At 36.8% G+C, this 256,045-nt stretch overlaps 2 protein-coding genes and 2 pseudogenes across 4 annotated transcripts; 2 read left to right on the top strand and 2 right to left on the bottom strand.

Annotated features, from left to right (window-relative positions):
* Positions 1 to 27,540: 27,540 nt before the first annotated feature.
* On the top strand, positions 27,541 to 110,274 carry LRRC63 (leucine rich repeat containing 63). The gene is given in 11 exon segments (XM_016123642.2): positions 27,541 to 27,813; positions 28,386 to 28,630; positions 37,862 to 38,548; positions 39,009 to 39,077; positions 46,336 to 46,496; positions 57,300 to 57,398; positions 73,120 to 73,256; positions 85,763 to 85,846; positions 93,983 to 94,222; positions 110,018 to 110,156; positions 110,158 to 110,274. Coding segments are annotated over 10 exon segments (1,803 nt in total). The 5' UTR covers positions 27,541 to 27,813; positions 28,386 to 28,545; the 3' UTR covers positions 110,260 to 110,274.
* Positions 83,046 to 83,677, bottom strand: LOC107499459 (annotated as a pseudogene).
* A 1,782-nt stretch (positions 110,275 to 112,056) lies between the features above and the next one.
* RUBCNL (rubicon like autophagy enhancer) lies at positions 112,057 to 199,826 on the bottom strand. 3 transcript variants are annotated; one of them, XM_016123596.2, is made up of 15 exons: positions 199,699 to 199,826; positions 199,371 to 199,551; positions 188,012 to 188,625; positions 185,207 to 185,289; positions 184,525 to 184,729; positions 179,996 to 180,056; positions 179,311 to 179,443; positions 176,650 to 176,795; positions 175,594 to 175,658; positions 169,773 to 170,011; positions 168,794 to 168,855; positions 165,496 to 165,649; positions 164,777 to 164,867; positions 129,397 to 129,534; positions 112,057 to 112,118 (listed from the first exon to the last, which is right to left on the bottom strand). In XM_016123596.2, the coding sequence occupies exons 3-15, from the start codon at positions 188,529 to 188,531 to the stop codon at positions 112,072 to 112,074; spliced, it is 1,944 nt and encodes a 647-aa protein (XP_015979082.2). In that variant the 5' UTR covers positions 188,532 to 188,625; positions 199,371 to 199,551; positions 199,699 to 199,826; the 3' UTR covers positions 112,057 to 112,071. The 3 variants fall into 3 exon arrangements, with proteins under 3 accessions (XP_015979082.2, XP_015979077.2, XP_015979089.2); XM_016123591.2 differs by lacking the exon at positions 112,057 to 112,118 and having other exon boundaries at positions 128,628 to 129,534; XM_016123603.2 differs by lacking the exons at positions 112,057 to 112,118; positions 129,397 to 129,534 and adding an exon at positions 155,539 to 163,024.
* LOC107499454 lies at positions 127,734 to 128,489 on the top strand (annotated as a pseudogene).
* Positions 199,827 to 256,045: the final 56,219 nt, after the last annotated feature.

Below are 256,045 nucleotides of genomic sequence, written 5' to 3'. Positions count from 1 at the left end.
ATATAAGTAAATAAATGCTATCTAATATGAAAGGGGTGAATAAAATGTGGAAGAAAGTGCAGATTTGAGTGGAACTGACTTTTGAAGATAGTGAAATCCACATAGTTCTGACTAGCAGCTGGTTCAAGTCAAAAAAAATTTAGGATTCTAGGAGATGAAAGCCATTGAATCGTATTGGATCGTATTACTTATAACCACCCAAATGAAAGAGTCTTTTCTACTCTAGCACCAACTCAGCTTTGGCTCCACATCAGCCACTTACCACCTAACCCACATCCTGGCTACTCCCTCCATCTTAATCTCTTTATCTCAGTGGCATCCAGCTACCCAGAAGCAGGCAACTATTTAGGTTTTAGATTAAGGCTTTTTCAGAGAGGAGTAGTTTATCACTGTCAGCATTTAGAATTGCTTGTGAATTATGATAATAAACAGAAGACTGACATTTGGTTTTATTATTACTTTCTTTCTTTATTATTATTTTCTTTCTATGCACCCTAGATGACTTGCATGCAGAGTAGATCTCTCCTATTTTCCACTCCTCACTCTCCACATGCCTCCACTGCCACCTCTGCCACTTCTTCATTGACATGTACTTTGCCTTCCTACTGTCCCTACTTTCCTTTCCTACTGCACCTCCACCACAACCTCAGTTCCTTATACCACATCAGGTACTACCCTCACAGAAACAGACTTGCAACGCTGTAAATTCAAGCCCCTTGTCTTTAAAATTACTTCTCAGAAATACTTTTATTTAATTTCATTAATTACTGAGAGCAGGCATTCTAAATCTTGGGTTCATGAATACATAATTTTGTGTGTATGTGCTTTTTTTCTGGGTCCATAATATGATTCATTTTAATATAAAGAAACTCCAAAAGTTACACATTTATTCAAAACTATTGCCTCAATCTCCTACTTCACTCTCCTTCATCCTTTCCTGGCCAAAGATTCCTGTCCCTTATTTATTGAGATGGTCAAGTCATCTACTATGCAATTCCTTATCTAGCCTCCTCTACTCTTACAACAAACATCATTTCTTCCTCTCTTTCTGTCTTAAAGATGGCATTCTTCCATCTTCTCAGGGTCAATAATTTCCCATTATAACCTTAATCTTACATCTTCTGCTTTCTTAGATACGTTGCTCTATCAATTATCTCATGTTTTTCTAGAATATTTAATCTCTTATATTCCTCTCACTTCCTCTTCATTTACTCATGGGATCTTTACAAAGGAAACACACCTCTGCTTCACACTACTACTTAGTCCCTAACATTTAATGGGCAGGGAATGACAGTAATTAAGATGGGCATGGTCCCTACTTTTATAGAATGTCCAATGTAGTCAAGGACACAGACAAGTGAAAAGACAAGTGATACTCAGAACCATGACAGATGGAAAGTAGAGTGCCTATCAGAGCACAAAGCACTAACCCAGACTTGGGGTCTGGGAGGCATGCAGAGGGAGCACCATGGAGTGGTTAAGAGTAAAGATGCTGGGCCAATTGTCTATGGCCGCATCCCAGTTTTACTGGTATACTAGTTGTGTAACCTTGGGTAAAGCATTTAATTTCACTGATCTCAGTTTCCTCATCTAGAAAATGGAGCTAAGAATAGTGTCCATTTTATACAGTTGCTGTGAAGGTTAAGTGAATTGATATATGTAGAAAACTCAGAAGAGTGCCTGCCACTAGTAAATGCTGTATAAGTGTTAATTTGTCTTTTAATATCTATACCAGGCTCTGGGCTAGACTGTTCATGTACATTATTTCATTTATTCCTCACAACAACCCTATGAATTAGGGATATTTTTCTGGTGTGATTCTCATAATATAAAAGTCACTATTTAAAAGTGAAATTCAGTGGGTTTGAGTATGTCGACAGAGTTGGGCAACTATCACATTGTATAATTACAGAATATTTTCATCATCCCCAAAGAAATCTTGTACCCATTATTCCTCAATTATCCACACATTCCAAATCCCCAGCCACTAAGCTATTTTGTCTCTGTAGAATTGCCCGTTCTGAACATTTCATATCAATTGAGTTTTTTTTTGACTATCTTCTACTGAGCAGAATGCTTTTAAGGCTCATCCATGTTGTAGCATGTATCAGTACTTCATCCTTTCCGATAGAAGAATAATATTTTGTTGTTGTGCATATACCACATTTTATTTAACCACTCATTAGTTGACAGACATTTGATTGTTTCCACTTTTGGAATATTATGAATAATGATGCTATAAACATTTGTGTACATGTTTTTGTGTGGACTTACATTTTTAAAAAATATTAGTCAAAGTAATACATTATAGTTTTAGAAGTCAAATATTACTTCAAGGCTTGCGAAACACCAGTCTCCTAACACACTCCCTCTCTACCTCCAATTTTCATTTCCAAGAAACAATTATTTTCAACAGTTTTAGCTATTTCTTTTGCTGTTTTATGTTTTTAGATACTATGGTTATACTGTCTTGATTATTAAGGAGCAGATTTTTTTTTTTACTTCTTACTTGGGATATGAAGATTTGGCTCTCTCACTCCAACATCATGTATGTACTAACTCTCCTACAATCTTCTAAATCAAGCTTTTTAAGTACAAGTAACATTGTTTTTACAATATATAAATATCCATATCTGAGTTACACAGATCGCTGTGTTTATATTTCATTTTTGTATCTTTTTTTCATTTGCTACATTTCTATGTACCTATTACATATTCTGAACCAAACCCTCCAAGAGATAAAATAATTCTTAAAAATCAAGAAATTAATTCATTTTTTCTCTTTTAAAAAGGGTTTTTCCAGAGTCTTTCATCCTCCTCTCTGGTCCTGCTGCCCAACTGCCTTCTAGAAGCTTCCCTTCACCATCATCCTGGGAATCCCCTTTTTCCTTTGGGTTGGATCTCCTGTTTCTGGACCACATATCTTCTGCTTTCTTGGTTTACTTCCTTGATTTAATAATCACATCCTCTAGTAGATTCTTGAGAAAGATTACATGGGACATAAAATTTCTGAGGAATTTTATAACTGAAAACATATATAGTATACCCTCATTCTTGAAGTCTGTACTGAAAATTATCTCTCAAAATTCTGAAGAAATTGTTCTGGTGTGTTCCAGGTTTCAGTGTTGCTGTTCAGAGGTCTGGTACTATTTTGTCTTGTGGTCCTTTGTATGACAGTATTTTTTTTATTTCTGGAAATATTTAGGATTTTCCCTTTATGCCTGGAATTTTGAAATTTTATGATACATCTTAGAGTGGGTCTGTTTTTATCTACTGTGCTAGGGCACTCAGTGATCTATTAATCTGGAAATTGTAATATTTCAGTTCTAGGAAGTTTCTCTCCTTCCTCTCTTTGTCTGTCTGTCTGTCTCTCCCCTTTCCTGTTTTCAAAGTTCTCTTTCTTTCGGATTAGATTTATTTAAATGTTGAGGCTTTTGGATGGATCCTCTAATTTTCTTTTCTTTTTTTCCCCGCGTCTTTAATCTCCCCCCGCCCCCCTCCCCCCACACACACTTCCACCCCTGATCTATGGATGTTGCAGTTTCCCTTTTAAGAACTGAATCTCTAAAGGCAGGGCAACACCCCCCCCCCCCCCCCCCGCCATGCTCGTGGCATGCACCCAGGGCTTGGTGCACTGGGGTCCTAGCCCACCCAGACTATAGTCTGTGGCTCAACCTAGGGTGCGAACCCCGGACCGTCTGCGTGTAAAGCAGACGTGTTAACCACTACACTATGGTGCCACCCCTTTTTTTTTTATCCTATTTTTTTTTTGCCTTTGGCCTTCTTATGCTGCTGTTAGAGAGTTTTTCAACTTTTTCTTCAAAACTTCTATTGAACATTTTATTTCTATTACCATTTTTGACAACAAAAACTTTATTTTCTCTAAATCTTCCTTTTTTATAGCTAAGTGGGGTCAGGATGAGGTGAGAAATGTCTTAATTCTTCTTATGTAAACTTTTTACCAGTATTTCTGTTTTTCAGCTCCTTTTTGCACACCTACATTTAAAGGTATGTCATCCCACAGGGTTCTTCACTTTGCTGAGTGTCTGTGTTGTGATTTAAATTGCTTCTTGTTGGCTTCTCTCATTATTGGCTTGGGGTTCAGCTTGTTTATCCTTCAGCACTTTCCACAATCCATTTTATGGTCTCTAACATTACTGATATTTTTTGTCTTATGCTTCATTGGATATTGATTTTTCTTGCTAGATGGGGAATCCAATGAGATGAAGGGTCATGTTTGTTTTTTTATTTCTAAACACTGTACCTGGTATTTCAAAAATATTTATTGAATATTGCCAACATCATTTATCGAAGAGACTGTCTTTACCCCATTGTATACTTTTGTCTTTGTCAAAAATTAATTGACTATACAGGCATGAATTTATTTCTTGACTCTCTATTCTGTCCCATTGATTGATTTGTCTGTTTTTATGACCAAGCTGTGTTGATTACTATAGCCTCATAGTATAGTTTGATAAAAGGCAGCCTGACAGTATTGAGTTTCCTCAAAATAGTAAAACTAACTGCCATATGACCCAATGATCCCACTTTTGGGTATTTATCCAAAGAAATCCAAAGGACTAATTTGAAAAGGCATAGGTATCCATATATTCACTGCAGCATTATTTATAATAGCCAAGATATGGAAGCAACCTAAGTGTCCACTGAATAAAGAAGAGGTGGTACATATACACAATGGAATATTACTCAACCAGAACAAAGAATGAAATCTTACCATTTATGCTAAGTGAAATTATTCAGAAGGAGGAAGACAAATATCATATGATTTCAGTTATATGTAGAATCTGAAGAACAACGACAACAAAAAGAAAAACAAAACAGAAACAAACTCATAGATACAGATGCAAGGGTGGTTGAGGGGCTGGGAGAAAAAGGAGATGGGAATAAGAAGTACAAATAGATTATTACAAAATAGTCATGAGGATGTAGGGAACCGAATAGGGAAACATAGCCAGTAATATTGTAAGAACCATGTATGGTGCCAGGTAGGTACTAGATTTATTGGGGATTCATTTCATAAGTTATATAAATGTCTAACTACTTTGTTGTACACCTGAAACATATAATATTGTATGTTAAGTGTAATTGAAATTTTTTTTAAAAAATTTTTAAAAAGAACAAGAATAGGGACTGGTTAAGATGGTGTAGAAAGTACATGCTGTGCATTCCTGCACTTGCAATCACACCAAAATTATAATGAAACTATAGAGCAACCATCACTGGTAGTCACCTGAAGTCTGGCTGAAGAGAAGCTCTACAACTAAGGACAAACATAAGCAGTCACCTTGAACTAGTAGGAGGAGGTAGAGATGCAAAATGGCTTGGTCCCACAGTCGCGTGTGGAAATTGAGAATTAGGAGGGTTATCTTGACTGCAGAGCCTCCTCCCCAACCTGAGGGGCAAGGCATTCTGGCCCCACACTGGAATCCCTAGCCCAGAATTCTAGTGTCAATAAGAGAAGTCCCCATGACCTCTGGGTGTGAAAACCAGTGGAGGTTGTGGCTTAGTGAGACAGGGTTGCTGGAGTTACAGGCATTCCTCTTAAAGGGCTTGTACCTGGACTCCTCGCTATCATACTCACTCACTCTGAGCTCCCGTGCAGGGACAGCTGCTCAAGGGACACAAAAGATATATAGGGAGATACTTAGTTGTTGGGCTTCAGGGCAAGGGCCGGAGGGGCAGCCTTCTCCCAAACAGAAGTAGTGACAGTATCCGTTGTTCCTTTTTTGAGTCCTCCACCCTCCCAGTGTGAGAATGCAGGTGCCACCATATCTGAGTAGTCATCAACCTGGATAACACAGGTCACTTTGCCCAGGTCATTCCCTGAGACTCTGCCTCTCCCAACTTGTGGGCCCACCCAAGCCATTTCCATTTGTTTTATTCCATACATATAGCATTGGCTTCTACATGCCCCATACCTCTTGCTGAGCAGTCCCGAGCTTCGCACTAGTGACAGCTGGCCTTGTTTCTTGACTTGGCCTCTCAAGGCACCTATAAGCCCAGCATGGGTGGCAGCCATCTGCAGATTGCTTGATGAATCTTACCAAGTGTTACAGAAGTATACGGGCTGTGGCCGAACCAAACCTGCAGCTGGGCCCCTCCTAGGAGGCCCTTGGGCCAGCAACCCAGTGGCTTGCTTCAACCAGAGCCAGAGTCAGAATACCACCCAAGGCTGCATTTGAGGAGGACACACATGAAGAGCAGATTGGGCAGGCAGCAGAGCCCTGCTAAAGTGAATCCTACTCCATAGGGTGAGCCCTTCTCTGCCAATCCTCTCAACCAATCAGCCCAAGGGTCAATCCCTCCCATTAGCGTGCAAAGAGCAACCGAGGTTCAACTATAATAGGAGAGCATACAGAACCCACACAAGGAACACATCTTGAGCATCTTAGTTAGGTGGCTAGAAAAGACTGTGTCATTGGGTCCCACAGGATACCTACAACGTAAAGCCAATCTACTAAGGCCAGGAGACTTAGGACTCCTACTTAATACATAGAAACAGACATAGGGAGGCAGCCAAAATTGGAAGGCAAAGAAATGTTTTCTACAAGAAAAAAATAGAACAAAGCTTCAGAGAAAAGAATGCCACGAAATGGAGACAAGCAATCTACCAGATGCAGAGTTCAACACACTGGTTATAAGGATGCTCAATGAACTTAGGGAAAGAGTATATGAACTCAGTGAGAACTTTAACAAAGAGATAGAAAACAAAAATATAGAGATGAAAAACATAAAAAGAAACCAGTCAGAAATGAAGAATAGAATATCTGAAATTAAGAGTACGTGAGAGGGAATCAACATTGTGGATGAAGAGGAAGATCGAATTACCAGTATAGAGGATGGGATAGTGGAGGACACCCAATTAAAACAGCAACAGGAAAAACATTCAAAAAAAATGAAGATAGTTTAAGGAGACTTTGGGACAAAATCAAGTGTAAAAACATTTGCAGCCTAGGGGTACTAGAAGAAGAAGAGAGAGAGCAAGAAATTGAAAGCCTATTTGAAGAATTAATGACAGATAACTTCTCTAACCTGGTGAAGGAAATAGACATACACACCCAGGAAGTACAGAGAATGAAGTCTCAAACAAGAAGAACCCAAAGAGGCCCATACCAAGACACATCACAATGAAAATTCCAAAGGTTAAAGACAAAGAGAGAATCTTAAAAGCAGCAAGAGAAAAGCAGTTAAGTTACATACAAGGGAGTTCCCACAAGACCATCAGCCAATTTCTCAACAAAAACTTTGCAGGCTAGAAGGGAATGGCACAAAATATTCAAAGTGATGAAAATTAAGGAAATACATCCAAGATTAGTCTACCCAGCAAAGCTATTATTTAGAATCGAAGTACACATAAAGAGCATCCCAGACAATAAAAAGCTAAAGGAGTTCATCACCACTGAGCCAGCATTACAGGAAATGTTGGAGGGACTTATTTAAGAAAAAGAAAAAAATATGTTTTAAAAATATGAATAAAGAATGGCAATAACTACCTATTTATCAAGTACTTCAAATGAAAAAGAGTTAAAGGCTCCAATAAAAAGATACGGTGGTTAAATGGATAAGAAAACAAGGCCCTTATATAGACTGCTGTAACAAAGTATCACAAATTGGGTTGTTTAAAATATATTAAACAGAAAATTAGTGTCTCATGGTTATGGAGGCTAGACATTAAAATCAAGGTGTCAGCAGGGTTGGTTCCTTCTGAGGACTGAGAGGAAGAATCCCTTTCATGCCTTTCTCCCAGCTTCTGGTGATTTGCTGGGAATCTTTGGTATCCTTGGCTTGTAGAGGTATCACCCAGATCTCTGCTGTGTCCAAATTTTCCCTTTTTATAAGTCATAGTGAATTAGGGTCATGCTAATGACCTCATCTTAATGTGATCATCTGTAAATAGCCTATTTCTAAATAACATCACATTCATAGGCACTGGGGATTAAGACTTCAATATTGTTTGAGGAAGACACAATTTATAACAGTGTCTTAAGCAGAAAGTTACATAACGTATTTTAGAAAAATCACCCTACCTCCAATGAAAGAAATGAGATGGCAAGGGTTGGAGTGTGGTGGGGAGGATAAAGATCAGACTATTCGAGAGGCCTTTTCTTTCAGTTGTCGTATAAGGTGATAAGTGGTAGTGGGACAAAGAGAGGTGGATAGATTCAAGGGACACTTGGCAGGCAGAAAGAATGAGAAAGAACTGATAAAGGAAGAAGACAATTTCTATAAATCTGAATCATTCTCCTAGAAACAGGAATAAAACCAACTACGGAACTTGTGGATCCCAGTGCAAAACTAAAATGAAGGGTCCCTTGTTCATAAAATCTTAAGAATTGTTAGATGGTAACAGCATAGCATTAAGCCAAGTGTAGAGACCTCTGAGAATAAGACCTGCGAGACTGCATGGGTCATACACCCATGAAGCTGGCCCTGATCCTTCTTTTAATTCTGAGAAGAAAGAACAATGCCAGAGGTACCACATTCCTCAACTTGAAACTATGCTACAAAGTTATAGTAATAAAAACAGTATGGTATTGGCAGAAAAACAGACATATGAGTCAATGAAACAGAATTAAGAGCCCAGAAATAAACTCACATGTATATAAGTAACTAATTTATGAGAAAGAGCCAAGAATATACACTGGAGAAAGGAAAGTCTCTTTAATAAATGGTGTTGGGAAAACTAGACAGCCATATGCAAAAGAATAAAACTAGACCACTATCTTATACCATAAACAAAAAGGAACTCAAAATGGATTAAAGGCTTGAATGTAAGATCTGAAACAATAAAATACGAAGAAGAAAACATAGGCACTAAGTTTCTGGACATTGTTTTCATAGATGTTTTTATAAATTTCACTCTTAGGGAAAGGGAAACAAAAGCAAATACATCAAACTAAAAAGCTTCCACATAGCAAAGAAAATTAGCACAACAAAAAGGCAAACAACTGAATGGGAGAAGATTTTTGCAAATGATACTTATGATAAGGAGTTAATGTCTAAAGTAGATAGAGAACCTATATAACTCAACAACAAATAATGGGCCAAGGATCTGAATAGATATTTTCCAAGGAAGACATACAGATGAACAACAGACATATAAAAAGATGTTTCATATCACTAGTTATTAGGGAAATGCAAATCAAAACCACAATGAAATAGCAACACGCACTTGTTAGAATGGCTATTATCAAAAAGAAGAAAAATAAGTGATAGAATGTAGAGAAAAGGGAACCCTTGTACAGTGTTTTAAATTGATGTAGCCATTACAGAAAACAGTATGGAGGGTCCTTAAAAAATTAAAACTAGAACTGCCTTGTGATCCAGCAATTTCTCTTCTGGGTATTTACTCCCCAAATATGAAAATATTAATTCATAAAGATATACGTACTCTTATGCTCATTGCAGCATTATTTATAATAGTCAAGACATGAAAACAATCTAAGTGTCCATCAATAAGTGAATGGATAAAGAAGATATAATATATATATATATACTTTTCAGCCACAAAAAAGATGAAATATTGTCATCTGCAGCAACACAGATGGATCTTGAAAATACTGTGATAAGTGAAATAAGTCAGACAGAAATGGATAGATACTGTATGATTTCACTCATATGTGGAACATAAAACAAAAAAGTAAAAAATGAACTAATGAAACAAGGTAAAACAAACATAGATGTAACAGAATGGTGGTAACCAGAGAAGTAGGGGATGGGAGGATGGTGAATTAGGTAAAGGGAGTCAAATATATGGTAATAGAAGAAAACTAGATTTTGGGTGGTGAGCATGCAATAGAGTATGTAAATATCAAATTATAATGTTGTACAACTGAAATTTATGTTATTAACCAATGTTACCTCAATAAATTTAAAAACAAAATCTTTCCTTGACCATCAATTTAATCTTTCTTCTCCTAAAACCTATAGTACTTGTTTATAAGCCAGTCTAGACATTTATTGCATGCTACCTTTCTTTGTAAATCTCTATGATTATATAACTGTATGTGCTTGTGGCATCTGTATTCATTTGTCAAATTCTTATTAGGAATATTACATATTACATATACAAAATGCCTAAGTATTTCATGTGCCAGGCTCTCAGACTTATAACAGACTTATACAAAATTAACAGACTTAGACACTCAAGGAGTTCACAATCTGGGAAGTTACCAAATATATTAACAATTATAATACTGTGACAAACACTATTCACAGGGTTCCAATGACTAGGGATTGGGGTTCCAGGCAGGAAGGCATCTTTGAAGATATGTGACCCAGCAAAAACTGTGGGGCCCAGTAAAGGTAAGGAAAGAGAATGATTAAGGGCAATTCAGAGGGGCCAGCATATATAAACGGAGTAGGAATGTTATGTACCTCTCCCAACTATAATGTCAATTTTTGGAGTAAAGGAATTGCACCCATTCCTAACATCTAGCATGAATCATTGCTTATAATACAAATTCAAAAACTATTTAATTAGTTGAGAAGGCAAACTGGTTCTATTAAAAAATATGGCATTTAAAAGTTAAACCAAAGATCAAAAGTAATTAGAAATTTTAAATATACATCTAAAATTCACTGTCTAAGAATGTTAGGTCTTCCAGAGATTTTATATATACGGCTGCCATATCAAGAATGACTTTACATCTGGTTAATGCTAATTTTACTATCTCTTTCTGGTAACAGTGTAACAAAAACTAATCATAGGTATTATTGCCAGGCAGATTATAAAAAGGAGTGCCGTTCATAGCTATAAATTTTATTATCATAAAATGTCAAGTATATAAAAATGTTATCCATGCAATATTTCTAAGTATTGAAAAGTTGAATTCAGCTTACTATGCAGGCTGTGACCGTTTCAAAGGTAGAGACTTTGTATACCTTTAGTTTATAACAACTCCCTAGATATTCACTGACATTTTATAACCCACTTGCATTAATAGTCATTAGAACAGATGCAGGCTGAAATGAATATATGGCATTTACATTCAACTTCCCATTTCCTCAACTTTTTAAAACATATGCTGCTGCTGTGGAGACAATTGTTAAGATGCTCTCAACCAGCAAGAATACAAGCACAAAGATTTAAAAATAAGCATATAGAAAACAGCTAAAGATAGTGTGAACTAAATATTAAAACAGAAAGTCATGAGCCTTTCAAGAATGCAAATTTTAAAAAGCAAAAAAAAAAAACCTAATTTAAAAAATATTTGAGGAGCATGGTAGAAGGGAAAAGCAAAAAATCTGAAATTAGAAAAAGAGACAATCCTTGATTCTATCATGTTAATGGATCTTGGGCAAGGCAGTTTCCCTTTCCTCAGATGAAGTTTTATGTAAATTGGAGAAAATACCACTTGTATAACAGGGTTACTTTGAAGAATAAATGAGATAATAAGTGTTAATAAATGTTGATAAATGAAATAATGAATGTTAACACTTCTTTAAGTTGAATTTGAATTTGTGAATGGTGATTTATATAAAATAGCTAAATATTTCATTACATCGATTCAAATTCATTCATTCAATCAATTTCTTTAATAAGATTCAACTGGAATTTATTTTGTATCTACTCATGCCCTGTGCTGGGTGCCTTGGTATATTTCAATATTTGCAGCAAGCCCATGATATAGGTAGCATTTATTCCACTTTAAGGTAAGAACTGAGGTCCATATAAAAAGGTTTTGTTCTTACTGTTTATCTGTAGCTGCAATATGAAAATATTTCTGGTCAAGTTCTCCATTCTTTAAATAGAGAAATGAATCAACTGACAGTTCTTTATATTGCTAGGCCAAAGGACAGTTAGCCTAATTTCACTGAATTCATATGACGCGGTTTCCTTATTTCAAGCACTCATATATTAAGCAAGTATTTACTGTATATAATGAAGTGCCAAGGAAGACAGAAACCAAACACAGGTAAATAGAATCATAGGGGACTTATGCAGTAGAGAGTAAAACAATGAAATAGATAATTTTAGATTAGTCTGATGGCAGAGAAATGGAATAGAGTGGGAAGTGACAGGAAATAAGAAGGGTTAGGAAGCTATGGCTATTGAAAAGTCATGAGGAAATAACTACCAGGCCTGGGATGACAGCACTGAGCAATAGAGAAAGAGAAACATAAGAGATGTTCCAGAGATTCACTATTTATAGAGGATAAATGAGAAAAATGGTTCACACATGACTGAGGTCAATAACTTAAGGAATTCAGGAAAGAGTGATATCCTGGGTAGAAACATGGCATTTAGGGAAGACAAGTATGAAACCTACTGAATCATAATGAAATAGAGGCAACACTGAAAAGGCTCAAGAGAGCTGGCTTGTGCATAATGTCAACTGTGTAACTGGAGCTGTGGGGCTGGGTCAAGGCAGAAGATACAGATTTGAGCTTCAGCCACGTGAGATAACTAAAACTATGAGACAGAATCAACTCTAGGAGGAAGCACTTAGAAGCAAATGAGCAGAAGTTCAAGGACTGTCATCTAAAATTAAGAGGAGAAGAAAAAAGGAAGGACAATTTGATCAATATTTTGGAATGTACTAAAATATATTTAGATAGTATTAGATTTTAGATTACTTTAGATTATATTAGATAATAAATAACTACATTTTATTTCCATTTTATATGCCCAATAAAAGTTAAATAATAATAAAGGAGAAGGCATGCTACTTCAAATTCTGTCCAATTAGAGAATAATTGTATTCAGAGAGAGGAAATTATGGCTAAAAATGAAGATCCTTGAACGAAATAAAAATATTAATAATGGAAACATAAACACCAATGTGTAAGGTCTGCTTCCATCAGCAAGACCCTGGAAGGGCCCAGAAAATTTTAAAACTTATTTCTGCCTACAATGATCACAGCATCCAAATTGATTCACTATTTTTCTCATTTGTAATACTTTCTGCAAGTTACTCAGCCAGACACTGAGAATACAGGAGCAGATAAGATGGACACATTCTCTGTTCTCGTGTTCATAGGCCAGTCCATGACAATTTGCATTATGCCTCTTCACTTCTACTTCTAAGTAATCAGATTGATTCTCAGTGACATTTCCCATTTTCCTTTGACTACATGCTTTTTTCCAGATGAAGACTGAATGCTTATTAACCAACAGATGGAGATCTTCTTTTAGACAAATTATATGGTAGCGAGAAAATGTAATAAATATATGCCCATGTAGTCACACGTTTTAACCTGAGTAGTTGAGTGGTTCCTGTCACCACTCTAAAGGGTTGTGTCAGCTCTGTACACAGTGAGGGTTTTGCCTTACATTGGGCTCCTTGTCCTTTATGAACTCCAGTAAAAAGAGTGAAAAACAGGAGGGAGAAAGATCCTTTGTCACTTCATCTTCTTTCTCATTGCTTTTTCCTATTTAAAGCAAGAGAATGGAAAATAAATGAAAGATAAACAAAAAATACATTTTTAAAATTAAGAATCAAAAAAGAAACAAGCACCAGAATGAATCAAGCATGGGCTCTTCAAAACTGCTTTTGGCACTATATTTACTGAAGCAACCGAATTTATAAACTCTTATTTTGTAAGTGTTCAGAGATAGAAAACAATAGTTCAGAATAAGTGTGCCAACTCTTCCTGCCCTTGTAGGTGGCATAAGTGGGCATATAGCATTGTTTAAATCTCTAAACCATTTTCCTGTCTATAGTTTGAGTTCATCTCAAATACCTAAAAGGACCAGGCTGAGTAAAATGGGCCCAGTATAAGTGGCAGGGACTGGGCCCATGCTGGAAAATATGTCTTGTTTATAGGTAGCAGCAGAAGGAATGTAGATTTGATTGTTCAAGAGGAACCCAGAAATTTGGATTTTTTATGTATAATCATCTGACTTCCTATACATTGACAATGAATTTTTAAAAAGTAAATGTCATGTTGGCTAATCTGTAACTGATTTATCTAGAGGTCACTGACTTACAGCTTCTGGCCTATGGCGACTTTGCTGTGTTTGTACAGAAACATGGAAGTCGTTGCAGGTTTATGAACATTATTAACCTTAGCACATGTGATCAATGCAAAAGTCTCAAGAACGTTGAAAGGCTCCAAATAATAGGCATACAGTTACAATGGAAAATGAAAAGAGATAAATTAAAAACTTAAGAATAGTGAAAAAATATTATTGGTGCATATGAGATGAATAGTTTGACAACAAAACTGAAAGGTTGGTAAATCATGCAAAATGTTAAAACAGCTTGACTTACACAATCATCATGGTCATTGTTATCAGCTAGAAACCAGGGGAAAATATTTAGCATGATAAATTTAGCCTAACGTTAATTCAGAAGCTTAGGTATTTATGTAATTAACATATCACTGTGAATTGCTCCTTAAAGTTGTTGGAAGGCATAGATGATTCCATTGGTTCATGGCTTGTTTTACTGGGGTTCCAGTACAGATTCATGTGTCCATTCATTCATTCAACAAATATTTATTGAGCACCTATTATGTGCCAGGTACCATTAGAGGAATTGGAATAAAATAGTTCATGCATCAGACAAAACTTCTTGATTATATGGAGTTTATATTCTAGTTGGGAGAGATAGACAATATACAAAAAAACTAAGTGTATAATATATTAGATAGTGGGATAAATCTCAGGGAAGGAAAATAAAGTCTGTGTGTGTAGTACATGTGCACGTGAGAAGAGAGGAAGGTAATGTGGAATTGAAATTCTAACTAGGGTTACCAGGAAAGCCTTACTGAGAAAGCTACATTTGAGTAGAAATATGAGGGAAGTGCAGGCTGACAGTGAGGAGTGAATCAAGCCCTGAAGATATCTGGGGTAAGAAAATTCTAGGAAGAAGGAATGAGTGCAAAGGCCCCAAGGGACAGGTGCATCTGTCATTTTCAATGGGATGTGACAAAGACCAAGGGGTAGAGTAGTAACAGAAGAGGTGAGAGAGGGCTGATCATACTGTTGGCTTTTATAATAAATGAGATAGCAGTCATTGCAGTGAAGATGGGCTAATCAGAGGGGTTACAGAGTTTGAAATATGTTTTAAAAGGATCCTTCTGACTGGATCATGATTAAATGAAAGGACAGCAAAGCCAGGTGCAGTGTGACCAGCTGAGAAGCTGTTGAAATAATCTAGGTGAAAGACAATGATGGATTGGACTAAGGTTTTAGTAGTGGAGATGTCATGAAGTCATCATATTCCGTGTATATTCTGATGACAGAGTTGAAATGATTTGCTGAAAGATTCTTTGTGACATGTAAGAAAGTGAAGAGTCAAGGGTGAATCCAAGTCCTCTAGCCTGAGCCACTGGAAAGATGGAGTTGGCATCAACTGTGAAGACTAGATGAAGAGTAGGCTTGAGGGTAGTGAATAACAAGAATTCAATGTTAGACTTGTTATGACTATTAAAAATCCAATTGGGAGATGTTGAGTAGGCAGTTGGCTATAGCATCTGGGGTTCCACAGTGTATGTATAAATTTGAAGTCTTTAGCATATTGATGGTACGTAAAGCTTTGGGTTTGGATGAGAGCACCTAGAAAGTGAATGCTGATTCAAACGAGAGGTTAAAGCTCTGAGCTTTGGGGCACTCCAACATGAAAGATTAGTAAAATGAAGTGGGGCTAATAAAGTATACTATAAAGGAACTTTCAGAGAACTAGGGAATAAAGAGCTAGGTGATTATGATGACTTAGAGGCTTAGTAAAGATAGATCTCAAGTTGGGGAAAGGGATCAACCTCTGAAAAGCTACCAATGGTCATATAAGATAAGGATAGAGAACTGCCTGACAAATGGATGCAGAAACATGGAGGCCATCAGTAATCACGTAAGAGCAGTTTGGTGGAAGAGTGGGGCTAAAGTCCTATTGGAGTCGTTTCAAAAGAATGGGAAAGAAGAAATTAGAGACAGCAACTATAAAAAATTTTTAAAAGATGTATTATAAAGGGAAAAAAAAGAAGTGTTGCAGAAGCTGACTCAAGGGCGAAGTGGGCTCAATAGTTTTTGTTTGTTTGTTTGTTTTAAGAGAAAAAAACAGTATGTTTCTATGCTGCCAGGAATTATCCAGAAGAGAGGAAGAAAAATATATAATGCAAGAGACAGAGGGAAGATTTGTTGGGGCACTTTTCTTGAATAGATAAGAGAAGAGGACTTATAGTAAATGAATAGAGGACTTTGCCTTGGGTAGGAGTAGGGACAGCTCATCCACAAAGATAGGAGAGAAAGCGAGTAAATGGTCACAAGTCCTGGGAGGTGGGATTGTGGAAATTCTCCTGATTTCCTCTATTTTCACAATGAATGAGTTTGAGGAAGGGATTATGGAAGCAATGCACAGAAAGGAGTGTATGAAATAGTTGTCTAGGAGTCTGAAAGAGTGAATGCTTTAGGGGTATATGATATGATAGCTAATCAATATTCAAGACTAGTGATGACATTTTTAAAAAATATTTTTCTTTTAATTACTTAATTTCTCATTCTTAAAATTTATTTTAAATAGTTTCAAATATACAGTACATTGGTTAGACATCTATATAGTTTATAAAAAGATTCCCCCACTTGCTCTCTCCCTCCCTTGACCCTCCACCTAGCTAACGTATTAATGCTAACTGCGTGCCCTATGCCATGGTCCTAATCCCCGTGACCCTGTATCAGCTACTAATTTGTATTTATTTAACCCTTCACCCCATTCTCCCAGCTCCCCCAAACTTCCTCCCCTCTGTCACCAAATTGTCCACTATATTTGTGAGTCTGTTTTTGACTAATTCGTTCTTTTTATTCCTTAGATTCCACATATAAGTGAAATCATATAGTGTTTATCTTTATCTAACTTAAATACCTTCTAGGTCCATCAAAGCAATATCTTTTCCCATCCCCTTCCTTTTAGTCTGTGTGTGTCTTTCAATCTGAAGTGAGTATCCTGTAGGCAGCATATGTAGAGGTCTTGTTTTCTTACCCTTTCGGTCACTCTATCTTTTGGTTGGAACACTTAATTATTTTCCATTTAAGGTACTTATTGATAGGAATGTAGTTGATATATGTTTTTTCTTCTTAAAGAAGTCCCTCCGACATTTCCTGTAATACTGGCTTGGTGTTGATAAATTCCTTTAGCTTGTTTTTGTCTGGGAAGCTCTTTATCTGTCCTTCAACTCTAAATGTTAGCTTTGCTGGATTAAGTATTCTTGGTTGTAGATCCTAGATCTTCACCAAATTGAATATATATATATATATTTTTGCCAAGCTCTTCTGTCCTGGTTTCTTTTGAGAAATCAGCTGCCAGTCTTATGGGTATTCCCTTATAGGTAACTATCTGTTTTTCTCTTGATGCTTTTAATATTTTTTCTTTGTATTTAACCTTTGGCATTTTAATTATGATGTGTCTTGGTGTGGGTATATAGTCTTTGTGACATTGGACATGCTTATTAATCCCTCTAAGCTTTTTTCTTCATCAAAATAGAAAAAGTATATAGCACTCACATCCTAGTATATTTACAAGGCGGCATACATGAGGAAGATGCACAGAGAATGCTTAGCATAATGACTAATAAACAGTATATGCACCAAAAGTGCTAGTTTTCATATTTAATAACTTTTATTATAGTTACTATTATTAACTACCTTTCCATGCTTTATTTTACATAAATATAAAATGAATGAAATCAACTAGACCAGAATTTCTCTAACATTAATAAATATCTGGATAAATGATTGTAGACTTCCAGAGTTGTCTTTAACTATTTCTATTATATCAGCAAAAATAAAAGTATAATGCAGTTAGAGCCTAACTATAAATCCAAAATTGGCTTAAAAATTGAATTTAAATGGAATCAAAACACCAATAACAACAAAATCAAGTTAAGTATTTTAATGAGGATAGTAATGATTTTCTGGAAATTAATCATTCTTTGTCCTGTGAGCCCAGTAACAATTACTCATGGTGCAGGTCTCCTATAATTCACTGCCCATGTATTTACTGTGTTCTGCAGGAGCTCAATTCTTCTATTTCACTTTCTTTGAACTACTGCAACCTTCAGTAACATTGTTTGACCTTTAGTTTGCACAAACTCATGATTTATTTGGAGCTGGTTCATTTCTCTTACCTACCAAACTTCTCTAGTCAAACTAAGATACCTGTTGCCATAGACTAAATGTCAGTGTCCCCTCAAAATTCATATGTTGAAACCTGACACCCAATGTGATGGTATTTAGAGGTGGAGACCCCATGAATGGGATTACTGCCCTTATAAAAGAGACCCCAGAGAGATCTCCCATCGCTTCTGCCATGTGAAGACACAGCAAGAAGATAGCCATTTATAAAATAGGAAACATGCCCTTACCAGACACTGAATCTACCAGTGCCTTGATCTTAGACTTCCCAGCCTGCAGAACTGTGAGAAATACATGTTTGTTTCTTAGATACTCGGTCTATGGCATTTTTGTTATAACAGCCAGAATGAATTAAGGCACCTATGAAATATCTCTTTTTAAAAAAAATTTGTTAAGATTTTCTTTATGCTAAGTACACATCAATCTTGGTAAGTATTTCTTGTGCATTGAGGAGAATGTATGTTCTCTATTCATTGGATAAAGGTATCCATATATGTCTATCAGATCAAGCTTATGAATTGGGTTATTCAAATCTTCCATATTCTTAGTAATCTTTTGCTTGTTCAATCTCTTAGTTTCTGAGAGACATGTGTTTTTAGAACTCCCCATTTTAGCAATGGACTTATCAAAAATATCTCCTTGTAATTTTGTCAATTTTTATTTCATATATTTAGAAGTTACATTATTAGGTATAGCCTTATACTGGCATATCATCTTAATAAATCATTTCTTTGCATCTTAAAAAACAAGTCCATGAGAGCCCACTTTGTTCAATATTAATATATTGTTTGCTCAGCCTTTGGCCAACTTCCATGACACTTCACTGGTCAGGGTGCAGATTTTCTAGTTTCAGAGAAAGGGTCTCAGTTTTGAGGCTCTCAACTTAATGCAGGGTGTTTTGTTTCAGTCTCTGCCTGCTGCAGACTAGAGAGCTTATTTTCACTTGCCATGCAAGTGGTACAATCCCAGTGCCTGGTCACTTAAAGCCCATGTCAAATCGGATACCCCTGTGGACTACTATGGCTTCACCTGTCTAGCTTCAGTTGGCTAACCTCTGTGAACCTCAGTTCCCTGACCTTGAAAGCTTTTTCAGTATTTATCTGATGCTTCTAGGTATTTGGGGGTAGAGAGAAGGCTGTCCACATCAGCACTGGTAGTCACATAAAAAATTCTGGCATTAATTTTTAACCATCTAAATAAACTACCCATACTCAAGTGTAAGATAACTTTATGACTGTTTATATGTTTGCTATATATATATATATATATATATATATATATACACACATACATATATATACACACACACCCATTATGCGCGCATGCACACACACACATATTTAGAAGGGTTTAAGTTCAATTTTAGTATAATTCGGCAACAAAGGAATAAAATAATTCTCATGTGTAGCTTTTCCTTTATATGATTAGGTTCTGAATTATCATTGAGAAAAATAATAGTTGACATTTACTGAGCATTTTCAATACTCCAAGAACTGTGTTGAAGCACTCTGAAGACATTCTCATTTAATATTCACAATTCTATATAGAGTAGGTGCCATTATTATCTCAATTTTACAGATGTGGACATTAAGGCTTGAAAGGTTGAGTAACCTGACCAAAGTCATACAACTAATAAATGGTGCAGCCAGGACTCAAACCATGTCTGTTTGGCTTTAAAGTCCAGATATGTAACCACTTCACATCTCACCTTAAATAGCCCACATAGGCAAACTAGGTATAATAGGTATCCAAAATATACAAATATCCCTTAAAAATCACTAGGGGGAACGATAAACACAAAAATGTAAAAATAGCAAGAAACTAGAATAAGTCATTTTTAATAGAATACATTCGGTAATAAACAGAGGAAAAGATATTTAAGCTCATTAATAATCAAACATTAATTAAAATAAATACTATTTTCTACTTAGCATAGTTGTGATTAAAAACTTGATAAACTCCCAGGATATGTTAAAACAAAGGGAAATACTCTTACACACAGTTGTCAGGAGTTTATCAGGACTTCTAGAAGATAAATAGGGACTATTTTATCAAAAAGCTTTAAAATCCTTATGCCACATGAAAAACAATTCTCATATATTCAAGAGGAACAATAGGTTATAAAATAGAAATGGATTAGAATAGTTTTAAATTAAAATACACATGTACATGTAAAATACACATATACATGTAAATTAAAATACACATATACTATTTTCTATGTATATAAAATGCTTTAAGTATATCAAAATATTAATAATAGTTATCTCTATATGAAAATTTTCTTTTTTATCTATATAATTGATATTTCTACAATTAACATGTACTAATTTCATGTTACTGACCCCTAGTTCAGTGCTTTTTTTTTTTTTTTTTTTTTTACAATATCTGGATAGACTGAAAAGCAAAGTTCTGAGCCTATAAAATAAAAGGCTAGGATTAGAAAATGTAAGGGGCATTTATAAATAATTTTCCATGGGATATTTGAGATAAATTATTGAGTGAAAAAAAAATTAAGTCACAAAAATAGTTAGATAATGTAATCTTTACATAAAAATATATATATACACATTATATATACATATAAGTAATAATAATTATATGTATATATAATTCTGGAATGTCACACCCCAAAATATTTAGAGTTAGGGAGAAGACAGAGAAGACATTTACTTTTGGCACTTCATTACTTTTTCCCAATAAGCATTAATTACTTTGTAATTAAAACACTCAAATATATCAAGGTTGGGAGAGGAACTAATCAAAATCCATCATGATCATTTAATGGCTAATTGTTCTGGTCATTAAATCACGGGAATACCAAACTCAAGTGCATCTACCACCAAAGCTGAACGGATATTATTTAATGGTAAATAAAATTACCCAGTCTAGTACTTGAAAAACAAAGAGATTTATAAACATTTTTACTCCAAGCTTAGTATGTGAAAATTAGTAACATACTCAGTAATTATTTAGATACATTTATGGCTAATTAATAACAGTTCGTGAATGGAAATTAGGAATAGAACCATAGAACCTAAATACTGAAAAAGCTTTAAAGGTCAGGGAACTGAGGTTCACAGAGGTTAGCCAACTGAAGCTACATAGTCCCGAGTCCCAGTTCAGTTTTAGAAACGTTTTATATTTATAACACAGAAGGCAATAATCCTAGCTAATCTCTTGGATATTCCTTCGGAGATTTAGGATGAAACTATCCTGGAGTGACTCAATAATGATAATCATTATGTAAATTCTGTAATCACACAATCCAGAAATATACGTATTGTTTAAAAACAAACATTATAAAACCACTATACAGGATAGTTTGCTGTTTCAGAAGACAGGATCTTGATCTTACCTGTGATTAGGACTGTGTGACCTCCCCTTCCTGTGCTTCACCCTGACCCCAATAAAAATCTGTTCTTTCTACTTTCGAGAGGTACTGTGAGGTACTCGGAAGAAAGATGTCTGTTAATCTTTGTGGGATGTTTCTAATGAGCAGAGAGCATTTGAGGAAGGTCTAGAGGTCAAGCAGGAGATAAAGCTCTGCTTCTATTTCAGCCAGAGCCCTTCCTTCTGTGATCCCTTTATCCTCTAGCTAGAACATGTCAATAACTCATTACAGAAAATTTTGGCCTCTTAAAATCCACTTCTACTACTATAGGAAATTCTTGAAGCAATCGATGCTTTAATACTTCTAAAACTTACAAAAAAATTTCTCTTTGAAAATGACTTTTCCCATTGAAAATAAGTATATATAAGTGGCATACTAGTATTAAGAAACACTCTGGGCCAAGTGTAGTCCTCAAGTGTGAGTCTAAATCATAGCTGCTCTAATTCATCAGAGCTTGTTTTGTTCACAGTACAAGATTAGCAAAACCCGCCCTTCCAGTTCCTAATGAAATAATTTCTACAAAACTAATGGTGGCAAGTCGAATTTGTTACACGTACGGTTCTACTTTCAATCATGCGGTCTATCAGTTTAGCTCTTCACTGACCTCATTAGTGACATCTCCCTTTTACCTTCACTGGGACATCAAGTATTTCACAAATATGTACTAAGAATAACCACAGAGTGAGTGTGTAAAATGAGATGCTTTTTCTCCTCCCAAGTATGATCACCTAGGTAAAGTGATACACCAAGTTATAAACCCCCTGGAAGCAATTCTTTTTAATGTTATGAGTCTGGGTTTGTGAAGTAGAGGGGCAGGAAAAATAGGGAATGTTCTAGTTTCCTTAGCTTCTGATGAAAGAAGTTATGACTAGAGGTAACTCCTTATGTGTCTAATTTTGAGGTTCCTGGGCACAAGGTAGGTACCCCACCATCAATGGCATACAAGGTTTCCATGACTCGGGCAGGGCAAGGTATGATTCAATGAGAAACAGGAGCACAGACTAAGTCTCATCTTGTTTGGTGGTATACATGCAAATCTCTTGTAAATTTGCAGAATCTTTTCTTTGAAGGAAGTCTTAAGCTGAACCATATTAATATGTAAAACAGATAAAAGTGTAGCTATTCTGTTTGGAACTGAAGTTGAGGGAAGAATAGAGCCCTGTAATCTGTCTTCCCATGGCTTCTGAATAGAGTTAGACACCATATCCTCTTCCCACGGAGGTTATTACTTCATCTGAAATAAGTGGTAGAGGAAAAGGTGGAGCTTTGTTCATACCACCAAAGCAGGTGACTATTTGGGACAGAGTGAGGAGAGAAGCAATGGCCTGGCCCTTATTAATTTCAACACTGATACAATCTCTGACATCAAAACGTAAAAGTGGGGGATTGGGGGATTGAGGTTCTTATAAATCTTGAAGGCCTGTCAAAAACATATTAAACTCACTCTGTGATACTAAAACATAAGTTTTGGTTATACGTCCAGTTGTCCAGTTGTATAAGAAATGCAAGTTCTTCATCAACAAGAATATGATGCATAATTTCATGTCTAAGCAATCTGTGTTCTCCCCTACGCTCAGTCCCCACATAATTTTCACCTCATACACTTAAGAATAAAACATGTATTTCAGAATTGTGAGCATAAGAATAACATATCTGAAGAGAAAATCCATCACTGTTTAAGGTTATAAATTGCTACTTGTCTTAGAATGAAGAGTAAGTCAGTACTAAGCATCTCTGCTCATCTATCGTTCTAAGTACTAAAGGACTTTTTGGGGGACTAAACAGAGGGCGTGTAGCTCATATACCTTCCAGACATGGCATATGTCCTTTTTAAGTTTAGGACTAAATCCCAGCTGGTCCCAAGGACCACTAGGTTCACCTCCTAAAGTCTGATGTGCACATTAGAAAAAATCTGAGAAAGATGATATGCTTTTGGAACACTTTTCCATCTAGCCATTCAAAGGGGGGTCACATTGCAACCCTTTGGTCTCTTCCACGATTATTAGGCTCACCAGCTGCCTCGAGGATGCTGAGAAAAAGGCAGCTTTCATCCTTGGGTCACTGGTTAAAATTCATCATGTATTCAGTCTAGCTCAGTCAATGCTAACAGCAGCTCACGGACTCAACTCACATGAAGGACAAGCCAAGGTTTCCTTACTTACATTACTGTACTTGTACGCTTTAGGGCATAAGCTGTCCCACAGGTCCTCTGCAGCCCAGATGAGTATAAAGACCAGTGACAGAATGTTGGAAGCATGGCACTTATTTGACAATCTGTGAGCTGCAGACTAGGTTCTCCAACTTACCAGAGACATTAGAGAAGTGTGATCTTTTAGGGATAAATGCTCAGGATTCACCCTCCAAACCAAACACTTCTGTTAATATCAACTATCATCACATAAAACAGACACAATTTAGATAGGAAACCTGAGCCATTTGTTTTCTAACAACTATCATCTAATTGAAACTCTACACCTGGCACAAAACTAAGTTCTCGACATAGATTCTCTCTTGAAATCCTTACAGTACTCTGAGTTAGGTACCATTTTATCCCAATTATATATGGTGAAGAAACCACAGGGTCTTAGAGAGGTTAAGCAGCTCGACCAAGGGCACAGAGCTAACACGTGTAAGTTAGGGATTTGAATCCAGTCAAGCTGAGCTATGTGATGCTATCTTTGACTGAAATGTGATGCAGTTACTAGAATTTTCAATTAATGTGAGAATTGTGGAGTAAGATAAAACATAAAGTCGACACTTAGGATAGTGCCTTCCACACAGTAAGTAACCAACATTGATATGTCATCATTCACAGCACTAAAGCTTAAGTTGCTTAGTCAACCTAACAATAAGGAAACAAATATTATTTACCTTTTTTTGGTGGACACAATCACACAATATACACAGATATCTAATATCAGCTGGGTACAGGCAGTCTAAGGAAATGACTGAAGCTAAGGAAATATAAAATTGTTTCTGAGTTTTGGGGTAGTGTGAAAAAATAACACTATTCTACCCAAGCAACATAACAAAAACAATATTAACATTTTTAAAAGCCTAAAGTAGTTAATATTATAGATAAGTAAAGCCTTTGAAAATAATTTAAAACTTTATCTCAATATCTAAAATTATAAAGCCTCAAATGAATCTTTCTAAGTGGTTTTAATAAAGTTTAAAGTTTAGCACTTGGAAAAGTAACTTATGCATAGTAAGTTCTCACAAAAAACATTCTGGAATGAATGACTGAATACATAAATATGCTTTTAAAAATAGATAGACATTGTCTTTTCATTATGTTTGAAAGGTTTTGTTTTGTTTTAATTCTATGATGCATGTTGCATGACATTTCCTTATTAGTATTTTTCTTGCTAGGAATCCCAGGATCACCCTGTAGCTTAAACAAAGGAAATAACTATCATCCTGAAAGACAAAAAGAAATAACTATCCAAAAATAATTAAGAACAGAAATAAAGTTTTTGTCTTTTCGGTGACATGAGAAGTAAAAAGTAAAGCAGCTTCTTCAAAGTATCCTTATTAATTTTTAAGAAAATATAAAACTGTTCTCTCTGCAAATGAAAACACACAAAATAAAAGTATACATTTAAGCCATTAAGCTGGTGAAAGTAAAGACATTTCCCAGCATACATAATTAAATAATCAGGTAAATTCAGATAAAGAAAACACTGTTTAGTGTCCTGGGTTACCCTGGGGTCTCAACAGTTTACTCGTGCACACTCAAAAATAACTATTCATTTTTTAAAAGAACTTTAAATACCAATAGCATATAAATACCAACTATTCTATTTTCATAATGTAAAATTTAGATTAAATCTACACTGACCAAACTTTATTAAACCTATGTTCTGTTTTCAAACAAATAAACAAATGAGAGGAGAGAGGTATGCAGAAAATTGTGAAGATTTCTAGCAACAACTTCTACACCATTCCAACAGAGCTGTGTCCTGTCACCAACAGTGAATCTGAGATTCTTCACTATTTAGGAAAATCAGTAACATTACTTGTGGAGTGCCTAGGGTTTCCTTTGCATAAAGCTTTTATCTTATTTTAGCAAAATAATAAAAACAAAAATACAGGATGTATATCCTTGAGGCTCACTAGTACCCGGCCCAATCTGCTGAAAGAGTGAAAGTGTTGTGGTTCAGTGTGACAAGATTCATCACATGGTTCTGCCAAATTGCTAAGCTAATGGGACAAATAAATAGGCTGACTGTACTGTACTTAAAATCAAAGAAAGAGCTGTATTATTTAAAGCGACATGATTTTTTTAAAAGGAAAAAAGGAAATTAAGGTAATAGTTTCAAATTTTTTTATTATTTTTAAATAATTATTACTAAATAAACTAAATATTTATTATTAAATTAAAATAATAATACAATCTATATCGAATATAATTTGTGCCTTCCAAATCCAGCTTTCATTATACATCATTTCCATAGATGAAGCATAAGATGTGTTATAATAACTGACAAATACATATAAAACACACCAAACCATGGATTTTCATAGTAATTATCTCATTTGCTTAAATGTTTGGTGCTGATAGAACTAGTAAGTAGTAGAAGACAAAATATTCACGTATATGGAGGTGACATATTAAATAGCCCTAGGTTGTGTTACTTGCTAGAAGAAATCTGCAGGAAATGAAGCCTGATGCCCGATTCCATGTGTGACAAAGCATTTTTTAAAAAGATTGTTAAGCACAGTGCTTTGATTTTGACTATGCAATATCTAACATATTTTAAATGCCAAGCACTGGCCAGTTCTTTTTCTCAAACATTTTTTATGCTTAAAAATACGAACATTTTTCACACTTAAAAAATATGCACAATAAATATTACTTAAAACAAAAACCTAGCAGTCAGATTTGCCTATTGTCAACTGTCCTCTTTCTGAGAAGCTAATCAATCTCTGAAGTAGACACAGGCAAAAGTGGAATAGATTCATGGTCTGTGGAGGCAGTCTAATTGGAGTATAGTAATCTTACAAGGAAAATAAACCATATGTTAATACTCTAAAGGAAAACAAGGTGCGTAATATTTCCCAGAGTCTGATGAAATGCTTTTTCACTCACTGCTTTAAAATGCCTGCTTGCTCCTAAGGAGAAAAAGGAAGACTTGGTTAGAAAGTAAATCTTGAAAGATCATAAAAGCTATACAGAAGTCTCTCATCTTCCAAAATCTTTACTCAAGTCTCTACACGTGTGCTTAAACAAACAAACAAACAAACAAACAAACAAACAAACAAAGAAGACTGGTGGGAAGCTCCATCTAATTTACTGAGTTGGGTTTTACACATCTACCTAATAAATCCTCTCTCGCGCTCCTTCTCCCTTAAATTTCCAGAGAAACATGCACATACATGCAAACACGCACGATGTATTGCTCACACTGTACGTACAGGTTCATCAACACTATGACAGAGGAGACAAGTCACATTACGACAATCAGAACAAATGACTGTGACACTGAGAAATGGGTTTCTTTTAAAACCTCACTTGGACTCTTACTTCCCCTATTCCTACGCAATTCCTCTTCATCCAGGAACTTTAAAGGAGCGGAAAGACAAAACAGTTCGCGTTCAAGAAAGAGAAAGAAAACAACGTTCGCTTTTCGAGGGCACTGCAAAATCAGCAACGGGACAGTCTGCGCCCAAGTGGAGCATTAAAGAATGCAAGCCTCGACCCTGGACACCCGAGTTAAGCACGGTGTAACCAAGAAAAGTAAATAAATAATAGTGATCATTGTTATTAAGAATAAAATAGTAATAACGATTATCACCACGGGGTTCCGTACAGCAGCCGCACGGAGAGCAGGCTTCGCCTTCAGCCCCTCCAGCCCACAGCCTCCCCGGCAGTCCCTCGCCAGATCTGAGTAAAAGCACTGGGCTCCCCGCACGGCGCAGTGGGGCGGGGCCGACCTCACAGGCTTCCGCCCGCGTGCGCCCCACCTTTCCCTCCCCTGCGCGGACGCCCCGCCTCACCCTCGCCTCCGGCGCCTGCGCATCCTGCAGGCAGGGTGAGTACAGGCTTCCGGTTGGTAGGACTTATTTCCTTCGCCTCAGGCTGCACCCTGTCCGGAAGTAAGGGTGGTTTGGGCGCTTTTATTCCGGGCTGCATCCGGCTGGCAGACCCTCGACCTCGTTGCCTAAATTTCGAGGAAAATGAGATAAAAGGAAAATCCGGCTGTTTTGAGGAGTCCAACGTTTCCAAACATCTCTTCAGATAAGGACGGAAATTGCTTTCATCAAGTGAGATGTACTACCAGGAAGCATACCTTGAGCGCCTGTGTGCAGTTATATTTTGGGGGTAAAACGGCCCATTTGTGCAGCTTCAAAGCTTTTTCTTCTAAACTATCAACAGAATAGTGACGTACCAAACACTTTGATGTACCAGACACATTTCTGTTTCTATCTTTCAGAGTCATTTCTATAAAGTGCTAATTGGGACAGAGATCCTGGAAAATCTTGTTATACTGAAAACTATCATGTTTTTTGGATTAAATAGTTATGGCTCAATTATAGTGGTTGAAATTTAAAATAAGTCATTACAGAAAAATAACAACTTAGATATTAGATATTGTGGGTCATAGGGGTACTTTCTCATCCTTTTGACCAAAACCTTTTTTCAGATTAAGTGATTACATTTTTGTGATAGAGAAAAAATTAAATATCATTTCTACTGCTCTGGAAAATCAGTATTTACTAGCCGAGGGAGCACTGGCAGATTGAATTTTATGCTAACATGGGAAATTTTAGAATGATCCTGATTAATAATAGCATATGTGTTTTAAAATTCTAAATTATAAACCTAAATTTTACCTAGTTTCTTTCTAGAAGTCTTAAAGAATGATTTCCTTACCTTTTTTTTTTTTTTAATAGGAATTCTGCTTGGACTCAGTATAGTATTAGTACAGAATGATTTTCATTAGATATAATCTAGATTCGAATGAATTATCTTTCAGCAACAACTTAAAGATATTCAAAAGCTTTTCAGTTCTTGACTAATAGCTGTGAAAAAAGGTGCTTATTATTAATTGAAATGCAGAATCACCCGCAACTTCTTCGAAGACCTTTACCTCCAAAACTCCCTAAGCTGCCTTTACGTAAGAAGAAAGTTCATACAGGTATGTATATTAATCGGATATGTTATTAACTTTATTTTTCATAGAAAGTTCTCAACCTGCACAGCTGAAAATCACCATAAAGACACTAATAACCAGTAACCGATAAATGTTTGTCGTAAGATGATAGTATCCAATTCAATTCTACAAGTACAGTTTATTCTCATTATTTGTAGATTCTGTAAGTGCAAATTTAACTAACTGCTAACATTTATTTGTAACCCTCAAATCAGTACATTGTTTTGTATTTTGTCTTTTTAACTCAACAATATATCATGAAGAACACTCAAAGCTGTATATAGAGCTCTTTCTCACTCCTTTTATAATATGTTGAACTGTGTGCAGGAGAGAGGAATATATAGTAACTCTCAGTCTTTCTGGATTTGCTCACACATGTTGCCATTTGAAGTTGAACAGGTACATTCTACCTTCTTATTTCAGCTCTCATACTATAAACAACTGTCCTTTTTTTCTGATCTATTTAGTGCCATGTTTTTTGAATAAGTGTACTTTGTGTTGGTGATTTCTCTGAGTAGCATATCCCACAAGCATAGTGCTGAAGGGCTGTCTAGTTTTCCAAAGTACAAGAAGGCTGCGATGCGCCTTATAGAGAAAAATATGTGTTACATGAGCTTCCTTCAGACATGAGTTACAGTGTGGTTGGCTGTGACTTCAATGTTAATGAATCAACAATATATGTTAAGTAATATAATTTTGAGACTAGAGATTTTCAGGAGCCTAACCCTGTATTATCCCTGGAAGCCACAACTCAGTGTTCATGGACACTTTATAGAACTGCTGCAAAACAAGAATTTACTATTTATGAGCACAGTGTTAGGAACTAAGGATACAATTGTGAGCAGAATAGACCATGCCAGTCTTCTTCATTAGTTATCTTCTGTGGGATCAAATAATTATATAAGAAAATATAAAACTGCCCTGTGATAAGTGCTGTGAAGTAAAGATGAACCACTTTAAAACTTTATATAACACCCTTAATCCTCTATTTCTGTATATGGTATCTATTGACTATTTATAAGCAATGATAAAATGTTAAAATATGCCTAGTCTATAACTTGATTTACAATGTTAAATTATTGCCTTCTGATCCATGGCTGTTAAAGGTGTTTAAATCACCACACCTGTATTATCTGTAATTTCCTTTCACTTTCCCTACTGACTTTTGTTATATCATTTCTATAATGAACTGAATTTCTATATTTACACAGTTCTTTAATAATAATACCCACAGTTATGTAGGTTTACTGCACAGTGCCAGGTTTTGTTTGTTTGTTTGTTTGTTTGTTTTTTGGTAGTATATCCATCCATCTTTTGCTTGAAGTTTCTACTCTAGTACAGAGTTTCTCACTATTGATGTTTTGGGCTGGATAATTGTTTGGGGGTTTTGTGTGTGTGTGGAGGGGGCTCTTCTGCTTTTGTTACTTTGGATATTTTATGATCTTGACTATTATTAATTCTATGTCCCTGAAGTCTTTTGATAGAGTTTTGCACAAAATAGTTGTTAATAATATTTGTCGAATGAATGAATTCTTAAAATAATGGAAGTGTAGTTACCAAAATAAATATTGAAACACTGAAATAAAACCCTAAACTAAATATCTACAATTTGCATACAATGCTAAATGCCATAAGGAATTAATGACACAAATGATCTGGTCCCTGACTTTTGGGATCTTTCCAGACATTTAATTAAGCTTTAAAGATGAGATACATAAAATAAGAACCTTAAATAGTAGTACAAAATGATGTAGAATTTATGTCCAATTAATAGTGCAGACAGTATTTGTCTGTAAATGTGAGAAAGCACTAGGGCAAGAAAAGGGCTTGAAGTAAGACTTGAGGAATTAGTAAAGGTGGAGTGAAATGTTTGATTATAGAGACCTGTGTAGTTTTTAATGGCAAAGGAGAGTCTATTAGAAAAGTAGAAATTTACTAGGAAAAAAGAAATCATGGGGAAATGTGTCTAAAAATAAGAAAGTATGGAACTGAGAAGACAGATATCACCTTGGGAAGCTATCTACAAATACCTCTTCACTCAATCAGAGTGTCTTCTTTAATGCTCCCATCTCATATTTACCCCTATTGAACATTTATCATTTTCTAGTATAACCGTTTGTTTGCGTAGTTTCTATACTAACTTGTGAGATCTTTGATTGTAGTAAGGTTAGTGTTGTGTGTCGTACCCTCAGCACTATGTGTAGAGCTGGCACATGGAGGTAGTAAATGTTTGTTAATTAACAAGAACAGTAAGTGTAGATTGTATTAATCAAGAAAGATGGATTGCATAAAGTTTAAGGTAGATTTCAAAAGAAGTCAATGATTTGCATTGGTTAGTAAGAGAAAGTATTCCACACAGCATGATCACCATAAGAAAAGAAGTTATAAATGAGCCTTTATGATGTCAATAATTAGAGTATCTAAGGGTTCTAGTTGGAAGGTAATGAGTCATCACAGAGCAAGGTTAGGGGAAATGGATCCAAGTCACATAGATTTTTATATACCAGACTAAGAAATCTGAGTTATCATTAATAAGGTTTAGATAATTTTGTGAAAACACGATAAGGCTATGTCAGAAAGTCAAGGGAAAAATTAAGTTGATGTGGACTAAGACAATGGCAGTGAAAATCAAAAGGGGAAATCAGGGGTATTTTTTTGATCACTTAACTATGGAGGAAGAAAAATAAAATGCAAAAGTCTCTGTGAAAGCACTTTATAAAACCACTCTATATTTGTAAGATGTTATAATACTTGTAATAGTTCTCACATGGCTCACAATTTACTAACTTGCAGTAACCTGGAACAGTGCAAAATGCCCTAGAATGGGAGTCCAAGAACATAAATTCTGGTCTTAGCTCCAATACAAATGTGATGTATGGCTTTAGCAAGTCATTTAGTCAGTGGATCTCATCTTTCTCTTCTGAAATAGCAGGATTTAATTAGCTCACTGATTTCCTTTTATAATAATTTTTTTAAATTAAGTTTATTGAGGTAACATTGGTTAATACAATTACATAATTTTCAGATGTACATTATCGGTTGGCATCTGTATATTCTATTGTGTGTTTACCACTCAAAGTCTACTTTCCCTCAGTTTCCATATATTTGATCCCCTTTACCCACTTCACCCTCCCCCTAAACCCTATATTTGAACCTCTTTACCTGTCTACCTCCCACCTCCTCCCCTACCCCACTAGTAAAAACTAATCTATAGTTCTCTGGTAATCACTAGCCTACCGTCCATGTCCATGAGTCTCTGTTTGTCCTGTCCCTTTGATACTTTTAGGTTTATATCCCATGTATAAGTGATATCATGTGATTTTCAACTTTTTCTATCTGGCTTATTTCGCTTAGCATAATTATCTTGAGGTCCATCCATGTTGTTGCAAATGGCAGTATTTTATCTCTTCTTATGACACTTCAGTTGTTTCCATGTCCTGGCCACTGTGATTAATGCTGCTATGCACATCGGTGTGCAAATATCTTTTTGCATATGGGTTTTCAAGTCTTTAGGGTAAATACCCAGTAGAGAGATTGCTTGATCAAATAGTAGATTAATTATTAGTTTTTAGAGAAACCTCCATACTGTTTTCCATAATGACTGTATGAATTCGCAGTCCCACCAGCAGTGTATGAGGGTTCCTTTTTCTCCGCATCTTCTCCAATATTTGTTATGACTTGTCCTGTTGATTATAGCTATTCTAATAGGTGTGAGATGGTATCTCATAGTGGTTTTGATTTGCATTTCCCTAATAGCTAACAATGTTGAACATCTTTTTATGTATTTGTTGGCCATTTGTATGTCCTCTAGGGAGAAGTGTCTGTTCATGTCCTCTGCCCATTTTTTTTTGATTGGGTCATTTGATTTTTGTTGTTATTGAGTTGTATGAGTTCTTTATATATTTTGAGTATTAGGCCCTTATCGGAGGCGTTGCTTACAAATATATTTTCCCATTTAGATAGTTATCTCTTTACCTTGCCGATGATTTTTTTTGCTGAGCAAAAGCTTTTTAGTTTGATGTAGTTCTTGAGTCCAGTTCCTATGTTTTCTTCTATGCATTTTATTGATTCCAGTCTTATATTCAGGTACCTTAATCCATTTTGAGTTAATTTTGGTGTATGGCGATAAAAATGTCTAGTTTCATTCTTTCGTAGGTGGCTTTTCAGTTTTCCCAGCATCTATTAAAGAGGCTTTCCTTTGTCCACTGTATGTTTTCGGCTTTTTGTTGAAAATTATTTGCCCACATAAATATGGGTTTACTTCTGTACTCTCAATTCTATTCCACTGGTCCGTGTTTCTGTATTGCTGCCAATGCCATGCAATTTTGATTATTGTAGCTTTGTAGTATAATTTGAAGTCAGGCAGTGTGATGCCTCGGGCCTCGTTCTTTTTGCTCAGGATGGCTTTGGCAATTTGGGGGCTTTTGTACTTCCATACAAATCTGATGATTTTTTGTTCTCTTTCTTTAAAAAATGCTGATGGCATTTTGATGGGGATTGCATTAAATTTGTATAATGCTTTAGGTAATATGGCAATTTTACCTATGTTGCTTCTTCCAATCCAAGAACACAGAATATCTTTTCATTTCTTTGTATCTTCTTCTATTTCTTTTAATAGGGCCTTGTAATGTTCATTAAATAGATCCTTCACATTTTTTGTTAAATTTATTCCTAGGTATTTATTCTTTTGTTGCAATGCAAAAGGAATTATTTTTTCCACTTCTTTTTCTGATACTTCATTATTAGTGTATAGGAACACTATGGATTTTTGAATGTTGATTTTGTATACAGAGATTTTACTGTATTTGATTATTGTTTCCAGTAGTGTTTTTGTGGAGTCTCTAGGGTTTTCTATATAGAGAATCATGTCATCTGCAAATAGTGACAGTTTGACTTCTTCATTTCCTATTTGGATGCCTTTTATATCTTTTTCTTGCCTGATTGCACTTGCTACAACCTCCAATGTTATATTGAATAAGAGTGGCGATAGTGGACAGCCTTGCCTTGTTCCCTGTCTTAGAGGGAAGGTTTTTAGTTTTTCACTATTAAGTATAGTGTTGGCCAAAGGTTTGTCATAGATGTCCTATATTATGTTAAGATACTTTCCCCCTATACCAACTTTGTTAAGTGTTTTGATCATAAATGGGTGCTGTATCTTGTCGAAGGCTTTTTCTGCATCTATTGATATGATCATATGTTTCTTTTTAATTTGTTTATGTGGCGTATCATGTTAATCGATATGTGTATGTCGAACCATTCCTGTGCCTCTTTGATGAAGCCCATTTGATCATGGTGTATAATCTTTTTAATACATTGCTGAATTTGGTTAAGTAGTATCTTATTTAGAATTTCTGCATTCGTGTTCATAAGGGATATTGGTCTGTAGTTTTTTTTGTGTGTGTGTTATCTTTACCAGGTTTTGGTATCAGAGTAATATTGGCCTCATAGAATGTGTTGGAAAGTGTTGTCCCCTCTTTGATTTTTTTGGAAGAGTTTGAGGAGAATAGATATTAAATATTTGAATGTTTGGTAGAATTCACTGGTGAAGCCATTTGGTCCTGGACTTTTACTTTTCGATAGGTTTCTGATGATTGTTTCAATTTCCATACTGCTGATCAGTCTATTTAGATTTTCCAGATCTTATAGTGGGTAAGGGGATCAAATATATGGTAGCTGAAGGAAATTGGAATTTGAGTGGTAAACACACAATAGAATATACAGATGTCAAATGATAATGTACACCTGAAAATTATATAAAATTGTATTAACCAACATTTCTCCATTAAACTTAAAAAAAATAAAGTTTATATGTAAAGACAAAAGACATAGAATAGCCAATACCACACCGATGAAAATGAAGGAAGTAAGAGGATTGACACTACTCAATTTCGAGACTTTATAGTAATATAGCTATAATAATTAAGACAGTGTTATATTGGGAAAAAAAAACCAGACAACTAGATCCGCGGATGAGAGTACAGAGCCAAGAAATAGACACACACAGATATAGTCAACTACTCTTTTACAACAAAAGCAAAGACACCTGGATGAAATAAGCTAATGGGGCATCCACATGCAAAAAAAAAAAAAAAAAAAAAAAAGAAAGAAAGAAAGAAAAAGAAAAAAAAAAACCCAAACCAAAACAAAACCTAGATTAGACTTATACTTTTCAGAAAAATTAACATAAAAGAATCATAGGCCTAAAAATACAAATGCAAACTTATAAAACTTCTAGGAGAAAATAGAAGTGACCTTGTGTTTGGCAATGACTTTTTAAATATGACACCAAAAGAACAATTTGTGAAAGAAAATTTGATAAATTGGACTTTATTAAAATTAAAAACTTCTCTGTGAAAGACATTGTTAAAAGAATAAAAAGAAGCTATGTACTGGGAGAAAATATTTATAAAATATATATCTGGTAAAGGAACTGCATCTAAAACAAAGAACTCTTCAACTTAACAATAAGAAAACAATCTAATTAAAAAGTGGGCTAAAGAAACACCTCATCAAAGAAGATATCTAGAGGCCAAATAAGAAAATGAAAGAATATTGAACAACATATATCATTAGGGAATTGCAAACTAAAAGAAGATACCACTGTAGACGTATTAGAAGAGCTAAAATACAAAACGTCGACAACACCAAATACTGGAGAAGAGCAAGAGAAACTCATTCATTGCTGGTAGGAATGCAAAGTGGTACAACCACTTTTGAAGACGGGTTGTTAGTTTTGTACAAAGCTAAACATACTGTTACCATTACAATCCAGCAATTTAAATAGATGTTTACCCAATTGAGATGAAAACGTAAGTCTGCACAAAACTTGCCACATGCATATTTATATCAACTATATTGATGTAAATAAATTATATTCATAATTTTATGAATATATTCACAATTATATTCATATTTGCTCCAAATTGGAAGCAATTCGAAAGGTGAATGGATAAACTGTGGTACATCCACACAGTGTAATTTTATGTAGTGATGAGAAGAAATGAGCTATCATGCCGTATAAAGATATGGAGGAACTTTATGTATTGCTAAGCGAAAGAAGCCAGATGAAATGGCTACAATACTGGAGGATTCCGACTATATGGAATTCTAGAAAGGCAAAACTATAGAGGTAGTAAAAAAAAATATCAATGGTTATCAGAGGTTTAGGGAGAGGGGAAGGGATGAATAGGTGAAACACAGGGAATTTTTAAGGTAGTGAAATTGTTTTGTATTATACTGTAATGGTGGATACATTATGCATTTGTCAAAATCTATACAACTGTACAACACAAAGACTGAAACTTTAGTAAGCTATGGACTTTAAGCATGTATCAACATTGTTTCATTAAATGTACCACGCTAATGCCAGATGTTAATAATTGATGAAACTGTACAATAAAGGGGAATATATTGTAACTGTACTATCTTGCTCAACTTTTTTTATATATCTAAAACTGTTGTAAAAGTCTACTAATTTAATAAAATGTTACAGAATAAATAAAGTGAAACAACAAACAGATGAGAGGACAGGAAGTCAGACTAACAAGTGTAAACTACTTGAGTTTGCCACTGAAGGGAAGGATAAATGTGGTGGGATGGTGGTGGTTGGAAGGAGTTCTGGAGTCTATCAGAGTTTTTGCTGAGTGTCATGTTTTGTTTTAACATGGGAGATAGAAAAAAAAAGTTGAAGATAGTGGTGTAATCATTTTATTGAATGAGCTCACTTTAATTAGTTTTATATAAGCAGGAAGCAAACATTATTCCACTACTACTACTCCCCTTCAAAGTCACATGGCACACATCCCTCTCCTAAGACTTTTCTAGTCACTTTCATCTATTAGCCTTTTCTCATTTTCAAATAATAAGCAACTAGTCCAATGTAAATCAATACTTTCATCTAGTATGCAATCAAGCCTTGTCCTCCTAGCTCAGACTATGTCTGCTAATTCTTAGACAAGACATGGGAAACAGAGTCACCTTGTTCTTTTACTTCTTTCCCCCAAGTCACATTGTAGTTTCTGGCTCCTCCATAGGTAAGGGTAGGAGTGGCAAAGAATTAATAAGTTGAGATAAGAGTTAAGGTGAGAATCAGGCATCAGTCTCTGTACCTTCCTAAAATGCCTAAAAATACAGGTCAAGGAATTTAGAGGATTCTCTTGCCTTAGTCCAGTTGGAACATAGCACTGGGTAAACCAATACATTTTTGCTACTCTGTAGGTATCAGAAGTGGAGGTAGGTAGGGGAGTGGTAAGAAGTTATTTTCTCCTTGTGACATACACTTCTCTATTCATGGTTTTCTGAGAATCCCCTTTACTTGGATTAAGATGTTAGGAGAAAATTATTCTCTTCCACCCACTATAGGGAGGAAAAGATCAAGGAGACACATAGCACTCCAATAGTGAGTGCTGTTCAGAAGAAATTCTCTCTCTAAGCCAAGATCTAGTTATATATTTATAGAGAAAACAGGTGAGTGAGAGTGTACTTGTTTGGCCACATCTTTGCAAGTCTTGCCTTAATGAATCTGTTATCTCTTCATTAGAATGTAGAGTACAATCATTTATTGTACTCAACTGAGACAATAGAAAATAAATGCCATTTAACATTTTGTCGCATAGGAAAGAGAAAGTACATTTGATGTAGTGAGGTACCTAAGAATGCAAGCACAGTGCATTTTCTGGACCTAAGAGAGAAAAGAGTACTTACTGTTGTGACCGAAATGAACTGTGATACCTTGTAGCTAGTATAAGAACTTTACCATATTCAAAGGCACATTTGTCTGACATATGACATTGAAAAGAAATACCATCTTTGCTCAAAGAGGTTTCAAATAAAGAAGAGATGATAAATAGAAAACATTCATCAGAATTATTTTACCCATCCATATTGCCAGAGTTTTAGTGGCAACTGTGCAAAAATCTCCTTTTATAATCTACTCTTTTCTCTGTAAATTCTGTTTTTTTTAAGCTCCCTACCCTTTCTAAATCTAATATAGGTTAGCCTCTTCACTTCTCCAGTTGTTCATTTAAACTTTACCCCAGTCAACTAAACAAAAGTCCTAATATCTGAGTGCATATATACAGAAACATTTTTAGAAGGTGAGAGAGGGGTGAGTGAATAAAGAAAAGCTATGAATGCTAAGATGTTATAGTTTTGTCCCTGACACCTTGATGAGTATAATCTAATGGTGCTTTCTCTTTTTTTCTTTTTCTGGTTTAGCCAAGACCGGTGTAACTGATCTACCACATGTAAAGTTTACTCAAGATGAAACCACTTTAATTAAAAGAGATAAAACTAATTTTCCTGATGTTTCAAAAAATCAGTCACAAACCCCTGTCAATATCCAAAATCTCTCTCTTGATCATCATGTACAAGAAAGAGTGACTACTATTTCAGCACTCCCAAAATCTTCTCAGAAAGTCTGTTGGAACATTCCAGAGACTGCTACTGGTTCCATATTTTTTCCAAGTTGTCATTCAGCTTCCAGTCGAGTTTTTGGGAAAGAAACAAACCAAATGAAAACTTCAAGAAAACCAAAAGAGCCTTCGAAAATGAAAAAGATTTATATTGATAACATGCTAAAAGACATTCTGATTCTCTCCTCAGAGTTCTCCAAACCTTCAAATGCTGCTTCTTTAGTTATTACTCCCAAACTCAAGAAAGTTTACTCTGAGCATTTACTTTTACCAAAGGCTAGGACCTATACTTTTAAGCACACTCTTATAGATTTAAGTGCAAAAATGCCAAGACCTTTCCCAAGAATTATGCCTGTTCGAGCAGAAAGATGGCAGTCTGACCGTTTACAACAAAATACTACAGGACTACTAAGTATTAGTAATTTTACTGATACTGTTTTATTACCATTACCAATTTTACCAAGAAAACCTCAAAGACAGTCTCTGATAGGTAAATCCATTCTGAGCCTGGTAATAATGGGGTTAAGTAGAGCAAAGGGAAGAGAAGGCATGTAAGCAAATGGTGTTCTCCCCCTTGGGTTTGCAGAGTGGGATGGTGAGATCACTCTTGGCCTATACATTTAATATATGGGCCAGAATGCAGTAACAGAAGTCCTGACTGCAGCAGGTCTGCCAAGGCCAAACTGGGTATTTCACCCACGTGGTGGTGGCAGAAGTCAGATAAAGGAGTCCAAAGAATGAGAAAAACTAGTATAAAGGAGTAATGTGAATGAAGGTAATCTAGATGAACTCCAGAAGCAGAACGCCAATACCAACAAGTGACTTTATGACAGATTGCCATGGATAATTCCAATTCATTAAAAGGTGAACAATAACAATGAAATCATAACAACCTCAATGTGAATTTTCACAAGTATCCAAAGGTCCTTTTTTTCTTTTCTTTTTTCTAGAAATTTGTGTAACAGAAAATGAAAATGTAGAAAGTGTTCCAAAGCAAAGTAAGCCAACCCTATATGAAGGTAAAAGCTAAGTTTATATTATTCTTCTAAAAACTGTGTATTAGATTATCTCTCTATAGAAGTATTCATTGTGTGTCTGTCTATGTGTGTTTGTATGATTCACAAATGTCTCATCTCATTTTTAGTTCCTTAAGCCATTTACCCAGCAACTATTTTTAAAGTATTGACTATAAACCAAACTTTATACTGATGTTGAGAACATAAAAGCTGGAGTATTTTTAATCTGGGTGTGGAAGATAGACATGCAACAATGAGTTAACTATTTGCCATGTGTCAGGCACTGTTTTAGGTGCTTCGACCTTAGTTACCTAGCAGGAACAAATGAAAAATCATTTTTTAAAAATATCATATCATTCGAGACCTCACATTATCTCTATAAACAATTTCAAAAATACAGTGTGTAGTAAACAATTTACAATTACCAGGTACACAAAGAGAAAGATGAAATAAATGAAAACTAATAGGAACATACCCATAGGAGTTATAAGTATTAGAATTATTAGATATAATTTAAAATAACCCAATGATTTCTGGTTCTGTCCAAGATTGAGTAGCTTGTATTGGACAAGCCCTTTAGCCAAAATCACATATTAAAACTGCCCCCAAATATGTAACATATCTTTTGAAGCTATTGGAGAGTAACCATTACAGGCATGAGCTGAGTGGCTATGATCCTTGAAATAAGGAAAGCTCATGCATTAGCTTTGCATTTGCCTTCACTTTTGCCTGGGGACATCTGTGGTTTTGGAGAATAAAGTACAAATAGAAAGCGAATTGAGATAAAAACCAGACTTCAGGACTGTCAATATAACTGGGACCTGAAGGGCAAAATCTCAAAAGAGGAGAGAAGTGAATCCCAAATTTTTGCATATGAACTCCTTTAAGGGTGTTGGCTGATTTTGAAGCTGTGCATGTGCAGGACAGTACTCTAAGAAACACAACAGAAGACAGCAGAGATGCTAAGGAATTGAGCATAGATTTTGATAGTTGCACAGGAGAGTTATTGAAGTTCAAGCTCTGCCCAAATGAAGGGGCCTTGGTAAACACCCTAGACTTTTAGTTGAAGACCCAGAGAACCCATGCCTTAGGAGTAAGAATGATGTTCTAGGAGAAAGGACAAAAGTAAAATAAATTATTCCTAACAGAGCTTAAAAATAATCTTTGATAAGCCAAAGTGATACTTCCTGCCTAATCAAAGAAAACTTGTTAGAATGGGCGCATTATCCAGTCCCTTTAAATTTTCATCCATAATGGCAGCATTAAAATAAAAAAATCACAAGGCATCTTAAAAACAGAATAAATGCCTGAAAACCAGGAGAAAAAAATTGATTGAGATATTTGGAGTTTTCAAATAAGAATTTAATAATAACTATGATTACTATATTCAAGGAAAAAAAGTTGGAGAATTTTACTAGAGAACTGTAATTTTTGTTTTTAAAAATAAAATTCAAATAAAATTCTAGAACAGAAAAATAACATAAGTTAATTATTCAACAGATGTTTTTAATATATTATACACAGAATGCTCCAACCATAGAACTCCACCCCCACCACTAGTTTTACTGAAATATGATATATAACACTACAAATTTAAAGTGTACAACATAGTTATTTGATAAATGTATATATTGTGAAATATTACCACAATTAGTTTAGTTAACATCCATCACATCACATAGTTATATTTTTTTTCTTGTGATAAAAACTTCTAAGATATACTCTCTTAGTAACTTTAAAATATACAATAAAGTATTGTTAACTATAGCAGTCACAGGAATTTCTGAGCTCACTATTCTAGTAGTTCTGAATCACTATCTGTGACATAAATTAAGTGCTGAGTCTCTTCCATGTCATAAGCCTAATTAAGTCATGCTGCCATTTCTGATTTATTAAGTTTATTATACCTTAGAGGTTCACCCTTTGAAAGGTTTTAGGTGAATTTAAATGTCCTTGGATTCTTCAGAGATCAGGGAATTTCTACCTCCTCACCTCCATCTCCCTCCTTTCCATTCAAATCCAAATGCTTGAGCTTAGACTGTGAGGCTGGGTGATCTGCGAGCAGGCCACAGATTTATGTCTTAACTTTTCTTCTTGTTCCATTTCCTCTCTTAAAACAAAGAATCTCCATATTATATCATACATCCTTCTTTATTCTGTGGTTACGTTTCACATATACTGATCTGAAATGAGCACACAAGGCCCATTTTAGAAATTAAAAATTGACATTGTTTTATTTGTTCTAGGATGCACTATTAGCTCTCATTGAAGCAATGCCATAAAAAATTACTGAGATTGTAAAATGTGTTGCTGCAAGTAATGCAGCAATAATAGCTAGGAATGTGAAAAGTATTTCATCAGATTTCAAAATACTTACCTGCCAGACTTGGATGTATACCTGGATAGGCCTTTTTTTTCTGTTTTAGATGATTTTTATTTCTTTTCTTTTTTTATTATTAAATTTATTGGAGTGACATTGCTTAATAAGATTATATAAATTTCAAGTGCACAATACTGTAATACTTTATCTGTATATTGCATTGTCTGCTCATCACCCAAAGTTTAGTCTCATTCCATCCTCGTATATTTGATCCCCTTTACCTTTTCAACCTCCGTCCATCCTTCTTTCCCTTCTGGTGACCAAGTACTATTGTCATAGTCAATGAGATATTTCTTTTGTTTGTTTGTTGTTTTGTTTGCTCATTTATTGCTTTCATTTCTTATCCCACATATAAATGGCATCATATGATTCTCATCTTTTTTTCCATCTGACCTATTTCACTATCATGGTACAGTCAAGATCCATCCATGTTGTTGCAAAGGCAGTATTTCATCTTTCTATATGGCCAGGGAATGTTCCATTGCATATATGTACCACATCTTCTTTATCTAATCATCTATCGAAGGACATTGGGTTTGTGTCCATGTTTGGCCACTGTGAATAATGCTGCAATGAACATAGGAGTACATATGTTTTTATGAACAAATGTTTTCAAAATTTTCAATTAGATACCCAAAAGAGAGTACTTGTTTTCCCTTATGGCTGTACCAATTTACATTCTCATCATAAGTGTCTGAGGGTTTCTTTTTATTTATATCCTCTCCCACTTGTTATTTCTTGTCTTGTTGATAAAAGTCATTCTAACAGTTATGAGATGGTATGTCATTGTGGTTTTGACTTGCATTTCCCTTATAGCTAGTGAAGTTAAGCATATATATATATATAATCTGTTGTTATATATCTGTTGTTATATATAACAGAAGTTATGTATATGTTGGCAATTTGTATGTATTCTTGGGAAAAGTATCTGTTTAGGTCCTCTGCCCATTTTTTAATTGGATTGTTGCTTTTTCTGTTTTTGAGTTGAATAAGTTCTTTATATAATTTGGATATTAGCCCCTTATTGGAGATATTGTTTATAAATATCTTCTCCCATTCTGTCGGTTACCTTTTTGTTCTTTTGATGGTTTCTTTTGCTGTGCAGAAACTTCTTCATTTGACATAATCCCATTCATTTATTTTTGCTTTTACTCCCCTTGGCTTTGGGTCAAATTCATAAAATCCTCTTGGAGACCAAGGTCCATAAGTTTAGTACCAATGTTTTCTTCTATGTATATAATTGTTTCAGGTCTTATATTGAGATCTTTGATTCATTTTGAGTTAATTTTTTTGTGTATGGGGTCAAATAGCATCTAGTTTTATTCTTTTGCATGTGTCTTTCTTACATTTTTTACATTTTAATTGTAATGTATCTTGGCATGGGCCTCTCTGTGTCCATCTTGTTTGGGACTCTTGGCACCTCCTGGACTTGTATATCTATTTCCTTTGCCAGCTTTGGGAAGTTTTCCATCATTATTTCTTCAAATATATTTTTAGTTCCTTGCTCTCTCTCTTCTCCTTCTGGTATCCCTAGGATATGAATGTTGTTATATTTGATTTTTGTCCTAGAGTTCCCTTAGACCAGGGATCCTCAACCCCCAGGTCATGGACCAGTACAAACCAGGCTGCATAGCAGGAGGTGAGCAGTGGGTGAGTGACCAAAGCTTCATCTGTATTCGCAGTCACCCCTCAGCACTAGCATCACTGCCTCAGCTCTACCTCAGATCATCAGGGAATAGATTCTCATACCAGTGTTGTAAGCACCAGTCCTTTATGCCCAAAACAATGGGAACAAGGGACTGGCATCTTTTAAATTGCTAAATCAATCTACCGCTTTATCTAATGTAATGTAATTCCTCCTAAGGTATTCTTCATTTCAGTGATTGTATTTTTATTTCTGACTGGTTCTTTTTTTATATTTTCTATCTCCACTTTCATGTTTTCATTCTCTTTTTTAAAGTTCTCACCGAATTCATCTACTCTTCCCCTAAGTTAATTGAGTATCCTTATAACTAGTGTTTTGAATTCTGCATCTGGTAGATTGCTTGTCTCCATTTTGTTTAGTTCTTTTTCTGTAGTTTTATTCTTTGCTTTCATTTGGGACCTGTTTTTTTGTCTTTCTGTTTTGGCTGCCTACTTGTATTTGTTTCTACATATTAATAATGCTGCTATGTCTCTCAGTCTTAGTAGAGTGGCCTTTTTTAGTAGGTGTGCTGTGGTTCCCAGTGGCACAGTCTTCCCTGGTCACTGAACCAAGTACTCCAGGTATATTCCTTATGTGGGTTATATGTGCCCTCACCCTGTTGTAATTGAGCCTTGGTTACTGTTTGTGCATCAGTGAGAGGGATTGAACCTCAGGAATGCTTGGTTGTGATGACTGGCTGTGACCAGCTGAGGAGCTGATATCCTGGGGCTGACCCTACAGAGCAGGATTTGCTTTAGGAGGACTCTGGTACCTGCCCTGTTTCCCCTTTGGTGTGTTGTCCTCAGATGTGACCCTGGGTGATACTCCATCTCAGATTGAAGCCAGTCAACAGGTGTGCATGTTGGAGTCTCCTGGGAGGGGCCCTGCCACAGGCCAAGTTCGGCTGCAGCCATTTTCTTACCTATAGACACCAGACATGAGACACCAAGCAGTTGGCAGATGGCCATCACCCACACTGGGTTTGGAAGTGCCTCGCTAGTCTAAGCAGAAACTGAGGCCAGCTGCTCCTACTGCAAGGCTTGAGTCTGCTTAGCAAAAGGTACAGGTCTCACCGAGGCCAGATGTGCCTCAGTTGTAGCATATGCCAAGACAGGCTGGAAAAGCCACTTAAAGTGGCTTGGTTGGACCAACAGGTTGATGTGGTAAGGTGTCAGGGATTCACCTGGGCTGGGCAGTGTTAGCTACTTTGATGGAGACTCAAATGTGGCACCCACCTGAGTCTGCAAGCTGGGTGGGGAGGGCTCAGCAAAGGAACTATGCCCTTAACCAGCATTTCTATTTGGGAGAAAGCTTCCCCTCCAGTTCTTGCCCTAACATCAGATGAGTCAGTTCTACCCCGTATGTCCCTGGCACCTTTCGAACTGCTGCCCTAGAGCTGGAGCTCAGAGCAAGTGAATCCATCAGCAAGTAACTCCACGTGTGGGGCCCCTTAAGAGGGAAGTCTGTGACTCCCTCAGCTCTCTGTCTCATTCTGCCACGACCTCCACTGGTTTTTACAGCCAGATGTTGTGGGAACTATTCTTCCCACCACTGGAACCCTGAACTTGGGAATCCTGTGTAGGATTGGGACTCCTCACTCTCATGTTGAGACCTCCACAGCCGAGATATTTCTCCCAACTCTAAACCATCAAATGTGGGTGTGGGACTGGCCCATTTTGCATCTCTGCCCCTCCTACCAGTCTTGAGATGGCCTTTTCTCTGTGTCCCTAGTTGTAGGAGTTCCATTCAGCTAGACTTCAGTTGACTTCCAATAATGGCTAATTAGTATTTTCATTGTGATTTTGATTTATTTGTGAAAAGAGTCAAGCACAGCATTTACCTATTTCTCTGTTTTTCCATTTTTCTTATATTATTTCTAATGGAGTCAGATGGTTCTTGTAGAGTTCTTTCATTTTTTTTCTCTCAATCATCTCTTTTCTTCTACCTGAGTCATTTCTGGATTTCTATGTTCTGTGTCATAACTCTTTCCTCTATATGATCTTTTCTATTTTCTAGTTTGCTAGTTCATTCTTCATCTTCTTTATTGAGTTTTTCAGCTCCAAGATTTCTGTTTGGTTCTTTTGTATAGTTTCAGTTTCTTTGGTGAAGCACTACTTTTGTTCATCGACTTTATTTCTTAGTTTATTAAATTGCCTTTCTGAGTTTTCTTGTATCTCATTGAGTTTTTTTTCATAACTGCAATCTCGAATTCTGTCATTTAAATTACATATTTCCATGTCTTTAAGTATATTTTATGGAAATTTTTAATTTTTTTTTCTGAATTCACTTGTTATCGTGTGTTGATTGTGCTTGAGCATTTGTGGGAATTTAAAGAATTTTATACTTTCCTATTTAACAGATAAAAGAGTCTTTTCTTTGTTTTCTAGTAGGTGGCATTGAAGTGCAAATTTTTATTTTCTCTTACCTGCACTGCTTGGGTTCTCGGGTGGTGTCACCTTGGCTGCGGAAATGCTTTGTATTCCCCACTGGTGGGTGTCCCCTTTACAACCCAGTCACCTCAGTGTCTCAGACACCACTCCTATGTATTGGAAGGGACAGACTGTGTTACTGGTGCCAGGAGAGGCTAGCTTTCATCGAAGGTAAAATCCACAAGGGACATGATAAAATAAATTTAGATTGTTTCTGTTTGGCTAACCCTTGAGTCATTTGGTTTTTGTTTTTCTTTCTTGTGTGGGGTCTTCAGACTGAAGGAAAAGCTGAATTACACTGGGCCTTTGAATTATGTATCAAGGTACTATTAGAGGAAAAATGCAAGGTTGCTTCTTGGGAGGTGATTCCTATCTGAGTTATGCTTACATGATGTTCTTTATTAGTTTTGTGAAACAAGAAATGTTTATGTAATTCACAGTAAAAATGTTTTAAAAATGTTTTTTACAAATAGGATAAAAAGAAAAGACTGAGAGTGACAGAATATAAATTATTCAGGTAGAAATATAGGATTATATGGTTTTCTTTTAGAAAGACAATTGTGCTATCTAATATTAGAAACAATAACAACTCCCGCTTTGACGCACAGAACCAACTGAGACTGGGTAGGTAAACATTATGGAGAATCTCTTCCAGAGGATGTGTACCAGTAACTTATTTATGATATCCTGTTATTATAACATAAGTACATTTTAAATTTCACTCTAAGTGATAACACATTTGTCTCATGTATTGTTTTGTTTACTTAGGTCTCATTAAATCTAGAAAAAAACATGAATCAGAGGCAAGCGCTATGCATGGTGAAGGTTTTAAGACTGTTGCAGCAACACGATATGAAACAATAACAGCCATGACCAACCTGGCTGTAGTAAACTGTCAAATATATGGAAGAAATGCACTAAATCTTAAGGTACACTAGATATTTTTAATGGCAATTTCCTGTTGTATTATTCATTATTTTTGTTATAGGTTTCCTAACTTAGATTAGGTTCTGCAGTATTAAAAGGATATTTCCTGTTGCAATCGAGATTTCCCAAGAACTCATTCAAATTGCATCTCTAACCTTATCTGTCCTAGTTTGCCTTCATTCCAGTGCTTAAAAACAGCTCATGTTCAAAGTAATTATAGTGTCTTTTCCATTACCTAGTGTGATAAGAAATGTGGGATTCAGAGTTATTATATTTTTAAATTATCAACAATCTTTGGCCTATGTGCCAAATCTCATACTAGGCTAGCTTTTCACCATAAGCCCAGTATGATGAATAACAATAATAATGGTTACCACTTGCTAAACTCCTACTGTATGCAAAGCAAATATTGCTCTTAATATTTATAATTTAGCAAAGTAGTTATTACAATCTTGACTTTATAGATAAGAGCACTGAAACTCAATGAAAGTAACTTGCACATGATCGCACAGCAAGCAAATGGTAGAGCCTGGCTTAGAACACTTTGGCCTCAAATCTGCTTTTATATTAAATTTTATTTTGAAATAAATTCAAATTCATAAAAAATTGCAAGAATAGGAAAAGTTGCCAAAAGATTTTCTTTGAGAAATTAGATCATTAAAAAATGCCTGTATATACTAGGGAATTTAGAAATCTATGTGAATATCCAGGGCAGGATGCATTCTCAAAAAATACCTGAGAAAACCTTAAGCTTTCAATTCTGCTGATCTGTAGGTGCAGTACAAGTGGAAAATAAAGGTTAAGTCAAAGTTAAGTGGCTTAGCTAAGCATTGAAGGAATGCTCTTGCATAAGACCAATCAGAAAAACACTGAGAGAAGTCTTGTTTTCTACCCCTTCTTTCCCTTCTCCCTTCCTCCCTCCCTCTGTCTTTTCTTGTAATCAAGAAAATCTATGTCAAAACATCAGCTGAACACAAGCCAAAGGAGCAGAGATTTCAAAGAAGGCACATAAAAAATAATATAGACTTAACAAAAATAGTTTAGAAAAGTAACTGAACTCTAACAAATTATGGACTTGGGTTAATAATGTACTAATGTTGGTTCACTGATCATAAAAAATACACTGGTATGTGAGATGTTGATGTTGGGGGAGGCTATGGATATGTGTGGAGAAGGGGCATGTAGAGAAGAAAGATCTCAAATCAGTAACTAACTTTATACTTTAAGGAACTTAAATGAAAGAGCAAACTAAACCCAAAACTAGCAGAAGAAAATATTAAGGATTAGAACAGAGAGTAAAAAAATAGAGGACAGAAAAGCAGAGAATATGCAAAACCAAAAGTTCTTTGAAACGATCAATAAAATTGGCAAATTTTCGCTAGACTATGGAAGAAAAGAAGATGCAGGAACCAAAATCTAAAGTGAAAATGGAAATATTACTACTGGCATTATAGAAATAACAGGGATTATAAAAAAACAATATGAACAATTGTGTGCCAACAAATTAAGTATCCTAGATGAAATGGAAATTTTTCTAGAAAAAGACAAATTACCAAAACTGACTCAACAACAAATTGAAATCTGAGCAGACCTATAATAGATTGAATAAATAATTGAAAACCTCCCAACAAAGAAAAGTTCAAGACTAGATGGCTTCATGAGTGAACTCCACTAAACATTGAAAGAAGAATTAAAACCTGTACTTCTCAAACTCTTTCAGAAAAATAAAAGAACACCTCTAATAGTATCCTGGACCCAATTTCACTCTATGTGTATGGGTGGAGGGCTCCTGCACCATCAGGAAATTCTTGGACAACGTTTGAATGTCCTACAATACAACTCAATTTTGACACTATCTATCTAGAGATAACATCAGTTTCCACAGGTAAAGGGCTCAGTCCCACAAGACCACCCTCCACTTCAGACTCTAATCACAAGCCCAGGTTATTACCAGTATTTTTGACTGACTGGCTATAAATCCGGGGTTCCCACAACCTACTCCTTGGGTTTAATTAATTTGCTAGAATGGAGTAGAGAACTCAGGGTATCCATTTACTTACTAGATTCCTGATTTATTTTGAAAGATTATTAAAAGATACAAATCAGTAGCCAGCAAAGTATGGAAAAAGAATGCAGAGTTTCCACACCTTCTCCAGGTACCACTCTCCCCCAATCTCCATGTGTTCACCAACCCAGAAGTTTCCAAACCCTGTTGTTTTGGTTTTTAGGGAGGGTTCATTACATATACATTATTAATTGAAAAATTGGCCATTGGTGATTGAACTAAGTCTCCAACCCCTCTTCCCTTCTGGGAGGTAGGAGGATGGAAACTGAAAGTCCCAACACTCTAATCGCATGGTTGATTCTCCTGGCCACTAGTCCCCATCCTTAGGTACTGTGCATAAATTACCTGATTAACATAAACCCAGTTGTGGTAGAAAGGGGCTAATTATGAATAACAAGACACTCGTTTCACCATTATGGCTCTGAAGCAATTTCAGACAAGAGACCAATTATTATGACAAAAGGTGTGCCCATTGTTCTTATTCACGAAACTTTAAGTAAAGCTCAAATATACATAAGAATGACCAAATATTTATTTGTTATAAATCAAAATATCACAACCTTTAACATTTTCTATGCTGTCAGTATCACCTCGATACCAAAGAAAGACGAAGACACCACATAGACCAATACACCTAAATGAATATACATGAAAAATCCTCAGCAAAATACTAGAAAACTGAATCTCCCCAAATATTAAAAAGATCATACTTGATGACCAAGTGATGTTTATTTTTGAAATGAGAAGATAGTTTGACGTAAAAACAATGTAACAAGTACCTAATAAATCAAGAGGAAAACACATGGTCATCTTAGTTAATGCACAAAAGGCATTTGACAAAATCCAAATTTTTCATGATAAAAAAAAGAAACCACTCATAAAAAATAGCAATAGGAAAACCCACAGTTCAATGATGAAAGACTAAAAGCTTTCCACCTAAAATTAGGAACAAAACAAGGAAGTATGCTTTCACCACTGCTATACAAGATTGAACTGGAAGTTATAGCAAGAGCAGTTAGACAAAACAAACAAACAAGCAAACAAAAACAGGCATCCAAATTGGAGAGAAAGAAAAAACTATCTCTATATGCAGGTGTCACATACCAAATGTAAAAAACCTCAAAGAATCTACAAGAAAGCTACCAAATTCAACAAAGTTTCAGAGTTTAAGATCAACAATAATCAGTTGTGTTTCTATACACCAACAATGAACAGCCTGAAAGGAAATTAAAAAATAATTCCATTTATAGTAACATCCAGCAGAAAAAAATGGACAAAATATGTAAACAGATAATTCACTGAAACAGAGATAACAAATAACATTTATAAATATGAAAAGATGCTTAACCTTAATGCAATTTAAAATTACACAGAGATACAATTTCTCTCGTAACAGATTGGAAAAGGTTTGACAGCATATCTTATTGGTGAAGTTGTATTGGGAAGAATACAGAATGGTACATTCCTATAGAGAGAATGTAGAACAGTTATCAAATTTACATATGCATTCACCTAGCCAACACTCATTACACTGGCAAAGTATAAAATGATGTATGAATATATCATTTATTGCAGCATTATTTGTAGTAGCAAAAGACTGAAATCAACCCAAATGATTACAAGTAGGGGACTGGTTGAGAGAACTATGGTATTTCTATACAAAGGAGAGAGCTATAAGAGGGAAAAATAAAAAAGGAGTGAGAAAGGGCTCTATATACTTCTCTGAAGCATTCTTCATAATATATTGTTAAGTACAACACAATGTTTATGGTAGGCAACATTTTATTTTTAAAAATCAAGAGGGAATAATTTTAACCAAAAATGGCAGAAGAAAAGAAAAATATTAAAAATATGCATATATGGATGGGGAAGAAATTGTGTGAATAGAACAGAGATGAAAACTAAATTCCTTTGAATAATCTTCATTTTATAATTTTGACTTTAGAACTACCATATATAACAGTGTCAAATTTTTTAATAATTAAAAATAAAATTAAAGCAAAAAAATAATTTAAAAATTTTATACTGATGTTGTGTGTTCTAAATGAAATAAATAAACCTACCTGTAGTGAAGGTTGAAAAATTACCACATAAATAAGAATTATGTCAAGTGACTATAAAATAACATTTTGACCATACTTTCTTAGTGAGGACATAGTCTAAGGACAAAAATTCAACTGTGCATACAAACTATTTCTAGTGAAACTACTATTGTTATTTTGAGACTATTATATTTGTTTTGGGTGGTATATGTGCCAAACAACAAAGGAAAAAAAATAAATGAATATAAAATAGGTAATTAAAATTATCCAGACTATAACATGAATAGAAGAAAGACTGAAAAAGCCCCCCAAAACAGAACATCTAAGAATAGTAGAACAATATCAAATCTATGTGATTGGTATACCATACATATAATTACATACTATACTTATAAGTGGAATCATAGAAGAAGAGAAAATTGTGGTAAAACAAACACTTGAGGAAATAATGACAATACATTTTCTAATGCTGATCAAATATAGTAACCCACAGATTGGAGAACCATAGTAGATGCTGAACAAGATAAATACAAAGCAGATAGCCACTAGGCATGTCATACTTGAAGTACAAAAAACCAAAGGTAAAGAAAACATTTCTAAAGGTGACTGGAATAGAAAGATATGTACCAGGGGGGTAATGATACAAATAATGGTAGACTTCTTATTAGAAACAAGGAAAGCCAGGAAACAATGGAATAAGAGTGTTAAAGTACTTAAAAAAAAAAGTGTCTCAACCCAGAATTCTATAGCCAGAAAAAATATCCTTCAAAAATGAATGCATAAAACACATTTTCAGACAAAGAAAAGCTGAGAGCTTTTATCTGCAGCAAATCTCTACTAAAATGTTAAAAAAAAATAAATGAAGGGAAATGATATTAGATAGAAACCTGGTTCTGCAGGAAAGAATAAATGGGACTGTAAATAGTATGTAAATGGTAAATACATCATTAAATAAATATAAAGTACCTATTAAAACAATCTTTAAATCTCTTTAAAAGAGTGCTGATTAACAATATATTGTGGAAGTTATAGCCAATATAAAAATAAAATAGCAACAGGATTGCAAAGGCTTGGGAGGGGCTAAATGTATGTTTCTGTTATAAGGTTCTTTTTTCATGAAGCAGTAGAATATTATTTGAAGGTTGGTTGTGAAGGTGCATAGAGAGATCTTTAAATAAACTACTTTTAAAAAACAGGCATAATTAAAAAATAAAAGACATAAAATGAAATCATCAAAAACACCTTATGATAAAAAAGACAATAAAAGAATAGATAGGAAAATAGAAAACAAGCACCAAAATGTTAAACTGAATCTAAACATATTAATAATTATGTTAAATATAAACAAGCTAAACATTCTAGTAAAAATAGATTGCGAAACTGGATAAAAAAGTATGACCCAATTATAAGTTATTTACAAGGTGTATACTATAAATGTAAAGACAATGATAGTTAAAAATAAAACTGTTGTAAAAGAAAACACCAAGCATTATAAAGCTGTTATAACTATATTATCAAAGTATAAGATAACACTAAAAACAGAGTATTAAGAAATATAAAGAAAGAAATTTCAAAATGTTTAAAGGATAAATTTATTAAGAAGATATGATAATCTAAATGTGGATGTCAGAATGCTTCAAAATTCATAAAGCAAAAACTGACAGACCTAAAGTGAGAAATAGACCAATTCACAATTCTTGTGGCAATTAGCGACACAAGAATTGCTACACTAGTAGTCAAAAACAATTTCAGTAAAAATTAAGACCCAAAATAATTGAGTCAACCAACTTGACCCAGTTAATATTTATGGAACCCTACACCCAACAACTGTGGAATATACACTGTTTTTTAGGTGAACATGGAACAATCTCAAGATAGAATATATATGGGGCCATACAACATGTCTTAGTAAATTTCAAAAGATTGAAATATTGCAGAATTAAAATAAGGCCAAAACTGTAAGATTCCTAGAAAAGTACTAAATATTTGGAAATTAAACAACATGCCAATAACAAAAAGATTAAGAGAAAACAAAGAAAATTAGAAATATTTCAAACTGAATGAAGACACAATATATCAGAACTTGTAAGACAGCTAAAGAAGTATTTAAAGGGAAATTTATAGACTTACACAAATATATTAGAAAAGAAGAAATGTCTAAAAAAATGAGTAATCTATGATTCCATCTTAAGAAGGCAGGGGAAAAAAAGAGCAAATTAAACTCAGAATAAAAGGGAAATGAAAATAAGAATAAAAATCAAAGAACTAGAACATGTACAAACAACATAGAGAAAAAGCAATGAAATAGAAACTTGGCACTTTGAAAAGATTAACCAAATCACTAAATCCAGAATATGATTGATTAATGAAAAAAGAATGAAAACTCTAAATACTAAATTCTGTTTTAAAAAGGGAAGTTACTGTATTTCCTACGGACATTAAAATAGAAAATAATGAAATATTAAGGACAACATTTTCCTAATGAATGCAACAATTTTTATTAAATGGAAACATTCTTTGAAAAACACAACTTGCTGAAACAGGGACAAGAATAAATAAAACATCAGTCTTGCATCTGTTAAAAAAAAAAAGACCTTATTGAATTTTTCATTAAGAGTCTTTGCACAGAGAAAGCTCCAAGAACATCGAACTTCACTGGTAACTCTATCAAACATGTAAGGAAGAAAAACCATTTGACATCAATCCTTAGGAAATTAAAGCTGAAGGAATACCTGCTAAGTCATTTATGATGCATGTACAACTCTCATAACAAGGCCTGATATGTATAAGAAAGGAAAATTATAGACCAATTTTTAAATTATTTTTCATAAATCTAAATGCCAAGATCCTTAACAAAATATTAGCAAATCAAATCCAACAATATCAAAAATTAAAAATAAAGAATAATGTATCATGACCAAGCGAACTTTTCCCAAGAAATTCAAAGTTGTTTTAATATTGGAAAATTGATTTTTATTCTCAACAATATAACTCAATAGATACAAAAACTTGACAAAACTCAACACCCATTTAAGGTTTTTGTTAAAAAATAAGATAGGATTAAAATAAAACTTTTATAATCAAATAAATGGTGTCTATGAAAAATCTGCAACCAACATCTTATGTAATTGACAAAAATTGAATACTTTCTCCCTAAGATTGGGAACAAGGCAAGAAAAATTTTCCCTTCACTTTTATTCTACATTGTAGTGAAAGTTCTAACCAATTAAAGTAAGGAAGAAAAAGGCACAGTGATTGGAGAGGAAGAAGTAAACCTTTCCTCGTTATCAGACAACATGATCGTACATGTAGAAAATCTTAAGAAATCTCAAAAAAGAAATCCTAGTGATAAGTAAATTTATCACAGCCGTTGAGAACAAAGTCAATATTTTAAAAATAGACACAGGAGTGTTATCAGGGGACAAATTTACAGGGGCCACCTAGAATTCTGCCTTTCAAATAATTTTTTAAAAAGTAAAAGACTTCAACAGATCCTTCACAAAAGATAGTTTACTAATATTAATATGAGCATCACTAATTTATAGCCTTTTTTTCTTATTTATGTAATTAAGTCCATAAATTCACTTGCAGTCATGCCTTTAACTGCATCCCCCATGGTTACTTCATCATCCCTGAATACTTTAGTGCATATTCCCTGTAAGCAAGGTAAGCCTTAAATTTTTATTTTATAATATAGCTTTATAATTTAATCTCTTGAGCCTATTAATCACAGTTATTTTTAACACATCTCTGATATATCCAATATGTGGATTCTCTGTGGACATGTGTCTATGATCTATCATTTCTCTTGATTTTTGTCCAATTATTATCTAGTTGCATGTCTTTTTGTTTTTGATTGCATAGTAGATGTTGTATAAAGATACTTTGAGCCCCTGGATTATGTTACCTTCTTCCAGAGAATTTTTATTGTTGCTTCTTGCTGGCAGAGAAGCTAGGGGACATTCATCTTAATTCAATCAGAGAATAAGCTGGTTTAATGCTGAACTTCAGCCTTTGTAGAACTTCCCTGTTAATATTTTCTCCTGTAGCCTTTTAGCCACCTCATCCCAAATCTGTAGACTCTCCTCCTTGGTCAGCCCTGAATTCCCATTATTGTCTCCCTGGGCCTATGAGACTAGTTATAGTTCTACACAGCTTTGGATTAAGCAAATGACTTTTGGAGAAAAATAGTATTGGGTTTATCACCCTGAGAGTCTCTTTTCTCTGAAATTTTGGCTAGCTATCTTGGTAATTACCCCAAGTCTTGTTGTATTGTTTGTTTTTCTTTTTGGTTTTAGTGGGAGAGTTGGTTTTAAACAAGGTCAGTGACCATTAATAGAGGTGAAAAAAATCCGATTATCTGGTTTTGAAGTGAATTACTTTAAATGAAAGATTGGCAAGCTTTTTCTGCAAAGGGACAGATAATAAAATTTTAGACTTTGAGGGCTGCATGGTCTCAGTCACAACTACTCAACTGTGTTGTATAGTGCAAGAGTAGCCATATTTAATACCTAAACTTATGAGCATGGCTGTGTTTCAATAAAACTTTATGGAGAAAAGCAGGTGACAGACTGTAGTTTGCTAATTCCTTCTTTAAACAGAAGAACATAACTTTTTAAAAGTTGAGAGGATCTAGGAAAAAAATTATTTCCACAGCAGTTGTACTATTTTTAAAAATATTTGACTCCAGACTAGGATCCTGAGCTCTGTAGGATGATATAAAGGAATGAAATTTGTCATTCCTAATCTATCTCAGAGGCTTATTAAAGAAACCAATTTTATATAAACAAAAGCTTACACAAAACATGTACTGATTAATATAATACAGACTCAGTGCATAAGTGCTTAAAGACTGCTTGAGCAATTTAAGAGATTGAGAAAGACTCCACATTATTAGTATTACTTAGATCTTCATTTATCCTTTCCATGATTACCACAGCAAACAGATTTTATGATGGAATGGTAAAAGAGAGATCCCGGGGTACCTGTATTGGGCAGGCCTTATGGCAGAGCGACAGTGGGTCCCTGAAATTCCATGAAATAAGGTGAAGGTCCTGGATATGCATTTATTTTGCCAATATTTATTAAGAACTCACTATGTACCACTGATAGAACTATGTATCTTACTATGTATCAGTGTGCAAAACAGAAAAATGGCTATTTCATGGAGCTTATGCATTTTAGCAGGGTCAGGCCATACACACATATATTTATAAAGAGTCTATCCTATGGTGATGAGCTATGAAAAAATAAAGCAAGTGGAGAGTCAGGAAGGCATTAGTGGCACACTGGTTTGAGAGGTTGCTATTTAGGATAGGTTGGTCAGGGAAGGCCTTTCTGATCAAAAGACTTAGGAGTGGACGGCTGACTCTAAGAAGGTTGTTGAATGAAGTGAGAAGGTAATTCATGGCAATAGATGAAGGAAGAACTTTGCAGGCAGAAGGCAATGTAAAAGCATTAGTTATGTGAGCACATTAATGAATAGAGATTGTAATAGACACATTTCTGGTACATAATTTAGTGTACCACTAGCTCTGCAGAGAAGAGAAAAATGTTAATAACAGGAGGAAAGAACATGTACTTTTGTCTACTGCTAACATATAGACATTTAAAAATATTAATACTTTATTAAAAGGTTAGTCTTGAAACGGTACTGTCAGTTACAAGATTCTTGAGCCATGAACATTTTTATTCTTACATAGGACATACCATAACCTAATGCACTGACAGCAACACTTCCCTTCACTGCAAGCTGAAGTGATCCTCCAGCATTAGAGTTCCTTGGTTCATTCAGTGGTCTACCAGTGATTCTATGATCCTTAAGAAACAAATGTGCCAGCTATCCTGGAGATTCAGGGAACATCAGTCATATTTTAGTCAATTCAATCTGCTATGACAACATACCATAGATTGAATGGCTTAAACAACGTTTATTTATCACAGTTATGTCAGTGAGAAAGTTTAAGGTTGAGATATCAGTTGATTTGGGTCCTAGTGATAGCTCTTTTGTTCACAACTCTCTTCTTGTTGTATTTGCACATGGCAGGGAGAGAGAGAACTCTGGTCCCTCCTCTTCTTATGAAGGCACTAACTCTTCATCAGGGCTCCACTCTTAAGACCACATCTTACTATAATTACCTCCCACAGGCCTCACCTCTAATAGCCATCACAATGGGATTAGGGTTTCAAAGTATGAATTTTGGGGGTCACATTTAGTCTATAACAAGGCATAAGTTTTCCTCTTTCAGAAATGGGTATATTTAAACCAGAAGTTTTAGATAGATATCAGGTAAATAGAAAGATAACAGAGATAGAAGTAGAGACTTCGAAAAAATCAGGGGGTAAAAAGGATAATTAAATATAAAATATATTTAATTATGTATATTTCAGCATGTAGTAGATACTCAATAAAATGTTTGCTTGTTATTAATTGAAGTAATGCCTATCACACATATATCACTATACTTATTACATATATAAGTACTTAGTAGTGTTTCTATTTTATTTCTATCCTTTACATATTTAAGAAATTATCATGATAGACTAAAATAAATTAATGGAAGATGAAGATAGGCTTATTAATGTATTGTGTCAAAACAAACATCACTCAGAATATGTACTATTCTTTTATATTCTTGTATAAAATATTTTGTGCATTGTTAATGGTTAACCCCTTACCTCTTGTCACTTTCTTTTAGGGCTTTTTTATCATGAATTGTCCAGACTTAACACCTTTGGCTTTTCAATTGATATATCTTAACTTATCATTTAATGATATCAGTTCCTTTCCCACAGAAGTAAGTTCATTATTTTTATTATTTATATTGGAATAATTTCTTATTATGAATAATAATTATAACAAAAATAGATGCATGATACACTGGAGTTACTATAAAGTAAATATAAATAAGCCTGAAAAGCTTATTTTCAGAAATGACAAAAGTATCAAACATATTTCTTAGAAAGTCCTATGACATAATACTCAAAGACTGTGTTATATAGTCAGGCCCTCAAATATGTTCTCATAATTGTAAAATGTTTATAAAATTATTTATTCTTCTTACTGAATAAAACTTAAAATAAACCTTATCTGTGTGTTAATCCAAAGTTTTAAAAACAAAGTTTAGTGACTAGGTAATATGATGCTGTAACAGGTTTTAATTATTATAGGTCAAAATAGGATATTCTGCATAATAAAACATATCATATAATCAAGCCTGGGATGAGCTAATTCAGAGGCATTTTAAATAAATGAGTCATTATGAGTATTTAGGATAGATTATGTTGTCAGTGTCTTTAGTCATTTCTTCTCTGGTCACTGGGTAATTGGTTGTTTTGTGAATTGACTTCCTCAATGTTGAATTTTAGTGAATTGCTTTTTAGTAAATTGACTTACTTTCTATTTTAAACATATAATATTGAAAACATATCTTACATAATTTCTCTATAGTATCATGTTTTTATTTTCACTAGAAGAGTTACTTTTTCTTTTCTAAAATATAATGACAGTTTTATTAATTTGACTAAGACAAATTTACAAGAATTCCCAAGGAATATAGGTATCTTAGTTCTTCATGTTAATTTTAACTTTCTTCTAAATAGTTATGATGAGGGTGTATATCTGTCAAACATACCCTATCCACTAAAAAAGAATATATAAAGCAATTGCTGATAAGGGAGATCTTCAGATGTAAAATTGTAAGTGCTCATTTTATTAAAGTGATAGAAATCAATAGAAATTGCCACTAAAATGCATATCTGTGTTGTATAGCTATAGATAAAATATTCCAACAAAGATAGTAATGTCCAGGCTTGAAAGGACTGTACTGTGGGTAGGCTAAGGATGCCTAGTTATCAATATAATGTAAATAAAATCAATAGAAGATCAGACGTTGGCATAAGTGTGGTGATCGGAATTATTACAAGTTTCATGGACACTCAAAATGATAGATTCAGGCAGAGGAGAATCTACTAAAATAGTTTATGACAGGAAAAGTTAGAAGCAAACAAGGTAAATAAAAAGGTTAATATAAAAACCCTGTAAACACATATTTTGGTTTTCTTCTCTCAGCTTCTTTAAAAGACATATTGTATATAGTATTAATTATAATAATGTATCGTTAGGTCTGTAACATACATGGATGTAATACATATAACAATTGTAGAGAAAAGAAGAAGGAATAGAGCTATTTAGGAACATTTTCATATCTCACTGGAATTAAGTTAGTGTAAATATGAAGAAAATTCTTATAAATTAAGATATATATTATAACCCCTAAAGCAATCACTTAAGAAATTAACTTAAGAGAATATAGTGAAAAAATTATTAAAGTAATTAAAATATTATACTAGTAAATATTCAGTTGATACAAAAGAAGGCAGTAAAGGAGCAAATAAGACATATAGGAAACTATAAGTCTTATATGTAAAATGGAGGTGTAAATTCAACCATGTCAATAATAACAATAAATATGAACACATCAAACAACCCAAAGTACAGATTGTCAGACTTAATGTAAAAACAAGCGTCAATGATATGCTGTCTACAGAGGATACCCTTAAGATAAAAAATATAAAGAGGTCAAAGGTAATAGTATAAAAATACATATAATGCAAACAGCAACCATAAGAAAACTAGAATGACTATACTAATACCAGACAAAATAAATGTTAATACAAAAAGGTTACTACAACTAAAGAGGGACATTTTGCAAAATTATCATGATAATATAATATATATATATATATCCTCAAGTATATGAAGCAAAAACTGAATGAATTAAAGGAAGAAACAGAAGATTCAGTACTAATAGTTGTATACTTCAATACCCCCGATACATTAATGCATAGAACAATAAAGCAAAAAATCAAGAGAGAAATAGAAGACTTGAAAAACACTTTAAAGCACTTAGATTTAACAGATGTCCGTGGGAAACTCCAACAAACAGCACAAGAATACATAATTCTCAAATTCACAGAAAGCATTTTCCAGGACAGAACCGATGTTAGGTCACAAAATAAGTCTTAATATATCTAAAAGAACTGAAAATCACAGAAATACTTTTGGCTATAGTGAAATGTAATCAAAAATCAATAACTGAATGAAATTTGGAAAAGTATGGAAATTAAGCCACATACTCTTAAATAACCAATAATTCAATAAAGAAATCAGGACAAATTAGAAAATACTTTGAGATGAATAAAAATAAAAAGCACTCCAAAATTTATGAGATACATCTATAGCAGTTCCAGAGGAAATTTATAGCTATAAATGCCTACGTTAAAAAAGAAAAACAGTGATATCAGAAGCATGATGGAGTGAGAGATGGCTCTGGATCTCTCCCCTTGAAACAAAATAAGCCGAACATCTAAAACTGAACAAAAACCCCCATACTGCATGCCAGCACGTCTGAGCGTGGGACCTGCACATAAGAGCTACCACAGGTCAGAACTCCAGGAGTTAGGCTGGGAGAAACAAACAAGCTTCTCGCAGCCTTAGCTCTCTGAAAGGCAGGGGAGAGGGTGAGCTGCAGTGGGTTCCCTGAACAGCCCTGCCTGACAGAGCAGTGAACTCCATGCAGTCAAACGGTCACTATTTAGGCATGACATGATTCTCCATATAGAAAAACCTAAAGAAATTTGTTATAGAAATAGAACAAAAAATTATCAGATTTGTGTGGAAGCACAAAAGACCTAGAACTGCCAAATCCATTCTGAGAAAAAGTAATGAGGCTAGAGGCATCACTCTGCTCAACTTCAAATTATACTGCAAAGCAACAGTAATCAAAATGGCATGGTATTGGCAGAAAAACAGACACATGTACCAGTGGAACAGAATCGAGAGTCCAGAAGTAAACTCATATTTATATGGGCAAATAATTTTTGACAAAAAAGCCGAAACCATACAGTGGAGAAAGAAGGAAAGTCTCTTCAATAAATGATGCTGGTAAAACTGGAAAGCCACCTGCAAAAGAATGAAACTAGACTGTTGTCTATCACTACATACCAAAATTAACTCAAAATGGATTAAGGTACCTGAATATAAGACCCGAAATAATAAAATGCATAGAAGAAAACATAGGAATTAAACTCAAGGACCTTGTACTTAGAGAGGAATTTATGAATCTGATCTCAAAGGCAAAGGAAGTAAAAGTGAAAATAAATGAATGGGTGGGTCTGCATCAATCTGTAAAGGTTCTGCACAGCAAAAGAAACCAAAGTAGAGACAAAATAAAGAGACAGCCATCTGAATGGGAAAAGATATTTGCAAGCAACGCTTCTGATAAGGACCTAATATCCAAAATATACAAAGAACTCATACAACTCAATAACAACAGAAAAACAAATGATCCAGTCAAAAATGTACAGAGGACCTGAACAGACATTTCTTCTTGGAGGACATACAAGTGGGCAACAAACATATGAAAAGATGCTCAACGTTGCTAGCTATTATGGAAATGCAAATTAAAAACACAATGAGATACCACCTCACACCTGTTAGAATAGATATGATCAACAGGACAAGTAATAACAAATGTTGGAGAGGATGCAAAGAAAAAGAACAAAAAATTACCATATGCTGTTGGTGGGACTGCAAATTGGTACAGCCACTATGGAAAACAGTATGGAGGTTCCTCAAATAACTAAGAATTGAGCAACTATATGATCCAGCTATCCTTCTACTGGGTATTTACCCTAAAGACTTGAAAACCCATATCAGAAAAGATATTTTCACACCGATGTTCATAGCAGCATTATTCACTGTGGCCAGGACATGGCAACAACCGAAGTGTCCTACAATAGATAATTAGATAAAGGAGCTGTGGTACATATCTATAATGGAATATTACTTAGTCATAAGAAGAGATGAAATGTTGCCATATGTGGCAACAGGGATGGACCTCGAGATAATCATGCTAAGCAAAATAAGCAGACAGAAAAAATTGAAAATCACATCATATCACTTATATGTGGTATATAAACCTAAAAGCAATAAACATACAGGGTAAACAAACAGAGACTCATGAACATGGACAATAGACTAGTGGTTACCAGAGGGTAGAGGGAAGGGGGAAGGTAGATGGGGTAAAAGAGGTCAAATATGTGGTGACACAAAGAAATATAACTGGGAGGTGAACACACAATGTAAATATATATATGTCTTACTGCTAAAAATGTGCAGCTGAAACATCAGATTTTGTTAACCAATGTCACCATAAAAAAAAACACCTTAAAAAAAGGGATTTGAAAAATGTAAAACAATATTACTCTTCCCGTTTTTGTTTTGAAATATGGTTACTTTTTATTAAAATGTTATTGTGGAGGGGGGGAAAGAAAAATAGGCTTTCATTCAAGATGGCAGACTAGGTAAATGCTGTTCTTGCCTCATCCCACGACTACCTAAAAATTACAACCAAACTACAGAGCAACCATTATTGAGAATCACTTGAAGTCTAGCCGAACAGAAATTCTATGACTAAGGATATACAGAAGAAGCCATGTGAAAACTTATAGGAGGGAGTAGAGACATGGAATGGGCTCCTCCCACACTCATATGTGGCAATTCAGAATTGAGAGGGATATCTCAGCTGTGATGGTCCTCCCTGAGGAACGAGGAGTCCCAGCCCCACACTGGGATCCTAGCCCAGTGTTTTAGTGCCAGGAAGAGAAGTCACCATAACTTCTGGCAGATTGTAGCTAAGTGAGACAGAGGGTCACAGGCTAGAGTCACAGGCATTTCTCTTAAAGGGTCCATACATGGACTTACTTGCTGACAGACTCAGATCTCCTGCGCTGGGATAGCAGATTGAAAGGCACCAGGAACTTATGGGGAAGAACTGAATGGTCCGGCTTTGGGGCGAGGCCTGGAAGAACAGCTTTCTCCCAGACAGTAGTACTGGCAGAAACCACGTTCCTTTGTTGAGCCCTCCACTCACCCAGCATGCAAATGTAGGCAGCGTCATAACTGAGTCTCCATCAACCTGGGAAGCATCCTTCATCCCACCCTGGTGACTCTCTGAGACCCAGCCCCAAACTGCTTGCAGGCCCACCCAAACCAATTCCAGTGGCTTTTCCTACAAATGGCCTGTCTTGGCTTACACTGCAGACTTTCCTAAAATCTCTCATGAATTCAGAAGCTCCAAATAAGCAGCTTCTGACCTTCGTATGCCCTGTACTTCTTGCTAAGCAGCCCCAGGCCAGCACTAGTGGTAGCTAGTCTCAGTTTGCAGCTTAGATCTTTCAGGAAAATCCAAGCCTAACACAAGTGGCAAACATTTGCAGATCACTTTGTAGCTCATACTAAGTGACCCCAGGCAAAACACAGGCAGCAACTGACCTTGGCCTGCAACAAAAGGCCCCAGAACCAACATCCCCATGGCCAGCTTTAGATCACAACGGAACACCACCAAGCCACCTCCACAAATGACATGCCCAAAGGGCACATTAGGCAAATACCAGAGCCCTGCTAAATTGCATCCTATTCCATAGGGTCAGCCACTGCACAATAGCTCCTCCATTGTTGTCTAGGCCAGTCCTCACAACCAATCAGCTTGAGGATTAAATCCTCTGATTGATGTGCAATCAGCAATCAAGGTTCAACTATAGCAGGAAGGCACACACAACTAACAAGAGGAAGACCCAGTGTAGGTGATGAGGAAGACTGAGTCAGTGGGCCCCACATGACACCTATTATATAAGGCCACTCTACCAAGACTGGGAGACATAGAAGCCCTACCTAATAGAGGAACAAACACAAGGAAGCAGCCAACATGGGGAGACAAAGAAACATGTCCCAAATGAAAGATCAGAATGAAGTTTAGAAAAAAAAATTAAACAAAATGGAGACAAGCAATCTACCAGATACAGAGTGCAAAACACTGGTTATAAGGATGCTCAACAATCTCAGAACTTCAGCAAAGAGATAGGAATTATAAAAATGGTGATAGAAAACATGAGAAAGAATCAGTCAAAATGAAGAGTACAATAACTGAAATGAAGACTACTTTAGAAGGAATCAACAATAGATTAGATGACGCAGAGGATCAAATCAGCAATTTGGAAGATAAGGTAGTAGAAAACACCCAAAATGAGGAGCACAACCAAAAAAATCCCCCCCTCCCCAAATGAAGATAGTTTAAGGGGCCTCTGGGATAACATCAAGCATACCAACATTTGCATCCTAGGGGTACCAGAAAGAGAAGAGAGAGAGCAAGGAATTGAAAATCTATTTGAAGAAATCAAGATGGAAAACTTCCCTAACCTGGCAAAGGAAATAAACATATAAGCCCAGGAAGCACAGAGAGTCGAGTCTCAAAACAGTTGAACCCAAAGAGGCCCACACCAAGATATATCATAATTAAAATGCCAAGGTTGAAGACAAATAGAGAACATTAAAAGCAACAAGAGAAAAGCACTAAGTTACCGACAAGGGAGCTTCCATAAGACTGTCAGCTGATTCCTCAACAGAAATTTTGCAGTCCAGAAGAGATTGGCAGGAAATAGTAAAAGCAATGAAAAGCAAAAGCAAGGAAGGTCCTACAACCAAGATTACTCTACCCAGCAAGGCTATCATTTAGAATTGAAAGACAGATAAAAAACTTCCCAGACAAGGAACTAAAGGAGTTCACCACCATCAAACAAATATTACAAGAAATGTTAAGAGGAGGAGGGGCAGGAGAAGAAGGGAGAAGAGGGGGTAAGGGGAGGATAAGGAAAAAATATCAAAAATATGAATAATAAAATGGCAATAACTGCACATCTATCAACAGTTATTTAAATATAAATAAATGCCCCAATCAAAAGACATAGGGTAGCTGAATGGGTAAAAAAAGAAAACCCTTACATATGTTGCCCATAAGAGACTCATTTCATATTGAAAGATGTATACATACTGAAAGTAAAGGGATGAAAAAAGTAATTCATGAAAATGCAAATGAACAAACAAAAAAAAGGAAGCTGAAATAGCAATACTTTACCAGATAAAATGACTTTAAATAAAAGTCTATAACAAAAGATAAAGAAAGATTTAATAATTCTACTTTTAGATATTTATTCAAAGAAACCCAAAAGAGTAATTTGAAAAGACATATGCATCTATATGTTCATTGCAATATAGTAGCCAAGATATAAAGACAACATGGGTTCATTAATAGATGAATGGATAAGGAAGAGGTGATACATATATACAATGGAACATTACTCAGCCATAAAGAATGAAATTTTGCCATATGCAAGAACATGCATGGACCTAGAGAGTATTGTGCTGAGTAAAATAAGTAAGACATAGAAAGACAAATACTATGTGATTTTACTTATATGTGAAATCTAAAAAAGAAAATAAACAACATAGAAACAAACTATAACTACAGAGAACATTTTGAAGGAGATGGGGTTGGAGGGATGGGTGAATGGGGGAAAGGATTAAGAAATACAAATTGATAGTTACAAGGAAAAATTAATAACCAATGTTAAGCCATTATATTTGTGTATGTATATATATCTGTATATATATACATATATATACATACATATATGTGTGTGTGTGTGTGTGTGTGTGTGTGTGTGTGTGTGTGTATATCAAACTAAACCTAAAAAACCGATAAGGAAGGGGATAATAAAAATTAGTGCAGACAGTGGATAAGTGGTTAACAGAGGGAATGGGCAAGCGGGAGGTGATAGAGACAAAAAAAGTCAACTATTCAGTGATGGAAGGAAGTCTAACTTTGGGTAGTGAACACACAATGCACTATATATGCAAGAAACTGTTGAATTGTACACTTGAAGCTTTTTCAATTTTATTTATGTCATCCCAATAATTTTTAATAAAAAGTATTACTACAGAAATTAATGAAATTAATAATAGAAAAACAATAGAGAAAGATAAACAAAACTGAGTTGATACTTTGACAAGATCAACAAAATTAACTAACCTTACATAGACTGACAAAGAGAAAAGAAGACCCAAGTTACCAAAATTAAGAGTGAAGGAGGGGACAATTACTACCAGCCTTACAGAAATAAAAAAAAAAAGATTTTAAGGGAATACTCATATACCAATCAACTAGATAACTTTGATGAAATAGACACATACCTAGCAAGACACAAGAATGGACTTAAGAAGAAATAGTAAATCTGAATGACTATAAAAAGGAGAGTTCAATAGTAATTTTAAAACTTTCCACAAAGGAAAGTCCAGGATCAACTTTATTGGTGAATTCTACCAAACGTCTTGAAAAGAATTAACATCAATTCTTTATAAACTCTTCAAAAAATAGAAGAGAAGGTAAAATTTTCCAATTCAAACTATCAAACCAATAATACCCTGATACCAAAACTAGACAAAGATATGGAAAGAGATGCAAACTACAAAACAATATCTTTTATGAATATAGATGTAAAGATCTTGAACAAAATGTTAGCAATCCAACATACAAAGAGAATTTTACACTATAACTGAGTGATACTTATCCCGGGAATGCAAATTTGGATAAATATATAAAAATAGGTCAATGTGAAACATCATTTCAATATAGTAAAGAGGGGCAAAACTATACAATTATCTAAACAAAGACAGAAAAAAAAACATTTTGCAAAATCCGACATCCTTTCATAACAAAAACACTCAGCATTTAGGAATGGAAGGGAATAGGGGATGCCATCAACTTGATAAAGGGCATCTACAATAAACCTACAGCTTATTTCAGACTTAATAGTGAATGACTCAAAGTTTTTTTCCTTCTAAGATCAGGAACCAGATGAAGGTGTCTACTCTTGCCATTTTGTATTCAATATTATGCTGAACTTTCTAGACAAGGCAAGAAAAAGGCATCCAGATTTAAAAAGGAAGAAGTTGGCTATTTCTAGTTGTAGATGACATAGTCCTATATATAGAAATCCTAAGGAATTCACTAAAAAAAAAAAGAGAAGTAATGAATGAGTTCATCACGGTTGCAATATACAAAATCAATATACAAAAATCAATTGTATTTCTACATAATAGCAACAAACCTAACAATAAAACTAAGAAAGGAATTTTATTTACATAAAAAAGAATAAAATATTTAGGAGTGAGTTTAACAAAAGTGGAAACATACTGTGAAAACTGCAGGATATTGTTAAAAGAAATTAAAGGAGACATACTTAGATGGCAAAACATCCCATGTTCATGGATCTGAAGACTTCTTATTGTTAAGATGGCAATACTCCCTAACTGATCTATAGATTTACTTTAATTTTATGAAAATTACAACTTGCCTTTTTGGAGAATTTGAGAAGCTGAACCTAGAGGACTTATGGAAATGCAAGGGACTCCAAATAGCCAAAACAATCTTGAAAAGAAAAAACAAATTCGGAGAACTTTAGTTCTGATTGCAGGAATGAGCATGCTCTATCCACCAATATCAGATCTTTATGATGATTAAATGGTTTAATTTAATGTTAAGGAGAGCTAATGTAAGACCTTATGATAAGATCAGAGTCAGAAATATATTAATCAAGTGAGAATTATAGATTTCTCTATTATTTATTTATTTATCAAATAGAAATTATTTTAATTTTTTCCCCATTAACCTCCCTTATCCCCCCTCCCCGTTTCCCTCTGGTAACCACGAATTCATTGTCCATGTCCACGAGTCTCTGTTTACCCTGTTCATTTGTTGCTCTTAGGTTTATATCCCACATATAAGTGATATCAGGTGATTTTCAACTTTTTCTGTCTGGCTTATTTCGCTTAGTATGATTATTTCAGGGTCCATCCATGTTGTCGCAAATGGCAGTATTTCATCTCCTCTTATGACTGAGTACTATTTCATTGTATGTATGTACCACAGCTGCTTTAGCCAATCATTTATTGTAGGACACTTCTGTTGTTACCATGTCCTGGCCACTGTGAATAATGCTGCTATGAACATCGGTGTACAAATATTTTTTCGAATGTGGGTTTTCAAGTCTTTAGGGTAAATACCCAGTAGAGGGATTGCAGGATCATATGGTTGCTCAATTCTTAGTTTGTTGAAGAATCTCCATACTGTTTTCCATAGTGGCTATACCAATTTGCCGTCCCACCAGCAGCATATGAGGGTTCCTATTTGTCCGCATACTCTCCAACATTTGTTATTACTTGTCCTGTTGATTATAGCTATTCTAACAGGTGTGAGATGGTATCTCATTGTGGTTTTGATTTGCATTTCCCTAATAGCTAGCGATGTTGAACATCTTTTCATAAGTTTGTTGCCAACTTGTATGTCCTCCAAGAAGAAATGTCTGTTCAGGTCCTCTGTACATTTTTGACTGGATCATTTGTTTTTCTGTTGTTATTGAGTTGTATGAGTTCTTTGTATATTTTGGATATTAGGCCCTTATCAGAAGCGTTGCTTGCAAATATCTTTTCCCATTCAGATGGTTGTCTCTTTACCTCGTTGATGGTTTCTTTTGCTGAGCAGAAGCTTTTTAGTTTGATGTAGTCCCATTTGTTTATTTTCACTTTTACTTCCTTTGCCTTTGAGGTCTAATTCATAATCCTCTCTAAATCCAAAGTCCTTGAGTTTAGTTTCTATGTTTTCTTCTATGTATTTTATTGTTTCAGGTCTTATATTCAGGTCCTTAATCCATTTTGAGTTACTTTTGGTATGTTGTGATAGACAACAGTCTAGTTTCATTCTTTTGCAGGTGGCTTTCCAGTTTTCCCAGCACCATTTATTGAGGAGGCTTTCTTTCTCTACTGTATGTTTTTGGCTTTTTTGTCAAAACTTATTTGCTGATATTAATACAGGTTACTTCTGGATTCTCAATTCTGTTCCACTGGTACGTGTGTCTGTTTTTCTGCCAATACCATGCCATTTTGATTACTGTCGCTTTGTAGTATAATTTGAAGTTGGGCAGAGTCTCACTCCTTTTTCTCAGGATGGCTTTAGCAATTCGGAGTCTTTTGTGCTTTCATACAAATCTGATAATTTTTTGTTCTATTTCTTTAAAAAATGCCGATTGGATGTTCATGGGGATTGCATTAAATCTGTATAATATTTTAGGTAATAAGGTAATTTTAGCTATGTCGATTCTTTCAACCCAAGAACATGAATATCTTTCCATTTCTTTGTATCTTTTTCAATTTCTTTTAATAGAGTCTTATAGTTTTCATTATATGAGTCCTTCACATCTTTTGTTAGATTTATACCTAGGTATTTTATTCTTTTTGTTGCAATTGCAAATGGATGATTTTTTCCACTTCTTTTCTGACACTTTGTTATTAGAATATAGGAAAACTATGCACTTTTGAACATTGATTTTGTATCCAGAAACTTTACCATATTTGCTTGTTTTTTCTAGTAGTGTACTTGTGCAGTCTTTAGGGTTTTCTATGTAGAGAATCATGTCATCTGCAAATAGTGACAGTTTGACTTTTTCGTTTCCTATTTAGATTCATTTTATATCTTTCTCTTGTCTAATTGCACTTGCTAGGACCTCCAATGTTATATTGAATAAGAGTGGCAATAGTGGACAGCCTTGCCTTGTTCCTGATCTTAGAGGAAAGGTTTTTAGTTATTCACCATTAAGCATAATGTTGTCTGAGTGCTTGTCATATATGGCCTTTAATATGTTAAGGTGGTTTCCTTCTCTACAGATTTTGTTAAGTGTTTTGATCATAAATGGATGTTGTATCTTGTCAAAGGCTTTTTCTACATCTATTGATATGATCATATGATTCTTATTTTTTAATTTGTTTATGTGGTATATCACATTAATCGATTTGCATATGTTGAACCATCCCTGTGCCTCTGAGATGAAGCTCACTTAATTGTGGTGTATAATTTTTTTAGCATGTTGCTGTATTCAGTTTGCTAGTATCTCATTTAAGAATTTTGCATTTGTGTTCACCAAAGACATTGGTCTGTAGTTTTCTTTTCCTGGGTTATCTTTAGCAGGTTTTGGTAACAGGGTAATATTGGCCTCATAAAATGAGTTGAAAAGTATTGCCTCCTCTTTGATTTTTTGGAAGCATTTGAGGAGAATAGATATTAAATCTTTCTTGAATGTTTGGTAGAACTCACTGGTGAAGTCATCTGGCCCTGGACTTTTACTTTTTGGTATGTTTTTGATTGTTTCTATTTCCATACTGCTGATATGTGTATTTAGATTTTCCAGTTTTCTTGATTCAGTCTAGGAAGTTTGTATTTTTCTAAGTATTGGTCCATTTCTTCTAGGTTATTAAATTTCATGTATATATTTTTTCATAGTATTATTGTATGATCCTTTGTATTTCTTCAGTATCTGTCATAATTTCCCCTCTTTCATTTCTTATTTTGTTTATTTGTGTCTTTTCTCTTTTTCAATAAAATTGATTTGTCAATTTTATTAAACTTTTCAAAGAACCAGCTCTTTGTTGCATTTATTTTTTTCTATTGTTTTTTTGTTTGTTTGTTTTCAATTTCATTTATTTTTACTCTAATTTTATTTCTTTCATTCTGCTGACATTAGGCTTTTTTAGTTAGGTTGTTAATTTGGGCCCATTCTTGTTTTTGGAGGTAGGCTTGTAATGATATGAACTTTACTTTTATGACCATTTTTACCATGTCCCAAATGTTTCGATATGTTGTACTATTATTATCATTCATTTATGTGTCTCTTGATCACTCTTTTTATTTTTTCTCTGACCCAGTTATTCTTCAGTAGTATGTTGTTTACTCTCCTCATATTTGTGGTTCTTCCCACTTTCTTTTTACAGTTGATCTCTAGTTTCAAAGCATTATGATCAGAGAATATGTATTTGTTGAGGCTATCTCAATATGTAGTCGATTTCTTGATAATATTCCATGTGTACTAGAGAAGAATGTATAAGCAGCGGTTTTGGGATGTGAGGCTCTGTAAATGTCAATTATGTCTAGTTGGTCTAATGTGTCATTTATGGATGTTATTTCCTTATAGGTTTTCTGTTTGAATGATCTGTCCATATCCGACAGTGGGGTATTTAGGTTACCTACTAAATGAAAATGTTTTGGTCTGTTTCTCCCTTTAGTTCTGTTAGTAATTGCTTTACCTATTTTGGGGTTCCCTGATTGGGAGTATAGATATTAGTTAGTGTTATGTTTTCTTGGTGCATTATTCCTTTTATCATTCCCTCAGTACCTTTCTTTACCTTTTTTAGTTTGAAGTCTATTTCATCCGATATTAATACCGCTACTCCCGCTTTTCTCTGAATGTCATTTGCTTGAAATATTGTTTTCCACCCCTTCAGTTTGAGTCTATATTTGTCTTTGGAGCATATAGTTGGGTTTGTTTTTTGATCCTATCTGCTACTCTGTGCCTTTTTATTGGTGAGTTCAATCCATTTACGTTTAGGGTGATTATTGAAATATGAGGTCTTCTTATAGCCATTTTATCTTTTGCTTTCTGGTAGCTCAGTGTTTCCATTGCTTCCTTGTTCTTGGGTGTCTGCTTTTTTGTTGTTGTTGTTGTTGGGTTTTGTGAGTTTTCCCTCTAGCCCTTTGTATTTTATGTTATGTACTTCAGTTCTGAATCTTTGGTGTGTGGTTACCATTACGAATGTATAAAGATAGTTATATACATACAGTTGTCCATTTTCTTCTGTGTGTGCCTTATCTCCATTACGCTTTGCAAATATGGATCTTTGAATCCTCTCCTTTTCAGTCATTTTTGCCTCAGTTTGTCCCTACGTATGCTGATCATTCATTACTATCTTGCCAGAAAATCTCTTCTTATTTTTAAGCTGATAATGCCTTGCTTCTAGTAATGGTTGAACTCCTCAGCTTCTTTCAGTCTGCTGGCCACCTTACTTCTACTTATGTATTTTTTTTTTGTTATTTAGGTTAACTGACCCCTTTCCATATTTTCTGTAGTGCAGAACTCATAGTGGAGAATTCTCTAAATCTTTGTATGTCTGGAAAGATCTTTATTTCTCCTTCATATCTAAAGGAGAGCTTAGCTGGATACATTATTCTTGTTTGTTAATTCCTTTCATGAATTCAAACTATTGAATTGGCTTGTTGATTTCTGCTGAGAAGTCCTACGATAATCTAATGGGTTTTCTTTTATAGGTTACCATTTTCTTTTCTCTAGCTGTCCTGAGAATTCTGTCTTTGTTGTTAATTTTTAATAACTTTAATACAGTGTGTCTTGGTGAAAGCCTTTTCGGGTTGAGATAATTGGGTATTCTGTTGACTTCTTGAATTCCAAGCTCCAGTTCATTCCTTAGATTTGGGAAATTCTTGCCAACTACTTGTCTGAAAATGCTTTCTAGTTCCTGTTCCTTTTCCTCGCCTTTGGTAATGCCCATTTTATGTTTCCTCTCCTGATGGTATCAGCTAGTTCTTGGATTTCTCTTTCATTATTTTTATTCTTTGGTTTTTCTCTTCTTCCTTCTGATTTATTTCTAGATTTCTGTCTTCGATATCACTGATCCTTTCCTCCATTTGATCAACTTTATTTTCCAAGCTTGTTATTTCATTGTTTAACTCTTGCAGTATGTTTTTTATATCCAGAAGTTCTATTTGTTTCTTTTTGAAAATCAGTCTCTGTGCTAAATAACTCATTCTGCTCATTTAGAGGGGCTCTCTGGTTTGGGGGATGAGGGCTGTGGATCAGCCTCGGTTTTGCAACTGCGGCTGGTAAAAATCAACTGTTGTTTTTCCACCTCCCTACTTTTCTGCCATTCCTGTTTCTCTGCCCCGTTGCAGTGCCCTGATGACTGGGCACTGCCATCAGCCATGTGGAGCTCCCAGTTCTCCCAGGCAGGGCTGTAGAGGGAAGTCACTATACCTCCACTCCCCCTTTTCCTACAGGAAACTCTGGAGACTGAGAGAGGCAGCTTCTTTGTTTCTCCCAGTTCACCCCCTCGGTTCTGATCTGTGGTAGCTGTTAAGCGCAGATCCCAGGCTCAGACGTACTGGTGTATAGTTCGAGTGTTTTTTTTTGTTGAGTTTTAGATGTTCAGCTTATTGTTGTTTCAAAGGGAGAGATCTGGGGACGTCTCTCACTCTGCCATGTTTCTGATGTCACTCATGAGAATTATAGATTTAAATGGCATATTCTATTTTTAAATTTTATATGAAAAATCAGCATATATGAAATTATAATGATATAAGAGTGAAAGAATCTGGCTATGATATCTGACACTCAATTGACTTACCAAGTTTAATTCCATTTATTTTACTGGTTCTGCAGCTAGCTCTTTTCTTCCTCATTCTTTGCATAAGTGCCTCTTATGAAGCCAGGGATTGATCAAACAAGATGACTTTCTTATTTAGAAAAGGACCATTCTTGAATCAAGGGTATATAAATACAGTAGTCGTACTATTTTACCATATCATGCATATTAATGCTGATCAGTTATTTTGAAGGTTTTTCAAAAGTATTTATTGACATATATGATTAATGCTACTAGTGATTAATATACAATTAATGCTACTACACTAATTCTACATTAATTCAAAAGCTCTATAAAAATTACAGAGATTTGCATATTTTATTATTCTACTCATGTTTGTTTTTCTTTCTGTTCCTCAGGTATTTTGTCTTAAACATTTACAAATATTGATCCTGAGAAATAATCCTATCAAAGTCATCCCTTCTGAAATTCAACAACTTAAGTTCCTTAGAGTTTTCAACATTGCCTTTAATTTGATTACGACTCTTCCACCTGGGTAAGGTTAATAGTTTGAGATTATAAACATAAAATAAAGAACTTATGATTTAGAAAAGGATCAATTTCCCTTTCGAAAGCAGCTAGCAACTTTTTATCTATTTAATAATTCTTAATCTGTTCCAATTAGCTGACTTGTTTTGTATTATTTGGTTAAAAATAACCCTACCAGCTACATAAGTGGTAATTAATAATGGCAATTAATAAAATACACCTCTAGAATTTATTATCTGAGTATGAATTAAATAAACACAAATATTATAAAGAAGTCCAGGTAAGAAATTGGAGCTATCCCTTGACAGTCTTTGAATACAGAAAGGACATTGAAATCTAGACTTTTGACTTCAAAGTTGATAATTATCTATTTGAACTGGAAAATGTCACTTAGTCATTCTCAAACTCAATTTTTTAATTTATAAACCAAGAAACTGGCCTATATGATATCTAAAATCCTTTAAACTCTAATAGGAATGTTGATATTTGGGTTTTAAAAAGATGACATTTTCTCCACCTAGGAACTGGTAATTATTTAACTTCTAATGAAAGTTTCAACCAAAATCTTTACCAAATGCCGAAACAAGATACCTCTTCCCATAAAAGGTTAAGGGAAAAGGGTCAGAGACTTTAGATAGTTGAACAACATTTTGCAAAAAAGATTCTTATAGTAATTAAGGAAGTGCATCACAATTTATTTATTGTCATTCACCCAGCATTGTTTGTAATAAACAATCCAACAAATTCTACATTCATAGACCATAAAACTATTGAATATAATTTAAAAGAATCAAAAAGTGTTAAAAATTATACCATTTCTGTATAAAAATATACATATACATATCATACATATAAAAATATACATGTACACATCACATATACATTACACACAGATATTGCATTATGGATATTTTATTTCTGTTTGACTCATCTATATTTTTCCACAGTAACTTAAAATATATTTTCCTTTCCTTGATACTATAATCAGCCATTTTTTCAAAGGAAATCCATTTTTTTTTTTTTTTTACATTTGAGAATAATATTTAAAAACCAATATCTGGATGTTGAATGTCCCCATTGCTATTGGGATGACATTGCTTATAGACACTCTTAGTGGACAGACCTAAGTAATATATGTAGGTATACTAATCTGTGTATGCATATGTATCTATAATTATTTCTCTGTGTGTATTTATTTATACAGAGACATATATACACATGTATATACATATATTTATATATGCATCTAAACAAGCTTATACTGAACAATCAATAATCATAGTTGCATACTTTAAATAAACATAACTGCCATTTAAACAAAATGTAAAAATTCCTAAAACAAATTAAACTTGATTATAACTGTGTGGTTAATATTGTTTATTATTTAGAGATTAGGCAAATTAGTTTAAACTATCGGTTATAATCAAAAAGTTGTAAGGAACTATTTCTCAAAAATATTAGTGTTTCTAAATAAAGCAGCAAATTTTTATTCAATAGCATAGGATATGTATGCATTTTAAGGGATTATTGATGGCACATTAAAAGCATGGGAATTATGGGACTAAAAATATAATAATTATTACAATTACTATGGGAACTAACATTTTTGATCTCAGAGAAGACTGAAAGGAAGTTCTGACATGTTCCTTTGCAGAACTTGTTAAATGAAAACTCATGTAGAGGACACATATAACAAGGGATGAAAGTGCTGAATTCTTTGTATTTAAAGTTTGTTGTCAGAATTCTAGCTTCCTGAGCAAAGGAGGCCCAACATAGAGTGGCAGGATTTAGGGAGCAATAACTGGATAAAATTGAGTGAAATGCAATGAACCAAACAATTATGTAATTGGATGTTATCACCATTACCAAGTAATTGAACATATTGTACTTTAAATATTATATTTTTATTTTTGTAATTAATTCAGTAGATGTGTATGAAGTATCTATCGTGTGCTCCTCCTCCTGGGGGGAAAGCAGACAATTGAATACAGTTGAGTAAACTAAAATAACAGATGTTATAGTAGAATTCCAAACAATGGCATGTAACCCAATTTAGAGAGTCAGAGATGGCTCCTGGAAGAGATGATAATCAACTCCAGTGTGGCTGAGTATGAATTAGCCAGGTTAGTGGTCAAAGAGCCAGGGGTAGTTGGACTGATTGTGGAGTAGATGTTTATTTAAAAGTGACAACATATATGCAAAAAAGAGATGTAAAGCAGCATATATAATATGAGATGGGATTTACAAGCAATTTGTTCTTTGGGGAGCTTAGAGAATAAGGCCAAGTGGAAAGAAATGAGTATGGTGCAGTAAGCAGGAACTGGATTATCTGAGGGGACTGTGAACTAAGGCAAAGTATTTGTGTTTTATGCCATATGCAATGAGGAGCCATTAAAGAGTTTTCCATAGGGGAGTGGATTCGGACCTATATTTTAGCTTGTGGCAGGGTGGAGGATGGATGTAGAGTGATAAAACATACTTCAAGGTGACCAGTTGGGGGCTATCACAAAAGACCAGGGAAGAGATAAAAACTTAGAACAGGGCAGTGATATCACAAAGAAGAAGGAACAAATTGTTAAGAAATCAAAGTAAAATCTGCGTGACCTGGTGTTGGTTAGACAGAGAGAGTGTAGGGAATAAAGGAGTCAAAGTGAAGAAAAAGTCAAGTTGACCCAGATTTTTAGTTGGAATGAAAGAATTCAATCATGTAAAATATATTTATTGAGTATTTATGAAATTCTAGGCTTTGTGCTATGATTTGGGTTTAAATTGGTAAGTGAAAGGGGCATTATTTTTTCCCTTGTGGGGTTTAGAATCCAGGGAAGGACACAGGAAGTTTAATAAACACCACAAGAAGTATATAAATATAAAATATTTTAAGGGCTATGAATGAAGAGAACAATAAGATGTCAGGAAGGACATGAATTAAATAAAGTCATTAGGAAAGGCTCATTTGAGCCTGCTTAAATGTTATTTTAATCAGAAACCTACAAGTAAGTCAAGGTCAAGAATGAAGAAAAGATTATTTCATGTAGCGGGAATAATATATGTGAAGCAAGTAAGAGTGTAGACTCTTCAAAGGATGGCAGAAAGCCAGTAGGTGTTAGGATATAATGGAATGAGAGTATGGCCTCAGGTAAGGTTCAAGAATTTAAGAGTGCTACAATCTGTGAAGTTTTAGAAGTCATGCAAAGAAGTCACACAAATAAAAAATAGAAGTTATATTTTATTCTAAGTACAATTAGAAACCATTGATAGGTTTTAAGCAGGAGAGTGAGAATATTAAAGCTAGGGAGGTTTGGAGAAAGGAAAATAATAAATACAGTTTTAGATTAACATGTTGGTTTTGGGTTGTGGTGCCTACCACAAAGTTGAACTTAGGCATATTAAACTCATAGGGGAGTTTCGTGCTAGGGATAAAGATTTTGAATTATCAACATATAATAATTGAAACCAGGTACAACGTATAAAGCAATCTTTTGAGAAGATATTTCCAGAGAAACACCAATATTTCAGGTATGGACAGAGGAAGAGAAGTTATAAAGACTGAAAAAAAAGTATTCAAATTGAATAAAGTGAACCAGATATATCATGGAAACTAAGCTAGTGAGTTATTTAAAAAATGGATGACTAACAGTATTAAGTACAATAGAAAACCACATTAAGATTAAAGCCAAGAACTGTTTCAGTGGAATAATGGGAACAAAAGCCAGTTTGAGGTAGGCTGTGATGAAATGGGTGGAGAGAAATTGGTAATAGAGAGTGAAGATCACTCTTTAGAGTAATTTAGGTGCAAGAGAGAGGACAGAGTTTAGATAAAAGCTAAAAAGAATGTGGAATCTTGGAAACTTTTTTTGTTGTTACTTGTTATTTATGGAAAAGTTTTTATAGATATTAAAGCATATTTACAGAATAATGGAAAGGAACCAAAAGGGAATAGATTTAAGATATGGAAGAATGACTGATGGTACAAAATTTTATAGGAAGGGAGAGAGAAAAGGGTCATGGGCACAGGTAGAGATGTTGGTCTTGAACAGGAGGATTAATATTCATCTTCTAAAACAAGGTATGAATGATGTAAGAATGAACATGGAGGGTTCTGGTCAAGATGGAAGAGTAGGTAAAAGCTGTTTGCCTCTTTTTACAACCACACTTAAATTACAACTGAACTACAGAGCAACCATCACTGAGCATCACCTGAAGTCTAGCTGCACAGTTCTACAACTAAGGACATACAGAAGATACCATGTAGGGACTAGTGGAAGCAGTGAAGATGTGGAATGAGCTGATCCCACACCCATGTGTGACGATTCAAAATCAAGAGGAATATCTTAGCTGGGAGGGTTCCCTCTGAGGAGCAAGAGCTTCCAGTCCCACACCAGGTTCCCCAGCACAGGGCTCCAGTGCTGGGAAGAGAAGTCCCTTTAACTTCTAGCAGTGAAACCCAGCAGAGATCGTGGCTAAGTTAAATAGAAGTTAGAAGTCCAAGGCATTCCTCTTAAAGGACCCATGCATATACTTACCTGCAGATAGACTCACTCACTCTGAGCTCCAGTGCTAGGGCAGCAGATTAAAAGGTGCCAGGGATATATGGTGAGAAACTAATGGTCTGGATTCAGGGTGAAGGCTGGAGGGATGTTTCTCCCAAACAGAAGTACTTACAGAAATCTTTGTTCCTTTGTTGAGCCCTCCCCTTAACCCAGTGTGCAGATGCAGGCAGGCGACATCTGTAAATCTTTCATTAACCTGGCTAACACCATTTGCCCCATCCTGGTGACTCCCTGAGACCTTGCCCTATCCAGCTTGTAGGTCTACCCAAGCTGCTTCCAATGACTTTTTCTATACAAACAGCCTATCTTGGCTCACACTGCACACTTTCCTAAAATCTCTCAAAGGTTCACAAACAAGCAGCATCAAGACTCAGTATGCACTGTACCACTTGCTAAGCAGCCCTAAGCCTGGCCCTAATGGCAGTCGGCCTTGGCGCACAGCTTAGCCTCTCCAAGGTACCTATAGGCACAACACAGTTGATACCAGGTGGCCCTTGGCAGGGGACAGGCAGTGGCTAACATTGGTCTGAAATAGAGCCCCTCCAAAGAGGCCCCAGAACCAACACACCCAGTGACCAGTTTCAGACCATGCCAGAGTGCTACTCAAACACCTCCACAAATGGCACACTCAAAGAGCAGGCTGGGTAGGCACCAGAGTACTGCTAAAGCAAATCCTGCTTCATAGGATCAGCCCCTACGCAACAGCTCCTTCACTGTTTTCTAGATCAGTCTTCACAGTCAAACAGCCTGAGGGTCTCTCTCACACATTGATCTGTATACAGCAACTAAGGCTCAACTACAATAGCCTGCACAAAGAACACTCCTGAAGCACCCAGCTCGGGTGACCAGGAAGGCTACACCACTGGGCCCCACAGGACACCTACTACATAAAGCCACTCTACAAAAACTAGAAGACGTAATAATAGCTCTACCTAACATAGAAACACACACAGGGAGGCAGCCAAAATGGGGAGACAAAGAAACATGCCCTTAATTAAAGATCAGAACAAAGCTTCAGAAAAAGAATAAATGAAATGGTGACAAGCAATCTACCAGATGCAGAGTGAAAAATACTGGTTATAAGGATGCTCAGTGATCTCAGTGAGAACTTCAATAAAGAAATAAGAAACATAAAAAGGATAGAAAATAAAGTCAGATATGGATACAATAACAAGTGAAGAATACATTGGAGGGAATCAACATAGAAGAAGCAAAAGATCAAATAAATGATTTGAAATATAAGATAGCAGAAAACATCCAATCAGAACAGCAAAAAGAAAAAAGAATCCAAACAAATGAGGGCAGGTTAATGGACCTCTGAGATAACATCAAGCATACCAAAATTCACATCCTGGGAGAACCAGAAGGAGAAGAGAGACATAGCAAGGAATTGGAAACCTATTTGAAGAAATAATGATGGAAAACTTCCTTAACCTGGCAAAGGAAATAGACATATAAGTCCAGGAAGTACCAGGTACCAAGATGAACCCAAAGATATCCACACCAAGACATATCATAATTAAAATGCCAAAGTTTAAAGACAAAGAGAGAATTTCAAGAGCAGCAAGAGAAAGGCAACTAGTTACTTACAAGGGAGCTCCCATAAGACTGTCAGCTGATTTCTCAACAGATACCTTTCAGGCCAGAAGGAATTGGCAGGAAATATTCAAAGTGATGAAAAGCAAGGACCTACAACCAAGATTACTCTATCCAGTAAGGCTATCATTTAGAATCGAAGGACAGATAAAAAGCTTCCCAGGCAAGAATAAGTTAAAGGAGTTCATCACTACCAACTCATTATTACAAAAAATGTTCAAGGCACTTTTTTAAAAAGAAGGAGGAAGAGAAGGAGGAGGAAGAGGAGGAGGAGGTGAAGATAGTAAAGGGAGAGAAAAACGTATTTTATGAAAATGGAAACAAACTGAAAAGCTGGAGTAGCAGTAATTAGACAAATAGACTTTAGAATGAAGTCTATAACAAGAGACAAAGAAGGACACAGCAATCTCACTTCTGGATATTTATTCGATGAAATCCCAAACCCTGATTCAAAGGAACATGTGCATCTATATATTCATTGCAGCATTATTTACTGTAGCTAAGACATGGAGGCAGTCTGGGTGTCCATCAATGGATGAATGGATGAATGGATATATATATAATGGAATATTACTCAGCCATAAAGAAAAAGAATGAAATCTTGCCATCTGCAACAACATGGATGGACCCAGAAAGTATTAAGCTGAGTAAAATAAATCAGACAAAGACAAATACCATATGATCTCAGTTACATGTGGAATCTAAAGAACAAAATTAATGAACAAATGAAACAGAAACAAACTCAGGTACGGAGAACATGGTGATGATTGCCAGATGGAAGGGGGGTTGAGTGTACTGTTTACAAAAGGGATGGGACTTTGGGTGGCGAATACACAATAGAATGTACAGATGTCAAATGATAATGTACATCTGAAAATATTATGATTGTATTAACCAGTGTTACCCCAATAAACTTAATTTAAAAAGAATAATAAATAAAAAATAAAAAAGAGGTGGGAAGTACAAATTGGTAGTTACAAAACAATCATGAGGATGTAAAGTGTAGCATAAGGAATATAGTCAATAATATAATAATAACTATATATGGTGTCAGATAGATGCTAGATTTATTGGGGTTACCACTTTGTAAGTTCTATAAGCATATAATCACTATGTAGCACACCTGAAACACTAAACAACTTATATGTTCATCAACAGAAAAATGGAAAAACTAGTTGCTTTTCTCACAGTAACCAAAAGATAGTAATAATCCAACCGTACATTAACAGATTAATGGATAAACAAAATGTGACACATACATATAATAATTTATTCTTTATCCTTAATGAAGAATTAAATTCTGGCACATACTACAACAAAGACAGTCCTTGAAAACAGGTTAAAGAGAATAAGATAAAAGAAGAAAATTTTGTATAATTTCACTTATATGAAGTACCTAGAATAGGTAAATTTATAGAGACAGAAAGTAGAATAAAGGTTACTAGGGTTGGGTAGAGGAGAGAGAACAAACTGGGGAGTTATTATTTAGTGGATATAGACTTTCTGTTTGGAGTTATGGAAAAGTTCTAAAAATGGATAATGGTGATGGTTCACAATATTGAGATTGTAAGTAATGCCACTAAATGGTACACTTAGAAATGATTAAAATAGCAGACCATATGCTATTTTACCACAATTAAAAAAATAGTTATTAGCACCCTGCATATTCTCCTCTTTCCTCTTATTTTTCTTCTTTATAAAAAAAAATTAGGGGGTATAACTTATGTACAATAAAATGTCTGAATCTCAGGTATTTGATTCAAAAAGTTTAACAAATAAAAACACTCATATAACCATCATCCAAAACAAGATATTAAGCATTTCCACAGCGTTCCCTCATGGACATTTTCAGTCATTCTCCAGATCTAACATCATAGATTTGTTTTGGCTGTTCTTGAAAATCATATAAATTTATTCATACAACAAATAGTTATTGTGTGTATGTCTGGCATCATTCGCTCAACATAATGGTTTTGAGATTTATTTATGTCATTATGTGTATCCATTTCTTTTTAAATGGTGACTAGTATCTCATAGCCTAGCCCATTTCAGCAAAAGCGAAAAATAGAGATGGGATTATCTAGGACAAGCTTTGTATCTCATTAAATGAATTCCCATGACATACATGGAAGACCATAAGATTCTTAAAAATCTTATACCAGCAGAAAGACTGCTGCTTTGATCAAAGGGGACAAAGAGAGTAGGAAATGAAAAAAGACTGTTAGGTTCCCTAAATTCTACAGGCATGAAGCAGGCTGATAAAACTACTCAGATCCAAATATGTGCTAATTTTCATGATAAAGGAAGGCTGACTCAGCAGGTGAAGTCAGAAACCCAGGAAGTGGAGCCAACAGTTTAGAAAGTGGAACTATGACCCCAGAAGGCAGAGCCAAGAGCTAGGAGGGCAGGCTCTTGAAATCAGAGGGCAGAGTTGTGAGCTGCAGATAATTATTCACAGGCCTTGAACCTGAGTTTATACAGCTAGATTTTAAATTGCCCCGGATCGGTAATTTCTTACCTTCTATTTCCTTTTGAACCAAAATCTGTAATGGTTGCCTGTCACACCATTGTATTTTGGGAGCAAATCACTTGTTTCTTTAGTTTTATATGCCCACAAATGGAGAAAAATTGTGCCGGTGAATGAATCATATGTAGAACATTACCAAGACCTGATTTAGAGGACAAGATTTGGAACTTTTGAGATTTAGATGAATGGGACCTTTGGGGAACTTTGGGTGGGTGAATGTATTTTGTATGTAGGATAGATAGGTAGGGTAGATAGGAATTGTTAGGGGACAGGGGGAGACTGTGATAGAATTATGGTCTCCAAAGACATCCACACCCTAATCTCTAGAATATGTGAATATGTTACATTACATAACAAAAGTAATTAAAGTTGGAGAGGAAATTAAGTTTTCTATTAAGCTGGCCTTAAAGTAGGGAGACTATGCTAGATGATCTGGGTAAGTCCAATCTAACCAGATGGGCTCTTAAAAATGGAAGACAGAAGCAGAAGCACGAATCAGAGAGATGCAATATAAGGACAAGACTTGATGTTGCTGGTTTTGAAAAGGGAGGAAGGAGGCCATTAGTCAGGAAATGTGGCAGTTTGAGAATGTAGGAACAGCCTTCAGTTTACAGCCAGCAAGAAAACAGGTACATCAGTCCTACAGCCAGAGATACTGAATTCTGCTAACCACCTGAATAAGCAAAGAAAGAGATTTTCCTTAGTCTCCAGATTGGAATGCAGTCTTGCTGACGCTTTAATTTTAGTATGGTGAGACCCATGCCAGATTTCTGACCCATAGAACTTTGAGATAATAAATGTATCATTTTAAGCCACTATTTGTTATGACTGCAATAGAAAACTAATATAAAACCTTAGTCAAAAATTTCTACTGTTGTGGGGATTATATTTGCATTGAGGGAGACAGTCAACAAATAACATATATAAGTAAATCATATAGTATGTTAGAGTGTAATTAGTAATATAAAAAGAAAAAAATAGAAAAGAAGAGTGAGTGTATAATTTTAAAGGGGTAGTTAGGATTGGCCTTATTGAAAAGGGGACATTTGAGCAAATAGGGGTAAACAGTATAAATTTAGCAGTTCAAATAAAATTTGCAGTAGTTTTTTCTGTCCTAAATTGTTTAATAGATAAGGATTTTACAAATAGCAGTAATGGTATAGCTAGAGAGTATATTGCACCTTCTCCAAGCTGCAGGGCCAGAATCACCAATAGTATGGTGGAACTTGTGGCCCTTTCCGAGGCCATGGCTTCTGTGGCCTGCAGATGTCAGCCTTCTCACCTCCCTGTGCTTGTGGACTGGTGTGGTGATCCACTGGGTGTCAGGATTCCATCTGATAGCTTTATGGAATGGATCAATGAAGATAACCTCAAAGAATTTGTATGTGGAATCTTCACCAACCCAGTAAGAATTCAGAACCCTCAGAGCCCTACAGTGGCATCTAGGTCTCGCCTCAGCAACACACTGAAGGCTTCCATGATGGACAGGCTTGCAGTAGGTTGCACCCTTAGGAAGCGGATATTTTGTGGCCACCATGGTGCACACGAATCTAATATATGACATAATCTTGCTTGGTCTTATATCCCACCCAGCCTGCGTGCTTTATCAGGCAAGGTGGGCAGAGGAGTGGGTTGGGGAGACTGTAGAGCTCAGAATGCTGGAAATACTGCCAGCAGCACACCCTGAGAATAAAGTACATTGCATCAGATTGCTTCTTCCTCCATGGCTCCTTGGATGTACTTATATGCTCCCATCTTGGCTTACCTGATGGCTGTGGCCAGATGGATAGACTAATAGCATTTTTAAAATAGAATAATTGATCACCTAATATGTTTGAAATCATAGTGGTAGAACTTAAACTAAATATATACTTTTTCTAGATTTATCAAATTTAGAAAAAAAATAGTTTATTGGCTAAGCATTGTATTTAAAAGAAAGACTGTACTTTCTTTTTTTCTCATTGTTAGTCTAGATTTTTCTTATGGTTTTAATATTTTTAAAAAATACACATTTCTTCTAAGATATATTATTTTGGCACCTTTTTAAAGTTTTTCTAAAAATATGCTACCTATAAGCCCCATTAAGCATCACAGTCAACAGGGATATATCATCAGTGGTGAAAGCTTAGAACCAGACTAATTTGCCAGTACTGAAGTAATAAGGGGAGATAAAATGGTCCTAAAATTACCTGAGTCAAATAATAAAATAACATAATTTTTAATTAAAAAATGAAACAGTTGATATTAACATTTTCTTTATAGAGGTGATAAAGTCTGAGATGAACACTAAATTAAAAAGCCATTTCTTTTGCTTTCTATTCAATCTCTTTAATTTCTAGGAGCAAATAATTTTAAATTAAGTGGGGTAACCATTCTTTTTATTCAATTGTAAATTACTTATGATGTACTAGACACTGTGCAAGGCACTGGATATATAAAAAATGTAAAATTGAATCCTTGGCCTCCAGAGCCTCCTGGTTCATAAGACAGACATTTATTACACGTTGTGATAAGGTCTGTGATTGAGGTAAAGAGAGAATTACAGGATAGGCTTCTTACTCAGTCTGAAGATTTGAGAACAGTTTCTTAGAAAAGGTGATATCTGAGCCAAGACTTTAAAAATAAAGACATTGGTTGAAGAGTCAGGTTTGGGGGAATTGCACTCAGTATTTTGAAATATGTGAGAACTGGCTAATTTACAGAATTTTAGCAAATAAAGGCTGAACTATAGGTGAATATTATGGAGTGGTATAGGCAAGCTGGACAAGTAGTCTGCAGTCAGATCATGAGGACCATTATATGCCACACTAGGATAGTAAGTAGGAAGTTAATGAAATATTGTGCCCATGATACTTTAGTTAATATGCATGCAAGTAATTTTTTATGTTATTTATATATGGAAAGCAGGAATGTATTTGAGAATACCATACATAAAGTGGGAATATTTACTAAGGATTTTGATGAATGTTGTACTTAGCCCTTCAATTCCAGCCTTCAAGAAGCATCTCCCATTCCCAACCCCCAGGACACAAGGCTCTCTGTGTTACAGTCTTAATGTTCTTTGGTTCTTACTTTTAAGTACGTACTTAGCATAATGGAAAGGAAGATGAAAGATATTTCACTAAGAAAATCTTTATGCATTTGCACTGAGTTGAATAGTAGTGTGCCACAAAAATTTATTCCACACAGAACCTCAGAATGTGACCTTGTTTGGAAATAGGGTCTTTGCAGATATAATTAGATACATTAATAAATATGAGGTTACTGGATTAGCGCAGGCTTAAAAATCAAATAAATGGTGTCCTTATAAGAAGAAAATACACAAAGGCAGAGATTGGAGTTATGCTGCCACAAACGAAGGAACACCAATGATTGCTGGCAACCACCAGAGGCTAGGAGACAAGTAAGGGACAGTTTCTTCTTCAGAGACTGCAGAAGGAATCAACTTTTTCGACAATTTGATTTCAGACTTCTAGCCTCCTGAACTGCGACAGAATAAATTTCTATTATTTTAAACTACCCAGATGGTGGCAATTTTGTTATTTCAGCCCTAGAAAACTGAAACAGCAACCAATAAAAAAAAGATATCTAAATTTTGTTAGAAATTTCTCAGGTGATTTTTTCTAGATGGGGCTTTCTAAACATTTCAATCTAGTCTTAATAGATAGATGAATAACTTTTATGAAATTTTATTATATCATTTATAATTCATCTATATAAACTTCAAGATCTTACAAAAATATTAATTTCTTTATACTTCTACCTATTTACTCAAGTATATAATTCTTAGGTATGCCTAGTAATGACAAGTAATCATTTTTACAATTTATTTTCTCCAAGGTTATTTTCCTTGCTTCATCTTGAGGAACTTGATATTTCCTACAATAGTATTGCTTTTATTCCAAATGAAATACAGAAACTCAGGTATTTTGGAAGTAGTAAGTAACACAAAATCATATGCCCCTTAAGAACATATTTGGTGATGATCATGGTGGAGAAAATTGAGTTTGTTCATTTATTTATAGCCATAAAATATAATATGTGAAGCATAAAGTTTACCAAAATGTAATTTGAATTACTGGTATTCAGTATTTTTAGGACATAATATTCTCAGTAATTATTTAAAGGACAAAACTGATGACCACTTAAGAGAATGACAAGCTAATTTTACCCATTTTTTTAATGTCTGCACCTGTAGTTTTTATCAGTTTTTTTTTTGTAAGGAGATCCATATACACAAGATGGTAATAATACACAGTGTAGTTTTAATGCTAAGCTCTGATTCTTTCTCAGATTAATTTTTTAAAAGTCTCTGAAGTTCATCTATGTTCGTCTAGGTCCGTTGCATACTATTTTGATTATGACTTTAGAATAATTTTTAATAATGAATAGGAAGATTATTTTTCAGTAATAGTCTCTTAATTATTCTATTTAGATCATGATTTTTAAGATATTTGATATAATTACAAGCCATTCTTCACCTAAAACACATAAGCACAAGGTTGAGATTTTAATTGGAATTACCTTGAGTTTACATATAAATTTTGAAGCATTTACATCTTGACGATAATAAATCTTTTTGTCCTAAAACATAGTATATTTTTCCATTTATTCAGATTTTATGTTCTTCATAAGGATTTATGACTCACTTCACATAAGTCCTTTTTCTTACTAACCTAAGCATTTTATAATTGTGTTGCTGTGAATGTAATATTTTCTCTATTTTTATTTCTAGTTGACAATTGCCAGTACAGGATAAAGAAAAACTATGCACTTCTTTACATTAATTTAAAATCAATTTATGTAACCCAATTATCCTATTAGTTCCAGTTGAGTTTTACTGTTTTGTTTTTGTTTTCAAGTAGCATAATCTTATCTTGAAAAAAATTAATTAATTTTGTTGCTACTTTTCTAATATTTATGTCAATTATTTAATTTCCCATGTGATAATCTTTGTATTTTAATAGGGGAATTCATCCTGTTCATATTCATTATGACCAATACTTATTTTTTGCCCTTCATTTTACTTTTTATTTTACTTTGTATTTACTATTTATTTACTTTCTTTTTTTCATATATATATGTAGGTAATTTCTTTTCAAGATGTCATTTTTTTCTTTTTATTCTCCTTTGTTAATTTTGGAACTCTACTACTGTACTTTCCCAATCTATTAAGAGCTATCTTTCCTTCCCCCAAACTCATAAACGAATACATTTAAAAAAATATTTTACAAAAGCAAGATAAAAGCTATGTCCCCTACCATGCCAGCTTGTCCCAATAGTTGACACCTTTAAAATAACTTCATTCCAAACACATTTACTCCTTATCTAATTCTAGATTTTGCTGAGATAGTTTTGAAACCCTTGTCTTGAATTCTCATTAGTATTTTTTTTTTTTTGGTATTTTGTCTCTTTATTTAAAGAATATTTATTTAGCACTTAGGTCTCACAAACATTTTTAATTATTATCCATTAGACCCTATGTATTTTAAGATTCATTGTTCGCTATTGATTCATTGCTTACTGCTCTTGTTTCATCTCATCTTGAACCTGAAGATGTTTTCTTTTATTCATTAGCTGTTTAGAGTTTTTGTTTATTTATTTTCCTTAGCTGAAGGATATGGGTAACTCTTTTCTTTGACTCTTTAATCCTAACAGATAAACAATGTATCATGCATGGGTGGGCAAGCTCATATTGCAGCCCTTTCACAAGCAGTCTGCATCCTCATGTCTTCCTCTAGCTCCCGGAGTTGTAGATGAGGTATCTGATCGATTCTATTTCTTTTACTTTTTAAGTAGTTCTTATTTTTATCTGGAAAGACTATAATTTTTTCATCATCCTGATCTTCAGAAATTTTATCAGATTATGCACATCTTTTTTTTTTCAGACTTGTTTGAAAGGGTTCTGCACCCAATTTCACTCTGTTGGAGGGAGCACACCAACGAGAAATTCTTGGGAACCAACCAGTGTCTTATAGTTCAACTAAATTCAAACACTATCTACCTGGAGAAAGCATCTGATCCCATAGGTTAAGGGCTCGGTCTCACATGACTGACCCCTACTTCAGATGCCAATACCAAGACCAGATTATTACCTGTACTTTTAAATGTCTGGCTATAAATTAGATGTTTCCACAGCCCCCCTCCTTGGGTTCAATTAATTTGCTATAGTGACTCACAGAACTCAGGAAACCTATTTACTCACTATATTACCAATTTATTACAAAGAATGTATATTAAAGAATACAAATCAATAGCCATATGAAGAGATACATAGGATGAGGTCCTGAACAAAGGAGCATCTATCCTCATGGAGTTTAGAGCTTGGCACAATGGCACATTAAAGTGTTATGGTTTTCCAACCTTGTAACTCTCTGACACCCTCCTTTAAAGTCTTTATGGAGGCTCTATTATACAGCATAATTGATTCAATCTCTAACCCCTTTCCTCTCCCCACATATCATGAGGCGGAACTGAAAGTTCCACCCTTCTAGTCATGGTTTGTTGTTCTGGCAACTAGTCCCCATCTTTAGGTGCTTTCCAAAAGTCACCCCATTAACATTAAACCCAATGTGATAGAAAGGAGTTATGAATAACAAGGCATTCATTTTAACTTTATGTCTCTGAAGCAATTTTAGAAACTGAGGAAGAGACCAACTTTAACAAAAGATGCTCCTATTGCCCTTATCACTTAGGGAATTCAAGGGTTTGGGAGCTGTGAGCCAGAAACTCTAGATGAAGACCAAATATATATGAGAAATATACTTTGGTCATCTGAGTGACCAGATACACATTTCTTACAAATCATGATTTCACATCTGCTGTTTTTTTTTGGAATTCAGTGGACCCTTTTAATCAGTCAGCTCAAACTTTTTTCAAGTTAAGAAAATATGTTTAATTATGGCCTCTCCTCATGTGTTTTATTTTCTCTTCTTGAAACACTTATTATTGACATGTTACATCCACTTCATCTATCTTCTATGACACCCACATTTATTTCCGTATGAGTTAAAAAAAATATTTTTGCTCTATTTGAGCTATTTCATCTACTTTGCCTTTGCCTCTAACTCAGATCTCAATGAAGACCATGTTCTATTTCAGTTCATTCACTTAATTTTTCAGTTTTATATTTTGGTTCAAGAAAGTACGTGTGCATGCGCCCATATTTGAATTTTATTGTTTCTGCTGCTCCTCTGTCCCAACTTCTTATCTAGCTTTACAGACAGATGAGAAGTGAAGAAAGGCTTGCCATAATAACACTGTCCTGTGTATTTTGTTTGCTTTATTTTCTTCTTCTGGATGCTGTTTCACTCAGGTCCAGTAGTAACTTCAGAGTACAATTCAGAGGACTGAGAGTATCGGTGGTGTAGCAGGAGGAGGTTTCTCTGCTACCCAGAATGTTCAAATGCAAAGGTTTTCTCAAAACGGAGCTCTTCCAGATTTAAAGACTACTTAGCCTACTGAGCTCCCCTAGAACTCACTGAGAGGAAGGGTGTACCCAAACTGGTGGGACATCTAAGTAAATTGACTCAAGCAGGGCGGCTTCATCCATGAGTGTTCTGTGGACTCTTGGTAGCATTTCACTAGAGTGCACTACACATTTTGTTTGCCCATAGGGCTCTCTGTTTCTGGCCCCTAGATTGTGTTTGCTGTAGAGGAAAAAAGTGAGCATGCCAGCTTTCTCCTTCAGGGCTGAAGCAGAGCCTGGTGTCTGGCTCACCATTTCCAGAATATGAAAAGTACAGTAGTCAAACTGGTTGAGGGATAAAGCTAGCTATGCTACCATCTTCTTAGCCTCATTGTTTTAAATACCTTCTTTGACCATGTTTTAGTATTGTCAGCAGGCATCATAATTAAAGACCTTAAATTGTGTGGATAAGATATGTAAAACGAGAATATACATGAGCATCTGTAGGCTCCCAGTTGCTTATTTCATAAAGTCTGACTTATAGACAATTGGTTATACTTTTTTAAATATTTTAAGTTAAATTTATTGAGATAACATTGGTTAATAAAGTTATATAAATTTCAAGTGTATAATTCAATAATACATCATCTGTATATTGTATTGACAGTGGTTATATTAATGTCATTACCCCTAATACATTGGAAAGTTGGATCAGCTTTTCATTTGTTTTTTAAATGATTATTCAGATGTCAATTACAGTTGACGTACAATATTATATTAATTTCAGGTGTACAACATGGTAATTAGACATTTATATAATTTACAAAGTGATCGATTTAATAAATCTAGTGCCCATCTAACATCATGCATAATTATTACAATATTATTGACTATATTTCTTATGCTATACTTTACATCCCCATGACTATTTTGTAACTACCAATTTGTACTTTTTAATATCTTCCCCTTTTTCAACCCCTCAATCCCTTTCCATCTGGCAACCATCAAAATGTTCTCGGTATCTATGACTTTATTTCTTTTTTTGTTTGTTTATTCTTTAGATTCCACATGTAAGTGAAATTCTATGACATTCATTTTTGTCTATATTAACTTACTCCACTCAGACCATACCTTCTCAATCCATCTATGTTGTTGCATATGGCAAGATTTCATTCTTTGTATAGCCGATTAATAGTTCCATTGTATATGTGTATCACCTCTCCTTTATCCATTCATCCATTAATGGACACCCAAGTTGTCTTCATGTCTTGGCAATTGTAAATAATGCTGCAGTAAACATACATATTCACAGGTCCCTTTAAAGTAATGTTTTGGGTTTCTTTGGATAAATACTCAAAAATAGGATTACTGTGTCCTTCTTTGTCTCCTGTTATATCCTTTGTTTTAAAGTCTATTTTGCTTGTTACAAATATTGCTACCCCAGCTTTTTTGTTTGTTTCCATTTTCATGAAATATATTTTTCCATACCTTTACTTTCAGTCTCTGTGTGTTTTTTGATCTGTAGTGAGTCTCATGTAGGCAGCACATGTAAGGGTCTTGTTTTCTTATCTGTTCAGCCACATTAAGTCTTTTGATTGGGGCATTTAATCCATTTATATTTAAATTAATTGTCAATAGTTATGTAGTTATTGCCAACATATTATTCACATTTTTTATCTTATACCCTCCTCCTCCTCCTCCTCCTCCTTCTCATGGTAATGAACTCCTTTATCTGTCCTTCAATTCTAAGTGATAGCTTTGCTAGGTAGAGTAATCTTGGTTGTAGGTCCTTGCTTTTCATCACTTTGAATATTTCCTGCCAGTCCCTCCTGGCCTGCAAAGTTTCTGTTGAGAAATCAGCTGACAGTCTTATGGGAGCTTCCTTGTAGGTAACTAACTGCTTTTCCCTTACTGCTCTTAAGATTCTCTCTTTGTCTTTAACCTCAGCGTCTTAATGATGTGTCTTCATGTGGGCTTCTTTGACTTCTTTGAGACTTGACTCCCTGTGCTTCCTGGGATTTTTTGTCTATTTCTTCAGGTTGGTGAATTTTTTCATCATAATTTCTCGAAATAGGTTTCAGTTTCTTGCTCTCACTCTTCTCTTTCTGTTCCTCCTGTGACGCTAATGTTAGTGTGCTAAGTGTTATCCCAGAGGCCTCTTAAATTATCTTCATTTTTTATTTCTTTTTCTTATTGCTGTTTTGATGGGGTGTTTTCTACTATGTTATCTTTCAAATCACTGATTCAGTCCTCTGCTTCATCTAATCTGCTGTTGATTCTCTCCAATGTATTCTTCAGTTATTGCATATTTATTTCTGACTGATTCTTTTTTGTTTTATATCTCATTGTTAATATTATCACCGAGTTCATCCGCTCAACCCCTAAGTTCATTTAACATTCATATAATGACTGTTTCAAACTCTGTATCTGGTAGATCGCTTATTTCCATTTTGTTTAGTTCTTTTTCTGAAGCTTTGTTCTGATCTTTCATTTGGAACATGTTTCTTTCTCTCCACATTTTGGATGCCTCCCTGTGTTTATTCCTATCTATTAGGTATAATTTTTATGTCTCCTAGTCTTAGTAGAGTGGCCTTATGAAGTAGGTGTCCTATGGGGCCCAGTGGTGCTATCTCCTTGGTCACCTGAACCAAGTGCTCTAGGTATGTCCATTATGTACATTGTGTGTGCCTTCCTATTGTAGTTGAGCTTTGGTTGCTTTTTGCATGTCAATGGGAGGGATGAACCCATGGGCTGATTTTCTGTAAGGACTGGCCAGTGACTAAAGTGGAGGAGTTGTTGTTCTGGGGCTGACCCTATAGATCGGAATTCACATTAGCAGGGCTCTGGTGCCTGCCCACTCTGCCCTTTGTGTGTGTCATCTTTGGATGTGGCCCTGAGTGGTGCTTCATCTTGGTCCAAACCCTGCCACTGGATGGACCAGCTCTGGGTCCTCCTGGGAAGGGCCCTAGAGCAGTCTAAAATAAGCTGCAGCTTGTGCCCTGTCTGGGTCTACCTGCATGAGCCACCAAGCAATCCGCAGATGGCCATGACCTGCACTAGGCTTGGAGGTATCTTGAGAGGCCAAGCTATGAACCAAGGCTGGATGCCACTAGTGCCAGGCTTGGGACTCCTCAGCAAGGGGCATGCTGAGACCAGATGCTGCTTGTTTGGGTTTTGTGATCCTTTGGAAGCTTTTAGGAATATTTGCAGCATGAGCCAAGGCAGGTAATTTATATATAAAGCCACTGGAAGTGGCTTGGATGGGCCTGCAAGTTGGGTGAAGCAGGATCTTAATGAATCAGTACAGCAGGGTGAACAGTGTTAGCCAGGTTGATGGAGACACAGATATGGCAGCCATCTACATCTGCACACTGGGAAGGGGAGGTCTCAAAAAAGAAACGGTGGATTTTATTAGCACTTCTGTCTGGGAGAAACTCACCCTTCCAGCCTTTGCCCTGAAGTCAGACAATTTCGTTCTTTTCCATATGTCTCTTGCCACCGCCACCCTAAGCTTCTGCCTCAGCACTGGAACTCAGAGGTTGTGAATCCCTCAGAGAGTAAATCTGTACATGGACCATTTAAGTGGAGGGCCTGGGTCTCCAGTAACAATCCATCTCACTTAGAATCTTTGCTGGTTTTCATAGCTCAAATTTGTGGGTCTTCTCTTTTTGGTACAGAAACCATGGTCTGGGGACCTTGGTGTAGAGCTAGGACTCCTCACTCCTCGGGGCGGGGGCGGGGGGGGACTTCCACAGCTAAGATATTTCTCTTGATTTTTAATCACCACATGTGGATATGGGACCAGCCTCATCCATGTCTTTGCCCATCCTACCAGTCTCTAGGTGGCTTCTTTTCTATGTCCTTAGTTGTGGAACTTCCGTTCAGCCAGACTTCAAGTGATTCTCAATGATGAGTGTTATGTACATTTTCACGTAATTTTGAGGTGGTCATGAGAGGAGGCAAGCACAGAATTTACCTTGCCATCTGGACCAGAAATCTTCTGATTTATATTTCCCTCATAGAGAGATGCTTTTCTGACTGCTTCCAGCACTAGTTACTAAGGAGATACGTGAATGTAAAAAACTTTATCAAGAGACATAGTAAAAAAATGAGAAAATGAGTAATGTTGGTTCTCTTTGAATAAAGGAAAAAGGATTATTGGAAGCAATTGACACAGTAAAACCAAGGGGAATGAGGTGATGAAAAATCAAAGTATATCATAGCACATAATACATTTTGATAGTGTTAATTTCACTGTTTTTATTAAGCATGAATTAAAAAATATGTATTGATGTTCAATTTCTCTATGAAATTAAATTCTTTGTATCATTATACTATATTTAATGTAGTATAACATTCATATGTCTTGATATGTTTGTGATTATTATTTCTTTTTCCATAGTAATGACATGTTGCAAAGACCCAAAATACGTGTTTAACTCTACTATTTACACAAATGCACTTTTTTTGCATAATATATTGGTTCAGTTGCTTTTTAAGTTAATCCTTTTGATTCTAAGGAAATACTTAAGAACTTGTATTTTATTGTTACATAGTTTTATACCAATTTTCAAAAACATTGGGAAAGAATTTTACTTCAGTATTATAAATTGCATGAATACCTTTTAAAGTATGGTTTTCTTTGTTTGCAGATCACTTAAAAAATTGAATGTTGACGGAAATGACCTGACTGCTTTTCCACCTGGAATTTTGAAGCTTAACCTGAAAAAAATTCTATTTGAGAATAACTTTACTCATCCTAGTCTTTGGAAAGAGAATTCTTTGAATAGTCCACAGCGTCTTACTCATCTTACTTCTTTGTTCTTTTTAAAAAACAATCTACATAAGTATTATGATGCGATCCCAGTAAAAATTCAAACATTACTAAACTGGTGAGCAAATTCTGAAGCCCTTTTAACCAAAATGCACTTTATAAAATGTTCTTTATTACAGGCTTAGGTAACAGTTTTACTATTAACACACACACACACGCCTCCACCACCACCACCACCACCACCACCACCACCACCACCACCACCACCATCACCACCACCACCACAACAACACAAAACACATACCATAAGATGCACATAAAAATATACACACAATTCTTCGAATTGCTCCTTCTGACATTTCAGGCATAAGAATATAGTCTGAATTCAACCCATCTTCTAATATTTTCAAATTATTACTTAAATCTAATGTGAGAAACAGTTTGTTGAGGTTTGGCTGGCAACATCTATATAGTTGTAGTATAATTATTTTCTATGAATTGCTAATGATGTAAAGTGTGTAATTCTAAGAAAAAGATTCTTTAGGAATAGAATAGACATACAAGGGGCGACTTCTCTTCCCCACAGATCATTGGCCAGTGTGAGAATCAGTGCCTAATCTCAGGACAAGGACTTTAAACCCCACACACTTTCAGTTCACTCAGGCTTATCATGTATTTCCCTCAAATGATGTAAAACTAGTTTTACTGCAGTACCAATAATCAGTGTCTGTATTACTGATTTAACAAATATTTGTTGTATGCTTAAGTAAAACGGTTTCCTAGAAATATATAAATTACCAATATTGACTCAATAAAAGGCAGAAAACCTTAACAGACTAGTAATCATTGAAGAAATTGAAAAAAGTGATTCAAATCTACCAATAAAAAAGTAACCAGGCCCTAAATTTTCTAATTTTAATGCAACAAGATGTCAATGCACATGAGAAAGTAAGAAAAATTTTCAAGGACAAAAATGTTAAAAATAATTAAAACCTAACTAGTGAATGGTAAATAAGTATGAGACCAAGAGATTTGCATTCACCACAAATGTTTTTGAGAGAAATATCTTCAATTTAGAGTTTGAAAATTTCAAAAAAATTGAGTTCGAATAAGTATTATTTCACAATTTAAATTTTCAGATACATGAGGAAATAAGCCACCAAGAGTAAAAGTCAGCAAAAACAATCAACAAATACATATTTCCAAGGATCTAGCATATTAGAAGTGTTTCAGAATATGAAATAGCTTTAGGTCTTTGTATTTAAAGAAATAAAACAATTTTTTAACTGCTTAAGTACAAAAGACCATCAAATGTGACCAGGCAGGTATGAAAAAAATATTTTAAATGAAGTGAAATTCTAGAAACTAAAATGTGTAATAGTTGAAATTACTATATAGGTTAAACGCACATGAAGAGAGATCTGAAGAAATTATTGTGTATATGCATAAAGGAGGTAAAAGAGATATACACTTATAATCCCAGAAAATGAGAATAGAGAGGATGCTGGGAATCATTGTTCAATGAAATAATGACTGTAAACTCTCAGAAGAAAAGACATGATTTCACAGACACTCAAAGATCTATATAAGCTAGTAAAGTATCTTGTGGTAAAACTTAAGATCACCGAAGATGAAGACTTTCTTCCGATATATATATCACCATTGTATGCAAAAGCATTTCACAATAGATTAATAATTTAAATATGAAAAGCAAAACTTTAAAGCCTTTACAAGCAAGTATGAGGTTATCTGTATGACTTCACAGTAGGGAATGATACTGTAAACAAAAACCAAAAAATAGTAAAGCAAAATTTCATATATTTGACAAAAATAGAATTTTTCCACATAATATGACACCAACAATGAAATTAAGAGACCAGCTATTAAATGAAAGAAGATGTCATTCTTGTAACTGTTGAAACATACATGCATATCTCCCACAGATCAATAAGAAAATACGCAACTCAGAAAAGTGCTTAAGTGATAGGAATATACAGTTCATGGGTAACAAACATGAAGAATGTTAAGTCACACCAGTAAGCAAGGAACCATAATATAAATAGTAATAATAAATTTATTAAATGTTGGCTTTGGATGTTCAAAAAAGGATTATAATGTAGCATTGATGGTGTTATAAATTAATGAAAGCTTTCAGGAAGAAAAGTTGATAGTATAATTATCCTTTAAAATAGAAATTAAAGTTATAGAATTTTGTCTTACAGAAACATAGGCACAGGAATGATATTTACAGCCTAAATGGGCATCAATTAAAAAATGATAATTTATGGTGTACACATTTTATAGAACATTATGATGCCATTAAGTAAAACAAAATGTGTGAACATAGAAAGCTGTTCAAGACACTTTGTTAAATTAGAAAAGCAAGTTGTACACACAGACATGTACACATGAGAGAACACACAAAGAGAGATTCCATTCATGTAAAAAATAGTCATGTCTGGGAACTAGAGGGCCCAACCCAAACTGTGAGTGTTAGTTATACCTTTTTTCCCCAAAATGTGTTTGTTTATTTATTTATTTTTAATTTATTTTATTATGACGACATTGCTTAATGAAATTCAGTAAGTTTCAGCTGTAAATTTTAACAATAAGGCACATATATATTTCATTGTATGTTCACTGCCCATAATTAGATTTCTATCACCACATATTTGACCCCTTTTACTCCATCTACCTCCCCCATTATCCCTTACCTCTACCCTCTAGTCTATTGTGTGTATCCATGAATCTGTTCGTTTGTCCTGTTTGTTTCTTGCTTATAGGTCTATATCCCACGTATAAGTTATATCAGGTGATTTTAAACTTTTTCTGTCTGGCTTATTTCGCTTAGCGTCATTATCTCAAAGTCCATCCATGTTGTTGCAAATGGTAGCATTTCACCTCTTCTTATGGCTGAGTAATATTCCATTGAATACATGTACCACAGCTGCTTTAGCCAATCATCTATCATAGGACATTTCAGTTGCTTCCATGTCCTGACCACAGTGAATAATGCTGCTACGAACATCAGTGTGCAAATATCTTTTCAGATATGAGTATTCAAGTTTTGAGGGTAAATCTCCAGTAGCGGAATTGCTGATCATATGGTAGATCAAGTCTTAGTTTTTAGAGGAACCTCCATACTTTTTTCCATAATGGCTGTACCAATTTGCAGTCCCACCACCAGTGTATGAGGGTTCCTATTTCTCCACATTCTCTCCAACATTTGTTATTAGAGTCCTGTTGATTATAGCCATTCTAACAGATGTGAGGTGATATCTCATTGTGGTTTTGATTTTAATTTCCCTTATAGCTATTGATGTTGAGCATCTTTTCATATGTTTGTTAACCATTTGTATGTCCTCTAGGGAGAAGTGTCTATTCAGGCCCTCTGCCCTGTATGAGTTCTTTGTATATTTTGGATATTAGGCCCTTATCAGAGGTGTTGCTTGCAAATATATTTTCTCATTCAGATGGCTGTCTTTTTACCTTGTTGACGACTTCTTTTGCTTAGCAGAATGTTTTAGTTTGATGTAGTCCCATTCATTTATTTTTGCCCTTACTTCGCTTGCCTTTGAGGTTAAAATTCATAAATCCTCTTTAAGCACAAGGTGCTTGAGTTTAGTTTCTACATTTTCTTCTATGCATTTTATTTTTTGAGGTCTTATATTCAGGTACCTTAATCCATTTTGAGTTAATTTTGGTGTGTGGTGATAGATAACACTCTAGTTTTATTCTTTTGCAGATGGCTTTCCAGTTTTCCCAGCACCACTTTTTTCTACTATATATTTTTGGAGTTTTTGTCAAAAATTATTTATCTGTATAAATATAGGTTTACTTCTAGACTCTTGATTCTATTCCACTGGTCCATGTATCTATCTTTCTGCCAATACAATGCTGTTTTGATTACTGTTGCTTTATCATATAATTTGAAGTTGGGTAGGGTGATGCCTCCAGCCTCATTCTTTTTTCTCAGGATGGCTTTGGCAATTTGGAGTCTTTTGTGTTTCCATACAAACCTGATAATTTTTTGTTCTATTTCTTTAAAAAATGCCGATTGGATGTTCATGGGGATTGCATTAAATCTGTATAATATTTTAGGTAATAAGGTAATTTTAACTATGTTGATTCTTCCAATCCAAGAACATGGAATATCTTTCCATTTCTTTGTATCTTCTTCAGTTTCTTTTAATAGGGTCTGGTAGTTTTCATTATATAGGTCCTTCACATGTTTCATTAGATTTATTCCTAGGTATTTTATTTTTTTGTTGCAATTGCAAAAGGAATTATTTTTTCCACTTCTTTTTCTGACATTTCATTATTAGAGTATAGGGATGCTATGGATTTTTGAATGTTGATTTTGTATCCAGAGACTTTATTGTATTTGCTTATTATTTCTAGTAGTGTTCCTGTGGAGTCTTTCAGGTCATCTGCAAATAGTGACAATCTGACTTCTTCATTTCCTATTTAGATGCCTTTTATATCTTTCTCTTCCCTGATTGCACTTGCTAGGATCTTCAATGCTATATTGAATACCAGTGGCGATAGTGGACAGCCTTACCTTGTTCCCTGTCTTAGAAGGAAGGTTTTCAGTTTTTCACAATTCAGTATAATATTGGCTGAGAGATTTTCATATATGGCTTTTATTATGTTGTTACTTTTTTTGTATACTGATTTTGTTAAGTGTTTTTATCATAAAACACTTAGGCTTGAAGGCTATGCATCTATTGATATAATCATATGATTATAATTATCTAATCATATGATTCTTATTTTTTAATTTGTTTATGTGGTGTATCACATTAATTGATTTGTGTATGTTGAATCTTCCTTTGTTCCTGGGATGAAGATCACTTGATCATGGTGTATAATCTTTTTAATATGTTACTGTATTCAGTTTGCTAGTATCTTATTTAAGATTTTTGCATCTGTATTCATGAGAGATCTTGGTCTGTAGTTTTCTTTTCCTGGGTTATCTTTACTAGGTTTTGGTATCAGGGTAATTTTGGCCTCATAAAATGAATTATGAATTATTGCCTCCTCTTTGATTTTTTGGAAGAGTTTGAGGAGAATAGGTATTAAATCTTCCTTGACTCTTTGGTAGAATTCACTGGTTAAGCCATTGGGTCCTAGACTTTTACTTTTTGGTAGGTTTTTGATGATTGTTTCCATTTCCATACTGCTGATCAGTCTATTTAGATTTTGCAGATCTTCTTGATTCAGTTCAGGAAAGTTGTATTTTTCCATTTTTTTTTAGGTTATTAAATTTGGTGTTATATAGTTTTTCATAGTATTCTTGTATGATCCTTTGTATTTCTCTGATTTCAGTCATAATTTTCCCTCTTTCATCCCTGATTTTGTTTATTTGTGTCCTTTCTATTTTTTCTTGAGTGGATCTAGCCAGAGATTTGTCAATTTTATTAATTTTCTTGAAGAACCAGCTCTTTGTTGTATTTTTTTCTATTTTTTTTCAGTTTCATTTATTTCTGCTCTAATTTTGATTATTTCTTTCCTTCTGCTGACTTTAGGCCTCGTTTGTTCTTCCTTTTCTAATTTTTTTTAAAATGAAGCATTAGGTTGTTTATTAGGGCTCATTCTTGTTTTTGGAGATAGGCCCGTAATGATACGAACTTTCCTCTTATGACCATTTTTGCCATGTCCCAAATGTTTTGATGTGTTATACTGTTATTTCCATTCATTTATATGTATCGCTTGATCGCTCTTTTTATTTCTTTCCTGACCTAGGTATTCTTCAATAGCATGTTGTTTAATCTCCATGTATCTGCGGTTCTTCCTGATTTCTTTCTGCAGTTGATCTCTACTTTCAAAGCATTATGATTAGAGAATATGGTTAGTATGATTTCAACCCTCTTATATTTGTTGAGACTATTTCTGTGTCCCAGTATGTGGTCAATTCTTGGGAATGTTCCATGTGAACTAGAGAAGAATGTATTAGCAGCTGTTTTGGGATGTAAGGCTCTGTAAATGTCAATTATGTCCAGTTGGTCTAATGTACCATTTAAGGATGTTATTTCCTTATTGGTTTTCTGTTTGGATGATCTGTCCATATCTGATAGTTTGGTATGTAGGTCCCCTACTATGATAATGTTTTGGTCTGTTTCTCCCTTTAGTTCTTTTAGTAATTGCTTTACATATTTTGGGGTTCCTTGATTGGGAGCATAGACATTAATAAGTGTTATGTCTTCTTGGTGCATGCTTCCCTTTATCATTATGAAGTTTCCCTCAGTACCTTTCTTTACCTTTTTTAGTTTGAAGTCTATTTCATCTGATATTAGTACCGCTACTCTTGCTTTTCTCTAAATGCCATTTGCTTGAAATATCATTTTTCACTCTTTCACTTTGAGTCTATATTTGTCTTTGGAGCCGAGATGTGTCTCCTGGAGGCAGCATATGGATGAGTTTTGTTTTTTGATCTCATCTGCAATTCCATGCCTTTTTATTGGTGAGTTCAGTCCCTTTACATTTAGGGTGATTATTGCAATATGAAGTCTTCTTATTGCCATTTTATTTTTTGCTTTCTGGTAGCTTGGTGTTTCCATTGCTTCATTGTCCTTGTGCTTTTGTTTTCTTTATTTTGGTTGGCTTTTGTGGGTTTTGCCTCTGATTCTTCTTGTTTTATGTTATATACTTCAGGTTCTGAATCTATGGTGCATGGTTACCATTACAAATATGAAAAAGGTAGTTATATATATATATATATATATACACACACATATATATATATATATATATATATATATATATATATATATATATACAGTTGTTTATTTTCTCGTGTGTGTATCTATCATCTTTCCCATTTGTGAATTTGGATCTTTGAATCCTCCCCTTTTTAGTCATTGTTATCTCAGTTTGTTTCTATGTATGCTGAACCTTCATTACTATCTTGCTATAGCAATTTTCTTCTTATTGTTTAAGCTTATAATGTCCTGTTCTTAGTAAGGGTTGCATTCCTCTGCTTCTATTTGCCTAATAGTCACTTTACTCCTAATTCTGTATTTTTGTTGTTGTTGTTTTGTTTTAGATGATGAACTGACCCCTTTCAGAATTTCCTGTAGTGCAGGCCTTGTAATGGTAAATTCCCTCAATTTTTGTATGTCTGGAAAGGTCTTAATTTCTTCATATGTAAAGGAGAGCTTAGTTGGATACATTATTCTAGACAGGTAGTTTCTTTTATATAACAGTTTAAATATTTTATTCCATTCCTTTCTGGCTTACAAAGTTTGCACTGAAAAGTCTGATGATAATCTAATGGGTTTTCCTTTGTGTGTTACCATTTTCTTATCCCTGACTGCCCTGAGAATTCTCTTTATTTTTGTGTCTTGGTGAAGGGCTTTTTGGGTTGAGATAATTGGGTGTTCTGTTGACTTCTTGAATTCTGAATTCTAGCTCATTCCTTAGATTTAGGAAATTCTCATCAACTATTTGTCTCAAAATGCTTTCTTGTTCCTGCTCCTTTTCCTCACCTTTGGTAATGCTCATTTTATGTTTCCTGTCCTGATGATATCAGCTAATTCTTGCTTTTCTCTTTCATTATTTTTCATTCTTCAGTTTTTCTCTTCTTCCTTCTGAGTTACTTCTAGATTTCTGTCTTCAATATCACTGATCCTTTCCTCTGTTTTGTTGACTCTATTTCCCAAGCTTGCTATTTCATTTTTCAACTCTTGCAGTGGTGGGTTTGTTGTTGTTGTTGTTGTTGCTGCTGCTGCTGTTGTTGTTGTTGTTTTTATCTCCAGAGTTCTATTTGGTTCTTTTTGAGGGTTTCAGTCTCTTTCCTCTGCTCATCTAGTTGTTTTTGCAATTTCTGAAATTGTTGATATAACTCATATCAGAACTCAATGAGTTTTTTCAGAAGTACCATCCTAAATTCTCTGTCACCTAAGTCATATATTTCTATGTCTGTAAGCTCATTTTATGGAGATTTTTCTCTTTCTTTCTGAGCTGCCTTCTCACCTTGGTTGTTCAGTGTTTAATGGACCATTTCTCTGCCTGGGCATTAATGGAAGTATATTCTGCTTCACCCCAACCCCCAGAAAAATTTATTTTCTAAAGGTCTCTGTTTAGCCTGTTGCAAGAAAGTATTTTTCCAGTAAGTGGCATCTTATCTCTTGGATCCTTACTTTATATGAAGTCTTAGTAATGCCTTTTTTTTCTTATAAATATTCAATCATGATCACTACCCTCAGTCTCAGTCCCTGTCAGTGTTAGGAGCAGTTAAGAGCATTTGTTCATATGCCCTTGGGGCTCCACAGTGTTTGGCCTTGGAAGATATGGGGAGATGAGCCCTCTAGGTTATGGGATGGGGGCTACAGCTCAGCCTCATGTTTTGCAATGGCGGCTTGTGCTTCTCTGCCATCCTCACTTCTTTGCTTTCTGCCCTGATCCCTGGGCTCTGCTGTTGCAAGAAGCTCACAGTTCTCTCAGGCAGAGCTGTTCAGGGAACCCACTGCACCTTCTCCTCTCCCCTTCCTCTTTCAGGGAGCTCCAGTTGTAAGAGACAGCTTCTTTTTTTCTCTAATTCTGCCATCACTCAACTCCTGTGTTTCTGACCTGTGCTAACTCATATCCACAGATCTCTCACTCAGACATGCTTGTGTGCAGGTTGGATATTTTTTGTTGAGTTTTAGATGTTCAGCTTATTATTTCAAGAGGAGAAATCTGGAGACATCTCTCACTATCCCATGCTTTTGACATCCAGAGCTTTAGTTATTCTGAAGAGGATAGTCACAGGGATTGAAGGGAGGAATAAAGGGAAAATTTTGTTATTTTTCTCTGTATAATTCTATATTGTTTGGAAATTTTACAAGGATGGGTTTTTATGTAATTAAAAGGTGACACTAGTGAATGATAAAAAGGGCTAGAGAAGGAGTGATTGTAACTGCTGAGAACATAGGACATAGAAGGATGAGTAAAATATATATGTTTATATATATGTGTGTGTGTGTGTGTATACACATATATATGTGTATATAGATACACATATATGTGTGTGTATCTATATATATGTGTATATAGATACACATATATATGTGTATATAGATACACATATATGTGTGTGTATCTATATACACATATATGTGTGTGTATCTATATACACATATATATGTGTATACACACACACACACACACACACACACACACACACACATATATGTTCAAGGGATATTCCAGGAAGAGGGAACCAAATGGGGAAATGAACCAAAGTTAGGTGAAAGAAGGGATGTATGCAAAGAGGAATATGAATGTTCACCTAGTACAAAATATCTGTGAAGAATAGCAAAATATAAGTTTAAAAAGAAAGAGGTAGCTAATGGAGGTCATGGAATGCATGAGGGTTTCAACTTTGGGGCATGGAGTCACTGAGTGCAACATGAGCAGACCTAGCAGTAGTGTCAAAGATGAGCTAGAGTAGGGGAAGGTTGGCTGAAGGTCAGTTAAAATACTGTTGTCTATGACTAGTAAGGAAGGATTAAACCCAAGTAATGGGCATGGGAGTAAACAGGTAAGAAATGACGCAAATTATTAAAGTAAAGTGAACTCAACACCTGCCTAGGTACATGGGACAAGTAAGAGAGGGAGGAGGAGTAAAAATGACCAAGGATTAAATCTCATTAAAGATGATTGTGGTGATATTAATAAAAATAGAAATAATGACGGACGTATTTGTTATTCAACCCCACCCTTTTCATCTAATGTGTACCTTTAGCTTTGGTCATGAATTTTCAATTTATCTCCTAAGTGTTACTTTTGCTGAGATCTCTTGACTGCAGCTCAGTTCCGGACTCTCATAATTCCAGCACATGGAATGCTCAAAGCTCAATTTCTGCTGTCCCTCCCTTCAGTGGCCTTGGTCCTATCAATTAGCAGCTGTATACTTCTTTTTTTGTCCTTTATAGCTTCTCATCACCATCTGTCTCTCTCTCTTTCTCTATCTGTATTAGATCACCTCAATCTGAGAGGGAATCACCTTTGTTGAGATTTGGGCCAGAAGAAGGTTCATATTCTATAGAATTTTATCTTAACTTCCTTGTGCATGAAAATTATAAAAATGTTTAAGTAGAGTTATAGACTACAGTTTAAAAATCATTACTCAAATCCACTAACCTATAAGCCTTGATAGTACTTAATACTTGGAATACATCTTTACTAAGGTAATTCACCATGTTTTTAACATTTTTATAGCCTTCCATAATTCACTATGTGCAGAAATCTTTGAATTTTGATAAAATTATTATATTCATTATTTAAATTTAATTTTTCATGTAATTTTCTGAATAACTGTATTTTTCAAATAGATATCATTTACATGGGGAGAGTAATAAAAATATTTTGTCAGAAGAAATTAGGAAATAATAACTCAGGCTACTAAACCTTTTCTGAAGATGGATTTCCCGAGTTTAATTGACCCGCTCAACCAAAGTTTTCTTTTTTTTGTAATATAATTTTAATTTTATTTTTAAATCAGTACAAATATTTAGTTTTAAAGATGAAATATTTACTACTTATAACGAAAATCCATTTATCCCTGCCCACAGCTCTCCCTTACTCATGCTTTACCCTTAGAGTCACCTCTTTTTATTGCCAAACTCTTTTTTTGCGGTTGTCTTCTGTAAACTGGTAACCTACATGCAAAACAATTAAGTTGGGCTGTTACCTCACACCATATACAAAAATTAACTCAAACTGAATAAAGAAATTGAACTTTAAGAAATAAAACTGTAAACTCTTAAAAGAAAATATAGGCAAAACTTTATGACAATGGCAGTGAATTTTTGGATATGACACCAAAATCACATATGATGCAGAAGAAAAAAAATTGTACTTCATCACAATTAAAATTTTTTGTACATTAAAAGACACTATCACTAATGTGAAAAGGGAACTGACAAAATGGGAGAAAATATTTGCAAATTAAATATCTGATTAGGAATTAATATCCAAAATATATTAAGAACAACAACTTGGGAACAAAACATAAATAACCCAGTTTAAAAGTGGGCAAAGGACTTTTTCGTGTCCTGTACTTTTGGTGTCATATCCAAGAATTCATTGCCATTGTCATGAATTTTCCCTATATTTTCTTTTAAGAGTTTATAGTTTTTGTTCTTATGGTTAGTTTTTTTTTTTAATTCAGTTTGAGTTAATTTTTGTATATGGTATGAGATAATAGCCCAACTTTATTTTTTTGCACGTAGATAACCAGTTTTACCAACACCGTTTGTTGAAAAAACTGTCCTTTTCCCATTAAATTGTCTTGGCACCCTTATTATAAATCATTTGACCATATATGTAAGGGTTTATTTTGGAGTTACCTTTATATTTTTAAATATCAGTCTTGACACATTCTTATTTGGTTTTCAATTTGAATTTTTTTCTTTAAACTTTCTACTAAGCAAGATAGGTATTTAGGACTCTTATCAACCTTTCTGCATACATATCTCCTCCCTCCACATCCCAACATAGTTATGAACACCCTGTTTAAAATTTACCATTTGCAACAATATTGATGGAACTAGAGGGTATTATGCTAAATGAGAAAGAGAAAGACAAATACCATATAATCTCATAAGTTAACCTAAAAAACAAAATGAACTAACAAAGCAAAAACAAGCTCATAGATACAGAGAACAAACAGATGGTTGCCAGATGGGAGGGAATTGGGAAGCTGGTGAAAAAGGTAAAGGGATTAAGAAGTACAATTTGGGAGTTACAAAATAATCAACATAGGGAATAATATTGTCATAGTTATGTATGGTATTAGGTGGGTACTAGACTTAACAGGAGGATCACTTCGTAAGTTATATAAATGTCTACTCTGTTGTACACCTGAAACAAATATAATACTGAATATCAACTTTAAATGAAAGATAAATAAAAATATAACATGTAAATTAAAAATAAAAACAAAAAATTTTGAACACCATGTGCCTCACATTACCGATACTCCTTATTTCATCCTCCTTCTCATCTTTATTTTTCTCTGTAACACTTATTATTATTTCGTTATGTATTTTATCTAATTATATTGTTTCATATTTGGTTCTCTCTCATATGTAAGCTCTATGAAGACAAACATACTTGATGATTTTGTTTATTAATATTACCTCTAGCACCCAGGATAGTTTCTGGAATATAATACAGTAGTCTCCGTTTATCCATGGTTTCGTTTTCTTGATTTCAATTACCTGTGGTCAGCTATTGTCCAAAAATATAAAATGGAAAATTATAGAATTAATTCATAAGTCTTAAATTGTGTGCCATTCTCAGTAGCATGATGAAATCTCATGCCATTTGGATCCTGACTCACCCAGAACATAAATCACTCTTTTGTCCATCAATCCACGCTATATACACTACTGCCCATTTGTTACTTAGTAGCTTTCTCTGTTATCAGATTGACTAGCTCAGTCTCAGTGCTTGTGTTCCAGTAACCTTTTATTTAAAAATGTCCCCAAAGCAAAGGAGTATGTTCTGTTATGTCAAAGAGAAACCATAAAGTGTTTCCTTTAAGGAAAAGGTGAAAATTCTTTGCTTTAATAAGGAAAAAAAATTGTGTGCTGACATTGCTAAGGTCTATGGTAAGAACAAACCTTCTATCCATGAAATTGTAGAGAAGAAAAAAGAAATTCCTGCTAGTTTTGTTGTCACACCTCAAACTGCAAAAGCTATGGCCATAGTTCATGATAAGTGCTTAGTTATGATAGAAAAGGTATTAAATTTGTGGGTGGAAGATGAGCAGAAAACATGTTCTAACTGACAACAGAATGTTGCACCAGAAAGCATTGAGCCTAAATGAAGACTTCAGCAAGGGATCCCGTAACTAATGACGCAAGCTATTTAGTACAATAAGGAACAGTTACATAGACTCAGGAATAGATTTGGCATTGTATCATCTCACATCATCACAAGAACAGTGAGTATATTACCATAAATTTTGAGAGAGAAACCACATTCACAAAACTTGTATTACAGTATATTTTTACAATTGCTTTATTTATTATTGTTGTTGCTGCTCTCTTTCTGAGCCTAATTGATAGTTTAAACTGCATCATAAGTATGTATGTATAAGAAAAAACTTAGCATATTTTAGGTTTGGTACTAATAACCGTTTTTTCTCATTAGTCTGTTTGATAAGTTTAAACTGAAGAGTTAATTTCCAGAGCCCCACTTTACAAACCGGATTTTCTTCCTCCTTTGCATTTCCCAGCCAGAGAAAGTTTATTTCAAAAGCCTCAATTAGAGGAAGCTTGTTTCAAAAGCCTCAGTTTGGTTTTGGATCCTCCTCCTCCTCTTTCTCCCTCTCCTCCCATCTCCCCTCCCCCTCTTACAAAATTGTATGTACTTAAAGTGTACAAAGTAATTATGTGCTCTACATTGTGATATAATTGCAAAGATCAAGTTAATTAACACTCGTCACCTTACACAGTTACCGCTTTTTTTTTTGTGGTAAGAATACTTACAGTTTACACTTGGCAGATTTCAAGTATACAATACCTTATTATTAACTATAGGCCCCACATTATATTGTTAGAATTTACTCATTTTATAACCAAAATTTTGTAATAGCTCTTCATTTTCATCTCCCTGAACCCCTGGCAACCACCATTCTACTCTCTGTTTCTATGAGATCAGCTTTAAAAGCCTCTATTTGACTAACAGGTTGAGTATGTCATGTATCATAACTAGACAATTTCCTTTAAGGAGTGTTCATTTAATAATTTAGCATATATTGCTTTTCTGTTGTGACATATATATAAGCAGGCTAATTATGTAACGAATATAGTTAAAATAACGCCTTTATCAAATTCTTATCATTTCATTATATTTGCTTTAGATTTTTTTAAGGAAAATATTATGAGTGTATTTAAAGTCACCTTTGGTCTTTCCCTAATCTAATTTGCTTCTGTCCCAGAGGTAACTACTCTTCTTTACTGGATAGTTATGATTCCCCTACATGTTTTACTTTTATTACATCTGTATGTTTACATAAACAAGATTGTGGTATAAGAAAAAAATATTTGGTATTTCTCCTCAATTTCTAAAGGCAAAGAACTAATATCCTTGGAATTTCCTGAGTTATGGGAGTATCTTTTATTGTTTGTCATAAGCTCCTTCGAACAGTGCCTGAGTTTATGCAAATAAGATGACTCTTAAGGGGCCCCTAGATAACCTCAGAATGGAAATTGATTGTCAAAAGGATCAAGCTTTGATTAGAAGATTGGAATTTTCAGCTCCACCCTTCTCCACTTAGTGCATGGGAGGAGAGAGGTGCTCGAGATAGAGTTCATTTACTTGCCAAAGGTCAATCATTTAATCAATCATGCCTACATAATGAAACTTTCACACAAACCTCTAAATAATGAGGTTTGAAAAGCTTCCAAGTTAGCAAACATGTGTGGTACCTGGAGAGTGGCCAACCCCGACTCCACAGCAACAGAGGCTCCTGCACTCAGGATTTTCTCAGACCTCACTTCATCTGGCTGTTCATTTGTATCCTTTATAATAAGCAATAGTAAGTATAGCATTATCCTGATTTCTGAGCAATTCTGGCAAATTATCAAACCTGCGGGAGGGGCATCAGGGGAACTCCTAATTTGTAGCCAAGTAGAAGAGAAGTGTGGGTAACCTGGGGACCCCATACTTACAACTACATTTGAAGTGAGGGTACTCTTGTGGGACTGAGCTCTTAAGCCTGTGGAGTCTGGCACTAATGCCAGGTAATTAATGTCAGAATTGAATTGAACTGAATTTTAGGACACCCAGTTGATGTTTGCAGAAAATTGAAAAGTTGGTTGTTGTCAGATAAAACACTAACAGATATGTAGTATTAGTATTCATGTTTTAAACTTTATGTAACTATCACAAAATGTCATTCTTCAACTTTTTATGCTCAATTTTTTAAAAAATTTATTCATATTGATTTATATAGCTCTAGTTCATTAACTTCTACATAGTTTTCCTCAGAATGAATATTTCTAATCTATTTATATTTTTTCTTGCTGGTGGACACTTGGATTAGTTCCAATTTTACTATTACCAAGAAGTCGGCCATAATGATTTTAAAGCATATCTCCTTATGCAAATATGCAGTTGTCTCTTGCTCACAGATAGGTATATCTTCGACTCAAGTAGAAATCGCCAAATTGCTCTCCAAAGTGATTATGTCAATTTATATTCCAACAAGAAAGTATGAGAGTCCCTGATGGTTCTCATCCTCACCAAACTTTGTACTGTCTCATTTTTACATTTTGTCCATCTGATAATTGTGAAATGATATTTCTTTGCTATTTTGTTCTGTATTCTCTGATTGTTTGTGATAGAGAAGCTTTACTTCTCAATGTTCTATGGACATTCAGATTTCTTCTTCTGTAAATAGTCTGTTCATATGTCAATGTCAATGTACTAATGGATTGACATCTTTCTTTTAAAACTGATTTGTAAGCTTTCAATATATATGAACACTAATCTTACACTAGTTTATGTTAATCTATTTTAAAAATGATACACTTATTTTGAGTTATAAAAAGAATACATATTTATTATAGAAAATTGAGATAATGCAGAAAAACATCATAAAAAATTTTAAAGTTCTCTTAATTACACTGTCCAAGGATAATTACTGTTTTCTAATTGGGATTGATCTTTAGAGTGTTTTTGTACTATGAGTCTATACTTTTTTGTTTTAGAAAACTAGTTTTATATGCACGTATCTACTTTATTTTTAGCATTTAATTGTTCACTTGCCTATATCTTAGCCCTTCAATTAGATGGTAAGATCAATGATGGGAAAAGCCATATTTTATACTACTTTGAGTCTTGCATAGCATCAACAAAATATATTCCCTTTGTTAGAAGTTTACTAAATATTGATTTAATGTTTCCTCTATTGCAGCACAGCCAGATGTGAATGGTGTCATGGTCCCAGATTTGATGGTTATCGCGTCATCCAATCCTGCAATATTTTTGGAGTAACACACCTTCCTGTTATGTTTCATGTCTGCTCTTCTTCCTGCTATAGAAAAGTAAAAGAAAAATAGTTTCATTTCAGATAGTATTTCTGGTAAAAGAGTAGTTTTAAATTCTGATTTGATGAATCATACAATGATTTTCAAATACCACTTTAAAAGTCATTAGTGTTTATGTATATAGTAATTCATTTACTTTGAGAGAATAGGTTCTGTATGGAAGACAAATGTCTTCTCTTGTAACTCTTCTTGTAAGCCTAGCTCTCTATGAAAGTTTATGATTATTAGGGAATGTTGCAGAATAATTACTTTTAAAAAATGAGTGAAAGTTTTTGGATTTCAATGAAAATCTAGAAAATTTCTTTCAGAGTATGTTTACTATAAAAAAAGTGTTATAATTCTTTGCAAAAAGAATTTATTGTACAACTGGACTTTTCATGTATCCATTCTAAGTGATAAGATAATATTTCAAAGTCATCAGTGGGGTTTTGCCTCATATGGCCTCAAAGTCATGTATCCAAATTCTCAAAATTTGTGCATTTCTGTGGAGATTCATCCAGTGCCAACTATCTCAATTGTGGGTTGCTTTTGGGAATAAAATATTAATTCCAGTCTTATATTTACTTGTTTGAATCTATTACTCAAGCTCTTAGAAAACTGGTATAATCTCTCCCTTATACTGACGTTCATCTCATAAAACCTAACTCCATAGGCCAGTGCCAGCATTCAACAGGCCTTTAGTAATAGCCTGGCAAGAAAATACAGTAAGACTTACACAATTACATTGCAGAGCAACATATGCACAGAGTAGAACTTAAGGCTTTAAGAATTAGTATTTGGTAAGAGGAAGGTAAAAGAGTATTTTGATAAAACAATTTTAGAATGGCATATCACTTATGTGTTATTAAATCTAAAATGTTACTATTAATTAAACTTGGGGTTGTCTTAAATCTGGCATCAGCTCAGTGGCATGGAGGGGCCCCTCAGTTATTTCCAGCCAAACTCAGTAAAGAATTATAAGTCAGAGAGATTTAGGAAAAGTAAGATTTATTGAAGAAGATGGGCCACGCCAAGGAAGGCTGCAGTCCGTAGAATTTGGGAAATGAAAAGACAAAAGACTGAGTATGTTCCAAGTGAGGGGTGGGTTTCAATGAAGAGGGCTACAACCACACAGAATTGGAGAGATCTGTATTATATTAAGGCCATGATGTGTGGTTACATAGGCATTTCTAGATGATTGGCACATGAGGCATTTTGATTGGCATTTGGCTGTTATATAACTCTCTGCCTACTGTGCATGCAGTTACCCAGAATGTAGTCTTTTATAATTAGATTCACGAACTTAATATCAGGTATAGGCATGATATTATAATGATGGTATAAATATGCTGAGGTGAAAAGGTCAGAGTAATTCATACTGCACAAGCATTTGTGGCCAAATTGAACCTGCTATGATTATGGCCTTTTTTACTCTTTTATTTTTTCCCCTCAGGATGCAAGGGTGATTTATAACTATAAAATGAGTGTTTCATGGAAATCCTTGGAGATCTCTGGGCCTTTATTCCTTTGTTCCCCTGTCACTCATGTCTGCTAAGCTACCTAACAAAATGACATAAATTTATACATCTATCTTATCATCAGAAAATGTCAGAAAATACACATTATGTCAGGTTTGAGCATATGACTTAAATAAAAGATAAAATAAATAAGATAAAATGATTTTTTTGATTATTGATTTTAATAAATTGAGATGTTTGTATTGTTCTCTTTGAAACACAGTTTGGTTTGAAGCAGAAATAGGAAACCCTGCTTGGGAAGTATGTGCTATATTTTCCAGTAAAAGAATAAAATTATTTATATAGAAATAACTACCATATCACACATGCAATCTAGAAGGGATATTTGTAGCATAATAACAGATCAATTCATTATTTAAAAAATGTAACATACCCATAATTATAAAACAAGATTAAAAATAAGATTAAATCCTAGTAGCATGTAGCATATTAACACTCAGAAAATGGAAACCTAAAAGAAAAAATGAACAGATTCACTATGTAAAATTTATATAGCCAAAATCACAATAAATAAAGTCAAAAGATAACACACTGGGGAAAATATCTGAAATACATTTGTTTGAGAAAGAACTAGGCTATTAACCAAGGAATGTTGATTGTAAAAGACAAATACTACTTGAGCCAGTCGAAGCAACAAAAGGAAATGTATTAGTATTAGTTCGTGCCTGTGTCTTTGAGTACAGCTAATTTGGGAACTCAAACTGTGTTTAAGGCATTATCCATTTTCCTATCTATCACTTTTTATTGATCTATCTCTTAGCAACACTTTTTTTTTAAAGTTTACCTCATTTCTAGGTTTCAAAGATGGCCACTGATGATTCTAAGTTTATGTACTAGAAAGTCAGGACTCTCAAAGAAAAGTGCACTATGTATTCCAGTTGTAACTGTAAAACATATTAGAGTTGATTTTTATTGGTTCAACTTGGCTCAGCCTATCCATGTATGAACAAAACATTATAATCTCATAGACAAAACACTCTGATTGGCCAAGAGTGAGTCACATGCTCTTCTCTGGAACCAGAAAGGAAGAATTAACTTCTTCCAAACAAAATGAAATAGGTTTTCCACAAGGAAGAGTTCTGGAACTTCAAATAGTGGGGAGAAACAATTTAAGCAGCTAAAATCTAGAACCATAAGCTGTTACGAATAATAATAATTACAAATAGAGAAACTAAATATTTAAATCACTATAACAATCAAAATTAAATGCATGTATTATTTCATCATAATAATTATAAGAAGTTATTCCTTAAATTGGTTAAATATGATAATTCCAACAACATAACATAATTCAGCCTATTAAAATATTAGGAAGCTCTGTTTTCCTTGACATTAAAAGATATCTACCAAGTATTTTTAGAGAAATATTTTTAGAGAAACACCAAATCAGAATAGCAAAAAAGAAAAAAAAGAATCCAAGAAATTAGAATAGTCTAAGGGACCTCTGGGGCAACATCTAGTAGAACAACATTCTCATTACAGGAGTAACAGAAGGAAAAGAGATAAAACAAAAGATTGAGAACCTATTTGAAGAAATAATAATGGAAAACTTCCATAACTTGGTGAAGGAAATAGACATACAAGCCCAGGAAGTGCAGAGTGCCAAACAAAGTGAACCCAAACAGAGCCACACCAAGACACATCATAATTAAAATGGCAAAGGTTAAAGACAAAAAGAGAATCCTAAAAGCAGCAAAGGAGGCAGCTAGTTACTTACAAGAGAGCTTCCATAAAACTGTTAGCTTATTTCTTAACAGAATCTTTGCAGGCCAGAAGAAATGGTCACCAAATATTCAAAGTGATGAAAAGCAAGGAACTGCAACCAAGATTTCTCTACCCAGCAAGGCTGTCAATTAAAACTGAGAGGGAGATAAAGAGCTTCCCAGACAGGAAAAAGCTAAAGGAATTCACCACCAAGTCAATATTACAAAAAATGTTAAAATGACTTCTTTAAGAAGAAAAAGAGAAAATATATAAATATTAATAATAAATGACAATAACTATCAATAATTGCTTTAAATGTAAATGTATTGGATGCTCTAGATCATGGCCATGTTCTCACTTATATACAGAATCTAAAATAGTCAAATTTACTAAATTAGAGAGTAGAGTAGGGGCTACCAGGGGCCGGGGGGGGGTGTGGTTAGGAGAAATGGAGAGATTCTGGTTAAAATTAATTTATTCTTTCGTTTTTTTTTATTGCTAAGATTAATAAGTCCTTCGTTACTTCCAAATTACATAAATATTGATTTATATTTTGCTTATTTTACATTTCAATCTTTGCTTTATTTCAGAATTACTTTAGTATGGTAAATGAGGTAATGTTCCAAAATTCAGCTCTTCAGAATACTGGGAAGTTGTGCCCTCATTTACTATCTACTGAATCCTTACTCCACCACTGTGAAATTCCACCTTTATGATACACTAAATTCTTTCAGAGTATGGCCTATATATATTTTTTTCATTTTCTATTTGTTTATTTGTCTATGTGATGCCAACATCACACTGTTTCAATAATTTCAACTGAAATCACATCTTAATATATCTAATTTATCAAGTTCTCACTCATTGCTATACTTATTTAATAATTTTTAGCTATTCTTATGCCTTCATTTTTATATAACAATTACTATGATCTTTATAATTATTTTTTTTATTTCCCCCACCCTGAATAAACTATTTTGGATTTTGATTAGAATTTCAAGAAAACAAAATATATAGTTTCCCCTGCCAAGACCATACACTGTATAACTTCACTTATGTAATAACCATAATAATGATAATTAAAATTTGATCACTGGAGGATTTGCTTCTGTGACTAATACTGTTTTTGACAAAATGTCTGCATCCTATTTGGGAGCAATAACCATGGATATGCATTTACTCAAAAAGTATAATTTTCAAGCTCAGAGTTTTGATTAATGTAACGCCAAGGATAGTCCACCTTGTTCTGGATGCCAGCTCTGCTTGCTCTCTGCTATGTCCTATTGGCCGCCATCAGAGCTCTCGGTGAAATCAGTCTGCTTAGTTGACTGTGTCAAAAGGGTGGGCATGAGACTAGGAGAGCAGGGCCTTCTAATAAACCCCTTTTGCTGGTGACGGGCTTTTCCTGCTTGGAATTCAAGTGAGAAGAAGTACATAATGACCCTTGTATATCACAAGGGATATTCAATATCCCTTGGACAGTAGGGGCTCAGAAGTCACTCATGGATTTACTATTTAACCATAACCTGCCCATGGAAGCAGTGCTTTACTTTCACATCTGAATTCATGTACCCTGACCCTGTAATTCTTGATAATCTGACCCCATCACTTGCATTCTTTGCAACACCTCACGAATGACAATTTGGAGATATTTATGGTGTTACTGTCTGCTAGAGATATCAGGAGTAAGGATGAGGAAGTACCAGTCCTCAAACAAGACAGCCAAGAGCATTCTCCAGCCCAGGCTGATGCAGCTGCAATGAGCATTCCACATGGTACTCAAGGCCTCTGCTTCCTGCAGGTGCAGGGGTCAGGACCTGAGGTGCCAGAGTTTGCTTGCTAAAGAAGGCCAGACAAGTGTCCCATTCTTCAGTGCTGAATAGGCCCTCTACATGCCAATCACCTTCCTCTACTAATTCTTGACCCCTTCCAAACTTCTTTCTTCTCCCACTTGCCAGCAGTATGAGTTGACACTCAGTTGGAAAAGTGCAATGAGGTCATATGTATATGTGGAGCTGTTCTAGCAAGTGGACAACTCATTTGGGCAATGAGGGAGGTGATGGAATGAGAGTTGGTTCTTTCCCCTCTGAGAGCACAGACTCAGGGTCCTTACTCCAATAATGTCAATAAAAGCCACGGTCAGAAGTCGAATGACTTACCCAAGGCTTCTCAGCCCATTACAGTATCGACAAAGAACCTAGTGCATGACCTGGCAGAGTAGGAGCTCAGAAAAATGTTACCTCTTATTTTTGATGTTAGAATGTAACTCCTGACACTCAGCCAAATTTCCTCTTCTATAAGTGATGAGTACTGACAAGGGCATTATGATATGATTCATTTGTCTTTTTAAATAGGTATTAAACACATATTTCTCTAATTTCTTCTTTTAAATTTATCAACACAATGACATTTCCAATCAATTTCATGTCAGTTGAGGATCTCTGATTGTTTTATTTGTTGCTTTCATTACAGTTAGGGGAAGAAGAGGATATAGAGATTAATGATAAAATAATTGATTCTTTTTCTAATTTCTCAAAGTTCTGCTTAGTTATGCACTTTTAATCTTTAAATATATTTTTTGGCTAGCAAACAATGTAATTGTCTCAAATACAATTAATCTCAGAAAGCCATACCTCCACAAATTGAGAATGCCAACCATTCTATCTAACCATTCTTCTTTAACACATTAGGAAGCCTTATTTTTCATCTGTAAGAAATGCTGTATGTTTGAACAGAAAATGGTGAAGCATATACGTGTGGGAGGCTGAAGCATTCAGAATGTCTTTCTGCTGCACATCTCTCAAGAAACCTGAAGATTCATTGTTTTGTAGTGAAAAATAAATAAATAATAAACATATTAACTATATATGTATTTTTAAAAATTAATTTATTTTTTATGATGACATTGGTCACTGAAATCCAAGGTTTTAGCTGTATACTTTAAAGGTAAGGTGCATATTTATATTGTGTGCTCACCTCCCATAATTAGATATCTTTCTGTCACCACATATTCGACCCCTTTTACCACATCTACCTTTCCCCTCCTCCTTACCTTTTGGTAACCATTAGTATATTGTCCATGTCCATAAATCTCTTTGTTTGTCCTATTCGTTTGCTGCTTTTAGGTTTATATACCACATATAAGTGATATTATGTGATTTTCAACTTTTCCTGTCTGACTTATTTCGCTAAGCATGATTATCTCAATGTCCATCCACATTGTTGCAAAGGGCAATATTTTATCTATTTTTATGGCTGAGTAATATTCCATTGTATATACGTACCATAGCTTCTTTATGCAATCATTTATCATAGCACCCTTTGGTTACTTCCATGTCCTGGCCACAGTGAATAATGCTGCTATGAACATCGGTGTGCAAATATCTTTTCTGATATGGGTTTTCAAGTCTTTGTGGGTAAACACCCACAAAGACTTGGATCATATGGTAGATCATATGGTAGATCAATTCTTAGTTTTTGAGGAACCTCCGTACTGTTTTCCATAGTGGCTGTACCAATTTATATTCCCACCAACAGCATATGAAGGTTCCTTTTTCTATACATCCTCTCCAACACTTGTTATGACTTGTCCTGTTGATGACAGCTATTCTAACAGGTGTGAGATAATAAATCATTGTGGTTTTAATTTGCTTTTCCCTAATAGCTAGCGATGTTAACCATCTTTTCACATATTTGTTGGCCATTTGTATGTCCTCTAGAGACAAGTGTTTTTCAGGTCCTCTTTCCACTTTTTCATTGGATTGTATTTTTTTGCAGTTGTTGTTATTGAGTTGTATGAGTTCTTTGTATATTTTGGATATTAGGCCCTTATCAGAAGCGTTGCTTGCAAATACAATTTCCCATTCGGATGGTTGTCTCTTTACCTTGTTGACAGTTTCTTTTGCTGAGCAGAAGCTTTTTAGTTTGATGTAGTCCCATTTATCTATTTTTGCTTTTACTTCTCTTGCCTTTGAAGTTAAATTCATAAAGTCTTCTTAAGTTCAAGGTCCTTAAGTTTGGTTCCTATGTTTTCTTCTATGCATTTTATTGTTTCAGGTCTTATATTCAAGTTTTTAATCCATTTTGAGTTAATTTTGGTGTGTGGTGATAGACAACAGTCTAGTTTCATTCTTTTGCAGGTGGCTTTCCAGTTTCTTGATCTTATAGGGGAGGTTTTTAGTTTTTCACCATTCAGTGTAATGTTGGCTGAGAGCTTATCATATATGGCCTTTATTATGTTAAGGTACTTTCCTTCTATACCGATTTTGTTAAGTGTTTTGATCATAAATGGGTGCTGTATCTTGTTCAAGGCTTTTTCTTTATCTATCGATATGATCATATGATTTTATTTTTTAATTCGTTTATGTGGTGTATCACATTAATCCATTTGCGTATGTTGAACCATTCCTGTACTTCTGGGATGAGGTACACTTGATTGTTGTATAATCCTTTTAATATATTGCTGTATCTTATTCGCTAGTATCTTATCTAGGGTTTTTGCATCTGTGTTCAGGAGAGATATCGGTCTTTAGTTTTTTTGTGTGTGTGTTATCTTTATTAGGTTTTGGCATCAGGGTACTAATTGGCCTTATAAAATAAGTTGGTAAGTATTGTCTCCTTTTTGATTTTTTGGAAGAGTTTGAGAAGAATAAGTATTAAATCTTCATTGAATGTTTGGTAGAATTCATTGGTGAAGCCATCTAGTTCTGGACTTTTACTTTCCTGTAGTTTTTTGATGATTGTGTCAATTTCCATACTGCTGATTATTCTATTTAGATTTACCAGTTCTTGATTCAGCCTAGGAAGGTTGTATTTTTCTAAGTACTGATCCATTTCTTCTAGGTTATTAAATTTTGTGTTATATATTCTTTCATGGTACTCTTTTTTTCCCCTTATTTATTTATTTATTTTTCAAAATTTTAATTAATTTCAAGTATATAGTACTTTGGTTAGACATGTATATATTTAATAAAATGATCCCCCCAATTGATCCCTCCCTCCCCGACCCTCCACCTAGCCAATGTATTAATGCAAATTGTATTCCCTATGCTGCTCCCCATCCTCATGACCATCCATCAGCTACTAATTTGTACTTCTTTAACCCTTAACCCCATTCTCTCAGCCTCCCAAACCCCCTCCTCTCTGTCTGTCACCAAATTTTCCACTATATTTGTGAGTTTGTTTTTGATTAGTTTGTTCTTTTTATTCCTTAGATTTCACATATAAGTGAAATTATGTAGTGTTTATCTTTCTCTTTCTGACTTAAATACCTTCTAGATCCATAAAAGCAATATATTTTTCCATCCCTTTCCTTTTCAAATGTAGGGGTTTTGTTTTCTTATCCTTTCAGCCACTCTATCTTTTGGTTAGAGCATTTAATTCTTTTCCATTTAAGGTACTTATGGTAGGAATATAGTTGGTACCATTCTTTATTCCTGTTTTTGATACGTGATTTTCCTTCTTAAAGAAGTCCCTCCAACATTTCCTATAATACTGGCCTGGTGGTGATAAACTACTTGAGTTTATTTTTGTCTTGGAAGCTCTTTATCTGTCCTCAACTCTAAATAATAACTTTGTTGGATAAAGTATTCTTGGTTGTAGATTTTGGGTTTTGATTACATCAAATATATTTTACCAAGCCCTTCTGTCCTGCATAGTTTCTTTTGAGAAATCAGCTGCTAGTCTTAAGGGTGTTCTCTTATAAGTAATTATTTCTTTTTCTCTTGCTGCTTTTAATATTGTTTCTTTGTATTTAACCTTTGGCATTTTAATTATGATGTGTCTTGGTGTGAGCCCCTTTAGATCCCTGATTGTTGGAATTCTCTGAGCTTTCTGTGGTTTTATGTCCATTTTTTTTTCACCAAGTTAGGGAAGTTTTCCATCATTATTTCTTCAAACAGCTGTTCAACGTCTTGATTTTCTTTAGAGAAATATTTGGAGCCTTAATAGTGTCCCAAATCCTCCTTAAATCATTTTTATAGTCTTGGCATCTTTTTTTGCCATTTGATTGAGTGTCCTGATTGGCTTTCCTGTCCTCTAGATAGGGCCTTTGATCCTCTTCTTTATTCACTTCGTTTATTCCTTTGTTTATTCCATTTAATATACATTTCATCTCAGATAAAGTGTTCTTCATTTCAGACTGGTTCCCTTTTATAATTTCCATTTCCATTTTTGTGTTTTTTATCTCTTTGTTGAATTTCTCACAGAATTTAACCAAAAATTCATTGAGCATCTTTATAACCAGTGTTTTGAACTCTGCATGTTAGATTACTTGACTCCATTATTTCTAGATCTCTGATCTGTTCTGTCATATGGTTTCTGCTTGTCTTCCCATTTTGTCTGCCTTTCCATGTCTGTTTCTATGTATTAAGCAAAGCTCCTAAATGTCCTGGTTTTATTAGTGTGGATTTGTGAAGTAGGCGTCCAGCGGCACAGTCCTATGCCCCTCTGGGTCCACCTGTTAAGATTCAGCAAGCAATCCACAGATGCTGTGCTTATAGTTGCCTCTAAAGGCCACAGCAGAAACTGAGGCCAGCTGCGTCCACCAGTGTAAGTCTCAGCAAGAAGGACCTAACTCACTGATGATACAACTGGATGTGGCTAGGGTGGGTCGTGATTTGGGGGAGGCGGGTTTCAGGGAGCCCTCTGGGTGGAGCGACCTCTGTTGTCCAGTTTGATGATGTCACAGTTTTGGTGGTGCTGTGTCCACACACTGAAATGGGGGAGGGCTCAACAATGGATACCGCCGGCACTTTTGTACAGAGCAAGTCTCACCCGGGCCCTCAGTCCAACAATGTCTCTCTGTAAGTCTCTATTGCCTCCTGGGCACAGCCAAATAGGAACTGGTGCTCAGAGTGAGCAGGTCCGTCACCACAAAAATCCACTCATGGACTCAGCTCCTTTAAGAGGCTTTTGCCGCTATTGCTGCCACAGCCTCCATCTCACTCAGCTGCTCAGGACCAGGCAGCCCCATGTCCTTGCCTCGTCCTACCTTCTGCCTTTGCAGAGTGGTTTCTTGGATTTCTCCCTAGTTGTATGGCTTGTTCATCTAGCTTCCAGGTGATTTTTCCTTACTGCTGCTCTTTGTTTCCATCACAACTTTTATTTGGTAGGACTTCTGCTAGTGAATCGACTTGAAGTTCTGGCCTGCTGATGGTGTCTTTTAAGGTCTTGATATCCTTATCTATCTGTATTCCAATTTCATGTAATTTATTTTCTTTGATGAGAGCAGTAGTACCTAGAGCTGCAGAGCCTGCTATTCTGAGTTCTAGAAGAAGGGGTATTAAGACTGGTACAGCCCATTTCTGTAGCCTGTCCTGGTGGAAGAAGTGGAGTCTGCCTTCCGGCCTATTGTAAAGGGACACTTGGGGGAGTAGAAAGACTAGGATACAAATATTAGTCTCACCTGAGTTGAAAAGATCAGCTGCAGCACAGTGAGTGAACCCGCTATCACATTCTAACCAAGTATTATTTGGAGCCTTATAGTATTTACCCCCTAAGATAGGTACTTTTATAGTATGATTACAGTTATCGAAGTAGGGTGACTGTGCCAACAGCTTGGAATAGTTATTTGAAAGTAGGCAGGTTCTTTCTTCTTGTATGTCTCCTAAGGTGAGTCGGGAATTTCCTATTCACAGCCTCATGCGCTGCTGAGCTCAGTTAAGATTAGGGGAGTTCCTACCCTGACATAGTAAGGGGTTTTGGGGTTTAGGCACAACCAGCAATTTTGTCCTATGTCTAGGGTGGTCTTATTTAAGGCCTTGTATATTGTCATTAGTATTGTTATAAATGCTTCTTCTGGTTCTGGTTGTGGCTGGGCAAATGCCTGGGGTTTAATAGCTGTTAGACTACTATCTAGAGGGGCTAGAGCTGGAGTTGGAATTGCTCTGGAAACAAAAGTTTTCTTAGGTGTAAGACTTTGGGGTAGTCCCAGAATTAGAAGTGATTTGTTGGGTCCTATAGGGTTAGCCTTCCTGGGAAGGTCCTTAACCTGTACAGTAAAATATAATCCTGAATCATACCTGGTTTTATATAATCTGATGCCCCATGTCTGTCCTGTGAGACAATAGTGTTGTCCCCCAGGGCTACTAGTTTTGATGGTGATTATGATAGGATTGCAAGAACCAAGAGAGCATGTAGACAGACTTGGTCCTCTTATTAATCTAATATGATCATCATTCTGTTTTTTATAATTAGCTATAGTGGAGATAGTCTCATAACCCCAGTTAGCAAAAGAAAATTGGCTTTTGCCCTCGCATCCAAGTCTCATATTACCCATGCAGCCAGATATCCCTGGGTAACGTCCCTAAGGACAAATATAGAGTCCTATCCCTAAGAGGCTTTCTCAGTCAATAATGTGCCATAGCCAGGTCCCCCCTTGTAGCCTAAGTATGCTCCCCTACTTGGAAGGATCCTGATCCAAGGTGGTGTCTGGCTATTGCAATGCTGAGGGGATCTCTGGCAAGCTGGCACAAGTCTATTCAGATCTCTGGAGTAATGTGGCTGGAGATGTTCTGGGCAATGATTTCACTGGTTTTGGTTACTATAAGCTCCCATCCTCTAGGCCAGTGTATGTTTCTGTGTGCCTGGGCTAAAAAGGAAAAAAGGAAGAAACAGAGGGTTAGACTTATGTACACTTGAGTCTTAGTCTTAAGGGCCCATCTTCCTGAGCTGTCCATTCTCATGCTGCCTTCACGTGGGAGTGATAAATCCATCATGGGATGTTGTCTACTTTAACTGCAGTGGGCGTCATAAAGTAGACAGTGAAGGGTCCTTTCCATTTGGGTTCTACTCCTTTGGAAGTAAACTCCTGGAGCCATGCTGAAACTGATGGGGAAGTCCATCCCCTGGGGCTGAGGGCAGCATGAACCTGGGACCAAATCTCCTTCTGTACACTTTGAAGGGCCTGCAAAGACTTAAGTAAGACAAGGTTATGTAGTTCTGCCTTTTTCTCATCTTCTATTCTAGGTACTAAAGGTGGGGATTTTCCAAAGAAAATTTCAAATGGGGTGAATCCATTAATGTGCAGAGTACACCTGGCTTGGAGAAGAGCAAAGGGAAAAGTTCTACCCAGGTCCCATCAGTTTCTAATCCTAACTTGACTAATGTCTCTTTTAAGGTCCGATTCATTCACTCTATTTGGCCCAAACTTTGGGACCGGTAGGCGCAGTGAAGTTTCCATCGCAAATTTAGGTAGCTAGCCAATTGTTGTGATACCTTTGCTATGAAGGCTGGCCCATCATCCAACCCTAAAGTTCTGTGGAGACCAAATCGAGGAAAGATTTCTTATAGTAGTTTCTTGGTAACTACTAAGGCAGTCTCTTTCCTGGTGAGGAAGGCCTCTACCCATCCTGAAAAAGTGTCTATAAAAACAAGTAAATATTTGTAGCCCCACACAGTCAGGGTTACCTCAGTGAAATCAACTTCCCAGTGGTCCTCTGGATAAATTCCTCTTTCCCTATGCCTCGGTTCTTCTATTTTCCCCTTCTTTAAATTTACTTTGGCACGAGCCAGGCATCATGAGGCAATCTCCTCTGCAGTTCTTCTCCCTTCTAACAAGTGAAAGTAGGGGTCTAAAGCTTGGAGCACCTTAGTTCACCCTAGGTGTGTGGTCTGGTGTAGTTGGTGGAGGAGAGTCCTTCCAAGGGCCCATGAGAGCCCAATTTTTCCATCTGGGGTTGTCCACCACTCCTATTGGTTCCTAGTGGCTCCCTTATCTTGAAAATATATGTTCTCTTTTGCCATATAGATGGGAGATGGAGGCAGTTCTGGGTAAGGGACAACTGTCAGTAGATGTGGTGGGGGCCTCACTGGCCTTGTGGCCACTGTTCTTGCCTCTGCATCAGCTCGTTGGTTTCCCGCAGCCTCGGGACTTTTCCCTTTTTGTTGCCCTTTACAATGAACAATAGCAAGAGCCTTAGGCATCCATATGGCTCCAAGTAACGCTAAGATCTCCTCCTTGTTCTTGATGTCCTTCCCAGCTGAAGTCAGAAGCCCTCTTTCCTTGTAGGTGGCTCTGTGTACGTGTGCAGTGGCAAAGGCGTATCAGCTGTCAGTGTATGTTGTGACTGCTTTATCCTTTTCCTATCTTAGTGCCTCAGTGAGGGCGATGAGTTCAGCCTTTTGAGCAGAAGTCTCATGAGGAAGAGCTTGTGACCAGATAGTGCCAGTTAGAGTTATGACTGCTGCCCCAGTGTACCTCCTTCCTTCCTGCATGAAGCTGCTCCCATCCGTGAACAGAACGTCATCGGCCTCAGGCAGAGGGGAGTCTTTGAGGTCTGGCTATGAGGAACACACAGCCTCAGTGAAATCTATGCAGTCATGAACGGAGGTCTTGGGGTCTAACTCTGGTAACAGATTAGCTGGGTTGATGACAGTAGCTTTGGATTTTAGCCATACGTTTGGGGTCATCCGGTGCCTCCCCGTTGTTGAACACCTTCTAGGCTATCTCGACAATTTGGGACAGGTTCATCTCTGCAAAACCTTCTAATTTTTTGCAATTTACACCAGATATCAAGTGCTGCCTGAGTAGCAAAGTTTTCATTAATTGCCCACTGGTTTTCAGAGGCCTCAGTATCAATGGAGGTGTATACCTGGTATGCCTCCTGTAGTCATTCAAGAAACACTCTGGGGGATTCCTGAGGTCCCTGTATAACTTCAGTTACCTTAGAAAGGTTAGTTGGCTGATGAGCAGCCATCCTAATTCCCCCAATTAGAATCTGGTGGTACTGATCTAATGCCGTTATCCCCGCCTGAGAATTGTGTCCCCAGTCTGGGCGGGTGGAGGGAAATTTCTCCTCAATCTGTTCCCATGCTTCCTCAACTCATCTCCCTCCTGCAGCTATCTTTTGTGTTTTAGCCCGAATGCGTCCGCGTTCTTTCACAGTGAAGAGGGTAACTAAAAGCTGTTGACAATCATCCCAAGTGGGGCAATGAGTCTGAAAGACACTTTCTAAGAGTCTTATTAATGCCTGGGGTTTTCAGAGAAAGGTGGATTCTGTGGCTTCCAGTTGTACAGGTTGCTAGTCAAACAAGACACGTAAACCGAAAGGGCCTGTCTGTGTGATGTCCCTGGGTTGGTCCTTCTCACAAGGGGAGGATTGCCAGGTTGGTGGTATCGGCTGGTGCCCCAGCCAGAGTGGGAGCGGGAGGCCCATAGGGGTGACCTGCCCATGTGTAAGGAGGTGAGGCAGTGCTGTTTGTCCTCTGTTGTCCTGGATTATAGAGTGAGGGAAGGTCACTGTCCTCCGGTGGAGATTGGAGGACTGAGGGACTGGGCTGTCTTGGAGATTTGATTGCTATATGTTTCGGGGTGCCCACAACTAAGACTTGCATCCCTAGAGAAAGGGCACACTGGCGGAGCCAAGGAGAGGGGTGCTGAACAAGGTTTAACCATTGTCCATGTAGGGAAACTGATTGGGATGTCCCAGGTCTCCCGTGACATTCTTCCAAACATTCCTCACCAACCCCTGTCAAAAGAACTCTCCGGAGGCCAGTTTGCACCAAAAGACAGCCATTCAACTTCACATAATGTCCTTAGTCTACCTGGAGAAAACTTTGAACCATAGTCAACTCCCTCTACAAACCTTTCTTTGAAATGTCACAGGAGACACCCAAGGGCGTCTTCTGTAAACTCGGGCCTCTCCCCATCACTTGCACAGAAAACACAAGACAGACACTCAGACGAGAACAATTACCCAGAGAGGTCTGCCACCTACAACCCAGACAAGACCAAAGACAATAGACAAAACCCTATGACAGGGGACAGGAGGCAGCATCCCATGGCCTGGCCACAGTCCTGGAGATATGACTGTGTCCAGTCTTTCCACAGACCCCCAATGACCGGTCGACAGAAAGGTATCTTTTTATCTAGACGCCGAGGCCTTGGAGATTCCCGGCGGGATCAGGAACAAAGAGTGCATCCTAGAGGTTGCGTCCTTGCCGATTGCATTGACTCCATCACAGCATTCAAGGGCTCTGGAACATCTCAGGGTGGCCACACCTTTGAGTCTGTCAGAGGGACAGCAACTGCTTCGAGGCCGGTCTGGTCTGAGATCTCAGGGCCGCTCCCCGAGATCTTCCTGGGACTTCCAAATGTTGTAGTCACCAGCCCCCAATAGACAAACAGACCACCAGAAAACAGTGAGTTATAGGAAACACACTCTTTATTCAGCCAGCCGGGTCTGCCAGGGGTATGCAGAGACCAAATCAAGCAGCTCCGAAATGTAGAGGTACGGGGTTTTTAAGCTCTAAACCCCTATTCTTCAACCTGTTTGAACACAAGTCTATTTTTCTTCTTTTTACTAACTATCAACCCACAGGTTGGTTATACAAGTGGGGGTACAGAAGCAGAAAGCTTATTGTTAGAGCATTATGTTCCCATGGGCAATAGACAAGCAGTAATTTTCCAGCCAGTACAGTATTTCTGCGATATCTGTTGTAATTTTCCCTCTTTCATCCCTGATTTTGTTTATTTGTGTCCTTCTTTTATTGTAGTGAGTCTAGCCAGGGGTTTGTCAATTTTATTAAACTTCTCAAAGAACCAGCTCTTTGTCGCTTTATTTTTTCTATTGTTTTGTTTTGTTTTCAATGTCATCTGTTTCTGCTCTAATTTTGATTATTTCTTTCCTTCTGCTGACTTTAGGCTTCATTTTTTCTTTTTCTAGTTTTTTAAGGTGAAGCATTAGGTTGTTTACTTGGGCTCTTTTTTGTTTTTGGAGGTAGGCCTGTAATGATATCAACTTTCCTCTTCTAACTGCTTTTCCTGTGTCCTAAATGTTTTGATATGTTGTACTGTCATTATCATTCATTTCTATGTATCTCTTGTTCTCTCTTTTTTTTCTTCTCTGACCCAGTTATTCTTCAGTAGTATGTTGTTTAATCTTCATGTATTTGTGGTTCTTCCTGCTTTTTTTGATAGTTAATATATAGTTTCAAAAGCATCATGATCAGATAATATTGTTGATATGATTTCAACTCTCTTATATTTGTTCAGGCTATTTCTGTGTCCCAGTATGTGGTCAATCCTTGAGGATGTTCCATGTGCACTAGAGAAAAATGTATAAGCAGCTGCTTTGGGATGAAAAGCTCTATAAGTGTCAATTATGTCCAGTTGGTCTAATATGTCATTTAAGGATGTTATTTCCTTATTGATTTTCTGTTTGGATGATTCGTGAAAATCCAACAGTGGGGTATTTAGGTCTCCTACTATGATAGTGTTTTGGTCTGTTTCTCTCTTTAGTTCTGTTAATAATTGTTTTACCTACTTTGAGGTTCCCTGATTAGGAGCATAGATATTAATAAGTGTTACATCTTCTTGTTACATGATTCTTTTATCATTATAAAGTGTCCTTCTGTATCTTTCTTTATCTCTTTTATTTTGAAGTCTAGTTCATCTGATATTAATACCGGTACTCTCAGTTTTCTCTCAATGCTGTTTGCCTGAAATATCATTTTCCATTCTTTTACTTTGAGTCTATATTTGTCTCTGGAACTGAAATGTGCCTCCTGGAGGAGCATAAGATTGGGTTTGTTTTTTTGACCCCATCTTCAACTCTATGACTTTTTATTGGTGAGTTCAGTCCATTTACATTTAGGGTGATTATTGAAATATGAGGTCTTCTTATAGCCATTTTATCTTTTGCTTTCTGGTAGCTTGGTGTTTCCATTGCTTCTCTGTCCTTGGGTGTCTGTTTTTCTGTTTTTTGGTTTTTGTTTTTTTGTTTTTGTTTGTTTTTTTTTGCTTGGGTTTTGTGAGTTCTCCCTCTGGCCCTTTTTATTTCATGTTATGTACTTCAGTTCTGAATCTTTGGTGTGTGGTTACCATTAAGAATGTATAAAGGATAGTTATATACACACAGTTATATACATACTGTATATAACTCTATCTGCCTGCTAGTTGCCTTACTCATAGTTATGCTTTTTTTTTTTGTCATCTTGTTAGGTGAGCTGACCTCTTTCAATATTTTCTTGTAAATTTTCTTGTAAATTCAGAGAACATTCTAAGGTTCCTAACCAGATGCAACAGTAGTTGTAGGAAGAAGAATTTTCAAGAAATATTTAAAATATAAAATTGGCAAATTAGACGCTGAGCATGTCAGAGAGAGGGACGTCTCTAGAATGATTTCCTTGATTCGAATTTCATAGGAGGGAAAAATATGAAAAAAAACTGCTTCACTTGTTAATTCACCAAACCTATAACTTTGGCATTGAAAAAAGTTAGTTTCATATACCGATGTATTTCAAACTGTACGTTGATTTTAATTCATGTTCTGTTCTCTTCTGGACACTAAATTCCACTTTATGCAAATGTCACATACTAAAAATTTTAGATTTGTCGCTCTTTTTTGTGGCACCTTGGAGATGGTCGGCTGCTTCAGGATGAAGCTGAACATCTCTTTCCCAGCCAGTGGCTGCCAGAAGCTCATTGAAGTGGACAATGAACGAAAACTTCATACCTTTTATGAGAAGTATATGGGGACAGAAGTTGCTGCTGATGCTCTGGGTAAAGAATGGAAGCGTTATGTGGTTCGAATCAGTGGTGGAAATGACAAACAAGGTTTCCCCATGAAGTAGAGTGTCTTGACCCATGGCTGTGTCTATCTGCTATTGAGTAAGGGGCATTCTTATTGTAGACCATAGAGGACTGGAGAAAAAAAACACAAATCTGTTCGGGGTTGCATTGTGGATGCCAATCTGAGTGTTCTCAATTTGGTCATTGTGAAAAAAAGGGGAGAAAGATATTTCTGGTCTTACTGTGCCTTGTCACCTGGAGCCCAAAAGAGCTAGCAGTATCTGCACACTTTTTGATCTCTCTAAAGAAGATGATGTCCTGCAATATGTTGTGAGAAATTCCGTAAACAAAGAAGGTAAGAAACTTAGACCAGAGCACCTAAGATTTAGCGTCTTTTTACTCCATGCGCCCTGCAATATAAACGTCAGAATATTGCTCTGAAGAAACAGAGTACTAAGAAAAATAAGGAAGAGGTTGCAGAATATTCTAAATTTTTGCCAAGAGAATGAAGGAGGCCAAAGAGAAATACCAGAAACAGATTGCTAAGAGACGGAGAATTCCTCTCTGAGAGCTTCTACCTCTAATTCTACATCCAGTCAAAAATAAGATTTTGTAAGAGTAACAAATAAATAAGATCAGACACCAAAAAAATTTTAGATGTCAAACAAACAGAATAAGGGTGATTATTCTCTTTACAAAAGAATTATTTATTTTATAAAATATATCTTTATATGACATCTTTAAATTGTCAGCTCTAAATATGATTTAATGTACTGCTCCTCAGAAACAATTTTATAAAAAAGATACATATGCATACTTTCAAGTTGATTTATGAGTTTTTTTCCCGATATATGTTTTTTAGAAAAAGTGGCAGGTCAGTGTTTTTTAAGTTAAATTCATTCATTCATTCATTCAATTAACAAATAGTTATTAGATTTCTATTGTATGCCAGAGACTGTCCTAGATATTTTAATTGTAGCAGAGAAATGAAACAGAGAAAAGTTATTGTCTTTGTGTAATTTTCATTCTAATGGATTCTTCTTTTTTTATCTCTTTTTAAAAATAAGATGTGCTTTTTTTTTTTTTGCTTATTTTTAAGGTATTTTCTAGCACAATGCCTTGCATATAACGAGCACCTTCTATATATTTATTCGATTGAATAAATTCTCAATAGACAAATACTTACTCTAATAATATATTGCATATACAAATTTGCAATTTTAAATATTCTTATCTATGGTCAGATTCAGACGAGATGACTATATATTCTCAGTTTAAAAATTTGAGATAAATAGTCACAATGTTTAAGTTATTAATCAGAAGAAAAAGACACTATGATTTGAATACTCAGTTTGCTCACTTAATCAAATAGTGTACCATCTTTCCACCACTTTAAACTTTTACATACTATTATATAGCAGATTAACTTGCGTAAATGTTTTATAATATGCAAAGCACTTTTATATAGCAAAGGAAGAATGAGATTTTAAAGCCATTATTTTTCTAATATTACCTGTGTGGCCACAAAATTTCCTTTCTCCTTTTCCTCCTGAGGAGCAGATCTTGATTTTTGGCTGGGCACAATTGTCTCCTAGTATAAGATATATCTCCCAAGCTCTCCTGAAGCTAGATCTTGTCATTAAATTTTGGCCTATGAAATGTGAGTGAAAACATCAGTAGTACTCCAGGGAGGCTGTTTAAAGAGAGCAGATTGATTTGAGAGAAAACCCGTTTTGCCATTTGGTTTTTCCTCTTTCCTCCAGCCTAGAATAAAGACAGGATGATTATAGTTCCAGCAGTCAGTATGGGACAAGAGGGGACCTTGAAAGTAGAAAGTTGGACCCTAGACCCTGCTGACACCATAAGCCGCAATATCAGACCTGGTATTGCCTACTATGTACCTGAAAGAAAAATCAATTTCTGTCATGTTTTAGCCACCGGTATTTTGGGTTTTTCTATCATATCCAGCCAAACTTAGTCCTAAAATATACAGCTTGTAATATACTCCTGTCAACTATACTAGTGAAGAGTCATATTTCCTCTACTACAGTAAACTGTTTTTAGCTCATATTTTTCCTTCAAGCTACTCTTAAATACCTTTTAAACCTGATTTCACCTAAGTTTATATGTTAGGCTGAGAAGAAAGTTAGGCAAACTGATTTGCCTGTGATACCCTCTGTGTTGTAGGGCAGGAGGCCTAGATTCTCTCACCTCATCAGACATATGAGCTATTGAAAAGGAAAAAATCAACCACTTCTGGTCAATTTTTTTTTTTTAATTTTTATCTCATCAAATTATCTTTGTATATCTCTTACAAGAGGAAAAAAAGGCTTCTAAGTCAGCAAACCAAAAAAGCCTTGTAACAGCCTGCAAGATATGGTTTGTTGTTAAGTCTCCTACCATCTACTGGGACAGCAAACTCTAAGTGGTACATCATCATAGTCCAAATTAGCAATGCAGACATTACTAATCAAACTCAATACTCTCACCTGTTAGGTCCTGACCTGCTTCGGAATCCTTGTCAGTATAGCTCACCACACTAAGCTTCTCCTTGTTTACATGTTAGCCATTAGCCTTTTTAAATCCATTTGATATCACCTCTTCTTAGGTTGCTAAGCTATTGTTTAGTGCTTGTTAGCAACTATAACAGGATGCTAAAATGGGACTCTTGCTGTTTCCATTTTAGCTTGGGCCCAAATGCTTAAATAAAATGATGCATTTCCAAATCAAGGTATTATACAGGACATTCTAAATCAAAGTGTTATACAGAGCTTGGAAAGAAGGTGGACAAAGCTAGTTTTGTGATAGTAATGGGAGCTGCAGTGAGAACTACCTGCCCAGTGGGGGATTCTCCAAGAAACCCACAAAATTACCTAGAAAGAGTCAGAGTCAGCTTTGAGCATTCACCAAGCCCAAGTGACACAATGTCAGATCATGACGTTGCCAGTGAGAACTGGGTGGAGGAAGGTGGTGAAGGGGGACAGATGCAGCTGATCATGGCCCCTACCCCACTGTGGGTGTTAGGCCTGACCCACAGAAGTGACTGTTCTCACTTGCTTAGCTTGGAGTGTAATTATTACACTGAAATGGACACTTTGTTGCTGCTCTGATGACCCATCAGTGTAGGAAGGACTTTTGGACCTGCCAGAGATTTCATGCAGAGGCCAGGAAAGAACCAGTCCTTGAAAGAGGTTATAAAGAGCTGTGGCAAGAAAGGGTCAAGTTACTTCATGCTGCCCTCCACTGCCTCTACCCCTCACTGGGTGTCACTTGCTCGAAAAAATAGCCACACTGCCTTCAACACTGGGCCCCTCATGGCCCATAGGCAATGTGGGAATCCAGGGCCCTGGAACTACCTATCCCATTTGAAAGAGTTTCCACCGTAGCTGCTCTTGAAAATTAGAAAGGATATTTCCTGACACCTGGAGCACGAGAAGAATAAGGGTCAGTCTTCTCAAAGTGTCACATTAAACTTGAAATGTTGTCTGGCCCTCCTTAATGGCATTTCCACAGCGACTTGCTGAATTTGTTTGATCACTGGGAAAGTCTAAACCAGTTAAATTTTCACTATTTCAAACATAGAAAGCTGACGTTAGTAAATTCTGCAGAAGGTGGAGGTATCTCTAGAATACTATTATGACTAGATTTACCTTAAGTTGAAACTTTATGGGGTCAATAGGCATCTTCCTCAGAAACTCAGCCAAGCCACTTACCATAATTTTTAAAACTTCGATGAGAACCTGGGCTTACTTGAAACTGTATAAATAATATCTTAAATTTCTTCTTCCACTTTTCTCTAGCTCAATTTCATTTAGCTGTGTACTGTACAATTTTTTTGTATTAATAAGGATACACACAAATAATACTTTTTGATTCTTGAGTCACTCTTGCTTCTGTCATACACATTTAATTTAAGGAACAAGGCACTAAAAAGTAAGAATTATCCAAGTAATTTATAGTAATGCAAAGTTTGGCTCGATAAGCAGATCAATAGCCTCTATAAGGCCTAGGGCAAATAGAGAGAAAAAGTCATTATCTAATATGGAAATATCTGCCTGGATATTTCCAATTGATCTTAACTGAAAATTTTCTTGGCCCTAAAAGCATGATAATATTCCTGAAACAGCATCTAGACAAGGACACTTTTTTGTAACAACATCCATCATGGAACTTTCCAATTTCATGTCCTCCTGCCATTTGGTAATACACAGAAAAAAAAGAGACCCAAAATTATCTCCAGTATTTCTTTCGGCAAAGCTCAAAGAGCCTTCAAATGTACCTGTATTTAGATTCCAGCTGCATTCATTCTATTATGATAGTAGAGGGTGTTTGTTATCATGACTACTAGATATAGCTTTTGCCCTGCCCCTTTACAGAGCAAATAGAATTAGAGCTATTTGTAGTTTTCCATGGACAAAGTGGATAATGTATCCTATGTAAAAAATAGGAAAAATATTATCTTATAAGTTTAATGAGGATACCAGTAAGCTCTGTTCCAGTCTGAGGGTCTAGATCTTGCTCAGTTCATCAGGAACCCTGCCCAAGTATAGGATGGGAGCTCCTTTTAGCACACAAGGGCCCCTCAGGATTTCTTTTAGGTTTACAGATATCCTGGGGAGTTGTGGGGAGGTGTCTGCACAAGGAAGTTGGACAGAAGCAAGCCTTGTGGTGCCTCTGCTAGTCTTTCAGCTGGCAAGGCACAGAGCAAATGGGGCCCAGGTTTATCCTGCATATGTATAGAAGTGGAGGAGCTGGAGGTCTCCACATATGTGAAGTCTGGGTAGTTAGTGATGAAGACACCATTCAAGGCAGCTCCAAGGCACGTGAGAGGCAACCAGCCTCTTGGTCTATTCCTTCTGACCCTCCTATCATCCCCTAACAGCCTTCTCTCCTTATTCCGACTATTCCCTCTTACACAGGTCCCAAGCAACTGAGTCTCCATTTCATAACCACTACTTGCAGCTCTCTCTTCTCTGTGAGAATAGGAGGCTGCTATTATACACTGTCTTCGCTATCTTCCCAGACAGCTGAATTCTCCATTTTTCTTTCACAAACAGACCTTGATTTGACTGTCTGAACCACAGCCCAATCATTACCATCTGAAGCCAATCTGAATTGTTCCCTTAGGGGCCAGGAAGACTCCTTCTTCAAATACCTTTGTAAACCTTCAAATAGACCCAGATCTTAGTCCTACAATAGGCCCACTAAGAAAGGTTGATAAACCCACACTAAACACACAATTCTAGGCATTGAGTGTTCACTAGAATGTTCCCTCAGGAGAACAGTAAATTTGCTCAAAAGTAATGCGTAAGAATAATGTGTGTAGTTTTCTTATGTCAAAGAATATCTTAACCTCTTTTATGACAATATGTCTGAATGAAATCGTTATCTCTAATTTATACAACTTTGAGACATTTTAAGTGAACTATTTCAAGAACTGAATGGAAAAAATTTATTCACATGTATCCTAATTGGTTGAAATTTTCATAAGGAAAGATTTATGAGCACTTTATTACCTACTCTGGTAGAATAAAAAATGACCAGCTCTACCCACACTCTGTGTTGTCTATGCCCTAATCCTGAGACTGTGCTTAATGGGATCCTAAGAATGGAGTTTGAGAATATGTAATATCGATTTACAGAGAGATTTTGCTAATGGGCTTAAGGTTACTAGGCAGCTGACATTAAGAAAGAAAATTATCCTAGTGGGTCCAATGAGCCTCTAAGCAGAAAAACCAGCCAAGCTACTCTGCACCTAGCCTTCTAAAGAACAGAAAGTATGAGGTAAATTTATATTGTTTTTTTTTTTAAAAAAAAAAAAAAAGAAAATAACTGAATGGGAAGTGGGTGGGCCAAAGCTCTCTTTCCGAAACAGTTTATAGGTTTTCTCAAGCACATAAAGCTATCAACACCCAATTTCCAGGGTAATAATTTTTATCCAAAAAGATTCTTATTTTTTTCATCAATATTTATACCTGAGATATGTCGAACTCACATTGTGTGCTGGCTATCAATTATTTATTTCTCACCTCATTCTATGACATAGTTTTTATCAAAATCTATATTTTACAGGTGAGGAAACCGAATGGAAAAGTTAAAAAAGGGTATATTCCGAACAGTATAATTTCGGGGTTATAAATATAGACATGTTTAAGGATCTTTATACAGAAAGCCAATTTAATTTCTGGAAAATTTGTACTCTGACTCGTGGACACACCCAGCAGGCTACATGATCTTTTTTACCACACGCTCAACAAAACATTGAGGATTGCCTTTTAAAGTAGTTAATTATTTGATAGGGAAAAATAGTGGCTTATTATAACTATTTTAATTGTTTTTATTTTAAATTCCCTGTTTTCTAATGGTTAATTTTATAATCCCTCTGAATTTTGTGGGGAGTAAACATAGCATAAATCTCAAATAAATGGATTAAATACTTCATTTTTTTTACCTGGTGCCAGCTTGTTACAGAAATAGGACCAGCTTCTGTACTCAGAAACCAGAAAGAAGTTTGCTCTTTTCTTCTCCTCAACAGCCAGTGTATCAGCATCATCAGAGAAGCTGAGAGCAACAGCCTAAAGTGATTGGAAACATATGGGCATACCCGTGTCAAAACTAGGTTGTACCTTACTCTGCTTTTTCTCCTTTCTTATATAAACACATTGCTGGAACTGACATGTGTCAGTGTCTCCACATTCTGAGAATTTTACTCAACTTAATGAGTATGTGGTTATCAAACATGCAAGTTCCCAAACCTGTGCTTGAGTATGAGAAAGTAGGTCAAACAGGAGCTCACTCCTGCTGCAACGCCTTTCACACTGCATCAAAAGGGTTGCATCAGACAGAATGATGGGTGTTGCAAGGGGCAGAGATCATAAAATGTTTGCCACCACCATGCTCAAAGAACTTCATTTTTGCTTTTCTCTTAACACTTTCTACCCAACAAGCATCTGACTCATTGCAAGAGCGTAGTGCTTTCTGGAAAGATTACAGCTTTAAATAAAATCTACAATCACACAATAGAAAAAGAAAAATCAGATTGCTAGCTATTATAGAGTACATTTAAATTCTCAAGTGTGAAGATTCCCAAATACAAACCATTGTTTTTGATCCATCTCTAACCAAAATAGCTAAAAAGAATTGAGAAGCAGCAGGAGAGAAACTATATTCTCAAAAGAAGCAGACTTTCTGCTTTGGTAGATTTGTCTTAGAGCAGAAGTGTGTCATTCAAAAAATTGTATCTCTCAAAAGGTGAGGTAAAGACTACTCTAGAGCAGCAGGAACAATGTTCAGATGAAAGGTGTATCCATTTCTATAGCTTCTGTAACAAATTACCACAAAGAGGTGGTTTGAAACAACATAAGCATTTTATAGTTCTGGAGGCCTGAAGTCTGAAATGAGTCTCACTGTCTTAAAGTCAAGGAGTGTCAGTGAGGCTGTTTCTTCTGGAGGTTCTTGCTATTTCCAGCTTCTAGAGGTCACCCACATTCCTTGGTTCATAGTCTCATTCCATCTTAAAGCCAGCAATGTCAGGGCATCTTTCTCACATGGCCATCTCTCTGATTCTTTCTTTCTTTTTTTTTTTTTTTACCTTCCTCTTATAAAGACCCCTGTGATTACATTAGGCCCACCCAGATAATTTAAGATAATTGCCTCATCTCAAGATCAGCAATTAGCAACATTAATTCCATCTGAAACCTGTGATATAACCTAGTCACAGGTTCCAGGGATTAGGACAGAGACATCTTTGGGATGGGTCATTCTTCTGCCTCCAATAAGAGAGGGCCTGAGCAGTAGATCAGACATTCCACCTTCTTAGAATTCCTATACTCTAGGATCTGGTTTTTAATATGACTTATTTACACTCTATGAATATTTTTATCCTCGTCCTACCACCAATATGCTTCCTCTACTTACTCAGTTTTTGCTTCTTTATAAGTTTGGCTAGAACATGGCCATGGCTTTTATGACCCCCCTTTACTCTATGCCATCTTTTCGATGTTTGTCACTAGCACCAACTGACTCCATCTCTCCATTCTCTAAGTTCAAATTTCCAAGACAATGCATTTGATTACCCCAGTTTATTTTAATGTGCCAGAGTTTGCTGGCCAGTCAATGGGTTGCCTTCCCTCAAGTCAGGTGCCCATTCCTGGTCAAATCAGCAGAGGTCAGGAAATAAGTGTGGCATGCCATAGAATGTGGCTAGTGCATCATTGACTGGGCAGGCAATGACATTGTGTAGGGTTATGAAGGGCCAGTTGCCTGTAGCAGGGAACTTGGGCAATGCAAATACCAAGAGAAACTAGCCTTGTCTTCAGATAGACTTTGAAGATTGACAGGTTAGCGATTTATTTATTATAATCATAAAAATATAAAATTATTTGTTTAATTGGCAAGAACTAAACCTAGATTAAAATCAGGTATGTGGAATGTCACTTTGGTGCATTTGTGAAAGCCCAATGAATCAGAATGCTAAGACAGTAAGATCTTCTGATTAAGTGGGTTTCTCAGTTAATGATAATCGTTCAACAAATGAGAATTTATTGAACACTTACTAAGCACCAGCCATAGTTCTAGATCTGCGATTATAGAAGAGATGAGATAGATGTGACCTCTGCCCTTTTGTACATCAACAATTAATATTTTAAAACTCTCAAAATATATTAGTCTATTCTCTCAAGTAGATCAAACAGAATTGGGTTTTTATGGCTAAAAATGTTAAAGATGATCTTACTGTATTGATTTACATAAATCAATACAATGGAGAAAAAAAGGGGAAGCAAGACTGACAATATACTTCCTGCAAGATTCTTCAGGAATTTGTTATTTGAAATCTAAGCTTTTTGGATTAGTTCGTTTGTCTTGATTTGTATCATTCTTTTATATTACACATACAGAAATAAAAAGAATGTTTATAGAGTTTCCTGTGAAAATTAATTTTGAGTAATTGAAGTTTCATTTTTATTTTCACTCATTTTAATTACACATAGTACTTATGAAAGTTTTGATGATATTATCTTTGTTAACTTTTAAAAATATATGTATGTCATTTTAAAATGTAAAAATCCTAAAGGCTTATAATGAAATCTATAGCCCTTTGCTCTTTTTCTCCAAGTCCTATTCCCAGCAGTAACCACTCTCTTCTTTTCTAGCTGTTCCTGCTTTCATTTACCAATATCATTCCAAACAATATTCTTTAACTGTAATTTTTTATTCTATATATTTAAGTAATATTTTTTATTTTTTGCCCTAAAAGAATAATATGACCTACTCCTTCTCCTATCCCTACTTCTTTTCATAATATTCCCTCAATATAATTATGACACAACTTTTGATGAAGTCCAATATCACCCCCTTCACTGACTTGTACATTATGCCCAGATCCCTTTATTGTAAAATTCCTCATTTTTCTTAGAATAAGGATTTGCTTTGTTTTTATCTGCCAGATATTTAATGTAGTTATGGCTAATTTTTCCAAATACTTCTTCATTATTGTCACATGCTCATTTGTAATATTTTCCAGACACTCAAACATGTCAGCTACTTTTTGTGGCTCTCCCTGGAGCCCTCAACTCTCTGCTTCACACTTCCTACCCAGACCTGCTGCACACACTTTATCCTGTCATTTTCCTTCAACGTCATCTCAGGATTTTTCTTTTGCTATTCTATTGTGATAGATTCTCTTTTCTGAACCTATATTTCCCTCCTTCTCGGTTTACTCCTTTGTTTTGGTGGAGCATATTCTCTGGTAGTTTCCTAAGAAAGTAAAAAGGAAAACATTTTGAGGGCTTTGAAAATTTCTTAACTCTAACTTCAATGTGTATAGGCTATAGAATTCTGGATTGAAGAGCACTACTACTTAGCATTGCTCCTTTGTTTCCTAACTCTGATACTACTATTCAGGGATCTAATGCTGGTTTGATTCATGAACCTTTGTAGATTGTTAGGTACATTTTCTTTCCAGAAGCTTTCAGAACCTTTTTCACTGCACAACTTTATAATGACAAGCTCTGGTGTGGGTCTTTTTTTATTTGTTGTGCCGGGTACTCAGTCACTTCAGAACTCAAGTCCTTCAATTCAGAAAAAATACTTCATTTTATTGCTTTGATAATTTTATGTCCCTGTTTTCTCTCTTCTCCTTTATGAAACTCTTATCAGTTTATACTGGATATTCTCAACTAATTTTCTAATTTTCTTATTTTTCTCCCATATTTTTAATTGCTTTGACTCCACTTCCACTTTATGTGAGATTTCTTCAGTATTACCTTTATTTCCTTAAATTTTGATCAAAAAGAGATTTCTTTTGATTATTTTATAGTATCTCATTCTTGTTTTATTTATTTATTGTTATTTAGACCCCCCACACCTGGTCTTCCTAGGTGGTCTCTCATCCAAGTACTAACCAGGCCCGGCCATGGCTCTACTGGGGCACAAACCCAGGACCTTCTGCATGTGAAGCAGATGTGCTAATGCCTACCTTATGGAATCACATTCTCATTCTTGTTTTAGATATAATATCTTCTTTTGACTTACTGGGAATATTAGGTTTTTTTGTTTGTTGTTTTTTTTTTTTCTATTTTTTATTTTGAAATAATTATAGATTGGCAATAAGTTGCAAAGATGACGCAGGGAGTCCCAAGTATCCTTTACCCTTTTGCCCAGTTTCTTCCAATGGCTATATCTTACATACTTGTAATGCAATATCAAAAACAGGAAACTGACATTGGTACAATGCGTATGTATAATTCTATGTCTTTTATCACATAAAATACATCAACACAAAGATCACCCTTGTTCTACCCCTTTATAATTTCACCCTCCTTCCTCTACTATAGAATATTATTTATTAAAAATATTTGTTTTCAGCATGTTTTCTTCATGTTCCTTCTTTCATTCTTTATTGCTATCTCTCTTTCATTTTGGAAGTTACCCACAAATGTCTGGTGATTTTGCCAATCCATTCATATTTAAGTATGAAGCTAATTGTGAGCTCAGTTGTGACAATTTGTGGGCTTCCCCACAGGGAGATCAAATTGTGATGTTCGCCTTTTCATTAGGGGGTCCTCCAGTGTTCGTACCTGGGATCTTTTTGTAGGTTCATTCACAGACTCTAAAGAAGAATCCTCAGATCTTATCCCTAGGGATGAGGAGCACTGTAAACCTGGCTGCCAACTTCTTGAAAGCAAAGTATGGGGAGAAGGCGCGAATGCCTACTATACAATGGGCAGATTTGTGCTTAATTTTCTTGTTTTCAACTTGTATCCACCCCATCGCTCCCCATTCCCCTTCACTGTGATTCTCCCAAATTTCTTGAGTTTGATTTCTCTAGAGAATAAACTTTTAATGTCTGAGAGGTGGGAGGGCAGTTGCCTAACTTCACAAGAATATGAAATGGTGTCTGACTGCTCCATAGACAGACTCCTAACCAAATCTCCCCTTCTTAGCCCTTTACCTCACAGCACCTCACACCTGTGTGAAACCTTTCTGTGGGTATGAAGAGGAATTCTTGGCTTTTCATCATGCTCCTTCTCGGCAGACACCAATGTTAGTTACATATCCTACATCACCCAAAATTTTGTTGAAATCTCTCTCATCTGATGCTATCCAATTCACTTCTTTTTAGTTAGTGTAATAGGATTCTAAGATAGAGGGAAGAAGAGTGAGTAGTTAACCTGCCATAGTTATACAGCGTACAACGATTGTTTTTAAAAGAATTTTTAAAGTATGTGATGAAAACTAAAATTTTGTCTTAGTGAATTTTAAACATAGAAGTAACATGAGAGTATATTCAGAAAAGATATCACCAAAAAATATATATGTTAAAATTACTTTCACTATTGCATAAGAGAAGAGATAATTTTTTCCTCATTTGTGTTTAAAACTTTGTCGTGTGACAAATGGCAGGGTAGAGAAAGATGAGGTCAGAGGGGCTAAAATATGTAGGATGACTGATGATGGGAAAGAATTAGGGCCAAGATATTTAGGAGCTCAATAACGTCAAATAATTGCTAGAGCGAGGACAATAGATATATTAGAGTTCTCCAGAGAAACAGAACCAATAAGGTATTTTTAAAAAGATTTATTGTGAAGAATTGGCTCACATGATTATGAAAGCTCTGAAGTCCTACAATCTTCCATCTGAAAGATGGAAACCCAGGAAAGGCAGTGGTATAATTTAGTCCAAAGCCAAAGGTCCAAGAACTAGGGAGCCCATGATGTAAATCCTAGTCCATGGGCAGGAGAAGATGAGAATTGTCTCAATTCAAACAATGAGGCAAGAAAAAAAAGGGGAGGCGAATTCCTCCTTCCTCCACCTTTTTGTTCTGTTAAGGCCCTCAATTTTTTTGAACAATGTCCACCTATATTGAGAAGGACAATCTACTTTACTGATTCAAATGATAATCTTGCTTGGAAATACCCTCACAGACATACCCCAAAATAATGTTTAACCAGATAGCTGGGCACCCCCTAACTCAGCCATGGCCATTGCAGTGGAGTAAGTAGTCTGAAGGTCAAAGGATAGTGGTTGAACGACAGGGGATTTGAAGTTGAGATTTCAGAGAAGATACAATTATTGGTGATGACAATATCACAGGTGTAATTTTGGGAGTAGATATCCATGTTATGGTGGAGAAATAAAACACTATAGGCAAGGAGGTTGAGAAAGTAGAAGGCAGGGTAAGGGTGAGTCATCCACGGTGATGCAGGGTCTATTCAAGCTTTACAAGCCGCTTGTGTGGCAGCCATGTTGGCTTCCTACCCTTCCATCCTCCACATCAGCCATCCTGAGACCTACCTCTGACTCTTAATTTTCAGTTTCCATAGGAGGGTGGAATTTTGGTTAGACGAGTGAGCCTAAGTGACAGAATGCACGGGCTCTGGGACCAGGCAGAGTATAAGGGGACTGGTGGACTGGCCCCAAGTGGGCAGAAGGCCAGGCAATAAGCCATGTGGTATTTCTCCATAGCCCCTCAAATCTTCAGTGAGTTTACAGAACTCAAAATCAGTGAGTATGTTTGAAATCCTTTTTGAAAATGGTAAAAGAGATAAGCCTCATTTCTGGATTTGACATAAAGCCAAACGACATCACACACAGGTGTGAAAATTTAGAAGGAAAAAAAGCATGAGAAGTAAGGCCCAGGAACTTTCAGAAATCATGGGAAGGACTTGAGGGGCTGTAGGTCCTGGGAATGTGTCACCTGTCCAGAGTAGCCATGCCTGTGATAGGCAGTAAGGCATCAGCTATAAATCTCCCATATGTCCAAGAAGGTAACTTGGTCTCAGAGACATTAAATATTTGTCCAAGATTGTTCACTCGCTAAAGTGACAGAGGCAAGATTTGAATCCATTCCCATTGGACTCCAAACCTGTACTCTTTACCACCCTCTGGCAATCAGGGAAGGGAAGCACCTCTACTGGCTTTTGAAGGCCGAATGAGAATTTTCCAGGAAAAGGAGAAGATAAGAGGAGGGGACATAAACTTACTTTGTGATATTCCTGCCCAAAAGACATAACATGATGACAATTATGAAGAAACATCAGACAAACCCAGACTGAGAGAAATTTTACAAAATAATTAGTCTTTCAAGCTCATGAGAGACAAAGAAAAATTGAGAAACTAACCTAGATTAAAGGAGATTAAAGGGACATGACAAATAAATACAGTGTATGTCTCTGGATTAGAATACCAATAGCAAGTTTTGAATAAGATTTGTAGGTTTTTTAAGAGATAATACTATTATATCACTGTTTATTTCCTGATTCTGATGACAGAACCCTGATTATATAAGAGAACGTCCTCATTTTTTGAAACTTTCCACTAAAGTATTTAGAAGTAAAAGGACATCATTTCTGCAATTATTCCCAAACACCTCAAAAGCTCAAACATCCAGATGCAGAAGTATTGGTAAGATGTTCACCTTTGGGAAATCTAGGAAAAGGAGCTAAAAAGTCTTTGCACTATTTTTTGCAACTTTCTGTAATTTTGAAATCATTTCAAAATAAAAGATTTTTTTTTAATTATTGTTAGAGCTAAGGACTGGGGGAGAGGAAAAAAAAAGGAAGAGAAAGAGAAAGAGAAAGAGAAGGAAGGATGAGGGAAGCCATTTCCCACTCTATTCCTTCTGAACACATACAAAACAGTGACAGGTTATTTTATAATGAAAGTATACTCCACGTATGAACACCATCAATGTTGCCTTTGTCATAAAGTTTTTAATCTGATAATGCCTTTAAAACTTTCTCTTTACTTTCATTAAGCAATTTAGTTGCAGGAAACTAAAGACCCAAACAAATTGCTTTAAAGGGTCGGTGGGTGGGGGGACAGCAAGGAGTGGACAAGCAATCCTGATTTTCCTTTAGCTCTTGCATGGGGCACAGGGTCTCATCTCTGACTGTGGCATTCTGCTTATTGTGGTGTGCTTGCTCCTCTACTGACACCTGGCTTCTGCTCCCTCATGTGCTGGCCTGTTTGTGATCCTCCAGTCCACCCCTTTCTGCCTCATGATTTTTCAGTTTGAATTCTTACTGCTCATTGCCTATCTATTAATAATTTAGATCTCAGTGAATAGGAATTTGATTGACTAATCTTATCTTCCCACCAGGCAATGAGCTGTATGTCCCAGGTCAGTTGAACATTAGACGCCCTTTGATCAGGAAATGAGGGAAAAGGACGAAATATGGGTACCTGAGCCACAGGGGCTATAGACAGGGCAGTCTCCCTTAGAAGAATTTGTGGGTGTGGATAATGTTCTTAGGCTCAGCCTGTCAAAAACAATCTTGAACACTTTAGTCCTCTGAGCTGACCCAGAGAAAAGAAACAGTACAGCATTTGCTGTTTCCATCTTTTTATTTTTTAATCTCTCTCTCTCTCTCTCTCTCTCTCACACACACACACACACACACACACACACACACACACACTTACTGCCTTTCTTTTATTTCAGTTTGGTGCTGCTAACCCATTTCATGTGTTTTTTCCTTCTCCAAAATTGGTGTTTCTGTCCTGCCATCCAACTCCACAAAGAAATGTACTTACTTGGGAGTTGTTTTTCCTGCCACTATATTGGTTTTGTAAGTCACAATCACCAGCTCCACATTTAACCTCCTGTGGCTTAAAATTGAAAAAATCGATCATTGGATTTGATCACTTGCAGGGTCCTTTCCAGCTCTAAAATCTGTGGTTCAGCAATTCATGAAAAATAGGACCAAAGACCTCAGCCAAAACTGCCTAGCCTTCTAACTAGATTTAAAACATTTTGAGGCAAGGCTGTGTTGCCAGTGCCCTCTTGTGGAAAGATCTTACACCTAAAATAGCCACGGGGCCTTGAGGAAATCACAAAATCAAAACACGAAATCCTTAGATCATAATAATTAACATTGGATTGAGGTCTTCCCAATTGCCAGATGCTGATCTACGAACTTCACGCATATTACCTATCTTAATACTTTCAGCACCCTGTGTGATTGGAACTCGAGGCTGAAGCAACTTATCCAAAGTCATACTGCTGAACTGTGCATTGTAGGATGTTTAGCAGCATCCCTGGCCTCTACCTACTAGATGCCACTGGCAGCCCCCCACTTCCCAAGTCACAACAGCCAAAAATATCTCCATACATTGCTAAATGTTCCCTTGTTAGGTAGCTAGTCAGACAAGAGCAACAGGGGGACCAAAGGAATAGGGGCCTAGCCTAGAGACCGCCCAGAGAACACCCCTAAGTTAGTAGAATTCTAGGCACACACATGTGCACTAGGCAGTTATTTAGCAGCCAGGAGTTAATCAAAATGACCTCACTTGCCAATCACCTTTGGAATCACGCATCACAGAACTAGTAAATATAAAAGCCAGTTTTGAAATCCAAGTGGTCTAGATCCAGAGTCTCTTAACCTTTGTACTCAGTCTTCCGCCACTCCCACTGCAGGTCTAAAAATAAAACTTTGGGATCCTCTCCATTAATGTGATAAAGACACTGTAGACTTACCAGGAAACCACTCATGGTACATCGTGGTGCTTTATAATGACAGGAAAAACAGAAAAAAACCAATTCTTCCTTTTAAAAATGTGACATGTTGTTCTTACAAGAAAATGAGATGTTGAAATTGCAATCTGATCAAACACCTACCCAAAGGATGATTTTCTAGATAAGGACAACAATTGATTAACTGTTTCTCTTCCCACAGAGACACAAAGGTGAGCTTGAAATGCTAATGATTTGGGTAGCTTTGATGTGCATGCTTCTTTGCTCAAGCATTGTGATGTGTTAAACTCAGAGGAATGCTGCCACCTGTGGTAGAGATGGATGATATATATATATATGTATATAATATATATATAAAATATATATATAATATATATAAATATATATAATATATATTATATATATATATATTTTCTCTTTCCTAAACAATGTTAACAGTCATAGAAATGAGGAGAATGAAGAGATGTTAATGTCAACTAATCTCCCTATATGAAGACTTGATGTCTAGTTGCAATCATGGCCAAAGACATAATTTTGTTTACTACATTCCTTCATCTTACATTAGAGCATGAACGTACTTTGAGGTCTTCTCAATCGCTATGTTGGTGCCCATATAATAGGCTGTCAACTTCTCTCAACTCCACTGTTACCATTGCAATTCCAAGAACCATTAGCTCTCACCTGGACCTAAAACAACCTATAACTGATCGCCTGGCTGCCATTTGTTCCTTTAAATACTCCCTTCACCAGGGTGTTTACTTTCAAATGTACTGCAGAGCACAGTACTCACATATAATCTCCAACCCGTTCCTGTTGTATAAAGAATAAAATCCAGACTCTTAACATGGCATTGGCAACTTTATGTGATCTAGCTCTTGCCTGCTCCTTGATCCTTCCCTGAGTCCCTCCAGTCATGACCTTCCTTCTGTTTTTTGAACATAGCAGTTTTGTTTGTACCTTGGGTCTTTTGCATTTCTATTCTCACTGTTAAAGGATGCTCAGGCCCCAAACCTTTGCATTTCTGCCTACTCTTTGTCATTTAATACTCAGAATCAATATTACTTCCCCAGAGAGACCTTCTTTGGCTACTCATTTTAAAATGTAAAAGTTCAGTATCTACTACATAATAATAGATGCATAATAAATAGTCATTTTATTCCTTTACCATATAGCCAAAACTCTGGTGCTGTTGATACAGAAAAAAAAATAGGTATAAAAAATCATTGTTTAAGTCCTCACCTGTTCCTAGGTCTGAGGTTAGTATAGGACTGGGAGAACACATTAACCTGTTAGCTTAAATTAGTATAGCTGGGAAGGCTGAGGAAATAGTTATAAGGGGGTGAGTTTGGCTTGTGTCAGTGTGGGGCCGAGTTCATTGGAACAAGAAAGCCCCAGAGGATCTAGTCAAGGAACAGGGCTAAACCAAAAGAAGGCTGGGGTCCATCCACAGACCCCCACACTTATAGTTACCCACACCCTGGGTGCTTCACTGCTACCACAAATTCACACTTTTAAAGACAAGCATCTCTGGATTACCTCAGCTTTCTCCTCTCAGGCTAAAACTCAGAGAGGGGTCTGAGGCATAAAAGCAGCAAAAATAAGACCCTTCATGAATTATAAATCACCTTCATAATGTCCTCATCAGAGCAGTCCCTATGAGTTTATGGAGTGTCTGATAGAAGATAACACTTGAGTGGTATTTTACAGGTTGCAAATGTTTTCACATAAAAGGTCTCAATGGTTACTCATTACAAGCTTTACAGGTGAGATTGGATAATGGGTCACAGGTCTATCAAGCAACAAAACCCAATTTTATTCCCAAGGCATGAAATATGTTGGATACTTATTTTTTGCACACCTGGGGCACAGCAAGAGGGTGCTTAAAAACATAAATTTTCTCTACCTAGAGCTCAAGTGAACAAGTCACTAAAGAAATTTGTTATCATGGAAAAGTTACTGAGCAGCCTTAAATCACTGGCGTGTAAATGTAAAGTCAGTGTGCACACCTTGCCTGAGAAACAGGTGTATTTTACTACTTGCCAGAGTTAGAGTAGTAATCACACTCCAAACGCTAAAACTGAGCACTCCAATTATATACGATTTATTCTGCAACAAATTTTCACTTAGGCAACCCTCTTAGATATACGAAAAATATATATTCATTTTCAATCCCTTAGGAATATAATTTGGGTTTTGCTGCTTGCTAAATCTATGATCCACTAGCTATATGTTGGCATGTTATATCAATTCTTTGAGCTTCCAAACCTTCATGTTTATAATGACATTAACAGTGTCTCACCTATAGGGATTGTGAAAAGTTATCATTGAAACCATGTATGTGAAAATATTTGAAACCTGTACAATGTCATTCAAGTGTTATCTTCTATTAGATACCCCATAAACTATCTTTGATAATCTAGGTGAGCCTAATCTGGTCAGTGAAAGGTTTTAAGAGGAAAATTAAAGTCTTCTTGAGGAAGAAGAAATTCCACCCATGGACTGCAGCTTAAGCTCTTGCCCAAGAGTTCCAGCTCTTCCCGATGGCCTGCCCTACAGATTTTAGATTTGCCTAACTAGCCCTACAATCATGTAAGCTAATTCTCTACCATCAATCAGTTAATTAACAAACAAATGTGTGTGTGTGTGTGTGTGTGTGTGTGTGTGTGTCTCCTATTGGTTCTGTTTCTCTGGTGGAGCCCTGATTGGTACAGTAACCAGGAGCAGCTTCCTCCCCATCTGGTGTCATTTTCCTTCTTGAAGCCTTGCTCATCTGTGGTTAGTGATGCCACAGTACCAGGCAGGGCAGCCTTTGGCACGGAAGTCAGCCGAGCAGTTGGGGAGTACACTGACATTCTAATTTTAATATTGGCTTTAATAGCAAATCCAAATCTGACTTTCTATCTATAGATCTATAAGAAAAAGACCAAAAATTAAGCGAGAAATTGGCAATGAAATAGGCAACACACAAAATAATGTTCCATGAACATATGCTAAGATGCTCAAAGTGAATTAAATTGGCGAAACATCATGTTTCATATATCGACAAAATATTTAATAGTAGTAAATATGTATGGTTTATTGTATATCAATGATACCTCAATAAAGCTATAAAAAAAATAACAAAAAAAAAGAATGGTGTTTGGGAGATTGCCAGGAAATGGAAATTCTCAAGTACAGCCAGAAAATATAAAAATTGATTCATTATTTCAGGAGGGCAAATTAGTAACATTTATAAAAACATTAATTATACTCATAATTTGACCTAGCAGTTCCATTTTCTAGGATTTATCTTAGGGCTAAATTTCAAACTTGTGCCGAAGGAGCAGATAGAAAGAAATAAAAGAAGGAAAGAAAATTGCCATTCTAAGGAAATAATAAGACTGATGAATAAAGGCATGGAACATTGATACTAGGGTATTTAGAATACCAAAAATTTAGACAAGAAAAAGAGGATTAGTCAAATTATAGTAAAACCACAAAATAGGATACTATTAAGTATTAAAATCATTATCTGATTCTATGTGAATTGACGTAGAAAGATAACAAATATTATTGAGTGAGGAAAGTATATTACAAAACAATTTGTTGTATAATCATTTTTGGGGGGAGATGTAAAAAAATAAATAACAAAATAGGTATAAACTTTCATACTTTTTGGATTTTAAGAATGAAAATAAATGACTTTTATAATAAAAATAGTACATTACCTTTCCATTTAAAAAAAATTACAATAAACAATAGCAAATAAATATTGTCATCCTTCAAGAGGGAGCTGCCTTTACAATTAAGCAGAAATTGGACTTAGGCTCTAATATATTGATTTAAGACTTTCTGAGGCTCTGACTCCCAAGATAAATACTTCTTAAGAATGAATACTGGGAATAACTGTTTTTCCTGAAAAAGCCTGATTTTATCTCAGGGGTCTGAATCACATTCTCTGAATTTGCTGTGAAAAAGTTTAGGGCCAAATTTTTGTTCTCTTTAGCAAACATGAAGCATCTTGCACTTGCATTTTGCATTCTGACTTTCCCCCCAAATTCATAGTACATCTTCTCCTCTTATTTTATCTTCACCCTAATTTTCTCACTTATTTTTACCTTAATAAATAATTCATTTGGAAGAGACCGGGCAAAATGAAATAGATGATAGAAGCTTCATTCATCATCAAAGTTGTGACGGAAACATGGAGCAAACAGCCGGCAGAGTCACCTGGGGTCTAAATGAAAAGAAGCTTTATAACTAGGGAGAGAAAAAAGAAATCGTCTTATGACAGAAGGAGGCAGGAGGGGGCAAAGACACAAGAGTGCCCAGTCCTGAGCAGCTGAGCGGGACAGAAGCTGTGGCAACTGCAGCTGGCAGGTTCAGACACCTCTTAAAGGGACCATGTCTACGAGTGGACTTTCGTGGTGAAGGACTTGCTCTCTGAGCACCAGCACCGGGTCAGCTCCTCAGTGAGTACCAGGGGATTACTGAGCTGTCAGAGCAAGGGCCGGAGGTGAGTCTTTCTTCTTGGAGGAGTGCTGGCAGTATCTACTGTTCCTCTGTTGAGCCATCCCTCCTCCCAGTGTGCCAACACACAGTGCCACCATAGCTGAGACATCATCAAACTGTATAACAGAGGTCACTCTGCTCAGGGAATTCCCTGAAACTCTACCTCCCCTCATTGGCCCACACAAGTAACATCCGGTTGTGTTCTCTTGGAGTCCATTGCTCCTTGCTGAGTAGTGCCAAGACTCACATTGGTGGCAGCAGGCCTTGGTTTCTGGAGTGGTTTCTTGAGGCAACTATAAGCACAGCATCTGTAAATTGCTTGCTGAATTTTAACAGGTGGCCCTGCTGAAGGCATAGGCTGGTGCTAAACTTGACCTGCAGCTGAACCCCTCTCAGGACTGTGCCACTGGACACCTACTACACAAATCCACATTAATAACTATATGAAAGACAGAACAGAGATCCAGGAATAATGGATTTAAGCAAGGTAACAGATGCAGAGTTCAAAATACTGGTTGTAAAGATGCTCAATAAACTGAGGGGAAGTGTTAATGAACTTAATGAGAACTTTAACAAAAATATTTAAAAAAACATAAAAATGGAAATGGAAATTATAAAAGGGAACCAGTCTGAAATAAAGAATACATTATCTGAGATGAAGTATATATTAGAAGGAATCAACAGAGTGGATGAAGAAGAGGATTGAACAACCGATAAAGAGGATGAGGAAGCCAAGGATGCTCAATCAGAATGGCAAGAAAAAAGAAGCCAAGAACATCATAATAATTTAAGGGGCCTAAGGGACACAATTAAATGCAAAAATATCCATGTCATAGAGCTACCATAAGGAAAACAGGAAGTTAAAAAGTTATATAATGATGGAAAACTTCCCTCAGCTGGTGAAGAAAATAGACATATAACCCCAGGAAGCTCAGAGAATCTCAAGAAAGAGAAATTCAAAGAGGCCCTCACAAAGACACATCATAATTAAAATGTCAAAAATTAAATACAAAGAGAGAATCTTAAAAGCAGCAAGAGAAAAGCAGTTAGTTACCTACAAGGGAGCACACATAAGACTGGCAGCTGATTTCTCAAAAGAAACTTTGCAGGACAGAAGGGCTTGGCAAAAAGTATTCAAGGTGATGAAAATCCAGGATCTACAACCAAGAATACTTTATTCAGCAAAGCTATCATTTAGAGTCAAAAAACAAATGAAGAGTTTCCCAGACAAATATAAGCTAAGGGAATTTATCATCACCAAGCCAGTATTACAGGAAACGTTGGAGGGGCTTCTTTAAGAAGAAAAAATATGTATCAAAAATAGGAATAAAGATTGGTAATAACTACATATCTATCAACAAATATCTCAAATGGAAAAGAATTAAATGCTCCAACCAAAAGATAAGGTGGCTGAATGGATAAGAAAATAAGATTCCTACATATGCTTCCTACAAGAGACTCATTTCAAATTAAAAGACACACAGACTAAAAGGAATAAGGTGGAAAAAGGTCCTTGATGGACCTAGAGGGTATTGCGCTGAAGTAAGTCAGTTAGAGAAAGAGAATTACCATGTGATTTCATGTACATGTGGAATATAAAGAACAAAATAAACAACAACAAACTCATAGAGATAGAGACTATTTTGAGGCTACTATACAGGAGGGAGGGATGGTGAAAAAAAGGTAATGGGATTAAGGAAAATATATGGATAGATACAAAATAGTCATAGAGATATAAAGTGTAGCATAAGAAAAATAATAAAAAATGTTATAAAAATAAGTAAGGGGCAAAAGGGGTACTAGATTTACAGGGGTGACCACTTTATGAGTTATATAGCTCTCTAATCTGCTGTACAACTGAAACTAATGCATTATTGTATGCCAACTAAAATTGAAAAAAACTCATTGAATTGTACAATGTAAATACAAGCAACTAATTGCCTATTATATTTCAATACACATGGGAAAAAAAAAACAGAAAACCATTCATTCAACAACATGTACTGAGTAGCTTGTATGTGTCAGCTTATGCTAAAACAAGATGAAATATACATGATATCTGCTCTCGGTTTATTGGGAAGAAGCAGTTGTTACAAGTAAACAAATAAACTAATTATAACTTGTGTTAAATTCTACAGTGAAAAAAAACTTGGTGCTGAGTTGGAGACAAGTAGGAAGAAGTCCCACTGAGATAGAGGAGCTCAGGGCAACTGTTCCGAGGAATTGAGCTGAGTTCTGGGGTAGGGAAGCAGCCCAGCATTTGAAGGTGGGAGGCATGAGAAAAGAACAGAGGACAGCATATGGAAATGCAGAGTTTTCATATCTTCTGGAAATGAAGAGAATACCAGTGTTGGTAGATCACAGCCATCTAATGAAAGAGAGAGGCTGGGGTAGGGCATTCAAGATCTTGGCAGCTGGAGTGAGGAGTTAGGGTTCTGAAGGCATTTTTCAAGTACCCTTAAATGCTTTTCTGAGTACTAACAGAAATATATGAGAAAAAAATTTTAATTTGTTTTTCCATAGCAGCAGTTCTCAAGTATGATGACCACAGGACCCCTTTACACTCTTGAAAATTATTGAAGACCTGAACATGCTTCTTATTAGGTAGACTATATTTACCATTTTAGAAATTAAAACTGAGAAATTTTTAAAACACAAGGATATGCAAACTATACTATATTCTATTAGCTGATGGAGAAATGATGTCATTACATGTCATGCGGCCTATGAAATAATCAGCACTTGTGAGAGCAAAAGAATAAAAAGGAAAACAATGTCTTAGTGTTATTGTGAAAATAGGTTTGACATCATGGACCCTAGAAAGGGTCTCAGAGATGCCTTGGCCCACACTTTAAGAATTACTACCCTATAATAAAAATATTCCCCTGGCTTTCCACACCTCCCCCTACACTCTATTTGTCTTACTCTATTTGGGTCGTTATAACAAAAATATATATACCATACTCTGGGTGGCTTGTAAACAACAGAAATTTATTTCTCACAGTTCTGGAAGTTGGAAGTTCAATATCAAGGCACTAGCAGACTCAATGTCTGGTGAGAACCCACTTCCTGTTCTGTGGTGATGGGCAGACAAGAACCTGTGGCCTCCATCATGTCTGCAGTACCATGTTGAATGTGAATATAAGGTCTAAAGATGAATATTTCTTATTCAACAAATGCAAGTCAACTGCTTCTGGTGTTCAAGGGCTAAAACAAAAATTTGTTCCAAAGCTGAGGAAACACAGTGCTTTGTAAGTCTTCATATGTTAATGTCTGATGTGGCTGTTTCCTAAGGGGCTTTTAAGAGTAACTTTTTACTAAGAAAGTTTTAATCTCTTGAATATAGCATCCAGAGCACTGAATGATGCTCCCAATGAAGTGAGACTCCACAACATTCCTTTTTGTAAGAGTCTATGTCTCTTAACCTCAGCATGGCTTCATTGCCACAATTCGATCCCTACACCATTGCCAAAGTTAACTTTCTAAAGATGCAAACATAGTAGTCTCCTGTTAAAATCTTTCATAGATAGTGAAACATAGAGGTGAGGTATAGAACAATAGTCAAGAGTGTAAGATTAACTGTGTGGACCTGAGAAAGAAGATACCTACTAAGAAGAGCTCCTGGTGGTTAACTGAGCTCAAATTTAAAAAACAAAGCCTGGCAGCCATTTCTACACAGTGGCATCTCATACAAGTCGTATTCAGGAAAAAGTTTGCACTAAACTACCTGTCTCTGCCCTGAACTGACTTCCTGCACTCTGTTCCTGACATCTGAGCCGGCCCATATAAAGTCCCTGGAACTGTATTTCAATCAATAGCACCAAGGCTTTCCCTGTCTATTTAGAACTGTTCAGCTATATCTCCAACAGCATCTTTACTGACGAATCAGAGCAGCTCCATTTTAACCAATCAGGACAGTGACTTTTGGACCAATCAAACTGTGAGGGCTCAAAGTCCTTATTTGTACGAGAATGGACCAATCAGGGACCAGATGTGGTGACTTCTGCCTATATAAGTCAATACCCCTCTGGCTCAGGGAGTGTACTTTGTCTTTCTACTGAAGACTGCATTTCCTTGGCTGGAGCTAAAACACCAAAGATGAAACAACAAAGGTCACACCAGAGCAGAATGGGCAAGGCAGAGCAGAGCTGTCTAGCTGGAGAGGGGCCTCATCTCAGGGCCTGCTCACAACCACGCTGCTTCATAATTGAGCTGAACACTATTAAGCTGTTCCATAGCTGCCCTGTATCGCAACTGAGCTGTTTGCTTGCACTGAATAGTTTCCTTCTTTACTGTAAATTAGTATCTGAATTAGCACCAATGACCTATCAGTTGACAAACATAAAAAAAAAATGTGTAAGCTTGAGCTTTTCATAGAGATGGCAGCCTGAATGCACAGGTTTACTTTTGTATGTTTCTGAGCCCTTCTAATGCAACAGTAAAACAACTGCTCAAAAACAAGTTAAGGGATTATTTTAAAGATATAAACTCACAAAAACAGAAGGATGAGGGCAGTGATATTAGTAACAAAACTTTGAGAGCTGGAAAAAGTTGGTGCATGTGCTGTAACTGCCACAATTTTGGCCCACCTCCCCTTTTCTGCTTTATTTTCTCTTTGGCAGGGAGCTGGAGTGGGGCATGGGGGTGGGAAGAGGTGCTACAGATCCACAGGGAGCCCACTTGGATGAGCTGGCCTGAGGGGATAAGAGGCAGGGGTAGGGACATCCAGGATAAGCCCTATTCTGTTTGACCACCTGGCACTAAAGCAGAAACACCATGTCACATGGTCAGCAGCTTCAGAATGAGGAGGAAATGTAGTGTGGTTAGCAAAGTTAACCTAATTAGAATCAAGTTTGGTCAGGAAAAGGCAATAAATTCTGCATGTGTTTGTGCTTGTATTTATGTGTATATGGAGTATTCCCTGGGATAAACGTTGGGGGAAATTCTCCAGAATTCTAGGACTATTCCACCAAGAAAGAAAAGCATTTGGCAGTTTGCGGTATGAAGTCTTACCCACTCTCTATCCAGTGGCCTGAGGAAGAGCTACTTACTGGAGCATTTTTATAGAGTCATGCCTCAGAACCGAGGAGAGACTGAGAAGCTGAAATCAGAAGCTAATTCTGATGTGGAAACTGTCAACTTTTGAGGTTTTAAGCTCTTCTAGAGCAGGCACTAGATCTGATTCACACCTGTGCCCAAAGCCTGGCACAGATGCTTGGTAATAGACTTTTAAATTGACTTCAACTCAGAAGTCACCACTGAGTTGCTGGGTGTTTATTGGTTACCCAAGAAGCAAAGACTCAGAAGACAGGGGACAGAGACCTGAAAATTAAGGTCAGTCTTCCTGTACCATGAGAGCTCCATGCATAGCCACACATCATTAGCTTCCCGAGTTGGTTATGGCCACCAAGAACAGTCCCTTGTGTGTAATGACTGGCCAAAAGGTGGCCTGTGTCCTGAAAACTTGCCAGAGCATAGTCAAGATGCCATGTTAGCTTTCAGGCCACCGTGAATGACCTTAGCACAGTACTGGTGTCCACCAAGCTATATACAGGGTTCAAGGTTGCCAGAAAAATATGAATTATACAGGTCATACTTATATTTAAAACTTATTCTCTATTTATATAAAATTCAAATTTAACTGGGCAGAGGGAGGTGGTATCCTGTATTTTTATTTGCTAAATTTGGCAACTCTAATAGATCTGTGTCCCTACCCACATCAATTTTCTCACCCTAAGATGGGGCTCAAAAAGCCCAAATGAAACAGCCAATCCAGGCTCTGACAATGAAAGAAGACTGGTTGGGAAGTGACTCTAAAGAAAGCCAATAGCAACTTACGTGTGCCTTGAGAGTGAAAATGACAGGTGTTAGGTTTTTGTGCATATTAGTATCAGAAGAGAGTAATTATTCCGAGTTATATCTACATTGTACTTTACGTTATAGCACTTTCACTCATATGATCTTATGTATCACAGCAACCCTGCAAGATGGGTGCTATGTCTCATTTTCCAGATTAAGAAAAAAAAACTCAGAGAAGTTTAAGATCCTGTTCAATGTCACATAACTTGAAAGTGTCTGAGCCTTCAAATGTAGATTTCCTGACTGTTAATTCTCTGCTCAGTGTTCTCATCATTCCCACGGGCAAAAACAATCATGCTTACATCCCAAAGATAAGTTTTCAGATGTAAAGGAAACCCCTAGAAAAGCTGATATTATACTATAAAGGACTCTTAGGGTCAGATGACCAGGAGGGAAAGAGAATGAGTCAGACGTTTGAATTATACCAGGCTTGAGTCAAGATTAGAGAAGTGGTTATTTAGAAAGGAAAAAGGTGATGGACTGGGATAGATGGAGTGGCTCGAAGGCCACATGATAAATGCCAACTTTATATACAAAGTAATAGACAGGGTACTAAGTATTTTTAATAATTTACATCACTTAATCTGTACAATAGCCCTCTGAGATAGGTTATCACTATTTCACAAATAAAGAACTTGAGTCTCAAGAAATTCAAGAAATCTACCACACATCACAGAATCAGAAGTAAAAAGATCCAAATACTTTTCTGACTCTAAACTCTGGGTCACTATAGTTCTGTATCCCAAGAAAAAGGATGGGGTGATTTGAGAGTGCAGTGAGGGAACTATAGAAAGGTTAAGAGGAATTTCTCAGAGGTGCCTGATGGGAAAAAGAGTGGAATCGTTCAGGAGGTCATAGAGGCCACATCCAATAGGGAACTGACTTGGGCCATGATTTCGGACTTAATGTTAAGGGCAGCAGAGAACCTTAGGAGGTTTTAAGCCAGGGAGATAAAGGATCCACTTTATGTCTTTTATGAAGATGACTCTAGCTGCTGTGCGAAGAATAAACTGTTGAGGGGCAAATATGGGATCAGGCAATGGCTAGAAGGCAATTCGTTAGGTTGAACCATATGAAATTGCCATATTGTCAACTCGAGATGATAAAAAGCAACCCAAAAGAGAAACGAGGGCTTGGACTGTTGCAATAGCAGTGGTAGTGGTGAGAAGTCATCCAAAACATTTTGGGGATAAAGCTGACAGAATTTATTGTTAAATCTAGGGAGTGAAGGAAAAGGGAAAATAAGAATGACTCCTAGGTATTTGGCTTATGTGGAGAAATATGATGTGGTTACTTATTTTTAATGCAAAGGAGAACAGATTTGTGTGACAAATCCTTCCCCTGCTTGCTCATCCACTTGACAACAGGCATCAGGACCTCTTGTATGAGTCAGGGAAGGCTAGGTTAGTTTATGTTGCTAAAACAGACAAAATGAAATCTCAGTAACTTATGAAATAAAGATTTACTTTTAGTTGTGCAAAGTCCAACACAAGTGCCACACTTCCCAGTAGCTCTATCAAACAATCACTCAAGGATCTGGGATTTTTCCATCATGTGGCTCTTCTGTCAGGCAGAATGCTTTAAGGCCAAACTAGAAGTTATATGCATCATTTCCAACTTTTATTTCATTGGCTACACTTCAGCCACATTGGCTCACCCAGATGCAAGAGGACTAAGACATGGAGTTTAAATGTGTGCCCATGAAGGAAAGCCAGATATTGCTAGACATGCTACCAGTTGAAAACACACAATTCTTGGTTTCCTTATAGGCCCATGATTAATGGAAGCCACTGTCCACTAGCTTGATGTAATAAAGTTTGTCCACTAGTTACTAATAAGCCATTTTCTATTGGCTGTTGATAGAAAAGCTGTCCCCAGAGCCTTTCGCCCACAGTAGTAAGGCAATGTTCTCTTGTTTGACTTTTGTGGAGTCCATAATGCGCAGAGTACAGGAGAAAGAGTTCAGATCTGGGTAACTGGAGTCAAGCCCTTGCCCAAAGACATCCTTATATGTCTAGCAACAACTTGCCTAAATAGCCTATTGAATGGCTTTATTAACTTTTACTTAAGGCTGGAATTTATTTAAAGTGAATGGGACTGAGGATGAGAACAATATGATGAAGGTTGGGAGGTGACAGAAGAGATACTTCTCAAATGAGCAATTAGAAGCTTTTCTACCTCTGCCTGGCTGGTGGCAGAAAAGCTCTGTGGGTGAAGGGTTGGTTTGCAGGCCCCTGTCTCTGAGGGCCAGGACTGGTGATCTAATGCATCCAGGCAGCTTCTTCATCTTGCCTGCAATAACACAAACCTATCAAGGAGGAGTTTGGGACTTCAGACCCTGCCACCAGTTCTCAGCTGGTTTAACATTAGCTGGACAGAAGCCTCTAAGTCATGAGCATTCTGAGTTCATCTCCAAAGAAGGATGAAGTAGAGAACTGCATCATCTCATTTGTCAGTATTCTTTATAAGCACGCTTCCTTAAAACAATAATTTAAGTGCCTCTACCTTTAAATAAATAATTCCCCAACTGGCTTGAAAAGAGGAACCATAGCTCCTTTTCTCATACGAAAAACTGAAATAGGGCTTCTACAAGTGATATCGCGGTAGACAGACAGCAAACACGAATGGAAAGCCCCGGTATAAAACTGAGAAAACAAGTTCCTTTGCTTCCTCACACATGTAAGGGTAGCCCTCCTAGCCTAGAAGACTGAACTGAGAATCTAGGAGATTGATCATAGAGTTGAGGCAAATTCTGTACTTTTTTCAGTATTTTTTCAGGCTTCTGCCTGGGTCTCCAGGCATTTCCTGTCCTAGGGCGGCCCCCTCATCCTCTTCCCGCCCTGTTCCTTCTCTTAGGCTCCTGCTCGTCCCATATCTCCTGCCTGAGGTCAGTGTGCATTTAGATCCTAGAACTCAGGCTCTGCTGTGGCCTTCCTGACTATGTCCCTCCCCACAGGTGATGGGACTAAAGCCAAGAGACATACCCATCCTAAGCCCCCACCCTTCCTTTTACTTTCTTTTTTTCCCCCACCCCTTCTTTTAGACAGTGCTCTGGGTATTCCAGAATTCCCTGCTCGATAGCCCCAGACCATTTATAGGGGCTGTTCAGGACCTTTTCCTTGGTTCAATTTTTTTCTTCTTTTTCTTTTTCTATGATAACATTATATTTAAATTTAAATTTATTTTAATTTAGTTTAGTTTCAGATATACAGTACAATGCTTAGACATTTATATAACTTATGAAGCTATATCAATCTTTTAAAGGTGAACTGTGCTGCCCCGCTAAGACCAAGGGAAAGCCAAGGGCAGCTGCTTGTGGGATGGAGCCAGAAATGACAAGAGAAAGAAAGCAAACCTTAGACCTTCACCAATGATCCCTGAGCCATCACGTTACAGAGCAGAGCACCAAGGGCTCTGAGAATTTGAATTTCAAACCTGCCTAGCTGGGTCCTGGTGAGGGTATATTCATCACAATAAAAAGATAAAACATATTTTGTTTAATTTTTAAATACTGAGTTATATAATATGTGGGCCTGCATTTGTTTTCTTATCTAGGCTCCATAAATGTTAGTAGTAGGCCCTTCCCCTTCCTGCCTCCCTTTCAACCTTGGTCATTTTTCAACATATTGCACATGTTTAAGAGCACCTCCCCTCCTTAAACTCTAATATTTGCTTCTACCCCATTATTGCAAATGGAAGGAGCTCTCAGAACTCTTTGCAGCCATTGATTCTTTTTCTGTTCTCAAAATTCTCCCAAAGCCCATGACACTGGATCCTCCATGTCTCTTTTGCTCACTTCTCCAGCCTCTGAAGATGAACCAAAGCCTTCCTCTCCCCCATGATCCCACCCATCCTTTTCACAACTCAGAAGCTCTGGCATCCATTTTTCCCAGACCCTATTCTTAGATGACTGCCAAGTTTTCCTGCAGAGGGCCCACTGCCTGCTCAAACCTCTATCAGTTGTGTCCCCTTTTGGTTAACAATGCTACTCTCTTCCTTTACTACAGCCCTTGTCTTCTGGGGCAACCCCTGCCAGCCCCCAACCCCCAGGCTTGATGTCCAGCTACTGTGTCTCCTCCGTGTCCTTCCCACAGGCTGGGATTTGGGTGAAATGAATGAGGCTGAACTGGGCTTGTGGAGGGTAGGATTTTTTCACATTAATTTTTAAAAATTGTTTGAAAATGTAATTTCTCTTGGACACCAAGTTTTGGGAGTTCCCTTGAATTTTATGCCTGAGATGAGTGCCTCCATCTTTTCACTTTAGTTGCTCCCTGCTTTTTCAAGCATACCTTCTTTTCTGTTTCCCCTTCGACAACCCTTGGGCATCAGCCTCCATTCCCTGCTCTGATCCATTCTACAGTTGGACCCAGCATTTTCTTCCTTGAGTTTATGTTGAGTTGTGCCCATTTCTTCCTTAAAATTCTTCAAAGCCTCCCTGTCTCCTATAGAGTACAAACCCCACCATGCTCACTGGGCTCTATGTTCTGGGCTTTGCTAACCTTTCTGGCTTCATTCCCATACAAATCCCTCAGTTATATGCTGATCTACTCGATATTCCTCAGAGAGGTCTATTTTCTACCTCAGTGCCCCTATGCTGCTCTTCCTCTCCTGGAGCCTTTTCTCTCTCTTCCTTTTAATATGGATTCTGGTCGAGGCTTCAAGGATAGGTTTCCACAACCCCTCTTGGAGTGTCAAATGGGAACCTGTCACTCCTCAGTGTTTCGACTGCTTCAACCTCAGAACAAATGCATTCTAACTTCCATTTTTCATACCTGTCACCCTGCTCCTGCCAGCCTCCCTGGAGGTGACTGTGAACACCTTGATTGCAGAGTTTATGCCTTGTTCCCCACCCCCAGTGCTGGACAATAGCACTGTCAAGTTACTCTTTGGTGCCAGTTAAAGTTTATACTTTCATAGATATTCTGGTTCTCTCTTTTATGGCCTGTATAATGGCTCTTTCTCCACAGCAATGTGGATCTTTCCCTCTGCCTAATGGTTGCCCCAGTGATGTCTCAGTCATGACTTGAAAATGGAATCCTGTTCTTGACTGGCTTCCAATCTCTTAGGACTGTATACTCTAGACACCTACAGCTAAGGGCTACAAAAGTCACCTGCCAATGGTCATTCACAGGCAAAGTTATTCCACAGAACATCACAACACCCTCTATTTAACAGCCTCTCTCACCCTCTGAGTTCCTCTGCATGAACCCGGGATGGGGACAGGCCATTAGAACCTGACCCCTGGTACATGAAGATGCCATGAGTTGGGCCAGCAGTGAGGTCAACTTGGGGCAGCACTGATCCCAATCCAACCCTGTGCAGACAAGGGAAGGGAAGGGCCTTCATAATGCTCACAATCAAGGTTTCACTAGAGATTTGTTTGAAGATATATCTCAATTTCTACTACGTCTGAAAATCAAGATGGATTCATCTGCTTTTTAATGAGGTAATAGCCAGCATCCCTCACCCCCTCCATGATTCAAACCACCTTCCAAATCCAGCTCTCTCCAACCCTTAAGAGCTGAGTAGAAAAGGTAGTAGTGTTCAACTGCTAATTTTCTTATTGATATAGATAACCATAAATCCATGGATGGTATAGGTTTTTATGTTGTTATTTTTCAAAGTCCATTTTCTATGTCTTGATACCTGAAGGTAAGAGGTCCAATACTTAATAATGCCCCTCATGTGCCAGAAACTGTGCCAGTTCTTTTACACATGCTACTTACTTATCATTTAACCTTCCTAAAAACCCCAAATGGTAGGTGTATTTTCTTAGGGCTTCCATAACTAATTACCAAACTGAGTGGGTTAAAACAACAGGAATTTATTCTCTCATAGTTCTAGATGATAGAATTCTGAACTCAAGATATCGTTTGGGCTGTTTTCTTCTGGAGGCTCTGAGAGAGAATCTTCTGCAGGCCTCTCCTCACTTCTACTGGTTACCAGCAATCCTTGATGTTCCTTGGCTTGTAGATGCATCAGCCCAATCTCTGCCTCTTTTACATGGGATTCTCTCTGATTTCTGTGTTTATGTCTCTGTCCAAATTTCCCTCTTCTTATAAGAACAGGATCCTGTCACTGAACAGGATCCACCCTAATCCAGTATGACCTCTTCATAACTCTATTTCCAAATAAGGTCACACAAATACAATAACCTGGAATTAGAACTTCAACATATCTTTTTGGGGGACACAATTCAACTCATAATAGTAGGTATCATTCTCACCCTCATAGTAAATTGAGATTCAGAAGATAGCTTATAGAAAGATACAGAAAACAAGTGGCATAATTCAGTTTTTAATTTGTCTAGACCTAATTACCACCACTTACTGGGCCCCTGTTAGTACCAGACCCTCTGACGGGTTCTTCATTTTTATCTTTAATCCTTGTATAAATGGCATATAGTTACTGTCTCCCATTTTATAAGCAGAAGCTCAGATAATTTAAGTAGCTTGCCTAGAGTCACTCAGGTAGGAAGTGGCAGATCTGAGAATTTAATAACTCTCACCTAAGTCAACACACCAGAAAGTCCCCTGGTAATACGCCCTACCTGCAGCTGAGGATCACAACTATAAAGAACGTGTTACTAGAATTTTCCAAGTGAACTGTGTGAAGGCAGAAAATTGATCACTGGGATCACAGAACTGCAACTTGATGTCTTATGGTGGGCGATGATGAGAACTATCAAGGAAGTTGTACAGAAAAACTATGCAAGGAGTAAAGCCCGTTAAAGAGCAATACATGTCACAACTACTTCCCTACAGGGTACTACATATGGGCTAAGGTCACTTCTCTGTTCTGACATGCACCTTACTGAGAAGGAACCTCTACTACCATGGTGGGGAAGAACCATGTCTCAGTCAAACCTGTATAGTGGTTATTTATTGTTCCATTCTTCCTCAAAATAAAAAATCAAAAGCATCATTTCCTGGCAGCTGCTGTGCACTCTTCCTCAACATCAAAAATGTGTCACACACATACTGGCCAGTGTGTAACAAACACAGCACCTGAACACAAAGACCTTTAAGCAATGCATAAGTCACAGCAAGTTCAAGTCAATGCAAGGCAATATGAGAGAGCACTTAGCCCAATGCCGCTAACTTTTGTTGGAGCAGCACTTACAAATTTAAGTTGTTTTTGCTCACATTATTTCAAAAAAATACCACACAAGTAGAGGGTAGGAACATGGACTTTGGAGGCAGACAGACTTAAATGTCAATCCCAGCTCTACCAGGCACTACTTGTGGGAACCTAGATGAGTTATTTCTCGTCTCTAAGTCTAGATTTCTCAACCTGTAAAAGTGAGATATTGACATGAACCTTGTAGAGCTGAATAATGAATATCAACATACCACTCTGACCCCTGATTCCTAACAGGGAATATAAACTATGGGTAAGAATAAATCATTGTTTTAATTTGACCTTATTTGTCTTATCCCAGGTGACTAAATTCTGTTTAAAAGAGACATGGCTTAAATAATAAATGGGAGCACAGCTCTGGAAGAGGCATCAGGTTGGGAAAACATGTAACAGGATGAAAAAACACCAGACTGATAGGAGACACTCTTTCTTTTCATGTGCTCAATATTATCCAACTGAGTAACACATACTACACAGATATACACACACAAGGCTATGTGGGGTAGGAGACTACCTGTACCACTTTATTGCCTGTCTGTGCTGTTTAAGAAGTTCATTCAGTGCAGCTTTTGTTAGGGCATGTGAATCCTGGGAGATATGACACCCATATTCCAGACTGAACGCATGCTAGGAAGGAGCCCTTTCTCAAGCAGGAGAAAGTATGCAGGAGGTAGAAGAAAAAAATAGTCTCTTATATTTGAAGAAAGCATCTAGGGAATATTAGGTAAAAGGAATTCGTAAAGGTTTAGTGATTCACCTAACCTTGCTAATTGATGTCTATAATTTCAATGTTATTACTAAAGTCACATTGTTATTAACAATATTTTCCCACAGCTTATTTAATCTTAAGATACTTTATGTTCAATTTTATATCTATGAGACAAAATCCTAAAGGGCAGGGATGAGTTTTTACTCACCCAAGCATCTGTTGACTTAGTGTGTGGAAAAGAGATGACAAATACAGGTTTGATTTGTGCCATCTGAGGCAATTGCTTCAAACGGCATCTCCACACATAGCTAAGCAACTCAAACTCACGTTGAAATATATGCAACTGCTGAAGTAATGTGTACTTACTATACAAACCCTGGAATAACTAAAATCTATAAGACTGATATAATTACAAAATGGCATTTAAGTGGAAAATGAAACCTGAGCAAAGAGATTTGGGGTTATACTTTTGTTCAATGAAAATGCCAATCTGTTTCACAAAACAAGCTTTACAGGAAGATGAGCTGAGCAATTCATCTTGTTAGTTAAAATTCATAAAAAAATAGATTCCAACATTAGTTAAATACAACTATTCAAATACAAGTATCAAAAAAAAAACTTAAAAAAACAGTAGCAGCAATAATATTGAACATGTATAAACAAAATCACCAGTAAAACCACTATGCTTAATAACAAAGAATCTGCATACTTTTAAAATATTAAATAATAAGAGAATATTGTCCATTTTTCTTAACATATGATACTTAACTAAAACAATGTTGTCAATAATAGACATGAATAGGTGTTATCTTAAGGCCCGTTAAATAGCTTTTGTCACAGCACTCAGGGGCATCATGTTGCTGCAGAGGGCAAACTTTCCAAAAGTCTCCTTCTAGCTGTGATCCTTGCACACCGGGGGCATTCGGAGGCCCGGAAACACTGCTTGTGAAAGCAAGCTCTGCAAGCTGCAAGCAAGGGTGAGAGCCATCAGCAAAGGGCTATCTTGTTTCCTTATATACATAGACACTCATCCTCATCCTGGGGAGAGAGGAAGTCTGAATCCAGAAACCAAAACTGTCCAAAAAGAAATCAGACAGGTTGAAACTAAGAGGGATTATGTCATTTCTAGGAGGTCATGAACACGAGGTTCAGAGAGCCTGATGAATGGTTGCTGCTGTGCCCCCCAGACTTGCCCAGGGCCATTCCCTCAGCTACTGAGAGTACTGCTAGCCCATGGCTCAGGAAGCTGTGTCCCTTCTCTGGAAATGGCCCTAATTGGAGAGAGCTGCCTCCTCGAGGTCATATCCCCTTGCTGGCACCAGCCGGTCAATGTGGGGTTTAAAGACTTGGCTGGCTCCTTGTCCTCAATTTGGGACAATGCTGAAGATCATTCCTGCTTCAGAAATCCCCATGAGATGTTCTGGGCCTTCACCGAAACTGAGGCAGGATAGTTAGCCTAGGGAAGTTCTCCCTCCCCTCCAGGACGTGGCTCTGGAGTTTTTCCTCAATCCCTTACTCAGCCCCTCTCCCTATTATGATTCAAAAAGTGAGACCCCTACATGAGAAACAAGCCAAGGCCAGGAGACAAGATAGATGGCCTTGGGCTGCCTCCTCCCCTCAAGGTGGCATGGAAATAGGCCAAGACCTGGAAGCAAGTTGGATATCCTTGGGACAACCCCTCCATCCCTAAAAACACAAAAGCTCATAATTTAGACAGCTCTGGGCAGACTCTCTCTCTGAGCTGCCCTCAATTTTCTTCTAAGTGTGTACTATCGCTTTAATAAGCACTTTCCTGCTTGCTCTTTGTCATGACCTTGAATTCCTTCTCGAGGCATAAGACAAGAACCTAGCCACTGGAGCTCCGGGGTCAGTGTCCCTCTTTGGACTCCCACCATGTTGAGCTCTCCAGCATCACAGCCACGCCACAGTTCAACTTCTCCCTTTGCCAGATCCCACTGCCTTCACACCCCCATGGGTGTTGAGCCTGATATCGTGGCTCGGCGAACTTTCTGCATGGAAACCCCTGCTTCTCTGCTGGGGAACCCATCCTGTAATACTGCCTAATGAGTTAGGGGAAACAACACTTGAGTGATCTAAGAAGAGGACCTGCTCACCTCAAGGGTGAAGGCAGAATTAATCACCAGCTCTCTCCCATGAAACAGTGTAGAGGGTCCCCTGCTTCTACTTTTTGAAGAGTAGTCTTAGGTCCTCTAGAGAGCACAGGCTTTCCTTGGGTACTAATGCAGAAGAACAAAGATCTGCAAACCTTTGTAAACAGCTAGATAGTAAATGTTTTAGGCCCTGAGGACCATATGGTCTCTATAACAACTACTCAACTCTGCCATTGTAGTGTAAAAGAAGCCAGAGACAATTTAAGCCTTGGACTGACCACAGCGGATTACAAAACTGGGCTGGCTGTAGCTTGCCCTGGTGTAGAAGAATTGGGGAACAGGAAAAACAGAGACCACCTCCTCTCTCCAAATCCTGTACCAGGAAACATCATCCCTTATCCTTGCCCCACCCAAATACTCCTCCTCATGCACCTAAACTTTATTAGTTCCAATCTCACATGTAAGCACACATCGCTGTCATTATAATTTAGTTATTAAGTTGTTATTAAGCTTAAGTTAATGTTGTGCTTTAGTTATTGAACTTATGTTAACTTTACACTTAAGTTATTAAGCAATTAAGTTTATGTTATTAATTTATTAAGATACCTGAACATCTTCTACATGTCGTGGTTTGAAATGGGAAGATGACGACTGTACTCCGGCAAAATTCACAAATGAAGCCCTTTCCTTGACACAGCTATTAAGAGAAAGAGTCAAAAAGTTAAAATCCTCATTGGTGCTGTTTATTTTGATAGGAAATCTGAGTCACCAACTTTTAAAGAACTTTATAAGCATCAATTTTTAAACGTCTATGATCCTAGGCTCTAGAAGGAACAGAATATAATATTCTGTTCCAATGAATCAGAACAATAAATGTGCATTTGTTTTGCATGGAGAAATTTCACACTGAAGCAGATTGAGACACCAGAGGAAAATCATGAGTTTAAACATGTATTCTTAAATGATCTAATTTTGTTTCTGATAGCTACACTAGAGACAGAGCACCTGTTCCACTGGATCCTGAGTCGACATGGCTGTATTTGGCACATGGTAGCAGATGGGAGCTGAGGAAAGCCCCAAGCAGGGCTGGGCACCCAGACTAAGAAAGAAGTCGCTTGGCCCAGGCTTGCATCCCAACCCTGCTACTTGCTAGCAGAAGGACCTCGGCCTGTTACTGAATAGCTATGAACCTCATTTATACTCATCTAGAAATAGTGTTGTCAACGCTTCCCTCAGGGTTTGTGAGGATTAAATGATGTAAAGCACAGAACACCCACCACAGGCCCTGATGCTCAGAGACACATTTGCCCCCTACAAAACCTCACCTCACAGCAGGCCACGTGAGCAAGCGTAGCTTTCAGAACATCCTTGAGTAAGGGCACCAGCATTCCTTTCTTGACCCTGATCATGTCCTCCAGGGAGAACAGGTGGAGCTCATCAGTCAAGTGTCTAGGCACTTGCTCAAATTCCTTTAATGCACTGCCAGAGAGGAAACAAAAAGGATTAAAGAACTCATCAACACAGAGACCTAGACAAAATGAGGCACTCTCACTTATTTTTTTTTTAATTCAATTTTTTTTCACTAGCTACAAGAACAAATTAACCTTACTCATCACTTTACATCTTGCAAGTTCGCTTGGAAGCCGTGAAATTAAAATTCCATGAATGCTGACTTTAAAAAACTGAATAAGCAATGTGTTTCTTGCAGCTTGCCCATGTACACACAGAGCAAAAGAAAACAGTATTATTTCAAATCTTAAAGATGTGTACTGAGATAAAACTCACTACCTTATCGATTCCAGCTAAATTTCAAGTTCATCACTGACAGATGTCCCAGACTGTTCATGAGCAGGCCTGTAGCGCCCAGATCCATGAGTACAGCAATGAGCTTAAGACTTAGGTATCCAAGTGTAGGCTGGTTGTAGGCACTTGGATGTCCCAGGGGCATTCAAAACTAAACATAACCCTCTCCAAACCCTCCTGATCTCCTCCTGAGTTCCCTAAATCAGAGAGCAGCATCACCAAGCACTACATTCCCAAGCTAGCCACTGCCTATACTAGACTGACATTCTAGAGATGCCAAACCATATTTAACTCTCTATTCAGCCTGGGGTACTTGCTCACACTGCTTCCTCTTTGCACTCGGTTTTTCTTGCCTGCTCCCTTCTCCATCCCATCCCTTATGAACTATATGCTGCCTCCTCTGCACCCTTGGGGCTCCTTGCACACATATATAACACACAGTCCACCACTGAGTTGTGTTTTCTTCCTGGACTTACAATGAGTCCTGTTGATTTTTAAACACCTGAAACACTGAATGGATATTCAAGAACTTTTTGTAGATGGTAAGAATTGTAGGCATTGTTACATGTTATAGACAAGAAAATTGGGGGTCTGAGAAGTAATCAACATATCACACCAATGCAATGAGGGAGAGCTCAAAGCCAAATGACTGCAGAAGACATGCTCCTCCCCAAAAATTTAATTCAAAAGTAATACATCATCATTAAATAAAAATCAGACACTGAAAGAGCTTTAAAACAAAAAAATTTTAAAGTTATGATCCAATTATAATAAATAATCTTAACTCCTTGAGTAACCTCTCTTTCCATTAAAAATCTCTATCTTTGTCAGAGAATTGAAGCCTATACCTTCATGGCCACGGTTTCCAGAAATTCCACTTCTTGAAGTTTAGCCTAAAGATATACCTATGGATGTGGACAGAGATTCAGCTAAAACCTAGAATTTAAATTTTTTTTAAAAAAAAATTTCAATTACAGTTGACACTCAATATTATGTTAGTTTCAGGTATACAGCATAGTGGTTAGACACTTATTTAACTTATGAAGTGATCCCCCCAATAAGTCTGATACTCCTCTAACACAATACATAGTTATTATAATATTATTGACTATATTCCCTATGCTGTACTTTGCATCCCTGTGACTACTTTATAACTGCGAATTTGTACTCCTTAATCCCTTCAGCTTTTTCATCCATCCTCCCAACGCCCCTCCCACCTGGCAACCATCAGTTTGTCCTCTGCATCTACGAGTTTGTTTCTACATTACTTGCTTGTTTATTTATTTATTTTTATTCCACACATAAAGCAAAATTATATGGTATCTGTCTTTCTCTGTTTGATTTCTTTTGCAGTATGGAAGTTCCTCAAAATACTGCCATATGACCCAGCAATCCCACTTATCCAAAGAAATCCAAAGGACTAATATGAAAAGACATATGGATACATATGTTCACTGCTGCATTATTTATAATAGCCAAGATATGGAAGCAACCTGTGTTCATCGATAGACGACTGGATAAAAAAGATGTAGCACACATATACAATAGCATATTACTTGGCCATAAAAAATGAAATCTTACCATCTGTGACAACATAGATGAACTTAAAGAGTATTACGCTAAGTAAAACCTAGTTTTTAAAATAACAAAACACATTAAAAATATATCTAAATGTCTATTAAAATCTATTAGGTTTAATCTCTATGAAAATATTAAAACATATTTTAATATTAAGATATTTAAAAATCTATCAGTAATAGGACAATTATGGTCCAGAATACTATACAGCCAATAAAAGTTCAACATACTTTTCTATTAGGATTTTTTAAAAAGCTATTGGTATGCCCATGCTCACAGTAACACTATTCACAATAGGCAAGAGGTGAAAGCAACCCAAGATGGATGAATGAACAAACAAAATGTGGTATATACATTCGGCCTTAAGAAAAACGGATATTAGGGCACATGTTATAACTTGAGCAAATCCCAAGGACATTATGCTAAGTGAAACAAGCAAGTCACAAATATACTTTAAAATAGTCAAATTCATAGATACAGAAAGCAGAATGGTGGTCATTAAGGGCTTGGGGGGAAAGGGACTGGGGAGTTATTGTTTAATGGACACAGAGTTTCAATTTTGCAAGATGAAGAGTTTTGTGGATTGGATAGTGGTGATAGCTATAAAACAATGTACTTAACACACTGAACTGTTTATGTAAAAATGGTTAAGATGGAAAATTTTGTTACATTTATTTTACCAGAATTTAAAATAATAATAATAATAATGATGATGATGATGATAATAATAATAATAATAATAATAATAATAAAAGATAACTTTAAAGAGAGGGTCTGTGTTCCCAAGGAGATCTGAGGCAATTAAACTTGGCCTTCTGGATCTGTGGGCTGGGTTTTGCATCCAAGGATTTAAACTTCCACAGATCAAAAATTTTGAGAAAAAATAAAAAAGCCCAAAAAATTCCAAAAAGCAAAACTTGATTTTGCCATGTGCTATGCACTATGCTGAATCCATGCAAAAGATGTGATTGATATGTAGACATACCCTGCTGTAGCCTATATGCAAATATACATTACATGCAAAGACTCTGTTAGTTTATATAAGGGATTTGAGCATTTGGGTATCCATAGATGTCCTGGAACCAATGTCCCATTATATACCAATGGGCAACTGTATTGTGTTAAGATGCCCTGTGTATTGGAGGAGCCAGACCAGGAGGCACACAGAGGATTAGCAAATGTGTGGAGGTTATCGGTTTCTCCCAACTCACATGCCCAAACTGTCCCAGCCAATGGTAGTACCTTTCAGCAAATCTGCAGGTCTTCAACAGCTTCTTGATATGAAATAGCTGCTCCTGGATTTCCTAATGTGAGAAACCAAAAAGGGCAAAAGTTAACTAAGATAAAGGACACTGAAAATGTATATGTCAAATTTAAATGTTATTTCTAAACTTGAAATGCTACAACTCTATCAAACAAGCCTTTGAAGTCTATATAGTGGGGATTCATGACTGAGTCCAAATATCCACAGAAGGTTCAGGATGGACTCAGGATTTGTGGACCCTGAAGCTTATACGACATTGAGGCTTTAAGAAAAACACACAACTGTGTATAAAAGAAGGAGATCCTGTCATTTGGAACAACATGGATGAAACTGGAGAACATTGTGCTAAATGAAATAAGCCAGACATAGAAAGAAAAAAAATTGCATGGTCTCACTTACATGCGGTGCCAAATACATAGAAGCAAAGTTGAATGCTGGTCCCCAGGGGCAGGGAAGTGGTGAAAATGGGGAGATGTTGGTCAAAGGTACATAGCTGAAGTTATGTAGGATGAATAAGTCTAAAGATTTAATGTGCAGTGTGATGACTACAGTTAGCAGCCCTGACTTGAATACTGGAAATTTGTTAGCAGTTGATGTCAGGTGCTCCTACCACACAAACACGCTCAAAAGGGTGACCGTGTGAGGAGATGGCTATATCGGTCGACTAGTAACCATTTCACTACGTATATCAAATCATGTTGCACACTTAAACATATACAATTTTTATTTTAAAAATTATAAATAAAACTTAAAAGATATGTATAAATGCAAAACTATACATAAATATAAAATTTGGCACGGGGCCTTCACAAGAGCCAGAGCAGGCATGGGGCCTTGAAGCATACACTCCATCCGCCCCTCAGGGGTGTGTCTGGATCCCCTCTAATGAGTGTGACATGCATTTGCAGCAGCAGGACCCTTTCAGCCACTGGACTGGCTTCCCACTAAAAGGCTCACCCTCACTTTGTCCAGTTCCTTGGCCTTCGCATACAGGCTGTGGCTGGTGTTCAGCAAATTGAAAATGGGCTGGTGCCATAGACTGTTCAGCAACCATTTGGAGAAATTGCTGACGTGGTACTTCCTGAAGTCCCACATAGTTAGGATCCGCGCAGGGAGGCAGGACTCTGCGTATGAGTGGCAGCAGTCACAGAAATACTTGCCTAGGTATTCGCAGTACCGGAGCCGCTTCACAAACTCTGCATAGCACATAGGGGATGAGCACAAATCAGCTTATGTAGAAAACCTAACCTCGGTGGCCCCACGTCCAATTCCACCCAAGGGTCAAGTCTTGGATTGCTGCTTACATGCTGCAAAAGCCATACTCAACTTCATAGCAGCCGGGAAAGCACCTGGCAAGGACTGGAAGTCTTAAATCATTGCCATTCATGAGCTTTGCTTTTGTGGAACAATGTCAGAAAAATAGAACTTGTACAAAGTACGGCTAGATTTGGGAAATGGGCATTGTAAACTGTGGTGTAGCCAAAAGAGCATGAGATTTGGGGACATCTAGCGGGAATCAGGACTCCGCCTCTCACTGGCAGGAAGGCAAAGGCAAGTTAGAATCTCTTCATGCTAACTGTCCTGAAGCCACAGAGGCAACTACAAACTGTATTACAGGATATCATACATATGAAAAGTGCTTTGTAAATTGTAAAGCACCATATATACACTGTTACAAGTAGCACCCAAAAGAATTTCTGGATAAATCAGTGAGAAAAAAAATACAAAAATGTACAAAGGATAAGAATAGGCAATACATAGAATGAAGAAATACACATAAGCAGTAAAGATGTGAAAAATACTCCATCTCGATAACAAAGACATGCATATTAAAAGAGTGAAATAGTTGGTTTTGCTGCAGATTGTCACACATTTAGAGGATCCAGAGCTGGTGAGGTGTAGAGGGGCGGGCACTCACTCACAATGCTGACAGGAGAGTTATCTCTGAGGGGAACGCTTTCATGATATGCTTCAATGCTTAACTAAGCAGCATGAATCCTAATGCTGTGACATCAGACAGAAATGCTAACACGTGCACACGGAGATACAGAAAGATGTTCATCACAGTACATTTATGATGAAAGGGCAGGGAGTAACCTAAATATTTATTAAGAAGCAACTGGTTAAATAAGTGTGGTGCACTCAACAGTGAAATGCCAGAGCCAATAAAATATATGGAGAGCATAGGCAGTGGACATATAGTAACAGGTATGTATCGTGTGATTTTGAATTTTTTTAAAAAAAATATATACAGTCTAAAAGGACCCCTACAAAAAAGTCGACAGCCAATAATTCTGGAGGGTAAAGGAAAGGAATTTTGCTCTTTGCATTTTTTAATTTGCCAAAATGAACATGTGTTGCTTTTGGAAACATCTACAACAAAATATATTGACAAGCAAAAGATATAGAGACTAATGCAACAAATACCTGGTTACCTATTACCCAGGTAAAGAAAGAAAAAAACAATTCAGTTAAATCTAGGGTAAATCTAACATGAGCTGAAGTTCATATTTATCATTCATCATTTGGCTCAAATTAGCTGACACATGATATGAGAATTAAATGAAATAATGACAGCAAAGCAGCTACCACAGTATCCAGCACACTGTAGATTCTAAATATAATTTCCCTATAACTATTTTACGAATAAATAAGGTCTGAGTGACCATAAGAACAAGACTTTATTGAACACTTGATCTGTGTTACTCACTGATTACATATCTTACATATGCTATATCATTCTGTGCTCAAACTGTATGAGGTCAGGACTATTACTTACACCATTTCACTGATAAAAGCACAAGACAGGAGGTTAAATCACATGCCAGAGGCACACAAAAAGTAAGCAGGCAAGCAGAATTCCAACCCAAGTCTGGACTGAGGAAGCTCCAACTTTTAGCCATCATATCCCACTCCCCCTCTGCTGCATTCAATGGAGGAGAAAGGCAAGGAGCTAATGCACTCGCAACAAATTATTCTGAAACCTAGGTCACACTCAGAGTTGAGTTTTAAATACAAACAAAAATACAGTTGATTCTTACTATCTGTAGTAGTCACTGTTCTATAAAGTTGCCACGAACACTGAATTAAGTGAATACTGAAGCATTGCTCCTGGGGAAATACAGAGTTGGGTTCCTGTGAGTCTCTCAAAACATTTTCATCAATTGATCAATACACAACCTTGTTTTATCTATGTTTTCTGTTTAAAGACATGGTATTCAATACATTTTGTTGATTCTTATCATTGAATTTAGGGCCAACAACACTATCACTCATGTCTGAAGGCAGTTGATCCAATGCACATAGTTTCTCCGTAAGGTGCATCACAGCCTTCTTGTGTTCAGGAACCCTAGACAGCACTCCAGAGGTATGCTTGATGCCCTTTTAAACAGGGAAATCACCAACAAAAGGTTTTGTTTTGTTTTTTAAAAAAGGCACTAAATAGACTGTTAAAAAGATTTGTTTACTCTATGAGCTCAAAGAAGGCAGAGTATGGCTTTGTTCAATTTCAGATGGAAATGCAGGTATCGAGCAACTCAAATTTCAGGTGACTAATTTTTCAGTATTTTGTGCATATCTGTGAAAAGACTATGAAAACACGGTGAGTGTAGATTTTGTAGTTACGAATAAATTTTAGGGAGCAAGTGGATTCACAAATATGGAATTTGTGAATAATGAGAGTTAAGTGCAAGTGCATACATACATACGGTATTATGCAACTGAATTAATTATGTGACCTGTCTCTAGGGTTGACAAATTATTTGTTTAGAACTTATTAAGTACCTGGTAATTATGTCTGAACTCTCAAATTTGAAATTTTGAAAAGTCTATTGTATTGCATCTATTTCCCACTCTGGATTAAGATCTCAGATGTGGTAGATAAGAAGTATTATTTTGCTAATGATAGAGCCTTGATACATTTTATATTAAATGGGCAAAAAGGGAGGTACACCCTGGTTCCTGTACTGATCAAACTTAGCAAGATGGGAAGAGAAAGGAGAACAGAAAAGGCCTATAAATTTTCTGATATAATTCATTTTTCCCTAACATTTAAAATCCTAACATTTTAACATCCAGTTACTCACTTATCAAATTTCATTGAATATTATACTAAGCATTGTATTATTAATACAGAATAAATTATGTCCATCTCTTTCGATTTCCTCATTCCTTTAATTAAAACAAAACAAAACAAAGCACCCTAGACCAGTGGTTCTCGAGCAGGAGTGATTTTTTACCCCAAGGGACATTTGGAAATGTCTAGAGATGTTTTTGGTTGTCACAATGGGGAGCTGCTAGTGACATCTAGTGATGCTGTTAAATATCCTGCTATGCACAGGACAGCTTCCCACAACAAAGTTAATCATACTGAGGCTAAGAAACTCCGCTCTAAAACACAATTCTTTTCATTTTAGGAAAAGTCAATGTCATAGAAAAGAAAATAAGAGGCAATAATTCTAGAACAGAGCTGTCCAACAACTTTTTGTGAGGATGAAAATGTTCTATATCTGTGCTGTCAAATACAGTAGCTACTAGCCACATGTGGCTATCGAGCACTTGAAATGTAGCTAGCATCACTGAAAAACTGGATTTTTAATTTCAATGAATTTAAATTTAATTTTAAGTAGCACATGGGATAGTGGCTATTATACTGGATAGTGCAGTTCTAGAATAAAGCTGACTAAAGAGAAATAAATAAATGCAATGGATGCAATTTGGTTGGAACCTAGATGGAAAATTTAGCTATAAAAGACATCTTAAGACAACAAATATGAACTAGTATTAGATAATATTAAAGAATTGTTATTTTGTTTGGTGTGATAACTGTTTATAAACCTTATTGTTAGGACATGCTGAAGTATTAAAGGGTAAAATGTTGTCTGCTGTTCACTTTTCATGTGTCTTGGTGTGTGTGAGACTGGAGAAAACTAAGGACACTAAGGAGACATGAAAATTAAATTCAGCGTGGAATTCTGGATTGGACCCTGAAACAGATCAAGGTCATTAGCTAAATCTGAATAAAGTCTATAGTTAGTTAACAGGATTGTACCAATGTTAATTTCTCAGTTTTAATAATTAAACTGTAATTATTATGTTAACATTAGGGGAAGCTGAGTAAAGGGTATACAGGATGTCTATACTATTTTTGCAGCTCTTCTATAAGTCTAAAATGATCTCAAAATAAATAATTTTTAATAATTATCCTAAGGACTATAGAAATTTCACAGGAAAAGTCCAAAAATTATTTAAATGGTTGATAATGCTTCCATAATATACGCTCTGCCTACCTCTACAGGAGATTTTCTCCTCTCATTCTTCCTCTCCAGTCACACGGGATTTCTTTGCAATAGCCTCAGACCCTTTGCACATGGTGACTCCTCTCCATCTCACCACCCCCGCCCCCACACACATACACACTCTTCTGTGGATAATCACTTCCTTACAAAACTTCTTACTCCCAGTCCTCCAAGCCCAGATTAAGTTCTCTTGCAGTAAATCACATAGCACAAGTTGACTTTTCTCTTTTGTTGCATGCATCATCCTTGTTATTTACTTGGCTGATGATTATACCTTCCTGTAAGCAAGCTCCATGAGGGAAGGATCCATGATTTTATCAATAGTGCAGGCACACATCTCCATATCTGAAAAACTTAGGGAAGTACTTAAAAAGTTAGTGGAATGTGTTCATGGTTTCTGACTGTGCATTCAATATTTACTGAGGCACCAGAATATAGTGGTTAATCAAACAGACATGGTCCCTACTAAACTAGCTGGGAAGATGAATTATTTAAATAAAATTAGTTACAGCTGTGGTACATGGCAGGCATTATCATCAACTGCTTGAAGGAAGCCCAGATAGACTTCTGCTTTGTATGTTGATTTCTTGAAGTGGAGGTCCTCAGAATCTCTTTCCTCCAAGACTGCCTACAAAGGCCAAGGGAACCCTTTCCAGCGAATCTCCTCCTCCTGGTCTTCCCCAGGTCAGACCTATGGGCACTCTCACAGCAAAACAAGTGATTCCCAGTCCCAAGTGGGCAACTTGCATTTATGACTGGGATAAGCCTGATAGCTTATGCTTCAGTGGGCCCAGGAATGATCCCCTCAGGTCACTACCCCAAACCCTGTCAGAAGGGTTTGGCCAGCTCCTTGGTAAGCCATTTAGTCATTCAACAAATTTATCTTTTGAGGATCAATTGTGTGCCAGGTACCCTTGTAGGAGCAGAGGATAAAGCAGTGAATAAATTACATTTGCCCTCATGGAACTTAGAATCTAGTGAGGAAGACAGACAATAAAACCAGTAAAACCTAAAAGTGTTAGGATGAAAAATAAGAAGTAAGGTAATATGATGCATACATGTGTATGTTTGTGGCAAGGTGGACATTTTCAAAAGGGCAGCCAGGAAAAATCTCATAACTTTTTAGTGAAATGTGAAGACATAAGGGAACCAGGCTTGGTGTGAGGGAATTCCAGGAGGAGAAAACCACAAATGCAAATCTTAGTTGGGAGTGAGCCTGCCACCTTCAAGGACCAGCAGGAAGGCCATGGGGCTAGAGTTGAGTGCCCAATGGGGAGGCAACTAGGAGATGAGACTGAGAGGCTAGCCACATAGCACTAACGGTCATGATGGCCTCTTCATGAAAAAGAGGGCAATGTAATGAAGCTCTTCTACTAACTTCTCATCAAAGACACCTCTCACACAATCAAAGTGCTGCCCAGCTTTGTTACTCCTCTGCCCTGTCATTGTATAATAAGCAGGCAGTCCTTTTCCATACTTACTAGGTTCTATTGGAGTTCCACAGCCAGCACAGAAAAAATTCTGGGCTGCTACCACAAGATCCCTCCTGAGTACAAAAAACAATAACAGTTAAATTTCAGAAAAGTCCAGTGGAGCATTTTTTTTTCCCCCACTGATTAAATTGACACCATAATTCTTTTCTTGACTTGGGGCCAAATTAATGTCATTTTTCATTTGAGAAAGAAATAGAATTATTCAATAGAGTTTTCTAGTTGGAGTCTCTGGGTCTTTTAATAGCCCCTGCCACAACCAAAGCAGAAGTCAGTATCAGAAATAACACTTCCACCAGGGATCTTGAAAGACTTCTCACTTCTCACTGCCCGTGAACAGGATCTTCTCTCCAGAGAGAACTAGAAATGGGTAATGCAGAGAGAAAAAGTTTGGGTAGATGAGATAACAAAAGGTGATGCACTGGGAAGTTCCCAAATGGATCCAAAGAAATTTAGATGAATAAGAGATAATGTAAGACAAAACTATACAACACTTCCAGTGAGAGACAGTCCAGTGAAGTGTTTTCCATTGAACTGTTGGTGCCACAATTTCACATTGATTTAGAAATACAAAGAAAGTTGTAAAATTCTGTTATAGTTTAGGGTCAGCAAAAATGGTCATGATAAAAACATCATGTGCCTTTTAACTACAGGAGCTCTCCTTAGGATTATATTCCTTTACAATTTATCCATTGATTTTTATTTCACATTTCAATAAAAAATAAAGTAGTCTTGTTTTTTAAAATTATCATAGATAATTTTTTTTCAGATTCAATATTAGCCACTTAAAAAAATCCTCTTTAAGTCTATTTAATTTTCAGTTGCTATATAATATTTGTACTTAAGGATAAATTCTCAACTTGTCAAAACAAGGTGCCAAGAAAGCTAACTCAGAAAAATATGCCCAACTTTCCTTTTCCTAAAACAAATTTTCCTTTGTTCCTCAGTGTACTTTTTTTCTTTCACATACTTCCACAAAGAATCAGGTGGGAACCCTAACAACTTGTTTTAATTGGATTGGAGCCCCAAGCAACTACCCAGACTTACTTCAGTGGTGGATGAACATTAAATATGACTTGAAATCTAGGGGGTGCCCAGTCTTCCATCCCTCTGATCTTTGGCTTAAATTCAATTTCTTCTACTTTATCCACACTGGATTCAAAGTCTTTTTGGACACTCTCTTCACTTACAACCTGCATAACACAAAAGGGGATTTAGGAACAAGTTAAACAAGTATATTTCAGGTACTGAAATTTAAAAAGCATTCAAATGTGTTTCCAACATTAAAATTTACCATGAAAAATGGAAACTACTTTCAACTGAACTAAAGGACATGGCAAGAACCCTTCACGGATCTAAAGCCATATGCAGAAAAATTGCTCAAAATACCACCCAGCTGAGATAACTTTTCTTAGTTCCTTAGGTTTTTTTGGTATGTCATTGTTTCCAGACTTCAGAATTACTGTAAGTAGATCACTGTGACCTGGAATGCTTTTATGCATAGCAGAAACCTTACCCTTCTTAGTCAATAGGCTGGCAGATGCTGCCAATAAGAAGAAGCCTTGTGGTTGTCAGACTTCCCCAGAAATAGCTCTTTAAACCATTTCCCGTTTAGAAAAGTGCGGCTTGCTGCAGGCATTCACTTAACATGACACATAAGGAATGCTTCGTTTTCTGGGATTTGACATGTTCCACGACTGAGAATCACTATATTTTGTAAATAGAAATACTACTACTAAAAACAGAATGCTATAAATAGAATATCATTGGTTTCCAAAGACTATTGATATACTAAAGCAATGCAAAAATAAGAATAAAAGCAAAATATTTCATGGCAAACTTAGGGGTAAGGTTAGAACTGTAATCCACAAGTTATCTTAGGGTAAACACTACAGCTGCAAGCGCCACAGTATTCTCTGGCAACCCAGAAATGGGCTAAAAACCATTACTCAGCTTAGCTCTCCTCCGAACTATCAAACTTGCCTATTAGCATTTAAAAATACAAACTCCTCAGATTAACATTTTACAGGCTCCATAACTGGGCCACTATCATTCAAGCCTTATTTCCCAGGAAGATCATGACCCTCTTCTCTGCCCACCACACCTGTTAGGTAGCTAGTCAGACCAGAGAGACAGGGGAAACAAAGGAATGGAGGCCCCAGCCTAGAGACCGCCCATAAAATACCTTATAGGTAATTAAAGAATCCCTCCTGCATTCCAAGAAATAAGAGAGAGGAGGGCCATAAACTATAGCTTGTTTAATCCAGCTACAGACGTTTGAGCAGAACGTACTACCCTAACCTGCCCACAATCTCAACCTCATTATATCAATATAATAATACCAGACTATGCCTGTAAGTTCATGAATCTAATTATAATAGAGTGAATTCTGGGTAAGTGCATGCGCACTAGGCAAAGTGTTATATAGCAGCCAAGTGTCAATCAAAAAGGGGCTCACTCGCCAATCACCTAAGAATGTCTTTGTGACCTCACATTTTGGCCCTAATATAACACAGACATCCTCCTCCCCCCACTTCCCATCCTCCCTTGGGGGTTACAGCTCTCTGTCTTCCCTGGCTGCAACTTGTTCCCCCATGGGTATGTGTCCTCATTTCCTGTGGTTAGGTGGTTTTAGGCTCCACTCGTCTACCTCAAAATGTGCCTTAAATAAATAATACTTCCTATAACTGTCACTGAGTGGAAATTCATTTCTTTATTAGTGATAAGAGCTGAGACCTGTGTATTACCAGAACTCTGATCTCCACAACGGTAAGTTTTTTGGTACTGTGGACTCAAGATGCTTTTTTCTTTTTTCTCGGTAAGCAAGCCAAGCTTCACCAGTCTTGGCTGGAGACTCTCTTATCTTTCCTGAAGTTAGGGAACACAGACATCACCTTTCCGGGTGCTCAGTCTAGCCATGACTGTAAACGGGCCCTCTACAGTCGCTGTCCAAGTCACGGCACCAAAAAACTTATTGTTGAGGTAGGTAACACACAAGTCTCAGCCTTTACCACTGATAAAGAAATGAATTTCCACTCAGTGACAATTACGAGAAGTATTTATTAAAGGCATGTTTTGAGGTAGAAGATGGATCAAGCCTAAAGCTGGCTATCCACGTGGGAATGAGGATTTGTACCCCAGTAGGGGAGTGGGAGGTGCAGGTCACATACACATAGATACACAAAACACATGTTATCCAACCACACCAAATCACTCAGCTCAATATACAACCCATACACCTCCATGTCCCTTTTGCTCCAACTGCCCTTGGCTTCCCCTACATTTTCAGAATGTTTTTTGGCTGCCCTTATTTTAGCCTTTGCCACAAAATTTTCTTCCCACCACAGGCCGCATGCTGTCAGAGGGCAGAGTGTTCTACGTGGAAGCAGCCTGGACATTCAAATCAGGTTGCCTGAGGCACAATGCCTGCTCTACCACTGACAAGCCTTGCTGAAGGTCTGGAACTAACACTTTAAAATAAAAATAGCATCTACCTAATAGGATATTTATAAGGATTAAAATGTGAATTGTTGAGCATAGTCCCTGGTTTATAATAATCATCAATAAATGTCAGATTCATCCTTCCTTTTGAGTCCTTCCCCAACACCCAGTGACACACTAGGAAACACATACATGTCTGAAGTGAACAGCATGCAAAATGAGAATTTAGGAACTTACAATTCACGATCAACTTATTTTGATACTTACTATTGAGCCAGATGCATTCAGGGAACCAGCCAGTTGATAATTAACTTGTGACAACATCCAGCACTTCTGGAATACTTTGTATAATTCTTTGGCTATTAGCTCAGCAGAATTGAAGTTTGGCTCATAAATGATACTGAAATGTAAAAAATGTAAAAAAAATGAAAACTTTATTCATAAGAAGTAAGTTAAGGGTCTTCTTTAGGTTTTCAATTATTCTTCCCTCTCCAAAGAAGTCAGAGGAGGCATCATATAAGAGGCCATACATCAACCATGTAGCAATAGTTATCTTATTCATTATAATTCCTCCATGCTCAACAGAGCAGCTTTTATTTATTGAGGGTATGAAGACTGGGAGGTATGGTGAAAAGAACACTAGTTCTACCTGTTATTTAATAGCACTGTGTCCTGAGGCACATTCCATCCGAATCTCATTTTCTACATCTATAAAATGGGGTTTTAAAATACTCTGTCTGGCCTATTCATGAGGATTAAATGAGAATGTATATAAAAGTCTTAAACACTTTAGAAACGCTGTAGAAATTTGAGTGATAATTGTTTCATTTCTGTGTAGTAATCCTCGTCATTGGAACTGGCTAAACTCGATCTGTCAGAGGCCCAGAGTTCACAGTGCTTCAGAGGTGATGACCAAGGGGCCTGTGTGCAAGTGGACATTAAAAAGAGATACCTCTTAGAGGAGCTGCAGGTACATCTACAGGTTTCCGTGGTATTGCTAAACTCTCCAAGTTCTGTGAGAAAATAAAAGAAGGAGTAGAGATGTCTTTAAATATGTTTTACTTAATCACAGTCAATTTTATAAGAACATGAAAATCGCTCCCTACACTTCAGAAAGAACCAACTTTCAGTATCTCCATATACTTCAGGTTCTTTTGGGTTTCTATTATTAGACTATAACTAATGACCAAAGATGAGATTTTAAAATATATTCATCTGAAATTTCTCCAAAATATAATTGAGAGGCCAAACAGATATCGGACCATAATAAATAGCTGCTTTTGCGTTAATATCTGCAAGTGGGATGAGAGATTCACTATCAAGACATTTGGAAAATGACTTTTTTTATGTCAGGGATATAATCTGATTTTGGGAGAAGTTTCTCTGAACGCTATTATAATGTGGTATTACTTGCGATGCACATCAATATGTGGAGGGGACAGGAGTGAGGTAGCTGGTTATATCTAATGAGTTTCCAAATCTTATCTATAGTAACAAAGTCATCAAAATCACATTTGCAGACCTCTTTCACCACATCACAGCACGTAGGTGTTTTAACTGGGCTAACCTATAACACAGCACAACCTAGAAAAAGGAAAGGGGTTTCACCAAAAAGAAGAAGAAAAGAACATAACCTTCAACACCCAAATATAGAGAAATTGGGGATAAAAAGAGCTAAAAGATTACTTCAAAAATATTTAAAAATTCAGCTTTAATAATTAAAAAATACAAGGAGCTATTTTTGTGTTGTTCTTATATTCACTAAGAGAAACAGACTGATAAGTATATGTGGGTTCATAAGAGTAATCTGACTACCTTTATATATGTTTGAGAATTTTCATAATACAAAGTTTTGAAAATGAAAGAAGGTAGAACAACAATCTCACCTTCACGGTGAGGCAAAGAATATAAGCAAGATAAACACTGTACTAGGTTCAACAGTGCTTCCCCTGTCCACCTCCCACCCCCTCAAAAAATCATGTCTACCTAGAAACTGTGAATGTGACGTTATTTTGAAATAGAGTCTTTGCAGATGTAGTCAAATTAAGGTGAGGTCACGCAGGATTAGGGTGAGCCCTAAATACTGGTGTCATAAGAGGGAAATTTGAACACACTCAGATCTATAGAGAGAGTGCCATGTGAAGGTGGAGGCAGCGATTGGAACCGATGTGTTCAGAAGCCCAGGAACATCAAGGGTTGCCAACAATCCCCAGAAGCTGGGAGAGAGGCATGGAACAGACTCTTCCTCAGAGCTTCCAGAAGAAACCAAACTTTCCCACAACTTCATTTCTCACTTCTGGCCTCCACAACTGTGAGAGGACTAATTTCCATTGTTTTATGCCACCTACCCAGTTTGTGACATTTTGTTACAGCAGTCCTAGGAAACTAATACAAACATGTTCATACTTTTCCTTAATATCAGTCTGGGGGATTATCCTAAGAATGTCATTTAAAAAAAATAATGGAAAAGAAAGGCTTTGATCACAAATGGGCTATTTGCAGTCTATTTAAAATATTAAAATAATGAAGGCTACTTAAATGCCAAATAGTAGGGAGTTGATTTTGTAAATCACTCTATTAACTCAAGAAATACCATTATTGAAAAATATGAAACATGTAACGTGAAAAACTAGATATTAAATAGTGTCTTTATAATCATATTATTGGTGTAATTACATTAATATGAGTAATAATTACTATGAAACTGAATATACTTGAATAAACATAGACAGGAATACAGCTGTTTAGGGAAATATTTGAGCCTATAGGTTACTGAGAGGTTCTGAGAATGGGCTTGGCACCACACTGTCTAGCCCAGCTGGGTGAGCAGAGATGATTGACACCTCAATTTAGGTTTCCTCACAGATAAAATGGGGGCAATTTCACCAACCTCTGCATTTCTCACACGCTTTTGACCATGACCCACAGTAACATAGTTTCCTTTGGAACTTATAAAAAATTTAAAAGTTCCAGAAGTATTGCTCACCCTAAATAAGGAGCACACTGACACTTTCTATTCTTTTTCTTTTAATTTAATGCTCTCATGACCAACCTGAAATTTGAAGAACACTAACCTACCTCGTAGAGGAGCATCTATCACCATAAATGTCATAAGAGTGATACTTAATAAAGGTAAATATTTTATTTGGGTGGTAGAAATATTTTTAAACTTGTTTAACATTCATATTTTTAAAAATTTCAGCTAAACATTAATATCCATTCAACCATTCAACAAATATTTACAAAATATCTATTTCAGGCAAGGTACTATGCTGAATGCAAATACAAATATGATAAATTCTCATCTATCAAAGAATTTTAGGAACTGAGACACTGACACACTTGACAACAAGAACACACAGTTGAGTGCATAGGCTTTAAGTAGTTCAGAGGCAGAACTCCACATCACACAACTCCAAGGGGAGCCATGCACGTAGAGCATCCTGGAACACAACTTATATTTCATTCCACATGAATGGTACCTGTGACCTGTAAGACAAATCAGGAAGCATGTCACAGTGCCGGTGGCAAGAGGCTGCTTCTGAAGAATTGGAAGGATGAAGAAACTAATGTGTTCTAGGAGAGCCTAGCTAAAGTAAAGAGAGGGAGGCAGGAGCTTAGGAGAAATGTCTGCCAGCAAGTATACTGAAGCCTGTGGCACAACACTAAAAAATGGCAGGAGATGCCTGCTGGGAAGATAGGAAGAAGCTGGATCCCACAAAGCTAAAAAAAACTCAGGATAAACTCAACAGGGCATTTTAAAGGACTAAAAGTTTTGTTCTAGAAACATAGGTGTGTATGATCAATGAACTAAAAGAGGCTGAAAGCAAAGAGAAAAAATTAAAGGCAGCAGATATGTAGGAAGGTAATAAATGCAGTTCTTACAGAAGTCTGTTGCAGTGGTCCACGTAAAGGCATGGATAGGGAACAGATGGAGAGGATGTTGCTATCTCTGAAAGGTCAAGACCAATATGTTCATTAACTAGAAACAGGAAGAGGGACAGGGACACAGGGAAGAAGAAAGAATCAAAACAGAGTTCAGTGGGCTGAAATTTGAATCACTGCTTTTCCAGCCACATAACTTTTCCCCCTACTGGTGGCCTCAAAAGGCTTGATGGTCCATATTGTACCCCCTGGGTCCCAAGCCTACAGTTGCCTGACCAGCTGTGGACACCTAATTAAAGCAAGCCCCAGCAGGTGCTCTGGGAACCTGGACTTGGGATCCTGAAAGACTAGGTTAAGCTGTGAGGCCCTGGCTCAGAAATCAGGGAGAGGGCAGAGTTGAAACCAGATTGAGAGGGGTAGAAGTCTTGCTGTGGGAAAAAAGAGAATGAAGCAATTGCACAAAGAGAAGTTGATGAGAGGCCATGAAGCTCCAGAAAACACAGATGCCAGAGTTGCCTTAATACTGGTCAGTTTTATATTTCCCACCACTGGGTTAAATGAGGATGCTCTATATCATTAAAAAAATTCCTTTTAATTTGAGCCAGGTGGTGCATTCAACAACTATTTATTGTACACCTATTTTGTGCCTGGTATTGTGCTACATATGTACCACAGAGAGTGAGTTCTTCCCTCCTGACTGAAAGGGTGTTGATTAAGATACTAAGTAAAAGAAGTGAAAAGGAAAAGCAAGCATTAGATTTTAATCTTTTTTTTTTTTTTTAAGAAAGGAGCTTGTGCTGGAGTGATAGTGAAGACATGTTAAGTTAGAGATTCTGGGGGCCATTCAGGTGGACATGGTCCACAGGTCCCTGCCACATGGAGCAAGCACTTAAAAGAGAAGGGCAGGATTTAAAACAGATTTGAGAGATGTCAACAGAGCAGGAATAATGAAAAGATGTTGCAGTGGATAAAATCTCCAGAAAGTGAATATAGAAGAAAAAAAGAATCTAGGACTGAAGCAAGACTCACATTTAGAAAATGCTAAGAAAATGACAAGCCCTAACTTCAGTGCTCAGCTTAGGTACCTCAAAAGGCTTGATGGTCCATAGGCTTGAAGGAGTCCCTGGATCCCAGAAGGGGGCGAGCTGCTCTGGGTCCCTGCCTCTGTTACCAAAGTGAGCCCACACAGCTTCCTCACCCTTGGCCCCAGCCCTTGATGCCCCCAGAGAGAAGGAGCACATCTTGTTGCCTGTTGATTCCCAGCACACAGCACCCCTTACAGGCTCCTTGTTTTTGGAATGAATGAAAGAGGAGTGCTTGGAAAAAGAAGAAGAGCTAGGAGAATACCATGTGACAGAAAACAAAGGAGGAGGGAAAACTTCAGCCACTGCCAGACGGAAAAGAAGGACGAAGTCCAAGAAAAACAACAACGACAAAAAAAAAAAAACAATTTAACCACCAAGTGGAGCATGCTAACCAATGCTAAGCCCCAACGGGAGAAATGGTGAGGATGATAGTTACTCAAGAAGTCTTAGATGAAGGGTTTAAAGATGTATGAGGAGAATATGGCATAAAGCTTTCTCATATTTGCCTCACCATAGCCACTGTCTGAAGAAGTAGAAGACCCAGATTCTTGCTTTATGTTATAAAAAGTCATTTTGGAGTCAGCTTGATTCTTCCCAAGTGACCCATTGGCTTCTTCTGTACTCCAGCTCTCCATGTGCTGTTGACTCAGGATGTCACACTTCATGTTCTCCATTACCGATATAATCATATCTGAAGCATAAAAGTGGGCATTTTCCTGCAGATAATAAAATTATCAGTTAAAATACAAGCAAAATCAACTTTTTTTTCCACTGAGAAGTATAAGATTAAAAAATTGAGAAGCTTTATTTAAGTGGAGTTAATGCATAAGTGTTCATTTAACTGAATTATCATATGTCATTATATAAAGCATAGCTCATATCTTCCAGAGTCACCACTATAATCAACAGAAAACTCAAGCTGAACTGCTCGTGATATAAAACCTTAGGTTGGTGGTGGCTCAATGATTGACATCACTCATCAGTCATCGCAGACTTTCCAGCTGAGCACTGACATTGCCTCAGAACCCTACTCAGCTTGGGGCTTCCGGCAGCCTCTACCAATCAAATGCTGAAATGAAACCTATTTGCCATGCCTTATCAAGTGAAATTTCCAATTTTAAATCAGAACAGCACTATCTAAGGGATTAACACTCTGTGGTTTAAAAAAGAAAAGAAAAAGAAGATATAGTTACCTTTTCTATATCAACAGGGAACACGAATGTTTCTTGTGAGAAGGAATTCAAAGAAATGCTTCTTCCACTGAATTGAACAGCACCTGCCAATATAGCAAGTTATTAAAAATGGAGCAAAAGAAGTCCAAAGATTATCTACAAAAAAACGAAACAATCCTAGTGAGTAGCTTTTTAAGTTTCATTTTTTGAAAATTAGCACAATTCTAGAATAAATTAGTATGTCAAAAGAAGAATGACTTTTTGGTGGTAGGACTTGCAGATATTGCCTAATGATAATCATTTCTGTGAGAGGCCATTGGAGTAACAAAGAAGACATGGAAGAACCACTGGGATGGAGAAGACCAATGAGGCGAAGAAGGTAGAAAGAGAAGAGGGTCGTGGAAACTACCTAAAGGAGAGAGAGAAGAGTGAGAAGGAACACTTTAGAAGCAGGGCCATAAGAATTATGGAATCGCTCCTTTAACTCACTGCAGTTGACCCAAAATTTCCTATCTGCAGAAACAAAATATCTGAAAAATGTCAGCATTGCTTACCTAAAACTGTATTTCTCTAATCAAAAACAAAAAGAAACTACAGAGTGTATATTCTGCTGACTTATCCACTCTCTACCCTAAGCCATTCCATTACTGGCAATGAACACCAGCAAAACACACATGATTTCTGTCATGATATTTTTATTGAAACATTTAAGGTAAAACATTTTTGTGAGAGTCATAGAACTGATTGTCCCAACCTACTAAATTAGAACAAAATGCTACAGATGTCTTGATGATTATATACAACTCTCAGGTGACAGAGAGACAAGCAGATCACTCAAATCCCTTGCCTCATATTGAAGAAAATGACTGTTCCATGGAAAAGTTTGGACCTCTTAGCTTCAGAAGCCATCTGGGGTAGGCAAACTTTTTCTGAAAAAGACTACTAGGTAGTAAATACTGTAGAATCTGAGGTCCATACAGCATCTGTCCCAACTACTCAGTTCTGCCACTATAGCTATAAACAAAACAAAGCTTTATTTGTAAAAATCAAGAAGCTGGCTGGATTTAACCCTAAGCTCAGTTTTTGGATGAGTATAGAGGAAGAAGCAGAGAATGGGAGTCTGGATTCCAGTTCCAGTGCCACTGTATTAAAATTTCCTCATCTCTTAAATTGGCATAATTATCTATTAGGAGATTAAAGAAGGTAAGAATGTGAAAGTGCTTTGTAAATGTGTAGACCCTATGCAAAAGAAGGAAGAGTGGAATTGTTTCTGACAACTTCAGGATGTGCTTACCAGCTTAAAGTAGTCTTTACCTACCACATTATCCAGAAAAGAAAACCCTGCTGCTGTTACTTGAGATGCAACAATCATAGGAAAATTCCATGACCTAGTAGCAAATGCCTTTCTCTCCACTGCTGTCCCATACTAAAGAAAGAAAGAACCCAATCACTCAGGACTTCATTTTTTAATCCCATGGAATTCCCTTACCAAGTTTAAGAAATACTCCCAAAAGACCGAGCTGTTTTTAAAAGTATTTAGAGAGATCGCTGGTAATCACTGTCTTTGGACAAAAGGGGCTGGGATACCTGTTTTTTACCTGGGAGGATGAAGGTGGTACATATATACAATGGAATATTATTCAGCTATAAGAAGAGATGAAAGGAATGGACCTCGAAATAATCATGCTAAGCAAAATAAGCCAGACAGAAAAAGTTGAAAACTATATGATACCACTTATATGTGGGATATAAATCTAAAAGCACTAAATCAACATGACAAACAAACAGAGACTCATGGATATGGACAGTAAGTAACTAGTGGTTACCAGAGGGTGGAGGAAGAGGGAAGGTAAATGGGGTAAAATGGGTCAAATATGTGGTGACAGAAAGAAATCTAACTCTAGGTGGTGAACACACAATGCAATATATATATGACTTACTGTTGAATTGTACACTTGAAACTTATTGGATTCTGTTAATCAGTGTCACCATAATAAAGAAAAAAAGAAAAGATAAAATTTCATTGACTATTTGACCTAGAACTATTCTGTTATATTGTAGAACTATTCTGTTCTATTTTAACAGAAATATAAATTAACTCGAAGCATGAATATAACAATGAATATTTAAAAATAAAATAAGCATGCTACAAATTTTAAGAGCAATAGCTAATTTATTGACTCTTTAGTGGCATTTTGCATGGATTATCTCCTTTCAGGTATTCTAGTATTTTAGGAATATGCCCATTACCTCATAGACCTAGGAGTCCTCGTTTTAATTTAAAAAAAGAAAAAGAAAAAGGTTTTGTATATCCTTTGGGGAATTGTGGTTACTATTTTTTAAATCTTACTTTTTTCTAGTCACACTCTGTTCAGGTACATATAACAGGTGAAATGAGTTTATTTCCTTGTAAGTACTGGTGTGCAACAGAGCCCACTCTGTCTGAAAACACCTTCCACCAGCACAGCAAAGTGAGAGCACTTACAATGCTCTCCCTTGCAGACAATGAGTGGAAATTCCTGATGGCACACATCCGCTCAAAGATGGCAGATGGCACTAATTATCAGCTAAGCTGAGTTAGGATGACATTTCCCTTCAATCTAAGGAGAAAGGAAATACTTGATTTCACCATCTATGACGATGGTGCAGGTGGTTTGGTCTAAAACAATATTAAATGAGCTACTGCGCTGGCATCTGGTCAAAGTGGAAACTCACGACCTTTTTTTTCTTATGAGGATGACAGTAAGACAGGCTTTAGACCTTTAGACACAGACAAAGCAAGTGTGTGAGTGGACAGGAATGAAGGAAGTCTCCTACTAAAGTTACCTTCACCAGTAGAAACTGGTAGGTGGGAAGGTGTGAAACAAGCACTGTCGGCCTCAGAACGTGGGGAAGCCGTCAAAATCTTAGAGCGTGCAAACAGAGACATCCAAGGAGAGGATCCTGGGAGCACTGTCTGCTCTTGTGTTGAAGTAAAAGAAAAGCCGCTGCTCTTTTCACCTGAGCTTCCCACGGAACCCACAGTGTCCTTCGACAATACTGTCTCCACCACAGAGTATTCAAGAGACAATGGTGAAGGGCCCAAGGGAGAGGCGCCATCCCTCACAAAGTAGCTGCCACTGTTGCCCACTGTTGGTATTTGGACAGGCAAATCCTGCAGCTGTTGCTGCACACACTGGGGGTTAATCCAGGTTGCTTTGTGCCTTGTGAACCTGAGGTCAGATTGGCAAGCAGGGTGGCCAGCGTCCAGGAGTCTGGGTGAACCATCAATGCTGCCAGAGTATTCGCTGCCCCCTTCCCAGGGGTCCACAAGAGAATCCTCCCAGCTCGAAGACTGTGATACCATCTTTCCAGGCTCAGAGCTGATGTAAATTCCGTTGTTCTACTAGATTAAGGCCTTGAACTCACTATGTGGTCGGCTGGAGGGCTGGAGAGCTTATCTGCAGTGAGCAAGAATCATTCAATGATAAATAAGGGCTCAATCATATTTTTAACGCCAAATCCCTTTAAGGAGGCAAGAAAACCCCACGAAAATAAAAAATAAAGTTTGCACTTCACCCTAAACAACAAAATATATTCTCTTGAATTTATAACACAAACAAACAAACCAGCCATAAACTAGCAGCCAACATAGGGGACATGACATTGGGGTAGGAAAGGGTTTTCAAAGCATAAAAATAATTGAAGGTTATTGTTATTATAAGGATAAAGTCATATGAGGATACTGCTAATAAAACATATAAAATGTAAAACATCCATGCATTCTTCCAATAAAATTAAACATCAAACCCAAAATGGGAATACAATTTGAAAGTAAAGACACATTTTCATAGTTTATTTTTATTTAGTTTGTGTTTGTGTTTCAACAAAATAGAAAATGGCCTGTGAGACTGCAGACAATCAATAGTACTAAAAACTTTGTTTCATGTAACTTATGTTACCTTACAATACTTAGGTTATAATAACAATATAAATTTATTATTAGCTTACAATATCTAAAGAACACAGTATGAATCTAGAATCTATCTTAAAAATGGTCCGCTCACTTTTAGCTTAGTTTTTAGCTTTAGTAAATAAGGTAATGATTAAAATGTCAAGAGCTACACAATGAGAAATACTCTCATCACTGTAATTATAGGCCCAGCACATGTACTCTTCTCCCGCTGTCCTTCACATTGTAAAGCTTAAGCAACCATCAACAGCAAAAGCAAGGTTAGCAAGGTGAAGGGGTAGAGACAGTCTGCTTAGGCAAGTTTAGCCTAAATGAAGGGTGGAGTACAAAGGTATGGAGTTAAGGTGAGTGTCAAGTCTGTTCCAGGGCTTTCCATATCATCGTTATGTATGTAGATGGCTCCCACATGGATCTCTGCCTATTTGACATCTGTCCATGAGGCATGGCTACCTGATACCCAAAAAAGACACTGATTTACCCCAAACCTGTTCCTTCCAGGTTTTCTTTATCTCAGGAAACAAGCCTATAGTAGCTGACTCTACAAATCTAGGAGTCATCTCTAATCCTATTTTTCCCTATCTTTAGCCCATTAGCAAGTTTTTAACTATAGCTACCGCCCAAGTCTAAGTCACCATCTTCTCTCACCTGGACCTCCTGCTATTTTCCAAATGGGTCTCACTGCTTCTACTTGTCTAGTTATAATCAGGAGGTATTCAGAGAGATCTTTTATAAACCTAAGTCAGATTCCCCTAATCAACTCCCTCCCAACCTGTACTACTCTGATAGAGTCCCATCAAATCTAGAATAAAATCCAAAGTTCTTACCTTGTTCTTACCACATGACATGTTCCTACCTTGCAGACTTCTCTTACTTTTCTTTGTCTTAACAATGCAGCAAGCTTTTGAGTCCTACCAGCTTTTGCACACCCTAATGGTGCTGTTCTAGTCCTCCTGCCTGGAATGATCACACATCTGGCTCCTTTCTATCTTATTGCTGGCCTTGGTTTATGAATTACTTCCTCAGGAAGTCTTGCCTAACTACTTCTCTTAAAGTGGTTCCCTAGTTACTCCATATCACATCACTTCCTGATTTTTTTTTTGGCTCCTTACTGTCATTCCCCTCCATCTCCCTGACTATAAGCTTCATGAGAGCAGGGGCCTTGTCCTTGGCAAGGTCACAGAGTGGCATACAGGGGCTCAATAAAAGTTATAGACTAAATGAACAAATCCAACAAAGTAGAAATAAAATCATGAGCTAGAGAAATAACTTCCACGGTAGCTATAACTGCTCTATTACTGTAGCAGCATTATTCATACAAGGATAGAACTAAATCCATTTTTCCTAAAGATATGAAAATATTCTCATCCAATGCTTACAAATAGACCAAAAGAAGATACATGTGAAAATTCTATGAAAAATCCTTGGGTTTTCTTGATTTGGGGCTTTCCACTCTAGCTCATACCTTTTGGAGTGATATAGATATGTATATATGTCATCCTGAAAACTCTGGGCAGCCTTCAAATCACTATTCACAAAATACGATGGCAACTGGCAAAACTTGCTACCCTGAAGTGTTCATCTTCCTTTTCCTGACTGCAAATCTCACCTTACACCCCAATTTCTCTTTGCCACACATCTTTTTCCTCTCCAATAATTTTGGGTGTTATAATTACAAAGGAAACCATGACTATGTTTTTATAAAATGACAAAAACACAGGAGCCTAGAGTAAAAAGTGAAGCACTCTTATTGCATCATCCAACAACCCTACTTCATTCCTAGAAATAACATTGCTAACCATTTTATTCCTTCCAAGTCTTTTTTTATGAATTAATGTACATATGTCAGATTGAAGATATGCTTTGTTTTCTATACACACACATGGGATTATACTGGACATATTCTATAACCTACCTTCTTTTACTCTCGATAATATGTCCTGAGGGTATATATCATATCATTCTTCTTAACTGTCTTACCACTTTCTATAGTGATAAGTGTATCATAATTTACTTACCCAGATTCCTATTGATAGAAAGTTAATTTTAGTTTTTCATTATTAAAAAATATACAGCAATGAACAAATTGCTTTTTGTTGGCTTTCATTTGCCAGATCTTCTCTCTTATTAGTATTAATTTTAGTTCTGCATCCATAGCGCATGCTAACCTATTTCCATGTCATATCTGTTTTTGTGGTGTGAGAAGATGACAGATGTTTTTCAAATCATATGAAAAACACAAACCTTCAAACAAGGACTTTGAGCAAAAGTCCTACGGACAAGAAGAGACTGCAGAACTCCCCTGCCAAGTCATTCATTCTAGGGACGTCCTTGCCCATCAGTCAGTGGTCCCATGGAGAATGACTGCTTCCTAGGGCCACTACAGCCACGGTATTGGCTGGAAAGATGCAACCTTTTTAAAAGGGGCAGGCGACTAAGCAAGGCATGATCCAATATTACCTCTATACAGAGCCCAAAAAGTCTTTTAGACCATAAGCAGTCAGCATTTGATGGTAGATTAGCAGCTTTAGCTTCTTAACAATGTTAAAATTACTCCATGATTAGGCACAAGTAAGATTTAGGATTTTATCTGCTAACTGAAGACACAAATGGGACCATCAGAGTAAAAACTCATCTTAAATTTTACTTTCTTAGTGAAGCCTTCCTGGTCACCCTATAAGTAATGGTAACTGTCCCTCCCCAAAAGTTCCTTTCTCCTTCTAAATCCTTATTTTTCTCTTTACTCCTTAGCACTAATCCTCATTTTATTTAGCCTCAATGACTAACACCCACTAGAATGTAAAATCTCTGAGGGCAAATTTTTTTAAAAAATGTATTTTGGACACTGCTCTTTCCCCAGAATCTAGAAACAGGGGCACATAATAGGTGCTCAAAAATATATATTCTAAGTATATGAATGAGTGAACAAGAGAATGAACGATACATAAGTATGGTTGTGTTGATTATTCCTGTTGCCCAAGAAAGGAAGAAAAGATGTTATCCTTTAGAAAAAATTGGAGGTCGCAGCCTAAAATGTCTTCCAACCATTTCCTTAGAATAAAGGATGTTAGAGAATAGAAGTCACAAACGAGAGTTGAGGGTGAAAGGTAAAATTCATTTTTATCAATTTTATGGTTTCTTACTAAGCACCCCCCACTTCCAAGTAACAAACAAATGCAGCCAACAAAGAGTAAATGGATCTTTAACCATCGCATGTGAGCTGTTTGGTTAACACAGTTCCCCAAACCTCTTCTTTTCTTTTTGTATCTACTTCCCCTCATGCTTTGAATTTAAACAAAGATTCACATCCCCAAAGACTCAACAGACTAAAACTATCATAACATATCAAATAGAAACCATTTCAATGCTCAATAATGTGATGCCACAACTTCTACAACAGTGGCCGGGAATCAGAATGAACCACAACTTTCACACAGCTGCACCTTCACTGCAGCAAGTGAACACTGTGTTCTAATGCTACAACCCTAGGAAGGAAACATGTTGCAATGATAGCTTCACAAGGACTCGTCTAAGACCAATTTAGCCTTTGGCAATGACCCTTAATTCTGAAGATTCGTTGTCAGAAGAACACAGAGGAACAACAGAAAATAGTTGAGAAATAGGTGAGTTGGGATGAGAAAGTGACTCAAAGAAGGCAAAGATCAAGGAACTCCAGATATTTTGTCTAATAATATCATACAGTTTTCCAAGACACATAAGTGATTAACTTCCTATGGTCACTGCATATGTCATACTTTCCACTCTCACTCTTCACAATGATAACTTGTGATATTTCAGATTTCATTATGCCTATTTGAGGAATGAAATGGAGACTGTTAGGGGACTTGCCCAAAATCTCACCATTAGTAATTAGCAGAAGTAGAACAAAAAAGTCTGACACCTGATCCAAAGCTCTTCCCACTGGTATTTACACATTCTGTTGGACTAAAATTAGCAGAATATTTCCTATTTCATTAGAAAAGTAATTTTTTAGAAATTTCTCATCAGATTTGTCACAAAACATAAGATTAAGAGCCACACAGCTATTTTTGATTTCACCTTGTCATAAAATTTCCCCAGAATTTTATAATCATGACCTTCCTATTTATAAAAATAATTATTTGCACATACATCTCCCATATAAAACTATTTATTTATAAACCTTACACATCCACAGCTATTATATGAAATGTCCAGAACAGGAAAACCCATAGAGACAGAAAGTAGATCAGTGCTTAGGGCAAGAGAAAGGGGATGGAAAGATAAGGGGTGACTACTAAAGGGTACGGAGTATCTTTGTGAAGTTCTAAATGTTCTAAAATCAACTGCGGTAATGATGGCATAAATCTGTTAATACATTAAAAACACTGAATTGTATATTTAAATGGGTGAATTGTATGTTATGTGAATTCTATCTAAATCTCAATAATGCTGTCAAAAAAATAAAACAGGAAGAAGTACCCACCTCCCTTCAAAAAAAGTCAGAAGACTAGAGAGCATGGGTATTTCATGGGATACAGGAATCAAAGGAGAGCAAGCTTTAAGTCAGGCTGTAAACAAAGGCACTGAAAGTTAAAAGGGAAATAGAGAGTAAATAAAGGGTGTGGATCCCAGAAGAAAAAATCCTTTGATGTGAAGAGCAAAACGGAATTTATCTGCTGAGATGGATTTCCCATCATCAATTGAGGGCCCACATTTTATAAATAATAGTCTAGGACCATTTGCTGTAAGAGGCTCTTCAAGTGCTCTGTACACCAGGAAGAATCTTGGACTTAACTCTGGGCTTCCTGCACTGTGCCCTGGGTGCTTACACGGTCTGAAACTACTGTTATAAGGAAGTTCCTTGTCTCCTCTTTTTGACAAATGAATAGACTTGCCCCATCCAATCAGAACTGTACAATTTAGATGCCTCACTTACATAAAACAGACTTAATTGGGAACCTGGGTAGGAACTTTCACTATAAAAGGCAGTCTCCTCTTTGTTTCAGTGGAACACGATTTAGGTTTCTACTCTTGTGTCTCCTGGACTGCAGCAACTTTTGCTCAAATAAATGCATTTTATTTATTAGTCTAAAATTAATTTTGGTTTGCAAAGAAATACTTAATAAGTGTGCCTAAAGTAAGTATGAAGAGGAGAAAGGAAATAGAAGTGAAAACAACTGAATCATCTAGAAAAATTAAAAAAAAAAAAAGAACTGGTAAAGACAGATCATCGGCATGATGGCTAGCAGTAATTGAGCACCGATTGCCAGACTCTATTCTGAGGGCTTCAGGCATCCATTCTCACCTTTAAACCAGCACTGTAAGGGAAGTTCTGCTGGTCCCAATTTATAGATGGGAAACGAAGTCAAAGAGGTTTAGTACTGTGGTTATGTTTGGTTAAGTGCCTATCTTTTTAGAAATATTTAGAAATAATTTATAGAATTTCTTGAATTTGCTTTAATACAGTGGAAAGTGTTGGTGGGAGATATAGGTAAAACACAATAGATCAACTCTTGAAGGTAGGAGATGGGTACATCTCTACTTTTAAGATTGAAATTTTTCATAAGAAAAGTCCCTAAGTTAAAAAAAATTGCTGTATCTGTCCAAGTGTCCCTAAGTTATCTCTCTGACCTCCTTATCTACTACCTTTATACTGGTACGTCTCTCTATCCCTCCCATCTTTATTTAAATTTACCTTTAGATTGAAACCTACCACCATCCATTTTAAAACTGCATCCCTACATGTATGCACTATCCTTATTTACTGTATCTACTTTTTTATTAAGCCCTATTTTTTCCCATACCTCTCATCTTCTGATATCTTAAACTCACCCTTATATGGAATTTAGTAAATGGAGCCAGTTTACATCAACAGTCTTGCTCCCAAGTCCACAGTCTTACCCACAACAGCACAGGGGTGAGGAAAAGACCTTCACATCTCATGGATCCAAACAACTCTCCAGAATTCAAAATGGCTGCTGTAAATCCAGCAACATCTGTGACATTGACATGCTTACCTCCCTCAGCCCAAATATCCAAACTAAGAGTGAGCAACAACAAAAAATCAGTTTTTATATAGGTCCTAGGACAGTTTAAATGATTTGACAATTGAGCCATATTGTTTAAAATATCCTTCAAATATGCATATACAAAAGTTCAAATCTCCTCTTACATACTGTTATGTACCAAAAGTGGCTGTTATGTACCAAAAGCTGTCATCTAAGAACAATTTTCAAATAAAGAACAGAGAAAGTACTTTACATGTATTGAGTTGTTTTCTGACTCATTATAGTTTATTGGAAAAGAAGGTAGAAAAAAAAGTGTTAAGACAAAAATAAAAATCCACCATCCAATTTTCATCACATGAAACTAGCTAATGAAAAGCACCTGATGGCTGTGGGTGCTTTTTTTTTCAATGTTACCTATGAAGGCGAGCAGAGTTTGCCACTCAAAATATGCCTCTTTAGGATACTATTTTAGGTTAGTTAATCTCAAGAAACAACAGACATGGGAGAAGCTCTGAAAATCAAATACAAGTTACCCTTTGTAAAAGGACATTTACCCAAGAACTTTTGAAAGGAAAATCTCCATTTTAAGGGTGCTGCAGCATTAGGAAGTGAGGATATCTAAATCTCTAGAAACTGTTATCAGTGGAGAAAGCCCTGATTTAAGTCTGCATAACAATCTTACTCTTGTTTGCTGTACTCTTTCTGGTAACCTTCCTTAACTGACTCCTCGCTCCCAACATCTTCTTTTGTCTTTAGCTAAATATGGTATATAGATGATGACTTATGCCATTTCTGCAGGTTACTCAGTTATCCTGGGTCTCTCTCATCTATACAGGAGGTATACATGATGTTAAACTTTTTTTTTCTCCTGCTAATCTCATGTCAAGTTGATTATTAGACCAGCCTGAAGAACCAGAGGAAAGTTTTTCCTTCCTGACACCTGCAAAAACAAACAAACAAACAAACAAGCTTTCAGGTCTAATTTATATTCTAATTTGATAAATGTAAAGTTAAAGATCTAAGAACAAAACTAAAGTTGTTTTAGAAAAAAAATCATTTTCAAACAACTCTTGGGCAGATGACATGAAGTGTGTAGTTAATTTCAGCTTCTATTCATTTGCCATTTCCCAGCCTAAGGTTACAGATGACAAAAACACTTGATTCTGAAACTTCCTTTTATTCGCTGAAAATTACTTCTCCTCTGCAGTTCACACTTTACATTCTAGTGAGAAATAATGTATTCATTCAATATTCATTCATTATCACCATTTTGTGGATGAGAAAACAGAGTCAGAAAACGGAAAACAAGACCACATAAGACCACATAACAATCCAGTGGCATTCTCAGGGTCCATACTGTGGAAACTTATTCCAGAGCCATTTCATCCCTAATGCCACCTCTATATGTGGAAGAAAACACAGTGCAGAAGTTAAAAAAAAAATCATGAGTCCCAATCAAATATAATTTCTATATCAACTTGAGGAAATTACTTAGTAGCTATAACCTTTGGTAAGGCACTGTGCTTCCTTTGCAAGATTGTGAAAACTAAATGAACTGTAACATGCATATTTTAGTTGGAAATGCAATATTCTATCAAAGTTAGCTTTATTATCACCAGCATTGGTATAATTTTATAAAGACTTACAGTTCACTTTAAGTCAACACAATTAAGAAGACCCTGGCTTTATTTCCCAACCTCCTAACTGAGTCATCCTTCAACTCTTGTCAATTAAAATAGAAAAACCAATCAGAGGGCTGATTTGGTATCCTGAAATGATACAATATGACACAAAGACACTAGTATTTCTCATTTTATAATATCTGGCAGGATAGGTATGCTTATCTAAAAAGAACTGTTTATTTGTATCCCTTCAAATGAGTGTGGGGGAGGGGGAGGTAATGTACTCTTTCTAGAGTTCTTTATCTTTCTCAAATACTTATTCTTGGAATGTTTATCCTTGGCTCTGACAGAATTTTTGTGTCAGAAATCAAGAACTCCAACTCGAAAGCAAACGATGTGTTCAGAGTTAAATGGTCTCATGAAGAACACATCTGATGAAATCTAACTCTCCTGGGACCATGACTTTCAATTTTCATCAATGTGCTTAGCAGTTCTCCCACTTCGTACAGGCCCTAAAGAAGTTGATTTTTAAAAAAAGAAAAAGGCAAAGTTTCTCTCCCCTGATGTCACACCATGACGGGCAGTTTCAGGAGGTAGTGAAGAGGAATTGCAAGAAGAGATTGAGAAACAGACACATCCGGCCACTTTGGACAGGCAATCTGGAAAACTCCAGCACTGCCCTGAAGCTGCTGCCTTAACTCCCTGCTCCAAACAAGTTACTGTTCGTGGCCAGGAGGAAGACATGGCAGCAATGTGGTGGTATCTCAATTTATTTTATTTTATAGAAACCACACTTTATACTTTCAAAGCACTACCCTCCCTCCAATTATCTTCCAAACCACCTAGTGAGGTCAAGCAACTTGTCCTCCCACTTCTCACACCAGCAACTGAAAATAAAAAGTAAACTGAAGTTCACTGCTATTCGCTAAGAAACACAAGTTTCCCCTGTGCTAGCTGGGAAATTGTTGCTTGGCTATCGCCATGGGAACATAGGCTGTCACCCATAGGAACATAACATTCTAACAGTAAGCTTTCTGCTTCTGTATCCCCGCTTGCACAACCGACCTGTGGGTTGACAGTAAATAGAAGAAAAATAGACTTTTGTGTTCAGACAGAATGAAGAATGGGGTTTAGGGTTTAAAAACCCTGTACCTCTACATTTCGGAACTGCTTAATTTGGGATCAGCGGGCCCCTGGCAGACCCAGCTGGCTGAATAAAGAGTGTGTTTCCTATAACTCACTGATTTCTGGTGGTCCGTGTATCTATCGAGGGCTGGCGGTTACAACACCCCAACCCTCACTCAGTTCTTTGCACTCTCCCACCATATCTTCAAACTCAGAAATTCTTTTAAATTCCATTGTAATAACACAGTAAGGGCAGCTCTTAATTATACCCTTTCCTTTGACCCTTAATTCGCATTAGGGTTAAATAATCCCTCCTCCGAAGGTTTTCTACATTCTTTAAGCATCAATTTCGCAGGCGGTCCCCCACTGCGCAGTCACGGTCAGGTGGGCGGGCAGGTTAAGGATAAAATACAGCTATTCCACTTTTTCCGTTGCAATCTCAGTAAGGTGGACTTCACATGGGACGTTGGAACCAAACAATACGCCGCGCTTTCATGCTCCAACCTATCTCGGTTAAGTTCAAGAGAGGGTGCTCCGCAGGCATGCGCGATCTGTGAGCTTACTTTTGGGGAACTGAGAAAAACCACCAACTCCGGAACACACCGCCTGGAACCACGCAGGGGTCAGACTTTGTGCTCGCTGAGAGTCGTCCTGCGCAAAAGGGCCTTGAGACGCTCCCGCCCTTCCGGACCCAAACCCAGCAAAGTCGCCCTCTCCTGAAAGTAAACTCCATAAAAACCCGCCCGCCGCCCCTGCAGAGAAGCCCCTTCGGGCATTCTCCAAAGGCTCTCATGACTGCCCTGACATACCCTGCGATCTCGCAGTGTCTGGCGCCCCTCCTACCATGCCGCTTCTCAATCACATCCTCAGTCTACCCTGTACCTCGGGCCACCAGCCCGCCGCAGCTCACCCGGAGCTGAAGAGCTGCGCCGAGAGAGCGCAGCGCGTCGAGCCCTCGCTCACACGCGTCCCGGCGGCCTTGCGAGGTCACCGCGCTCCACAGCGGCGAAGAGAGGGGGCCAAGGGTGGGAAGCTGCACCCGGACGCCGCCACGCCCCTCCACCCACCCGCCAAACCCGGGGGCTACCAGGGAAATCCGAGGCGCCCTTCAAGGCCGCGAAGCACCGCCCTCGGGCCGAGTGCTCACAGGGGGACATCGAAGGCAGAAGCTAGAAGCTTAGGTCCCTGGGGTCCCCTTTCGGCCGTGGCCTCTGCCCCGCCCCCAGTGCCCTGGGCAACGCGGGCTGGGGACCGCCGAGAGCATCGGCGCTCCCCTCTCACCGTCCTCGCCTAGGAAAGCTCGCCCTGCGCTCGCTGGGGGCCCAGACGGAGCCGCGCCTTAAGGGATAGAAAAAAGAGATAAACGCAGACCCAAACACTCCAAGCAGCGGTATTTAGCATTCGGCACAACTTCCTGAAATGAAAGATGGTCCTCATGAATAATTTGGGTGCAAAGTCTGCACAGAAATCATCAGGTCCAGAGGGGAACTGCAACTTACCGGGCGCGGAGCTGCGTCTTTCAGATCTCAGGCTGCTCCCCGCGGAGCCCCACTCCGATGACTTAACTGTCAGCATTCGTTTAACCTATTTGTCACCTTGTCATCTAGCAGGGAGGGTCTGGAATCCCATCACAGCTGTGCCGCGGAAAGCATCCAGAACCGGGTGGATGCTGGGGAGAAGCTGCCAACCAATACAGAAAGTGTCACAAATAGAAACCTAAGCCGGGTTAGTTAAGGCTGAGCCTACTACGTCCCTCCGCCCCTAGGGGACTTCAGGGCGCTCCAGTAGCGCCCTCGCCTCTCTTGTGGAAAGAATCTTTTGAGTTACCTGCCCCATAACAACGCACAGTTGAACCAGTCCTGGCCTGCTTAGAAGGGTCCTTTCCACTTGGTATAAACAAACTCCGTCGCACTCCCCTTGACTCCTTGGCTTTGTCCTTTGTCACTTTTAGCTTGCGGAACCACGTCACAGGTATTTGGGGCTTAATTTGCAAAGTGTCTCTCCGGAACACTACCCTCCCTGGCGTAGCCTGGCATAGAGGTTAAGGGGCAATACTGTTTAGTCGCTGCTGCTTCAGATGAAGACAGCAGAAACCAATCCCAGAAAGCCGGATGAATACTACTCGTCAATCACCTTTCTTCTGTTGAGGGAAGCCTGTCCAGAGCTTAGGACGGCTTGGACCTAAAGAAACTTTGGACATTTGGGTTCTGCCTCAGGAATTCAGGTTGGCCGAAGGCGGATTGGGGTGGGGGTGGGGGCTTACATTAAAATACCAGAAAAAAAGAGGATATGAGGTGTACGCTTACATTCGTTGACTACCTGCTATGTGCCAGATTCTTTACCTAATTATCTTAAGGGATCCTATCAATGTCCCTAAGAACAACAAATCATTTGTTCCCATTTTGCAGAGGAGGAATCTGGTTTAGAGGGGTTAAGTTACTTGCCCAAGGCCACAGAGCTAGTAAGTAGCAGAGTCAGGCTTTGAAGGTAGATGTATCTAACACCAAATTCTATCTTCACTATCCACCACAACATAGCAAGACAGAAGAATAGTGAAATGAAAGGGCCAACCAAGAACATGTTTGAGGTATATTTAAAAGGGAAGAAGAATCAGGAGGAAGCCAAGAGAAAGAATCTTAAAACAAGAGCAAATGTCATGCAAAATAAATCAGCAAGTCTACTAGCCAAATAACAACAAACTGTACCAGGTCGCAGACTGGACATCATCCAAGGCAAGAAAAGCATTCTTATAGGGAAACCAGGAGATTTTGGATCAAGACAGCAAGATCTAATCAGTTCCCTTTGTAGTCACTTTGAAATCATCTTGACTGAAAGTGTCATTGTCTGGCCTGTGCACTATTGTGTGCGACATCCTATGCATTTGAACATACACATAGAACATCTAGCCACAGATAAAGGAGGCCCACATTCTTGAAAAGTAGCTATAGAACTAGCAGTTCAAGGACAGATTTCTCAAATTAGGAATACCCACTGGAAAGCTACTCTGTCTCCTCTAGGACCTGGCAGTAGACTTTTCCAAACTCTAAATACTGAGGGATAGGCTTTTCAAGAATGCCTAATTGATTGGTCAATTCTGAGAGTCACTGATAATTACCATGCAGGAAAAGCAGAGGCTGGTTTTGGTTTTGTTTGAGGAAGGTCATCTTCCAGATCACAGTACCCTCCAAGACTCAAGGCTTGAGGGAACAACTCACCACTTCGGCCAGCCTGGCTCATGCCTAGCCCCACTGGTCACACACAAAGCTCCATTGTGACCAGGACAGCCACTTAGAAGCCTGGCAGCTGTGCCCCCAAACCAGTCAGACTTCACAAGAAGTGATTTGTGCCATGAGCAGAAATGCGACCCTGTTTTTGAACTCAGCTGATGGAGTCAGCAAAGGGGAAATCAGTCTCTGTACAAAACAGGAAGAAGATGAGATGAACTGCATAATAAACTATCAGAAGGAGCCTATTGGCATCATTACCACATTACATGGGAGGGAAGCCAAGACATGCCTCAGGGAGTGAAAGAAGTGAGGGAAGGTACATTTGGCTTGTTGCAGTTTCTTTTTCTCCTGTCAGTCTGAAACACCCATTATCCATAAAAGGACAAATTTGTATGATTCCACTTACATGAGGAATCAAGAATAGGCAAATTCATAGAGTCAGAAAATAGAATAGAGGTTGTTACCAAGTGATGGGGGAAGGAAAATGGGGAGTTCTTGTTTTATGGGTACAGAGTTTCTATTAAGATGATGAGAAAGTTCTGGAGATGAATAGTCATGATGGTTGTACATTATTGCAAATGTAGTTAATGTCACTGAATTGTATACTTAAGATAGTTAAAATAGTAAATTTTATATTGTGTATGTATTACAATCATATATATGTATATATATAATTAAAATCTATTATCATGATGTAATACTTCTTTAGAGCTAAAGTCCAAGTGAAAGCAGTAGGTTAAGAAAGGGTCCCTACCCCTGGAAATTCTTTTTTTGAATTTTAGTAAGTCTTGCCCTATTTTGCTTTCCTTCAGAGGTGTGTGAACCCAGTTTTGGATTTTTGTACTCCCCCATTCAGAAGCAATAGTCCTGCCATTTTACTGTTTACTATTTTACTATTACTACTGGTGATAAGTAGCTTGGACTTTGTGGGGAATATTCAGAGATGACATGCCCTGAAAGAGTTTCATCACCTTTGAGAGATAAAGTTAACACATAAAGAATATGGAGCCAGGTGAAAATGCTGTTTGTTTTCAGCCATTCAGGAACACCAGATATGACAACCCCACAGCTTCCAGGCAAGCCTTGATTCCAGTGTCAGCCTGTTCCCATAGAGATGTTAAGATGAGGAGCATGTGCCTTTGGTCTGACAGATAAGTAAAACTCATCTATAGTTTTCCTCCCTTCTCATTACACAGTTCCACTTTTTCTTTTTGAAGATGCCTTTAACTGGATTAGTAAAATCAGAAGTTGCACATGTTCAGTGATCTATTTTCGTGATGAAAAATGTGGTACACATAAAAATTTTGGGTCTTGCATGAGGGCAATGGTAAATAGTAATCTGCTGTTAGAATTAAAAATAGCAACTTGTTTGCATTCTGTCTTGCCACTAGTTTGTGGACCCAGGAGGATCTTAGTCATTGCAGAATTCTTCCCCCACAAACCCTCTTCCAACGACCAAGTCCTATACATCACATATTTTAGATGTTTCACAAATTTTTCAATGCTCACACTGCTTCTAGAGTGTGATTTGAATGTCATCCTACAAAGAAAAAGATATTAAGCTAAGATTATCTCATGTTTGGGAACAGTTAATGCATCCACAATTGATTTTTACTCTAGTGTTTAAAGTATTCTTTACTGTGGTTTCAGTCCAGTATTCAGTCTCTTCTTTCACTCCTGCCTCAATTACCCTAAAATCCACAATGACCTAACAAATGCTCTGGGAACATTCTTCACATTTTTCTACCTTTATACTTCAAGCCATTGATCACATCTTCCATTTTTCATATCGGCTTCCCAGTGCTGACCTGGTGCTTCAGTATCTCATGCCTGACATTCCACTGGTTTTTGCAGTAGCCTTCTGACCCAGTTAAGACAATTTCCCAAGTCATTTCCACCTGAACAGTTTGATAAGGAAAGGCTAAAACACCTAGATAAAATCCTGTTTGGCTAGAATAAATTTTTCTCCATAATGCTGGCACTTAAAAAAAATACCATTTCTAATTTTTTTTTCTAAATCAAATTAAGTTGATTTGCTATCCTTACTTGAATAAGTGGCAAGAAAATTTTTTTATATGTTGGAGAACTTTGCCCTCTCCCTAGAGTTTCTTAAGAGCCCAGGTGCTTATGTAACATTTGGGGAAGATTTTTGGTTTTTGTTCCATCATGGTCACCACTGAGATTCTCATTTTTGAAGTCTATTAATGTGGGCAGTTCCATTACTCTATGCCATGTGGGTACAGGCGTCCTTCATCAGGCTCCTAGGGATTCAGTCTCTCAGCATCCAAATACTGCTCCTTCAGAGAGTCTGTCCCTTCCTCACAGAACCTCTCTGCTCTCCCCTTTCTACTTTCCACTCAAGTAACTGCTGTCTTTCTACCTACCACACCACAGAACCACAATTTAGCTAAATACAAAAGTCTCTTAACTTTGCGCTAGGGGATTCAGAGCCCTACTTGACTCTCTTCAGGGAGATGAGAAAAAAGTAGTCTCATGTATTCAGATTTTTTTTACAAAGCTGTTTGAAGAAAATAAGTGAATTTCTCAATAAATGATTAACAACAACAAAATACAAATAAATATGTCAATAAATTATTTTGCCACATTAAGTTTAAAAAATTTAATATATCAGTGTAATGAACATCAATAGATACTAGTCTCCAGTCTTAATAGAAATTATACATCAATTCAACCAACAGCTTTTCTCTCAGCAATTCATTTCACCAGCCATTAGAGTCATCAGCTTAATCTGATGCTTTGATTTCATGCTCTCCAAGATATCTTCTATTTAAAAATAGATTTTCTGTGTCAATTTGCCAAAGGGAAAAGAAGGTGCTAACCAGCCAACATGAGCATTACCACTTATCCCACTCCCCTAAAGTTATATTTTTCATGGTAAATAGTATTAAATTATCATTCACATATATTAGTCTCCAGTGAGTTTGGTCAGAGTAAATCAGATCCTGTGATAGGGAGAAAAATGGTCCCCCAAAGATGTCCACATTCTAATCCCCCAAACCTACAGTTATGTCATTATCAGCAAGGAGGAATTTAGGTTTCAAATAGAATTAAGAATGCTAATCACTTGATCTTGTGATGAGGAGATTTTCCTAGCCACCCAATGCTGGCTTTGAAGATTAAAAAAAAAAAAAGGCCATGAGCCAAAGAATGCAAGCAACCTCTAGAAGCTAGAACAGATAAGGAGTTGGATTCTTTCTTAGAGCCTTCAGAAAAAAATGCAGCCCTTGCTGACACCTTGATTTTAGTCCAGTGAGAGCCATTGCAGACTTCTGACCTCCAGAAGTCTGCAATTTGTATTGTTTCAAGCTACTAAATTTGTAGTAATATAAAGCAGAAATAGGAAACTATTATAGCCATATAATAGGGAAATATTACTATTATAGTGTAATGGCTGAAAAATGACTGCTAAAAATTTATTACTTGCAGGAAAATTACTGCTTGGCTATGCGCATGAGAACATGGCTATGTCCATGGAAACATAGGCTGTTATCCATAAGAACACAACATTCTAAACAAGCTTTCTGCTTCTGTAACCCTGCTTACGCACCTCACCTGTGAGTTGACAGGTGATGAATAGAAAAAGGATAGACCTTCGTGTTTAGACAGAATGAATAATGGGATTTTAGGCTTAAAAACTCTGTACCTCTACACTTCAGGGCTGCTTAATTTGGGGTCTGTGTACCCCTGGCAGACCAGACCCAGCTGGCTGAATAAAGACTGTTTCCTATAACTTACTGAGTTCCAGTGGTCCGTGTGTCTTTCGGGGGCTGGCGGCTTCAACAATAGCAGTGGGAAACTAGCACAGAACCCTGTTGAAATGCAGTTCCAGGAGCTGCAATATACTACCCCTGCCAGTTGGTTTCCTGGACTCCCTTGGAAATATCTCATTTGTTTTTCTCTCTTTAATCATTGAAGTACTTTTAACATAATACCGACTCTTAAAAATATCTTTTGAATAAATGAGATTTGGCAAAATATAGAGTCTGTGAGACATGATTAGTGTATTTTTATAGTCTGAAAACATTGAAAATTAACCATCTCTCTATCTCATTGTTAATTAATGCCTTTACTATCATGAAATTGTCAGTTAAATTATATGGACTTAAAGTAACAGAATTTGTGACAATAATACCTGGCTCTCTTTTTTACTTACAGGGAAAATGTGGATTCAACTTAAAAGTCAACGTTCAGTCTTAGCATATAGTATTCACTTCTGTCATAAAAGAGGGAGCTTCATTTATATTCTGAAGGGATTAGAAGCTCTTTAGGCTGGCTGTTGAAAGAGCTTGTGACATTCTTGTAAACATAGCTGACACCCATATTATGTACAACACTGATCACTAGGCCTATCTGAAGAAGGAAAGACAAGTAGAGCATTTCAATGAATCATCACAACATTTGGTCAGCTTGGAAAGGATCCTAAGAGTCCTGTTATCACTCTCTGGTGTTGGAGCTGCTGTCAGAGAGTCAAATCAAGTGTAAATAAAAAAGTGCCTTTTAAAATGACATCATTTGAAAGTTGCTGACTAAAGAACCCTCCAGGGAAGAGACATGCTTCTGGAATCGAGCTATGTGCAGAGCTGATACACTGACCCAGTCACATTCACTGGGCCCCGTGGGCCAGGGGACCTTTTCTTTAATGTTCATTGTTTCTAACTAATGCTATATTCCTCTGGCTTTATTTCAGTCCATAGAAATATGTACAACACAAAGGGCAAAAAGAAAGCTGGGCTGGTTTGTTTTGCCGTTGCTGCTCTAAGTTGAGTTTGGCTGCAATATAAGAGGGAAGAGTCAGGGGAGGAGCCCAGAGCTGAGTCTAAAGCTGCATTAAGGAGTTGGAGCCTGATCCCGAGGGCAGAGGAAGCCACTGACAGGTTCTGAACTGTGGGGCAAGATCAGGTTTGAAGCCCACTGATGTTTACATTTTTTTTTGATGATCTAATATTTCTTAAGTAGGAATCTTATCTTAAACTGATAAGATGCAGATTCTGATCTAATAGTTCTCAGGTGGGGCCCCGGGTGCAGCAGTAAGCTCCCAGGTGATGCCAAGGCAGCTAAGCCATGGACTGAACTTTGAATGGCAAAGGGCTAAACAGAATCACTTGTGAGCATCCACCACTGATTTCTTTTGGAGCCTGCAAGACGGTGAGGGAGCAGCTGGAAGGCATGAACAGAGCTCTTTTTACCCTCAAATATCTGCGTTTTCCTGGGGTGACCTAATTGCCTCAGCACAGAACATTGTGTCAGTGTCCTTATTCATTCTGAGTGCTTCCTTTGTTTTGAACCGTAACTCAGACTCTGCACTTTCAGCTCAGATCTCTGTGCTGTCATCTCTCCATGTGCTTAGTTACCATATAGGCTTTGAAATTCTCTTTTCCAGCTATCTTTTATGGGATTGACTTCCTCAACTTTCTTGAAGTTGACATCAAGCCAAGAACATCAGAGTCTTCAAAAATGACCACTATGCCTTGGTTTGGATAACTTGGGGATATGAAGGAAGGTTGTAGATAAACAAATTAGGTTTCTTTACATTTATATTGCTCACAGAAACACAAGATTCTTTTGTTTTTTGTTTTATCAGTATAGCATATATATACACACCATTGTATAGTGTAGAGGAGATGATAAATGTAAAGTACTTAGCACATCATGCTAAGCTAAATAAGCCAGACAGAAAAAGGTGAAAATCACATGATATCACTTATAGGTAGGATATAAACCTAAAGCAACAAATGAATAGGACAAACAGAGACTCATGGAGATGGACAATAGGCTAGTGGTTACCAGAGCAGAGGGGGGAGAGGGGAGAGAGGAGGTAGACAGGGTAAAAGGGGTCAAATATGTGGTGACAGAAAGAAATCTAACTATGGGAGGTTAACACACAATGTAAAAAAAAAAAATATATATATATATATATATATATATATATATATATATACCTTACTGTTAAAATGTACAATGAAAACTTATTTGATTTCATTAACCAATGTCGGTCACCATTAAAAAATGGATTAATTAATTTTTAAAAAAGTACCTAGCACATTTTCTAGCTGACAGGAAGCATCCAGCATATGAGAGCTATTATTATCGAAATATGTGCTTTATAGAGAGGTTGTGAGAGTTAAGAAACGTGTGTAAAGGACTTAGAATAGTGCCTTATATATGGTAGACACTGAATACTCCATAGCTATCATGTGGTGGTTGTGATGATGATGATGAAAAGGAAGAGGATATGATGGTGATGAGCTTTTGTTGCCTCTTCTGTCAATAGAATTACCTTCCTATGGTTAGACTTTGGAGGAGACTAAGGAGATAAAGCAATTTACTTAAATTCATTTCAACAACCAACAATAATTAAAATGTAATAAAAATCTTTTGTATGTCTTGAGGATCATCAAAGGTAGAGATTCCACTTCACCACATTCCTTTTCGCCTCACCTCCAATTCATTCACACTCGTAATCTACCCAAGTATTCCCTTCTCTCCAAATGCCATTTCTTGTGTTGAGTTACTCAATTCACAGTAGCTTCCACAGCACCGAATACCAAACCTATCACACAGTGAGGGCTAAGCAACCATTTGCAAAATTGAATGGAGTTTTATCAAAAAACAGAGCTCTTACTATGAAAATTTTAAAACAAATGGCTTTTTCTTCTAAAAACATTAATCTCAGTCACTTCTTTAAGGAGCACCTGGAATGAGACATGGGTGTCATCTCGCTAAAATGACACATTATTCCTTTCCCTATACCCTATTAAATTAATTCAGTATAATAGTGACCAGGGAGTAACTTCAATCAAAGTTAGGGGACAGTGTGCTTCTCTCCAGCTCTAGGATGCTTCTAACTCTCCTTAGAATATAATTCTTCCCGAAAAGTCTATGGCCTAATTTATCAGTGGTATACAGCTAACCACAATTAATTTTTTAGTTTATTACCAAGAGGAATTGAATCACATTGTGCAAATTTAATGCTCCTCTTCACCTCTATCAACTGGATATGCATGTTCATTCACTAAAGCTATTCCAATGAAAGAAGTCTCCTGTCATTGCTTTTTTGGATCACATTACAGCAAAAGAATCCTCAGAGGCATCTGTCTTGAGCCTCAGTCTCTAAGACAACTATTGTAGGCTGTTGGATAACATGAGAGAGAGAGAGGGAGAGAGAGAGAGAGGGAGAGAGAGAGAGAGAGAGAGAGAGAGAGAGAGAGAGAGAGAGAGAGAAGAGAGGAAGAAAAAAGGAAGGAAGGAAGGAAGGAAGGAAGGAAGGAAGGAAGGAAGGAAAGAAGGAAGGAAAGAAGGAAGGAAGGAAGGAAAAAAGAGAGGGGGAAAAAAGAAGCGAAAAGCTTATTCTGGAGTCCAGGAGAGGTTTGCAATCCCTTTATAAATGGTGGTAGTATTTTCTGAAATGAAAATCAGGATATAGTCTGATAAATGATGTTTTCTGATTTATAATTATACAATTCAAAAAGTTATAAAAATTGTGCTAAATTTGCTTAAATATTTATTAATTTGCTTTTATTGGAAATAAAACAATCAAATGAAATCACATTTCTCTGGAGAATCCATAAAATAAGGCCACCTTGCCTATGTGGATTGGGTGAAGTGTCAATGGGCGTAATTCTAAAAGCAGCACAATTTCCCTAAATCTACTGATATCCTTGTGACTAGTTTACTAGGCTTCACGTTTACTAAGACACATTTCAACAACCAACAATAATTTCAATTCAACTGAAACCATTTCTTTGCATTTCTTGAAGATCATTGGAAGTATCCCTCTCATAACTCTCCACTCCTCCTCATGACATTTCTTTCCCCAACCCCTCCAATTCTTACACCCAGAATCTATACCCAAGTATCCCTCTTTCATTCTCAATACATAGCCCAAACAATTTTTGGCTTCTTTTTTTTATTATGTAGGTCAACAAGAAAGATTCCTTATATGTTAGAACTAACAAAGTGGGAGAAACTAAACAGGCAAATACACAATTTGTTTCATTTGGGTACACACAGTGGGGAAAGACTAGAATACTTAAATGTTGGTAATTTTTTGGTTCATGAAATATTATTTTATGCAATGCAACTTTTCTTAAAATTTTATGCATGGCTTTATAGTTTAGTTACTATATTAAACTTTATTAAACTTAGGTCTCTTTTCCTTCTAATCTCAGAAGGACAGTATAACTCACTAGTTAATGTTAAAGGCTTTCATTGGCTAATAGGTCAATGGAACAAAAGAGAGAGTCCAAGCACAGACTCATAGATATATAGCCACTTGATTGGCAACAAAAGTGCCACCGCAGTTCAATAGGAGCAAGTATAGTCCTTTTTGATAAATGGTGCATGCACAATTTGATACCATGTGGAATAAAATTTAACATTGACCTTTACCTCACATAATACATAAAAATTAATTTGAGATGGATCATAGACCTTAAGGTGAAAGGCAGAACAATAAGGTTTCTTTAAAAACATATAAGAGAATGCCTTCATATATTTAGAGATCAATAAATATTACTAACTATATATATGTATATATATATGTATATATATGTGTGTATATATATGCATAAAGCACTACTATAAAAGATAGAATTGATATTTGAAATAACATATTCAATAATACCTACAATTTAGCTGAGTCTTTTATATTGGCTACATTTTTATTTATTAGAGATTCACAGTGTATTGTGAATGATTACTCATATGTATCCAATGCTTGCACACACAAAACCTTAAATTTCACATTGAATTCATGGTTGTATTACACTTGTAAAATAACAGACGCTTTCCTAACTAATGATTTATGAGAAAAAAAGAAAAGTCAGTTGTGCTTTTAGATATTTTCAGCATTTCCCCTTAGCGGCTTTGCTGTAAACATCTTTGCCACAAACATTTTGCCGCAAACCTTTCCACCATGTAACTAATTGACCGTAAGGCAATTTTGTTGCAAAAAAAAAAAAAGAAAAGATAAAATCATGAAAAATAAAATATATTAAAAATAACATAACAAAATTAAAAAGTCATCATCGTTAAAATCAAAATTTAAATACATTTAAAATGTTTGAGTTGTAGATTCATGGCAATACTACACAAATAATCAATTTTATTTTGTGGATTGTACCTAAGCAGTTGTCTTCATTCCATGGAATCTGTGGGTTCAAGTCTGTGCCCTCAAAGAGGACCCTTGGCCTCTCTTTCCTCTCAATGTAGTGTGTTGCAAAATAAAAACCAACTCTTGGGGCAAATCATTGTCATCTGCAAGAAACGCTAACTGTTTTAAGACCACCATTACCACCACATCTATGCATCACTGTATAGATTGTACGAGAGCTAGCGAATATTTATATATAATATAAAAATGGAGAAATTAAACCAAACTGACAACTAGCTTAAATGTATTAAGTCAGCCAAAGGGTGTTGATTCGTCAATGGGGAAATGAAACCAAACCCAAAAAATAAAATAAAATGACATAAAAATACTGTCGACCAAATATTTAATCTTTTTTTTTACAGCGGTTGATTAATTTTTCAATGAAGAAATAAAACTAAATAAACAAAAACCAAATTGTCAACCAGTTATTTGATCCTTTTTATGGCAAGATTGCCTTATAGCCAATTAGGTATGCAGTGAAAATATTTCCAGCAAAGATGCCACGGGGAAAGAAATACATACCAATACCAGATAGACAAATTTTGGCAAGTCACTTTTTCATTTATGGCAATTAGTGAAAGTCTGGGATAAAGAAGATTCCGTGTCTTCAGCTTGTATCTCAGTCTGTTAGGAAGTCCTATTTTTCCTTAGTTTGTGTAAACACGTGATGTACACTGGCGTTTGGGATCCTGGGAGGCTTAGATGCTGGGAGCCAAGAAAAGAGCCTGATCAAACATGAAGAATCTGAGAGCTGATCCTTAAGAAGCATAAATGTAGGGCAAAATATAGAATATAGTTTTGCTGCACAACAGAGCTATAATCGTCACGTGGACAGTTGATGTCCCCATGCCAGACCCTGTGCTCAGATCTGGATGTCTAATTCTATGTGTCAGATGTTATTAGTATTATGGCCCTCTTACAAAGAAGAGAACAAAGTCTCAGAAAGAAGTATCTTGCCCAAGGCATGTAGCTGGTAAGTGGCAAAGAAAGGATGAGAAGAACCTCCAGATGTCTGGCTCTGAGCCCCAGCATTAAACCTTAGCTCTACTGCATTTCAGAAAACTAAACTGAGGGAAGGCTGCTGGCTGAGGAAGAGAGACTGGTTTATAAACCAATCTTGTTTAGTTGAACTCACTGTTAACTTTGAAATGGCGGACACGAAAAACGAAAGAAGATAATAAGAATCTGTGGAAGAAATTGAAATGCATAAGACAGTATAAAGAAGAGAGGTCAATAAATCAAATGTGTTACACAAACTATAGCTTTAAAAAGCTTTTAATAAAGGAAATATGTACTGTGTCAATGACCCGAAGCAATAGACTATAAATGATGTGTTTATTTGACCTTGGACAAGATATTTAAGCTCTCTACAAAGCCTTGGCTTTCTTTTCTGAGTATCTACTTCAATTGGGTGGTTATGAAAATTAAAATAGATAATATGGATATTTAGTGCTGTCCTGTTCTTGCTTTAAACAACTAATTTTCTTTTAAAAATTTCAACATTATAAGAAAGAAAGTCTTCCTATTTGCTGTATAGTTACCATGATGTACCCATGAAGTCATTATTTTCAGCACTTCATTTGTGTGTGTGTGTGTATCCAGAAAGAGCTGGAGTAGAGCTTAGGGTGATCAGGTCTATGTAATTTCTTGTCTAAGCCCACGTTGTGAGTGTAAGTCAGAGGCTTGACCAGAACTGAGATCTCTAAACTTTCTGGGAAGAATTGCCCACCCCAGCACTTGGCCTTTCACCAGTTAGAAAGAGCATTTAATGGAATTATAAGCAAGCGAGCATCATCACATTATTCTTGGGCATCAGTGGAAATATGGGCATTGGTGGCAATAATGATGCCATTAACCCACTAAAGGAAAAAGATTTCAAGTTACTTCTCCTGTAGTTATCAGTGGCTTTTATTTTAAAGACAGTTCTACAGATTTGGGGTAGCATGTGGCCAAAACCCCGAAGTAAATAGTTTGCAAAATAATTGAATTTATTTTCCTGGTTTTATCAATGTCTACTTTGCTAGTATTCTAGAAAATAGATGAGATACTTGGGGAATTACAATCTTTAAAAATACTTAAAATGTGTTTTTATGTTTTGCTTTCAAATAAAATAATTATAAAATAGTAAAAAATACTCTAAATTTCTAAAAATATTCTAAATTTCTAAATTGTACATATCTTATAACCTAAAGACAACCACTCTTAATATTTTGGTATATTTATTTGTCTTTTTGAATATATATGTTATATTATATTTATGTATATGTTTGCACACATATTACAATATAGGAAATCATCTTGTATATACAATATTATTTGGCTTTAAAAATAATATTATAACATTAGCATTACTACAACTTACGAAATATCATTCAAAAAACTTCACTGTGTAATAGTCCATTATATAAGAGGTCCCCAACCTTTTTGGCACCAGAGACTGGTACTACTATGAAAATCTAATGCCTGATGATCTGAGGTGGAGCTGAGGTGGTGATGCTAGCTAGTGGTGGGGAGTGGCTGCAAATACAGATAAAGCTTCACTTGCTTGCCCACAACTCACCTCCTGTCATGTCGCCTGGTTCCTAAAAGGCCACAGATCCATACTGGTCCTTAGCCTAGGGATTGGGGAGTCCTGCATATATGACTGATCCATGATTTATTTAATTTATTTACCCAACACTCACTGCTTCAGATGATAAAATTATCATTTTGCCACAGGGCTCCATCTTATAGAAAGAAAAGATGCATCTCTGGTAGTGCCTAATATATATTATATTATTTTATATATATATTATTTTCTGGGCATACTCTTTTCATGCAAAGGGTGGGTCAAGTTCTATTTATATAGTTAGAGATCAAAAGATAGTTCAGTGGTTTAAATACCTCCAGTGGCAGATTTACAAGAAATGACAGCAAAAAAGAACTTTAACTGAATCTCTGTTTCTCTTATGATTTCTAAACTTTGTCTTGAAGGGGGTCACATAGTGACTGATGTGTTTGCCAAAGGAGATAAATACTTGGTAAGTTTTTACCTTGATTCTTATATTTACTTTTTCACTCACGTATTCCCAGAGGATCCTAAAGAAGTAAAAGCCCAGTTGGTGAATGAATTATTTTTTCATTTCATAAATTAATCTCCTACCATGTGTTGCTATTCTTCTTGGCCATGCTGAGTTGTACACAAATGATTCTAATTTGAGAGGAGATCTGTATTTATAGTTAATAAAAGGGATAGTCAAACTAATTTACATGTAAACTCTTCTCATAAATCTTAAAAATACCTAGCTCTGTTTTTTATTTTTAAAGATGAGGTATCAATTGACTTTTTTTCATTAAAATGTTTTTCTGGCATTGCCTAGGTTTACCTTGAGCCAGCCACAATCACTGGCCTATGCCACTCCTCACACTTGGCCACCCCAGCTGTGAGCCCCAGCAGGCCCTCTAGGGATGGATTTATGAAGGACTTTCTGTTCACTGCTAGTCTCAGGATCCATGGAATAGTTGAGGATAAGAATAATTGACTATAAAACATTAATAACTACAAGCATCTCAGTATTTACCCAAAGCACTCAAAAGAAACCATGTACCAAACTACACTACATTCTGGTGTGGTGAGGATGTATATGAACTAGATTTTAAGGAGATCAAATGGAAATAAAGTAGAACTTTGGGGAAGGAGTGAGAAGGATGCAGGAGAGGCAAGGAAAGATATCTGATCACTTAACTTTGTGTTAGTTTTTTTTTTTTTTTTAATAAGATGGCAGCCAAAGAGAAAGCCCAACTTGGAGTATGTTCCTGGGTTGCACAGAAAAATCAGCTCCAACACTGAACTCTGCACTGATTCTTTGAAGGGTATTTGCTCACTAAATTTTGCTACGTGTGGCTTACCAGAAGCCATAGGACCCTGTCTCTCTGTAATTGCCCCAGACAACGTTCAGTTCATTTTTGCAGTTAAGCAATCTCCTTTAGCATGGAGCCAACCCAATGGCAAGGCAACTCCAGGAAGGAGAGAGGTCTCGATACAATGTGTGGCCTCAGCACCAAGAGGCCATTATTAACCACATGCTTTATTTCTTCTTTTTTCCTATATTGGGTATCTCTCAGATAGTTATGTGAAAGTTAATCTTATACTTTCCCTATCTTCCTCTATCTTATTGGTAAGAGAATGTTTGGCTGTGCCAGAGCTAGACACACACAAGGGTATACTTGAGGATTCTGGGCTTCAGGTACTTCTAAGAATAAGAACATTTTGCTAAGATTCCTCATCCAAATGTAACACACACACACAAACACACACACACACACACACACACACACACACACACACACACACACAAACACACCCTCTTCAGAACTCAGCTATAGCATGGGTAAGAAACAACCCTGAACAACCCTTTTAAACTACTACACTGTAGGCCGAACAACCAGAGTGCAGAGTATGAATGAACTCAGAACAGCTGATGTATTTATGCAATTTCTCAGAACCACAATGGAAGCTTCTGACTTGATTGCCAAAAATGAAATTCTTTTTTCTTTTATTCTTTGTCTCACAATGATCATGGCCAGCATATAAATCAGTTCTGGGTTACACCACTTGTTCAGAAAGCTAACTTTGGATGACAAGAGCAATGACTTTCATCACTCGTTTCAACCCAGAGAATATACCCAGGCCCTATTTAAAAAATTGTCTGACATAAATGCAATTGCACAAATATGCTTCCCAAAAGATTCAGCTTGAATCAAAAGACTCATTCATATAACTGCTTTAAAAAATGGCTCTATTCTAGAATTAGACAATTTCAGTGTTCTTTTTCTTTTTAAGTTTATTGGGGTAACATTGGTTAATACAATTATATAATTTTCAGGTGTACATTATAATTTGACATCTGTATATTCTATTGTATGTTCACCACCCAAAGCCCAATTTCTTCTTTACCCACTTCACCCTCCCCCTCCTCCCTACCCCTTACCCTATGGTAACCACTACTCTATACTCCATGTCCATGAGTCTCTGTTTGTCCTGTTCATTTATTGCTTTTAGGTTTATATCCCACATATAAGTGATATCATGTAATTTTCAACTTTTTCTCTCTTGCTTATTTTGCTTAACTTGATTATCTCAAGATCCATCCATGTGGTTGCAACTGGCAGTATTTCATCTCTTCTTATGGCTGAGTGATATTACATTGTATACAGGTACCACAGCTCCTTTAGCCAATCATCTATCATAGGACACTTCAGTTGCTTCCATGTCTTGGCCACTGTGAATAGTACTGCTATGAACATTGGTGTGCAAATATCTTTTCAGATATAGGTTTTTAAGTTTTGGGTGTAAATACCCTGTAGAAGGATTGCTGGATCAATGGTAGATCAACTCTTAGTTTTTTGAGGAATCTCTATTCTGTTTTCCATAGTGTCTATACCAATTTGCAGTCCCACCAGCAATGCATGAGGGTTCCTTTTTCTCTACATCTTCTTCAACATTTGTTATTACTCATCCTGTTTATTATAGCTATTCTAACAGGTGTGAGATGGTATCTCATTGTGGCTTTGATTTGAATTTCCCTAATAGCTAGCAATATTGAGCATCTTTTCAAATATTTGTTGGTTATTTGTATGTCTTCTAGGGAGAAGTGTCTGTTCAGGTCCTCTGCCCATTTATTGATTGGATCATTTGGTTTTTGTTGTTATTGAGTTGTATGAGTTCTTTGTATATTTTGGATATTAGGCCCTTATCAGAAGCATCGCTTGCAAATATATTTTCCCATTTGATGGTTATCTCTTTACCTTGTGGACAATTTCTTTGACTGAGCAGAAACTTTTTAGTTTGATGTAGTCCCATTCATTTATTTTAGCTTTTACTTCCCTTGCTTTTGAGGTCAAGTTCATAAAATCTTCTTTAAGTCCAAAGTCTTTGAGTTTAGGTCCTATGTTTTTTCTATGTATTTTATTGTTTTCTATGTATTTTATTCAGGTCCTTCATACATTTTGAGTTAAGTTTGGCATGTCGTGATAGACAACACTCTAGTTTCATTCCCTTGCAGGTGGCTTTCCAATTTTCCCAGGACTATTTATTGAAAAGGGTTTCCTTTCTCCACTGTATGATATTTTTGCTTTTTTGTCGAAAACTGTTTGCCCACATTTATATGGGTTTACATCTGGACTCTCAATTTTGTTCCACTGGTCAGTTTCTCTGTTTTGCTGCCAATATTATGTTGTTTTGATTACCGTCGCTTTGTATTTTAATTTGAAGTCAGGCAGAGTGATTCCTAGAGTTTCATTATTTTTTCTCAGGATGGCTTTAGCAATTCAAGGTCTTTTATGCTTCCATAGAAATCTGATGATTTTTGTTCTATTTCTTTAAAAAATGCTGATGGCATTTTGATGGGGATTGCATTAAATCTGTATAATGCTTTAGGTAATAAGAACATTTTAACTATGTTGCTTCTTCCAATCCAAGAACACAGAATATCTTTCCATTTCTTTATGTCTTCTTTGATTTCTTCTAATAGGGTCTGGTAGATTTCATTATATAAGTCCCTCACACGTTTCCTTAAATTTATTCCTAGGTATTTTATTCTTTTTGTTGCAATTGTAAAAGAAATTATTTTTCCCACTTCTTTTTCTGACTCTTCATTATTGGAGTATAAGAAAGCTATGGATTTTTGAATGTAGAGTTTATATTCAGAGACTTTACCCTATTTGCTTACTGTTTCTAGTAGTGTTCTTGTGGAGTCTTTAGGATTTTCTATATAGAGAATCATGTCATCTGCAAATGGTGACATTTTGACTTCTTCATATTCTATTCGTATGCCTTTTATATCTTTCTCTTGTTTGATTGCACTCGCTAGGACCTCCAATGTTATATTGAATAACAGTGGCGATAGTGGACAGCCTTGCCTTGTTCCTGATTTTAGAGGAAAGATTTTCAGTTTTTCACCATTAAGCATAATGTTGGCTGAGGGTTTGTCATATATGACCTTTATTATATTAAGGTATTTCCCTTCTATACCAATTTTTGTTGTGTTTTGATCATAAATGATGCTGTATCTTGTCAAATGATTTTCTGCATTTATTGACATGATCATATAATTTTATTTTTTAGTTTGTTTCTGTGCTGTATCACAGTAATCAATTTGCATATGTTGAACCATCCCTGTGCCCTTGGCATGAAGCCCACTTGATCATGGTGTCTAATCTTTTTAATATGTTACTGTATTTGGTTCACTAGTATTTTATTTAGGATTTTTGCATCTGTGTTCATGAGAGATGTTGGTCTGCAATTGTCTTTTTTGCGTGTTATTTTTACCAGGTTTTGGTAGCAGAATAATTGGCCTCATAAAATGAGTTGGGAAGTTTTGCCTCCTCTTTGATTTTTTGGAAGAGTTTTAGGAGACTTGGTATTAAATCTTCTTTCACTATTTGGTAGAATTCACTGGTGAAGCCACCTGGTCCTGGACTTTTACTTTTGGTAAGTTTTTGATGATTGTTTCCATTTCCATACTGCTGATAAGTCTATTTATATTTTCCAGTTCTTCTTGATTCAGTCTAGGAAGGTTGTATTTTTCTAAGTACTGGTCCATTTCTTCTAGGTAATTAAATTTGGTGTTATATACTTCTTCACAGTATTCTTGTATGATCCTTTGTATTTCTGTGGTCTGTCCTAATTTTCCCTCTTTCATCCCTGATTTTGTGTCCTTTCTCTTGAGTGAATCTAGCAGGGGTTTGTTAATTTTATTAACCTTCTCAAAGAACCAGCTGTTCGTTGCATTTATTTTTTCTATTGTTTTTGTTGTTGTTGTTGTTTTCAATTTCATTTATTTCTGCTCTAATTTTATTTCTTTCATTCTGTTGACTTTAGGCTTCATTTGTTCTTCCCTTTCTAATTTTTTAAGATGAAGCATTAGGTTGTTTATTTGAGCTCATTTTTGTTTTTGGAGATAGGCCTGTAATGATATGAACTTTCCACTTATGACCGCTTTTGCCATGTCCCAAAAGTTTTGGTAAGTTGTACTATCATTATCATTCATTTCTATATATCTCTTGATCTCTCTTTTTATTTCTTCTCTGATCCAGTTATTCTTCAGTAGCATGTTGTTTAATCTCCATGTATTTGTGGTTCTTTCTAATTCCTTTTTCCAGTGGATCTCTAGTTTTGAAGCATTATAATCAGAGAATATGGTTGACATGATTTCAACCCTCTTATATTTCGAGGCTATCTGTGTCTCCCAATATGTAGTTGATTCTTGAGAATATTCCATGTGCACTAGAGAAGAACGTATAAGGAGATGTTTGGGATGGAAGGCTCTGTAAAAGTCAATTATGTCCAGTTGGTCTAATGTGTCATTTACGGATGTTATTTCCTTATTGATTTTCAGTTTGGATGATCTGTGCATATCTGACAGTGGGGTATTTAGGTCCCTTACTTTTAATGTTCTGGTCTCTTTCTCCCTTCAATTCTGTTAGTAATTGCTTTACCTATTTTGGGGTTCCCCGATTGGGAGCATAGATATTAATGTGTTATGTCTTCTTGGTGGATGATTCCCTTTATCATTATGAAGTGTTCCTCAGTATCTTTCTTTACTTTTTTTAGTATGAAGTTTATTTCATCCAATATAAGTACCACTACCTCCACTTTTCTTCAGATGCCATTTACTCGAAAAATCATTTTCCACCTTTTCACTTTGAGTCTATATTTGTCTTTGGAGCTGAGGTGTTTCTCCTGGAGGCAGCATACAGTTGGGTTTTGTTTTTTTTTATGCAACCTGCAACTGTGCCTTTTTTATTGGTGATTTCAGTAGCATGTTGTTTAATCTCCATGTATTTGTCCATTTACAGTCCATTTGCATTTAGGGTGATTATTGAAACATGAGGTCTTCTTATAACCATTTTATCTTTTGCTCTCTGGTAGCTTGGTGTTTCCATTGCTTCCTTGTCCTTGTGCTTCTCTTTTCTTTGTTTGGGTTGGCTTTTGTAGGTTTTGCCTCTGATTCTTCTTGTTTTCTGTTATATACTTCAGTTCTGAATCTTCTTTTGTGTGCTTACTTTATGAATATGCAAAGAATAATTATATATATATATATATTACAGTCGTCCATTTTCTTCTACGTATGCCTTATCTCCAATCCCCTTTGTGAATTTGGATCTTTAAATTCTCCTTTTTTCAGTCATTGTTATCGCAATTTGTTCCTATGTATATCGAATGTTCATTACTCTCATTATAACAATTCTCTTATTATTTAAGCTTATAATGTCCTGTTCTCAGTAAAAATTGCACTCATCTGCTTCTATTCGCCTGATAGTAACTTTACTCCTAATTATGTATTTTTTTTTTGTCATTTTGTTTTAGGTGAACTGACCCTTTTCAGCATTTCTTATAGTGCAGGCCTCATAGTAGAGAATTCCCTCAATTTTTGTATGTCTGGAAAGGTCTTATTTTCTATTTCACATCTAAAGGGGAGCTTTCAGAGGAATCCAAAGATAATCTAATGGGTTTACCTTTATAAGCTACCATTTCTTTTCCTTGGTTGCCCTTAGAATTGTATCTTTGTCATTGATTTTTGATAATTTTAACACAGTGTGTCTTGGTGAGGGCTTTTTTTGGGTTGAGATAATTGAGTGTTCTGTTGATTTCTTGAATTCCAAGCTCTAGCTCATTCTTTAGATTTGGGAAATTCTCATCAACTATTTGTCTGAAAATGCTTTATAGTACCTGCTCCTTTTCTTTGCCTTCGATAATGCCCATTATTCTTATGTTTCCTCTTCTCAGGGTATCAGCTAGTTCTTGCATTTCTATTTCATTATTTTTCATTCTTTGGTTTTTATCTTCTTGTTTCTGATTTATTTCTAGATTTCTGTCTTCGATATCCTTGATCCTTTCCTCTATTTTGTCGACTGTATTTCTCAAGCTTGCTATTTCATTTTTCAACTCTTGCAGCACGTTCTTTATCTCCGGAAGTTCTATTCAGTTCTTTTTGAGGGTTTCAATCTCTTTACTCTGCTCATCTAGTTGTTTTTTCAGTTCTTGAAATTATTGATATGACTCGTTTCAGAATTTACTGAGTTTTTTCAGAAGTACCATCCTGAATTCTCTGCCACTTAAATTGCATATTACTATGTGTAAGCTTATTTCTGGAGATTTTTCTCTTTCTTTCTGAGATGCCTTGTCTCCTTGGTTGTTTATGGTGTTTAATGGACTATTTCTTCACCTGGGCATTAATGGAAATGTATTCTGCTTTATTTTTTTTTTACAGTAAGAAGATTATATAAAAGTCCCTCTTTAGCCTGCTACCAAGAAGGCGCTTTTCTTTTGGTTGCCAGTAGATGTTGTCTAAGCCTATTGGATCCCTGATTTATACAAAGCCTTAAAAATATCTTTTTATTTTCTGATAAATATTTATTCATGCTCGCTAGCCTCAGTTTCAGTTCCTGTCAGTGTCAGCAATAGTTTCGTTAGTGTTTGCTCAGATTCCCTGGGAGCTTTGGGGTGATCGATCTCAGAGGATATGGGGAAGGGGCCCTTTGGCTTGGGGTTTGAGGGCTGTGGCTAAGCCTTGGTTTTGCAACCACAGCAGTTAAAAATCGATAGTTGTTTTTCTATCATTTCGCTTCTCTGTCTTCTGCCCTGATGACTGAGCCCTGCCGCAGCTGACCACGGGTAGCTCACAGCTTTCCCAGGCAGGGCTATATAGGGAACTCACCAGTCCTTCTCACCTCCCCCTCCTCCTACAGGTAGCTCCGGTGGTTTGAGAGGTAGCTTTTTTTATTTCTCCCAGTCTACCTCCTGTGACCCAGGTTTATGACCTGTGGTAGCTCATATGTGCAGATTCCATGCTCAGGCATGCTAGTGTGCAGTTTGAGTGCTTTTTGTTGAGTCTTAGATGTTCAGCTTATTGTTGTTTCAAGGGGAGAGATCTGGGGGCGTCTCTCACTCCACCATGTTTCCAAAGATCTAATCCTTCAGTGTCCTTTATGTGATATAAATGTACTCTAGAATTTGGTACTTTAAAATGTGTTAGTTTGTTCCCTTTTGAAATCCCTAGATTAAAGCCCTTCTTTACAAAGGATTGGTGGCTAGCTGTTCAGTGTAGTGGATCCCACTTAGAGATTGCCAGATTCTATTTCTTAATCTGAGTGGTGGCTATTTAGGTGTTTGCTCTATAATTATTCATTAAATGATACATAAAATTTTTACACATTTTTTTCTGAATGCTTATTTTATTTCATGATTTTAAAAAAGAATATTTAAAAAATAGCTATATTAATTATCCCTAGGAAGGTGAATACTGTCTCATGGATGAGACTTGGGCATCACTGACTATTTAGTGACTGGCATACTCTGGGTTGTACTAGAGTGAAGTTCTCACTTGGAGATCCCTGAAAGCCCTTCATATTTAGAATTAGAGGCTGAGAGAGCCACTTACCTTGATGCTGACTTCTCTGTGGCAGTCCTGGACAACAGGCAGGAAGAACGAGAGCTGGAATGAGAAGGGCTGAGTAAAAAGTAGAGGAGAAAGATAAGGGAAGGGAAAGGTACAGTACAGGCTAAGAAGACCAGAGGTCGCAATGGGAGCCAAAGGTCGAGTAGGTAGATCTACAAGTGGTAAGAATAAGACCACGTGTCAAAAGGCAGATAAGTAGAGGTCTGGACATCTAAGAATATTGACAAGTTTTCAGAATGGAAACTTAGAGCTCGGAATATGTGAGGCTTAATCTCCTGACATGGGCCCAATTAGCTAGGGAGTGAGAAACAGATGAGAACTTGAAATTGCCCACACCTATCATGATGGCAGCAACATTTGTGGCCCCAGCACCATTTGTGACAATATGGGAAATGAGAGAACAAGTGATCAGGCAGGATTGTTAAAGGATTCATTCATTCAAATGCTTATTGAGAGCTACCATGGGCCAGACACTATCCTAGGAATTGAAAATTCAGTGTAAACGAAACAGTCCCTCCTTTCATGGAACTTATATTCTAGGAGGAAGTGAAGAAACAAGAAAGACAGATGATGAATTAGTAATTATACAATTAAACAGATAATTCCACAAGGTATTATCAAGAAAATAATACAGAATAACAAAGAATGGCTTTGGGAACAGGGCACTGCTCAAAGAATGATGAGAGGTACTCTTCTGGAAAAAAAAAGTAGAAAAACCACAAAATGATATGTTACCAGCAGTCTGAAAGGAGTTGTCAAGGGCAGAAAGGGCAGAAAAAAGGTAGAAATGAGGCCCGCATATAAGGTCCAGCTATTAAACATGGCTGGGGGCCAGGACTCCAGCTACTTGGGAAAATCAAAAAGACTGGGTACAACCCAGTCTTTAGAGACTGAGGTACCTAATATATTATCCACTGTGAGGCAGGCTTGGCAAAGCCCATCAGAGAATATAACTTCAAATGGGGCCAACCTGGAGCTTGATTCTAGGGACATGTCAGAAGTCAGAGCCAAGTTGCAGGGCCAGAAAATTCTCCATTAACTCCATTTCCTGAGCCAATCCTTTTTTTCCAAGAAAGGCTTAGATATCTGGTTTGGAGCTTTCACTGTGATGAATAACATACCACTTGAAGCACGTTAAAGCTTTAGAAAGCTACTGGATGCTCTCTTCTTGGCTTAGTATGGCTGCTGTATTTCAGTTGTTCTGGAGTTGTAGTACACAGAGACAGACAATGTAGAGAAAAGCCCCTTAGCTTCTAGAGAAGTCTGGACACATTGTATTTGCCAATAGACTACTTTTAGAGTCTACTTTTAGATTTTTAGAGTCTCCTGAATGAGAGGCATTCTAGAACACTGATCACTGAGAACCATAGGCTCATGCAGGATAAGACTGGTGATCTCTTACAGCCTATCTACCTCATGGCCGGCTTTTTTTTTTTTACATATTCAAAATGAGCCATTAGCAGCTTAAGTATACATTCTAGGAATGTTACTTAGCCCAATACAGTAGCCAGTTCTGGTTCTTAGATGTCAAAGCTAAAAACTGTTGAGAAGGGCTAAGAGGATGAATCCAGCTGAATGGCCAGGACTGCTCTGTGAGAGGTTGGAAGAAATTGCCACACTGGAGAGTTCCTCCTCTTGCAGTGAGAGCTAAATCAGCTTGTCATATCCCTGGGAAGATTCTCATATAAACGGTTAGCTCAGTAATCTTCCTGGCCCACCTTATAGTTTTGTTGAGAATTCAGATGAGGAAAGCTATAGATTAACTGTAAAGCATTATGGAAATATCGGTGATCGATATTATTATTTTATAATAATAAAGTGGTCCTATATTTTATAGTAGGACCACTTTACAATCAGTCTATTGTAGGCTTATAAGTTCAATGAAAAAAATAGACAGCTAGTCTAAAAGAACAGGGAGTGATATGGTGGTAAATGTTTAACAAACCACCCTCCAGGGAAAACAACCCTAGTTGTAGTACTTACCAATTTATGTGATGCAAATACTACTGCCATGGCTGATATCAAGATACTAATGTGATGTCACTAAACACAGAACTGGGAAGAGATGAGCACATGAGTGCAAGCTAGCCTTGGCACATCATTGGCTGGGGTTCAGATGTAAATAAAACACATTTTTTTTTCTGCCATGGACTAATGTATAGACTAGTTGAGGATATTAACAATCAAGTAAATAACTATAATCTAGTATAACAAATACTCTAACAAAATCATATACTGATAGCAGATACATGTGTTTGTTCCCTCAACAGGATATGTGTTCTCACAGGGAACAAAGCCTTAAGTTAAGAAGATTTACCTCTGATAGTAGAATGCAAGTATCAGCTACAAGTCAAGGAGGATCAAGGGAAATTCTACCTATAGTAGATAGCTGCCTACTTCTTTATGAAGACTGGCACTAAATAAAATGACATTATAACAGATTATGTTCAAAGATTTCAGCTAGGTTAATGATAAATATCAGAGACCATTAGTCAGAGAAAGGATAATTAAAGCTCAGACATCTATGGGCTAGAAGACTTGTATCCCATCCACTTACATCTGCTGGTTCCTGCTGCTATCTATAAATCATTGGCTGAAGAAGGAGCACTAGTACTGGGAAGAAGCAGGGAAGGCATGGAGGAAATTTAGGAATCAAGGACATAAAGAGGCAGACCCCATCAACATCTATCATCCTGCTCTTCTGAAGTCCATGAAATCTACTCATCACACACTCTTCTCCTGGGCAAATCTATTGTCTGTCAAAGTTCAAAATTCAATCACACCTTCAGGTATTTCAGCATCACACAGTCATTCTCCTTCAGCTGCTCCTTCTAGGCTCTTCTTTCAGCTCTCTGATTGCACCTTTCTCTCTCTTCCTCTTCTCTTTACATGTAGAGGCTTCCTCAAGGTTCACCTTTCTCTCCTCTTTCCTTTCTATACTCTCAACATCCCTTGTTATTATTCTGTGCAGATCATACTCATTACTATTCACTTATCAAAACCTTCTCTTTCTCCTAAGTGCCAGCTTCCTATTTGAATCCTCTGGAATAGCAATTCAAATGGCATGTCTGGAGTCAGACTTTTTGCCTTCCTCTCGGACTAGTTTCTCCTCTTTAAATATCCAATAGTAATGACACTATAGTTCTTTCAGTCACCAAAACTTGAACTCTCAGGTTTTTTTAAAGGCTTCCCTTTCTTTAGTAACTCTTATTCAATTAAATGATGAGTTCTTTTTTGTTCTCATTGGCACCAATATCATTCAGGCTTTAATGATCTCTCATGGGGACTACCTTTCTTTTTTGGTAGCTGTTTCTCTCTGCTCCAACTCCGAACCTGTGGAGGGGACTGCCAATCACAGTACTCCATCTATCCTTTTCCATAAAACTATGGTGACCTAAGCTTGGCCAATCAGAGTGTTTCCTTAAAGGTTTTTCAAATTAGAACTCAAAGAAAGATTTTTTTTAAGTTTTATATTCTTTTTAGCTTATAGGTAGAGTTATAAGCATATGTTTTAAGCCACTGGTAGCCATTAACCCTAATGTATTTAGAAACCTAAGAGAAAAAAGATAACACAATAAGGAGCAGTTATGAGAGTTAGCACTTTGTTTCCATTCTAGTTCTATTTAACCCTAAGAGCAGTTCTATCCCTTTCTCTATTAAAAAATCAGACCTTTATCTCATAATTGTACAAGTTTTCTTTTTTTCTCACAAAGCTGTTTGCTGGCACCGGGGAATGGAATCACATATACATTTTTAAAATGTAAATTAAAATATATGTTCTTGACCAAAAAGGAGGGTATACAATTTAAATACTGATGGGAATAGCACTAACATTCAACTTTAGGAGCAAGCAGAACTGGAATTTAATCACTCTCCCTCAGTAGATCTCCAGTGGGTCTTTCTTAGAATGAGTGTCTTCTCAAACTGAACATTGGAAGAGTTGAATCTTACCATTAACATGATTCCTAAAGCAAGTAAGCTCGTTTCTTCATTTGGTGTTCAACTGAAGAAATAGCCACTATTTCTATGTTCTTGGGAAAGCATTAAGGTATAAAAGTGCCTTCCTAAATGTTTTTCAAGAGTAATTTTTGGCTGTCTTTACTTTTCTTATCCATCTACTTCCCAATAAAGATGTATCTTCATTGTACCTTCTTTATGTCACTTATCACAATTTTGTAAATAATAACTTATTTGTTTTAGCCTCCTTTTTAGGTTATAAATTTGTTGTTATTATTATTTTTTGGTAGATTTAGCTTACTTAAGTATCTATTGGTGCATTTGTTATTCCATATTTTTTTTTCTTTCTTTCTTTCTTTCTTTCTTTCTTTCTTTCTTTCTTTCTTTCTTTCTTTCTTTCTTTCTTTCTTTCTTTCTTTCTTTCTTTCTTTCTTTCTTTCTTTTTTTTACAGAGAATGACCAGAGGGAGCAGATAAGGCAGCCAGTAGTTAGTTTTAGGATAAGGTTTAATTTTAGCTTCTGATGTGTGTGTACATGTGTTAAGTTATGCAAAACTTCCAGATTCCTAGAAGCCACTTTGGTGAACCTGGTGGCTATTCTGCTGGCACCTGGGAGCAGCTGACATCACTGTCACTGCCCGTCTTGTTTTTGAGCCTCCGTGTGTAACTTCTTGGAGTAGCCAGGCCCCCTGTGGATTGTCACTTGTGAAAGAGGCATAGAGATTTGACTGCAGCCTCCCTCTTAGCCTCCCGCCAATGTATTGGCAATGGAGTTACCAAGATCATTAAAGCTAGATCATTAACTCCTGCCCCAAGGAGCTTATAATTTAGTACAGTAGTTCTCAAACTTGGATGAAAATTGCAGTCACCTAAAAAGATTCTAATTCAATTGATCTGGGATTTGTTAGGTACATGAGAAATTTTAACTCCTTAGGAGTTTCAATTGTATAGCCAAAGTTGAGAAACATTCTTCTGGTAGACAAAAAGAAGCATACCATTTTAATACAGTACTGAGGGTGCTATGGCTGAAGTAGTCACAGGGTGCTGTAAAAAACAAGAGGAGAAGCACCCTTCCAGAGAGCCTCCACCCTGCATGTTAGAATCACTTGTGGAACTTATAAGATGTCCTGGCTATAACCTGAACTCATGGACTCAGAATATCAGATTGGCAGGGCATTAGTATGTTTAAGAAGCTCCCCCAGAGGATTATGGTGCCCAGAGATAGTTGAGAACCACTGGAACCCACCTAAGGAGCTATAATGAAGGAAGGCTTCATGGAAGGGGTATTGACTGCATGGAAATTTGGAAAGTACATATGGGTAATTAGGGAAAAGGCAGTGTCAACTTTGCTTCTTTCATAATGCTCACGCAGGCCCTAGAATATCGTAGTTACTTAACTAACTTTTGTTAAATAAATATTCAGTACATAAATTAACATTGAAAGTACATATGTGGAAATATTTGTGTTGGTTTCTTAGGGCTGCTGTAACAAGGTACTATGAACTGGGTAGATTAACACAACAGAAATTTATTCTCTCACAGTTCTGGAGGCTGGAAGTCCAGAATCCAGTTGTTAAGCAGGCTCGGTTCCTTTTTGGAAGATTTGCAGAAAAAAATCTGCCTCTCTCCTAGCTCATGGTGACTGCTAGCAATCCTGGGTGTTTCTTAGCTTATAGATGAGTCATTTCAATCTTTGCCTCCACTGTCACATGGCCTTGTTCTCTTTTGTGTGTTTCTTTGTCTAAATTTCCCTCTTCTTATAAGGACACCAGTCATTGGAGTAGGGCCCATTCTATTTCAGTATGACCTCAGCTTAACTCGATTATACCAGTAAAGACCCCATCTCTAAGTAAGGTCATAGTCAGAGGTAGCTGGGGTTAGGACTTAAAAATATTTTGAGGGGGAGAGACACAATTCAATCCACAATGGCATCCCCAAATGTAGTGAGAAGCTGGTAGCCACAGAATGAGGAGGTATACAGAGGGAGGAGTGCTGAACTCATTCTGGCCTTGTGCCCACTCTTACTGGATCTATTCACTTAAGTGAGTGGCTCTGAAACATTTTCTACCTTATGAACCCGTAGTTTTTGCATGACTCTTCTACACATACCATATTGTTGATTTGCAAAGTTATACTTCTCATTGTTAGGGAGAAGTGAGAAATAGTCTCTAAACTGATTTGAGATTGTGTGACATCTTATTTTCTCCACCCACGTCCTCAGGCTCTATGGTTTTAATTTTTGGTTTAGCTCTCACTAAAGTGGAACACACACTAACAGACTCAAGATATTTTGTGCTAAAACTGGGACAGTCCCCAGCAAAGTGGGACAGATGGTCACCAAATTTGTTTCTCATTTCTTACTCTGTCTTTATCTCCCCTTTCCAGTCCCCTTGTCTGTCTTCTGTTTGGGTGTGCCTCTTTGGAAAGGATAAGGACACATGTGACATATTTGAAGCTATATTAACGGACTAAGGAATTCAGCAGATTTTTATCTAACCTTAATTCTTAGATATTGTTTGAGAAGCAATGTGGCCTTATGATGTAAAATTCAAAAGAAATATATTATTCAGTAATACCCCACCTAAGTGCTCACATTGTGAAATGGACAAATAATAAACTTTAAGGTGTCATAGTTGAGATGAAGAGCACACCTATTTTGCATATATAACCATGAATTTTACATGAACTTGGAACTTTCCTTATAGCCAAAAGTCTCTGAGAACAGCCTATACTCATTGTCTACACTGCTTAACTTCTACTTATTCTGTACAACTATATGAAGATGCTTTCTGAAGATTATCAGAACATTCTGATTATCAGATTTCATGGACAATACATATTACAATGGAAAAAAATTTAAAAATTTCCATACAAAATGCTGGCAAGGATGTGGAAGAACTGGAACTCTCAAACACTGCTTGGGGGAAGGTAAAATTGTACCATCATTCTGAAAAATAGTTCAGAAGTTTCTTAAATAATTAAACATACATGTACCTTGTGAACCACCCACAGTATTTATTCAAGAGGAAAGAGGACATGTGTTCATACAAAAACATGAACACAAAGCATTTTTATTTGCATTAGCCCCAAACTGGAAAGAACTCTAGTGTTTGTTAGCAGGTAAATGGCTAAACTGTAATATATCCATTGTATATCCACAATGGAATACTACTCAGCAAAAAGAAAGCACTGTCAATATACATTCTAATATGGATGAGTCTCAGTATCAAAATAAGTAGGCCAGCTGAGGGAGGCCAGATTTTTTAAGCACATACTATGTCATTTTATTCATGTAAAATTCTAAAAATGCAAACAAATCTGCAGTGATGAATCAGCGATTGTCTGGAAGGGAGGAAATAGGAAAGCCAGTGAGGAGGGGTTACAAAGGAGCAGGAGGAAACATTTGGGGTAATAGATGTGTTCATTATTTTGATAGTGGTGATGATTTTAGGGTGTGTACCTATGCCAAAACTTATCAAAATATATGCTTTAAATATATGTACTTTATTGTATGTCAATTATACCTCAACAAAGTTGTTTTTAAGAGTTCCCTGCACACATTTCAGTCCTATACCTACGGTGTTTGAGTAAGCTGATAATATTCTTTTTTGAAATGTTCTCCTTTCCAGGTTCCAGGATATCATTCCCCTGATCTATTTCTGCCATACCATGCATGCATACATGCATGCAAGAGGCTGCAACATTGGCTGTACAGATGAGATTAGAGTTTAGTCCCGTTGACTTTTAAGCAGATAGATATATTTGTCTACTGTCATCTTGAGGAACCACAATAATCACAGAAAACGAGGAAGGTCTAATCAACCTGCAAATTCAAGTGTCTCAATAAATACTTCTGTATTTCTTGGCTGCCATGGTGCCAGACAGCAAATAGATTAATGTGTTTGTGGATATTTGGCATTTTGTATCATGTGTAAATGACTACCCCTTTAAAATATGGAATTAAAGAAAGAGTCTAAGAACCAGCTCTCAATTAACCCAACAGCTTTCCAATATGCCCCTCAAAACTTCCAAAAGATAGAAGTTTATGCCAGTTGCTCTGATAAGCAGTTCAGCCTTGTAGCCATCAGTCCAACAAATCTGGTGCAAAGAATGAAATTTGGCTAGGTTTCAGTCTCCTTAGATGTAGTGCAGATACACATCTCTGGTTTGATCCCCAGGCTCCCAACTTCATCCTGTTCATGTAAGAGCAACTTTTTCAATTTTCATCATTCCTATAGCTGCTCACATCAAGGGCTTAAAGAAATGGCAAGTCACAATGGTTTCAAAAACCTTCTTTCCTTACTAAGCAATTGAGTAAGTTTTGAAATCTACTGCCAACTTTTAGTTTGCCCAATAGTTGCTCAAATATGTAATGACATATGCTTTTAAAATAAGTCATTACATGTGGCTTAAAGTTAAGAGAAGAAATATATCAGACTGCGGATCTGTAGTTTTACCAGGACAAAGCAAGGATAGATCAGCCCAGATTTCTAACACCCTAAGTCACAATTGTTAATCTTTTTAGAAATCATATGCTTAGATATTGACAGGCACCTGTTTTGAGAGTCCTCTGTTTTGCTAAATTCAAAGTTTTCTTTAGTAACAATCACATTTAGTTACTACCAAACTTAATTTTTAATTCTTTTTCCAAGAAGCTTAAACCGAGTTTCTCTTTTATTTTTCTTCAAATTTTTAAAATTTACAGTTGACATACAATATTATTGTATATGAATTTCTGGTATACAGCATAGAGTTTAGACATTTATATAATTTATGAAGCGATCCCCCCAATAAGTTTAGTACCCACCTGGCAAGATACACAGTTATTACAACATTATTGACTATTTTCCCTATGTTGTACTTCACATCCCTGTGACTATTTTATAACTGGAAATTTGTATATCTTAGTCTGTTCACCATTTTTACTCAGCACCCGACCCACACCCCCATTTGGCAACCATCAAACTGTTTTCGGTATCTATGAATCTGTTTCTGTTTCGTTTGTTCATTTTTATTTTTGTTCTTTAGATTCTACATATAAGTAAGATCTTATGGTATTTCTCTTTCTCTGTCTGAACTATTTCACTTAGGATAATATACTCTAGGTCCATCTATGTTGTCGCAAATGGTAAGATTTCATTCTTTTTGAAGGGTCAGTAATATTCCATTATATATATATATATATATATATATATATATATATATATTCTCACATCTTCTTTATCCAATCATCTATCAATGGACACTTAAGTTGCTTCCACATCTTGGCTATTGTAAATAATGTTGATTCCATGTGTACTTGAAAAGAATGTATATTGTGCTGCTTTGGAGTGAAATGCTCCAAAAGTATCAATTAAATTCATCTGGACTAATGTATCATTTAAGGCTGCTATTTTCTTGTTGATTTTCTGTGTGGAAGATCTATCCATTGGAGACAATGGGGTCTTAAAACCTACTTTGACTGCATTACTGTCACTGTCTCCCTTTACGTCAATCAATTTTTGCTTTGTATACTTAAGTGCTCCTATGTTGGGTGCATAAATGTTGGATTGATCTCTTTATCATTATTATGAAATGTCCCTTGTCTCTTATTATAGCCTTTGTTTAAAAGTCTATTTTGTATAGTACAAGTATGGCTACCCCAGCTTTATTTTTTATTTCCATTTGTATGAAATATCTTTTTCCATCCCATTACTTTCAGTCTTTGTGTGTCTTTCGATCTGAAGTGGATCTCTTGCAGACAACATATGTATGGGTCTTGTTTTCTTATCCATTCAGCTACTGTACATCTTTTGATTGGAGCATTTAGTCCTTTTACATTTAGAGTAATTATTGACAGGTATGTAGTTATTGCCATTTTTAAATTCATATTTATGTTCTCTGTTTACAATTTTTTTTCTTCTTAAAGAAGCCTTTTTAGGATTTCTTGTAATATTGGTGGTGATGAACTTCTTTAGCTTTTTCTTATCTTGGACGCTATTTATCAGTCCTTCAATTCTAAATGATACCTTTGCTGGATAAAGTATTCTTGGTTGTAGATCCTGGGTTTTCAACACTTTGAATATTTTCTATGAAGCCGTTCTGTCCTGCAGTTTCTTTTGAGAAATCAGCTGCCAGTCTTATGCATGTTCCCTTGTAGGTAACTAACTGCTTTTCTCTTGCTGCTTTTAAGATTCTCTCTTTGTCTTTAACCTTTAGCATTTTAATTATGAAATGTCTTGGCATGGGCTCATCTTCTTTGGGACTCTACTCTTTGTGCTTCCTGGGCTTGTATGTCTATTTCTTTCTCTGGGTTAGGGAAGCTATCTGTCATTATTTCTTCAAACAGATTTTCAATTCCTTGCTCTCTCTCTATTCCCCCTGGTACCCTTAAACTATCATCTTCAAAAAACTTTTTTTTGCTATTTTGATTGGGTGTTTTCTGCTGCCTTGTCTCTCAACTTGCTGATTTGATCCTCTGCTTTATCTAATTTACTGAGGTTTTTTCTAATGTATATATTTTTTAAATTTCAATTAGCATATTCTTCCTCTCTGACTGGTTCTTTTTTAGGATTTTTATATCCTTTTTTATACTTAATATTTCTTTGTCAAAGTTCTCAATAAGTTGTTTGGGCATCCTTATAGCCAGTATTTTGAACTCTGTATCCAACTATTATCTCCATTTTATTTAGTTTTTTTTCTAGAATTTCTTCGATTCTTTCATTTCGTACATGATTCTTTGTCTCCCCATTTTGGCTGCCTCTCTGTGTTTGTTTCTATCTATTAGGTAGATCTGCTATGTCTTACAGCCTTGGCAGGGTGCCCTCATGTAGTAGATGATCTGTGGGGTCCAGTGGCACAGTCTTCCTGATCAACTGAGCCTGGTATTCCAGGAATGTCCCTCCTGTTGTAGTTGAATCTTGCTTGCTGTTGACATATCAGTGGGTGGGAATGACCCTCAGGCTGTGAGTATTGGCCATGACCACAGTGTATGAGCTGCTGTGCAGGGCCCAGCCCTACAGAATGAGATTTGTCCCAGTGACCTGTAATGCCTGCTGAGTCCACCCTTGGGTATGGCACTTGCAGAGCAAATCAGGTGGTGCTCTGTGGCCACCAGGTGTGTTGATTCTGGGGCCTCTTGGAAGGTCTCAGGTGCAGACCAAGGTCAGCCTCTGCCAATGGTCAGCCTGGCACTACCTTGTAAGAGCTACAAAGCAATCTGAAGTTGGTAGCTGCCTGTGCTGGAACTCAAGGCACATGTGGGATGGGCCATGCTGAGAACCGAAGGCTGCTGCCACCAGAACCGAGCCTGTGACCACTCAGCAAAAGAACACTTTGAGGTCTCCCAATGCCTGCCAGTTGTCTGTAAGGCTCAGCCAGGCGGTTTACAACTGGGTGAGGCAGGGTCTCAGGGAGTCAACAGGGTGAAGCGAGTGAGGATTACCAGGTTAATGAAGATTCATATTTGGCCATGTAGGGTGAGGGCTCAACCCAGGAAAGATGGTGCCTGCCTGCTGGCATGGAGAAGCAAGGCTAATACAGGGACAATGGAAGCTGTCCCTCCAGCTCTCGCTCTGAGTCTACAGAACTCATTTTCTCCTTGTATATCTCTGGCACATCCTCCCCTACCACACACCTTCCCAAGCCACTGTCCCTCTGCCAGGGCACAGTGTGAGCAACTGTGAGCAAGTAAGTCTGTGCACACTCCCTTTAAAAGGAGACCTGAGTCTACGGCAGCCCTCCATCTTACCTAGAACCCTGAATTCCCACTGATTTTTACAGCCCAATGTTATAGGGGCTATTCTCCCCAGCACTGGTGTTCTGGTCTGGAGAACCCAGTGTGAAACTAGGACCCCTCACTCTTCAGGGTCATCCTCTGCAGCTGAAGTATTCCTCTTGATTCTCAACTACCCTATGTGGGTGAGGAGCCAGCTCATTTTGCATCTCTGCCTCTCCTACCAGTCTCCACGTGGCTTTTTTTTTTGTATACCCATATATTCTTAGTTATAGGACTTCTAATCAGCTTCTCTTTAGATGGTTCTCCAGGTTGACCGTTCTATGCTTTAGTTATAATTTTGATGCGGTCATGGGATGAGGTGAGCACAGCATTTACCTACTCTGCCATCTTGACTGGAACTCTTGAGTTTCTCTTTCAAATGTTGTCAAAGGGTAGATATACCTATGTACCTAAGAAAGACCCTTAGTTCAAAGATCTCACTACAAATTTATCTGTTGATTTTCTCCAGATAAAGATTTAATCTCTAGCCCTGGGAAAAGGCATTCTTTTCACTTTTGGGGAAGAAAACAAGCACTGATGGCTTAAAGGTCAGGAAATCCCACTTGACTAGGAGAGTTTCATTCTTTTGCAGGTGGCTTTCCAGTTTTTCTAGCACCATTTACTGAAGAGGCTTTTGTTCTCAACTGTATGTTTTTGGCTTTTTTGTCAAAAATTATTTGCCCATATAAATATCGGTTTACTTCTGGACTCTAGATTCTGTTCCACTAGTCCATGTGTCTGTTTTGTTGCCAATACCATGCTGTTTTGATTACTGTTGCATCGTGGTATAATTTGAAGTCAGGCAGAGTGATGCCTTCAGCCTTGTTCTTTTTTCTCAGGGTGGTTTTGGCAGTTCAGGTTCTTTTGTGCTTTCATAGAAATCTGATGATTTTTATTGTATTTCTTTAAAAAATGCTGATGAGATTTTGTTGGGGATTGCATTAGACCTATATAATGCTTTAGGTAATAAGAACAGTTTAACTATGTTGCTTTTTCCAAAAGGAGAACACAGAATATCTTTCCATTTCTTTGTATCTTCTTTGATTTCTTCTAATAGGGTCTGGTAGATTTCATTATATAGGTCCCTCACACGTTTCCTTAAATTTATTCCTAGGTATTTTATTCTTTTTGTTGCAATTGTAAAAGAAATTATTTTTCTCACTTCTTTTTCTGACTCTTCATTATTGGAGTATAAGAAAGCTATGGATTTTTGAATGTAGAGTTTATATTCAGAGACTTTACCCTATTTGCTTACTGTTTCTAGTAGTGTTCTTGTGGAGTCTTTAGGATTTTCTATATAGAGAATCATGTCATCTGCAAATGGTGACATTTTGACTTCTTTGTATTCTATTCGTATGCCTTTTATATCTTTCTCTTGTTTGATTGCACTCGCTAGGACCTCCAATGTTATATTGAATAACAGTGGCGATAGTGGACAGCCTTGCCTTGTTCCTGATTTTAGAGGGAAGGTTTTCAGTTTTTCACCATTAAGCATAATGTTGGCTGAGGGTTTGTCATATATGACCTTTATTATATTAAGGTATTTCCCTTCTATACCAATTTTGTTGTGTTTTGATCATAAATGATGCTGTATCTTGTCAAATGATTTTCTGCATTTATTGACATGATCATATAATTTTATTTTTTAGTATGTTTCTGTGCCGTATCACAGTAATCAATTTGCATATGTTGAACCTGTGCCCCTGGCATGAAGCCCACTTGATCATGCTGTATTAACTTTTTAATATAGTGTATTCAGTTCACTGAGGGCTTGTCATGTATGGCCTTTATTATTTTAAGGTACTTTCCTTCTATACTGATTTTGTTGTGTTTTGATCATAAATGGATGTTGTATCTTGTCGAAGGCTGTTTCTGCATTTATTGATATGATCATGATTCTTATTTTTTAACTTGTTTATGTGATATATCACAGTAATCGATTTACATATGTTAAATCATCTCTGAGAGGAAGCCCACTTGATCGTGATGTGTATTCTATTGAATATTTTGCTCTATTCAGTTCATAAGTATCTTATTTAGGATTTTTGTATCTGTGTTCATGAGAGATATTGTTCTGTAGTTTTCTTTTGTGTGTGTTATCTTTACTAGGTTTTGGTATCAGAGTAATATTGGTCTCATTAAATGAATTGGGAAGTATTGCCTCCTCTTCAATTTTTTGGAAGAGTTTGAGGAGAATAGGTATTCTTCTTTGACTGTTTGGTAGAATTCACTGATGAAGCCATCTGGTCCTGGACTTTTACTTTTTGGTAGGTTTTCAATGATTGTTTCAATTTACATACTGCTGATCAGTCTATTTAGATTTTCCAGTTCTTCTTGATTCAGTCTAGGAAGGGAATTTTTCTAAGTACTAGTCCATTTCTCCTAGGCTATTAAATTTGATGTTATATACTTTTTCATAGTATTCTTGTATGATTCTTTGTATTTCTGCAGTGTCTGTCATAATTTTCCCTCTTTCTTCCCTGAAATTGTTTACTAATGTCTTTTCTCTTTTTTCTTCAATGAGTCTAGTCAGGGGCTTATCAATTTCATTAACTTTCTCAAAGAACCAGTTCTTTGTTGAATTTATTTTTCTATCTTTTTTTGTTCAATTTCATTTATATCTGCTCTAGTTTTATTTATTTTCCTCTGTTGACTTTAGGCTTCATTTGTTCTTCATTTTCTAGTTTTTAAAGATGAAGCATTAGGTTGTATACTTGCACTCATTCTAGTTTTTGGAGATGGGCCTGTAGTAATATCAACTTTTCTCTTATGACCACTTTTCTCGTGTCCCAGAAGTTTGACATGTTATACTATCATTATTGTTTTTTCTATGTATCTCTTGATCTTTCTTTTTTATTTCTTTTCTGATCCAGTTGTTCTTCAGTAGTATGTTGTTTAATCTCCATGTATGTGTGGTTCTTTATGCATTTTATCTCTAGTTTCAAGGCATTAAGATCAGAGAATATGGTCTCTCATATTTATTGAAGCTATCTCTGTGTCCCAATATGTGGTCAGTCCTTGAGAATGTTCCATGTGCACTGAAGAAGAATGTATAAGAAACGGTTTGGGGATGAAAGGCATAGTAAATGTCAATTATGTCCAGTTGGTCTAATGTGTCATTTAAGGATGTTATTCCCTTATTGATATTCTGCTTGCATGATCTGTCAATATTTGACAGTGGGGTATTTAGGTCCCCTACTACACTAGTGTTTTGGTATATTTCTTGCTTTCGTTCTGTTAGTAATTGCTTTACATATTTTGGGGCTCTCTGATCGGCAGCATAGATATTAATGAGTTATGTCTTCTTGGTGCATGATTCCCTATATCATTATGAAGTGTCCCCCAATATCTTTCTTTACCTTCTACTTTTGAAATCTATTTTATCTGATATTAGTACTACTACTCCTGCTTTTCTCTGAATGCCATTTGCTTAAAATATCATTTTCCACCCTTTCACTTTGAGTCTATATTTGTCTTTAGAGCTGAGATGTTTCTCCTGGAGGCAGCATATGGTCGGGTCTTGTTTTTTGATCCATTCTGCAACTCTGTGCCTTTTTACTGGTGAGTTCAGTCCATTTACATTTAGGGTGATTATTGAAAAAAAAGTTCTTCTTATAGCCATTGTATGTTTTGCTTTCTAGCAGTTTGGTGTTTCCATTGCTTTCTTGTCCTTGTGTTTCCGTTTTCTTTATTTTGGTTGGCTTCTGTAGGTGTTCCTCTCATTCTTCTTGTTTTATGTTATATTCTTTGGTTCTGCATCTTTGGTTTGTGATTACCATTAAAAATATGTAAAAGATAGAGAGAGAGAGAGAGAGAGAGAGAGAGAGAGAGAGAGAGAGAGAGAGAGTCCATTAGTCCATTTTCTTCTACGTGTACCTTATTCTTTGAATCTACCCTTTTCAGTCATTGTTATCTCACTTTGTCCCTATTATGCTGAACTTTCTTTACTATATTTTTATAACAATTTCTCTATTATTTAAGCCCACAATTCTTTGTTCTAAGTAAGGGCTGCACTCCTCTGCTTCTATTTGTCTGATAGTCTCTTTACTCCCAATTATGGTTTTTTTGTTTTGTTTTGTTTTGTTTGTCATTTTCTTTTAGGTGAACTGACCCCTTTCAGAATTTCCTGTAGTGCAGACCTCGTAGTGGAGAATTCTTTCAATTTTTTTATGTCTGGAAAAGTCTTTATTTCTCCTTCATATCTAAAGGAGAGCTTAGCTGGATACATTATTCTAGGCTGGTAGTTCCTTTTACTTAATAGTTTAAATATTGATTCCATTTCTTTCTGACTGTAAAGTTTATGCTGAGAAGTCTGAGGATAATTTAATAGGTTTACCTTTATAAGTTGCCAGTTTTTTCTTCCCTGGCTGCTCTGAGAATTCTGTATTTGTCATTGATTTTTGATAATTACTAGGTGTTCTGTTGACTTCTTAAATTTCAAGCTCCAGCTCATTCCTTAGATTTGGGAAATTCTCAACTATTTGCCTGAAAATGCTTTCTAATTCCTTCTCCTCTTCTTCACTTTTGAAAATGCTAATTATTCTTATGCTTCCTCTCCTGATGGTATCAGCTAGTTCTTGTATTTCTCTTTCATTATTTTTCATTCTTCGGTTTCTCTCTTCTTCCTTCTGATTTATTTCTAGATTTCTGTCTTTGTTATCACCGATCCTTTTCTCCATTTGGTTGACTCTATTTCCCAAGCTTGCTATTTCATTTTTCAACTCTCGCAGTGTGTTTTTCATCTCCAGAAGTTCTATGTGTGTGTGTGTTTTTTTGAGGGTTTCAATCTCCTTGCTCTGCTCATGTAGGTGTTTTTTCTATTCCTGAAATTGTGGATATTACTCATTTTGATATTCACTGAGTTTTTTTCAGAAGTACCATTCTGAATTCTCTGTCATTCAAATGGCATATTTTTGTCTGTAAGCTTATTTTCTGGAGATTTTTTCTCTTTCTCTCTGGAATGATTTGTCACCTTGGTTGTTCATGGTGTTTAATGGACTATTTCTCCACCTGGGCATTAATGGAAATATCTTCTACTTTTTTTTTTTCCCTCAGAAAGATTTATTGTATAATGATCCTTAGCCTATTGCAAAGAAGGTGTTTTTCTTTTGGTTTCCAGCAGGTGGCGTCTAAGACTCTTGGATCTCTGCTTTATATAAAGTCTTAATCATATCTTTTTTTTCCCTTATTGATGTTTAATCACACTCACTACCCTCAATCACAGTTCCTGTCAGTGTTAGTGAAAGTTTTGGTAGCTTTTGATCAGATTCCCCTTGGGCTCCATAGTGTTCAGTCTCAGAGTTTATAAGAGTAAGGGACACTCTTGGATAGGGGATGGGGCCTGCGGCTCAGCCTCAGTTTTGTGACCATAACTGGTAAAAATCAACTGCTATTGCTCTGTTGGCTCCACTTTTCTGCTGTTCCAGTTTCTCTGCCTTCTTCCCTGATGACTGAGCATTGCTGCAGGCCATGGGGAACTCACAGCTTTCCCAGGTAGGGCTGCTCTGAGAACTCCTTATCCCCTCCCCTTCCTCCTACTGGGAGCGCCAGCTATGAGAGACAGCTTCTTTGTTTCTCCCAATCCAGAGGCTGATGCAGGGGTTCTGATCTGTGGTAGCTCTTATGTGCAGATTCCATGCTCAGAGGTGCTAATGTGCAGTTCGGGTGTTTCACTGAGTTTTTGATGTTCAGCTTATTGTTGTTTCAAAGGCAGAGATCTGGGCACCTCTCTCACTCCACCATATTTAATCTCCTTTTAACTTCTTTTCAATATGGATTGTGTATTAGTTTTTCTTTTTAATTTTAAAAAATATTTGACTAAATATTTATTTGTATAATTAAATTTATTAGAATGAATTATTAATACTGTTGTTGAACTGTGTGGAAAAGAATATTCTTTTATTTGTCTTGAATTTATCTTTATCCACTTTAAGGAATGTCTTCTAGTTGTCAGGTGTCACATTTGGTCACAAAACAAAAGAATGTCAAGGATGCAGTACCCAATCTAGAAAATGAAGGACAGGGAGGGCAACATGGATGAACCTGGAGGGCACTGTGCTCAGACTTTCTCTGAAGTTTATAATTTTTCAATCTCCTCTTCATGGCAACCAGTGAACTTCGGTGTTAAAACACCATATCTCATTATTTATCTCAATGGTTTGAGTTCTCTTCAGGACATATACGCTCCCTTTCAAAACATGGCAGACAGCCTAATCCCACTTGGTATGAATTTCCACCATGAAAACTGCAAGTTTTCACTAATCACTATCATATTTTTAAATAATGGAGGAGTCCAAGTTTGCTTCACACATTGCAGATGTCAAGTCGCCTCTTAGAACAATACTACCGGCGATGCAAATTATGAATTGATCACCTGGCATATAGGATGATTTTGGAGCCACATGATAAAACAGAAGCACGAAGAATAGACCTGGCTCAATGCAAAGCCATTGCCTCAAGTATTATTCATCAGAGCGATCTAACTTACTGTTTGAGCATATTTGAATCACAGCTTTTAGGCTCCACCAGTGTGTCAGTGTCTCATCAGAAACATCTTTGGGAGTTGGTTTCAATTTCTATATGCATTCCAAAACATTTTCACTGTTCCTTTATGGAATGGTGCTGCTGAGGACATAGATTACAAGCACACCATCACCATAAATATTTCCCATCACATTCACCCGTGACATACATACAAGTCATAGTGGCTTTCTGTTCTGCTTGGCAAAGAAACAATGTATAGGACATCTGTTAAAAGCCACTACTATAAACTACAAGGAAGCTGCCACTGTATTAGTACCTGCTCATGCAGTCTATGAAGATGGTTAGTTCTAGATTATGGATGTCTAAAAGTTGTTCCCACCAGCTCTTCAGTACTGAAAACTAGTTGCATTATAAACAGAGCCACATTCATACCAAACTGAGTTAGAACTTCATTCTTGGAAAGAACACTGAGGTAAAAAAGTAGCACAAATAAAAAATGTATTACACACTTTATGGGTAAAAACTGTAATACCTTCATCTACAGTGTTAAAACGCCACCTTAGACTTCACAGCATACACCAATTCTAGCACCAAATTGTTGAATGGACTTCTGGATAACAGAATAAAAGTATTCAAAAACCTGTTTCCTTTACATGTGCTGTGAGCTCTCTCAAAAATCTATAGTTTTTCAACCTCCACTTCATGGCAACAAATAACCTACAGTACTGAAACACCATTCCAAATTGTTTATTGCAATGGTTTGAGTTCTCTTCAGCGTATATGCTCCCTTTCAAAACATGGCAGCCCGAACCCACTTTGTACGAAATTCTACCATGAAAACTTAAGTTTTCCCTACTCACTTTAGCACTTTGTAGATGTTGGAAGAGTCCAGGTTGCTTCATACACTGCAAATATCGAGTCACCTCTTAGAATCATACTGTAGTCAATTGAGAGTATCTATCACTTGGCATATTGGATGCTTTTAGAGCATCACTACAAAAGATAAATTTTAGCATGAAAGTGAATCAATTCAAAGCCACTGACACAAGTATTTTTCATCAGAGTTGTCTAACTTCCTTATTAGGCATATTTGGGTCACAGCTTAGGCTCCACCAGTGGGTAAGTGTCTTCAAAAATTCATTTTATATTCAGTATCTAATTTATCAACCAATAAATAGGGTTAGGGTTAGGGTTAGGGTTAGGGTTAAAGTTAGAGTTAGGGTTAGGTTTAGGATTAGGCTGGAGTTAGGGCTAGGATTTGGAATAGGGTTAAAGTTAGGGTTAGTGATAGGGACAGAGTTAGGGTTAGGATTAGAGTTAGGGTTAGAGTTAGGGTTGTTATTTGTCAAATGTTCATATTATCCTTCATTTACAATGTTATTTTGTATTTATTCTATTTAAAGTTGAAATTTTAATGACCTATCTAAACATTGTAGTGTTAGAATATAGGTTAATTCTGGTGTTTTGATGAAATTCAAATTCATAGAACATTCTCAAAAATTTATTTTATGTTCAGTATCTAATTTATCTACCCATAAGTAGAGTAAGGTTTAGGGTTAGAGTTAGTGTTAAGTTTAGGTTTAGGTTTAGGGTTAGGGTTAGGATTAGGGTAAAAGTTAGGGTTAGGTTTAAGGTTAAGGTTAGGGTTAGTTTTAAGTTTAGGTTTATGTTCAGGGTAGGGTTTAGTGTTGGGGTAGGATTAGGTTTAGAATGATTGTTAAGGTTTGAGTCAGGGTTGTTATTAGGCAATTTTTCATAATATACCTTATTTACAATGTAATTTTTTATTTTTTCCGTTAAAAATGAAAATTTTTATAACCTATCTAAACATTGTTCCATAAGGAATATAGGCTCATTATGCTGTTATGATAAAATTCAAATTTATAGGGCAGTCTTCAAAAAATTATTTTATATTAAATGTCTAATTAATCACTCCATAAACAGTGTTAGGGTTAGGTTTAGGGTTAGAATTAGTGTTATGTTTGGGTTAGGGTTAGAGTTAAGGATAGATTTAGGTTTAGGGTTAGGGTTATGGTTAGGTTTGGGTAAGTGTTGGTTTAGAGTTAGGGTAGGGGTTTGCAGTTAGATTAGGTTTAGTGTTAGGGTTAGAAATTGAGTTAGGACTAAAGTTAGGGTTATGGTTAGCATTACATTTAGGGTTAGGGTTATAGTTAGGGTTAGGGTTAGGGTTAGGGTTAGGAATAGGTTTGGATTAGAGTTAGTGTTAGGGTTAGGGGTTACTATTTGGCATGATTTAGGGTTAGCATTATGATTTGGGTTAATGTTAGGGTAAGGGTTAGGGATAGGAACAGAGTTAGGGTTAGGGTTAGGTTTAGGGTTATTATTTAATAAATTTTCATATTATTGTTAATTTACAGTGTTATTTTATATTTATTCTTTTGAAAATTAAAATTTTTATGACCTATCTTAACATCGTTGCATAAAGAATATAGGCTCATTATGCTGTTTTAATGAAATTCAAATTCATAGAGCAGTCTTTTCTAATTTATTTTATATTCAGTATTGAATTTATCTACCCATACATAGTGTTAGGGTTAGTTTTAGTGTAGGGAAAACGTGAAGGTTAGGTTTAGTGTTGGATTAAAGTTAGGGTGAGGGTTATAGTTAGGGTTAGGTTTAGGCTTAGCTTTACTGTTAAGGTTAGGGTTAGGGTTGGGTTAGAGTTAGGGATAGGATTAGGGTTATGGGTTAGGGTTAGGGTAGGGTTAGGGTTAGAGTTAGGGTTAGGGTTAGTGTTAGTGTTAGTGTTAGGGTTAAATTTGGGATAGGTTTAGGTTAGTGTTAGGGACACAGGGTTAGGGCTAAAAGTAGGATTAGGGTTGGGTTCAGTTTAAGGTTAGGGTTAGAACTAGTGTTAGGATTATGGTTAGGGTTATCATTAGGGAATTGGTTATGGTTAAGATTAGGGTTATGGGTTAGGGGTAAGATTAGTGTTTGGGCTAGGCTTATGGACAAGGTTAGGGTTAGGGTTAGTGTAAGGTTTAGGGTTAGGATTATTGTTAGGTTTAGGGTTAGGATTATTGTTAGGTTTAGGGTTAGGGTTAGGGTTGGGTTATGGTCAGGTATGGGGACAGAGTTAGGTTTAGGGTAAGTTTTAGTTTTGGCATTAGGTTTAGGGTAGTTATTTGCCAAATTTTCATATTGTTCTTCATTTACCATGATATTTTCTATTTTTTCTATTTAAAATTATAATACGAGCTATGTAACATTGTTGAATAAAGAATATAGATAGGTTCATTCTGCTGTTTTAATGAAATTCAAATTCTTAGGGCATTTTTCTAAATTTTAATTTTCGGTGTCTAATTTATCTACCTATAAATAGAGTTAGAGATAGAATTAGGATGAGGGTTTTGTTTAGGTTTAGGGTTAGGTTTAAGAGATAGGTTTAGGGTTAGGTTTAGAGTTAGGTTTAGGTTTAGGGTAAGTGTTAGGGTTAGTGTTAGGATTAGGGTTTAAGGTAATGGTTAGGGTTGGGTTGGGTTATGGTTAGGGTTAATGTTAGAGTTACTGTTAAGATTAAGGTCAGGGTTAGGATTACGTTTAGGGTAAGGGTTAGTGTTAAGTTTAAATTTAGTGTTAGGATTAGGGTTAGGGTCAAGTTTAGGTTTAGGGTTAGGAATAGGCACAAGATTAATTTTAGGGCTCTGTTTAGAGATAGGGTTGTTAAGTGCCAAATTTTCATATTATTATTCTTCATTTACAATGTTACCTTTATTTTTTATTCAAAAATTAAATTTTTATGACCTATCTAAACTTTTTTGCATAAATAATATAGGCTCATTCTGCTGTTTTGATTAAATTCAAATCCATAGGACCATCTTCAAACATTTATATTATATTCATTATCTAATTTATCTACCCATATATATGGTTAGGATTTGGGTAAGGGTTAGTGTAAGGGTTAGGGTTAGCCTAAGGGCTAGATTTAGTGCTAGGGTTAAGGTTAGGGTTAGGTTTAGGGGTTAGTGTCAGGGTTAGTGTTAGGGTTTGGTTTAGGGTTAGGATTAGGTTTAGTGTTAGAGTTCTTATTTGCCAAATTTTCATATTATTCTTCATTACCATTGTTATTTTGTATTATTTATATTTATAATAAAATTTTATGACTTAATAATGTTGCAGAACCTATATAGGCTCATTCTGTTGTTCTCATAAAATTCAAATTTATAAGGCAGTGTTCAAAATTATTTTATATTCAGTATCTAATTTATTTATTCAGTGTTAGGTTTAGAGTTGGGTTAAATTTTAGGCTTAGGGTTTTGGTTAGTGTTTTTATTTTCAAAATTTTGTATTATTCTTCATTCACAATCTTATTTTGAGGTACATTATGAGTGTACCTCCTCATAGCAGAAAGAAAGGCTGCCTCTGAATTCCTCTATAGCAGACCTCAGATTACAAATTCTGATAGGGCCTGGCTTATCGACCATAAAGAAAGCTGAGATATCGACATGGGGGTATTTCCTTCAACATGTTCTGGAAATCCTTGGTTTAGCCCAGCACATGAAAATGAGTTGGAAGTCACCTGAACATCTCATTGCAAGAATGGAGAGTTTGTGTGTAAAAGAGAGTAGATGAGACAGACAACTCACTACACTTCAATCGAAAGGTCAGGTCGGCATGACTATCCTTGCATATGGAAAACCATTTAGGCTACCAGACAATGATCCTTAGATAGCAGTCATCAGGTTTCAGCTATAGTCAGCCAACCTGCTAGAAGGCAATGGGAGCGGCATAGGACATTAACTTTGTTGAAATTTGGAGACTCAGTCTGCTTGAGGAAATTAATTTAGAGTGGTGGAAACATCAGCCACCGTATTGCTGTATTGTAGCAAAAATGCTGAGTCATTGTGAGCATAATTCTTAACAGCTTCATGTGCGACTCCCACAATATTCTTGAATGAAGACCTCAGGCCACTACTATTGAGAAAAAGTAGTGAATTGCCACTGCATCAATGTGAAAATATCGAAAATGTGCAGTTTATGAGACATGTTTTGAAAACACGTGGTTCAGAATAGGGGACGAGGAATAAGGTGGAATTCACCTGAAAATCATGTAATAGTCAAAAGGGAATCATGCAGCAGACACATGAACACCTTGTGAGATTGACATGGGGGTCTTGGAAGACCCTAAAGGAATAACTTGTCTACCAGGTGACACATCTTTTTACTGTTGGTGTAGGTTTCCACTCTACTTCTTAGAATGAACCAGGCTCGAGTGTGTGTGAAATGTTTTCCATTCGATTTTACCTTGAAAATGAGACTGGCATGGTGTCATGTTTTCAGACATCCACTCTACTTTCCCTGATCCAGGCAGCGGACTGAGTCCGCTATTGGCATTTTATTTCTACTGAGATGGTCTGTTACAGCATGCCAAGCCTTGCATCCAAAGGTCTGTTATGAAAATTTAGGCTCTATTCTGCGGTCCAATGTCTCCATTCTACTTCCTGGAATTAGGAACAATACTCGGCCATGTTTCCAAACTCCACAGTTGAATTTGTAAAAAGAAGAGTCCAGGCTTTGTTCAAGTTTGTAAAAGCCTGGAGTACCTTCACTTACCAGGGGTAAGCCTTGGTGCTGCACGTAACGGTTACCATTCCATAATTTGTAAAATTTAAAATCGGTGATGTGGGACCCAGTTGTGCTGAATGGAGTGTTAGGATGGCACAAGGTTGGAGCAGTGGGCCCAAATTTCTATCATAAATACTTTACAGGGAGGACAGTCTTGGTGCTATGACCTGAGTTCTCCGTTCTTCTTCCTTCTAGGAGATGACATCTTGTTTGTGTGGGGTAAGGCCTCCCCAAGTGTTTCTGGTAGCAGGGGCCAGGCTGGGTGTTGTTTGGCTAGGTCTTCAGTCTGGGCTTTGTTACCAATTTGATAGTCATGATCTTGTGGCCTTGGGGCAGCCAACTAGTTTCCTTTAGGAGGTCCAGGTTTGGTGCTGATTTCCATAGTCTCTGTGTTAGTTATCTTCCATAAACGACACTTGTTCCTGTATGCTAGGATTTCAGGTGATATTCATTCTGAGAGGACAGGCTTAGAATCATCAGCCCAGGTCACTCCTTCAGTTAATGTTATGGAAGGACAGAAGAAATGATGTTGGCCAATTTTTCACCTCTACTGGCTGAAAATAGGGGAAGGGATTGGAACTGCAATCAAAGGTCAGAATTCTGGTTCAGGCTTAGAAATCGAGACAGGAGACTCAGTCTTAGGTCTAGAGTTAAGATTTTCTTAGCTGAAGATAGGCTTGCCCTGATGGTTAAAGTCTCCATCTACTACTCTTCAGAGAGGATGGGTTTATTGCCAAGAGCTCCAGTCACCCTTGTAGTTATTGTTAGGAAAAGACAGGCTTGCGCCTTGGGCTCAAGTCACCACTCCACATTCTTTCAGGGGAATACGCTCTTGCTGGTGTGAAGGGAGGCCTCTGTTTTTTGTGTAGGGAAGACAGCTTTGTTTGTGGTCTGTGTGCTCCACATGAATTTCTGTTCACAGAGGCTACCTTTGGTGTAGTATTAGCAGTTGTTTCATCTAGTCTGTCATCGATTAAATAGTATTGACCTCAGGACCTTCAACCTGGTTCCTGTGAGTGGAGTCCTGAATCACCATTCAAGCTTCTCTTGCATAAAGACAGGCTTGTTGCTGTGGGCCTAAAACACCAGCAGACATTCGTTCGGGTAGACAGGCTTAGAACTGTTGGCCCAGGCTACCACTTCAGTCTCTATTAGGAAGCACAGAAGAAATGCTGTGGGATGAGGTCTCAGCTCTAACTCCTGAAAAAGTTGAAGGGAGTGGAACTGCAAGCCAAAGTCACCCCTCTTGCTCCTAAGAGAAATTCCAGACATGGAGCCAAGTTTCTAGATCTCTAAGAAAAAAATTTCTTACCAAAGAAACCAAAAATTAGTCTTGCCACTAATTTTCAACGAGGTCAGGCTTGATGGCTTTAGACAAGGGCTACATTGTACTATTGTTACGAAGAGAGTGGATTTGTGTCATGGGCCTGGGTCTCCAGTCTATATCATTTGAAGGGAGGACAGTACTCTTACCATAAACAAATGTTTCTTTTCTTTTCTGTAACAATAGATAATTTTGGTCTGTGGGCCATGTACTGTCCATTAGTTTCCTTCAAAGGGTCTACGTTGTTGGTAGTGTGAGCAGGTGTTTTGCCTAGTCTTTTCAAAATTAGACAGTGTTAACATTGGATGCATGGCCCCACAGGAGTCACAAAAGGATTGCTGACCTCCGTGTGGGAATTATGTGCCCATCAGGTGACCGGCTTGCGTGAAATACAGGAAGATCATGTGACAGATGAAGATGATGTAGTTTTCCCTTTGGAATAATGAATGTGTATCACTTGATAATATTCACATAAACACTGAGAAATCATTAGTCTCTGTGTAACAGAAGGTGGCCAAGACAGCCTCCTAACTGACCTCCAATCGAATGTCGTGTCCACATTACAAAACTTACTTGAGGTCAACAGTATATGTGGCCAGAGAATGATCCTTAATTCACCTCTGTCTGTTGTCAGAAATCTGCTTTGTGGCAATTGAAGTGGCGATCTCACATTGACTGTGTTGAAATCTGGAGGTTGAGTGTGCCGTGAGTTAGGTACTGGATAGAGGTGGAAACAAGTGTCACAATTTTGCTATTATTATTGTTAAAATTTGAGTCATTGTGAGTATACCCCTTCATGGCAGAAACAACGGCTGCCTCCGAATTCCTCTACAGGGACCGGCTTAATGACCATAAAGAAAGTTGACATATTGACAGTGAAGCATTTTCTTCAACACATTCTAGAAATTCATGGTTTAGCCCAGCACAGGAAAGTGAGTTGGAAATCACCTAAAAGTTTTGTTGTAAGTAAGAGGGAATTTCACAATGGTCACATGGCTTGCCCATAGGAATTACATGACCATAGGAAGACTGGACTGAGGGTATTACAGGGAGAGCATGTGACATTGGGTGATGGTGTGGCACTCACTCTTTTATTACTCTTGTACATTCCTTGGTAAAATTCACATAAACACTAAGGAAAGAAGAGTCCATTTTAAGAGAGAGTGGACAAGACAGCCAACTCACTGCCCTTCAATCAAAAGGTCAGGTCTGCTTGACTAGACTTGCTTAAGAACAGCTTTTAAGATTACCAGACAATGGTTCTTAGATAACTATCCTCAGGTTTTGGCTGTGGTAAGGATACCTTATTGGAGGAAATGGGAGCAGCTGTAGCACATTGATTGCATTGAAATTTGGAAGCTGATTCTGCTTGAGGAAGATAATTTAGAGCAATGGAAACTGCAGCTGCTATATTGCTGTATTGTAGTAAAAATGCTGAGTTATAGTGAGCATAACTCAATGGCTTCAGGTGTGACTCCTGCGCTTTACTTGGATGCAGACCTTAGGCCTTTCTTGTCTAGAAGCGATGCATAATGGCCAGTGCATCAATGCTGAAATATAAAAAATGTGCAGTGTGAGACATGTTTTGGAAACACTTCGTTGAGAATAGAGGAAGAGGAATAAGTTGGAAGTCATCTGAAAATCAGGTAGCAGTCATAAATGAGGGAATCTTACAGTGATCACGTGAACACCTTGTGGGATTCACATGGGGCTCTTGGAAGACTGTGTAGGACCGTTTGTCTACCAGGTGACTAATCTCCTTACTTTCCACATAGGTTTCACTCTCCTTTTCAGCATGAACCAGGCTTGAATGTGTGTGAAATATTTTCTGTGGAGGATGGGTTGCAATCTGACAATATCCTTGCACTCTGTGAAGCCAACCAATGGTTGGCTCATCTCTATGAATCCTTTTAAGAATGGGGAAGTAGGTACTGATAGGAAATTGAGGGTTTTGAAATGCAAATGATTATAGCAGGCTGTGTAGGGTGGGGGTAATCTACGGATATGCAAATGATTATAGTAGGATATGAAGGCTGGGTAGAGATAATCTCATTTTAGCCAGCAAATGTGTGCTCTTGTACCAAAGCAACTTGCAAAAATAAAATCGCTATCTACTCCATTATCAGTGGATAGTGGGTCTCCTGATCCCAGCTTTCTGTGTTCTCTGTCTTCTTTTCTCAGTTCCCTAATGTTCCCATTCAGGATTATTTTCCAGAGCCATGCTGGATGTGGCAGGATTTACCACTTGCTGGACATGGCAGGTGGCACCTGAACAGGGACCTGAGTACAGGAAAACTTGTCAATAAGGTAAGGTGAGGAGACTCCCTTGGGTAAAACATACACAAAAGAGAAGAAGGGAGAACATGCAGGTAACAGGCCAGTAAAATTCAAGAAGAAATGTGTGTTAAATAAATTTAAAAAATAGGCTGTAATAGTTGGGAGTAAAACAAAGGACAACTAGGGTCAAAAGACCACAATATTTTTGTACAAATGCTTAAGACTGTGCTAGTAGCTAGAAACTATAAAGTGCAAGAAGAACAATTAACAGAATTTTTAAGTTTTGTGCAAGAAATTTGTCCCTTGTTCCCAGAGGAGGGAACTGTAAATAGTCAGACCTGGCAGATTTGGAAGCCATTATGAGAGCACCGTACCTATGAGGGGCCCGCTAAGATCCCCATTTTTACATTCTCCTATGGGCTTTAATGAGAGATTGTCTTGATTTTACCTGGGAGGATCTAAAACTCCCGGGAGGAGAAGGTAATGAGTTAGTTGCTATACTGCGAAGGCCTTTGGAAGGGCATGAGGACCTTCAGACTACTCCACTACCATTGCCTCCTGAGTATGAGCAAGAAACAGAGAGAGAGGCTCACAGAGATAAGCAGGCTAGGGGAGGAAAGGATAGTCAGGAATGGACTTTAACTGGCTGAGTGGGCACCCCCAGGGAAGTTACAAATACTGATGATGGGGATATATGAGTATGTGTATAAACTCTAATCTATATTTGTCTGTGTTATATGTAATATGGTAGTTCAGTTCATTCTGATTATGATGGAAAGAAAAATGTCTGTTTTTGCTAACAGAAGGTATGCAGTATAGAGATTTATTTTTAAGGAAATTGAAGGAAAGGTGTTTGTCTTAAAGTTGGTTATTTCTGAATGAGTAAAAAGAGGCAAACTGACAAAATGAAGAAAACAATAGAAGGTTTATAAAAAAAAATCCTGAGAGGAAATGTGTGATTAAACTAAACAAGATTGGAAATTTAAATGCCAAAATTATACTAATGCAAAATTAAAGTTGTGTTTTAATGTTTCTTAGATTACTAGTCTGCTACTGATGTTATGGAAAAATTTTTTGAGTAGAAAACAAGGATTCCATGATTCATCAAAGTAAATTTTGCTTTAACCAGTTTTCTGAGACTTTTAGAGAATATACTAACATTAGACCAAAGGCTAAGGGCCAGACACTCCTAGCTATATATTTCATAACTTGGTGTGTGCCCAATATTTAAAGGAAGCTCCGAAAGATGGGGCCTAAACCCCAACCCCTCAGGGTGCCTTGGTGCCAGAAGTCTTTAAGGTGTCCAATAACTGGGAATGGGCAGAGAAGAAATCAGAGTACAAAAAGGGTGCAAATTTTAGCAGCCTTAATACAGGGACCATCTTGAGGTAACGCTAGGGAATAAAAACCTTGCAGGCCTGGATGGCCTCAATCTTGGTTGGCCATGAGTGGCATCGTTGGGAATAAGGCATAATCAATGTGCACACTGCAGAAGACAGGGCACTAAAAGGATGAATGTTCATCTAGCTCTGGGAATTCGGGGAGGGGCGGACCTCATAAGCCCTTGCCCCACATAGCAAGCCTCTCATGAAGGAACTGCTCTCTCCTCCAACAATGAAGGCACAAGAGCTTGTCAGGTCCAGTCCTAGGAAAATCCGCTACGATCATAATGGTGGAACCTCAGGTCACCCTCGACATGGCAAAAAGGAGAAAGAGAATTTTTACTAGATACTACAGCTACCTACTCTGTCCTGACCCATTTCATGGGCCTCTCTCCAATGCTAACTACGCAGTAACAGGAATAGTTAGCCCTCAAGGCAAATAGAAAGGCCCTACCAAGTTTTGTCAAGTTCCCGAATGCTGTGAAATTACAAGGAGTCAATGGCTGCATACATTTGTCTTGAATTAGATCAGTTTCTTAGGAGTCCTCACGGGTTCCTCCAGAAAATAAACTGGAAAGAACCCACAGAAGATCTTAAGTTCTTGTTCTGGAAACTAGATAAGTCCACATGTCCCAGGGAATCAGAAAACTTTTGTGTACCTTGAATTAACAAACTGCCATGAAAAATGATTTCATTGTCAATTACCTTAACTATTAGCTTTGACTTATTTTTTCTATCTTTTTGCTAAGTTTATATTCTTTAGGTTACAAGGCTTCTACATGCTGGAAAAACTTCATGTTGTGTGGCCCCGGGGGACTTTAGAATAGGCTTTCAGAGATTTTTATTCCCAGTAGGCAGGGATTATAGCCCTATCTCATTTTTGAAGAAGTTACAGAAGACAGACCTTCCTCCTTCAACATCCCCTTAAGATTAAGGGAGTAAAATCTCTGAAGGGAAATAATGTAGGGAGGAGACAGGAAAATTGAGGTGTTGGTTGGGTCACATCAGAGACTACAATGCCTCTGAATGGGATTAAAATAAAGTTAAATTACATTTACAAGAGATTTATTGTGGGTTCTGCAAAATTGGCTGAGGAAACTTTAGATGATTTGAGAGGCTTTAACCCCTACAATTTTCTTAAACATCCTGCCTGGTACTTATTTCGTCTACTATTGTTGCTGTTAACAAACTTTAACTACAAAAACAAAAAGGGGGAGTCAGCCCCGTAATTTCTCAGAATATCTTAAATCATGTACTCTTTACCTAAAATTTTTTAAACATAGATGATGATTGTCAAAAAGCTGCAGAATGGTTCTGGTCCCCTTTGAATAATCCACAAGCAGTAGTTTGTTGGAAAGATCCATTAACTAATGAATGGCATGGCCCTGATCCCATATTAGTATGGAGCCAGGGGCATGTTTGTGTTTTTCCTAATGGTGCAGATGGACCTTGATGGCTACCTGAAAGGCTGGTCAGGCATTGTGAAAATGGCAGATGGATCAGACCCAGAGAAACTCACCTGGAGGGTACTAAGCCTTTTTGAAGACCACCCTGAAAGGAAACATTTGAAAGGATTTCTGGTGATCTTTTGCCACCTTGGACTTTATTTATCTAACTGAATCATCTACTGCTGATTTGAATATTAAGCATAGCTATGGGGTTCGAGCCTGTATTGTTGCCCCTTATGTTTTTCTAATTGGACAAATGCAAACGAATGCTTCAAATAGACTTCCTAATGTATCTTGTACCAATTGTAATTTTACTAATTATGTGTATCCCCAAAATAAGGTGGTATATGTAACTGTGATCTATAATCAATCTAAGTGGAATTGGCAATAGGTGCAATTACATTTACATAATTTAAGTTTAAATTTGTATAATTTACATCGGTAGATTTGGGATATACAGAATGCAAAGGATACTTTTATTAATCCAAAAGATTTAGCTAAAGATTTTTTTAGATAGTTTACAAGGGTTTAATCCTGTGAATATAATTTAAAATGTTTTGGATTTTAGCTGGAATTGTATGTTTACTAGTTGTATTCTTTTGTGTTTTTTCAGTTGGCAGCCAAATCCTCCAACAACAAGTAGAACAGACTCACATTACATTGCATGTTCTGCAATTTAAAAATAAATAGGAATGGGAGATGTGGAGAGCAGGTTGCAAGCTGACAAGGTCCTTGCAATCTGTGAGGCCAACCAAGAGTTGCCTCACCTCCAGGAATCCTCCTAAGAATGGGGAAGTATGAACAGATGGAAGAACAATGCAGGTTTTGAAATACAAATGATAATAGGCTGTGTAGAGTGGGGGTAATCTACAGAAATGCAAATAATAGTATAATGTGGAGGTTCCCTGGTGGCAATCTCATTTAGCCAGCAAATGTAGGCTCTTGTATAAAAGAGACTTGAAAAAATAAAATCACTCTCTACTTCATCATCAGTGGATAGTGGGCCTACTGATCTCAGTTTTCTGTCTTCATCCATTTCTCAATCTCCCACAATTCCCACTCAAGATTATTTTCCGGGGCCATTCTGGAAGTGACAGGATTTACCACTTCTGGAAGTGGTAGTTTTCCACTCGAGTTTACTTTGAAAATAAAATCACCATGGTATCGTGTTTTCAGACATCCACTCTACTTCCCCTGATCAAGGCAGAGGACTGAGTCATTGGCCATAGACTTGTATTGATTTTATTTCTACCAAGGTGGTCTTGTATCAAGTCCCCTATTTCTGGTGAGTAGATTTCAGCCTTGGTGTCACAGTCCTAAGTCTCTATTCTAGTTTATTTTGCATACAGGCTTGTTGCTGTGAGCCTAGGACATTTGTCAGGGAATTCAGACTTAGAATCGTGGGCCTAGGCTACCACTTCAGTCTCTGTTAGGAAAAGACTGAAGAAATGCTGTGGGATGAGGTCTGAACTCTACTTCTTCAAAAGGTTGAGGGGATTGGAACAGCAAGAAAAGTCAGCCCTCTCTCTCGTAAAAGAAGTTCCAGAAACGGAGCCAAAGTTTTAACTCTCCGAGATGGATATTCCTACCAGAGGAAAGACTGACCTTGTTGTTTAAGGTCACTAATCTACAAAATTTCAATAAGGACAAGTGGCTAAAAACAGTCTCCTTTGTGTAATTGGTAGGAAGAAATTGGCTTGGTGTCATGGCCTGCTCCAGTATACATCAATTGAAGGGAGGACAGCAGTGTTACCATGAATGAAGGTCTCTTTCTATTCGGGAACAATAGACGATTTTGGTCTGTGGGTCATGCACTGCCAATTAGTTTCCTTCACTATTTGGGGTCTAGGTTGTTGGTAGTGTAAGCAGGTGTTTTGCCTACCCTACCATGGCCCCATGGGAATCGTGATAGGATCATGTGACCACCTTGTGGGAATCACGTGCCCATCAAAACTGGCCAGTAAGAGAAACAGGGAGATAACATGACGGATGGGGATGAGGTAGTGCTCCATTTGGAATGACAAGTGCATATCACTTGATAAAATTCACATAAACACTGAGAAAACATTAGTTTCTGTGTAACAGAAAGTGGCCGAGACAGCATTCTAATGCACCTCCAATCGATTGTCATGTCCACATTACAAAACTTACTTGAGGTCGATGGTATATGCAGCCAGACAATGATCCTTAATCCCCTAGGTTTCGTCTGTTGTCAGGAAGCCTGCTTTATTGGCAGTACAGGCAGCAGTTGCATATCGGCTGCATTGAAACTTAGAGGCTAAAAGTATTGTGAGGAAGCCAATGGACAGTGGTAGAAACAACAGCTCTCATTTAGCTGTATTGTAGGTAAAATACTGAGTCATTATGAGTGTACCTCCTCATGGCAGAAAGAACTGCTGCCTCCAAAGTCCTCTATAGCAGACCACAGATTATAAATCCTGATAGAGACTGGCTTAAAGACTATAAAAAGAGAGCTGAGATACTGACATTGAGGCAAGTCCTTCAATGTGTTCTGGAAACATTTATTTTAGGCCAACATTAGTCCAGGTTTTGTGCCAAGTTTCTGAGTTTCCACACTACTTTCTCTTACCAGAGGATAGCCTTGATACTGTAGTTACGGCCACCTTTTAATAATTGGTAAAAGGGAAAATTAGTGATCTCGGACAAGGTTGTTCTGAATGAAGTGTTATTATGACAGAAAGTTGGATTCATTGGCCAAAATTTCTATCATAAATGCTTTAAACGGAGGAGAGTCTTGGTGCATAAATTGAGTACTCCCTTCTTCTTCTGCCTACTAGATGACATATTGGTTCTATGGGCCAAGGTCTCCTGAAGAATTTCTAGTTGCAGGGACCAGGCTGGATGTTGTGGGCCTAGGTCTTCAGTCTGGAATTTAATTACCGATTAGATGGTCTTGACCTTGTGGGTCTGGGGCTGCCAAGTAGTTCTTTTTAGGAGGTCTAGGCATAGTACCAATTTACACAGTCGTCATGCTGTGTCTCTTTCATAAAGAAGGATTTTTGCTGTGTGCCTAGGACTCTAGGTGACATTTGTTCAGAGAGGACAGGCTTAGAACCTTGGGCCCATGCTGTTCCTTTAGTCTCGGTAGGGAAAAGCAGAAGAAATTCTGTGGGATGAGTTCTCAGCTCTACCACTTGGAAAAGGTGAAGGGATTATAACTGCAAGATAGTCACCTCTCTCATTCCTAAGAGAAATTCCAGATGTGGAACCAAGGTTTTATTTTTCCAAGAAAGATATTCTTACCAGAGCAATGGCTCACCTTGCAAGTTTAAGTCTCCAAACTGCTAATATTCAATGATGACACTCTTGGTGGCTTTAGACTAAAGCTCCATTGTATTATTGTTATGAAGAGAGTGGCTTCGTGTCATGGGCCCCAGTCTACAGGATACATCATTTGAAGGGAGGGCAGTAATGCTACCATTAATGGAGATCTCCTTTCTTTTCTGTAACAATAGACCCCTATGATCTGTATGCCATGCGCTACCCATTAGTTTCTGTCACAGGATCTAGGTTGATGGTAGTGTGAAAAAGTCTTTTGCCTAGTCTGTTCAAAATTAGACAGTGTTAATTCAGTGTCCATGGCCACATAGGAGTCATGTGACTGCCCCCATGATAATCACATGCCCACCAAGATACTGAACTGTATAAAGCATTGATCATGTGACAGAGGGGATGACAAAGTGCTCCCTATGGAATGATGAATGCATATCATTTGATAAAATTCACATAAACACTGAGAAAACATTAGTCTCTGTGTAACAGAACATGGCCAACACAGCCTCCTTACTGATTTCTAATCAAATGTTGTGTCCACAATGCAAAACTTTCTTGAGGTCAATGGCATATGTGGCCAGAGAATGATCCTTAATTTGCTTCAGGATTTGCCTGTTGTCAGGAAACCTGCATTGTGGCAGTGAAGGCAGCAGTCATATATTGGCCGGCTTGAACCCTGTAGGCTGAGTGTGCTATGATAAAGGGACTGGATAGCAGTGGACAAAACAGCTGCCATTTTTCTGTATTGTATGTAAAATTCTGAGTCATTGTGAGGAAACCTCTTCATGGCAGAAAAGATGTCTGCCTCCGAATTTCTCTATAGCAAAC

Source organism: Rousettus aegyptiacus, unplaced genomic scaffold (assembly GCF_014176215.1).
Source record: "Rousettus aegyptiacus isolate mRouAeg1 unplaced genomic scaffold, mRouAeg1.p scaffold_m13_p_11, whole genome shotgun sequence".
NCBI lineage: Eukaryota > Metazoa > Chordata > Mammalia > Chiroptera > Pteropodidae > Rousettus > Rousettus aegyptiacus.
Note: the sequence above shows the minus strand (reverse complement) of the source record. Positions and strands in the feature narration are given on the sequence as shown.

Coding starts and splice junctions, on each gene's coding strand:
- RUBCNL (XM_016123591.2), bottom strand. CDS start 188,531: ATGGTATCACAGTCTTCGAGCTGGGAGGATTCTCTTGTGGACCCCTGG. Junction 180,057..184,524: donor TTCTTCAGACAGTGGCTATG/GTGAGGCAAATA, acceptor ATTTTCTCACAG/AACTTGGAGAGTTTAGCAAT. Junction 129,535..164,776: donor GACATGTAGAAGATGTTCAG/GTATCTTAATAA, acceptor CACATTTCATAG/GCCAAAATTTAATGACAAGA.